This window comes from Mesocricetus auratus, unplaced genomic scaffold, assembly GCF_017639785.1.
Source record: "Mesocricetus auratus isolate SY011 unplaced genomic scaffold, BCM_Maur_2.0 Super-Scaffold_100008, whole genome shotgun sequence".
NCBI lineage: Eukaryota > Metazoa > Chordata > Mammalia > Rodentia > Cricetidae > Mesocricetus > Mesocricetus auratus.
Window position 1 is genome coordinate 64,588,027 of NW_024429192.1, and position 288,358 is coordinate 64,876,384.

The following is a 288,358-nucleotide window of genomic DNA, read 5'->3' on the forward strand; positions in this document are numbered from 1 at the left end:
GTTTTATAAGAGTGCAATGGCCAGACTTTTGTTGCAAAGATATTACTTGGTTAAATTCTTCCTGTCAAAAGGCCCTCTGAATGAAGTTATTATTTTTTTCTGAGACAGGGTTTATCTGAGTAGCCCTGCTGGTCCTGGAACTCACTTTGTAGACCAGACTGGCCTTGAAGTCAGAGACCTGCCTGCCTCTGTCTCCCGAGTGCTAGGATTAAAAATATGTGCTGTCCATGCTCAGTGAAGTAGTCATTTTATCCATATATCAAAATTGTTTATCCACTGAACTTTGTGTTTGAGAAACTAAATTTAAGACATCATAGATGAAGACTCAGTCTGTAGATTAACTTACGTGAACAAATTCATCATCATGTTGCATTTGTCTTCTAGTTTAACAAGCTTGAACTATCTTTTGACTATTTTGATCCTTGTGCCATTGTAGAAAGATAATAAAATTCTGAGGGCAGAGATATTATACCCTGTGTTACTCCAAATCTTCTTGAAGGGTGATATAATATTAATGGGTAACACTGTATAAAACTATTCAAGCTTGTAATAGTATGTTTATGTCATCATCTTTCTGTGTTCTTATTGTATCATTTGGTATGCTAGTTAATACAATAGTGCTACAATAAGTGTCATATTATTTTAAATGTGTGAAGGCATCTAAAAAGGGAAATTTTTAAATTAAAGAAACTTAAGATTATCTTTTCAACATGTAATTCTAAGGTATTACCTTTTAATATATAATCAACACAAAATGATAGAAAATTGTTTTCAACCACTTTTATTTTAAATATCTGAAGTGCATGTTTACTTTGCACTCATGATTTCAATTTTGATGAGCTCCATTTAAATGCTCAGTAGTCACATGTAGCTAGGGGATACCATATTAAATGGCAGAGTCTGGATTGATCTCATTATTTTCAAAAGATAGTGTTGTTGAAACTTACTGAAAATAGAGACCATGTGTTTGGAAGAAAGCAAGGAGGGGTAGATGGAGGACTTGGAGGAGAAAGGGAAGGGAGAAAGAATGTGATTATATTATAGGATTAAAAGGAAGGGAGAAATGATGTAATTATAGTATCAAAATAAAAGAAAGAAAAACATATTATTGGCTTTGGGGAGTATTAAATTGATTGATCAGGGTAAGAAAGTTTCTAAAATGCCAAATCATGAAAGAAAATTTGTCAAGTTGTAAAGAAACAAGATCATTAAACTCCCAGAATCTACTTTGGATTTGTAAAGCATTTAAGAGATCCTCTGAAGAAATTGGAAGACAATTTGGTTTTCTTGTACATACCTATAACTTTTGAACAAGGAAGGAAAGAAAGGAAGAAAGGAAATAAAGAAAGAAAGGAAGGAAGGAAGGAAGGAAGGAAGGAAAGATAGAAAGGAAAGAAGGAAGGAAGGAAAGAGGGAAGAAAGAAAGAAAGAAAGAAAGAAAGAAAGAAAGAAAGAAAGGAAAGAAGAAAGGAAGGAAGAAAGAAAGAAGTTCTATGTTCCGTGGTGTACATCAAGCAGAAGTCATTTGCACAGTTGAATTTTCTCCTCCTTGTCTGGGTGCTACCAAACCAATTACTTTATTTTAGAGAACCTATTGACCGTTTTCAGTAAAGAATTTAAGATTCACCTTCCTTCACTATACATTTATGTTTTCATAATGTAATTGTATTTATCCACATGACATATGTTATTATATTCTAGGCCCTTCACATATACCCTGAATATTCTGCAAAGTTGTTTATATATTTTGAATATTATTTTCATGCCATTCTAGATCACTCTACAAGAGGATAAAGTTTTCCATTTAACAAAAATCATTAGACGATTATGCTAGAAGTTATTTTATTGAATGATCTATGTACCTCATGGGAAGGTATTGTCTGGTCTATCTCACTCAGAGGCCACTATCTTCAATATGTCTCCTCACATAACCAGGGTGATCTACCCAGTATTCCTTCAGTGTTGAGGGGTCTATTTATGAATATCATGGGACAGTCATGTAGGACATAACTCTTGCTCAGTCATCATTAGAGAAGCTTCCTCTACTGGTGGATGGAAAAAATACAGACTCAAAATTGAACAATATTCAGAGAGTAAGAGACCTTGGAATGGAACACCAAGTCCTAAATGGGTTGTCTCCATCCAGCCTCTTCCCTCAGAGCTCAGGGAAGAGGTGGTGGAAAGATTGGAAGAGCAAGTGGGATTGAAAACACCAAAGAAACAATGTTTTCCAGACACAACAGAACTGATGCACATATGAATTTACAGACTGTGGGAGCATGCACAAGGACTGCACAGGTCTAAGCCAGATAGGGTCCTAGTACTAAGAGGTGTCAGTGGACATGATGTCCCATCCCTAACCAAGAAGGTGTCTCCAATTGATAACCGCTTTCCAAGGAAAAATTCATTTACTTTAATAGAGTCTCACTCAGTATGCAAACCACACTTGATGGCAGATCCCATGCCTAGCTGTAGACGGACAATTCAATATACATTCAGTAGTATGGTATTTTGAGATATATTTTTTGTCTCATAATGCCTTATCTGGGCTATTATTTTATTTCTTACACTATAGGTTTTTGCTTATATGCTATGGTTTCAATTTTTGTGTTTCTATGTATTTTCTGTGTGTGAGTTTTCTAAAGAGAGAGAGAGAAAGAGAGAGAGAGAGAGAGAGAGAGAGAGAGAGAGAGAAGGTGTCGAGTTGAATGGGTGGAGAGGATCTGGAAGGGGATAAAGAAGAAGAAATCATGGCCAGAATATATTGTATGAAAGAAAAATTCATTTTCAATTAAAAAATAAAAATAAAACTGTCAAAAATAAAATAAAATTAGAACACACTGTAGTCTCTTCCCTACTTGGACAGCAAACTCTTTTTTACCTCAATTGAAGTATTTCTTCCTCTTTCACAGTAAGAGAAATAGAGTCAGAGGTTGAAAGGATGAACAGATACACACACATATATACATACAACACAATTTTTAATGTATTTTCATTTATTTTTAAATTTTATTGCATGTCCTGGCAAACAAAAGTGGCTTATAGATTTGCCTCTGGCTCACCATAGCCCGTAACACAAAAATACCAAAAGACAAGCAACTGGGAGCTGTAAAAAAGTATGATGTCTATAAGAAAGTACCTCTTGAAAAAAACATTAATAAAGTATATAAAACATTTGACATTTGCTTAATTTTGTACAATTATAAAAATAAAAAACCCCACACATCTTTCATAGTCAACATCCCACATATGTATTTGGGGGAAAATCAAGAAAACAAAAGCTAAATGGATTAATAAAGAACATCTTGCTTTCTTCTATCCTGTTCCCTTCATCTCCAAGCAAAGAAATCCCATTCTCCAGTGAGAGGCACAGAGCAGAGACCGATTGTTCATGCTCTTTCCCGCAGCCCTGGCTGCTCACACACTTTAACACTGGTGTGAGTAGAGGGACTGTGCCTATCTATGGCTAGTGGCTAATGCCAAAATTGTCAGATGCAGTACAGAAATTTCCAAGTCCCTAGTGCCACCTACATAGTGCTGAAATGCCTCAGAGTCCCTAGAGCCACCTTAACAGTGCTAAAACAGCCCAAATACTCACAATACCCAGGAAGCCATTTGTCTTCCTGAACTGGTCAGGACACAGCTTCATTTTCCACCCGCTGAATTTGCAAAGCTGTGAGCTTGGTGCAGAAATTAAAAATTCTTATCATCATCTAAACACAAAATGTTGAAATTAAGGACTCATTCTCTTTAGCATACAAAATTTTTAAAAAAATTAAAAAACAACTTTCCCTTCCCCCCATCTTACAATTAAGGTATCATGTCTTATCTGACATTGTATTCTCACTAAATGGTGTTTCTGCAAAAAAAAAATTATAAAAACAGCAACAACAACAACAAAAGTTTCAGCCTTGGTTCTAGAAAACCCAACTATCCCAAAGAGAGCGCCAAAACAAACAAACAAAACAAAACAAAACAAAAAAACAGCACAGTATGCAATTTCACACACGCACAAACACAATAGAAGATTTTCTGGTGAAATCCATACATTAATTCAGGGGCATGTTTGCCTATTGGCACTTTAAAATAAAAATGGCATCTCATGTACATTGAATGAAAGCCCTTTACAGAAACACATGGAAGGATTGCAAAGCTCATTAGCATATACACAACACATATTTTATATTGGGAAGAAATATATTTGTCTCAACATGTTTCAAAACATCTAGGAAGAACACCGACTGTTGCATGCTTTCACAAAGTGTAAAACAAGTCTTTGTTGATGGGGTTTAAAGGGCTTCAATGAAGAGGGTTTTCCTTGATTTGTGGACATTTCTATGTCTACACAGTCTAGAAGGAGTTGGGTGGAAAACTGGATCTTCGAACCTGCTTTCCAAAACAATGGAGCTTTGATGATCAAGCAGAAAATGACAGTGAAAACTGTTCTCCAACGTTTGTATTTTCCAATCCACTAGTCTTATTTTAGACCTTGAAGAGAGAGAAACTAGCATGCAGTGTCTTATGGATAGGAAAGTCTTTGAAAGGTATATTTCCCAAGCATCACTCCATGCTTCAAAAGGAATTTAAATTCATAGTTTTATGGGACAACTTTCTTTTTAGTGGAGATTCATTATTTCTGAGTCATGCTTGTTTTTCCTGAATATTCCTAATAGATATTACAACTCCCCATAAAAACTAGACAAATTCCACTCATCCTAATTGTCCTAAATTCTTACAAAAGCAGTGAATGTGTATATTTTACTTGGTCAATCCAGTAGTGAAATTTAGTTTTAAGGTTACTTTAATGGAAGCAAATATTTTTCTAATAAATACTGGAGTTTGGGCTTCAAATTTCAAGGGGCCACTGCAATATTTGGCTATACCCCACCAGACATTTGGAATGGCTAACTTGGAACATTTAAGAATTTCCAGAATAAACTGCATTCCTGATTCTCAAACAAAAGCAAGAGAGGTTGTCCTTTCCTATATAGTGTGTGACAAAGTGAACATGAAATTTTGCTTGTAATAGTCACAGAGTGAACCAGCCTAACTGGAATGGACACCAGTAACATAAGGTATACTGACAGAGGAAACTGTGTAAATATATACAGCTTTACCTCATATTAAGCAATGGTAAACACACCGGATACATCCACAGGTTTGATGTGCTAAATGCTAAACATCCAAAGAACCGAGAGGACCTATACATCATTGTTACTCACATAGACCACTCAACTCTAGATATCTGTCACCATACATGATACCCCTGAGAAAGGGGTACAGATCAGTCATCCAAAACAAGCAAATTTCAAAGAAGGTTGATAAGTGCAATTCAATTTCCATTAAATTACATTTAAACAATACTCAATACCCCCACCCAAAATATATATTGCATATTTATATATTTATATATGTATAGTCTTAGACTATAAGGCTGAAAATGCTTTATAAAAGTCAATGAGAGTTCTCCACTGCTTAAAGAGACCCGCTGCTTCTTTGCTAACTTCTATCTAGCAACGACAACGCATCCCGCAAGCAAGACTTTGGAAGGCTTAAAGCCAGAATTAGAATCAGGTGACAGGTCAGACTTTTAGGCAACAGGTAGCCTCTTACTTCTCCGTCCCTTTAGAAACCAGACTGAGAAGGAAAAGGAGAAGAGCTAGCAGAATGCTTTGAAGCTCAAGCAGGCATGCCCTGTAAGGGCTGCGAGGCGGAGGGAGACATGAAGCGCCCAGAAATGAGCATTCATTCCCCTTCCTCTTTGATGCGCTGCTGTTTGTTGCGACGTGAATCCATGTCAAAGTTGAAGTCGTTCCACTCATCGCGGGGTGGGAAAGAGATGGTCTGGCGGAGAGTAAAGCGCACAGCATCAATCACGCGTTCACCACGGGTCTCACTGGATCCCACACTGACTGTAGAGGCACCGCTTGGGGTCCTCAGGAGATGTGGGGGTGACGAGAAGTCGTGCAGCTGCCTGTGGTCCAGGATACCCTTCCAGATGGCATGTCGGAACTGCTCAGGGATCTTTAGACTTGCCAAATCCTGTGCAACAGGAAGGAGGCCAGGCATTAGAGGATAAACACCTAGCCCTTTATTCCATGCTGGTTTTCATTCTTTGGTGGTTTGGCTTACATGATCTGAATTACATGATCAAAATCTTGGCAAATAAAATTAGCTTTCTGACAGTTGTCCATGTTATGTTACTGAGGAACCTGCTGTGTCACATGTGCTTTGGACAACGATTCACTGGTCCTCCAATGGCCTCAGTGTCTCCATGTGCAACATAGTGTAGATAGCAGTAGTTAAATAAGAGGGCAAATATCTCAAGAACAAATGTGAATTCTCCATGATTGAAATCTATAGGGCTTTAGCCACCAGAAGAAAGGCATTAATGGGGTGTCACTAGCAGTGGGGAAGACTGGAGAAGGAAAGATATCTAACAAGGATCAAGAATTTCAAACGTGACATCCACCAAACTGTTTAGTTTATATTCATAATCCTCTTTAATTCTGAAATTAGTGTTGGACATTACTACGCCTATTTTATTGATAGAAAAATGGGAGGTTAGGTTAACAAGGTTTGAGATTATATAACAAGGTAAATAAAATGTGAATTTAGGAATAGTTTTTGAGCCTCAAATTATCCTATGGAGTGAAACATCTTATGGTGTGTGGCTAAAATACACCAAAATGCACAGCAGTTGCGTCTATGCACTACGGGAGGGACAAGAGCTCTTTCCAATGGGCTTAGTCTTAAGCAGGTACAGTGCATGTCTTTCATGTATTGCCACTAGTTTAATATGTTTCAATGAAGCAGCAAGGTGGGCATAAAGTGGCTGGGCAGATAGCAATCTGACTTTAGTTTCCTATTTGGATACATTGGATACAATTGCCTCTATGTATTCTAGTCACTATGGGTTCATACACAAGTGTGGATATGATGTTATAGAAATTCTAAAACACACACTATAAAGTTTATCATTATATTATGAACTCATCCTTGCATCTGAAGATACCCAATGTATTCAAATCCTCTACCAGAAAATAACAGACTTCTGCAAAGACACAGGACGTGTTTGTTTCCAGAAATGAGCAAAAAGTTGCTGGGGGAATATGACAAAACTGAATAGCTTTCCAAACTGTCCCGACTCAGAAATCTGCACGATGCTCTCATATGGTCCCATTATATGGGTTTCAGACCATCACTGCTACCCTGCCTTATTCTGTAGTAGGAGAAAACATTGTAAAGCAGACAATCCACAGATAGATTAAGTTATCATGCTCTATTGTTTCTTGCATTCTTTCTACCTCTGAAACTCCAAATGAGCCCAAGTTTCATTGTGGTCTCAGCACCACTACAAGGCAACACCAACAGAGAGAGATTTGTGGGAAGCAGCTCTGAACATTAATGGCTGCAGGAGAAGCCTGGCACTCCCCAAAGGGGACAAATCTACAAGTCAGTATTATGTAAAGAGACAGGGAAGCAGGGGACTTCCTGTTCCACCACACAGGACTCCACGACAGATATTTCTCAAATACAGAGCCACACTGTTTTCATCATTGGAGAAACATGATTTTAAATCTGAGTCCTAAAGTGTTATCTGCGGTTTCTACCTATGATAGGTTTTATCAAGGAAGCACCAGGCATGAGGTTTGGAATCGGCAGGGATGGGCATAAGGCAGGATGGTATACACTGGTCTCTACAGGGCATTCTCATGCTGCAGGGACATCTCTAGCATCGGTGCTCAAGGAGGGGGCAAGAGTTCCCACCGCAGAAGCAGCAGCAGAGGCAAAGACTCTCCTCCCATCAGCCCAAAGTGCCATCTGAAAGCTAGAACAGAGGAAGCAAATGCCACAGGGAGCAGCAGAAAGAGCAGCCAAAGAGGGAAGAGGAGGGTCAGGTGCAAACAAAGTGGCTCCCATTTGTGCAGAAGTTCAAGAAACAGGGTGGAAAGCATGAGAAAGTTCCATCACATGCAGCTTGTTTCAAAGACTACCCAAGCCAGAGAGGAGCGATTTCTAACTTAGCTGGATTAACCGAGGTCCTGAGAGAGGCAAAGTGACAGCCTCAAATCTCATTGCTACTAAAATTCATGCCCAGGACTCGAACTTATGGCCAGTAATCATTCCTGATGATAGGGGCAAGGGAGTTGGGCTGACAGAACTGCAAATGAATGGAGTATCCTTAAAGTATACTTTAAGGAGAGGTGGAAAATGCCAATGAATGGTATCACAGGCTAGAGATTTACAACCAGGTTTTTCTTAATGATTTTGCCATCAGTGCACTTTGGCCAATGACAATTTTGTCATTTCTCTGTACACTTAAATGAGATTCGCACTATGTCCTTCCTGTTCTCCTTCCTATTGATTTAAATAGACTAATGAGAACATCATAGCCAATCTCCAAGTAAGCTGCACTACGTTGCCCAAGCAGGTTTAAAACTTCTGAAGTCAAGTAAACCTTGTGCTCCAGCCTCCCAATTGCTTGGTTTTTCAGCCACCTGGCTTGAGACTAAAATGTCTTGACTGCACACATTAAATATTTATTTCTCATTTGCACACACTTGGGTGCAATAAGCCACAGTTTAATGATCAGGCTTATTGATCGTTGAACTTCTAACCTGGGGAATTTTCTTAACAGGGCTATGGATTCCATCAGAACTGAGGATTAGAAGCATGACCAAAACAAAGTCTAAAGCTAGAGTGGATGTAACTACAAGGCGCATGTACCGGAGCGGGAAAAATGGAGACATTTGACTTGAGAGAAAAGTCTAGCAGTTACTTACATCCATGGAGTAATGCTCAATCTGATAGATGGTGGTCAGCCCCTGGGTCGTGAAATAGTCCAGACATGATGAGCAGCCCAGCCTGGCTAAGAAACTGCAGAGGGAAGAGGGCAGAGGAAGGAAGAAACAGAAAAAGAGAGTTCACCCCAACTGCATTGGCGAGATAAAGGAAAACCCAACATTTTGCCCTTGGATGCCCTGCATAAGAGACAGGGGCACATGAAATATGTGTGGGCCTTGGATCTGAGGTTTGAAGATTGTTAGATACTCAAACTTTAGGTAAACTGTCAACACCAAGTATAAGCATTCTAGAAGGTGGTCATTTTTCAGTTGGTGATTGGAGATATGCTAAGGTTTTGTGCAAATGCGGCAGGAGCCATTGCAGAGGATACAGATGAAGGATCCAGTAGTCAGCTCCATAGTCCTCTTGCCTCCTGGATCCTCGCATCAGTTTTAGAATCTCTAGACCCACTATTTTGTCTTTTGGGGTTTCTTAGAATGTTTTAGGCAGTTAAAAATATTGCAGGCTTGCACTCCAGAATATCATCAATACTTCTTGATTTATGTCCTTAAATCACAAGTCTTCCTCCTTGTGGAACTAGCTTGAGACTGGTGATATCACTATCATCCCAGGGCCAATTTCTGCCGAGATAAGCCATGTACCCCACCGTTTCTGGGGCTGAAATTGTACATGAACAAAACATACTCTGCCAGCAGTCAACAGAACCAAGCATGCTTCTCTGGAGCAGAGGACATGAACTAAGCATGCAACCCAGAGCTGCATGTGTCTCTGTGAGAAGCACCTTTTATGCTTTGTTTACTTCTGTCACTATGAAACCTTCTTCTGTGGAATGTCCCCATTTCCTCACAGAGTGGCAGAGGTTCTTCAAATTTCAGATGCTTCCTAATATCAAAACTTTTTAATAGAATTCCAACTCCAAAATTATGGTCCCATGGTGGCTAAGAGCTGTGAGGCCTAGAGAGCAGGAAAGGGAGCAGGATAGCCAGTTTATGTCCCTCTGGGGAAACCCAGCCCTGAGCACCAATTCATGGGCCACAACTGACCTGTAAAAACAGGAAGGAGGAGAAGGGAGTAAACGAAGACCTGGAAACAGGTCCGGCACCTGTGTGCACATACACACAGCTTCACTTTCCCCACACTGGTTGTAGGAGTTGTTGATGGAGCTATGCTGATGACCTTCCCGATCAGACTCAAATCACAAGACAGCATCCCTTCTCTCAACCGTTTAATCGGCTTTCCCAGGGTCTGCCCTCCACCCACAGGTGCCGAGGCCCGGCCCCAGGAGCACACCTATGCACTCACCTGACAATGCTGCAGTCTGTGGGGTATGGAGGTGGGGGAGTGCAGTGGGAGGTGGATGGCATGGAGAGTGGGGGAGGGAGGGCTTGGGTGGGGCTGAGCCCATTCATGTCTCCAGTCATTGGCATGTGAGTGCCCATCATAGGAACTGAACAGAAGCAAGAGGAATAGAAAGGGTTACTAGATTATCATTCGCCAGCATCCCAGAGGTCTATCTTGCCTTGTTGATTATTACCAAAATGCTGTGGGTATTTCTGGGGGTTAGGGGAACAGGAGTGGCCTAATTTCTCCATATCCTTTACACACTCCATGTCTCATCAAGCATAATAGAAACAGAACTCCAAACTAATGGCAGTTCTCTTGGGACTACTCTCTTCTCACCCTTCTCTTCTTCTAATTGCTCTTTTCTCCCAAGTTTATGTGTTTCTCCTTCTCCCTGCCAGAATGGGTTATATTTCAGTTTCTCTTACTCATCTCCTATAAGACAGAGATTAGCTGTTATCAATGTTTCTATCCTGGCAGCCATAGCAGACTTCCTGGCAAATTGAGATGCCCAAAAGCTTCTACTGACAGAAATGTGAACCCATGTCAATAATGAGGGGGAAGTCCTGTGTATATGTCAATAAAGCACTGTTGGCCACTAGGGAAGCAAGATAGGTGGGTCTAGGAGTCCAGGAGGACTCTGGGGAGGAGAAACACAGGGAGTCACCATGTAGCCGCATAGGGGTAAGAAGACTGGACCTTTTCTCTGGCAAGAGAAATACTTAGAATAACAATTATGGGGTAAATACTTCTGTCAGAAATAGCCAGTAAGAAATCAGGCAAATGGCCAACAGCTTTATAATTAATACAGCCTCTTGTGTGTTATTTGGGGACTACAACGTGACAGAGCTCAGGTGACTGGTGGGGAAAACCAAAGCGGCTGGCAAGGAAAAGGCTTTACTCTATACAATAAGATCTATTTGGAAACATGAAGACTTACTACAGTACTGGTTTGGGAACTTTATGCCTAGTAAGAAAAACCACAATTCCTGATTCTACCTGTGCTCTATAATACGCTTGAATTCAGCAACATCACTGATATTTTGGGCATTTTTCAAAACCATGAGCTTCAAGTATTCACTGACACCTGCCCCCTGAAAGAAGCTTAGTACTAATAAAACTTCTGTAACAAATTTTGCATTTTTATCAAAACTAGAAAAATAATATATCTAGAAAATAAGAATATAATTTGCATGTACTTTTGTAACTAGAAGTGTGACTCACGGGAAAGACCCTGATGTAGCCAGCTGCAAAGCCCAGTCCCGAGACATCTCATCTACCCCCCCGCTCAGACTTCTCTGAGTACGTCAGAGGAGAAGTGTGTACTATAAATAAAATGTAAGTGACTGAAAGTTGTATGGATGTAAAATGTTGTTATTGTTACCTCTATCTTGTTCCTAGAACAAGCAGGGATATTTTAATTATGTTACAAGAAAGAAAGTAAAATTGCTTGGCTTCTCTTTTCACGTTCAAGTGTGGGACCTCAGAGTACACTATCATGATGAGAGAGCAGCCTATTGCACAGTCCCTGTTGTCAGACTGTCTCACTGAAAAATCAGCATGGGCTGCCACACCACAGACAATCTCAGGCTCCCTCAGCTTCTTTCAGGTAGGCCGGGCTTTCCAAATAAAAGGAAATGCAAAGGTTTGGTCACAATAATTGGGTATTTTGGAGGAGCAGATGGAAGCTTCTTGTTTTTCAATTGAGTGGGAATTTTAGGAACTATGCAGAGTTCCATTTTGTCTAACCCTGAAGACATTATTTATCCTTCTGCATTTTTACTGTTCTTTATTTCATTTAAGTCTCTGTGCCCCCTTACCTAGACTTACTTTTAATAGACAAAATAAATCTGTTTACAGAAAAGTTATGTGCCAATTATCATCTATTTATTTAGACCCAGTTTTTGCACTGCCTTTTACAGCTATGCTTAGTTACTATGAAGAATGTATATGTGTACAGAAGTAAAGGGAAAAGAAACTTCTTAATGCGTACGGAATGAATTAGGACTATAAAGCCAGAGACACACAAATGCTAAATGTATGAAGTGTTCATTTTAGAGACAGAGAGAAGAGCTAAGTTGTTTGCAGTTGCAGAGCTACTTTTGCTAGAATTCAGAGGAGAATCAATATTTTTTGCGCTTTCAGTATAGCACACAATACCCCTTCCCTCATGCCAGAGGTGATTGTTGCCGGGCTTCCATTCAGGTTGGCAGGAATTAAACTTTCTAGTCTCAAAGATCTTTGTCCCTACTGAGGGAAGACCCTCGCCCCACATCTACCTCTAAGGAATTTTGTGATGAAGCCTCAAGAATGACAAGTTATCTGTGAAAACCAACTCAGCCCACTGTGGTCTCCTCTGCCTCTATGGAACTTAGCTTAGGGGATGAGTGTTTTTGCCATCCTTTGACATTTTTCTCTTGTACTAGCCCTGTCCATCCTTTGGCAGTCAAAGAGAGATATGCTTACTGTTGGCTCCCATGCCCTCAGGCATGGTGGTGGGGGTGAGGGCATTGCGCTGCTGTGGGTTGATAAGCTGGCTCACGGAGGGCAGCTTGTTCATGCTGTTCATTTTGTTCAGAGGTGGGGAGCTGTTACCATATGAAGACTGAGACTGCATCGAGGTCCTAGAAACACAAACATGGCATTGATAGTCAACATAGGACACTGAAACACAGGACCAGTCATTTACAATAGGTCTCAGATTACAACCTGGCCTAGAACTATCTATGAGCCAGATACTCCCCATGCCCTATGATCCATAGTCCTTTATTATCCTTGTGAGACTCCTTACCAGGGAGGAACTGCAAAGCCTTCACAAAAATCACTATTTTCTGGAATATACATGGTTGAATGTTTAATATCTCATTTGTGAGAGGGGAAAATATACATGCTGCTTATCTTCTATTATTTCTTCCATCTTCTTTCTCATTCTCTTATTTTTCAACTTAAGTCTTTAAAACCATTAAGGAGAGAAAGACACAGAGGCTGATGAAGAACAGAGAAACATTAAACTCAACTTGCAACTTTCCAAGCCATTTGGGATGCCCAGCAAATATCTGAAAGAGCTCATCATTGGAGGCATTCAACAGCATATCCTAATGTCCTACAGAAACACCTAAGATAGAAATGTACTTCCTCAGCTGATATGTTTATGTACGTTGATAAGACCCAGTGCAAGCCAATAGCAATTCTATGTAGGAAAACCTTAGAATCCAAACCATTGTGGTGTTGACTTTCTACAAGTCTTCTGTGTGTGTGTGTGTGTGTGTGTGTGTGTACAAATTCAGTAGTTATGTAAAAGCTATAGGATATAAACAATAGATACAACCGTGTGCCCTTTCTGTATGAGCCATACTGTTATGAGCAGGAGATCTAAAATGTAATGTTTTTCATCTTTGAGAGTCTCCCAGGGAATCAGGAGTCTTCATTCATTGTGGGGATGAGACAGAAACTCAAGAGGAGTTAATAAGGACGAACTGTAGAGACTGTAGCATTTACAGTGGATAATTGCCAAGACTATATAATAAGGATTTTGCTTTGAGTGTGTTTCTGACCTCTGGTGGGAAAAGTGCTCCTTTACAATTAATCAAACAATTCATTGTTTTGTTTTGTTCTGATTTTGATTTTGTTTTGCCTCTTTTCTGCCACACTCATATTCCTACAGTATATTAAAAGACAAATTTAAATTTTTATGTCGGTTTTATTTTCATATGTGTTTGGGAGGGACACCAATACTGAACGCTTTATAAAATTTACAAGTTTTTAAATGGAGGCCTTAAATACTTGTACTTTAGGTAATATTTGAAGATGCATTAATGCCCCATAGTTACTAAAAACAGGAGCCTGTTTTCTATGTAAGAGCAGAGCACTAGTCAAGGTAAAGCAAGCAATACTCTCCCAAGTTATTTGTGTAAATTAGAGAAATTGTGCAAAGCTACTAGATTTTGCACCATTGCTTTAAATTTTGTTCTCTTTAGTCGTTTTCAAGTGGTACAAACAATCATCATAAAATAAACTCTCCCACTCCCACTTATGAGTCACCTTAGGCTACCTGGCTGTCTTTCACCTATGTTTGAGTGACTGCCACCACTATGGAGCATACCATGCCACAGTATGGAAGCACATGGTGAACAGATAATTATTATTAATGTTTGAAGAATGAGTAAATATGAAACTCTAGGAAAACAACATTCCCAAATGCCCAGTACCACTGCTAGATGAACGGGTTGAGGAAAGAAATGAGTCTCCTGGTACTTAGCCCATGGTTCTTTTTTTCCCTTTTCTGGGAATATGCCTCCAGAAATAAAATGATGGTAGGTAACAAGGTGGCAGGCTCAAGAAACTGTTCAAGTACTAAGATAAATGTGGAAGGCCAAAGTAGGCCAGGAGCAATGACTCCATAAAGGGTATCTAACAGCTACCAAGCAATTGTAAGTCCACACCACCACTGTGTTCCAGGAGCTTGACGGGTAGTCAGCACACTCAGATCAACCCAGAAGCATCTGGAAATCAGTATCTCAGTAAAGGAAGCACAGAGGAAGGTAGCAGGGAGGTATTACCAGCTGCTGCTTCTACACTTGCCTTGGGCTGTCATAATGTAGCTAAGAATTAGTCATCCATATTCTAGACACAGATCATACTCCATATTCTTTTCCATCTTCCCAAGCAGGAGGTGATTATATAGCCAACGCTAACAATAAGAATAACTTTAACTATTAATAACTGCAATAAGGCAGATAAAAGTGCATTCACAAACTTTATGTTTGTCCCTGGACTTTTAGGCACAATTTACTATTTTCTATATGCTGCTAAAACCTATGATTGCTATTATATTATTTTTATTATTTTATTAGCTAATTGATTGTTTTTCATGATAATCAACTCAATTTAAGAAGAGACACTGGAAACAGCAGATGAATAGAGTAGGAATCTGAATTTTGGAGCCAATCAAAATGGTTGCTAGCTTTTTTATATGAAATGCATGTAAGAAGTCACTGGCCGGGCAGTGGTGGTGCATGCCTTTAATCCCAGCACTCGGGAGGCAAGGGAGGCGGATCTCTGTGAGTTCGAGGCCAGGCTGGACCGATAGCCTCCAAAACAACACAGAGAATCCCTGTCTCATAAAAACCAAAAAAAAAAAGTCACTGGATTTGATCTGTGTCTCAGCTGAGCCTCCTCTTGTTAGGTCAAGCCTTAGGCTCTCTCTGAAAGGGAGCCTATGAAATCTGAATGAGCCCATGGGAGAGTCCTTGATACTGTTCAATGTCTTACAGACACTCAGGATATTAGTCCTTTCCTCTTCTCTTATAGCCCCAAAGGTCAGTTTATATCCTAGTATTTGGTCAAGGGAATGTAAGGTGCCAATTTATGGATTTACAGGAAGAAGTAGCCAGAATTAACACAGATTTTTAATTGAGTAAACTCAGAAAATGATCCTGGATAACATCAAGAGGGTCATAAATGTTGAATTACATATTAGAACATAAAAGTGAGTCTTATTGACACAAAGATGATCACAGCACTGTGACCATTACTAACTCCACAGTGTCTGAAATGGGCAGCCATCACACACTTAGGAAAAAGTGTAATCCTGGATAAAAGTCACAGCCCACTGAAAGACAGCCAAATTTTTGGCTATGACAAGTGCAATACCAAAGTCCTTCAGTAAATATCCCCTTAAATCTAAGGAACAGAAAACAGAAACTATGCTGTGTTGATTGAGTTTTCTTATTTGTCCCCCCTGACCTTGTCATCATCCCAACCAAAGGTGAAACAACCAAAATGTGATGATAACAGCTCTTTGCAGGAAAATGCAGTATGGTTTCTACTGGAGGGCATTTCTGAGGAGGCTCATAGGAATTTGCTGGGAACCGAGCACTACAGAGATATACACAGCTTAGTCTCCTGTGTCTCTAGTAGTAAGGGAAAGTATTTATAAACCAACATCACACTTTTGGTTTGCTTTTTATTTTTTTAGTGGTGGCAACTGAACCCACCAATTTCATTTGTTCAAAGCCCACAATCTTAACTCCAAAAACCATAAATTTCTGTGTGACTCATTAAGAATAAAATTTAGAATTTCAGAGCTAGATATGCTTTTAAATCAATGGTTCTCAACTTGTGGGTCATGACCCCCTTGGGGATCACATATCAGACATCATGAATATAACATTTTTACATTATAATTCATAATGGTTTTAGTATTACAGTTATGAGGTAGCAATGAAAATAATTTGATGGTAGTGGATCCCCACAACATGAGGAACTGTGTTAAAGGGTCCAGCATTAGAAGGTTGAGAGCCACTGTTTTAAATTATCTGCAATTAGAATTTGGGCTTCCTGTTTCTGCCTCTCAGGACTATGCGGTGAAAGACAAACTTTCGGGTAAGTTCCAGCCTTCTGAACCCTCACTTGCTCCCTTTTCTTGATTTAAACACTGTCATTATACTAACTAAAACTTTCAATTCACATTTGGAGACACGTTGAAAAAAATGTATTTTGCCAAGCCATCTCTAGAATGTTGCATGTAGAAATGGGAAAGGAAGAATGAAGGAGAAGGGAAGGACACCCTGCATGTGAGGAAGGTTAAAAAGCAGAAAGAAATAGAAAAATGATTATATGTCTTCTAAGTATGTCCCAAGAGTTCCCCTTCCTGTGGCCTGTATGCTGGATAAGCTTGCCTCCAAAGACCAAGGGCACATGGACATAAAGGTTATTATAAGTACATCAAAAATTTACCTAAGAATAGGCTACAAGAGAAAAATGTTTCTGAAAGAAATGTCAAAACTTGAAGTACATTCTCCAGTTCTTTGCATACTTGGGCTCTAAGTTACTAACTGAAATATAACAAGGGTGTCAGAACATAACTAATATACTTTCATCTCTTGTCAAGATGTTTTTGTCTTATGCTTTGATCTGCTATTTGCTTTGGTGCATTTATTAAATCTTCCTTTGAATTACTAACTATAATAACATAAAGCCCAGAATACACAGAAATTTAAACTTCCAAACTTAGGATATTGGCCCAACTCCAGATTACTGAACAAATATTTGCTAAAGCCTATGGCATATAAACCTAATTCTCTAATGCATTTTGGACTTAACTTAAATTTAGTAAATTTTGTGATTTTAAACAAAGCTAGACTTACTCAGATGCCTTTTGGCACTATAGGATGTAATTGTTACAGAGCTAAAATCTGTTCATTTAGACCAATGTTTTTCAACCTGTGGGTCGACACACTTTGGGTGTTAACATACCAGATAGTTTTATGATAACTCACAATAGTAGCAAAATTACAGTTATGAAGTAACAAGGAAAAAATACGGTTGGAAAATCACCACAACATGAGGAACTTACATTAAGTGGTTGCAGCATTAGGAAGACTGAGAACCACCTAATTTTTCAGAGTGATAACCTGGATATAGTATCTTAAATAAAATTACAAGAGAAATAGAGACAAGACCTCAGTGACTATCCTTTCACTCTTAGTTAGAGTCACACATAGCACTTGCAACACTTGAGACGTGAAAATATACTGTACTCGGCGGGGAGGGGTGAGGCGGGGAGGGAGCAAGAGAGACAGAAACAATAACTACAAAATAAACGAAGATGCAAAAGTTTATTGAAAATTAAAGCCACACATCCACAAAGCAACAGCCTCTAGCACAAGAAATTGTTGTCTTGGTGACACAGAATGAAGAGTTGGTGATCTGGTTGGGGTAGGAGGGACCAGAGATATTGGAGAAAGAAACAGATTCTGTCAGTCCTTTCGAGTAGGGACACTACTTTAAAAGGAAAGAGAACTTGGTTGGCTCTCTGTGATTTCAAGGCAAGGGCTATTGATTTTGATACCCGTATGCTTAGGTATCATTCAGTCTGAGAGTAAGTCTCCCAGACAGATGCACAAGAACAGTAGGAAGAAATCTGGTGACTTCTCTGGGTGGCAGGGGTGAGGGCTAGCAGCTCTAATTAAATTAATCATAGATTTAGTGAGGAGGCTTTGAATTCTCCCAGCATTGAACAATGGTTAGCAATATTTCTGGGATAGCTTCATCTCCTATTAACACCACAAAACTAGCCTAACTGCCTTGGCATCTAAACAACCATTTTGGGGAGTAGGTCTATGTGAAAGAAGACTATCATAGCAGATACTAATGTCCCGTGGCAGAGATCAGATCTGGCAAAGCCTTAGTGAACTCTCACCTTACATAGGAAAAGAATGCACGAATAATGAACTTCTCAATAAGAATCCCTATCTCGGTACACTTAACACCTCCCTCTGTTACTATTTGCAGTATTATTCCATGTCCAGCATTCAAAGGGCCCGAGACTCTCAGTCAACACAATTTGCTTAGGCACAGACAATAACAGATTTTTTTCTTGTTTTCTTAAAAATACATCTTAAATTTGAGACCTGCTCAAAAGCTTTATTATGGGTTTTAGAAACACAACAGAAGGTAACAGAAAAGGGTTCCAATAAACATTATAATGCCTCTACCCAACAGATCCCCTTCCCTCCTGGGAAAAAATAGTGAGCTCACAGACCAGCACAGTTCCTGCCCAACCGAGGCAGGGTCTAAAGATACAAAATCTGCAGGAAGCATTTTTCCTCGGTAAAACTTTGAGTCCCTTCAAAGATTCTCTCACTAGTGGTTGTGTGCCTTTGAGCAGCTGTGTCTCTGAGCCAGAGTGTCTTCAAGTCCTGTTTGTGAGGGCTGGATACATGAACACACACGCACGCGCACAAACACACACAGAAACACAACAAACACACATGCTCCAACACAGACGGGGATCTATGGGTACACTGAGCGGTTTGGGGGATTGGAATGTCTAAAGAAGGCGTCAGACTGTGTCGGAGCTTCTCTCCGGGGCTCCACAAGCTCATTCCTGAAGCAGGCTGAAAGGAGACTGCAGAGAGGAACCAGAGAAAGAGAATGAAGGCTTAGGACCCGTGTATCCACATCAAATGAACACAGACACACCCTTCTACCTTCATGATCATAGTGCAGGCGGAGCAGACCACCTCCAAAGCCGTTTCTCTCAGGTTCTTTAAAAGCCCTCCTTAAAGTCACACGGGACATCCTACTTCTCAAGAGTTACACAAAGGAGAAATGAAGCAGGGTGGGGGCAGCTAGTCAGCTGTATACATCAGAAGCTTATTTGTAAAAAAGACCTTTTCCGAGGTCCTGTCTGAGATTCAGCTGGGGGCCTGGTCATGCCCATTTCTTAAAACAAGGTGACTCATTTGAGGGTTATGGTGACAGGCAAGTCCGGTGTCTAGTACAGTGCTTGGCATGAGTCTCCTGGACTCAAGTAATTGACAAAGGGAATACAGAAACAAGAATAAACTTTGATCCTCTGTAAAAATGTCACATACCCAATTATTATACATCATTACTGCTCTGTCTAGCCAAATTCTGAAGTCTGAAGAAACATGATCTTATCAGCATGGGGGCTGCGTCATTCTGCATCTGGAAAGAACTATTAATGTGCCCAGATGGAGGTGGGTAAATACCTTAATCCTCTCAGTCACAAACTTGGCCTATAAATGTGTATATCAAACTCATGAAAGCAACTTTTGCATAATTAAGAAATCAATTATGCCACAGGATGCCAAGAATAAGCCCTTTTATTTGGCTAAAGGTTGTGCAACCTGGTGAACTATTGGGAACTGTTTGCCAGACTGGATTTTCAAATCCTATTTGTTTAGTACTTTCAAAGGAACAAAGCTGTGTTCCCTCCCCTTGATGCACAATCTAGTATACCAGTGAGATTTGGGATCTTCATAAGAAAATATGTCAGAACACACATCATGAGGGAAGCAACATAATATCCAAAGTTTCATCCTTGAGCATTTGGTGTTGGGAAGCTGAAGCCTGGAGAGTCTCTTATAGGAAAGCCTAGTACAGTTAGCATGTACTGATCATATCTGTGTTCTAGTGAAGACAAGATTATATACACCTCAGGGTCTCAAACATTCACACCTAATTAACCTTTGAGACTTTTCTTCACCTATAATCTGGAGCTAATAAAGCTCTGTCTTGAAAATGTCATTTAGCTGTGAAGTTCAAAAGCAGCACTGTGACAACTATAGAAATTCAGATTTGTTGGGTTGAACAACGTGAAATTACTAGGTTGTTTGTTGTTGCTGTTGTTTTCAACTCTATAGAGCTGGTGATTTCCAACAAACATTCTGAAAATTGGGTGACTTTATCGCCTAACTTAGAAGTGTGGTTTTAATGATTTGTATCACTTGGATAGCTGTGTCCTTTACTCTCTCCTTAATTAATTAGTAATCTTGAAGATACTGCCTGCTTCTTAGATACATCAAGCTGGGAGAGAGGCATTCCTGATAAAAAAAAAATATACAGCCTTAAACTAAAAGAACAAGAATAAAGACCAAGAGGCTGGTAACCACTTCAACACAGAAGGGATGCTCCCTGCAATGTTCTGGCTTCTTCAGCCTTCTCCTGCTGCCTACATAATGATGGAGCTGACAAAGATCTTTGGTTCTAAAGGGGATCTAGCCTTAGCTGTTTAGCGGGGTTGCTTGGTGGCTTTCCAGCCTTGGTGTGAGGGGCTGGAACCAATCTTGAAGATTTAGCTCAGAAGCAGCGTCCTCTGACTTCTGGTTACTATGGAACCATGACTAAGACATCACTATAGAAGGGCATTTTAGAGTGTCACAGGGTTTAATATAAGTTAATGGAATCTACTTCCCAGAGGGAACTGACAGCTAGAGAAAAGTATAGGAAAGTCATACTGGCCTGAGAACAGCAGAGGCAAGGAGAAAAAAAGCAAACAAACAAACAAAAAAACCCAAGTCACATGTCCCTTTAAAAGTTAAGGCTTGCTAAAACAGATGTCAAATAACTTCAGCCTAGCACCCAGAGCCAATGCCCATGGAATAACAAGGGAGTAGAATTTAGTTTGAAAATAACTGGATCCAATTTGTCCTTGCAGCAGATTTGAGCTTTAGTAAATATAACTGCCTATATTTTTGCCACTATGGGTATTCCAATGAAAATATAATTTCTTAAACATTATTAAGCCCATATACGTCTGTAACAACTTGAATCATAGCAACTTGATTCAAAATTTATCTTCCTTACAGCCTATGATCATGAAGGTAACTATGAAGGGTTAAAAAATATAATAAACCCATGCACAAGTGAAAAGCAAAAAACACAGAATGGGAGACTAAGGAAGCAATTAAACTGAAAATATTTTACTGCCACTTTGTAGGAAGTATATTGCTTTCTACAATTTTCATTCTACTAAAAAATAAGTTGACCAGCATAAAATTGGTACTATGATTTAGAATGGAAATCACATGCTATTATAGACACTTTCTAAGTTGATTTATTCTTTTCAAATGATTGTCAAGAAATTAGATTTCCAGTTTTTCTTTGTCTACTTATTCCTGTCTCCTGCTCTTGGAGATTTGAATGAAAGTAAAAGAGTTGGGGAAAAAACCTCAGCTGAAGACTGTAGTAACTGGACAACTTACATGGATTCATGTCAGTCATCAGGGAGACATGGATATGTAATGGTATAAACATGTAATTGGACAAAACATCTGTATTTTGCAAAGATCTCATCGTGCAGGCTGTTAGCTCTCCATGCACAAGCTATCACAGCTGTGAGATACCAACTCAAAACCATGCATATGATTACTTCAAACGAACACCCTTGGAGCTATGCAGCTAATTCCTTGCTATTCATTTTAACCTACTCCTGGAAAAGAGTGAAAATAACTCCTGAAAATCTTCTAGACAATTTTTGCTAGCACAACTTTAGCCTGCATTTTCTTCTTAGATGAAATGAATTGCTCCATAAAGAATAGATAATATAATTCCATTGGGAGCAAAGCAAGGCACTGTATCAGCTACCTTGGAAATATCCTAACACAGAGATACAAGGTCAGTATTTTCTTCTTCTTTTTGTTTAACAAGGTCAGTATTTTCATCTACACAATGTAAACATAGACAGCATGAGCCCCTGACCAGAATTAAGTCACTTTATTCACAAATTCTGTAAAACAAAGATAGTAGATTATTTCCTTTCTCATCTAATCTACAGAGGCTTCCTTAATTTATCCCATTAATTTATACAATCCTGAAAATTGCAAAGCTTTCCTAATATTACAAAGGTATTTTGGTTTGGAATTCACCATTTGATACAACCTATGGGAAGACAGAAGCCCTATCTTTTTATCTCCATTTTAAAGTCCAATATTATAATGTGCTTTAATAAAGGAATTATATCTCTATGAACATTTGATATCTAAGTAAAAAGGCTTTGTTTGTCATAGGACAAACGAGATCTGTGGTGAAAGCTGTTGCCTGATACTGACTTCAGGACTTTGCATGCTCTTGTCATAACTCTCTAGAATACAAACATTAGCTTGAACCCTTAAAACAGAAATTTCACTTCAATGCACACAAAAAGATGAGCAACCTATTTATCTGCAAGAGTCATTGGCAAGTTCTAGAGCATTGCTCACAAGCTTCCAATGGATTTACAATTTTAAACATGGAGGAGGTAGCAATCATGAAATGAGAAAATAGAATGAAATACAAATTTCAGACTCCGCAATAAGATATTCATGTGACAGTCACCTTCACTCATTTCTGGTACTGACTGCTGCTCTTCTGATACAATCATAGAACTGATCAGTTATAAGAGATCTTCTGCACCAAGATTCCTAAATACCTAACTCTTATGCTTTAGAAGAAAATGAAAATTCTTACCTGTCCCAGTGCCAGACAGCCCCTTTTCCATTAATTAGAAAAACAATGACCTCTCCGAGCTAGTTCAACACAACACATTCATTTGTAATCCTAATCTTATCGATGTTGTGTTGTCTGAGTTAAAGTTTTTGAGAATGAAGAGGTAGTCATTTATAACCAATGCTTCTGAAAGGAACTCTTCCTTATCCCTCTGCAGTCTACTATGTTTCAGCTGTATATTCCTTTGATTCTTTTTTATTTTTTAAAGTGAACCTAACTGATTTTGTACTTGAATGTCTTAACATACATTGATGTCAGATATACAAAAGAATGTATATGATTGCCTTGCCAGTGAGAATTTTGTGTGTTCTGATTTAGAAAATTCTGTACCTCCAAGAAATCACTTGATTAAATTTTATGATTGACCTTCAGAACAAATGATAGTTATAAATTATAAAACTTTCATTTGAGATGTGAGAATTTTTCTAATCAAAAACGGTCTCAATTTTCAACAGCCTTGAATTGCAAAGGGCACATGCTCATTACTGAATCTTCTGCTGCTCACCATTCAGAAGTTGCCTATGATTATTAGAGATGCAGTTAAGACTCCTTAGCAACATTTATGTTGATTAAGAAAAGGTTCGGAGCCCCTTTCATTACATCTTTTGTAATAGTAGCCAATAATATCAGAAAAGAACTATTATTTATTGTTCACTTGCACTTCTATTTTAAATATCATCTTTGGTCAAACCTTAGGACTATTAGAATAAATTACCACTGTAATGAAAAAAAAACTTTTCTCAGTCAAGGAAGTTTTTGATATCATTTCTTTTTGTCTTGAAAGGCTGAATGTTTGAAATCCCCAAGTAGATTGAAAATGTAGTATAGACGTTTATCTGCTGAGACTGTCTGGCAACACCTGTACTAGTACACAGTGTATTAAACTCACAAGTGATTGTACTTAAGTACCCAAAGATGAGTATAAACAGAGTTCTGATTGGCCAATCTACCATCCTTTCAGAAATGCTGTTCTCTTCTTGTTAGTCACAAAACAATTAACATCATCAAAGTTCTAAGTGGAAAGGTAAGACTTAACATACGAATAGATTGTATACATATGCTAATAAGGTTGCAAAATCTTTCCCATTTACTTGAAGATGTATTGCTGGAAGACAGTCTAGAGCAAAGATGCTAAAAAATAGAAACTTGATATGACTCTGTCCTGCCCTGGGACATATCCTTCAAGGAACAGGGCTAAGTATCAGAAGCCTTGTTACCACACAAGGCAAACAATTCACCTTGTAAGAAAATCTCCTTGGTAATCTTTATCTACATAGATACTCCAAAAGGGATTGCATATATCCTAGGAGACACACAAGCCAATCTTCTATGTTGAGTGAAGGATTTTGAAATAGATGTTGTTGTTAGAATAGAGTGTTAGTAAATGTTAGTATAAGTTTGGGGCTCATAATAGAACACAAGTGAAACTCACTCCCAAAGAAAGGTTATAAGACACGCAGAGGGTGAAAACTGAAAAAGTAGGCCGAACCAGCTCATCTAAACTACTACGGACTATAGTCTCATGAGGTCAGCTTCTGCCATTAGCCTACTACTGATGAAAACAGCCAACAGTCACCCTTGCTCATGCCTTCTGCAAGCACAGTGACACACTCACTGTTTCTGAAGTAAGTGCTGGTGCTGCTGCTGCTGCTGTTGCCTGTAAGTTTCGATCGTGTGCTGAGGAAGGTACTGCATGAGCTCCAGGGACTCCTTGATCTTCAACAACATTTCATAAGTCTCACGACCTCTCACCTACGGAAAAGCCAGAAAACAGGGAAAATGAAGAGCTGCAGGACAGGCAAAAGTCAGCCAATTCCCATTATTTGTAGATTATGTATTAATAAATGTACCTATACTAATACATATTTGTAACATTAATATCAGTATAGCCAGCACTTTTCACTCAGTTGCACACACACACATAGACAGAGGAGTTGAGTCATCTGTGCATGCTTCCAGCTGAAGGCGAATGAGAAGAGGCTAAGCTCCTGTATCAACTTTCATGCTGTGAACTAGCATTCTTTTTCCAGACTACTTACAGCCATATATGTAGCTCATATTTTTGTGTTTTCTATCAAAGGCTTTGTTATTTAAAATTGGCTCTAAACTAAAATGTTGCTTACTCTTCTTGAGAGTTTGTTTGGAGGTTCTATCAGGAAGTGTAGCTACTTGTATACCCTTGGCCAAAGACTAGTCCTCCTCTATTCAGGGAAGGTCATTCTCTTCAACCGAGTGTGCAGCAGGAAGGACGCACATGGAGCCATGAGGGAGGAAGGGGACACCTACCTAGCCAGCCAGATGAACCAAATGAACCCTGGTGATCAATGGGATGACAGATGGCACAGTCAGATAGCCCTCACAGCTACTGCTTACTATTCTTAATTGCAAAAGGGCCATACGGAGAATAAGCATATGTTCGATAAACCTTGTCCAGGTGCAAGTTACTATGCTATTGACTGTGAGTTCAGTGTGGATGAGCTGAAAACTTATATTAAACAAGACACCTTTAAACAGAAAAATTTTATAAGACAAGGCTGTCCACTGATCTACTAAAGTGCTGGAGATTCATTGGAAGCTAGTACTACATTTTAGTTTCAGATACAACTTTATAACATGTAATGACCATGAAACATAAGCCATGTTTGGAATGAGGAAAGTTTTCAGGGGGAATAAAGTATGCTTCTCTTTTTAAGATGGCTTCCTCAAAGCTTTAAAAATGAAGCAAAGGATGGCTAGAATGAAGCCAGTAGCCTACTTGGAGAACTTCCAAGGCTCTAGGAGGGAGTGTACAATGCATTCTAGACCTTATCTGCCTCATCCAGTCTGAGCACAAGAGACAAATGTGCCTGTTTCTCCTCTGGTGTTATTAGTCTGTTCTTACCTCTTTTCTCCAAGATGCCCACCCTGAATTTAGGGCTGTTGTTTTCTACATTGGTTCCATTGCTTGTATTACCCCATCCTTGTCCTACTAAGTAGTTCATTAAGTGCTATGTGCTTATTAGAAGGTCATATGTCCTTCTAATTGCTTGACCTCAAGCCTATTAGTCACTCAACATGAAATGATTCCATTGTTTTTTTCATCCCATGAACTTGAGTTTCTCTAACTTTTCATTGCTTTTAGATACAATTCATCCCAGTAGCTCCTTCATAACTATACGCTGGGATTTCCATGGACTATTAGTATCGTATCGAAGGTGTAATGTTTTCCCCAAAGTTAAAACATTCACTTTCTTTACGTAGCTTTAGAAGCAAGACTGGGACCTGAGCTGATTGCTTGTCAGATTTCCCTGAGAGCCAGGGCTGGGAAGGCTTGGGAAGGAGGCATGAACACATTAACCTATTGAACAGCTTAAGCAACAATTCCAGGGCAGTAGCTCAGTCATTGCTCCTGGCACTGCCACCTGTGTCATCTTGGATGGCATCAAAGTTGAGCTGTTTACCAATATTTTAAAAAGTTGAAGAAGAACAGCAATAGTCACCATAGATCACAAAGACCTGGGGTAGTAAGAACTCATTGAACGCTAACCATAACCTAAAAAATTGAACTCATTACTGACCCTGTAGAAGTGATGGATAGTCTTACATAGAATATGGCTCTTCACATATGACTGTGGCTTCTGCCTTGCTTGGCTTTGTTTATAACATTTCTTAAAAGAAAACAAATGTTCCTGCACATAGCAATGTTTAGAGACATGGACATGTAATTTGCTGTGAGTTGATTGCTACATATCATAGACATGTACCAGATGACCCTAGCACACCCTGAAAGATAGACAATTGCTGCATTACCAACTTTGTGAACTATTTATGGTGAAAATTCAGGAATGCCAATGCTGTGTCAAAAAGTGCTACCACTCACAAATAATGCCATGTGAATTAACTTTAAATACTTGATTGAAAATGTCCTCTTATTAGGGTAGCATTCGTAGAATGGGAAAGTGAGGAAACAGAAGAGATCACAATATGAATATATTGTAAGGGAAAGCATAGCTTCATGACTTAAGTAGAAAAATATGTTTGCTTTACTTTATACCTCCTTGAGCCGCTATGAATGAATATCTCTACATTTCATATTTAACTCCTAAATTCCAAAGTGTTGGTAACAGTAGATAGGGCCCTTGACACACTATTTAGATGGTAAAATTTGAGAGCTATCTATCTAGCTTTCTCTCCTGTGAAAGAGAATACGCAGAAGATGGCAGCACTTTAGAAGATGGCCCTTCCCAGAACCTGACCAAGGGCAAGTTGACCTCAGACTTCCAACTTTCAGCACTGGGAGAAATCCAATGGCTGTTGTTCACAAGCTACACCATCTAACTCACTTTGTTGTTCAAGCTCCAGGTGAGTAAGGGTTCTTTCCCTCGTGCCCCGGGTAACTGGTTGATGACCACCTAATAAATGCATGTCCAAGGGAGGCTAAATGAAGCAACCATGAGAATTCCAGGGTGACTCACTGGTAAGTATAGCAGTTCATCATCTGGGGATCTCCGTTTCTTGATGGAGGTCATCTGGATGCCATGTGTATTCTGACGAAAAGCTGGAGGAAGAAATATACAAGTTTCATCCCGAGAAGTTACTGAAGTGCTGACGCACTGAATCTGATGTTTAAGGGTACATGCAGTAAAATAGGAGGAGCCTAATGATCTGGGAGATGCAGATGTTTGTCCTCAGTAGGCATCTAATTGATGCTAGCTGCCTTTACATGAAAGAAGGTGGGAGAGAGATAGAAAAGGTTATAAGAAAAGGCAAACCCAGGTGGCTGGGGGGAGGGTAGGGGCATTCTGAATATGCGCTGCCTACATGTGTCTCTGGAAGGCTCCTAAGAAAAGGGAAGAGTGGTTTTCTTTTTTTGCTTTTTAAAATTTTTGTGTTTAGGATCATACATCACCTAAAGAGTTAAGTGCATGGTACAGGAACTCTGTTGGTAAGAGCAAAATGGGGGAATTAACAAGTGATAAATCACTAAAGATTTTAAATTACAATCTCTAATCAATCAGGATCCAGGGTGTAAAAATGATCTTTCCACCAAATTGTTGGTAATTAGAGCCCTCAAATAGACTGTGTCACTGCTCCATGCTGGCTGTCAGCACAAGTGTGAAGCTAGAACGGGGATGTGTGTATTTGAGTTTTTTGAGGAATATCAGGGCGACAGAGGGAATCTAGCAGATAAGCATACCACATTCAACAGGTGGAGGTTAGTGGTAATAGCTTTCCCTGTAAGGATTCAATTTTTACTTCATCTGAATACTAACAGTAAGATTAAGCTCTTCTCATAAAGGAAGGTTCTGTGATACACTTCAAAATACCTGTTGAAGAGCAGGCATGGCTGTTTATGCCTGGAACTTCAGAATACAGACTACTGAAGAGAGACAGTTGATTTGCGTTCAAAGCTAGCCTCATACACATAGAGATTTCCATGTCAGGCTGGGCACAGAGTGGACTCTTTTCTTCAAGAAACCCACACTAACTTGCTGAGCTGCCATTGGCCTGACATTTATGCAAAGTGCTTTCTAGAATAACATTTATCTACAAGCCAGCAGCACACGTAAAACAGTGGTTTGCAGATGCTGTCAGCTGGCCTCCAGGACTCCGTGGAGGTGACTGAGGCAGAAGCATTCACCACAGGTCACATGATCCCCTCCCCATGGGAGCACTTCTCCTTTCAAAATTTTGTGCTACAGGTTTCCTGAAATATCCAATTTTTCAAAAAGGATAAAACTACTTAGAGTCCATATTTAATAACAAGTGATAAGGCAGCTGAGGGCTCATTCTGGTCAACATGTGAAGTCAAGGCTCAGGACAACCACACCTGCACATCCCTGGACTGTGCCTAAGGAAATATGACCTCAAATGGCACTGTTCCGTAGAGCCTGAAGGAGAACAGGTACCACTTTAGCCCCATGCTTAATGGCTGAAAGATAAGTGGACACCTGCAGTTTTCAGTGACATTCCAGCCAGGTGGAGGGCTTACAAAACACAGATCACTGGGCCATCAGAGCGAGTCCAGAGCCTAAGAACGTGCCCAGTTTCCAGCTGTTGTTGATGCTGTTGGTGTGGAAATCAGGTTCTGGGTAATCTAATACTGAGATCTTCTACCAACAACTGCAGTTTAAGCAAGCTGTAGAGTGCCCTGGGGTCCAGTGCGGTTCCTCCTCTTGAACTAGCAATACTCCTACTTTCTCTGAGGCCTCAGGTCACAATCACTGCTAAACCTCACCATTTTCCTCATGAAGCCTCCCTAATAGTATCTGCAGAGTCCTACATTTGGAGAAGACTTGGCCCTGCCCCATCTGGTCACTACATCTACTTACGGCGCTTCGTACCATCACCGTTCTTTGCGCTGTCCGAGACTTGCTGCTTTCTGATGCTGTCTTCATCTGCCTTCCTGTCTCTTCCTGGGCAAGCACAGATCCGGGCCTCAAAGCACCGCCGGCCCAGGACTTGCCCACTAGAAATTAGAGAATAACAGGTTAAAGTTACAAGTATCAAAGGCCCCTGGAGCTCTCCCACCATCTTTTTCCCGATGTTGGCATCATCATATGTGTACCCTCACTGTCACCCTTCAGTATGGCTGGCTGCTCTCAGCAAGCTCCCAGAAGCACCTGGCAGAATACAGAACTGCGTGTGTGCCACAAGCAATATGAATAAAGAACATTCCATTTGTTCTACAAAGAACCTCCGAGCCATTAGCTAAACAGCTATATTTAGTTACATATTTTGAAGGAAACTTGAGTTAAGCCAGGGGATGTCCCTGGATGCAACCCCCTCAGGCAGCTCAGACTTCTCAAGGAAACTGGTAAATGCCTTTGGGCCACATGATAGCAAACGCTATCTACCAGAAACAATTCCAGTCAAAAGTCAAGAAGCTAGGTCTGAAGTGAATTGCAAGTCCCCTTGGTTCTTCTTTTCCCCACTTCTCCCACCCACCCTTCTCTGCCTCGACTCTCTCAGATCTGTTAGTGTTTACCGTGGATTTGTAGCACAAAGCACCAAATCTGGGCTTCTACTTCATCATCTGCCTGTGATTGTTTGTGAGGCTATACAGTCCCACACATGTCACTTACTCTCTGGTTTCCAAAGTAACAATGATTAAAATTGGACGGCGGTTCATCCCTCCGACACAGCTGCTGTTGCACATGAAATTGTACAGGACTGTTGTGAATTCAGTGCCAACCTGAAGCAGGAGGAAAAGGAAACATGTGTCCACATGCGGCGCAACTTGTGCCAATGGTGGTGCGAACTGATGCTTTTGCGTCTCGGCTCGGCCCTCTTTTGAAAGAACTGTTTCTAGAGGCCTGTTTCCTTCTAGGAAGGGATACTGTATAATCCACTGGAGAACTGTGTTTGTCTTTCTTTCAAGAGACTTTCACACTAGTGTTCCCAACACTGGAACAACATGGGTAAGATGGATTATACTGGGCCATTGCTCTATGACCCTGCTCTTTTGCAGGCTGATTCAAATTACCCCCTTCAGTCTCCACTACACTGATATCTCTGGGAAATAAGAGCTTTCTTTTTCTTTTTTTTAAAGCAGCCAAAATAGCAGCAATGCTCTAAGGGTATTTTCCTTTTGAAGATGAAAACAATATTACATAGGTTTGAATGTCCATCTTCATGAAGAATATCCTAGTGCAAAAACACCCTCAGAATTAAATCACCACAATCATTCAGAGTCAGATAGCATAAGAGTCACATGACCAAGAGCCCAGAGTTTGTCAGGCAAACCCAGCAGACCGGCTCTGTTACTCCTGTAGTCTTGTTATTACTGTGTACTTCCCACCACCCTATTTCTGTTTCACACAACACGTTTGTAAATGTACCATCTGTTCAGGGAAACTTCAGCTAAACAATGCATTGCTGCTTCACTCATTTATAATCTACTATAAAAAATACATCTAGCATTTGTTTACATCCACTATCAATTTCCTGCCATCTAGTAAAGTGTGTATAAAACCAGCTTCCAAGCTGTGAGGCGGGTAGCATGGGCACAGCCCCATTACCAAGGAAGTTCAGCGCACACTCACGATTTTAAAGAGACTTCTTCATTTTTATTTTATGCATTTTGCCTGCATGTTGTATGTGCACCATGTGTATCTGGTGCCCCCACTGGCCAGAGAGGACATTGGATCCTCTGGAACCTGAGTTACAGGCAGATGTGAGGAAACATGTGTGTCTGACATGGACAGGCTAGAAACTGAACCAGTCAGGGTCCTTTGGAAAAGTACTCTTAACAGTTGAGCCTTCTCTCCAGCCACAAGCTTAGGGCTCTTACAGGGGTGACATGGGAACAACAGACATGAAAAGAATGTTTTGGAAGTATTTGGTGACAAGGGTGAACATGGTGAGGAATGTTAGGTCCCGCATGTTACCGAACATGTGTTATTTCTTCTGCCCTGCTAGCCCAGGTGCAGGTCTGCTCCTGCTCTGTTCGCTTGTTTACCTGGGGTGGCTCATAAGGGACCAGCACACTCTGCCTTCCTGTGATAGGATCTTCTACATACTGGGCATGGCTGTTCCCTTCTACTCGGATCAAATGACTGGGAGGGGCGATCTGTCCTGTAAGTCAGAAAAAGACAAAGTAGTTAGTTTATGTATCCAAATAATGAAGACTGCGAAATGAAATGGCATGGCAAGAATGATGGTGGTGGCCCAAAGAAACCTTTTGCGTCATAAAGGAAACACAGATCCTCAAGGAAAGGACAGACCTTGATGTAGATGTCTAACATGGGTGACACCTAACACCTGACACCAACACAAAGAGCTTCATGGTGATCAATGCCTAGGGGACAGTTCTACAGTCCCAACTTAAGGTTAACAATCAGAGCTTTCTTAGAATTCTGGGCTACATCTTTGACTTCATCCATTGCACAGAATTTACTTGGTTTCCTTGGGAAATGGAAAACAAACGAGCAAGCAAAACAGCCTAAGATTTTAACTGGCAAAAAATACTAAATGAGAGGAAGAAGAAATTAGCTGAGGATATAACTCAGGGAGCAGACACCTGCCTATCACATGCAAGGCTCTGGGTTTGAGCCCCACTACTGACAACAACACGAGCCGAACACTAGAAAGTGGTGAGCACCATTGATCTTAAATTTTTTTCTCCTATCCATATTAGACCTGACTTTAGTTGTAAAGATAAGAAACTTTCTGGCTTTACTGTGTTGAAAGAGGCCCAGGTTGGAGACAAAAAAAGGGAGCGGGTTTTACAAAGAACCCAAGTAAAGTCATAAATTTGTGATGTTTGGCAGTGCTCCAAAAGAAAGTGTTCTGAAACTTAGGGACCATAAAGGCATCTTTACCCTTGGGGTATGAAGTTCCAGTCTACAAAAACTATTCAATAAAAGGGAAAAGCTAAGAAAATCAACATATTCTGTGCAGCATTGGTTATTTTGACTAAAACAATATGTTCAAAATTAAGGAAACCTCCAAAATATTGTCGTTTTGATGGACACAGACCTTTAGGCAAACTGAGGGCAAAACCTGCATGTATAGGATATTTTTTGTGGTATATTGTTAAACACAAAGCAATACACATAGATATGGACAACACAGTCATGCAGATAAAACTAGAAATTATTGTATAAAAATCAGTCTGGGATAGTTAGCTATATTTTCTTCTTCTAAAGCTTGACCCAGCCTCTTCTTCCATGAACTTTTGTATGCAATCTCTTCTGTGCCCTATATTCATACATTTCAACTGCTTTCCATCTACACTTGCAGTATTTTCTGTGAAATGTTCGAAACTCCAACCCTTCCTGCACTTCAGCCCCCTGTGGATTCCTTTCCACTTTTGGTACTCTTGGCTTTCATTTCCCTTCATGGAACCATAATGCCACGTGATTCTATGTGACCCTGTGGGAATACTCACCTCCTCTGTAACACTGTTGTTAGATTTGGGGCCCAGAAGATGGGTATACATTATACATCGGCACAGAACTTAAAGGGAGCCCCCAGGACCCCTTCTGGACACCTATCTTTCTTTCATCTATCTACTTGTTTGGAATCTTGTATTTATTACCCATTATCTTCCTCCTCAAGTTTTATTCTTCCTTCTCCTTTTACTTTTTCATCAGTTTTTGGTGCTCCTTCTTCTAGTCTTCCTTACCTTCAATTTCTTTAAACTTGAAATAACACTCTGGGAAATGCATCCATGTCAAAGGATATGGTAGCCAAAACTACCACTGTGCTATTCTGTTCATAGACTCTCATTTGAAAAAATCAATTAGGTAGTTCAATTACTGTGAAAGCCACAAATTTATTTATCAATATGCTTATTCTGAAGTGATAACCAGCATCTTCACTGTCAAGGAGCTTGATTGGACAGTAGCAGAATCCTAGAACCCCGAAGTTCTTACCCTCATTGAATTCGCGGCTCAGCTCATGGTTGGGACACCGTTTCACCACCTCCGTGACATGCTCGGCTTTCTTGTAGACAGGCATGGCACGGATGACAGCCCCCTGTGGGGGTGGGGTCATCACCTTGATCTGGATGGGGCATGTCTTTGCAATCTGGCAGTACAGCTTCTTCAGTTCCGTGGAATACTGCTTAGAGAGGAGAGGGGCCCACAGATGGAAGGGAGAGAGAACCAGTATGAGATGTCACTCCAAATCAGAATGAGTAAACCACAGTCACTTGTGAAATTCTTTCTATCCACATGGTAAGCTCTGGCTACCACAAGTGTGGCGTGTGGCAACTTTATTATAGGAAGCTATATTTAATCAGTATCGGTAATCAAATTGATATGTTTTGCTACTTTAAATAAGATTTTGTTTTAAAAACATAGTACATTTATACTATTATTTCCTTAGTGCCCCCCCCATGTTTTGTGTCCCTTTCTTTAAACAAGATCTCACTATATAGCCCTGGCTGGCTAAATTAGAACCACAGAGATCTGCCTCTCTCAGCCTCCCAAGGGCTGGGAATAAAGGCCACAATGCTTGGCTTTACCCCCATCTTTAGGTTGAAGAAATTGAAGCTCACAGGGGTTTCAAAAGTAATATGACTTTTTCAAAAGGCCCAAGGAATTGGCAAATGGAAGAGAGAGATAGAGATAGAGATAGAGATAGAGGGAGAGAGAGAGAGAGAGAGAGAGAGAGAGAGAGAGAGAGAGAGATTGAGAGAGTCTATTTCTTTAAGAGTAGGCTCCACACTTATGAGTATGTGGCCTGTGCAAATGGGACTCATGGTTAGAAACGGAGAGAAAGAAAAACTCAGGAAGTTGAGCAGGTAGGGAGGAGAGGACAGATCTAGGAAGCACTGGGGACTGGGCGAGTGAGTATGATTAAAACCGTGTGTAAAATTCTAGGATAAAATATTATTAGACACAATAACACCATGAATAACTACACAGGTTACCAGAGATAAGCAGGAAACAATGTTTCAAGCTTTATGGTTGGGTAGACTATAATTCACCTTGTCCGTGTAAGAGGTTCATAGGAATTCAAGTGTATGGAACTTGTTTTTAAGATGGGGTATCTGATAATAATGAAGAGATTTTTGTCTGAGATACATAGCTAAAATACTGCTCTACCAAGAGGTCCCCCTGAGTTCTTTCCTTGTTGTCTGGTTCTACAGTGAGAGAGACCACACACAGAAGCCAGCAGGAAGCATTTGGGTCTCTCATCCAAATGGCCAGCCCAATAAGAAGCAGCTAGTCAGTGATTCAGAGGGAGCCCATATAGCCAGGTAGATCTGTTCAATAACAAGCGAGTACATTTTTCCTTCCTACTCATTTTTCTTTAGGGAGAGTATGTTCCCCTGGGTGATGAGCTGGCTTCGAAGTGGTAAAACATGGTTAAAAATGCTGAAGACGTAAGGGGACAAAGTCCTACCTGCATTGCTTCCTCTTGCTAATCCTAACTCCATGTTAAACCTTGTCCCCCCAGCTCCCTGGGCCAGAGCCTCATGGTTGCATTCCTGCTCACTCCAATGCTGAGGTAAAACCACCCAGGCACTAGAAATCCCGGCCAAGAGTGGGCACCTAGTAACACACATCCAAACAGAAGGTAAACACTGAAGGTGGCAGGCCTGCACTGGCAGCATCCTCTTCCCTGGGAGAAGGGACAGAATAGGAGCCACTATGACAAAGAGACTCGTTTTTTAATATGACCCACCACAAATATGACTAAAGGACAATACCTACCAAAAAGAGAGAAAAATAAATCAATTTAAACTGGCTTTATCACCTCTTTTTGAAACAGGGCACTTATTAAAATACTACTTCATTTTCTTCCAAGGAACTCAGTGTAGGAAACTTCCAGTTAAAATTTCCTAGTGCTAGAAGGGTATTGCAAAATCAGTCCTCCATGCCCACAGGCCAAGGATTAAACAGTCAAAGGGTATTACATAGCTTGAAGGAAAGGAGGCACACCAAAAATCAACCACAGAAGTAAGTTTCCTCTTCGAAAATACTGAATGAAATGTAGATGGCTATTTTTTTGCTCTGTGTTTTTAAATTTGTTTACCTTTATTTCTTGTACATTGGTGTTTTGCCTGCATGTATGTTTGTGTAAGGGTGTTGGATTCCCTGGCACTGGAGTCAGAGACAGTTGTGAACTGTAATATGGGGTTGGAAATTGAATCAGGGTTCTCTGGAAGAGACCTCAAAGGCTGAGCCATCTTTTCAGCCCCGGCCCCTGCTTTTGTGGGTTGCTATTTTTCCCCCTTTGGTTTTTCAAGACAGGGTTTCTCTGTGTAGCTTTGGAGACTCTCCTGACACTTACTCTGTAGATCAGGCTGGCCTCGAACTCATGGAGATGTGTCTGCCTCTGCCTCCCGAGTGCTGTGATTAAAGACGTGTGGCACCACCACCTGGCTTGCTTCTGTGTTCTTAAATGATGACTTTACAGAAATGTCTTTTTAGGGCTATTAACAACTGAGTTCCATGTTAAGTTCCAAAGATATCACATATCTATTTGTGTTTTAGTTGCAAGAAATGCTTTATATAATTCTTCCTTGCATTTCAGAAAACAAAACAAACCTTAGGACACATGAGGAAAAGATCAGTCTGTGGGCTAACAATAGAAGGCAACCAAGGTCTCACTGTAAGCAGGGAAGGATTATAAGAAAAAAAGAGTAAGGACAGGCCCCTAAGAGTGACAATTCACTGTAGTGATTAATATACTATAAACAGCTACAAAGACTAAAATGACCAAAAAAAGTACTAAGAAAAAGTGTATGGACTGGTGGACATGTCAGTTGACACAGAGCTTGCCTAGTTTAACTATATCACACCACAGAAACTGGACGTCATCCTTGACTCCATAGTGAGTTTGAGGGAAGCCTGGGATATATGAAACTATTGTTTCACAAAAGGAAAAGACTAAGCTGAGGATTCATCAAGCACAGACCCTTATTCATCCTCAGGAGCGGGGGGCAGGCAGGCAATCGAGCTTCTGACTTTAAATAATGAATGCTATTATTAGAAAGTGAATCTTCTCAAAAAAAATATGAGGAAGGGATTACAGGTCCCCTGTCCCTTATCGGAACCCCTGGGGCCAGAAGATTCGGTATCTGGAATTGTTTGGGTATTACAAAGGGGAGAAGGTTCATGAAACCTCTATCATGAACACCAGCCACAAGGAATGAAGCCTGTGCTCCACAACCAGAGCCAACACTTCTGTAGAATCCATAAATGTTCACACTGACCAGGGAATGACTTCCAAGCCCCCTAGTTTGGGTTGGATTTCAGGAACAGATGACTGTACTCCAGACATAGAAAACCAAAAGAAAAGAAAGCAATGCTTAGTTTTTAGTGCTCTTTGAATTTAGAAGTGCAGATAACAGATAATGGACCTCTATTATCATCATCATCATCTATTATATAGATAAGAAGTCACACTGAGGCCTTGCCTGAAGATACACAGGCATTGCATAGCTCCACGTCCTCACCCTTTAACAGCAGCTCCTCATCTTTCTATTCTCTTGTGAAGGGACAAATGTGTACGTTTGCATGTTCCTAATTTACAGCAGCAGGGCTCTTCTGAAGGAACTTCAACCATGTACAATCTTCAGGGGCATTAACAGGAAGCTCCAAAGTATCCTAGTAAACATGCAGAAGCTGCCTTTTGTTTTCATTGATTGTTGTTCAAAGAAAGCAAGTTACACTTTGGAAAAAACAATGGGGTAGGAAGAAGGGGCTACCTAGGCTTCCTGAGAGTCCTGCTGGCCTGTGTGGCTCTGGGGAATGCAAGGACAAGCAAGCAATTGCCTTGTAACACAGCCTGATAAATAAAGACTCCATGGGCCTTTGTACTCTGGTTTACCCGCCCGAGCCTCGCCCTTCCAAAGCCCGGCTCTTCCCCACTGCAGTTTCTCGGTCTCCATTCTACTAATACCAACCTGTCTTCCTCCTATGTATTTGTTTATTTTTGAGTGTATGAGCATGTTCTGACTGGGTGTATGTACATGTACCATGTTTGTGTCTGGTGCCTGAGGAAATCAGAAGAGGCCCTTGATTTGATTCCCCTGCAATGAGTTACAGATGGTTGTAAGCTGCCATACAGGTCTTGGGAACTAAAATCCAGGTCCTCTCCAAGAGCAACATGTCACCTTAGCCACAGAGCCACCAAGTCAGTTCTGCAACCTCCCAGATGAACTTTTCAATGCCAACTCTTTAAACACATCATCTGTCCATCCCCACAATTCAAGTGTGCTGTTCTCCATCTTGTATACTCTGGCTTTGCCTTTGGTCTCTGTATCACATCAGGGTAATTTAGAGATCCCCAGATAGTCCTGCATCTGGGATGGTGTCTTTCCATATTCTCCAGTGCTGGTGATATTACCTATTTGACTAAAGCAAAGTATCTGACCAGGGCCAACCTGTATTACCTTGCTGCTTCTGGTTTAATGACCAGGCCTGCAGCACAGGAGCTAGAGGAATGAAGTAGCCTGGCAGGGCCCTTCTTGGCAAATTCATGTCTCTACCACTGTTTCCTTCATTTTTGACAAGTTAGTTCTGAGATGACACTATAATTTTTCATATAACTTTCCAGTTTTCAATGCAGTCTCTCCAGCCTATCATGTATTAATAATTTCTCAGACTTTGCCATATCCATTACCAAATAACCTTGTCATCTTTTCTAGTTACCCAGGTTTATATAAGATAGAAAAAATGGGAAGCTGGATTAATGGCAATATTTTTATAGGCCCCAGGGATTCACATCAACCAAGACTGTAGTTTGAACATATGTTGTGTTTTCAATATGATCCCTTGTTATTGAGATTTCCAAAATTCATCTCCAATTTGTTCAACTCTGGCTTGAGGCTTTTAAAATATATTTTATTTATTTATTTATTTAATTTTTTCTGAGACAGGGTTTCTCTGTGGCTTTGGAGACTATCCTAGAGCTAGCTCTTGTAGACCAGGCTGGTCTTGAACTCACAGAAATCTGCCTGTCTCTGCCTCCGGAGTGCAGGGATTAAAGGCATGTGCCACCACCACCTTGCTTGACTTGAGGGCTTTTGAACTGTAAAACCAATTTATGCTTTAACCCCCCCCATATAGGTCTCTTTTGTTTCAATCAGCTTTACTGATGTATAATTTTCTGTAAAGGGCAATAGTTTTTAAAGGGTATTAAGTTGGTAAGTTTTGAGAAAAGGTACAGAGTTGCACAATCACAGGCACATTCCAGATGCAGAGCAGTTTCAATCTCTTACCAAAGAATCTTTGCCTGTTATTAGCCCTTTCCAGCCTCTGGCCCCAAGCAACCATCTGCTTGCTGTGCGCTCATTATAATTTCACCTTTGTGGAGGTTCGTGTAAATGGGCAGACACACTACATGATGTCCTGTGAAGATACTTTTGAAACGTGTACATGACTTCACATGTCAGTACCGCTATTTATGTTTTTTTTCACTATTTCCAGTTTTCTCTATTATGGATAATTGATCATGTACATAACTTATTGTGAAAACAAACATTTATGCTTTTCTTAAATAACTGATGTTTCTATGTTAACCAAGTACTGTGGGCCCTTACTACCTTGACTTATTAGCGCTAGTAGCTTACAATTTTTCACACAGACAAGCACATCAACTGCAAATACAGTCTGATTTCTACTAAAGAATAATTCTCTAGCCCAGAAACACCTGCCATTAACCTTTATGATATTATCCCTGTACATACACAGGGATAATAAACTGTAACCAACAAAAATTAATCATTGATTTAATGTATCATGCAAGTTTTAATTTAAAAAAATGAAGATGACTTTTCTGTTTTTATTCATTACATTATTAACATCTACCATTCTGATTTCTTTGTTTTTAATCTGAAGCTCACTTTGTATCTCAAGACACAAGAACATCTTTTCCTTTTGTTTGTATTTTGAGAGAACTTTTCTATTATGTTCTCTACTGTGTGTAAGGTTTCCCACAGTGAGTTCTGTGGTATTATATTTCAGATATTGACATAATTTCTGCATTTCCAATGTCATTCCTTATGCTGTTCCTATCCATTTTAACAACCACCTCTCATCTTAGCCTGTCGGCCTGGCTTATTTTTTTTTCCCTCCGACTTTATAGTGTGTACGTTTTACTGATCTGTAGTGAAGCCACCTTCAAAGACTTGCTTAGAATTCCTAAGATACTTTCCTTGACTCTTTAATTGGTTCTCTTTAGTTAACTTCGGTTTTACCCTACAGACCCAGGATCTGCTTTTACTGTTATCCAAGAATTTACCAATATCTAGTCAGCGCCAATGTGTGTGTCGCTTTTCTATTTGTGAAAGGTTGCACGGCTGCATACAGACACAGGGGATAAACAGAAGAGGCCAGACTTAAATCTGGTCTTTTGACTTCTAATCCAGTAATTGTTGCCCATAATTGTTTGTCAGACAGGAGTCTGTTTCCTGGCTTTGCAATCGGATCCTTTTCTCCTTCACAACAAGACTGCTTTGTTAACTCCACTGTTGCCTTATGCTATTTCTTTTTCATCAACTAGAATTCATTTTTTAATACAATTTTTCCCTGTTTCCCCCTATTTTTCTGGTTTTCCCCATTTGTTGCTGACCCCATTTACTGAGTGAGGTCTTGGTAGACTACTGAACATCTGGCCGGTAAGTTAAAGGCAGCTCATGCATTCAGCTGAATTTCAGAAAAGGGAGAAATAAGAAACTAGCATTGTTTCTGTCGGCATCTTTTGTTCTAGACAATAACATTTCCTGATGCTCTGTGAGTATCTTTTATGATGAAAACAAGAAGATTGTACTTTTTTAAGTCCAAACATTTTCTCCCACCTGTCCATCTATTCATTTGTTCCTTACCCTAAGTTTGCTTCTTGATACTTCCTGCCTGAATAGCTTAAGTTGGATGACAATTTATTCCTTAATATCTCAATATTCTTTAAATATCTTAAATTACTCCCTCTGTAAAGTTTTTCTTTTATACTCTCAATGACTCTCTCTCTCTCTCTCTCTCTCTCTCTCTCTCTCTCTCTCTCTCTGTCTCTCTCTCTCATCGCCTGCCTCACAATCAACCCATCAGTAAACACATTGGCAGAGATTATTAAAATACATCTGGAAACACAGTCAGGTCCCCTCTATCCACCACTTATTCAAACAACTCCATCTATGGTCCTATATGCAAACATAATTCATTCAGGTAACAGTTGAAAGGATGGATGAGATGAGATGAAAGAAGGCGAGATTTTTACTTTACCTATAGTATTTTATTTAATGAAATTGTCAAACAACATAAAATACTAAAATGGTGTAGCTACTGGGACATCTTAATGGAACTCACTTGATTTTTCTGTTTTGTTTTTTATCTTTGGGTAATGCCTGCCTAGCTAGGCCATATACAACTAAAACCCAGTACTCAGGAGTTAAAGGTAGGCAGATCTCTTGTGAGTTCAAGGTCAGCCTGGCCTATAGATCTAGTTCCAGGATATCCAGGGCTACACAGAAGAAACCAAGTCTTGAAAAATCTGAGGTGGGAGGTGGGGAGGGAGGGATGAAGGGAGAGGGAGGGAGAATGAAATAGAAATAATTAGATTGATAAATCACACAACTAGAATATAAATTCTGAAGGAAGAGATGAGGGAGCAAGAAGAAATGAAGGTTCATTAAATCTGGAGGGCATGAAGGCATTGTGAAGGTGATCTGGGCAGAGTGGACTCAGATACTCCACTTTTATAAGAGACTGCTTTCATAACATATCGTATTCCAGTTACAAAGTTTCCATAGAAAAATGATCATGGCACCTTTGAGGCCAGCCTTTGAGTCTGTTTCCATCTTTCAAGGAGTTTTGAGCTATAGGATCATTTGGTTTAGCTACTAGATTTACAGACGAGAAGCCCAAGTCCCAGAGAAGAGACTGGCTGGCAGACTTCTGCATGAAGATCAATGAGACCATGAGTATCACCGACTTTAGAGGAGAGGTCCAGGGTGGCAATGTTCTGTTTGTTAGCAGTGAGTTTGAGTTGACACTCAGTCACAAAAGCACATGACTAGCAGGTTGCTCATAGGTCATTTTTGAAAGCATCAACTTTCAGCAGGCTCCAGGGACACTGCCGTTTGTTTTGGTTGTTGGACAACTGTTTCCATTTTGCACCTTTATTCCCCAAATGTAAGCATACTTTCAGAATGGAATCTAAAGCAGCTGTAGCATAAAATGCCCACTGTTTACTGAGTAACCTACTCCCCAGGTCTTGGGATGCATCAGCTACCTTCTACTGATCTTGTTGTATACTTAGGTAAGGAGGCAAGAACAAGTGTAGCTTTCTATGTGAGTTTTGTTGTTGTTTTGTTTTGGGTTTTCAAGACAGGGTTTCTCTGTGTAATGGCTCTAGATATCCTAGAACTGACTTTGTAAATCATGCTGGCCTCAAACAGAGATTCACCTGTCTCTGCCTCCCGAGTGCTAGGATCAAAGGTGTACCACCACTACCGAGCAAGAGTCTTAACATGAAACTATACAATCAAATTCTGTCATAGAGAAAATGGGGGGAGGGAATGAAGAAATCACATTTGAAATAATTTGGTCCCAAGGATAAAAATAATTAACTTCTCCAATCACAAACATGTGATGTTCTGACAACTCACATGATTCCCTGAAACCTCAAGTTAATCATCGAGATAGAAAACTAAGGATACTCATTGAGATGACCTTGCAGCAAGGTCCTCATCCCCGTCCTCCTCCTCCTTCTTCATTATTATTGTGTGTATGTGTGTGTATGATATGAGCATGGGGAGTTGACTCATATGGTTCATAGTGTGCATACGCAAGTCAGAAGACAATTTTATAAGATCAGTTTTCTCCTTTCACTTTGGCATGGATTTAAGGAATTGAATTTAGGTCACTAGGTTCGAGCAGATAGTGTCTTTATCCACTGAGCTATCCTACTACTCCCCTGCACAGCAACTTTTGACATTGGGACAATATATTCTCATGTACAAAGCTCATGCTTGAGACCCGTGCAAGAGATCACAAAATTTCCTTATAATAATAGCATATTTATGATTCTTGTTAGGGTGTACATAGACTGTGGTTTGGACAGGCCTGCCAATAGCTGTCTGAATATGTTATAATTGGTGATAAATCTCATAGAAACACTGTTCTCAGGTTCGCACTGTTCAAGTGACATTTTAAACTGAGATAAAATGTCTGCACAATCTTTGGAAAAGTATAAAAGAGTAGAAATCTAGATGTACACATGCCTGTATTTAATTCCTGCCCAAATGCTAAAGGAGCACGGGCTCTTGGTCAAGAATGGAAACTCAATTTCATGTTAGGTCTCTACCAAATTCCCTGTAGACAATCATCAGAGTTTAAATACCAACACGAACAATCTTTTTTCAGTGGCCTGGAAGAGCAATGCTGGATAGCGGTGCCTAAGCTCCATTCTCTCATGCTATACAATATCCCTGACCAAATGGAAAAGAAAGCTTTACAGAAGTTTTGTTTTGTTTTGGGAAAGAGGGGAACAGGTTTGGCATATTGAGAGGAGATCTGCTTAAAGCCAAATATCATGTTCAAATAAAATTATTCCAAGGGATTTAGTGAAACAAGGGCAGATTCAGCTCCTTTGCTAATAATATGTTGCAAATAGAAAGGAGGGCCAGGAAAGCATTCCAGTGGTGAGGACCCTACTGCCACCACCTGCCTCAGCGACATACTATATTACATACTCTTGGCTGCTAGACTGGTAATTCGGTATCACACTGCATAGAAATGCCAGCTAATATCAGTACACACCTGCATATGTTTTCAGCAGCTCCCTTTCCTGAAGGCACAACTGAGACCTTGCCTCCCCACTATATCAAAACAACACAAAACAAACACAAATTAACTCTTCTAGAAAAAAATACAATGTGTTCAAGTCAATATGGGTGGAAGGAACTTCTGGGCAAGGATTAATCAATAAGTAAGTAAGCCACATCATCATGCCACCCCTTCCTAAGGTCATCAACTTTGCAGCCAATGTCAAAGCTGTTCTGATACCTTAATTTGAGATCAACCTACATCTGCCATGATATTTTACTACAAGAAAACAGTCTAGCAGTCTCTTTGAATGTAATGCCACATATAACATAGACCATTGGGAGGTAACCTACACACACACACACACACACACACACACACACACACACAAATATGTATTCTTCCTTTATTGGCATTTAGAGCAAATCACTCACCCAGAGGACAAGGCTGGGTCTGAAGAAGAGAAGAAATCTAACACATACTTAAATATGTTAAGTCTTATTTTATTCCATGCATTACCAACAGATTCAGGTTTGTTTAAAATTAGGAAAGAAAGTCATCAGAATTTACGAATATTCAAAAGGATTGTTCCCCTTCACTAAGGAGAAATGTAAGATGGACTTCTGATTTAAGGTTCCCCTTTGAAGAGAGCTCAAAAGAATGTAAGAGCTAAAATGTGCTTTGCAGGACCTCAGAACCCAAAAGAACAAGACAAGAAATGTGGTCAGTGTCTAAAGCAGCCATATGACTTCATCCCAAGTGAGCCATTAATATTAAATCAAGTTCAAAATCTGTCTCCAGGTGTTGTGTTTTAGTGCTACCTTAAGGCATTCAGTGACCATTTTATTTCCCTTCTCTAAACTGTATTCTTGAAAATGACATTTAATTGACCTTTCTAATGGTAAGGATGTGCGTGATGAAGTCATAATTGGACGTGACAGAAGAGGATCGCACTACACATGCAGTGTTGAGAGAGGTGTGGCGTGGTGAAGCAGAGATTAGCAGGTTGCAGAGTGAGACCCAAGAGGGGCAGATGTGCACGGCAAGCTTTGGAAAATCAACCTTACCACTGGCTCCCTAATGTACGAAAGAACTGTACTCAGGGAGCCAAGCATGAGCTGAGAAAAATATACTGACTCACAGAGTTGTATGTGCTGACATTTATTAAAATACACATTGTGTTCTCTAAAAATTCATTGGAGAAACACTAAAACATTCACATCCAGGAGTAGATTTTTTTTTACTTTTTAAGAAACTAATTTCAAAGTTAGTTCTGTCTATTCTAAACAAAATTCAAATCATGGAGGGCTCTGTGGTGGAGTTGATGAAAATACCCCAAGGGAAAAGGGTCAGTGAGCATGTGATTTGGGGAGTGAGGCAGAGGGACTATCCAGAAGTTTGGTTAAAACCAAAATGCCAATCTTCTCTCCCCATTTTGGAATCAGGTGCCGGGAGTCAAAAGCACAACATCGTCTGTGTTCCCACTGACTTCCTGAGAAACGTGGGCAATATCCCTTGGGGCTCCAACTTCTAGATTAATCCATGGGTTGTTTTACCTTAAAACTCTATCTAAAGGGAAGAAGGCCTTTGCAAGGGAGCTCATAGGCAGCTCTCAGGCCACCCTAATCTACTGGATCTTTAGTAAGGGTCAGGCTGGAGCAGATCCCCACAGTGGCCCCACAGCCACCTGGCAGGTACTCACTTCTCCCGCCTCTCTTCCTGCCACAGCCGTCTAGCTGCCAGACATGTACGAATTGTGCTCTTGATAGTTTAAAAAAATTCTTCCTCCCAGCACTTTTCCTGACAGCCCCAGCCAAAGGGCCGCCTGTTGCCACCTGTCAGTTGTAGGGATTAATTACCTGAGCTGAGGCTGGGAGCGGCACATTCTTCCCTGCGCCTCACCCTGCAGATGCTGACATCAAGCAGGTGGGCTGTCTACTTGCACTCTACTGTGAAGACCAACCGGTGGGTCCAGCCGGCCGCATATGGGGGACAGGGGATGCAGGATACTTATCCTGCAGTAGCAGTTCCGGTGAGAGGTGCATGCCCTGGGACTTGCCAAGAGGTCACAGCCAAATCTGTGGCTGGCTGGGGCACCTACCAATGGGGAGACGGCTCTGCCTTTGCTGCTGGAGGGAAGCATATTCCGCACCATCCTTGGGCAGGGGCTGGAGTGAAGCCTGCCAGCCTCCTGCATGCCTAAGGATATGAGTTTGGAAAGCCGGTTAAGAAAGATTTGACACACTTGATTGGCAATTTTGCAACTTTATCTCCTTTGCAGAGTGAAATGGCCTCCATCTAGCCTCAACTGTCAATGTCACCCATATTAACAGGACCTAGCCAGGAATGCAGTCACAGTTGCCTTCTCAAAGCTGATTTGGGAAACATTTGTCTTCAGGTGCTCAATACTCATTCGTTTGTTGTCACATATTTCCCCAAAGTCACACTCATCAGGAGCAGAAGGCTAGAGAGAAGTGAATGCTGTGTGTGTGGTGTGTCAGGAGTTAAAGTGTTATACACTTTGATAACTTTTAGAGCTGAGAGGAAACGTCAGACAGACTGTCTCCTCACTTCTGACCAAATGTTTGCAAATGGTTTTTCTCAATAAAACAGTCCCGGAATGGAAGGAGAAACAGGCATCATCTACAGAGTCCAATTCTTCCACTCTGGGGCGGGGAGGAGTTGCAAACCATCACTTCTCAACTCCATGGGCACCTTCAGCTTAATTCTGCAGGTGAGAGTCCTAGAGAAAACCTCACTCAAGGAATAAGTTAGAATTTAGAGCCCATGGCTTCTCATTTGCAACCCTATAATCATTTCAAGTGAAGCGCACCTGTAACTCTCCCAGAAGCTGTTATCTGGCCCTCTAGGGTTGAAGGACAGATAAGAAAGCTTTATGGAAATGAATGCACATAGACCCTTCATGCTCTCTCTCTCTCTCTCTCTCTCTCTCTCTCTCTCTCTCTCTCTCTCTCTCTCTGTCTCTCTCTCTCTCTCTGCCTTCATCTCCCAACTTCTCCCTCTATCCCACCATCTCTCTCAATTATATTATTTATCTCCCCTCTCCCACAAATAGTGCATCCATCACATCCATCTAGGACAACAGTTCTCAGTTTGTAGGTCGCAACACCTTTGGAGGGTCACACATCAGATAGCATACACATCAGATACTACAACTCATAACATAACATAACAAAATTACAGAGATGAAGTAGCAATGAAAATAATTTTATGGTTGGGGCTCACCATCACTGTATTAAAGGGTTCCAGCATCAGGAAGGTAGAGAACCACTGCCTAGGAGATTGCTCTGCTCTTAGCCATCATTAGCCCTTAGATGGAGAAAGTGTCCTTCCTCTCCCTCAGGGCGACTCAAGGTTCCCAGTAGTCTCTAATGCCCCGAGCTACCTCAAATAGCCCCTAAACCTTTTGCCCCTTTTCCTTCTCAGCCTGACCTTAGTTTATCAAGAAAGTCATTTTTTCCTTATTAAGTTCTTCCTGGGATGCAGGTCAGGCACTGCCATAGGGCTGTGTCTTTTTCCTACTCTAAGACAAAGTCTCACGTTTGAAACTGGGTCATTCCCTCCCTGTCTTCCCATGATGCTATCCTGGAAACTTACTGTTGATAGGCATACTCACTCTTTTCTAAAATGACTCATGGTAAACTACTCCTCAATCTCTAGCTCCTAATGAGATCAATATCCTTCTCAATGAGGACATGCTGAAAAGCCATCTGCTGCTGGAGGCATTGGTAGCTGTTTTTCTGTGAAATAGTCCAGGTGTTCTCACAAAATGCCACCACACTCATCATAACTTTTTTTTTCTTGCAAAAAGGATGCTGCTTTGGAATTTCATCCATGTACCTACTCTAAAAGAACTCAGTTGTGGTCATTTGCTGGTGTCTGTGGGGTGTTCCCCCCCCCCCACAGACAAGATTAAAAAGGTTATTACAAAGAATCTGGAGGTTAATGACATGCAACTGATATCTATAGAAAGTGCCATCACTCACCATGAAATGATGTCCTTAACAGAATAAAGATAATTTCACTGTTTCCTGTTTATTTTTCTCTTGGCTGTAGAGGTTTAAATAGATACTTTGCCTACAGTAACATAAGGGTAGAAATCCATATTTGAAACTGGGCATTTTATATATATATTTCTCACATAAGCACATTGCACAATGCCTCCATGTTCATTTATAGAGACTCTGATGTGTTCAAGTTACTGTACCACCTGCTATTGTGAGAATACATGGAAACCAGGTCTCTCCCCTCCATTGGGGGAAAAAGTAAACCTATATTTGCTTATTTCTGACATACAGCAAAAATAAAACATAAATGTAATTTAGGATTAGACACAACATAATAGAACTCAAATCCAAACTTATTTTCATGATTCAAAATCCAAGAGGAATATTGAGAAAATCTGAGAAGCTGTCAACATTTCTTCTGGTTGTGGCTTTGTGCAAACTACAACAAATGCCTCTGAGCCCTCAGCATGTGGACTCATCCATCCATCACCCATCCTCCCCATCTTTTCCTATCTCTCAGCTGGTTTTAGTAAACAAAAATAATCTTTGCCTAGATTCAGGGGGGAAAATGGATTACCTCCTAAGTGTTTGGTTACTAATTTCAGGTTTTCACCCATATACTGAATTAGGAATAGACATCTATGTGTTTGAGAATTGGAGCAAGAAAAAAATAGTAAGATCCATACCTTTCAATGAATTGGAATGGTTAGCTCCCCCACTCCAACGTGCTGAAAACTGGGAATGGTCAAAAGACAGATTAGACAATTGGAGACATGTCTGGTGTGTGGAAAACACACAGCTAACACTTACTTAATAGATATGCAGTGTAGTGGTTCTGAAAGGCGTTCACAGTTTACAGGAGCTCCAGTTACCTCTGAAATACACATGCTTCCTCTCGTTTGCCAGTGAAGTGAACCGAGACTCCAGACCTCAAGGAAATTGTCCGGACATTCAAAAGCTAGGTTCTAGCCACATTCTCCAGCCTCAAGGAGCTAATCCTGAGCTGCCCAAGACACAGCATAGGATGTCACCCTGTGTGGCTTTAGCCAGGTGGTACCATGAAGATACCCAAGGCCAGCCATGAGTGTGAAGGGAGAATGATCTTGGTCATACTGACCACACAGTGCTCGACTTGAGACAAGCCCTAAGAAGAAGCACTGCCAATTCGAAGCAGTCTCATGACACTGTCACTGTCACCTCAGAAAGTAGCACAATTGAGTGAAAACTAAACACTTTCAAACCAAATTCCTAGAGTCGTTTTGACTTAGGTCTACTCACCATCCCGATTTGAGTGATACATTTTGGGGACGAATTGGAACACAAAGAAGTAGAGAAAGAAAGGAAAAACCCAGCAGGCCAGCTAAAGCACCACATGCGAGAAGAGGCTAGTTCAGCCTCACTTAATCACAGAGGTTTCTACAATGTACTGGGTTTCATTGCCATTTTTCTTCTAAGGCTGAGGGAAGAAGAGCCCCCACTACATGCTTCTGTGTGGGTACCTGCAAAGCATCCTCCCACACTGTCCTTCTAGCAGAAAGTCAGGTTGTCAAGAAGTTTTAAATACCCCCAGGAGAGGCCTTACCCTGTCTGGATGGAGAGAGAGAAGGAGCAGATGTGGGGGTGGTAGAAGGGGGTGGGGGGAGGGAACAGGAGGAGAGGAGGGAGGGGAAACTGTGGTTGGTATGTAAAATGAATTTTAAAAATGATAAACAAAAACAAACAAACAAATAAATAATCAATACCCCCCATGAAATAATACTGGCAACAGTTGCTGAGAATTACCATTAATCTGATATTTTTATCCTTCATTCTTTACCTGAAAGAAACAGACATTTTTGTCGACATTACAGTATCAAACAGGCCAAATGCTGATTTTCTTTATTTCTGTAAGTACAGGAAACTCCGATACTCAAATACCAAGACCCTATGGTTACTGTTAACAAAAAGAGAAGGTATAACCTAATAAATTAGGTCAGATTTGCTGGCCAATTGCTTTAGGCCAACTCTACAACGTCCACTCTACACCTCTTTTTAAACAAAGCTTCAGGAACTAAGACAGTGTTGTGGCATCTACTTCCACAGCTGTTAATTAAGCGCCCTGTGGACCTGCGTTATGTAAGCGTCTGAAGGGTGGGGGCTGGGGGGCAGGGGAAAGACTTACACAAACACCCTCCTTTGCCTGCAACACCTCTTACCAGCTTAGCACAACATTACTTCCTATTCCTTTCCAGTTCATCTAAGATGGAAACATGCTTCATCTTGCCCACTCTGCCTGCATTCTTCGGAAATTTCATATTCCAGTTAGCTCCAGCAGGAAAAAAAGCACAGTATAACTGTCTGGAGTTGAAGTACATTTCTAAAATACTACAGAAATAATCAGAAAAACAATAAAGTAAGCTGGTAAACCGCAGCCACCCCACACCAAGAAACTCGGAAACATTAAGTTGGGCCCTATGAGATGTGACGGTCACATACCGTAGGTATCCGAGCTATCTGAGAGTTTATGGCTGAAAGACTGCCTATGACCAGTTTTGGAAACATAGCAGGGCCCTAATTGGGAAGGGACTAGGGAAAGAAAGGATAAAGTGAAAAGGTTAAAAAGGAAAGGAGGGAGGAGGGAAGAAGAAGAAAATGCGAGGAAGCCTGTGAATAGGGAAGAAGGGAGGGGGAGAGGGAGGGAAGGAGAGAAGGAGGCCTATGCAGCTGTGAGAAATGAGTGCATTGCCCAGCTTGAGTTAAGGTCACATGCTCACTAGCATTGAACTGAAATGGGGAGAGGGAGGATAAGTTAAGTTCTACTAAGAGCTGTTAATTGAGATGGGAATAGGGTTGCCAGAGACGTCCACAGCCCAGCTAAAACTAAACTAAAATTACAATGAATAATTAGTTTAGCATAAGTACTATATGCTGTGTGTCATATGCTAATGCCAGATATTTTTATTATTCATGTGAAATGAGTACTTGACTTTTGAAATTTCATTTGTCTAATCTAGCAATACTAACTTGTACCCAGATAAACTACCTTATATTTTTATTATGTGTATTAAAGACTGAAATTTAAGGAACTTAATAAACCCATCATTTGTGTTAAACATTTACAATATCTTACCAATATTACTACACAGAAAGGAGGAGAGGAAGGGAACTTGTAGAGCAGAGGGGACCTATCAAGGCATCAAAAGACTCCAGTATTAGGCAAGAAAGCCAAACAAAGCTCATCCTGTGACCACAGTGAAAGGCCACCTTTCGCTACAGGGCACGGTGTTTAAGTGAAGGACACAGTGCTCACATGGGTGGAGTTCCTGGCCCTGCTTTGATGCACAGGTTACATAACTCTTAAGAAATGCAGGAAATGCCTGCTAGCACAGCAGAGATGTTACAAGGATTCAGCATGGGCATATTTACGTGTGCTTCGAAAACTCTAAGGCATTCTATAAGCGGACTGGGACTGGCCTTAGTAACCCAAGATTGAACCTGAAAGGAACACTGACCAAACGGTGACAAGGCTTAGAGGTCAGCGTGCAGTCACCAGCAATGGGCCATCCACCAGCTGGGATCAGAGATTAAATTAGACAGATCCTTCTGAGAAGAAGATGGACAGTGAGGAGAAAATGTCTAGGAGCAGTAAGGGCTATTTGTAACAGCTGGATAAGTGACAGCCCTATGGAGAGCTTGCTGTGAAACACGTACACTGAGAACAGATGAGCAACTACATCAACAAGAGTCTAAATAAAGACTAAGTGTCTAGAATGTGGGGCAAGGGATGGAGCACAGGGATAACCGTGTCAAAATTTCTATACACCACAAGGAAAATAAGTTTTCCATTGTTGGAAGAGTGCTACCTTCTAAACAGTAACTTCATTTAGCACTTCCAGGTATCCAACAAACAACCTCACTTCTCTTCCAGAAAAACTGCCTCCAACATTGTGTGTATTTACCGAAGGATATATGGAGCATGCTTTTACTCTTTTCTTTGTTTTTTTGTTTTTCAAGACAGGGTTTCTCTGTATTGTTTTGCAGGCTGTCCTGGAACTCACTCTGTAGACCAGGTTGGCCTCGAACTCACAGAGATCCACCTGCCTCTGCCTTCCGAGTGCTGGGTTTAAAGGCGGGCACCACCAATGCTCGGCCAAGCTTTTACTCTTAAAGTTGGTGTTCCTTGGATTTTTAAGTTATACATATATGGTTGACCCATTGCCTTAAATCCTAAGCAAAAGTAATCTCTTTTCTCAAAATCGATATTTACTAAGTGTGGAAAATGGGCAGGCCAAAAACAAAATTTCTTGAGAGTTGCAAACAGCCTTGGGAACAGCCAGTGCTCTTATTCAATCAAAAGGACAGGAATTCTGAGTGGCTTCTAATACAGAGCCGGTGGCAGGAACAGGGATCTGAACCTTTCTTAACTGCATGTGCAGAGTATCATCAGGCCTGAATCCAGCTTTGCCCTAGTACAGGCAAGAAGCCCTGGTAAGCCAGGGATTTCCCATCCAGAAAGACCAGACTGGCATGCTATTGTTGTACTAATGATGTCCAGAGCACCAGAGCTGGGAATACACATACCACAGGCAGTTTTCCCACTCAGGTTATCTTACTGACCGTCAGATGCCTTTCCAATAAGGATGCCAGGAAAAAGTATTCACGATATTCCTTAAACAGAGGACTAGAAGACGGGTGCTAGCTGTTTTAAATGCCTTCAAAGCTGATAATTCCCTTTCTTCTCATTTAGGTTTTTAGCATTTGTGGGCTTTTTGTTTTAAAAAATCTAATGAGCATCTGTCTCCTTTCAAATGTACAACGTACAAGTTTATGTTCTTAATCAGAACCTGGAAGAAAGTGACCCACAAGGCCAGGAACCTGCTGCCCACTGCCTAAGAAGGGTCTGCTCTGTAGAAAGAGCACTGTAGAGACACAAATGATATATGCATGTGCACACACCAAAGCACACACACACATACAACAGACACATACACAAACACACACACACACCCAAAACACACACATACAGACAAAACACACACACAAGCACATAGGCACACATGCACATATGCACACACTTGTGCACGCACACACAAAAGTACATACACACAAAGCACACACACAAAAGCATACACATACACATAACAGCACACACATACACACAAAAGCACATAGCACACACAAGCATACACTCAAATACATGTAAAAGCACATACCTACACACAAAAGCACATACATCCATGCACATATGCATGCATACACACACACATACACACCTCTCTCTCTCTCTCTCTCTCTCTCTCTCTCTCTCAAGCATGCAGTAGAAGCATTCATTTTGTTTCATTGAAATTCCTCATGGGAAATTCCAGAGTCACTCTGTACTAGAACAAGAAATAAACACATAAATGTATATGATATAAAGGCAACTTTCCCCTGATAGCAGAGGGCAGGCACAAAACTCTGTTTTCCAAGCAGTGCCTTAATGATTGTCCCCCAAAATTTCTCATCCCAAAACTGAAAGGGAAAAAGAAGTGAGAAAAAGAAAAAAAGAATCTGTAAGACTGTAGAGCTCTGCCAGGGCCAGAAAAGCTCATCACAGCAGTGAGTAATTTTCCTGTTTACTTCAAACACTTTTTTTCCCAAACTCCAACCTGGGCAAGTCTGATCAGGCGAGGCTTTGGAACAGGTAAAAGCATCCCCAATTTCTACATAAACGCTGCAGGCCATGGGGCAGAGACAAGTCTCAACTGAACACTCGATGGTAGTCAAGCTTCCCGGCGCCTCTGGTCTTGTCTCGCTCATACCTGACAAGTAGCGTCATGTCTCTGTCTTCAGACTCAGCTTTATCTACAACACACACAGGCACACACGCACACACGCACACACACACTCTCTTTTCTTGACTGTATTTATATATGAATACCTAGGTACACTGGAACAAATCTGCCTTAGAACCATTATCTTTCTTGAGACTCTTTCAGAATAAAACTGTCTCCTCTGAACACATTCTTTGCGTGAAGCCATGGCTAAGTGCAAAGTGTGGCTGTCCCTCATTGGGAGGTACCAACTGGCTGTTAGGCTGCGGCACTTACATAATACTGAGCACATCCACAAATTTGGAAGTCAGTTTTCAAGCCAAGGGAGAAGGGTTTTCTTCCCCCATATAAGACACAAGAGATGAGCTGGTACAGATCTGCCATGTGCCTTTGCTACTACTCAGTCACTCCATCTTCTTCCTGGTATGATCGCTGTCAGAACTCCCGTTCCCCCTGCCATACATAGCTTCTTGTCGGTGGAATGTGTAAACAGAAAGGAAATGAAGTAGCATTGGTGCAGGCTCCGATGATGGGGATGCTCATGTCACTTCCTAACCTCGGGGTCGCTAGGCAAATAAAGGGACCAGGTAAGAGATGCTGCCTGAAAAGATCTGCTATACACACCACTCTCAACATTGCCATCTCAGAGAGACACTTACACTGGAGAGGCACTAACGGGAGGTCCACAGTGGCTAACAGGTCTCAAATAGTGGCAGTCAGAATGCTAGCAGAAGGGCAGAGCTTTCCAGGGCCATTCACCCTTGGACTTCAGCATAGCTCCATATTTAGATAATGAGTTTATGTTAAAGAAGGTAAGTGCTTCTGCTTACTGGGGACATTACTTCCTGATCCTGGAGAATTTGGGCAGGATTCATTGACAGCAATGTGTAGTACTTTATGGACTCTTTGTCTCAATGAATGTAAGTACAGCTTACAGTTGGATCTGCCTCATCCAAATTGCAGAGTCACCCATGAGCTGCATACCCCTTACTATATTAGCATACACAGAGGAGTAACCGTCATTGTCTCCCAGAGGTCAAAATTATGCCATGTGTGCCTTATTGGAAAAAGGAGGGCAAAGAGTCTCACTCATTTAGTTTTTCTTGCTATGCTGTTACTAAAATATTCGATGGGCCAAGCAGCTATGCCCAGCTCCAGCTGTTACACACAAGCTGTTCTGAGCTTAGGTGAAACTGCACACTGAGATGATCCTGGTTTACCTTCTTGGACTTAGGATTTTGACGTCAAGGACTACCCATCTTCTAGTACCTGGGTTTGGCTAACTACAACTGAGCCCTGAGTTATCTGAAAGGTCTCAGATAACCTTCATATTATCTGTTAGCTAGTCATCAGGGATATCCAATGGGGCAAAAGGAATTAAAATATTCTCATTGTGATAGCTCTCAGTACATCAAGTTCCAACCCAAAAGTTATAATGCCAACCCAATATTTTGTATCTTATCAGGCCAAATGCTGTTTCTTTTATTATAGCACTCCTGCAATAGGGAAATAAGATGGGCAGTGTGGAGTGTGGGTCTCAAACAATACCAGTTGGAAATGGAATCACACTTCACTGGAAAACACATGCCTGGCAAGACAACAAGGACTCTGTGGCCTGCAGACTGAGATTGGCACTCTACCTGTGTGCTGTGGAGTCCATATTCTCGATATGACAGTGACAATAACACAAAGTCCAGAGTGTTTGAAGTTCAGATGATGCTGTGGAATTGAAAATAAGCTAACAATGATAGCGACAGTCCGCATGGGATAGATCCCAGCAAGCTCAAGTTTGACGGAACTAAGCATAGAGGAGGCAACAGTGGATCCAAAGTCACACCACTAACTGAGCAGCTATTGGCCTCTGGGAGATGCTTAGAAAGGGAGAGTTAGTTAGACCCCTGCTGGATTGACTATTCTCCATGGCAGGCCTGGCACTCAAGGATATTAGGGCACACTAATTGGACTTAAATAAACAAAACTTTAAGTTGAACGGGTAGGGAAGTAAGGATGGATCAGGGAGTAGTTGGAGGTGTTGTATATGATCAAAATAATTATACAAAATTCTCAAATAATTAACAAAAATACCACTATAAAAATACAAATAAAACCATTACTTAAATGCAGCATAATAAAGAGAATCTGTGGAACTTTCTGCTTGTTTCATATCAATACTTAGATTTGCATCAATCTGTTTCATACAAAATGATTAACTCAATTGGAAATATTTAACAGGTGCAGAAAGCTCTCTTGATCCAAAAACTCTTGAGCAGCAGATATAAGCAAGCATCCTCCACACTTGCATCACAGGGTTCCTGTGGTTGTCATGGTGCCCCAGTGGAGCTTCATGTCAGTAAAGTGGGCATATGGAAACTGCAGAACACTGGAAGCATGAGCTCCGTAAGCTCTGTCAATTTATTCCATAGAAAGGGCCAGGGAATGGACTCGTGAGGGTTTTGTTTGCTTGTTTTTATTTCTGATTTATTATATAGGGCAAATGTTACCCATTTTAAAACTTGCAGAATTCTAGATGGTTAATTTATGTTTTAGTTACTCTAGATTGTATGTCTTTTTCACTTTTCTACATCCATTCTTTTTCTTAAACAGTATTTGTGGAATATGTATATACTCCTTCCGACTTTTAAACCCCTAAAAGAAAGTATAATTGCTTCTATAAAATATATTTTCTTTTATTGTACTTCCATGTTTTCTGTGACAAAACACTGAATTCCTACATAGATATATGACTTCATTCATCTTTTACTCATGTGATGGAAACAATAAAAGAACAAGATTCCAAGTATGTACCTAGGCATGGAGGTACCCACTTAGTGCCTCAGTACTTCAAAGACCAAGGCAAGAGGACCTAACTTCAAGGCAAGACTCAGTTACATAGTAAGATCCTATCTCAAAAAGCAAAACCAGAAACAGCAAAAAACAATGTATATTATTTTTTCTCCCTTTCCCTCCCTCTCTCCCTCCCCTCCCTCCCTCCCTCCATCCCTCCCTCCCTCCTTCTCTACTTTCTCTCTCTCTCTCTCTCTCTCTCTCTCTCTCTCTCTCTCTCTCTCTCTCTCTCTCTCTCTCTCTGTCTTTTACATGCTTTACTAACCTGAAAGCTTTTCACACTAGTAATACACATACTGATAATCAACTTCCAATGTGCAATTTTTCAAGCAATGCCTGCTCTTTACTTTTGTTATAAAAACACATGGCATGAAAAATCAAGTTGAAGAATAAATCAAGTTGTATTGTTTACCAAACCCCTTTGTTACCAATTCTGTGAATTAACAAACTATAACAGACTATCCAAATGTGAGCTCTTGACTACAATTTTGAAAGGTCTACCTTTGTTCAAAACCAGGTCCTCTTGTCAAATCTAATATAGCTTTGCCTCCACTGTTCTTCTGTTGTTACAGTAGTTTAAGAATTCCTAATATGCCTTATTCCTGTGCCGCTCCCATCCAATTGTCCTCCTGGGAAGTGGCCACTGAGCCCTTTCAGAGCTAAGGAAAGGAAGGATGGGCTGTGGGGCTAACCTGTCATAACACCTGACATGCAAAGCACAGGTTATCATGTGGTAGATGGGAGGTAGCTGTCGGTTCAGGCCACACATACTCCAGAAAATAATATATCCTAGTTGCAAGAGACTAAGGTCACAGTTTGAGTTGAAAATTTAAGAAATAAAAAGACAAGTATTTCAAGAAAACTATGAACAATGTAGGATCTTTGCAACTAAGTTTAGTTAGAAGTGAAAGGGTTAGGTTTAACATTAAAGTAACAGGGTTATTCTCGGACTCTCATGTTCTTTCTCCTAACTGGGGAACTGACAGTTGGAGTATAGTGTGCTTCTATGGTCTGGAACTGTGAGCACACACTTACAACTGTGATTACATAATGCAATTGCCATGGTCTCCACCACGAACATTCTAAAACAGCATGTTCTGGGCTCAAAGGCAGGATGAAACATTTGCTTCATTCCCAAATCTTCTTTTCTGGTTCTTTGTTCCTTATTTTAGGAGGCTCTATAGGTCCAGTTCCATAATACAGCTCAGTATGATGGTACCTGACAAAGTGTTCTGAATCCTTTTGGAGTAGAAGTAACAACAATAGTAGTAACTACTCTTTCTAAGACAGCTGTGGCTTCTATATTTCAGCACAAAGGAAAGTGAATTTTATAACTCAAGTAACTAAGCTGCCAATGAAGATAGCAGGCCAAAGGATGCATGTGTTTCTTGTTGTTGATTTTGAAAATGGCATGGCTATATGATAAGAAAAAGTTGCTTCCATCTTTTTTTAAATGGAGTTAAAGACAGTCTTTTCATGGAAAGTGTTCATTCCTACTAGGGTAAAAACAAGAAAGAACGCTAAAAGACTTTGTCCCATGTACTCCTCTCAAAGGTAATAGAGCTAAAAATCTGGCAAAATAGACATGACTGTCTTCACTAACTTCTTCCTCCTATTAACACCACTTCCTCTCACATTTCCAATGGCAGTCAGGCCACACATATACAGTGTGACCTTATTCAGTCAGCTATATATACTCTTGGGCCCTCTCGACATAAACCAATAGCATAAACAGCCTGTTAATCCTAAATAAAAAGTTCCAAACATTTGAGGAATCTATCATTTTTGGCTTCTTTGTCAATATGGGTGTGGCAAGAAATAATCGTAAATTATGTCTAAGAAACACTACAGTGATGAGATTCAAAACAACCCCCACCTCTGAAATACAAACTACAATTCCACCGTCACCTACACGCAGTACTTCTTGCTCTTGTCATGGTCTGAATTCTTGTTAACACCTCCCTAGTTCATTTCCTTGCCCTCAGTCTTCCAACTTCCACGGAGCTACCCTTAGTCATCTCCCTCCAATAGGATATGATGTTTTCACCAGTTACTGTTTCCCCCAGGCTTGTAAGATGGAGCTTAGTTCTTTGCGATGGCATTCCAAGATTGCAATCACTTCTCATTCTAGCACTGAGGACTTCTCTCTGGCTTCATATTTTTTCTCCAAACACTCTCTATTTCAAGGATACTCAGCTTTTCCCTGATCTTGGTTATACAGGATGCATCCATGTATCTATGACTTGAGTCACTCTCTTATTGGAATGCCTGTTCTCTTTTTACCCATTACAGTGTCCTGCTTATCACTTCAAAATCCAACACTAAATACTGGATTATCTGGGAAACTAGGTAAGTCAGTATTTTCTGTTCTGCATCACAGTTTGTTCAGACAAGAAAAATAGGAGACAAATATATATTGAGACTTGAGTGCACCAGCATCAAGATGCGATGACCAGACAGAGCTTCTCCTTCAGACCTCCTGAGAATGTATGTTGGGAGCAGAATGGGAAGCCTTCTTCTACAGTTAATACTTCAAGTGAGTTTAAATGGATAAGCAGGAGTCTGCCTGGAAGACAAAGGTGGTAGTAGGAAGAAGTACATTCCAGAGAGATTAGAGCCCCTGTCACACTGAATTATAGCCAGCTTTATCAGTTCTCAGAGATTGACTGTGAGCCCTTTGAAGAAAGAAGGGCTAACTTATCTATTAATATGATTACCCTTCAGCATCTAGCCCTCATATTAACTAACCGATTTGTCAGGGACATGCTCAGTGGGCAGGCTCTGGACTATGGGCTTTATATAGTGAACTCTCAACAACCTTCACGAGAGATTACTTCTGCCTGACAGAAATGGAAATTGAATTGTAGAATGGTCTGGTCACTTGCATGGCATTCTATATCCTTGTGTTTTTTCTTTTTCAAGTATACGTTCTGGACCCTCAAGAAACGTTCTTTAAGACTAAGAGTGACGTTCTATGAGTAATACCAACTAAGAACTAGAAATATGGAATAGCCAACTTCACTCATGTCACAGAATATTGTTTGATGAATCCTGGGAGGCTCATTCAGTCTGGGGGCTAGCAATTTTAAAGTTTCTAGGAAGATACAACTTTAAGTAAAATAAAATTTTAAAGGTCTTTCCACATCATTATAGAGTTCTGTATATAACATTTTTTGTTTGTTTTGGAACTTGCTGAAAGATAATGCTTTTTGTCTTCTTATTAGGAGACTTTCCTTTGATCTGGACTTCACTAGAGTTCTATGTTCTATCCAACCTGCATTATATTCATATTCATTTTCTTCAATCAAAACTGCATACATTTTGCAATGCTAAGAAAAACAGAAAATCAAAAATATGTGCAGGGTTACTTCCTAGAGTGACCCTTTGTTAACATTTTGGTGTTCGTAGAATAGTCTTTAAGTGGATTTGAGCAAAAGATAAATTCACTTTCTGGTTATGATCTTTTTTTTTTTTGAGACAGGGTTTTTCTGTATTGTTTTGGAGGCTGTCCTGAAACTTGCTCTGTAGACCAGGCTGGCCTCGAACTCATAGAGATCCACCTGCCTCTGCCTCCCTAGTGTTGGGATTAAAGGCATGTGCCACCAATGCCCGGCTGGTTATGGTCTTTTCTAAGAAGCACCCAAATACAAAAAACTGAGATTCATTTAAGTGACAAAATACTCCCTATGATCTCCAAGTCAGAGAACAAAGTTTGCCATTGGTATTGTAACATCTGTAGTTAATTCAGACAGTATCAAAAGATTGGGGTTCACCAGCAAGGAAGGTATATACTATATATACTATACTAACTTGCTGAGAGGAAGTTTAATGAGCCATTTCAAAACTGCTGAGCTTTAAGCTTCCATAGTATTTTCTTCACCCCTTTCTTCTTTTTCCCTTCCTGTCTTCCTTCCTTCTCTCTTCCTGTCAACTGATTTCCACTTTGACAGGAAGGAGCAAGGAGCAAGCTGGAGCTGAGGGGAAAGAGTGGAGCAAAGGGATACAGAAGCAAAGGGGACAGCATGCTTTCTCAGGAACTCTAGGCATCTGCTATAGGGCACAACCCTGACACCCCCTCCTTCCCCCGCTCCTCCCCCACACTGTGTGTTGAGAAACAGCAGCACTGTCATACTCCTAAACAGATACATGAAATGTCTATTTAAAATCTAACAAGACTCCCCATTACATCCCTACAAGATGCTTCCCTTTCTAAGGGAAACAAAGAAAGATATTGATGGTAGAAGTAATTCAAATTCCCTCTACTTATTGATTTGTTTATAACTTAGACATACTCTTTCTAATTTCTGTCTCCTATCCTGATAGGTAGTTTTTAAATCAAGTTTTCAGCAAACCTTCAGTGTATTTGAGAGCAAAGATTCAGGTACTTTTTTTTCTTTCTACAAAAATATCTCCCATTAATATTTTAAAACTAGGAAATGTCTACTTCAAATATGTATGCAACTTATCTTTGTACCCTAATGATCAATATAGTCATGGACTAGGCATTCATTTCACATTGATAATTTGTAATTTCATATTGATACTATCAGTTCAGTGGAATGCTTCCCTAATATTTAATAGTCTGAGTCTAAACACTTAAATTCTATTTCATATAGATAACCACTGTTGTCATGTTTTAAACAAAGCTTCCAGTACATATGCTGGTTATATAAGGAAATAATATGTGAAGGGGAATCTTCTAAAACCTTTTAAATCATTTTAAGATTAGACTTGTTCAAACAGGCACTAAGGCATAAACACGTCTTGGCCCCATCCCATGCAGAATGGGCCGGCTCCAGATGTTCTCCTGCAAGCTATGTCTTGCCTAGTACAAGAACATTCATCTCCCAAACACATCATTTCACCTACTTTGCCCGGAGCCACACTCGCACGTGTGTGTGCATGCACACACACACACACACACACACACATGCACAGATGCACGCACTCACACACATGTATGCACCCCCTCCCCAAATCACAGGGTTCATTATTATTATCAGCTCCTAAAGAAACTCTAATTTTTAAAAATATTTTAACAGAGAACAGGAACTGAACATCCAATCTTTAGAATGTCATCTCTAGTGACAGAGAGGTTTGCTTTAGCCCTTCACAAGCAAACGACAATAGAGGAATCTAACCAATGTCCTTTGTGCTTTTATTTCTTGAAAAAAATTCTACAAAACCAATGCCTGGACAGCACTGACTCACAAAACCAGAGACATTAGCTCATGGCCATGAATGATTCAGTTGTGAGAATTCCGCTGAGCCTCTCTCCTGCTGGTGTTCTAGAGGGTAGTTGGTCCCCAGCAGATATGGCTTTGTGACCTAGGCACTGCTGTTCATGTGTCAATGATTAAATGCTATGAACGAATTGGCTATGAAAAGAGCTGTCTGTGTGGAGAATCCTACAGATTGAGGATATCAATGGGACATCCCAGTCAGGCAAGTCCTACAGGAAGGAAGGCTATAAACTCCCACAATCAGCCATTCCAATGATTCCAGGAGAGAGAGAAAAAACACTACCCTCAAGACTACTTGCATTTTCCCTTAGGAAGAAAAAAAGGCAGAGGGGGTCAACTTTGGGACACCCGGAAAGATTTTTCTTACCTAAAATCAGAAGCAAAAGGGAATGTTATAGGAAGGTTTAAAATAATTTGGATAAGAATCATCTCACTTAGCCAGAGCCTCGAGCTTATACCCGAGGTGGAAGCACGTGAGGTTCCATTCACACGCTGGGAAACGGCAAGGTTGGCTGGCAGTCTCTCTCCCAAGGCAGAGGCAACAGTTCACATGGACACCAACTTCCTAGTAAAGCATTTATACCTCATTATCTCATGTGATCCTCATGAAAATCCTGGGGGTAATTATCATTATCCTCATTTTGAAGATGAGGGAACCGAGGCACCAATAAGGCAAAGCAATTTGCCTGGATCTTAGCTGGAGCATGGCAGCCCACTATTGCTAACAGCTATTCCATGAGGGTTAGCTATCACACTGGTACCTTCTCTGGCTTTCTACTATTCTTCTCTCCATATCTGCCCAACCTTAGACACAGTGATTTTGGCGTCTTCTTCCTGCCATCTCTCACCTCCCCCTACTTTACAGAGTGCGCTATGACATGGGTGAGTACTGTGCCCTACTACTATGTGCTTGCACAACTGTAACCTTTCATCAGCTGCCCCTTCCAACGACATCCACCCAGGACTCAATTAATCTGCCTTCTACATGACCTGAGCATAATTATGCCTGGCTTTCAAAGGAATGCCCCACCTGTGACATGCAGCACACTGCCTGGAGATGTGTGCCAGGGGCTTTGACATACATAGGCTGGCAGCAACTTACTTTCACTTACTCAGTTTTTTGTAGTAGAGCACAGCTTCAGGTGGAATGGAGTGTCTAGGGGGAAGCACACAGGCTTACATGTGGTTTTACTTAGGCTACTGGTAGGTCCACACTCCGTTTATGGTGTTGTCCTTATTCAATCTGTTCACCACTGCCTAGTGGAAGGCTTCATGACAGAAGTAGAAGTAAACTCCTTAGTACAGACCCCAACAGTAGCTATAGTTGGGCAAGTCTAACCTAAATTCTAACCTTAAACTTATAATCCTTCCCAATAAAACCCAGCACTCACCAGAAGCTGCAGTCTGAACTTTACATTCACTCTATTAACATCTACTAACAATATCATCTCCATATTGGGCAAGACAAAGCCCATAGAGAGGCAGGGCTCTGCATAGGCCAAATAGACAGAGTTGGAATTCAAGCCTGGCTTCCCTAACAAACTGAATTCTTCCCCCTTTACCTCTTTGTCTTCTTAGGAACAGAATTCACCTTTGTCTATTTGGCCTAGCCCTGTCTTGCAAGATTGCAAATTTTAAATATTGTATCTGGTATACCTTTTCCTCTTTTTGAAACAAGAACTTTGGGATTTTACTAAATTTGTAGTCTTCAAGACACAGATGCCCTTAGAACCTCTCGTAGTTTTGAACAGTGTTTTGTTTGCTTTATGATGTCTCACTTTAAATTACCAGGGAACTGAAAAAACACAAGAGTTTATGAAATGCACTCAAAGTATTCCGTCGTCTGTTTCTGAAGTCTAAATTCCAATGTCAAACACTTTATGAAAGCAACAAATTAGGACCGAGTCCATGCCCTACAGCCATATGCTCAACTGACAACTTCAAAACAAATTCTTAAGCCATTTTTTAAAAAGAAAATCTGTTAGCTTGGGAATGCTTCTAAGCAAGCTTTAGCAGGATATAAACCCTCTGTCTGCTCATATTACAGTCCAGGAAAAACATACTCATGGTGATTCCCCCTTTCCTAGTTTACTTTGTTCCAAAGCTTCTTTTGTATGATGGGTATCCCTATCCCATCAAACAGCAGTGACAAACAGATAAAAGCATAGCTCTGGCCATCTCTTCCTTGTGTATGTGCTACTGACTCTGGAAGAGAAGGATCACTGTAGCCACTGGACATTCAAAGGCCAGCACTATGAATGCCAACACCAACTCAAAACCCCCATCAAATCAGGCTATGTTAGAGAATTAGAGGGAAAATATCCAGATGTTAGCGTAAGAGAATTTCTGCTTGAGGTGACACCCACCTATAGATTTGGATAAGCAGGAGGTTGGAGCAGAAGGAACACTTGAAGACAGGAGCTTGTGACCACCCTACACAGGAGATGGAGACACTGTCCCATCACAATTTATCTCAATGAATTATAACATTGAACTAATGACCAAAATTAAGCCTTGGGATTTCTTACCAACAAAGAGCCTTAAAAGTTTGGTTGCTTATCTGTTTTCATTAAATTCAAGTAGATGTTGACTGAGACCTTCTTGAAAATTTAAGAGCAAATTAAGAAAGTCTATACATTGGCAAGGTATATAGAATTACATATTTCTTCATTAAGACTACCAGAAATATATTTTAAAAGAAGTTCATTTCTCAAAAGGAAATACATTTGCTAGGGGAAAAAAAGTAGGATGTGCCCCTCTAAATTTCCTGTCTTTTTCTTTCCCAAAATAGCTCAATCAAGTCTTCTGGGAAGAAAAGTGAAAGAAATAAGAAGCATGACCTCACATCTAAATGCAAAAACACATAATAGACTATCAAATGTAGTAATTAAAGATAGAAAGCAATTAGGTTGATTTTGCACATTCCGTTTGAATTCGTTTGGGTCTCTTCCTCAAATTAGAAGTGCATATCATAAACATACACCATTAGAGTTAGTACTGTGTCTTAGAAAACATTGACTAACAAACACAAGGTGCGGTTTTCCGACATCTGTAAAAGGCTCTTCTCCTAAATTTCTAGTGAGACATTCCACTTCCCCTGTTGCAGCCATACTGCTAATCCCAGGATGCCTAAGATAATAGCTACTCTTGGGTGGGCATTGAGAGAAGAGAGAAATTGTAAATCCTGGAAGACTGCTGCTAGAAAAACGTGCTTGTGTTAGCAAGGCCACATTTATTTACTACCCGAAGGGATTATACCAGTTAAACCAATGCTTTGAAACAGCTGAATGTAAAATGGTTTTGATAAACAGCATTGAACACAGTAATGAAATCAAGACATAATAAAGGTTTGTTCAGTGAACTAAGTGTGTTGGTCCTCACAGCTAACTTCTATCCAAAGTGAATGATGGCAGTTTTATTCTACCTTTCCCACAGACCTGTGTGTCTGTAGAAAGTTTCCAAATGTTGTCCACTGCTGATTTACATATTTCAGTTTTCATATTTTTGTGCTTTCTGCTCTCTCCCATTCTTACTGCTCAACACTGCAACCTCCGTAATTTTTCAGTCTTATTTTTTTATGCTGCCATCTATAGTAGCTTTCTTCTAGGCTTCAACTTGAGGCCTTCAAAGTATTACCCGTTTTTGTTTGTTTGTTTGTTTGTTTGTGCTTTGTGTGGTATTTGCCATCTCAAGCAATGACAATCTGGTTTTCCTACACTATTCTTCACAAATTCAGTCCTGCTTAACTTATTCATGCATTGACTATAACCTGTACAGTCCAGCAGGTACCACCTTTCTGCTATCTGCCAAATGATGGTCACAGAGAGTTGTGTCAAAGGGACCTAGTAAGGAAGAATAGGGTACCACATGTATTGCTGCTCCAGTATTTCTATGCTCAAGGTGAACATCTTTGTCTCCCATACTTTTGCAGAAAAAAAGCATTATAGCCTAAAATGATGGTTGTTAGATAAGATACCCATCCTGGATTATCAGTACATTTTGGATGCTTACACTAATGGCTACCCATTTGCTTTTTGAGTAGAAATTACATGAGAAGCCTATAATTTCTTCTGGATGTGGTGCTGAGTGAGTTGATTCCCTGTATCCAGATCTTGAGCTACCCATCTATATATTTTCCTTTAGAACTTTAACCAAAAAAAGTGATGGGCGCATGTTTTTTTTTTAAGTTATATGATGATTCAGACAGATTATAAACATCTCTGAAGTATGCTTTTATTGAATCTATATATGAATGTGTAGACTTAAGGCTTTGAAGATTGGTGAAAGCTAGGTATACTCTGTTACCATGAAAGAGGTAGAGGAATGAGATTAAGGACGGTCAAAGTTATCTTGTGAGAACTCTTAGAAGCTGGCAATTCTATTGAAAAGACTGATTTGGACAATTGTAAAAACATATATTCATTATCTTCCTACATTCAGGGGGAATACAGTCATACTAAAGTACTTCAAAATACCCTGTATTTATTTATACTTGTATGATATCTACCCTGGAGAAATAGGAGAACTAGCAATAGAGGAAGAGCCTCCTTTTTGATATGAACTGGCTTGAAGGAGATCATTTTCTAAGCATTCATTTCAACTGTGAAAGCACAGAAATAGTTCTCCCAGCTTCCTGTTATTGAAAATACCTTCTATTTTGTTGGTTAATCTGGTTTATCTAGTTATAAACTCTTCCAATTTTTCTCAGAGGCATCATCTACTAATAGTTCCACAGTTTTGTGTAAAAAGGCAGAAAGGGTAAGTATACGCCACAAACCTAGTGTGTAAAGGTAAAGGCTTGAGTCTAATCATTCCCTAATCCTTAACTTCATGCCCTGTTACCAAGGCACAGAACTAGAAGTCTCCATGTTATGTATTCCAAGCCTTTCTTACACATACCAATGCTGGGGGGTTATCTTTTTAGACCGCTCTACTTTCGGGTATAGAGTGTCAGGCAGGGACACTAAAGGTACTTACTAATATGCTTTCAAATTTAATAAGAAACAAGGCTTCTCCTTACATGTAAAAATGCCTTAGTAATAGGACCAGAAACAAACTCACTCTGCATACTATGTAAAAATCTAAACTTGTTTTAGACAATTTTGAGAAAATCTGTGTTTTAGATTACTGTAATTGAATGTATTAAAATTCATCACCATGAAAATATGGATTAAAATATTTTCATGTGAAGAAGCTAGCTTTTGGGAAGTTAAAGTAATAAAAAAAACTTCTAATATTTACAAGTAAAACTTAACACATCAGTCAAGGTATATAAGATAGTTAAGCTAACTGCAGGACTGTGAGAATCATTTTGCCATTTTGTATGAGTATAGATGTTTACTAGCAGTAATTACTTTGGTTTTATGATATATGGTTAATCATGTGTACAATTTATTTGATGGTGATTACTTGGTTAGAAATATAATACATACTTATGAAACTATTTAAGTAGAAATGTGATTTTTTCTGAAGAATATAAAATATGAAAATGGAGTAGAGGTAATTCACATGATTTGGGACTTTTTACTCACAAGTGTGAAATTCTCAAATTTATACACAAGATATAAGGTAAAGTACAAGAAGGGGAATCAAATCAAATGACAAGATATATTTGTATCTCAAGTTACCAAAAAGTAGTCAACATAAATTGATCCCACTGTTTCTCAGAGTTGTATTCAATAAAATATGTTCTAAGGAGAAACTCTTTTAATTATAAAATAGTATATATAGAGTTGGAGAGATGGTTCAATGTTTAAGAGCACTGGCTGCTCTTCCAGAGGATCCAAGTTCAGTTCCCAGTGGCCACATGGTAGCTCACAACTTTCAGTAGCTCTCATTCCAGTGGGTCCAGTGTCCCTTTCTGGCCTGCACAAGAACCAGGCATGTGTATGATGTACAGACATACAGTAGGCAAAACACTGGGACATATAAAAATAACCCCCCCCAAATTAGTATTTTCGTTTACTATCTGTACCCAAGTACTTAAACATGTAGAGTGTGTCATGTCATGTCTTTGTAATTGACTTGAAAAACCCCGGGAAAATGCCTGAATTGTAAACATGGGAATGATGTAGTTCAAGAAGGTAAATCTAAGCAACAAGACTCAGGGATGAGGTAATAACACACTGTGTTTTGAGAACAGAATCTCCCAGGCTCCCAAAGCACTTCATAAACCTTAATTACACCTCAAAGCCATCTTGCCAAAGAAATATTAAAATACCCATTTAACAGATGGGCAGAGGCAAAACCACCTGCCCTAGTTCCTCTTGCTTATTAGTACCCCACAGTGGCCTTCTGGGTGCCACACTTAATGAGCCATGCTCTTCCGGAGCCAGTCAGATGACATCACAAATCAAAAGACAGTCTGCAAGCAATCCTTGCTCTTATTTGCTACAGCTTGGAAGCTATTCAAGAAAAAAACATGGGTAGTCTTCTAAAATCGTATCTTCAATGTATTCATTAAAAATTTCCAACGAGCTTTAAAAGGTCCAGTAACAACAACAACCCCCCCTAAACTTTAGAAGGAACCAAACGGAGAAGAGGAGAAGATCCTGTTTGACTCAGGGATGTGAAATTTCAGTGTTAAGGCTGCAGAAAACAGATGGAAACTCAGTTCTTCCTGACACAATGAAGTGGCAAATGTTATGCTTGCTCACAGGAACCTTCAATACAAATTCAGACTAAGTGGGAATGGCTCACTCTGCTTGTAAAGGAAGAATCCCTTCTTAATTCATTGCATAGTCAATTACAGGCAGGTAGACCCGCAAGATGGCTCAGCAGGTAAAGATGCTTGCCACTAAGCCTGAAGACCTGAGTTCAATCCTCAAGACCCATGTGATAGAAAGAGAACCAACACTCAGAAGTTGTCTCCTGATCTCAACAGGTACACTGCATCATGTGTGCCCACACACATACACATATAAAAATAAACAAACGTTGTAGCTTGATCTTCCCCAAAAATTAAGTATAGGTTCTCTAACTACCGTAAATTTTATTTTGAGTTTCAGTTTGATGATAGGGTTAAGAATATTATTAAAAACCACGGGAAGGACACCAACAACAATTATTCTCTTTGGGTATCCTTGTGCCTAATTACAGGACCCCATGCTCTAAAACCACTCTATGTCTAGGAACCATTACAAGGCTAAAAAAAATCTAAGAGTTATCATCCCATTCAACAAAAATTTATCCTGTAATATAGAAAGAATAGACGGTGCTGGGCAGAAAAGTTACATTACATCAAGTCTTCATGTGTCCACCACTCCAGAAAAGTACAAAATCAGGATACCCACTGACTCGTACATTACAAAACTCAGTTGGTCACTTCTAATAACATCATTAAATAAAAGAAAAGAAAACAGCAGAGAACAAAGAAGTGATGAAAAACTTGGAAGCAATCTAAGTAAATATATTGATTGTTCTTGATATACATTCATGAGACTGCATTAAAATACAGTTGCTTTAACTCGCCCAGTGACAGATGATTAATGAATATCTTTCAGGAGAAATGTGAGCACACTGTTCATGAGATGGATGGGAGCTGGGGGACAGACTGTGCACCCGCACCGGGTAAAAATGGTTCACCAGGAGGTGACAGGAACGGAGGTATGCAAAGCTCATATATGGGAAAGTACCAACAGCAAATATCCCACAGTAAAAGGCACATCCTTCAGGGTTGATTTTGAATACACATTCATTTTAAGGGATTTCTAGTGACCTTAATGATATAGTATGTTTTTCTTGAGTCATTAAAAAATTCTTCTGGTATTATTCTCTGTTTATGCATCAATTTTCAGGTGATCTTTATTCCAGAACATTCTGTATGTGCCAATTAAAAATAAACTATCAGTTAGTAAGCCGAGAAAATTGATTTGAAGCCCGTTAAACCTCACTGCCCTCTTTTGATTATAGCTTTCGCTAATTTTAGAGTTAAGGTACAAAATTCCATAAATTCTCTAATGATAAGAGCAGAAACAAATAAAACACTTTATGCAAGTATAGAGCACTGCATACAACCAGGGATTTTATAAGATAAAGTTTTACAGATATGAGACTGTAAGAAGGATAGATTCTTTAAGAAAAAATAGTAAAAACCTACACTGCAAATGTATTGCTTGGTTACATGTAACATGATTTCAATCTCTATTTCGTTTGAAAAGAACAGGGAATTATTGCTTAATGAAATACAGCTGATAGTAGCTGATAGTTCTATCTTAGAGGCTTGCAGTTATTTTATTCAAACTTCAAATAACCTTCCCTTGTCTCTAACAACACATTGCACAGGATAGAAACTCAGCCTGTCTACTGTTTTGTTTGGCTTGTAGTGTTTTACAAGAAGATATTACTGTCAGTTAAAGATCTGGAGGTGTTACATGCAAATCAGAGCCTCCAGTTTCTCTTTAATTGTTTAATGACAGGCCTCACTTCTCCTAAGAGAGAAGACTGAGACTGTAAGGTAGGGGACCCAGCAGGCCACCCATTTCCAAGCAGCCTTTGCACTAGCCTTCCTTTCACTAACATCTATGGTGTAGCCCATCTTAGTCAAGTACTCTGCTGAATGTCAAGTTTCAGGGGTCTGACTTATGACCTTGAAAATGCCTATAGTGGTGGCACCATCAAGATTTTCTGCATATTAACCCAGAATTCCTGGAAAGCAGAGAACAACACACAACGTGGCTGGGTACCATAGAATTCAGTTGGCCATTGCCAATGATGACTAAGAGGAGAAAGACAGAAGGAATAGAGAAGGCAAGAAAAAGGGATGAAGATCTAGGAATAGGAAGAAAAGAATGAATAACGGGGGAAGAGAAAAACAAGGGAAAGACTGGCTACTCTTTTTGTATTGGTAAGAGCAATACTTTAAAAAATTATTTCTGCTAGATCAATGATCCTTATTACACTCATATGCATTGGATCAATATTAATTGTTTTAAAAGACACTCCATGCTTCAGCCCGCAAATCACTCAGAAGACAGTGGGACAGTGATAAACATTGGGTTAGGTGAACTTGGACTTGGCTAGCTGGCAAAGTAATTACACTCTGGACCAAGGAACATCTCTTCTGTAATATGCTTGACCAGGGATGTGTATAAATCCAAACCCCAGAGGCAGTCACATTAACCATCACTGAGAGTCACTGAACATGTCATTTGAGATAATCTTAGTATTTCGTGTTCTAAGGAATAGCTTGGATAACTCATTAGTGTGTTTGATGTACAGAAAGATGCACTTATATGTAACATGGGTAATTTATAGGACAGCTATGCCAAGAACTAAAAATAACCTTGTTATGGACTACCAATTTCTTCCTTGTCCTTCAGCAATGAAATCTAACTGTCATTTAACTGTGAGACTATGCTAAGGCCAAATTAAGGCTTAAAATTGGAGGGTGGGAGTGGCAAGGTGGGGAGAAAGAGACAGAGAGACAGAGACTGACAGACCCAGAGAGTTAAAGAGACATAAACAGTGAGACTGAGACAGAAAGAGGGACAGAGATAAAGAGAGCATGCTAGGAATTGAACCAAAACCTTGTGTGTGCTAACCTTGTACTCTACAACTGCTAACCCTGTACTCCATCACTGAGACAAGGCTCCAGCCCAGAAATATTTCCTCTGTGGGAAGAATCTGCAAACCACAGGCAACATGGAGATGTTGATCACATGCTGTGATGGCTAGCCATGGAGTCTACATTCCAGAGGGCCATGCAGTAGGATGGCTTGCATTTGATTTCTGCAGAGCTGGCAGCCTTTTCCCAAAAGTCTTACATTACAGGTAACCTGATGACAGGGACTGGGCCACAGGCACGCATCACAGCCTGCCTGGCTCCCTCTGAGACTGAGACTCAATTGCTAGGATCAATGTAACTGTCTAGGGAGCTAGCTGTTCTGTTTCAAACTACCCCTCCCTAATCTCTCTGCTGGCTCCAGGCAGATTCTTCAAAGCTCTGAACATAACCAGAACCTGGTATGATCAGGAAAAGCAAAGGCAGAATGCTGTCTACAAACCACATGTCAAGGCAGAAGGTCCACATCCTTGGACAGTTCATGGTAAGACTCAGGACTGGAGGATATGGCACCAAAATAACTACCAACAAGGTTTCCTTATGTTTAAGGCCCTATCATATATCCCACATTGTTCTGTGTCTAGGCTAGGGTTTCTACCTAGTAACTCTTGGAAATCTATAAGGAGAGAAAGACACAAGGTCCCAAATTATTCTTCGTCCCTAGACCAGTATCATTACCTCAGTCTGAATACAGTTAAGAAAACCAGAGAGAACTTAATTTGCTATGTCATGAACTGCTAAATAAATAATGTCTCAGCTTAAAAGGTGTGTGACAGAGATCAATAATCAGTCAGCCTGGGTCTGTGGATGGCAACGTCATTGCTGCAGTCCAGTAGAAAGAAAACTCCCTGCCTTCAGATGCAGGCTTCCTTCCCCTTATTCTCTGCTTTCATGGCAAGCTCTCTTCTCTGTACCACCAGTGTTTAATAGCCGTCTAGGATTCCTATCAGTACATACTGCTTTACTGAGCTAGTGTCCTGCTATGAGTGTGTCAGTGATAGCCACTTATGTTTGACTGGAAGACAATAGCAAACTCTCCAATAAGTAATGAGCATTGTTTCTCTGATCATACAAGGAAAAAAAACAACATTCTAATATATAAAGCAGAATTAAAGGTAATAAATAAGTGTGTTAAATCACTAAGTTTTATAAGTGGAAAAGGTCTACACCTGTGCTGGCAAGGTGAGCCTGAATCAGCTTGGGCAGGCTTACGCAAATAGATGTCTGAATTCAAGAAACCCGGTTACCATGCTATGTCATCTCCTGTGTATTTAGATAGGGGATAATATTCTAGTCCTTAGGGCCTGAAGTATGCCTGTTAATATCTACAAATCATTAAAAACATTAATGGAGACTTTCTTCTTTTTCTTTGTTATTACCTGTTATGTAACTACACCCACAGCAAAACTGCAATAAGCTTACACTACAAAAAGACTCAAATTCAACTTACAAATTCAAACTCAGCCAAATTAGACTTGATGAACACATGTGTGCCTATGCCTATCCAAGCCCTAATAGGTACATTTGCTCATCTTTACAGCAAAGTATTGATATTCCTGTGTGTAAGCAAAGAAAGCAAGGCTTCAAGAGGGTGAGTCTGAGAGCAAGTCCACACGTACCAGTACATTGCATAGACAGGACCTGAACTTGCATTTTCTTCATGTCTTCTAAGTACCAGGTCTCTGTGCCTGATGAGTCTTAGCTAAAATACTGGGCCATTAATGAATTATTAAATAACAGGCCTCTCTATCTAGTATCAATTTAATTGTGGATAGAAGAAGAGCTGAGGTGTGTGATTGTGTGTGTGTGTGTGTGTGTGTGTGTGTGTGTGTGTGTGTGTGTGTGTAAAATAGAGTAGAGGAACCTGTTATCACACTTTTCTTTATTTTGTTGGAAGAATATATATATATCCAGAACTAGAACCATAGTCCCTCTAGCTACTTAACGCAGAAGTAGTGAAGGCATACTCCATGCTCCAAGCATCTTAGTTAAGGGCTGGAAGTATTTCTGAGAGAAACAACAGAAGATTCTGGAGGAAGACTATCATGAAAAGGTGACAAAATACAGGGGCTCAAAAAACCTCATCTTATTATAGAGTCCCTGGAAGGTCTAGGTTGAAAGTGTGGTCTCCCCTAATGACACCTGCTTCTGCTACTTCTGGTTTGTGGGCGATCCTAGCATCTTAATTAGAGTAAATGCTTTAAATGTATAGATGCCAAGGGAGTAAGTATTGTGTAATGGAGTCCAGAATACCCCCTGCCAGTTGGGCATCAGGACATTAGGGGCCTGCTCTACAGGATGCAGCACATCAGGGTACTAGAGTCCAGCTCTATAGGACAAAGGGACATCAGGGTACTAGAGTCCAGCTCTATAGGACAAAGGGACATCAGGGTACTAGAGTCCAGCTCTATAGGACAAAGGGACATCAGGGTACTAGAGTCCAGCTCTATAGGACAGAGGGATTTCAGGGTACATCAGGGTATAAGAGGCCAGCTCTACAGGGCGCAGGCCTACTCTTGCATGTCTCTACTTCTTGTCAGTTAGAAAGAGTGACAGTCTAGACAGCATAAGAAGGATACTATCTGGAGTGAGGCCCCTGAGGCATGATTTATCTTGTGACTTGTTTATTGAGGTTTCCCATTTTAAAACTGGGGACAAAAGACTTAGTCATGAAGTACAAATAAGACGAATACTTAAGTAACTCTTATTGGGGGCTGAAGAGAGGGCTCAGCAGTTAAGAGGACTGACTGCTCATCCAGAGGGTCTGGGTTCAATTCTTAGCACCCACATGGCAGTTCAAAACTGTAATTCTAGATCCAGGGGTTCCAACAACCTCACACAGACATGCATACAGGGAACAAAACACCAATGAACATAAATAAGTAACTCTTCTTTAAAATGCAAAGCCTATATATGATACAGGAATATGTAACTTGACCTATGTACAAAGCATAGGAATTCCTAACTGAGAATTATTTTCTTGATAGGTGGTCACCACAGGTACCAGGATAAGGACTCCAGTGACCTAGAGTTTTGAAGAGATGCCAGTGACCTTGAAGTAGGGTGCTTGAGAGTGAAACTAAATATAACAAATCTATAGATAGTATGCAATACGCTAGTAGACCCTTAATCTATAGAGATCATAGACAACTGCAGAGCCATCCAAGAGATGTCAGACTGTCTGGCAATCTCCACTTCTGCATGCAGGCAGTGTGCATTATGAGAACCTAGTCAGTTCTAAAGCTTCCTGCCCTCATTATTAGTGCCATCATCTCCCCTCTGACAACACTGTCACCATCTTCATCCTCACTAAAGCACTGATGAAACTCCAGATGGCTGAAGTGACTTGACTAAGGAGGCCACACTGACAATCATACTACCATCCAATCTTTCTGGCTTTCACCTGTATCTCTGAAACCGAAGTGTCTGTATTATTTTCCCCTTGGGCTTCTGATGTTGCTATTTCTGAGATTTCATTGGTATGTATGTCCAAACCATCTCCTTTGTCCCTAATCTATGCTTTAAGTGGTAGGACTCCAATGCTTTTTGTGAGACAATCTGTTTCTTTGAGAGAAGGTCTGTGATTGTAGGTGGTTCAGTTTTGTGATGAATATACAAATGGGTCCTGAGCTTTTGTGAAAGGAATGGTAAGTCAGGGTGGGGGTAGGAGGTGGAGGCAGACTGGGTTAATGCACCTGCCCCAAGCTTCACTTCCATGACTTTGGAGGGAAGTGATAATCATTTGATGGCCTCAACATGCCCTTTCTCCCCTCAGACAAGTGGACCCAGGACTCAGTAGCCAATCAAGTAACTGTTGATCCTGAGGCTCACGAATCCTGTCCTCCACATCCCCCTCTAGATTCTCGTCATTGTAGAAAAGTTGCCGTCCTAGTGGAGAGAAGAGCATCCCTGAGAAACTCTAGTGCATTCTGAAGCTTACTCGCCTGCCGAGTTCACTCCAGGGATTGTAAAAACCAATGAGATAGGAGGATTATGACACAAGTGACAAGCAGGCATGGAAGGAAGATCAAGTGTTAAACTGGTCCTTGCAGTCATGGTTGAAATTTGAGCCATCACAGATTTCTCAGATCATGAAAAGAGAGCACTGAAGAGGAATTTTTAGACAATTTGGGGGACTTCCTGCTTAGAGATCCAGAAAAGGCCAGGACATACTCCATCGAGGGAGGCTGAAATTAGAAACAGCCGAGCCCCACAGACTTACAGAATATCACTTGGCTTGCCCTCTAGCTTTCCTCACAGCAGGAGGAGGATACAAAACCATGCTATCTGCTACACAAATAAGAAGGAAAAGGCAAGCACCAGATGCAAGACGATGCTACAATGTTGAGATAAATGCCGATTATCCTTAAATTCCATTCACCTTCGTGAAAGCTGACAGTCAACTGGGTACCATCTACAGAATACAGGTAGAGCTACCCTCTAGAGTACCAGGCTTGCTAAAGCAGCAAAGAACTGGCAAAACTCTAAAACTGCTTTTCAAGAAAAGAATGGCATTTAGAAGGATTTCCACAAATAGCAAATTGTTTGATAAATGCGCACACCGTTATGGTTGGTATACTTTCGTTAAACTAGTTTAGCCCAGTTCTGTTTGGTTCTTCCTTTGTATACGGCCATTATTCATGTTATCCCACAGAACAATATAAACTGAGAAGTGGGATAAACTTTCTTCTATTTATCCCCGCTAGGACCTCATATATATATATATGACCTGTCTTCTAACGGTGGGCTGTACTTTCCGCTTTAATTTCTCTTTGAGACTGTGTCTCATTGTGTTGCTGGGGCTGGCATCATACTCTCTGTGTAGCCCAGAAAAAGGGTTGAACTGCAGCTCTCCTGTTTGAGCTCCAAGAGCATTTGCGATTATAGGCCTGTGTCACCATACCTCTTTTTAGCTTTTAATTTGGGGACACGGATGGATGTACAGGCATTAGAAGTATCTGAACACACAGAAAGTTGGTTTCTACAATGTTTGAAATCAGAATCCCTCTGCACTAACTCAGGGTCCTGGATAGTTGTAAAGGTTTTTTGATCGGGGGGGCGGGGGATGTTGCAAACTAAGTAAACATACACATACCAAAAATGATGACCCTTGCCACAGAATCTACATGAATAAACAAATTGGCCTTAGGAAGTGACATTAATTGCCTTAAATGGTTGCACTTTATTTTGTTAATCACTCCTTAACATATTTTCGTTTTTTGCAGTGAACACACAGTATACTCTGGAAAATTTCCAAATTCTAGGACTGTGATATTTCTTGTCACCACCCACTCCTGATGGCTATCTTCCAGGAGTGGGTAGCCATCAGGAACACACAGACTGACATCACTAGGTACTGGCCACAGCAGATACATTTGGTTGCCAGACTAAGCCAGACTTTTGCTTTGAATATTATCTCCATGCCAGTTAACTGTTAAATATTCAAAGACGATATTTTTCCCAAGTGTATAAGTAATATATGAACTTAGAAAGACCTACGTGTGGGAACGAGGCGCACTTACCGTCCAGGTGGCCGACTTGGCTGTACTTGACTGCTGGAAGGACACATCGAAGCTATGTGGACCTGGGTAATCTGTGTTGGAAGGGATGGCAGGGGATGGAGACAGGGCATCAAAGGTGGAGCTGGGTTGTGCGTAGGGCGAGGGTGCCGTCACGCTGTTCTGCGCATGGTCGGTGTTGTAGGGGCTGGTGGACGAGGAGCCGTTCTGAATCTGCTGGTCCATGCTGTTCAGGAGCCCCAGGTTTGTGTACTGTGGCTGCAAGGACACCCACACACCCCATGTTAGTCATGTAAGCTTGTTGTTCAATAAAATAAAGGAAATAAATAAATAAATGGCATCATTTGGTGTGCCTAGTGCAAAACTGGACATGAGGTCCCAAATACCTCATGTAACAAGTAAAGCCAGCCATCCGTGGCACAAGGAAACAGCCAGCCAGTACAGCTGGGAGAATGTTGGAAAATAAAATATATGCTTACTCAAAACAAGCAGAGTGCCCAGGGCACCTTACTGCATAAAAAATTATTTTAAATTAATGCTGTCTGCATTATTGTTTTATTAGAAAAAAGAAGCCTTGTACAACATTCACAAGGAAAGAGACCAACTGATAGATTTATACAAGTTGAGCCTTAAATTGCTCTACATATAGGGTAAAATTTCTTTTTAGCATTAAATCTAAATTTATTTGACAGTTCACCACCACTCTAGGGACTCGTTGGAAATGACTGGGGTGGAACAGGCACTGTGGTCAGGGACACCGCACCACACACTTTAGTATGATAGGATTTTGCTGTGTTTCTCAGGTTAGACTCAACTCTCCACAGTCATTCTCCTGCCTCACTGCCTTATTCTGCAGCGTGACTAGGACTGCCAGGCCTGAACCACCATCGTCAGCTTTACCACATGTACTGGAAAAGTAGCCTGCTAGCATATAATCTGGTCTAATTTTTAGTAATCTGTCCATTCACCCTTGTAGCAATTCTGTTTTCTCTACAGTAGAACATATATACGTAGCTAAACAACATACCACCTAGTTGGGAATAGAATTCTGTAGTGTACATGATTCAGGACTTGAGCTCATGTAGCTGTTTTCTTTATGAAAGACCAGAGGCAGAGTTGGTTCTCCATGAGATGCTTGTGGAATTAGTCAAAAACCTTCCCATTCACCTGTAAAACAACTTTCCCATTACCAGAGAGGGGATGTAATCTCCCCATGAGACAGAGCAGAAATTCTGAAACAGCCTGAAGTCAGCTGGAAGGAGCAGCCCTCCCGTAACCCAAGTTACACTGAGCCAGTTTCCAGATGGTTCACTGGCTTGTGGGAGGGACATCTTCTCTTAGGGGAAACTTTTGACCCATACAAGTCTTATTTTCTATCCAGCTAATGAAGGGGGAGAGAATCCCTCTGCTGGTGCATAGTTTTAAAAGGAACTAAGGGGTTAGGTTTTCAATAGAAATGTAACCCAAAGAGACCCAGGCTGTGGGAAATCAGGAAGAATCATAAAATATTTTAAAAGATTTTTTTTAAAAAGGAAAGGAAGGAAGAAAACAGAAAGAAGAAATGGGGGCTTGAATTCTGCTTTCCATTTCAAACTTTAATAACATAATAACAAGGCTTTATCCAACTTAATTCTGTCCCAGGAGGACTAAACGGGCTCAGTCATTCCATTCAGTCCAGAGAGCATCTGCTGAGATGCCCTCAGCTGCACACCCATTCCATTACGTTCACGCGTTCACATTCCACTGCTGAATGGCACCTCCCATTCACTCTGTAAATAACTATTAATCTGTTTACACTTATCCCCATGCTGACAGGAACAGCTGTTTGTCTCATCTTCTCTCCCTTCTGACTTCAACAGTTCCTACCCCTGTCCTACCCTCAATCCACGACCTCCCTTCCAGACAGGTGGGGCTGAACTACAGGTAGACACCGAGGGAGAAGAAAAAAAAATCAAGGAGGTACAAATGTGTCTACACCTTTCTGAACTAAAGTTTTTAGGTAGCAAGCCGGAGGCCATGGCTTGGGACGAGGATTGAAGAAATCTTATTTGTGTTTAGTTAAGGGTCAGTATACAAAGCGCTCTTGAAGTCCTGTAGGAATCAGATAATGCTGGCAAGGGCGCGTGCTTCCCTATAGCAGGACAATTAGGGAGGCAGTGGTCCCTGACAAGAAGGGAAAAGAAGCTAGGTGAACACTTTCTCGCAGGCAGTAAAATGACTGCTGGCCCATCCCTCCCTCCCCCTCAGGCTACACAGCAGAAACATCAACTAATTGTGGGCTTGGATGAGAACAAAGAAACACCGGCCCTTTGAATTCCCCCCCCCCAAATACATATAAAGAAAAAAGTTGGGGGCTGAGTTTTAAAAGCCAGTAAGCAAACACATCAATTCTCCAAGGACTTAAGAAAAAGTAAAATTCCATTTACAGAGGCATCTAAAAGGCTGGCCCTGCCCTGGCTTCAAGGCTGAACATATTTGACACCAAAGAAGAAACTTCCAAAGAAGAGTCTTCCAGAACTCACTGAGAGCCCAGTGGCTGCTGACAGATCTGCTTCGAAAGTCATGAGTGAAATCGTAGACTAGAAATGACCCAAAACAGCTTGGTTTCTTCCTATGAATCCCTTAATACATATAATATAAACCTAGAGATCTCAGTATTGTGTAAACATAATTTGTTATCCATCAATAAAAAGGAAAAAAATCATTTCAATTTAAATTCTTCCCAAAGTATGCTTTAAAAAGAAATCAATCCAAGCAGTGTACTCAATGGTCTCATTTTTGTAAACTTCTCATTGTGGGCTTAGATGAGAACAAAGAAACATATCTTTGACTTTTTTCCCAATGTCTATAAAGAGAAATGAATAAACAAGGGCCCACAGTAAAAATAAACATATACGGGGTAGTCCTACTTGGACACATTTTCTAGCTTGTTGGGAATAAGTAAGTCGAAAGTCACAGGAAATAGAAGTTAAATTTGAAATATAGCATGTTAAAAAGAGTTCACACTTACTACCTTCTTTGATTGGAGGAGTGACTGCATGCATTGACTGAAGAAAGGTAAACCAACTTGCTCAGAATTCTAAGGGTTCCCCAGACAGGACAGGAAAATAAATTCTACTACTTAATTCAAGATGAAAATCCAGGGCCTCTACATACATTATTAAGCATTTTTCCAGTCTGATATAAAGATGTTAAGCAATGCCCAATGGCATTCTGAAGATGTTCCCTGTAGGTCTTAAATGGAATGTTTTAAGTGAACTGTGTTTAATCCTAATATAAACCATCATTCTCTGAAGCTGGGCGGGTGGTAGAAGAATCCTTCTCCAGTCAAATGAAGCTAGTGCAGAGGAGGAAACAGCATTGTCCCCTTCTTTACTCTTGGTAATACCATGAACACACAGATGAGAAATGAGTTAGGCTGGAATGCTAATTGGTTATTGATGATGACAAGGAAGAGTGTCAGACACCAGAATGTGACATTTGTGCATCAGACACAAACACTGCCATGGGAAGAATTCCATTGGGCATTTGTGTTTCTTGTATAACAAAGAATGTCAGGGTTGTTTGAAATCAAATAGAGAGTCTCTTTCTAATGACCAAGTGTCTTGATGTCAGGAAATCCCTCAGGTGATCTGCAGGTGCATACATACTCAGAAAAAAGTGGATGCCAATGTCATGTGCCCGTTCTGTCACATCTAAGAGAAGAGGTAGCCTTCTTTTCAGAAAATATGACCACAAAAATGGGTGCACTTTGTCTGTTACCTGCTATGCTCCTTATAAAGTAAGACCATTGGTTTCCCCTGACTTTAGGCAGCTGGTTAATTTTCTGGAGAATTTATATGGAAATTAAGGACTCCCTGACTGGACCTAAAGTATCACCCATGCTTGTCCCTAAAGCATATTCACACCTATCACAGATTAGTTGCTCTTCGCCCTTAGAACTGCCGAGGAACACAGACATGGCTGTGACAAGAACAGGGTGGGAAAATCTGCTTGCAACAGGAGCAAAGAGCACATGCAACTGTCAGTCACCAAATAAAGGAAGAGCCCTGCCTCTGCCCCCTCCTTCCGTGTAAGTTCTGTGCTCTACAGCGGACTACACACCCTGACCGTGTCCTACCAAACTTCAGAATTAAGTCAGAGAAGACGAAATTCTCTTTGTGTGATCTTTCAAAATGTCTTAAGAATACAACCCGACCACTGTAGCTTCATTTTATGTTTTCTTTCCTCAATTATGTTTTTGTGACCACTTTAGACTTTGGACATGCTATGGACCTGGATTTTCTTCATATGAGCTCCATAATGCTTTGATGTGTTGCTGCAAATGGAGCCCTTCTTAAACACCTGAATCTGTAGTTACTTGAAGCTTAAAATATGTCATCCTCCTACACAAAATTCACTCCAAAAACTATCAAATCATTGGAACATTGCCTTGCAAATGGGGCTAAAGTAAATCTTGTGTATGTAAAAAAGAAAAAATCCCTCCCCACAAATTCATCTGTATAAGGCAAGTATCCTAATCTCTTTTTCTTAGCTATTGCTGTCTGTACTAGGTATGTTGAGATCATGTGGAAAAATAACTAACATTTCATTTGGAAAAATATTTTTGGCTCTTGAATGGCTGTTAGGTAAGGCTAGGGGATTAGACATCTTCAGTACTTCTCATGTTTCTATTTGGATTGTAGAAGTGTAACAGAACTCTCAGACTGGTGGTATGGGATTAAGTGTGACACTACCAGCAATGTGCTCTTTCCTGGGGTGAGGAAGGTGAGCAAATTTGACCCCAGCTTCCTAGGGGGCTAAGAATCTACACAAAACCACGAAGACAATGGAATGACAGCACCAGTTCTCACCTTCTAATAGCCCCTCTGTGAAGCTGCTTCAAAATAATTTTAGCATCCTACTTTCCCAAAAGGTTCATGAAATCATCATTTTGTCTTTGTTAAGATTTGCCTGGTCAAACCTAAAAAAATTAACTGTCTCAGTGACTTAGCTAGTTCCCTCAGTGGGTATACTCTTTGGCCTTGGGCTTAATGGAGGCGCTTCTGTAGCTCCCCTGGGAAAAGAAAACAGTTTCTTCATGACCTTGGTTTTGTAAGGCATTCATTCCCTTACACATTAGGTTAGTACACAGTATTTTCATCCAATAATATTAGCAGAAGAGTGCTCTTCAACAAACACTGCCTAAGGGAGAAATGCTTGCCATTTTTATGTCTTCCACCACCTGTCCCAATTCAGAAAATGATGGTTTGTTTTATGCTAGAATTGAATGTAATTAACGTAAAGCATTCTGTTTGAGGTCAAGAAAATATTTATAGAAGATTGTTGAATTAGATCAACATCTTTTTTACCTTAAATGTGTAGGTACCATCATCTTTTCTGAAAACTGTATTTTATTAAATATAAGATATTTTACTTCTTTTGTTTGCCACATAATCATAAAAAGTGAGTGCCTGGAAATAAAATGTATGCATTCATATAATGAGCAAAATGCAAGAATGAAGCCTTTAAGCAAAACCAAATCCAGAATATAAGCAGAATGCTTACTAGAATATTTTAGCAAGAGTCTATCACTTATGAAAGATGTCTTTAAAAACTCCATGAACAGTTGAGAAAAAAGCAATTAAAGTCTGCTGACCAAGGGGACAAAGATGCCAACAAACACTGCATAGAATTTTGAAAGGCAGATATGGATAATACACTGAAGACAAAACCTGACCTAATCATAGCTAAGAAGAAGTGTATAAAGTTCAGTTATGGAAAGTGAAAAGTTAATTACTTTAGTACATAATCTCCCTACCTCCAACCCCCCAACTCCCGCTAATCAGGACAGAGAAGTACAAACCATGAGGAATATCAATTCTGACCCCATTATACAGTAGGAAAATGTAGGCATGACGGAAAGCAGAAATATGTACTTTTAATTAATGCTATAATTCATGACATGTTAGAGAAAGATACTCAGAGCTTCAGATTGCTCAACCTGGCAACTAGTCATTAAAATAAAGGCAAAGTATGGTTATGGCCATTTTTTCCTATTTTGTTCTCTAAGGGCCATCATCAGTCGAAAGTAATCATATATTTCACTAGCTCTATTTACACATGTGGTAATGTTGGGGAAAGAGAGTACACACTAATGAAGAGCTTTAGGAAAAGCCAGGCCATCTACATGGAAAATAGAATCCAACGATAGCAGAAGCTGGTCAACAATACTCAGTTCATGTTTTAATCTGTGTCAGCAGCCACGACCCAAAACAGTGGGATGATTACATTGTAGTGGAAACATAGCTCATGACAGCATGATGCAGAAGATACTTATTTCAATAAAATAATGACAAATGTCCAAAGTAAATTTTAAAAATCTGATACATGCTTAGTGTTCCTATGCAAGGCTCTTTGTGGAAAGGTATTAGCTAGTGTTGATGTCAATTCTCCTACCGAGGCTTCAGCTTGGGCTTTATAGCATCCAATTGCTTTGTACTTTTTGCCCCATGTGTCCTCATAGATACCACATTTTGTACTTTTTATAGATGAGGGAACTTGAGCTCATTAGAATTATATAATTTTACCAACGTAGTACCAAGAGCCATAATGTTACACCAGTGAAGTGAATCATCTATTAGTCCTTCATCCTGAGCACCTATGGGGAGGATGGAACTGTCTGCCTAGAATTTTCATCTAAAGGCTCCTTTTAAGGAAAATGTTCATTTCACATAGCCCAAAGCTCCCCACTGCCCAATCAGCTATGACTTGTTCTTAGGGATCCTCTATTTAATCTATAGTTCCAAAAAGAGTACCAGCTCCTTCTAGCTTGCACAGAAAACATGCTGCAAATCTCTTCATGACACTCTCAGATTCTGTATGGTGAACCCCTTGAGAGGACCCATATTGTCATAAGAACAAAATGGCCCTATCTTTACATTGACCTTGGAGGTAGTGTCATTGAAATTTCCCTTTGACAAATAGCCCTTCCTTCAACGTTTCAAAAGTGTCCTCCTGTTTCATTATTTAACTTCCGGTTTCCATGTCTTCTACTCACTCCTCATCTCGCTGCCCAAACAGATGATTCGCCCTTTGCTTTCCATTATCGCAACCCTTGGTCCTGCATAATTATCACTGCAGCTGTAGCCAGTAAACATTGGTCTGCTCTGCCAGACAATAAACTTATGTGAGATCATAGGTGTTGCAGTCAGTGACAAATTCCTACTGCTTGGAGAAGTGTCTGTGGCACGGTAGATGCCAGGAATCGGTTCTTTCAGAAATGAGTATAAAATCCTTCAACTACAAATGGCATGCAGAAGGCCTTGACTTCATCCTAACACAACAAAGAAATGTCGGCTTATCCTGACGCAGCTCTGCATGCACACGGCACTCATCTTGGCACTCGTCTGTCAGCTGAGCAATAAAGGGCATCTCACATAATCTCTGTGACCTTGGCTTTGTGTTCTTCAGGCTCTTGGTAGGTGGGAATTGTGCTTTGAGCTTTGGCGTTTGGTGGGAACCTATAGCAGAATAGCCAGAATTGTCACTCACAATGCAATGAGTAATAGCTGGTGGCTCACACCTAGCTGAGGAGCTTACTAAAGAGCCTCTACTTCCTTAAAATGAGCACATAGTCACTTTCGTGCCAAGAGATTTTTTTTTTACCTGATGGTCTAGACTTTCTTTTCAATGCATGTAGGTCGGCAATAGGAGTCCCCGTCTTGATGGTCTTGTTATTATTTACCTCTATTAAAGACAATTGTGGGCAAACATTGGTTCCTTTGGAAAGGAACCACTTAGAGACAAGCTTTAGTTTCTAATAGATAGGCCACAAACTTGGCCTCGCCCTGTCTGACATCCACAATTTTCTGCCCAGTTAGTCAGAATTCTGTTTAGAATAATGACATGATTAACAATGACTTACAAGTATACGTTTTGAAGAACCAAGACTTGGGTTTATCAAACTCATAAACCATTTCTTGGGAATGATCTAAACTCATGACCTTGGTCCAGACTTTATAGCACACACTCGGAGGCCTCTACAGCAGCCTTTCCTTGAAAGGTGTACGCCGAAGCACCAAGAAAGGGTTGTGCTCCTGGAGTCTTAGCACTTTCAAATGTGTTCTCATCTTAGTTTGTTCCCCTGTCTTTGCAGCACCAGCCATCACATGTGGGGTCTCTCATCCTCTAGACAATTGTTCTGCTGCTACACTCTGCCCCAGCCCTCTAATTTACTTTGGCTCGTCAGCTGCCTGGCTGATTGCTACATATTTCATTTCATCTGAGGTAAAGTCGAAAGCTTTACGTAGCCAGTGTTGGGGTATTCTCTAAACCGGTGCTTTTAATGTAAAACCAAACTGAGGTTAGCAGCTAGATCCCTTACTCTGAAAAGCATTCTTCTCACTCAAAAAGTGGAACTCAAAGGTATCTTTGAGAGAAAAGGCTTGGATGTCGTGTTTAAGCAAAAGGACTTATGATTGCTCAGAGCATAGGATACAGACAGAGGAGTGTGTTTGCTTGTCATCAGGCTCATTCACCCAGATTAAACTACCCTCCTCTGTGGTGATGACCCATGGACACATAAGGACAGACTGAATCAAGGAAACTCGGCGGACGTAAGCAAACACTTCGGCTGCAATACAAGTTGAAGATCTAATCTCTTTGCTTTGTTTTGTTTTTATCACACACATCCTCTGCTCTCCTGGGTAATCAATTAAGTGAAAGTAGCATTTACTCTGCCCCATTTACCTGCTAGATAGTGTACAAGCCAGTTTTAAATTGGGAAACTCTTCCATTTCCTCAAAAATCTTTGTTACTTGAAATTTAATAGAAGGGAATAAAACTCATTGTACTGCAAGAAACCCAAAACCAAACAACCTGCCAGACATCCAGGAAAACCATGACAGAACATACTAAGGACAAGACTTGCATATTTTTATTATTTTGCATGCCATTTAAAAATGGTGCGTACTGACTAGAGGGCAGAAAGAAGGCAGGGGGCCTCCTCCTCCTCCTCCACTCCGCAGTCACATTTTGAACCTTTTCAGCACTTGACATTGCTGAATTTCCCCTGCAGTCGGCTCAGAAAAGTTTTCTCTATGCCACCTGTTCTGCCTTCTCCTCTCTGTCTCTCCTCTCTGTCTCTCTGTCTCTCTCCCCTCTCTCTCTCCGTCTCTCTCTCTCTCTCTCTCTCTCTCTCTCTCTCTCTCTCTCTCTCTCTCTCTCTCTCTCTCTCTCTCTCTCTCTCTCTGTAAGTTTCTGATGGGCCCTCTACCTTAGTCTGCTAAGAGCCTCCCCATGGTCTATTTAAAAGTAGTCAAGCCATTCCCTTTGCATGTAATGTTGTCTTTTGTGCAGGGTAATGGTTTTCCTTTTAATTCGGATTCCATCAATAGAGTGACACTAATCCAGACTGATTTGAGTAAACAGAGTTTATTCCCCATTGTCTCTGTGATCTGAGAAAGAATCAACTTGAGAAAGATCACTGCCGGGATTGGGAATGGCCCCTGTGGGGGTTTTGCGCAAGCTTGAAAGGAAGAAAGAAAAGGCCTGGGTAGAGTCCTGTCTGAAGCCAGCCCTCTTGGGGAGGGGGTAATTCTCACAGGGGTATTATACTAACTGCACCTATTAGTGGCTTCTGCATCAGTAAGAACTGTTTCCTTTGTAATGTTTCCAGAGTAGCTAACAAGAGTGGCTCATGACTTTCTTCCTCCAACAACACACCACAGTTTTATAAATATTTTTATCTCTTTTTTGTCTCTTAAACAGAAAAGAAAATGAAGTTCAGGTTACAAGTTTTGAACGAGATATCATGTTTTTCAAAAAGATTTCATAGTTATCCCCCCCTGATATAATCAACGTGTAATTGATTCAACATAACACTAGTTGCTTGATTTTAAATCAAAGAATGGGTATTATCCTGGGAAGGCATCTCTGCTCTAATCTACAGTTGTCAAACTTCACTTTGTCTTCAAAGAAGAAACTAGAACTGCTTCATTGAAAACTTAGGGCGCATATGTCAGTCACAGTAAAACATCAAAGACATTTAGAAATGAAAAGTCCCATGTCAGATGGGATTGGTGGTGCACAACTTTGATCCCAACACAAGAAAGGCAGAGGCAGGAAGATCTCTGAGTTCGAGGCCAGCCTGGCCTACAGAGTGAGTTCCAGGACAGCTAGGGCTACACAAGATACTCTGTCTTGAAAAGCAAACAAACAAACAAACAAAAGACCTATGTCTTCCTTCCTTTCTTTCTTTCTTCCTTCCTTTCTTTCTTTCTTTCCTAGAAAATGGGGAGAAATACAATTTCTAATAGAAAACTACCAGATCAAGTAAGAAAATAAAATATAATGTATAAAGTACTCTCTTTGGGAAGAATTTATAGAGCTTTCATTCAATACTTATTCAAGAGACTAGATAGAAAATGGCAAAATTTATGTGAAACTTTTCTGTTTGCCCTGAGGCATACAGAGTCAAAAGTATAAGGCTGGACCCATACAGAATCTGTTTGGTTTGGGGGGTATTAAGCTGGGGAGGAAGAGAAAGAAGAGACAAAGGAGCTTCAGGGCTCCTCCACTGACCACAGAGCTAAGCTCTCCTTCCTACTCACCTACTCCATTTGTCTTTATTTTCATCTTTTATTTCATTGTGATCTTTTTTGAGACAGACTCTAGATTGAACTTGCTATGCAAACTAGGGTAGTTTCAAACTTGCAGCAGTCCTTCTGCCTCTGCCTCAAGTGGGCTGGGATTAGAGGTTTGAATTCCCACACCAGGATTTTCTTTTCTTTTAAATCAAATCACCAACTCCCCCATCACCATCTACCCCCCCATGATCTGGACTCCCACTCTTGCCATTCTACACTTCTGTTTTCTTTGCTTGCTTGCCTTTTAGAAACAGGTGTTTGGAGAATGTGGAAGGAAACATTATGTCTTTCCCAACATAAGGATATGGTTTTTTCCTGCCATGTCTCTTTAGACGCTTTGCCCCCAAATAAAAATTTAAAATGTCATGGGTGAGATACTGTATGTGAGAAACTAAAGCTTAAGTGTCTTACTTTTATTTGTCTTGACTTGTTGGTGGGGTGGCAGTGATCTTAAATGTGCCATTTGTACATCTCTATTACATTCCAACTGGAAATCTCATGTTAAACAAATGTCGCAGGGGTGTCTGGTCTTCCATGTTTAGGTTCAGAATCGCAATTTTTATCAAGAGTAGTGACCAAGATAGGTTTTCTTATCCTGTACCTATGATGACTCATAAATATAATGGATTCACACAAAGAGAAACATCTGAATTTTGTCCCTAATTCTGATTTCCATATAAATGAAAGACAGTATCTGTCGCCACTGAAGTCTATGGAACTGAATAGGTAACCAGGGATAATTCTTCTCTCTCACTATAGTGTGCCACTTATCACCCCCGGTGCATGTCACCAAATATTCATGTTTCCAGAGCATACAAGCCCTTCTGATTGTCTCTTACTGTTTCTGGGAAAGCCCTCCATTTTTATTGCATGTCAGTGTACACATGAACACACTCTCTTTCCAAATAAGTATGCCTCCATCCGGTTCCCTTCTGTCTCGCATTTTTATTAACTTTATAACTATATCCTCCACACACTCCTCTTCCCTCCATTCTTTGCTGAATTATGGCTGCTGCAATCCCATGCAATATTTCCTTCATAATATTTCCTTCATTACAAATAATGTAACCCCCCCATCTCTCACTCTCTGAGAACCTAGAGTGTCTCTAACGAGCTTATTTTATGTTGGACTCATTTATAAGCATATTCTGGCCTTCTTAGGCTGGTAAAATCTCAGAAGTCTGTGGCTACTCCTGACTCATTTCTGCCTTTGTTACAGGGAAGTCAGTGTATCTAAACTTAGCTTCTGGGACAAACTGAGTCAAATGAAACTATTCCTTCTAATGGGAAAAATAATCTATATGGTTTGTGGCTTCTGTCTGGTCTGGAGGCGAACATATATTCCTTCTCATTTGGAGGTAGTTTATTTAGGGAAAGGAATGAAAAGAAGAATAGAGTCCATTTTTAGAGAAACCGAATAATTCGCATACTTACTAGAATAGTTTTTTTTTTGCAATTGAAAGGGGGTACTATTAATAATTTTGCTGGAAGAGCAGAAATAAACACAGGAAAAAGAAGACTAAGTCCTCTCAATTCATCTGTGGCAGAAACCACAGCTATTGGAGAGAGCCATGGGCAGAGAGTACACTAGTTGAATGAGCCCTGAGAAACAGTTCATTTCTATCATTCCAAATGTTACAGTGAAGTAGAACTGGCAGCCAATGTATAGTGCAAGAAATGCAATTTTCTGCTTCCATGCAGTCCATGGCTGAGTCATTTATCCTCCCCAAGAGCTCTCACAGAGGGTTCCGATTACAGACTACTCAGAGCCCATCCCAGATTTGCCATGGCCACTGTGTCGACACACTCTGCTCTCAGGACCATGGTCCTTGCTTAGCCGCTCTAATGTTTCTAACTCTGTATCCTAATGGTGCCATCCTTTCTATTCCACTGAACTGCATACATGACAGCTCTGGGTACACCAGCCAGCACTCAAGTCCTGTGCCTTCTCTGTTTTGTCACTTTCCCTAAAATCTTCACTCCCCCCTGTAAATCTAGGATTCAGACAGTTATGTGTGTCTATCCAAGTTCAACTGCATCCTACCTATACATCTGGATTTTCCTGATCCTCTTATGAGGGATTTTACTTCTCCTCTGATACTTTGCATATTGCTCACATTTCCACAGCACATTAAAAACCTCTATCGCCACTATTTTATTGTGCTTTTGAAATTATATTCTTAAGGGAATAGAGATGAGATGAACTTTGAATCAACTCTTTCTTTAACATTTCAAGTCATTGTGTTTTAAACCCCAAACACCCTGCCCTATTGGAGACTCTTTAGAAGGACTATTAAAGTTAGCACTGGACAATGACAGATAACTCTGTGCCCATCACCCACCTTTTCATCAGATATCAAAGGAGGGAGAGTAGTCCACTAGGTTTAGAAAACATTGCCGTCTTCAAAAAAGTAAAGCCCTTATATCAATTATGAAAAGACTTGAAAAAAAAACCCTGAGTTCTCTTGATAATCTGTGCTGTCTCTTCTTACTGATATAAAATAAAAAGTGAGAAATACATAAAACCAAAGGGAAAGTTGACATTGAGAGCCATAAGAAAAGGTATTTTTAACCTATATTCTTCGTTCCTAAGCCATCAAACGCACATCAAAGAAAGCTAGAGTACATTCATTGCGGCATATTTCTTAGCCCTTTCACTCAAATCCTCCTCCGTAAACAAACTCTCAATGGCCACAGAGGCATACTTCCTTAGCAGGGCTGGGTGCAGAATTTATTCTAAATCCTCTCCGTTCAAATCTGAGTACATTTGTAGCCAATTTGTGTTCAAGAGATGAATGTATTCTGATGAAAGATCAGCCAGTACTGTTTTGGCTGTGGATAACATCCATTCAGACTTCAACCCACCCCACGCCCGCGTTGAGGATCATTGCTCTTCTAAAAAACAACCAAACCAAACATGCTTCCCCTTATCTAGATAAAGGATAAGAGTTTCATTATCAGCCAATCTGTTTTCCAACAGTAGTGAGGAGGTATGATCTACGGTCTGCCATCTGAGATCTCTTTCTCCCAGTCCCTTCTGGGCTTGAGGGCACCCAATTGGAAAACAGGTAATGCAAGGCAGTGCTCCCTTGTAGAGAGTGAATACAGCCTGGCTGACACCCGAATCCAGTGTGCTGCTGATGCCTGCTGCACAGCATGGGAACCCTTAGGACTACCATCTTTTAACGGGGAAGAGCGTTCTCTCCCATTTAAAACAACCAGCAGAAACAGGAAAGAGATAGGAAACGTATGCTGAGACCATGCAGGCCCTGAGGCCAGCTGAGTGAGCAGTAACCTGGCCTGAGGGGGCCCTCATTCCTGCTGCAGTACTTTCGCCAAAGCTTTGAGTGAGTGTTTCATGGAAAACTCTCTGGATAGCTACTCTGTATCCTCTTCAGAGTGCACCCATCTGCCCTATGGAGCTCCCGATAAAAATATTAGTAAATGGCATGCGATCATACATATGGAGCACTCCCAAATACAATCAACTCTGAGTAGGAAAATGGAAGTTGTGAATCTTGGATTCTGGTTAGTATCAATCAAAGTGTCCCTCTCCCTCACCAAAAAACAACACAAAGGATGTTTTTAGAAAAGATCCCTTTCTAAAATAGAGTGTCTCTCTTCTCTGTCTCCCCCTCTCTCATACTACATACACACTCTCCTCCCCCTCCACATATACTCAGATGCACACACACACACACACACACACACACACGCACGCACACACTCAGATGCCAAGGCAGTGCAGTGGAATGTGGTACCAGTCTAGCATTTGTGTTTGTTGTTTTTGTTTTTGTGGTGGTGGTGTTTTAGAAAGTAGAGCTTAATCTCTGAAGAAATTCCGGTCTTGTGACACTTTTTATCTGAGTCTGGCATGGTCTAAGGCTCGGCCCTCGATCCCAGCACTTGCCTGTTACTTCTCCGTTGTCACACAAGGGAGGAACTTTAAGCCCTCTGCCTGTCACATCTTGCCCATATCCTCCTCCCTTCCGGACCCTTTCCTGTTCATTAGTTGCTTCCCCCAAGCCAGCTTTATTGGAGGGAAACAACTGGAAAGTTAACACAGTGTACAGAGAGCATACTGCTATTTTATTATTTGTGAGTTATCAATTTAAACAGTAAGGAAACTATTTTAAGTCAGAGAGTACATTAAAGTTATCAAATAATTCTCACTAGATATTCTACTCTTTTTGTATCCCCAATCCCTCCAATTTTAACACTTCTTGCTATTTCTGTATTGATGGGTATTGGTACACAGGAATACCAACGTGCCATATCTTTTGTATTAAATTCCATATTTGCAGAACCATGTGAACCCAAATATTCCATGTACTTCTATGGAACAGTGTACTTATAGACAGCACAGAGATATTAAAGAGAATCCTACACAAACAAGGGAGCCAGTCCCAACAGATCCCAGTCATGAAGTTCCCACATAATACACACACTGGAAGAATATGGAAGCTAATGAAGCAAGCATGGGAAATGAAGGAAGAGAGAAGTTCAGCCATGTTCTCTTGTAGCTATTTTCTGTGTAGCTCAGTAGCATTCCAGCAGCCGGCACAGCCACCTCAGGAACCCTTACCATTCTTCTGTCTAGCATTCCAAAAACCCTAACTCTGTTTAGAGGAATTTCCTTCATAATGAGCCTGCCATATTTTCGCATAAAGCATCAGTGCTTCTACAAAAGTCTATCTTCCCACAGAGACACATACACTATTGTCATGGGGTTTATAAAATCGTCTTTCTTTTCTGACACTGCCGTTTCCTTAAAACAACCATTTCCTTTAACTTGACACCAGGCTTCTAATTTCCTCACCCATATCTCAGAACTAACTTGACTTTCTTCTTTCGCATTTGCCCACAGATAGCTAGTTCTTGGACACCTCAGAAACACCAGGCAAAACAGCCCACAAACAAAGGTGAAGTCAGACTGACAGAGCGATCGCTTCTTAGTTATTAAAACCGAGCAACATCAGACCCAGTGGAAACAGCAAGCAACTCTTACAAGTTACGGGCTCTTCTTTAAATTGTTTGCCAACACTTTAAGCTACCTTTCAATATTAAAGCAAAACGAGAAACTCAAGTTTCTCTAGCAAGGACAAGCAAGACTGCATGTCTGTTTTAAAGGAAAGCGGGCACTTCCTTTTCCTCCTTGAGATAACTTGATATTTCCCCTGTTATATTTGCACAGCCCATGTGTCTAGACAACAGCGTGGTCAGCAACAGCGCTGGTCCTGCTTTGTCGCCCTTTGCTTCAATTCCTCTCCTGGTCTGTGCTGACTGCGGTGCATTTTGTTTTGACTCTTAAAAAGGCTTGATTCCTGCACCCCAGTCTCCGTTTTCCAGGCAGTTACCTGCAAGCATTCTCATCGGAAATTCTGAACTCTCTTTTCCAACAGCCTGTCTCTGGACCCTCCCCCCCTCAATCTGATTAGTGTCAACAAACCGCTGCCTCTTCCCAGGGAATGTAAACTAATATTGTTGTTAGGCCTCTGGACCTCAGGAAACTTCCTCAGAGCCCTCCAGTCTCATCAGACTCTAACTTCCCCTTCATTCTTGTGTCTTGTGATTTAATTCCCTAAGACAAACTAAGGATATGACTGGACAGGAGCAGAGAATCACCAAGTCCTTAAAATTGAGAATGTCTGAATGTTCACATTCACGTACACACGCATAAATGGTTAACAGCGCACGGATCTGCAGTAACTTATCTACCCATCCACAGCAAACTTCTAAGTGAGACCACACAGTGTGGACAGTACTCCAGGATCTTCACATTTAAATGAGTTTCCAGACTGATACACGTAGAAATGATAGCTTTAAACACACCTACTTTAAACAAATATATTTGCTTTGGAGAACTGAGCCAAACAGTTAATATACAATCAATTAATTTGTCTCACTGGGACATTAGCTCCCATCAATATTCCTAGCAGAATGTGCTCTACTCCAACTGTCAGTTCTTATAAAAAAGTGACTTTACATAATCCTGAATATTGTATTTCTTCAAATACATAATGTCACCCAGGAATTTCTGTCTTCCCCTTTTGCTCCTAATGTTTCATCTGATACTCAAAGAAAATAAAAGACAATCTTACGGCACTATAGAAAACATTAATGAAGAAAGGAAGATTCCTACATAAGACCTGCAGACACATTACATTGGGTCACTAGGACCACGACCAGTGAAGTTTTGATTTTAAAGAATAAGAAGAGAAGAAAACCATGTCTATGCAGAATGCTAAAATCTAAAAACCTTACCTCACTAAATTGAGTCTGGGCATTGTTTTCCAGGTACAACATGTTAGCAGTAAGACTGGTCAAGGCTGCTCTTCTCTCTTCTGCTTCCAGGGTTTTGGCAGCCCCCCCACCCCCTCTGAGCCTTTCACCTCGAATCTTCTGAGAAGATAACAGAACTCAGGTGCCTCTCCCTTTCTCTCTCTGTACATACTTTAAGGTTCCCTAATATATACCCAACTATAGGCGTGAGGGGCGGGACTCTTCACTTTACCTGTCCAATCCATCAGCTTCCACCTGGGCTCCTCCACTCCAATGGAGGGAAGCCTCTCCCATCTCATTAAGTAGTTAGAATTCCTTATCACCAATCTTTTAAAGAAAAGGGGAAAAAAAAAGACACAGGAGACAGACAGGTAAAACTTTCCCTGTCTCTTTCATAAGAAAGTGCACTCTGTCCCCAAAACAAAACAAAACTCTCCCTCCAACAAGCCTACAACCCCCACCACCCCCACCACCCCCATTACCCCCACCACCCCCACCACGACATGCAGAAGGCAAGGCATTGCACAAAGTTGTAACTGCACTTTGCAGTTGAGAACAGAAGTCTGGGAAACTTTTGGAAGGCTTCTTCTTTTTTCTTTTCTTTTCTCTCTCTCTCTTTTTCTAAACTACATTTGGGATTTTTAAGAATGATTACACAAAGTTAGGAAGTAGGGAAAATTGCATGTATAATTTCTCAGCATAAAACTCAAAAGGGTGCTGTCTGATAACCCAAGTGTTCAATATATTTTCATCATACATAAAACAGAGGTCTATATCAAACAATGCCAGCATAAATTACTTGATTTTCCAGAATGTATTTCAGTAAGCAGTTAAAACCATCAGTCACACTAAACTTATAAAAACAATCACCCATGTTAGGTACAGTAAGTAGAATCCCTGGGAAATGTACCCAAGATCCCCAAACCCTCCTCTATTTGTGTATTTCTTTCTACCGTGCTCTGCTCTGTCATTATTACCCAGGGCTTGAAATTCAGCTAGCCTTATATCTGAAGACTCACCTCACCTGGAACAGAATCACAGTTCTCTCTACTGTTCCTAAAATTATAACTGGCTAAGATTACTAAGAATAGATACTATATTTTTTTCTAAAATTTAGGAGATTTGAAAAAAATCAGAAAAAATCTAGAAGTCATAATAGATATCTGTTAAAATGTCAGAATTAAATTTTACACTTTAATATGTTCATGAATTCGGATTTGCCTTGTGTTCATTTCTCTTTTGCATTCCCAGGCTTCATTTAGGGAAAGGATGGGTCATTGGAATAAAGGCTATTTTAGGCACCAATGACTGACTGTTAATAATTTAGGTTTTTTTCTTTAAAAAAAATCTCCTGTTACACAATTTAATCTCAAATATTCAAGAATATAAGATTTTAGAAACTACAAAATTATCTCCCACAAAACATTCACCTCTTTACCTAGTTACTAGGAGGCATTGCTTTGCTTACTAATGTAAGTTAACCCACCAGAAAGTCGGTGGAGGGCTTACGAGGACAGCAGACTCATTCTGCTTCACATCTTCCCATTTACTACCACTGACAGGCTAAGGGGCAGTATAAAACCCTGACAGTCCCAGGTACGTTTTTAAAAGCAGGTGTTGGGCACAGCCCCACTTGGAATGGGATCTCCCAAGAACTGCAAGCCCAACCAGGGAATTTCACTGAGCCTCATCCAATCCTGGTAGAATTTTGCTTGAGAATCACTGAATTAAAGTAAATCTGTTACTACATTAATTTTTATACTAATTTGAGAGGGCAGCCATTTGGGTCCCTTAACTGAGCTGTCAATTACGCAGAATCAAGGGGAAAAACCAACTTCTTTAACGAAGTTTGAAGATTCCCAGCAGCATTTGGAGATGAATTGTCTTATTCTTTCTGCATGCCAATCCACAAAAACATAACAGTCTGCGGCCTCAGTCGGACGTCAACCAAGACTCTAGACAGAAATCGAAGAACTGTATGCCATGACTGTTTGAGAACTTTGGGCAGTTGAGGAAAGGAGCCTGACAGGGAGTTTGGAGACAAGAGCTGTGTTCCCAGTTCTGGCTTTAGCAACCTCCATGCCCCAGGGGCAAGTTACTCAACCAGTCTAGATTCAGATTCCTCCTTTGGGAAAAGACCAAGTGGCAGAGCTCAGGATTCCTAAAGACCTTTACAGGAAGGGAAGTCTGTGTCAGCCCAGGATTAAGGGAACTGCTAAGGAGATTTCTCTCATTTTGTTTTGATAGCTATAGCTATCCCTTAGTGTGTTCATTTCTGTATTGTACAAATGATGTAGTTAAGCCATATAGGTACTTAAACATTTAAAGGGCATAGAAGCAATGTATTGGGAACCAAAATGTATGTTTTGGTTTGTTTATTTATTTACTTTAGGATATTCCCATGAAGAAAAATTAGCTAACTGTCCATATCAATTTGAACTTGACATAAACGTATTCATAAGAGTGTTAATTAAAGTATATCTGATAATGTTTGCTTTCAGAATTAGCTTCCTGGAAGTAAGAACCATGTACTTCATCAAGCTGGAGGTTATGGAGCAGTAAGAGTTCCCTGCATTCTGCTTTCTCTGGGATCTCAACGGTTCCAGGAGATTTCAACCCAGGCTACATAGGGTTGAATAAGGAATAGCAAGGCATGTGAAGACCTCTAGAAAATGCCACATAGAAGCCTCCTTTGTGCATAAACAGCAAATGCATCCTATGGGTGGGGGTTAGTGCAGCAGAAGGGTAAAACAAAGAAAGGCTCTGTGGAGTTTAGTTTAGTCAGGCACACAATAGAGGTCCCTATCAAGAAAGTCTTTTTTTTTTTTTTTACTTAAAAGAGAAACGAGGTTAGAAGCCAAGACTATGAATACTTGGGATTATTTATTTACCAAAGTAAACCAAAAATAGATGACTTGTTTTTATACCAATGATTAAGACTCTAAGAAAGAACGTGTATTTTGTTCTAAGTTTACTAATCTCTGTATGTCTTAACCAAAGGTAGCTGCCTGGGTGAGGCAACAAAAGAAATAGCAGTCTTCTCTCTCCTGGCTCCTGGAGTCCTCATCATTTCTTCACCTTTCCTAGAGGGGATGATGAGTGCCCCTGTAACAACTATTTTAAAAGAAATTCTAGCCCATCAAAATCTGACCCAAGCTTCATCTTCCCCACACTCAGCATGAGACCCTATCCAGTCACTTCTATCTCACTTCTTCATTTAATGTCCTCTCATCTCTTTACCTTATCCCTGTTAACCTGTATTCTGTGTTCATCTGATACAAACACTTGTTTCTTTTACCACTATCTTCAGGGGACTTCTCTAATTTCCTAATTAAAATAAAATCTTTTTTTACTTTTTAAGACAGGGTTTCTCTGTGTGATAGCCCTGGCTGTCCTGGAACTCACTTTGTAGACCAGCCTGGCCTCGAACTCACAGAGATCCTCCTGCCTCTGCCTCACCATTGCTGGGATTAAAGGCATACGCCACCACCATCTGGCAAAGCAGAATCTTACATTATATGAAGTCAATAAAGCAGTTGTAAAATTCTACTGTTCAATAAAAAGAGGCATACTCCTCCACTAGACTATACATTTTTTGAAGTTAGAATGTTTTTCTATTCCTTTCACATTTAGTGTCTAAACAGTGTTTCAAACAATTTCAGTCTATAAGAACAAGAGAGTTGAACAGGGAATCTTTTCCAAAGCTTATTATGAAATAAACACTTATTTCATGGAATACCTTTCCCATAAGAATCAAAGCACTGTACTTCATTAAAATAAAGAGGAAAAATAATGACTCCAATCTAAGCTCAGCATCTCAAATCCTTAATAATCATTTGTGGAAAGGGAAACTTGCCAGCTTGATAAACCTGTAATAGTCCAAAAAGGTTGGGGTTTTTAGAGCATGGGGGAAGCTAAGAGCTGTGGGGACTTTCCGAGCTGCTGCAAACAGAATCAGCTACATCTTTAAATGTCAGCTAGCATCCAAATTAAAGGGTAACTGGCAGAGCACAGAGTAACTTTTCAAACTCTGATCTTCTCTCAGCTAAGTGATTTCCTTCCCCCTGGGTCCCACACAGGTGACAAGAACGAGCATTTGTAGAAGCTACTGAGGTCACCAGATCAACTTTCTCTTTAGTCTAAAACTGCATTCAAAATCACGATACAAGATCACATCCATTGGAGTGTCACCAGTTATGTTCTGACAGATGGGGATGCCTTCTAAGCAGGGAGGGGAAGGGGACTCTGAGCAAATCTGAGATTTGTATTCAAGATAGAAGATGTTATGTAAATGTTATTGGAAAAGGTAAAATAGACAACATTCAGTCTCTGTCTCTGTCTCTCTATCTCTTTTGCTCTCTGACTACCTGTCTTTGAACCTTTTATGGGTACTCTTCAAAGTATTTTACACACATGAAACATTTAGTTCTCATGAAAAATGATGAAGTACATTAGCGCTGCTTCACAAATGAAGACATTGAGCCACACAGAAGGATGAGAGTGGGAATCTATACATTTTAACCCCAAATATGAATTCTGCAGCTTCATATTTCCTCCCACCCTCTCTTAACCAACAGCCAAGGCCATGTCCACAGCAGCCTGCAGCTCATTCAGCCGACAGCCCACCTGTGATTATATTAATAGCAGGAGTTTCACCACATCACATACCTGCTTTCAGATAATGCTCGGCTCTGAAGATCTCAAAGCAACCCAACTCAACAGATGTAGAAATTCAGAGATACAATCATCTTTCATATAATTTTTCATTATGATGGAAAATTACATTAAAGAGCAGTCTCATAATTAGAAGCAAAACTTAAAAGTTCTGGGTCTAGAGAGATGGCCCAGTGGTTAAGCAGTGACTGCTTTTCCAGAGGGCTAGAGTTCAATCCTGACTTCAACCTACATGGTGGCTCACAACCATCTGTAACTAGGCCCACTGGATACGATTTCCTCTTCTGCTGTGCAGACATGCATGCTGCCACTACAGCTAGATATGTTAAGTAAATAAACAAATTTTAGAAAAGAAAAGCTGAAAACTCCAAATTTTAAAAGCTAACTATAACCTGAATGGAGGAAGGCCATTATAGATTTAAAGAGAAATCGGGCACTAGGGAAATGTCCAGAGAGTCACAAGGATGACCCCAATTAAGAATCTCAGCAATAGTGGAGAGGCTACCTTAAATGCCCTTCCTCTATAATGAGATTGATGACTGACTACCTTAAATGCCATCCTAGAACCTTCACCTAGTAGCTGATGGAAGCAAAAGCAGAGATTCACAGTTAAACACTGAGCCAAACTCCTGGAATCCAGTTGTAGAGATGGAGGAGTGATGAGCAAAGGGGTCAAGACCATGCTGGGGAAACCCACAGAAACATCTGACCTGAGCTCATGAACCCCAGTCTGACAGCTAAGGAACAAACATAGCTCTGAAGTAGTTCAGAGGTCAAGGCAGTGTATGGGACCTCTGGCAGTGGAACCAGTATTTATCCCTAGTGCAGGGACTTTGGGAGCCTATTCCCTATGGAGGGATGCTCTCTCAGCCTATATACATGGGGGAGCACCTAGGCCCTGCCCCAAATAATGTGACAGACTTTGCTGACCCACATGGGAGGCCTCAACCTCCCTGGGGAGGGCATAGGAGTTGTGATGCGGGGTTGGTAGGGGGCATGGGAGGATGAGAGGAAGAAGGAACTAGAATTGGTATGTAAAATAAGAATTGGTATGTAAAATTTGTATTTAATTTAAATAAAAAGAAAAATGTCAACTATAAACATATCTCTCATAATTATGCTAAAAGTTGCATTCTCCCCAATTTACATATAGTGACAAAATTAACATAATAATATTACTTGTGTTAACTATCATCATAGTGTTATAACCATTCTTTTTGTAAATAATCACACAGTACTGGGTCAGATGGGTATGGTTTCACCATATTTTCCCAGAACATAGCACCAAATTCACAAGACTTACCATAATGGCATTGGGAGACATCCATTCTAACTTTAACAATGAAAATGGAAATTATAATTTTCTCAAGGATCATTTGCTTGCTTGTGAGACTATGTTTCACCATTCACTAGTCCTTTAGGTCTCACTGTTTCTTTATCTATTTGAAGTGAAGGCTGAGGTCAGGGTTATGTGCACACTTAGCCATGGACTTGTAACAGTCCTTCTCTTAGCTTTTGAGTTGCTGGGATTATAGGCCTGAGACACCAATTCAAGCATAAATTTCTCCTTCAGATGGTCTGTAAATAGCCCATGCTTGCCCAGTAACTCTGTCCTATTGGATCTGTAAGTTTTTATTATTTGTAATGATACTAACACTTACAAACTGATCAAATATTTCCAAGTTAGCCCTCTATTGATGAGATATAGGCATACGAATTTTGGTCATTTTATGAATCAAATGAATTCTTTGGAATTTAGAAAATTTGTGCTGCTTGTATATAGTATGCACATATTATTTTAAAATATATGAAATGGAGTACACAGAATAAAATGTAATCTATATATTCTAGAGGCGTTCCTTGTTAAAATTTTCATATATATTCAGCCAAAGGAACAAATCACACATAAGTATTTATGATTCATGAACTGTACATGTGATATTAAATTCTAAAGATATACTTTAATGCAATGAGCATTAATCAGTGTAATATGCTATAAAGTAAAATACAGCAACTTAAGTTGAATAATTCAATTAAGTGATAATACTCCATAGGTGGAAACACGGCTCAGCAGGTGAAGTGCATGATGTGAGAGCAGGAGGACTCGAAGGCCAAGTGCATTAGCATGTGCCTATAATCAGTTTCCTTACAGTGACATGGCAGGCAAGGTCCAGAGAATCTTTGAAAGATCACTTGGGTCAGCAATCCTCACTCACACAGCAATGAATAGCAAAGAAAAGATTGATAGCCAAGGTTATCCTCTGACTTCTGTGTCCTCGCTGTGGTATATGCACACCTACATACACAGGCATACATACACAAACACACTATTCAAAATGCTGATAGCTGCCACCCATTGTTCCCTAGTTCTTCAGACGGTGTAGCTTCTATTTAGACCATACTGTGGTTTGGATCTCATATGTTTCCCCCAAAGCTCACATATTGGAGGGCTACTTTGCAGCTGATGGTGCTATTCGGTGCCTGAAGCTTTAGCAGCAGACCTTAGTTAGAAAAAGTGGGTGCTGAAGGGTATAGTGAGACTCAGGTATTTCCTCTGACACTTGTTCAAGCTACTATGTCTTGTCTAAACACAGGACAAAAAAGAAACAGGGCCGACTGACCATAGACTGAAACCCTTGATACCATGATCTCAAGTAAACATTTTGTGTTTTAGTTATTCATATTGAGAATTTTGCAGGAATCTAATGCAATCTCACAATTCAAAAACTACAACATTAGCACTGGTACCTAATATTATTTAAAATACGTCTTAATATTTTAGTATACAACTTCACTATATAAGTAAGTAACTTCCTCATTTGGGTACCTGGCATTACTCATTAAAATAAACAGGCTCATCTCCATACCCAATGGTTTGACTTACAAATAACAGGTCTTCAAATCAACAGTTCACATCGAATACTGGTTATGTTTATTTAAGATTTTTGAACACTATCATCTTAAACATGAACATTTTATTCAATATTATATTTAATTTTCCTAACTAGCCCAGAACAGTAGTTTACATGATAAATTCTTCAAAAATAACTACCATTTCTATTTATTCATATACACAGTTTCATTCTTGGCTCCTAAACACCATCCACAAAACCTTTCAATGGCTTAAGCTTCAATAGTCTGATGAATAACTGTTATCTCTGCCCTTGGCCCTTCTGATCTACTGCCACAATGTCCCCAGGGCTACCACCACACTAAGTGCCCTAGGCAGGAAGGGTTAGTACTCTACAGTAAGAATCAGAAACGGTGGCTGGAGAAATGGCTCAGTGGTTAAGAGCACTTACTGCCCTTCCAAAGGACCCGGGTTCAATTCCCAGCACCCACATGGCAGCTCACAACTGTCTGCAACTCCAGTTCCAAAGAAGCCAACACCCTCATACAGGCAAACCAATGTACATGAAATGAAATAAATTTAAAAAAAAAAGAATCAGAAACATGGGTCTGGATCCTACATGACTTTAGGTTAGTCATTTTTAATGAGTAGGTTAGTCCCTTTTAATGAACAGAAGATGAACAAATATGCATTCCAGATTATTACAAGATATACCATGTTGCTTTCGACAATCTACTGAATTATACCTCAATGCAACACTATATCTTAATGTCTCCTTTCTAAAACAATAGAAAGATGACCCTTCTTGCCTGTAATGACTATGCACAAAAGATCTCTTTCCCCAGAACCATAAGCATAGGATAGGGTTCTGACTTTTGTGACTACATCAAGTACAAGACTTCCCTTTCTGTACTTCAGTCTTCCAATCTGTTCTTTAGACTCTGTTGTCACGGTTTGGCCTTTGATGTGACTGTGATCCCAGACTTTTAGGAATTCACATTCGTCTATTTGACATGATATAAACTTAACTATTGATAAAAACAGACAACATCCCTGTGAACCACTTGTCCCTCCTGGAACTACTCTCAGAAGGGCTGTTAGAGCAGTTGATTTTTATCCAGCTCAAAGCCTGGAGACTTCACACTTCACTATTATTTCCTCACATTATCTCTCCTTAGCTACAGGTAGGAGCAGAAGTTACAGCTTTAAGGAAACTTGAAAAATCCTGCCTGACTCTTACATACTACGTCACAGAACCTTTGATTCACAGTCCCTGCCCCTTGTGTCCACCTGTGCTCTGCTTTGGCCGCTTTGGACTGCACCAGCTCACGATACCAAGCATCTAACCCTAGTGCATATGAATGAGCTTGGTAAGTCTGCTTGCTCAGTGCTTTTCAGACTGCCTTTGGTATTGTCTGTCTGCTCCTTGATGAGCTCTAATTGAGTCCAGTGAGTGGGTAAGTCCTGGCACATTTCTCCAGTCACTAATTCTCTGTATAACCCTGATGGTTCACTCCCTTAGGACTTAAGTGTATAGTCATGGATGTTGCAGTCCAAATCAGTCTTTCACTAGAAAATGCACCCAAAACACCACGTCCAAAAGAAGAAAGTAGAAATACTCAGAGAAATGGCAACTGAAGCCCTAGTTGGATGCATAGCTTACACCTCTCCCATCTCTAACAGGCACTGAGGTCATTTGGGCATGGCAAACCATAGTATTTTCCAGAGCTGAGGACAAGCATGTGGTGGATATCCTTCCAGACACAAATGGCACCTGGCTTCCTCATTTCCATTTATGAGGGTTGAGCATGGGAAGGAGAACCTTGATCTAATATTAGATAAATACCATGTCTTCATGGTATAGTGTTGTCTTTCACAGAATCTGAACAAATTGAAGGATTTGCTATGTTCATTAAAGATCAACAAGGTTCATAACATCAGATTTGGAAGCAGCTCCTGGCATTGTTTTCATAAAGAAAGACCAATTTTTCACATTTGAAGAGGTTTTGATAATAATCTTCTGATAATTCTAGGTCTAGGATAGTTTCAACTGAGTACTTGTGGGAAAGCCGCTTTAACTGACAAAGAGGGGCATAGTAGCTTGCAGATATGAAATAATTGCCTTAGGATTTTATTTTATATTGTGCTTCACATATCACACACACACACACACACACACACACACACACACACACACACACACACACAGTGTTCACCATCTTTCAGCTAGCTCCAGAATTTTCTCCAAAAGGAAAACTCAAGTAAACCAGCACTCCTATAACATGTTACGTCCAGTGCACTCAACACTATCTGCCCCTTACAGGCGTGTTCTCTTATTCATCTTTCCTTATTTCCTCTAGCTAGTCAGTTGCTAATTTCTCACCATATTCTTTATAATGCATACTCATCTTAGAACCTTGTACTCATGTCTTGATGAATAAAGAGGCACTTAAGAGTAGTGGCCATGCCTCCTTCATTATTTCCTCTAGCTAGTCAGTTGCTAATTTCTCACAATATTCTTGATAATGCATACTCATCTTAGAACCTTGTACTCGTGTCTTGATGAATAAAGAGGCACTTAAGAGTAGTGGCCATGCCTCCTTCATTTCTGTATTTCCTGTAGCTTGAGGAGTGTGCAATCAGCTCGGCTAAAGAGAGGTCTGCTTGGGGAAGCAAGCCTGTTCTCCCTAGCTTTGGTTCTCAAATAAGAAAATACGCTTACAGAGGAATTAAATGTATAATGAAGTTCACACATAAATTACGCTTAGAGCTGAGCTCAGAACTCAGATTTTCTGGCTCCATCCCCACATACTCACTCTGTGTGGCACCAAGTGCTCATTACAGAAGAGATTAGTGTCTTGCACGTGTGCCAACAATGTGCAGGAATGCAGTCTCAGAAAAAGTAACTTTTTGTTTGCATGGTCTCCAAGGGAAAATGAGAGGTCCTATGGGCACAATGGACTTCCGTAGACTGTCAGTCCCTTTCAGCAATGTGCCCCCTGCTAAATATTGCTCTCCTGGGCTTTCTACTGTTACAAACACAGTAAATTGACTTATTTCCAGCTTCCCAGTCCTGATTCACAACTCGATTAAAAAGTGGTGCAACAATGTAGGTGTGCCTCTGAGTCTGGGTGGCAGAGCCAGATCTTCCAGGCTATGGAGGACGCTGTTTTGATTTTGTAAGAAAATATTATCTGTATCCATCATTAGCTGGAAAGTTCTGTCAGAAAGAATTTTTAAAAGACACAAGAGGAGTGATGCATCTGAAAACATATAGGCAATTTCTAGCAAAGACTGGAATTTTGTTCAGACTGACTCTTTCAGACAGCTACAGGAAAGTAGTTCAGTAGCACAGTGCATGCTTAGCACCTGTGAGGACACAGGTTCAATCCCCAGCATGGCAAATCCAACCAAACAGAAGTCTACCTAAGAATTATGAAATAATTTCCTTAAATGGAGTCTGGTCCAGGCGTGTTCAAATCATAGAAGGAAACAAGTGGAAAAGCCAGGATTCAACATGTGTATCTAAAAGACCACATGAGTGTTGCATGTGTGTGTTCATATATATACATACATACCTGCATGCATACATACATAAACACACATGCATGAACATACACACACAAATACAATCTTGCACACACACACAGTGGAACAGTGAATCTAAAACATGAAAGATAAAACAATATTAGGATCTGTGATATAGCACTTGCCTAGCATGCAAGGCCTTGGTTGTTATTCTTAGAACGAGAGAGAGAGAGAGAGAGAGAGGAGAGAGAGAGAGAGAGAGAGACAGAGAGAGAGAGAGACAGAGAGAGAGAGAGAGACAGAGAGAGAAGAGGAGGCAGAAAGAGAGACAGGGAGATAGAGAATAAGAAAGGTTGCAATTGGCTACGATTTGTAATTTAGTTGCTAAGTGACAACACTACTCACACTCTCATCTACTGCTTATGGTTTTGATCATTACTTTCTACACCTGGGGATTTTCATTTAGAAAGATTCTATATTGAATGGCAAAGCTTAAGTTATAATGTCCCAGAGTGGACTCAACAATATAGATGCTGTAGTCTGAGTTTGGAGGGTTATGCCAGAGTCAAGTCACTAATACTTCAGTCTGAGCATTCTTCCAAAACACATTCAGCATCTTCCCTTAGTTCTCCCAAATGTCCTTTTTATAACTTTTTATTTAGCAGCTGCAAGATGTTGTTAGTTGAGGTCAATAGCTTGGCACTCACATGAGTGAACTGGCATTGATGCACGATCCTCAGGCACCACACAAGCCAAGCTCCCTATTGATCGCCTCTGTGATTCCAGAATGGGGCAAGTCAAAATGCCATGGTTCTTCTAATGTGGGAAACTGCCAACCACAATCTTTTACTTCTGTTCCCTTGGCAATGGGACACAGACAAAAAGAAATGGAAGCCAAAATTTAAAGCCTGTTGATTTAATAGACCTTAACATCAAACCATACATCCATGGAAGAGGGTAGGCCTTAAAGGAGTATTACAGAGCATTAGCTAGAGACTGTTATTTCTTCCCAAACATACATTTGCACACATGCACATTGCCTTTCAGATGACACCTGAATATTTTATTGCACGTGGTCTATGACAAGATCAAAGCAACAACACAATACAGTGTTGGTCCAAAATCTTCCCCATTTAGTAGATGGGGAAGCATAAAGAGAGGGTGAGGATGGTAACCATTCTAGGTAAGCTGAAATAAATGTTAGCATCAAGTTATAAGCCACTGTGCCAGGTAACAGATGGTGGGGGGTCATTGATTCTCTGTGGGGGGCAGATAAAGAGGTGGACCTTTAATACTGAGAAGGACTTTCAAAGAAGAGAAGACATCCTCAAAGCAAAGCATCAGCACAGAGAAGAGAAAACTATAACATGTGTCAGAATAAGAAGGTGGAGTTGTTGAACCTGAGAACTCATGGACAGAGATGATCAGGAAGGCAGTACTGTAGAAAGACTGTGCTGGGCTTGAATTCTTTACATGTTACACATGAGATAACATTGCACTCCTAGAGACTTTATGGCTTAAAATGCCTGCAAGGAAACATGGGCTAGAGATGACATTTTCTTGCCCATGACTGCTTTTCTAACTCCTCATTTAATACAGAAAGTCTTCATGTGACTTGAGAATCTATCAAAAAGACCACATGATCTGAGAGCTTGTTGTCTGCCACTGCTATTGTCAAGATAAATAGCAATTCCTCATCTTCTTCTCACTGTCGACAAGGAAGTGGGCCAAGTCCACCCAACTGTCACAACAGCATTTGCCCTCTGACCCTCAGCAAACAAGTGTACAGGATGCCTTTCTGCACTGCTGGATGCTATGCCTTGTAAAGACTGACCTGTGTGCCCAATTATCGAGTTCAACTTCACCCCCCCACCCCTGCCCATCCCTAGGACTAACAGATACCTTTAGACCAGGCGCTGACAGATCTGTGGCCTTGAAAGAGGCTAACCCAGTGGAGAGTTGGTGACTTTATTCTAAGGGTAAATTTTAAGATCTAAACGATAATCCATTTCTTCATCTATACTCATCTGTGGAGGCAGGAGTAATGAGCAATTAGTAGTCCCTCAAATGCCCACTCACCAATGCTGTTTCCAATATTCTCTGGGACTCTAAAGGGATGTACTCACAATGATACTTCAGTACCTGTGATATCCTTTTTTTCCTCCAAGAAGAGTGTCAAGCCTAGGTACAACTGTGACTTTTTTTTTCTTCTCAAAGGCAAGGTGGAATTCCAAAGACAAAAGATGAGGGAAAAGGTTGAAAAGAAATGGCTGATAATGATGATTACAGTGAACCCAAATTTTGGTAAAGCAGGAACTAGATGTCACAGTAGTGAGGAATGTAGACAGCGCAACCAAGCTGTGGCATTTATAAGTGAACATTACAAAACTGAAGATGGAAAATCTTTGCTTGAAGTGCTGCAACTGTTGTGCTGGTGTCACAGGGCTTGTCTGAGTACTGTATCCCATAGGTGAAGAGTCACATCATCTGTGACATTAACTATGGGACCTAAGCATTTCCATATATGGTATTCCATATATTGTCAATGCTACCTCCCACAGCTCCTTCTCGTATATCCAACTCACTTGCTTTGGATTCTGCTGTAAAATTAGTTAAGATTTAATGGCCAGGAGAGTCTTCTACTGATTTCACTATCCCACAAGATACCTCTGGCTTTGGTGAAACATGTTTCTGTTCTAAGCATGGATCCTATAAAAGATATTTAAAGATAGAGAATTAGTAGTAAAAAAAATGGTGACAAGAGTCTTCAAAGAGTCAAAGATGTACCCAAGCATGTTGAAAGCCATTTATTATGAAGTCAGAAGAGGAATGTGGGGAAGACTTGGGAAGTAAAGTTGAGTCTGGATATGAACTAAATACATTGAATTCATGAATAAAAGTATGAGAGTAACCTTCTTTTCAAAAAATTGAAATGGAAAAGTAAAAATAATCTAGAATCAAAGAGCTCTATGAAATAAATGACAGAAAACAAGTAGAGGAACAGGATGACACATTAACACTAAGGTATCCAACTCTGTATTAGAACACATTTGTCATGGATTAGCATGAAAGAGCTTCGTTGAAATCTCGGTTCTGAAACTGTCTAGGTCTGTGATGGCAGAAAGTCTTTTTTTCTTACTAATTGAGAGGGGACACCACCATCTAAATCACCTCACTTAAAATAGAAATGTGAGTGTTGTCCAGGGAGATTATTTTACCACTTCTAAAGTAGAAAGAAAAATATAGAAGAGTAGAATTAGCAGTTATATATTGAAGTTTCCAAAACAGCAATGCATAAACTTGATGGCATCCTTGTTACATGCTTTTCCTGAGTACAAATTGGTCACAATTTCTTTAATATTTTCTTTGATCTCTCTGATGGACAATCCCCTCATAAAAGAATCTGGGGGCTGAAGATGTACCTCAAATGGCAGAGTGCCTGCCAAGTATGCAGGAGCCCTGAGTTCGATACCCAGCATTGCACAAACCAGATACAGCAGGGCATGCTGGAGTCCTATAGTCAGAAGGTGAAGTAGGAGGGTGAGAAATTCAAGGTCATCTTCAGCTACACAACATGTTTGTGATGAACTTGGGGACCCCGCTTCAAAAAATAATAATTTGGCTACAATGAACAATGACATACAAGCATTAAATATCCTGTCAAGTATGAAACCCTGTGCTCTATTTGTTTTTGTTTTGGGAATTTTCAGTTCTAGGGGTGGGCTTAGGGGTTCACATGTGCAAAGGAAACTCTCCACCTGAACCACAGCCTTGCCTCTGAAGTTTAGACTTTCAGGAAAATACTCATTAAAAGTCAACTGTTTGCGTTAAAACAAAACACGAGCATCTATCTACCTATGGGATGCTGTTTTATTATTATGCCACTTATTTGTTCATGTTAACTATTTATCTATACCTAGCGATATATGTTCTTTTCTCACTGTGTGTGCATGTGTATACATGTTCATGTATGGTGAATGTAATGCATGTGTATATGTTCATATGTATGTGGACCCTAGAGAAAAACCTCAGGAGCCATTCAATTTTAGGCAACATACACTTTTTTGTTTGAGAAAGGGTCTCTCACTGGCCTCAGGCTCACCAATTAGGCTACACTGGCTGTCTGGCAAGCACTGACCACAAGCACAGGCCGCCATCCATGTTGTTTTAGGTTCTGGGCCTCCAACTCAACTTTTTACACTTGCAGGACCAAACTTATTTGCTAAACCATCTCCCCAGCACATCATTTTTCTATGATTGGAGGATAAGCCAGATGACATTTTTTCCTACTTCCTTCCAAGAGAATTAGAAGGTAGAAGCTTCTAAATTGTAATTATGGAGTTAGAGGCCAGACTGTTGGGGAGGGTGAATCTGGTGACCTTTGTGATCTTCCCCAACCCAAAGATTTCTATAATTACACAGACACATGTGCATTGGCGCACGCACACACTCATGCACTCACTAACCAGAGTTAAAGGAGCAGAAAAATGCCATAAATGGACACGATTGCTAAACAGTATTTTTTTTAATGCCAGGGCCACTTGGTATTTATGTTCAGTGTCTTAATAGTCAGAAAACAACATAAGGAGGAAACTTAGCAATTCTCTACCAGCAAACAGGCCTGGCATAGTTCTCTAATTCTCCTGGGGGCTGACTTCTGCTTTGTGAGTCCTAGTCTAATATAAGGAAAGAACTATTGCTTTGGCAATGCATCCAGATTGTCGGAATTTCCAAGATGTATGAAATGAATAGACTCGGCATTGCTAACAGGGTCCACCAGCCATGCTAATACACTCCATTTAGCGTGGCTTCTCGCAGCTACAGTAGCTTGAAGCTGTCTGACAGCTTTACTGTCTGGGCTGACCTAAAATAAGATTTATGAGGAAAATTTTTGAGAAGTGATAAATGATTCTGACATAACCAGAAGGGATTAAATGAAACACAGGATGCCTTACTTGGTAGCACTGAGGTTTTCGTTTTTGGTTTTTTGTTTTGTTGTTTCAGAGTCAAACATTGTGAGAAAAGTGCATATAGAAAGCATTACATCAAGATCTAGATAACTTTCAGAGGTATTGTTTCATATACTAATAACTTAGCTTCCCAGAGGAAAAAAATGCTACCACTGGTAAGTCTTGGAACATTTTGTACTTATTTATCAAGGAGGGAAAACAGCCACAGAGCATAAAGCAGAGATCCAAACCCCCCTTACAGGCGGGGCCTTGGTATTTGATGGTACAGCAACCTTCAGCTGCTCAGATAAAAGACCCTGAGTAAAAACCCAAAGTATTATCTACTTATTACCCACTTATCTGCTTATTCTCCCCTTGAAGTCCACTTCTGTCTGCAGTATCAATCACTTCTCTGGCAGCCTGTCTTACTACAAAGGAAGGATCTGATGCTTTGCTTAGTCTTCTAGAAGAAGCAGACTATTGCAAAACTAATTCATTTTACCACAAAATCCATGAGATGAGATTGTCTGGGGGCTGGGCATAGAAGCAGACTATTATAACACAGTTCTTGAAAATGAAACAGAAATCCAATCTCCATTTCTATGAAACACAACAGTCTAGGCACTAAACTTGGCATTAAGTGAACACTAAATACATGAGAGGAAAAGTATTACAAATGACAAAAGAGAGCAACTATCCAATATTATCTTCAGAATGTTGGTGGTATGTCATTGGTATTATTGCTGAGATACAGGAGCATCAAGAAATAATACATAGACATACAACTTTAAAGGATAGACATATCTTATAGTCAGGAACCTGGGCTTCCGGAAAGCTCTTTCATTAACTGGTTGTGTGGTCTTAGGCTGGACCCTTCCTTTGCTGGGCTTCTGTTTCCTTAGTAAAAAGGTTTTGGCTGCCAGGTGATTGTCACCATCCATCCTGTCACTGACATTCTAGTGAGAGTGTTAGCTTATGTGACATGGCTTTCCAGTAAATTCAAAATAGGCATTCTGCTTGGGAAGATAAAAGTTCAGGCCAGGGACAAGAAGCAAATTAGTTGAATATCTCCATGAACTCTGCAACTCATTATAATAGTTTGTTTACCTAACTGTCTTCATTAGCTGCTCTTGCTTCATCAAAGGAATGTTTCCAGACCCTTACAATTAGACATGTATACAATAGCACTATCCATCACTGCCATACTCAGACAAACAGAGTTTCTGATATGCTATCTATCACTCCTACCAACGATGATAGTCCCACTAAAACTATTAGGCAGGCATGCAAATATTAAGGAGGAAATTATCTATAGGAAGAAAATAATAACTCCACAAACTTCCTGGATGTCCACTGGATCTGACCTGCTTCCCAGCACAATGCCTAGGCTTTCCACCATGGACAAGGGATCTTGCAAAGAAGTGAGATATTGGCCAAGCAAAGCTTTATGAAATTTTTGATTGTGCTGGTACTACTAAATATACCCAGCTCTTCTACCGAGGAGTCTCATACAGATATGTAATGTTATTTAAAAAATAGCAATCACATCAGTAATTACAGAGGTGAAAGTTTCACAACCAACCCACTCATCAATATCAAAAGTCTTTTGACCCTTTTTTCTTTCTCTGTTTCATTATTAATGCTGCCAGTATACATTATAGTATGGCACAATAGAAATACATTGAATTTTTGAAATTTTACTCTTTTAGGTTGGGGGATCCAGAACACCACCTATATTTTTTACTAATAGCACAGGTCTAAAGGATTATGGGTGTTTTTTGTTTAGTCATAAATACTAAAATAGACACTTAGTGGAGTTAAGTAGCTTTGAGAAACATTTTAAGTGAACAAAAAATCTCAAGATCGTCCTGGCTTGGTGGCACATGAGTACAGGACCTGCAAGTGAGCGTATGGGGGGGAGCATGAACCCAATTTAAGGCCAGCCTGGGCAATTTATCCACATTCAACCTCAAAATACAAAGTAAAATCTTTGCTGGGCTATGACTCAGTAGTAGACTATTTATCTAACGCACTTTGGGCCCTGTGTTTGATGCCCAGGGTTGGGGAAGGGTGTGGAAGAAAATAAATGGTGACTGTGCACTTAGACTGTACATAATATCAAAGACAATAATAGACATAAAAATAAGATTTAAAAATACCTACAGTGTTATACAAACAAAGACTCTGTTTTTATTAATAAATATCATTTAAAATCCTTTTTTGTAATTACTTTTGGTTCAAATAATAACATCTGACATCTTACATCATTTGTACAGTGGAAGTGAGTCACCAATTTCAAGAAGAAAACACTTGCAACATTAAATATTTCATCTTGCCTAACAATCTGTGGCCATGATGCCTTGGACTGGACTCTTTAAATTTGCATAAATTTAGAGAAAAAAGTGTTCTTCAAAAAGAAAAAAAAAGAACAGCCTCCTAGGCACAATGCCTTTGGATAAGGCCCCAAATGTGATACCTTCTGCTGCTTAGCTACATTACGAATGGTTTCATATCTGTCCAGGAAGCATTTTAAATGAGTGTCTACACATTCTGACTGCACAGAAAAGCAGCAAGTAGCATATGTGAATGGCACAACACCCACTGAGGTGGGCAAAAGCATCAGAGAAATCACATTTGCTCATTAAAACTCACATCGGGAGACTGGCGTAGTCGGAATACAATTTGGTAGAAGAGCACACGCTATCAGATGTGTGAGTCACTGGAATCAGGCCTCAACATTAAAAGTCAGAAGCAAAACAATAGCATAAACCCCAAACAAGGTGAGACATGGGGAAGATTTGAGTTGCACGGGTTTTCTGAAGGAGCTAACAAATTTTGCTAGAGATGAGCCCTCTAGCCCTAACCATTCATCGGACATTTGCTCAACATTGCTGGGTGCCAGACTTTGTAATTTTTCTGTGTTCCTGGAATTTCGTGCAATCTGCCTCAAACCATGAATCAGTCTGTGATTCATCACTGGAATACCATCAAATGGTGACAAATTTTCATCCTTTAAAAAAAGGTTTTCCGCCAAACTGAGTAATCACACTAGGTACGATTATTAGAAAAGAAAGCAACATTAAAATAAGGACATTTCATGTTCCTAATACGTTTGCACTGAATGCAAGGCCCAAACAGACTTTGAAGCAATGTAATTGCCCAAGTTAGGTCATTGGAGAACCTCCTGAAGTCCTTAATGTGTACAATTATTTAACAGTTTCAATCTTTGCATGATTCCTTTGCAGTGTATAGAAACTATCTATACATACATATTTATTTATACATACATATTTATTACAAAGACATTATTAGTATTATCTATATAATTATGAACAAAGAGTGGTTTTATTTAAGTGTCTTTCAATCAAGAGTAGGAAAAACAATAATAAAGATGCCCTTACAGTTACAGGACCCATGATCTCTCATCCAACCATACGGTAGGGCTCTGAATTATCACATATAAATCACAATAAAATGTCTATAAACGACTGCTAAAATATTTTACTGTTCAATATTCTCAAGTAAACTAATTAGTAATAAGCTTAATTAAAATATTTTACTTTCCTTTTAGTCAAAACTAACTTTCTACACTGTTATCCAACTTGATCATTGCATAGATTCAAAGATTTGGCAGATAATAGAACTCATGAAACTATGAAGATCAATGACTTTTAAAAATTCATTATTTGTCAAGTTGGGGAGATAGCTCAGTGGGAAAGGGCACTTATTGTGCAAGCAGAAGGACCCAAGTTCAAATAGCTGTATATACCTGTCATCCCAGCATTGAGAAGTGGGACAGGTGTATCCTAATAGCTCACTGGTTAGTCTGCCTAAGCAAACCCACGTTTAGCTAGCAAGAGACCCTGTTTCCATGCAATAAGGTACATAATGATAATATACACTCTGTGTCTTCTGCTGGACTCTTCATTCAGGCCCTCAGGCCCATAAGACTTATGTGCACACAATGTAAACACATACATGATACACACACACAAGGACATATTTGCATAAGCAGTCACAGGGTAAAAATAGTGAACACTTTTTACACACTTCTTAAGCCAAGTCACAATTCTCAGACCTTTATATATACATGTTTCAAATATGTCTCAACATATCAGTCCAAGAGAGAGTACTATTATGATCCTCATTTTACACATGAGAAGATGCATAGGTCAGTAACGTAATTTGTCTGATGTCATGTAACTAGTAAGTAGAACATTGGCACTGCCCAGGTCTCCTGCAGCCACATTAACCAGCCCTTGTGCTTGACCTTACAGTGGAATTCATCCATTTATCTCTGTACCTCTGAGTCCAATTCCACATGGTGGAAGGAAAGGGATCGACTCCTGCAATTTGTCACATGACTTCCATATGTGCTATTGGCACATGCATATCCACAAATGCACAAATACTCAAAAACTAAATACATTCGAAGATCTTAGGATGGAAAGCAAAGTCCTAAGTTCATAGTTACTATTATACTGAGGTTATAGAACTCAAACTACTTAATTTTTAAAATAAATATCTAATATTAAAATGTCCTGTAAGTCACTTACTGTATCAACATGCTATATGCAATCTCACATTGCCCTGCAATTCTTTAGAAAACCTCTCCTCTAGATTTGAATATCTTTTTTTTTCTTTTGGTTTTTTGAGACAGTTTTTTCTCTGTTTAGCTTTGGAGCCTATCCTGGAACTCTCCTTTTAGACCAGGCTGGCCTCGGACTCACAAAGACCTGCCTGCCTCTGCCTCCCAAGTTCTGGGATTAAAATAATGAGTCACCACTGTCCAGCTGAACATCAATACTTAAGTGATAAAACACAATTCAGAGTGGGTTAGTGACATGTTAGTTCATGGGGCTCCCAGGTCACACTGTTAAATGCTAGAGATTTGATAATCAGGATGAAGAGATTTGATAATCAGAACAAAGAGATCTGATAATCGGAACTAAGTTTCTGCAGCCTGTGGCCATGCACAACAACCTGTTTCCAAGAATGCTTAAATCTAAGCATGCTGTCCAGGTCAGCCAGGAAAGGAGGTTTGTTTCCATGGGCGCTCAGACAGTGCGGCAACTTTCACTCAATGTGACATAAACTAACATGTCTGCTTTGTCAGTCATGGGCCACCCCATCACCTGACTTCTTGGCGGGTACAGCTGGCATCATGACACTGTGCCAAGAGAGATGCTGGCATCAAAAGTCAGTTTCAGATCAACTCAAGTTATTATGCTAAGAAGATGGTATTTTGAAAAGCAAAATTCAACAGAAAATGCCTTTTGTTCTTCCATGTTTGGATTTTAATAAGAGAAACAAATAAATTCAACTTATGTAAGACGGAACTACCATTTCCACTGCTCAAACCAAGAAAAGGAATATTTTCCTGTCTTGGGGGGGGGGTTGAGATTAATTTATGTGCAGAAGTGTTTTGCTTTTATGTATGCACATATACCGTGTATGCTTGGGACTCATGAAGGCTAGACTGGGACACTGGATTCCTTGGAACTAGTGTTATGGTCGGTTATAAACCACCACATGGGTACTGTTAGGATAAAGCTTGTGGGGGATCTTGGTGGATTCCATGGCAGGAGAGAGTGACCGAGGTGGAGGGACAAACATGTTAGGCAGAGAGTGCCTAGTGAGAAGTTTTATTAGAAAGGGGAGGTCAGGGGAGAGGGAAGAGAAAAGAGGTAAAGAGACAGAGAGAGGACAGAAGAGTAGAGGGGAACAGCAGGAAAGAGAGGAGTGGGAAAGAGAAGAGCGGAAAGAGAGCAGAAGTGGGTAGGAAGTCTTTCTTTTAAAGGGGTCCTTTGCACCTGGGCTGGCCAGGGTGCTGCCTGAGTGTATTCTGCAGGTGACAGGGGCAGCCCGGCATAATGCCTGAATCCTTGAAGGTACTAGGAAGTGAATCTGGATCCCCCGCAAGAGTAATAAGCGATAGTAATTTCTGACCTCTCCTCTCTGTCTCTCTGTCTCTGTCTCTGTCTCTGTCTCTGTCTCTCTCTCTCTCTCTCTCTCTCTCTCTCTCTCTCTCTCTCTCTCTCCTTCCCCTATCATTTACTACAAAACTTAAAGTATCTCTATTTAGTTAAAAACTACATAAAATCAGATAAAGAAAATTATCCGAACCAACACTACTCACGATTTTACATTTTTAATTTTATTTTTAAATTCATTTTGTGGGGCTAAATAAAGAACCAGATCAGAGTATGGACGGGAAAGAAAACCACACCAGTTCCTTCAGCTAATGCTTCGGATGTCATTGTTCACTAAAAGTGAGTATTGAAGTATGGAGTTCATGGGTACCAAGTTTATCAGCATAAAATGTTTTCATCCATAGTTTTCCATGGCTTTGTACTTGATGACTGTAACTTAGGTCTTTTACTTGACATTTACTGATCCAACCATACCAGCAAAGAACACACACTAAATATCTTCATAAAACCATCTGTAGGCTACAGGGAGAAGGACAGAAAGTGGTGTGCAATGGGAGGAAAGATTACATCAAGAAAGCTTAATCCCTGTCACCCAGAGAACAAATGCATCCCAGGGAAGGAAAAAAGAACTTGTCTCTCTAAAAGGAAGAAGGCAGCAGAGAGCTTAATCACTTTTGCTTTTGTTGGTTCCAAGTGGTAGATAGGTCTGTTCACTTAAAAGGGAAACAATAGCAACAGACTTTTGTGTGTACCATTGACCACTTAAAATGGCAACATGATTTATGCTTTTAGAGTGCTTCAGTTTCAGAAGAAATCTGAATGAGGAGATAGTCTGTGGAAAGACATTCCAATGAACTGGTTAGGCAGGTCGCTGTTTGGAAGGAACACTGCCCGGGGCTTGCCAGGGAGATAGAGGCAGCTTTACTAGAGGGAGTGGAGAGTCAGAGAAGGTGCCTACTTTTCCTTTCACCACTCTACGGAGGACACACATTTATGACTAATCGTTATTAGGGCAATCTGTTGCCGCCCACCGTACCTTCACAGACTGTAGACTGGGAACCAGGTGCTTTCTCAGATAGAAAAAGTTACCTTTGTGCTAGGTTTGTGCAGTATTAACAACAGCCCCACAACCACACACATGTCTCTAAAAATAGTAAGGAAAGAGATGTTATCCCCAAAAATCTAGATTTTTTTTAGGCCACACAGGTTTTATTAAAAGAGCTTTTGTTTTAACAAAGGTCACTGCAGGTTCTATGGCCCCTGTACTGCCTCACTTGAGGATTATTAGCAAGGTGGACTCAGAAGCAAGGGGCTGACAAATGCAGCCATTGACCAAGCATGGGACCCATGTTCATACTTATCCCCTAAGGAAACTAAGTCAAGAGAGGAAAAGTGGTAGGTGTTGATCAACAGCACCATTAGTGCCAGCAGTGTGGAGACCAGAACCCAAGACTGTTGACTCCCAGACCAGAGTTTCTTACCCAAATGTGACTGCTACAGAAGTTTGCATGCCTTTAAACATGCTTTTTATTTTATGGAGCCTCGAGCTGAAAATCCTCCTGATGTGGCAAGCAACCACCAAAGACCTCACTCTTGTGGTATGATGTATCCTTTATTCAATTACGAGGAAACAGATGGCATACTGGGATACTTGTTTCCTTTATCAATTATTCACCAAACAGATTGCTGTCCTTCTCCAAACTCTCCTTAGCTTTTCCCTACTGGGTCGATTTCATGCACCCGAGTAGCCCCGTTTTCTAAACAGGCTATTTTTATGGTTCAGGAGCAAATAAAACGGCACCGTCAAATAGGGAGGTGGCTACATGTCTTTAAGGCAGAGACTGGGAGGCTTGGCTCTCATGCCTTTCATCTTGAGCAGCCAACATCACCCCAATAAAGCCCCATCTGACCCCAAATAATCAGACAGCCCGCCCAGAGATCTAAAGGAGAGGCCACTTTACAAGGCCATTCGGCTCTGATTGGAAGAGTAGTGAGTGGCAAGGTTGAGGAAGCCAAATCACCATTTGATTTCTGATTCAGTTTCTGTTTTCTTATCCTGTGCCACAGAGGTCCAAGAGTCACTCATGAAAATCCCTGCTCCCTTTTCGCTGCTTTAAGAAGGTGTGGCACGAAATGACTTAAGTCATAGCCATTAAGAATCCCCAGCTTCTTGGCAGGATGGCAAGTAAATGCAAAGGAGCCAGGCCTGTTCCTTGTTATTGTTGCTGTTTTGCTTTTACAAACAGAAAAGAACCGTATATCTCTTCTAAACACAAACAATGAGTTCAAGTCATGGAGCTGCAGGCAGGATACTTCTGGCAGGTACTAAGTCCTCAAATGAAAGGGAGATCAAGGGAATGAAGAGCTCTAGAATAGTTCCCAAGGAGCATGTGCTCTCTATATAGAAGGTGTAAATGTCACTCATACCTACTGGCCTTCTTTCATCCTGCCTGGAGAGGTCCCTGTGACCCATCCAGTCAGAAATAACACACATAGTTGTGGGTGTGGATTAGCTGTCTTATGCCTCAAACCCAGCACACCATTAACATAGTTCTTGTATTCTAGTTAGTGGGACACTTCATTGTTCCTCTACTAATAGTGAAACTAAAAGAACACTGACTTTCATCTCTGTTGCTTTCTGTGAAGTAGCAGTGAATTCTTCATAAATGTGGGCAAGATGAATAGGGACTGCTTCAAAGGCAGACTGGATCATTAGACCCCTAAACCTGTTAGAAATGAGCCACAGGGAGGGCAGAATGTGAGACCATAGACACATGCACACTCCTTATGTCTCCCCCAGCCTTCTTCCAGCTACTGATGCCCAGATCAGCAAGGGCACGGTTTACAAATACAACTCACTCTCTTCCTTCCATCCTTCCTTCCTTCCTTCCTTCCTTCCTTCCTTCCTTCCTTCCTTCCTTCCTTCCTTCCTTCCTTCCTTCCTTCCATCTTTCCTTCATTCCTTCCTTCCCTCCTTTTTTGTTTTTTTTTTTTTTTTGAGACAGGGTTTCTTGTGTCACAACCCTGGCTGTCCTGGAACTCAGAGATCCATCGCCCTGCCTCTGCCTCCCAAGTGCTGTGATTAAAGGTGAGGGCCACCAAGTTCGGCCACACAATTCTTCTCTTTCTCCCCCCCCCCCTCTCTCTCTCTCTCTCTCTCTATATATATATATATATTATATGAAACTAATAAAGAATTGTGAATTACAAATATAATAAACATATATCATACTTATTTATGAATTCTTGGGGCATTTCACATCTTGCACCCCAATCCTGCTCACCTCCCAGTCACTCCATTTCCACCCCTCACCCCTGTGGTTGCTCCTTAAAAGAAAAACTCTTTTCTTATACTGACCCCATCTTAACTCTTTGCCATTCTCAACATTCCTTTCCTTGGTTATAGATTTTCAGGTGAATTTAATACACTTCTCAAATTTATATAAGATGAGCTTATGGTCCTCAGATATGTTCTGTATTCCCGGGAAACTGCTTTGTGCATTGTTTCTGTGTTGTTGCGTTTTTTAACTTGTTTTTGAGACAAAGTCTCATGTATTCCAGATTTGCCTCAAACTGGCTTTGCAGGTGAGTCTTGACATTACAAGGATACATCACCATACCTGCTTCATGAAGTGTTGGGGCTTGAACCCGGGCTTGTGCATTCTATGCAAGGGTCATACTGACTGAGCTACATCCCTGCCTTTCCAGGAAAGGTTCCAAACTGTCACTTGAGTCACGAGGTGATTCATGTATCTTTCCGTTCTCTATAAGCACTGCCATTCGCTGTCTTACATTCAGTCTTTCATGTATTTAAGCTAAATCCTGCTCTTTCAGTCCCTCCCTGTCTCCAGGAACACCCTTTCTCTTTTCTTTTAAATAACCATATTATTTCCCCAGTGTTCCAATAGAGATGAGCTCATCGGAATTCCTGCTGGTGTCACATGTAGAGTTCCTTGCTGCACGAAGCCCTTTCCTTCTAGAAAGTGTGGTTTGCATAAGGTCCTGTCTGTCAGGACCTATGAGTTTTTTCCCATTTTCCCTTATTTTGCAGACAAAATAAGTTTAGTAAGCTGTGGGTGTCAGCTGAATGCAGGGTCACTAAAATGCTCACTGTAACTTACAGTGCCTGGTGAAGATTATCCCCGAAGCCACAGCATTGTACATGACTGACCTCTGGGCTACTTTTCTAGGACAAGTGCATATTTTTCATCTTTTCTATTCATCTTTCACTATTCAATCAGCAAACATTTTCCTCAGTACCCCTAACAGAGTGTCATGAACTTTGTAGGCTATCACTACATGCTTGTTCAACTTAGAACATGAAGTGACAGTTCTGGGGAGGACATCTGAATGAGCCATCTCTCTGATTAAGAAAGTACAGGCTGGGGGAAGCAAAAGAGAATACCATCAAAATGCATTGTCTGAAATCCTCAAAGATTTCATAACAAAAATTAAAAGTGAAAGGGAAGGTAATGCAATTTATTTACTTCTTTTTGACAAAACATATGTGGTCAAACATTCAGCAAATATATTTCATCTACAGTATTACACTTAATATTTGATTTGGGTTTTTTGTTTGTTTGTTTTGATATGGGATCTCCGTATGGTGCTCAGGCTAGTCTCAAGTTTGTTAAGTTCAAATCTATGCCTCCTGCTTTATCGTCCACTTAGTTATTACTGCATGTGCCTCCCAAACACGATGCCTGGATTTACCTTCTTATTTTCTAAATGCCACTTGCACATATTTTAATATGAGCCCCAGTCAGAAATGCCTATTTTAGAGTAGACACTGATCTAGAAGATTCTTCTCTGTTCTTACAGTTTCATATCTTTGCCCAGTCACTGCCCTCCCCCAATCAGTTTTGTCCCTATTAAATGTTTGACCAAGCAGGTCTGTCCATCAGAAACTGGAGGGTATGTGGAAAGATAGACACGGTCTATTTTCTCATCAGGTTCTGACTCTAGATCTGGAGCGGTCCCCAAGAATTTCCAGATCTTAACAAATTTTTAAGTACTCAGACCACCTTTCAAGAATTAAACCATGTCTTGGTTCTATGTAGATATAACTTCACCATTGTGTTAAAGGCTAAGCCCAGCTGAAGTTCATGTTCCCAATCACTCCCCTGGAAGAGAACGGTGCAAAAACCACTCAACAACAACGGAATAACATATAAATTATTAAGTAAGATAGATACATTTTCTAATGAGTTCTGTGAGACCTGAACATAAGAAAGAGTACACTGGTTTTCAAAACAACTCTTCAAACTTTGAAAATGTTTGGAACGAAGCAAAACCCAGAGAAACCTCAACCCGGTCTAACTTTAAGTAGGAATAGGCATGTCCCATCTCACAGCATGCAGTAATGTGATTTTTAAAAGGATGAATACATAGAAATTTCATATTTTTCTTTCTTCATTGGTAATGGCTGCACTTAGAATTAAAATTTCCTACTTCTGAGAGACATCGCATTTTAACCATACATATGTCACCACTGAGCACCAGGTCCACGAAAAGCATAGCCCTGACCTGTACAAAAGTCACATCTCAGAATTGTTTATCTACTTTAAGCTTCAGTAGCTTTCTACTGCAGCTTGGGAGACAGAGGCTCAGAAACATTCTGTACTTTTTCTAAGTGGACCAAAACAGTGAAGAGCAGAGCTGGATTAACTGCAGACACCTGGCTCTTTGCCTTCAGAAACTGAACCCTTTAGATTGCTTCTCAAAGTAGCCAGGAGAGCAGGTAAAAGGGCTCAGAAGGCCAGGGTTACCCCCAGCTCATGTTTATCAGAAATGTCCCAAGGGTCACTTGGGTCTTAGTTATCTCATCATTAAGGAAAGGTGTGATGGTCACTAGAACATTTCAAAGTTCCCATACTTCTTTAAGAGTTTTCCAAGGTTTTCTGGTAGAAGCTCTGTTTCTGAATGAAGGAAGCTTGTAATCTTTCTTTTCAAGTCAGCTTGCTTGCTAGGACGTCAACCTGCTAAGGTTCTGAGATGATGCAAGGTCACCATCAGCTCCCCTGTGTCTGCTGAAATCCCTGTCTGTTTATCTGTCCTTTTCAACTTCTCCATTGTGAATGTGCACACACTGAGCACAGTGTCTTAAGTAACTTTGCTGAGGTTACACCAGAGACAGGTGTTAAGGAAACTATTCCCCTGGGGCTATCATTTTGAACTCTCCCTCCGCAAAAGGAGAGGGAGGGATAGAAAGGAAAGGGTTTCTTTTCAGATTAAACACAGGGACTGCAAACACCTTCCCCCAGGCAATACATTCCCTGCCAGTGTGGGCTACAGTTTACCCAAACACCAAAGCAAAAAGCAAACAGCCTCTTTTGTAAGGGAAGAGCTGTCAGCTGTCAAGTGATATTTGTGAATTTCTAGAGAAGAAAGAAAGAAAAGAAAACCCTTGCCCTTATTTTATTAAGCAGCCTGTTTGTTCAAGGTTGAAATGCATATGTGTGTTTAAGGTAAAGTCTCTCAGTTGGCACTCTTGAACAAAGTGATGTCTTCCTATTGGCTAGGCCATACAAAGAAGAAAATAGAAAAACAGTCTGCTGTCGGGGACATCTAAACTCAGTCTAAACTAAGTGTAGAGTGAGCTTCCCCATACGCAGCATAGGTAATTACACACGGATTCCATAGGAATTGCAAGAGCATTTATTGTTTAATGGAATGTTTTCTTGTCCCCATGTTTTAATTTGTATTCATAGAATGAGCACACACAACTCACCACTAAAGAGACTGCCAGGGCTTCTACAGGAAAGGTTAAGAAGTGTTGGAAAAAAGGAGAAAAGGATGTGGCCATTGCCTTGCCCAGGACAAATTCTAGACACTGTGTACACTGTTTTTCCTCCATGTCTTTTCCACGCTGGCCCCATCACAGTCTGCCCACTCATTGATTAGCTGCTCCAGTCTCTAAGAGGACTTCCTTCTTTTCAGCCACAATACCTAGCCTTGGAAGTCCTTTAGATGACTTGACTAAAAGGAAAGGTGTCACTAAAGGAGGCAGTTCAGCACGGTGGGCAATCACTGGACACTTCTGTCTCCTAAAGGTGTTTACATTTTTTTCACAAAAAATAGTGTATCAACAAAATTATCTCCAGTTTATAAACACTCCTCACAGCTAATGGATATGTAAACAGACAACAGTAATAATAAAAGAAAGGATTCATAGAAACAAACTCATTATGTACAAAATTTAATACAGTAATATGCATTTAATTATCCATAAGAGAATATCCATCTCAAAACATTTTTCAAGAAATTTTTACCAATGGAAAAGCTAAAGTATGGTAAATCTGAACAATCAATATCATAACACTTAAGGGTGGCTTTTGTAAAAGTTAGCAAATAAGTTCTATAATAGAAATATAAAAAACTACTTTATATAAAACTGATTTATGACATTCCAGCCAAGGAAGCAGGAACACTTTTATCTGGAACCCCCAGTGGCCACAACTATCAGGATCACAGAAGAATTTCCTACCAGGCACCACACAGTCACCACACTCTCCTAAGAACCAGAGAGGGCAACATAAACCAAGGAAGGAAACTTCTACCCAACAAAGACAAGACCAGACATCACCAAGAATTACAACATTGCCAAAACCAGATGCCCAGATGCCAGCATACAATCAATAACAGGACAATATGTCTCCACTAGAGCTGACCAACCCCAACCTAGTAGGGCCTAAGAATTGCTGCGTAGCCGAAGCACAAGAAAAAGACCTTAAACAGCCTTTATGAATAAGATAAAGGTTCTTAAATATTTAATAAATAAATCCTTGAAGAAGTCAGTGAGAACACTAACAGTGTATGGAAACAAAGAAAAATCAGTAAGACCTGAAAGTGGAAATAGAATCAGTAAGGAAAACTCAAATTGAGGGAAACCTGGAAATTGAAAAATGAAGGAGCCTCAACAGGGACTTCAGAGTCAAGCCTCACCACCAAAAAGAATACAAGAGATGGACGAGGGAGTCTCAGGCATTGAAAACACAATAGAAAAAATGGAAACTTTGATCAAAGAAAATACCAAATCTAAAAAAAAATTCTGGCATAAAACATCCAGGAAATCTGGGACATGACGAAAAAAGAATCTAAGAATAATAGGAATAGAAGAATACACACAAGTCAAAGTCATAGAAAATACTTTTGAAAAAAAATAATAAAAGAAAATTTCCTTAACCTAAAGAATAAGATGTCTATCAAGTTACAATAAGCATACAGAAAAACCAAATAGAGTGGACCAGAAAATAAACTCTGCTTGTCATACAATATTCAAAACAATAAATGTACGAAACAAAAAAAAAGAATGTTAAAACCTTCGAGGGAAAAAGACCAAAAAACATACAAAGACAGAAATACTACAATAACCCTGAAATGTCAGTAGAGACTCTGAAAGCCAGAAGGACCTTGATAGATGTTCCACAGACTAAGCGCCCAGAGATGTCAGCCCAGACTACTAGAAGCAGCAAAACTTTCAATCACAATAGGTAGAGAAAGTAAGGCATTCCATGATAAAACCAAAATTAAGCAATATCTGTCTATACACCCAGCTCTCCAGAAGGTACTAGAAGGAAAGTTCAAAATTAAGAAATTAACTACACTCAAGAAAACACAAGAAATAAATCATGTCAGACCAGCAAATTAAAAGAGAGAACACACACATACAAATAAAAACCAACAAAATAACACTAATCAACAAATATTGCAGAAAACTCTCATCATCAATGGTCTCAATTCCCGCAATAAAAAGATACAGACTAGGGCTGGAGAAATGGCTCAGAGGTTAAGAGCACCAACTGCTCTTCCAGAGGTCCTGAGTTCAATTCCCAGCAACCACATGGTGGCTCACAACCATCTATAATGAGATCTGGTGCCTTCTTCTGGCATGCAGGCATACATGGAGGCAGGGTGTTCCATTCATAATAAATAAATAAATCTTTAAAAAAAAAGATACAGACTAACAGAATGGATGTGAAATCAGTATTCATCCTTCTGCTGCATTCAGCATTCAAGAAACATGCCTTAAGAAACATCACTGCAGAAGAAACTGTGGCCAGCCTGCACGATAAGCTTGTACAGCAGACACTTCCTCCCTGAGCCAAGACTCCTTCTATACCCAGAGACTGCTGACCAAAAGACACCTGACTCAGAGACACTAGTGAGAAAAGGACAGTGCAGCATAGTCAGCCTCCTGAGCCAATAAGACCTTGGAAGAGAGTATAAATGCAGGCCTAACTTGCTTAATAAATGAGTCTGTAGCAGCTCTGCTACTCACTGACTCCCAGTGCCTGGGTCAGTTCATCATGACTATTACTAATTTCAGTTATCAGGCACCCAACACACATATAGAAAAACCTAAACATTTGGAAAGGCAAAATATCCATAATTATTGCTTGGAAATTTCAGCTCAATAGGTAATATAACAACAGACAGAAAAACAAAAGGTTGTAGGACTTTACTGTTTGAAATCCAATTAGATCCAATTGCTATTTATAGAACTTCCTCCACAACAGAAGCAGAGTGTGCAGTCCTGTACTTCAGTGGTCTACTTCCCAACACTACTAGGTCAAAGTTGAAGTCCATACAATGTGTAAATGTATTTATAACTAAACAGAAACTGAAAAACGCATTAATCACTTCAGTATTTATTGGATGCAGCTAAGGCAATGTCTAGTGGAAATTTACTGTAGTCAGTGCTTCAATTCCTGGAAATAAAGAAAATAATCAGCTTACCAATAGAAACTTCTAAGTGAGGAAGCATAGCTATTACAGTATTTATAATGGGATGGCTACAATAAAAGAAAGGAGAAGTGGGGTAGGAGGAGGAAGAGAAAAAGGAGGAGAGGAGAAAAGATGAAAAATGAGGAGGGAGATGAGAAAGAAGAAAGGGTGAAGAGGAAAGTGGAAGAGGAAAGGAGGAAAGAAAAGGAGGAAGAGGAAAGGGGAAGGAAGGGGAAGAGGGAGGAGAGAGGAAGGAGGAAGAAGAAAGGGGGAAAAGGGAATGGGGAAGGGGGAGAGGGAAACGAGAGGAGGAAGGGGAAAATAGGAAAGGGGGAGATGGAAGGGGGAAGAGGAAAGGGAAAGGGAAAGGGAAAGAGAAAGGATGAGAGGGAAGGGAGAAGAAGGAAAGGGGAAGAGAAAGGAGGAGAGGGAAGGAGGAAGAAGGAAGGGGAAGAAGGAGGGGGAGAGGAAAGGAGGAAAAGAAAAGGAGGAAGAGGAAAGTGAAAGGAAAGAAGGAAGAGTAGAGGGGAGGAGGGATGAGGAGAGGAGGGGGAAGAGGAAAGGGGGAAGAACAAAGGGGAAGAGGGAATGGGGAAGGATAAAGGAAGGAGGAAGAGGATGGGGGAAGAGAAAGGGAGAGAGGGAAAGGGGAAGAGGAAAATGGGAGAGGGAAGGTGGAAGAGGAAAGGAGGAAATGGTAGAGAAGAAAATATACTTTGGGAAAAACAGGAAAAAGTAAGGGAGGAATGCAATATAAATAACAGACACAAAAGTCCAGAAAGCAAACCAGAAAAACAAATGAGGTTGGACAGAGAAAACTATTAGAAAAAAATTAAAGTAAAATTTGAGGTGTTTCATTGAAAGGTAATCAAAATTAGTGAGTCTCTGGTACTAAAAGTTTCCAACATAATAAATGAAAATATAATTATCTATCCTTCCGATATTAATAGAATACAAAGGAAATATTCCCAACAATTCTATATGCATGGGCAGCCAAATACTGTTGCCTGCTTTCTAAGCCCTTGATATGGGCTCTCAAGCATGCCAATGACAAAAATGTGGCCCCTGATTCTTGAAGAGACAGAGAAATAAACAATTATAGTACTGTGTAATAAAAAACATGCCAAAAGTTATTATCACAGTTGCTTTGGGAGGATGGTATTTAATTCCAGTGTGTGGAAATAGTGACACAGAAGGCATTTCAAAAGAAAGCAGGGCAAAGAGGGCAGTGAGGGACAGATAGGGATTGGATAGAGGGAAGAAAAATGTGAAAATGGTATTTTGGAAGAGAATGTTTTCAACAACAGAATATTTGGGAGCATTAGGAAACCAAACATGCCAATGTGTAAATTATAATCATGATAGGAACCGGGAATCGAAAAGCTTATGATTTTAAACATCATAACTTTTGCTATTCCTGTGTAGCCAAGAGCCTTGCTTAGAATCTGATGAGGTTGGTTTTGTTGTCATTAATTCAGGATCTGTATCAAAATTAACAATAATACACCAGACGTAGCCAGAAATGGAAATCACTGGTATGGTTTTACCATTTTATAAATAGGTAACAGCCATAAGTCCCTAACATTATGAGAGGCACAGTGGTAAAGCCCAGAAAAAATGACTTATTTATCATCTATGTTCCTTTTTACTTTGTTTTTTGAGTGTGTGCACAAAAGTTACTTCTTCCTTCAACATTGCAGTGAAGTCAAATGAGAAAAGTGGTTCCCACAGTGGGATGGATCTGGGCAGAATCAGATCCAGTTTCTGCATCTCTAGGACTGTGAAAACCCTGGTGACATCATCCTCTCTATTTTGGTTTTAACATGAAGAACAACTCAGAAAACAAACAAACGAAAAGAAAAGAAAAAGCAGCTAATTGCTTCACATGACTAGATTTGCTCTCCTCCCACAGTCTTGTCTGTTGAGAGCCATCTACCTTTGATTTGTGGATAGCCTGACCCACACCCTGAAGAGGAAGCTCAGGGTACTCACCCACATGGGGTCAGAAAGGTCTGAGTCTTGCATGCGAATACAATCCATGCTAATCTCAATCTTGTTTGTCGCACCATTTTCTGATGGTTCCTCCACAAAGTTCAAATCAATGGGTTGAACTGAACATATAGGCCTAGCACAAAGAAGGGAAAAGGTGTGTGTCACCAACTAGGAAAAACTACTACAAGGCATTTAGCAGACCAGAAATAATGAATATTTTCTACTTCAGTGTTGGCAAATCCTTGCTTAGAATCAGAAACCCAAGGTTTGAATCTTGACTCAACCATATCCCATATGCATAATTTGAGGAAGGTCAAACTAGATTCTACTTGGTGAGTTGGAGGCATGATCTCTGCAAGTAGACATGCAGGCTAACATGGATAGATCAGGGACAGTGCTATGGGCAGATCCAGGAAGGTCAGCGGTGTGAAGTAAGCACTCTAGTGTCCCCATTTGTCATCATGTTAACTTAATTAAACTTGTTTTTGATAAAAATGTTTTCACAGAAAAATTAAAATAACGAATGAAATGGAGTGTTTCACCTTCTTGGGGGATAAGTCTTCAAGAAAAAAGAACAAGGCTTGAGTGTCGGACATTGACACTGGGGAAGGTGTTTTGGATTGTTCTTGGAAAAACATTTAGTTTGTCTACAGGGATGCTCCTTTAGGATAATGATGTTCTTTTGGTATTGGAAACTAGAGATAGAAAACTACTTTATTTTCAAAGCAGATATATTACTGAAGGTCTTAAATTTATAAAAGTATAACTTTTATTAACTGATTCTAGAGACATTCTGCAGTAAATAATATCTTGGCAATTTGTGTTGACTTATTTCTAAAGAGTTCTGGTACACTTCTTGATTGTTTGATACTTACTGTTCCAGAAAATCCCAGATATGCTGGAAAACTTCTGGGCTGAGGAACTCACTTGTCTGGGAGCTCTGCGACATGGCGGATCGGTAATAACTTTCTTTCCAAGAGAAATGAGCTGGGGTTTCTACGAAACTTAAAAGGACAAAAAAAATATGAAGCTAAGATTATGGTTTCTGTATTCATGACACTGGCTAATTAAATCAAAATATAAACTATCTGGAAAATACCAGTGAATCTATAAATGTCATACAGCATACATACATAGCACTGTTCCTAAGCTGCACAATTGGTGTTTCTTTAGACAGAATCATGGACTACATTCTGCCTAAAATCAAGACAGAACTTCCAATGCTAGACAATCAAGTCTTTTTTATCAAGTTCATCTCTCTTAATTAATAGCATTGTTACTGTATGCTATACTTACACTTCCCAACAGAGTGTAGATTTCAAAAAGAAAATAAACACCCCTTCATTAAATCTGTCGGCAAGTCTGACCTATCATTAGACTTATTTTATAAGTGCTTCAAATTATTATCTGCCAATTCTGCCTCCAGCAGGTAAGAGGTAGAATTGAAAAGCAGAAGTGATTTCAGAGAACTTAAATTTCACCCTCAGATTAATAACTTCTCTTGCCACTACAATTTTAGCATCACACTCTAGGACAATAAATATAAGCTCTTGGACCTCAGGCATTATATTTTTAATCACTAGTTGCTTCCCAGAGTGTGTGTGGAGGTATTGCTTAATTGGAGTTAGAATTCATGGTTAACTAAGAGATAAACAAACACCAGGACACTGTGCCAATTAATGCCACTTCTGTTTGTTCATTTTGCTGCTAAGATCTCAAGTATTTTTTAATTCAACTTTGATCCTTATTTATCTAGAGTAAAACTCTAGCTTTCGCAGTTGATATATTCTCCCTGTCTGATTATTATCTGCCTAGATAATCTGGGTAGTGATTTGCTATAATGATCAGCAGGCTAATTTTACCTCAGAATGAAATTAGTTATGCTCTTAAATCACTGCTCTTCATATAAAAATGAATTAAATTAATAGTTTACAAGGACAGTTAATCTTCTTACTCCCCTTTTAAACATTTATTCTTTGCTCTATTTACATAGTAGGAATTCACAACACTGGGGTTATTAATAAATGATTACTAACCCACTTCAGCAGTACATTTATTGATCAGGTTAAATATATAAAATAATGAATAAAATATGCATTGTTCACCAAGAATCATATGAATAATGGAAATAAAAAAGTGACTATGACTATCTCATTCCTCTGGGAGCTCATGGTGGGGACAAGAGCAAAACAAATCTTTAATAAACATGGTGAGTATAAAGATCTCTATTAAATCATGATATATAATTTCTGCAGGACCAAGGAAAGAGACAAGTGACTGAGAGTGAATCAACTAGCACAGTAGGAGCTAATGTGCAGAGTAGGTAGAATAGCGAGGAGGTCAACCAGTTATCTGTCTTTTCCAATTTGGGCTACAGTCAAATATGAAGTGCTAAGATGGACACTAACTTGCTGCATGTGAAACAATTTGATGTAACTCTTTGTTAAGGCTGTGTAAAATTTTGAACACTGACTATGGAGATGTACAATTGGTAAGGCTATGAAACTTACATGCTGTGTCAGCAGCATGGGTACTTGGACTTACATTGAAAGGTACTTTTGTAAGCTCTTCTTTAAAGATTTGCTTTTAATTTTAATTGTGTATATGCCTGTGTCTGTGTGGGTATATGTGCATGAGTGCAGGTATTGATGGAACCAGAAACGAGAATTCAATCTTTTGGAGGAGGAGTTACAGGTGGGTGGGAGCTGCCAGGCATGGTTGCTGGGAACTAAACCCTGCAAGACCCATGCATACTCTTGACCATTGAGCCATTACCACATTCCTTTTGAAGCCATTTTAAATGGACATTTTGCTTTGAGATAATTATAGACTCATAAATGATTATAATAAATATTACAGAGAGATCATCAGTATCCTTTACCCAGTTTTGCCAAATGGAAGTATCTTTAAGAAACTATCATCTGCTGTCACAGACAGGACATGACTTTCATGAGACTGACAAATCTTTCCCAGAAATTCTCAGTATCATTTACTTTAGTGTGTGCTGTGTGTTGTATGTACTCAAGTCTACATGTTCATCACTGTTTAGGGCAGTGTATCTACCTCCACAAGGCTAACAGGTTTGAAGCATGCAATGGATGAAATCAGAATATATACTGGAGTGAAATGACTGAATATTGTATGGAGGAAGGACTTAAAGTGATTGTTTAGAAGGTTGTGGTTTGCAGTCCAGGTAAGACAACAGGAAGAAGGCAAATTATTTAGACAATTCAAACTCTGAAATGAACATAAACAGTCATATTGAGGCTCATTAAGTCAGGAGACAGATGTGAGGAAACCAAGAAAAACCATACATCTATTCTAGGACCCATTTCTTCCAATGTTCAGAGTGCTTCATAGTTGTTAAACACCCGAAGCTGTAGTTAGGGTCCTCCTATTACATCAGATGTGGAGATATCATGGGAACTTCCCAAACTGCCACACAGATACGCTAATAAAGGATCTAAATTAAAAAAACAAATAAACACTCTGATATCATCACTTGGAATGTAGTTTGACTTCCTACCCCCCCCCATTCTCTTGTGGACTTTTTAAAAGAACCTGGATATGAATACCCTAAATCATGACTGCAGATACGGCTCAGTGCTCTTCCAGAGGACTTGCGTTATTTTGCTAAATAAAATTCTTTTTAAACTAGGTGGATTTCCACCCCCCACCCCAGACTACAAAAATTAGAAATGTACACCTGGTAAAAGTGACCTCCAAAGGGAGAGGAGGAAATGATAGGGGGAGGCAGGTGAAGGGTTGGTGCGGGGAGGAGAGGGAAAGGAAGAAGAGGGGGAAAGAGTTCAAAGCTGTGTGTTAGGACATGTTCACGTGTCTTCTTTGCAAACAGGGTTAATTCTTGTTCAGTAGGACAGCATGCAAACACTGTGGGGCAGCGGTGGAGGGGTCATCCAGGGCCATAGGGCATGTAGGGTGAAGTAATCACTGCCTGTCTTTTGAGTCTTTGCCTATGGGTGAATCTCAGTATCAATTACTCATGCAGCAATGGTTCCCTTCAAAGGCCTTTGTCAAACTGGTCACACCCAAACACTGGCAGTCTGAAGTTTTTGGGTTTTTGTTGTTTTGTTTTGTTTTTTGTTTTTTGTTTGTTTTATTCTTTACAACCTGCCTTACCAAAAAAAATGAATAAATAAAATAAAAAAACTAACCTTCACTCTTTACACTAATTCAGAAAAAATAATTTCTTTTAGAAGTTATTGGAAAACACACATCAGTCAACAGCTGGTATCTTCTTTTGCTTTCCTGTTCCCCTAGAAAGCATCATCTCTCTGGGATGGAAAGTCTGGACAAAAACACCAAACCAAACAGCAAACCAAAGAACAATCAGGCCAGCTCTGTTCTGCTCTAACTTGTCTCTTTCTACACAGTCTTTCAAAATAAAATAGGACATGAGATGCTAATATTTACTACACCTGGGCCAACCTATGACTTTTCAGCAGTGCTCATGCTTAGCATTTATCCAGTAACATAACTATGAGGAATTCATTTTAATAATAAGGTCTCCATGTTTCACTTCTGATCATATAGATATAAACATGTAAGCCTAGAAGTTTACTTGATTCTACACAAGTGTGCCTTAAATCAGTTAACAGAAAAGGTAACAGCAGGGCAAACTGGAAGCTTCTGACTGCTGCTAGACTTCCTGCCTCAAAGGGCCCTTGACCAGGTCCCAGTCACCACGGGGGAAGGGAAAACCGCTCTTCCAGGAGCCTCCTTTCTAGCTGGGGTCACACTGGAGCTCACATGGGTTGAGGGGTTGAGGGGATTCACGCATGAATCCTGACTATGAAGGATGGTTAGCATACCAAGTTTATCCTTTCTCATTAACGTCACGGCACAGCTGAGGTCCCTATAGTATGAACTTCCTCAAGGTCTAACACTGTACTGCAACGTTGGCTGTTAAGAACAAGAGGCTTAATTCCCTGGGACTTTCCAAGCAATGGTTAATCACAGCTATTACTCTAACATATTATTATGAAATCCGTTTAAAAGAAAGTTACACTAAAATACAAAGATGATAAATACTGGAAACTCATTGCCTCCTACTCATTGTGCTATCTAGAATCCATCAACATTCCTGAAAGCCATTTAAGAAAGAAATATGGTAGAATGGCTTAGTTAAAAAATAATCTATGAATTCAGGGCCATCCTTCTGAAATAATGTACACTATACATTTGGTGAAACGTTTTATGACTCAGCCATCTGCAGAGATTCTGGTGTGTGGAAAGCCATGCAGAGGCTTAGTCAATGGCATGCTGTCTTTTTGAAAGTTTCTTTTTTTAGTATATATGTAGATGTTATTAGTAGAGTACTTTTAAGTTTTTCTTAATTTTACCCTTTATTGTAAAATCTTAGGCACCAATTTCTAATTTCCTACTGGACTGTGACCTTCTTGGGGGCAGAAAAGCCAACATAGCTCAGTCCTTTCTCTGTGTGCTCTGCTTGCCTGAGGACGGGCAGCAGAGTATTGCTGTGGATTAAGGTGCGATCTCCAAATGGGGCCTGCTTTTCCAGTTATGCAGTGGCCCTCTAGCCTCAGAGAGGAGAAGCAGGTTATTCAAGTTCACTCAGGCAGTAAACGATAAAGCTGGGACTTAAATACAAGATTGTACTGCTTCAAAGTCATGCCTTATTAAGTTACATATATAATATCTACTTTTCATCCCCCATAAAACTTTGGAGTCATGGAATTCTAATATGTAGGAGATTTCTTTTAATGTTAAAAAAATCTACTGCATCACTATAAACAATGCTTGCCAACAAAATGGCCATGAAATGGCATTAAAAACTAGTGATAGTAAATGAATAATATTTCCAGATTGTGTGACCCTTTTGTCAATGCCACTACAACTGCCATCCAAGACCCTAAGCAGAAGCTCTGGTGGATCAGATACACCTCTCCCATCTCTCAATCAACTATGTATTTTTACTTGCAAAATAAGTGTGTTTAGTAGATACACAGGAGTCTGAGCTGAAGTTGGCCTACAAATACAAAGAAAAAATAAGAACACTCCAAACCTTTCAGAGAAATGGACCTAGAGATAAAGAACTCTGCCAGACCTGGAATGGGTGGGAATTCCACCACCAACCAAAGCAGAATCATTTCTCCTTTGAAACAGTTGGGAGAAAGGTTTTAACTCCATTTTCTCAGCCTGTACTAAAGTGAACCAAAGGCAAGTATCCCTGTAAGAGAGGACAGGGGTAAAGCCAACCTACTCACCATCACTTAGCAACTTTAAGTCAGGCCCATTAGCATATTTGCTTCCTTAGATGACAGTTTTTCCCCCACTATAACATTGAAAAATGATCAGTGTGTTTCTTGTCTCTCCATTTGTGATGGTTACTTTTGACTGACACTTGATTGACTTAATAAACACTTAGGGATTTACTTAGTGAAAAACATCTCCAAGTGTACAGGGATAGTATGTCCAAAGATAGTTTTCAAAAGGGATCTGATCAATTCAATGCATTAATCTCTTGTATATTCATAATATAATTGCTTCATTGAGAGGTAACAAAAAGTACAAGGTGGGACATAGCTGAAGGAAGTGGGTTATTTTGATGTGTTCCTGGAGTTACATCTTGCTCTCTGGTCCTTTTCTAAAGTCTTTTCTTTAATTCTTTGTGTGTGTGTATGTGTGTGTATGTGTGTTCAGATGTATGTGTACATATGTGTGTGAAGTGATTCCTACATGTGTCTACATAGGTATGGAGGACCAAGACTGATGTTGGCAGTCTTCCTGAATATCTCTTCACATTAAGCTTTAAGGCAGGCTCTCTCTATGAATCTGGAGCTCATAGATACAGCTAGTCCAGCCAGATTCCCTCATCCCTGCCATCTAAGTACTGGATTTACAGGCAGGCTGCTACCTCACTTGTCAGGTGAGTTCTGAGGACCAATAGGTCCTCATGCCTACTATTTTTACAAGCAAGCATGTTACCTCATGAGGCATCTCCACAGTCATATTTGTTATTTCTAGTCTCTGTTCACCAAGAAGCAAAGAACAGCCCATCCCACAGGCTCCTGTTACCAGTGTCCAATGCCAGGTAGCCATGGAAAATAAAGAAACTCTATGTCCTTACCTAATTCAAATGACGGATATCCTGAGCCTATCTTGGGTATTTGTTCATAACATCAAGGTGAGCATTTAACACATCTACTCCAATTCAAATCCAGTGATCAATTTTCCCCTTAGTAAACACAATTTAGAATGAACTGGATCTAGAGCTTATTCTATGCCTCAATTTATTTCAATTTATCCTAATTTATAGAGCATCATGATCAAAGGGGTTCTTCCTATATATCACTGAATTGATCAGTAGAGGAAGAGTCTCCTATTGAATATTCTCCTTTTCCTACCACAATCTTCCATAAGACTCCATGTCTATTCATTTAAAAAGATCAACTCAGAAGCTGTGAATTATGAGAGCACATCTCCGACTTTCACCCCTTGGCCTTACTTTCTGTGCTAGCCAATTCTACTGTGAAGATAATGTCGATCCCTGTCTACAGCTCCCTTTGCTTGCCACCCCTGTCCCATTCTAGCTTCTGACTTCATTTCACTCGTTGCTATTCTCTCTCTAACTATGAGCCTATGTGATGATCAACCTTCCCCAGCTCAGTACCTGTACTCATTAACTTAGTCCCCTCTTTACCCTCGTTCCCTTGGGGGAATATCCTATTTCATTGTTACTAAATCATTGTGGTGCTTTTGTTCCTTCATAGTTAGATTCATATCTTGTCACATGGTGGAAGTTTTAGTAGTATCTAGAGATTGCCTCCCAGAGACAAGAAACACCCTTTAGCCTCTGTTCTTTCTGATTGTACTTTTCAGCATAGCAGCTGACAGAGAATAGGAGTAAAGCAAATACTTCTCAAAGGAAGCATTTGAGCAGTGGACCACAAGCAGAGGCCAGTAGCTAGAGCCAAAACAGCAGTTAGCATGTCACTGTTCCCATTAGGGAGATGACCTGCAATGCACCCAGCAGGCCGTGTTTAATTTCACAACATCCTTTGAGGTAGATCCCAAAATTCTCACATCTTACAGACAAGACGGTACTCAAGGTCATGGCTGGATCTGGGAATGGGGATGATGTTAATAAGGGCATGGATGGCTTCAGAGTCCCTAGACTTCCATTCTCAAAGCTAATTACAAACCCTGATTCCAATGATGGGTATGAGCCTGATCTGATGCACAAGGCCTGCCATGCAGGTTGAAAACAGGAGGACCCCAATTTCAAGGGCATGCTGAGCAATTAAACAATACCTTATCTGGAAATAAAAGATAGAAAAGGGACTCGGGCTATGGCAGGGATATAGCTCAATGCTGCAATGTGTTGGGCAGATAGATAGATAGACAGACAGACATATATGGCATAAGACTTTGAAATCTACACTTTAAAGACAGAATTTGTAAAACCTCATAGCTTGAGGATTCAATTAAATTTCAGTCTGTTTAGGGTACAGAATGCTTCTATAAAATTACATTTTCTCTAAATAGCCATCCTCAGGCAATATGTCACAGCCATATCCATTCAGACAGCACTTTCCAAATGTTTCTGGAAGCATTACAGATTGAACACTGGCCCATGAGCATGCTAAGCAAATGCTTTACCACTGTGCTATACCCCAGCCCTCAGATACCCTTTCAGTACTAAACAAAATAGCAGAGTGTAACAATCACAATATTGTATAATACAAGCAGTAGGCTAAGCATTTTCTAAATCTTTTTGGCTATAAACTCGTTGATCCTTTCAACAACCTATGATAACATTTTACTAGTCTAATCTTCAGGTTAAGGTGAAGAAACAATGGCACATACAGCATATCAACTTCCATCTAAGAAAGATATGTGGACCGTGATTGGAACAGATATAAGCTTACTGAGATGGTTGCTTTGCCTGTGTCCCTAGCTCTCACACTATGCTGACTCTCCCAGTCGTGGACCAGGTTCGAGCTCTGCCTACTGTACATTCCTGATGGAGGCCTTAAATGGCTGGGGTCTTAGGCATGCCTCTGTCATCTGGGGTCCAAGTTCATCCTTAGTAAAAGGAGGTGGGTGATGAAAGATGAATTCTAAGATCCCCTGTTGGAAAGACACTATGTTTTCTGATTCACTAGGACCCAATGGTTCCCGACTGAAACACACATACACACACACACACACACACACACACACACACACACACACACACACACTCTCCAGCACAGCCCTATTTGTACCTGACAATTCAAACTACTTCTTTCTGAGTCATTTCACCTTGTCATTGCTTCTTGCTGAGAGAATCAAATGTCCGATGTACCCGCAACCGAGAGTTTGTCTTCATAGAGTTTGTTCATTCTAGGACCTATCACCTACCAGCTGAATTTAATCTGCCTCTCTGCAGGACTTCACCTGAGTCTCTAGGAGTCTCCACTCTCCCTGGAGCTCAGCAGTCTCTGGCCACTCTTTTCCATGCTCAGACACCGGCGCACCCCATCACTAATTCACCCTCAGCACCCTCTCCTGCTCTTCCTTCTTACGTACTGCTCTTGCCATTGCCCTGCTCTAGGCTTACTCTCTCAGGCTTCCCTTAGCCCTGATTTCTCAAACCTGGCAATACCGTAGAATACTTGGGATGTTTAAAATGCAAATGACTGGACTTTAGCCCAGTCCACACAGTTAGAAGAGCACAATCTGGGATAAGGTATTTAGAAGTTTGGAGTTCCTCAAGAAGAGCTAAGGTGTGGGATGGTTGAGAAACACCATTGCCCGGCTCTTGTGATTTCCATACTGGGAATCAGAAGAAAATCACCCTGAAAGGTGGATTAACCTTACTCCAGGGAGGACAGTCTGTCTGGGCATGTGAAGGAAACAAGTAGGGGCTTCTCCCGGGCAGCTTTAACAAATAAAGTCTTAATTGAAAACTAAGGTCAGTGCAGCCCTGTACGGCCCTGTCACCTGCCTTGATCCTCCAATCTCAGGCTGCCCTGAGTTCATATCTAACTCTGGAGGGTTGGCAGTGAAGACCACATGTTCTGTCTCTGTGTGCTTCAGCTGACGAGGTTACCATGGGAATCCCTAACTCTCTGCAGGCTTCATTTCTTCCTGTAAAGGTTATTGGATTGCTAAATAATTGCTACTTCTCCCCCGCCCCCTTCCATTATTCTGATATTTTAAGGCCTACGTCCCATTGTTCCTTGCTAGTTCAAAAGCAGCCTCAGCTGTTTCTGATTCAGTTGACCACAGGCGATTCATCCAGTAAAGCAATTCATGACACCTGCTGAAGAAAGCCTTGTAGCCCGCGCCACGGCCTGCACATTGCCCGATTCCTTGCTACACTCAGAGCTATCCCTGCTGATTTTGGAACAAAAACCTCCCATGGTGTAATGATGGCAGTTCCTCCTGATGGGTTTTCTTCTTGCAGCTAGGGGCTCCTCACCTCCTCAGATGACTTTACGAGTGTGGCTCAAGGAGCCTAGGTTGCAGACACCACGCTCTCTGTTCAGCCGCCCACTGATGCACCCTGGGTAATTACTGCGCACTTCGGCTTGCCTCATTAAGAGGCTCAAGTGGGGAGGTCTACAGGCAGAGACCCCGCCTCTCCTCTCGCTGACAGGCTCCTTGGCTTTGAGAGGCATTGACATAGGCTCTGGAAAGAGAACGACCTCTCTGCCTTGTAAACTTCGTATGAATGGGTTTTTGTCTACCCGCAAATAAATTAACAAAAGGCAACAGTGATAATGAAGACAATCTTTGACGGTATAAAAAGTTAAAGCCCAGAGTGTTTGTGTTTTTTTAAAAAATATATAATATTTTTATTAATTCTTTAAGAATTTAAAACAACATGATTAGGAGTCCCACAAACACATCGAGCCACACAATTGTCACATACTATGCAGAGGGTCTAGGTCAGTCCCATGCAGGCTCCCTGAATGTTGGTTCAGTCCCTGCGAGCCCCTGTGGAACCAGGATAGCTGATTCTGTGGGTTTTCTTGTGATGTCCTTGACCCCCTCTGGCTCCTACAATCCTTCCTCCCTCTCTTGAGCAGGATTGTGTTTATGGGTTTTGACAGTCTTGCAGTGACAAGGATTCTTTGACTTTTGTATTGGAGAACAGAGGCGAGACAAGGTGAAGGACACATTTAATAAGGGAAGTTTAGCTTAACGCCCTTCAATTGAAATAATGGCTGAGAGAACTGCTGGGGAGAAAATGGGACATTGGTGAGTTTGTATGTTGGGGGTGATGAAGGGATCATGGTGTCTGAAAAAGAGAAACAACAGCAAAGAGGAAAGCATAGCATTTTAGAAGTCTTTAGTAGTCTCCAGACACAGAACATGTGACCATGTGAAAAGAAGTGTGTTTTTCCTGTACTGCTTAAATGCAATACAAGTAATGGAACAAACTCATTGCAGTCGACAGTTCCAAACTGTACAAATTGTTTTAGTGTTGAAGACATTTAGTTACAAGAAAGGTTTTCGTTTGCTTATACTTTATAGTGAAAAACAGAGTCATAATAAAGGTTGTCAAAACAAGTTTGTCAGAAGGTTGGAAGGCTGTCGTAAACAGGGATCCACAAACTTTTAGTCCTCAAACTGTTCATTGCTTAGGCTGTCTGGGGCTTTTGCTCTACATGGCCAGAGGTTAGAAGCTATGAGAGTGACCAGTTTGCAAAACTAAGCATATTTGTTGTCAGACTTTTTAAGAAATGTGTCAACCCTGATTAAAAAGTAAAAATTACATTTCCTAATCAGACTAGTTTAAAATATATGGCGAGGGGGTTTGTGGATATGTGCATTGATTGGTGTGCTAAAATGTTTATAAAGGTGACTTTATAGTATAAGAAGATCTCTGACAAATGGATGTAAAAGCGACCATGAGAGCTAGGAAGGCCAGGTCTATGACATCATGTGATTGTAGGGGACAACCTGGAAGCCTGTCTCTGAGGACAGAGTTCAGCTACTCAGATGGCTGCAGGTCACTCTTTAAACAGATGGTCACCGTCTAGGGATGAAAAGAAGCTGCGCTGCTCAGACACAGCCTGGGTTCCTGAAGAACAAGTCCACTCACTTCCACCAAAACAGCTCAACTCTGCTTTCTGCAGGTGGGCCACACCCTCGGGTGCTCATGGGACTTCTTTGCCAACCTTTTGTTGTTCTTGTTGTTGTTACCATTTGGGAATAGAGAGAGCTTTATGCTTCCACTCAGGCATCCTGGCTGAGAAAGGAGGGTCTTCAACAGACCTCTTCTACATGGCAAGTGTCATGTAAACACAGTGCTGTTCATACACTTGGTTTTGCTAAGTATGCTTTCCTCCTCCTGGGTCTTGCACCCATAGAGCGACTGCTTACCACCTGTGCAAGGCCAGGCCCTCCACCTGCAGCTCCAAAACTAAACACAAAACCTCTCTTTCCAGAGATGATACCGTCTTTTCCTTTCCCTTTCCCTTTTGCTTTTATGAGTAAATAATGTTGCAGTAAATTTAAAATTATTTCTAACCAACTCTCATGAAGTCTCTGGCCCCATGGAAACATGAGTTGCTATGCTGTTGGCTAAGCTAAAGTCACTACATATTTATATGCACTCCTTTTACTGAGCTGTCTCATCTATAGTAGTGATCTAAATGGCATCACATATGGAGATTAATTTTTAGGCTGTTTAGTGTTTAATGCTAGTTATATATATATATCATCGGGGTAATACTTTCCCTTTAATGAATTATATATGAAGAGGTGGGCAGTCACAACAGATGCCCCTATCCCAGTACCTCATGCACTCTTAGTTCCTCATCACTAGAAGGCTGTCCCTGAGGATTCCCTCTGGACGCACAAGTAGCCAGAGCCCATCCTGTATGGATGCTTATGAAGGACCCTTGTAGCTAACTACCTGAAGTATCCACCTTCTTGATTGTTTCCAGTACCATATCCACTCCAGGTACCAAAACTTCCTGCTATCCTCATTCATGTTCATTGTTGTGTCCTGAAATAGCATGTTCAACAGCAAACATTCTCCTCTTCCCACCGACACCAAGGAGAGTGTGAGGTCCATGAAAAGACACAGGAAGCTTTTACCGACCCATCCTGGGTGGAGCCTGGTGATAGGATAGATGGATGGACTGAGGACGGTTATAAGAACAAGTGAGGGTCAGAGTGGAAAAGGAAGGGAGACGGCACACTTTTGCTTCATTTAGGAGCCTTCAGAAGGATTCAGCTGTAACACTCGGGCCATCATAGAACCCCTTAGCAGTGAATGTGAAATTCATACATCTCATTTAGCTTTGTGATATGAAGATTCAAAAGTCCTTCTTTTTATTAATTTAAAATTTTAAAATTTATAACTTTATACACTAATACTGTGATTACATCATTCTCTGTAACTTCTCCTAGGTGTCTTTACTTCCTCTCAAATTATTAAATTCTTCACTAACCATCAGTTACATGCACTCGCATATGTGCATGTGTACACACACACAAACATAAATAAAGGCAGTCTGTTGAGTCCATTTGGCGTTGCTCACATACATATGTACTTAGGGTTGACTACTTAGGATTGGATAACCTATCAGGGGACTTCCATGTTGGTAGCAATTCTCCCCCCCCATATCCTATAAATATGGGAGTGGTGTCATCAACAATAGTGTCATACAGTCTGGGAGGAAACTAAGAATAGCCTATATTGTTTTGGAGCCTATTGATCAAATGAAAACCAAAGAATGAAATTTGTGGTAAAAGGCTGGAACTAGAGAATGTTATACTGATTAAAGTAACCAAGAAACACTACATGTTTTCTCCTATTTGTAGACCCTAGCTCCTAGTTGTTAGATATGAGTATACAATTTGGAGTGAGTATATAACCTGGCAGGTACTCAAACAGTAAGTGATGGTATTCTGTTCTAAACTGTGGCCTGAAGTTAAATACCCAGGCATCTGAGAACCACAGTCATGGGAGTGACAGTGAAGAGCATGATTGAATCCTTAATGGTTGAGCCTCAGAACGTACATAGACATAGGCATACTCCCTAATTTATGTCTTCTTGATTTTGTTTTGGTTTTCAAAGTAGCATTTCTATGTGTAGCCCTGGCTGTCCTGGAACTCACTCCATAGATAAGGCTAACCTCCAAGAGAGATCTGCCTGCCTCTGCCTCCCAAGTGTGCAGCACTTTGTCTGGCTAGTTCTTGATGTCTTTTTTTTCTTTTTACTTAATGGGACTAGCTGCTCTAACTATTAGTAGCAGATTTATATCCCATCACAGCTGTGCCACAAACCACTGCAGATATGGTGTCAGACTTACTCTCTGTGGCCTGGTATTAACTATTTAGAGGCATGTAACCTCAAGGTCAGTACGTAATTGTAATCACAATGTTCTGATATGAACATCTAAGAGTTCTTGTGTTTATCAAAACATACTCGCTCAAAGGAAAAAAATAGTTCAGTCACAAACAGGTAAACCAGTCCCAAGAGCTGCATCTTCTAGATCAGAAAGTTCCACAGCCGTCCTTCTTTCATATCCAGACTGAACTACACTCCATCATTTCTCAGTCTGTTGCCTAAGGTCAAGTGTAAAACTGAACTATAATAAAACGTAGAGGTGGTAACTCTAACCCTGTCACAGCATCAAACTGCCGCACTAACACCAACTCTCATTAGGAAACTTCCCTGCGGGTGGCTTTCTTGGGCAGCATCATCCCAAGTGTCTCCTAGATTTTAACATCCTTTAATCTCAGCTGCTCTTAAAACCTTAACGATTTCCTCTGGTTCTATTCTATCTAGTCTATAGGCAAAGAAAAAAGAATTGGGTGCGGCAGGGCTTGGGGATAAGGAAGATCAGGGCAAGAAGAGAAGTCTAGAGAACAAGGAAGGGATCTTAGGTAGATTTAGGGCCTATTCTTCAAGGGAAGCCCGAAGATGAAGCTGTACTCAAAAGAAAATCAAAACAAGACAAAACATAGCATTTTCTTTCTCATGATGATCCTCCCACTGAGTTGGACAATTGTTGTGTTTTGTTTTGTTTTGTTATGGTTTTGGGGGCGTGTGTGCATGCATGTGCACATGTATGAGAAAGAGGGGGAGAGAGAGAGAGAGAGAGAGAGAGAGAGAGAGAGAGAGAGAGAGAGAGAGAGAGAGAGAGAGAGAGAGAGAGAGAACACAGAGAGTTTATGTGTGGATGGTACACTTGTCTGTGGGTATTTGACTTCAGGCACTTTCTCCTGTATCTCTCTATGTTATCTCTTTGAGACACAGTTTCTTACTGATCATGGAATTTGCAGTTTGCTGCTTTTAATTACACTGCTCTCTCCACCCTCCCAGTGCTAGGGTTACAGACGCTGCACTGGATTTTTGTTTGTTTTGGGTTTTTTATGTGAGTGATAGAAATTCCTACTCAGTTCCTCATGCTTACAAGGGTATCACTTGACCCACTGGGTTATTTTCTCAATGTCTAGACAGCCCTTTTCAGATGATTTTGCCTGAGTTGTGTGTGTGTGTGTGTGTGTGTGTGTGTGTGTGTGTGTGTGTGTGTGTGTGTGTATGTGTGTGCATGTGTATGGGTAAAATGACTAAGTCTGAGAAGGATGCTGAACTAAACCTTTGATACTGGATTACCCCATTTCAGCCTCTCCCAAGAAACCAGGGAGTTCTAAGTTTTCAGAGAATCTTGGAGAGATGTCAAAATATGTAGGAATGTTGTCCCACCAAGAGGACTCTATGAAAAGACAGGTGCCAGCCAGCAAAGGTAGAAACTACATAAAATAATCTGGGTGTGGTGGCACCTACTACTAATCTCAGAACTATGAGAAATAGAGATATATGAATTCTGGGACTCCATGACCAGCCAGCCTGGTCTACATGGCAAGCTTTGAGCCAATGAGAGAGATTCTATCTCAAGAAAGAAGACAGAGAGCAACTGAGGAATGGCACCCAAGGTTGAATCTGGTCTCCAAATATACTTGCATGTATACTTGCAACCTCCCAAACATACATATATGTGCACTTGGGTGTGTGCACACACTCATACAAACATAATAATTTGTTTCATAATTATTTTATTGGTTTGGTTGTTAATGTATGCAGTTCTAAATTACTAATATGTAATGCATCAATTATATCATTTCTTAATATCAATTATAATTATGAAGAGAAGCATAAAAAGTTCCAGGAAATAAATACTCAGTAAACTGTTAGAAATAATTGGTTCAGACTACTAGTTATATATGTGAATTTGTGATTTAATTATTCAATTGTGGTATTTTATAAGAAAATGGTTCTTTTGGGAACGCGTTTAAAAACGATTATCCCAAAACCTTCACTCACTGATTTTTCCCCTCCAGCATCTCAACGAGCAAACAAGTCAGGAAGGTGTGAAGATTAAGCTTCTGAAGTTAAAACCAAGATCAGAACAAGAACATTTAACACTGTTCCCCAAAGGTTGGGGAATTCATTATTTATCAAAAATTGTCTGATCAAAGGGAAGCCATCAAAGGTTGGCTTTCTCTCGTACTCCAAACCAGAGGGAGGGAGATATGTGGATTATTTACTGAAGCACTAGACCAGGTTTTTGTCTCTGTTGAAGAAAACTATTTAACTCTTTGTTTAAAAAAATCTTATCTTTTTGCCTGGTCATTCAGCCAAACATTTACTGAGTACCTAATACTTGACAGGTAGTGTGTTAAGTCTCAAAACCCACAGAGAATAATAGAATTGCCTAAGTGGCCAAAGCAGCGATGGAGATGAGGTTGCTGGAGAAACCTATTAGGTTAGCTTTGCTCATCCCAGTTCATAGCTGATCCCTGAGTTCAACGATCAGAATGTCCTGACATACCTGTATTCTGTGGAAGCCTGAAGGAAGTCCCAGGCAAAGCCATCTCTTTATTGCAACTTAAGACACAGCAATGGATGAGTCCCCTGTCCCCAGCATTTACAGGTAGGCTATTCGGAGTCATGCTGCCATTGAGATGCCTCTTTATCAAGTTGCACATTCAAATGCTTCAGCATAACTCTGCAGACACTTGAATATCTGATCCTAGTCCTGACTCATCAGGAACCCTAACGCCTAACCTCATTTTCACTTCTGAAATAGTAGTTGACTGTTGGGACTTTATTCTTTGCCTACTCTCTCCTTCAATCAAACACAGTGTTCCATATTTAATTATTAGTGTGATCTGAATGTTTACATCCCTCTAAATTTCTGTTTTGAAACCTAGCATCAAAGATGATGGTACAATGAGGATGGACTTTGGGGGGGGGTAATGAAATCATGAGGTGTAAGGGTGGGGAATATGCTCTTATAGAAAGAGGTCAGCTCCAGTGTGAGGACACAGCCCAAAGCTATCATCTAGAAAATGTCTAGAACTACCAGGCTTTCTGTGATTTTGATCTCAGTCTTCCCAGGTTCCAAATTTGTGAGAAATAACATTTTGCTCTTTTACCAACTCAGCTTATTGTGTTTTGTGATGGTGCCCAGAATGGCCAAAGATAAGTATTGACAACCTAAACAGTAATCCAACATCAGCATGAGTGTTTCAAAAATAATCTCTTGTTCCTCCCCAGTCAAAAATAGATCTGTCTTTTTCCACACTACTGAGATGAATTATCAGCTCTCACTGGATTTTATCTTGTGTAGTAGTTGTGTGGTTATGTGCTGATCTCCCCTCCTTATAGCTCAGAACAAGGGAAGCATGTTGTACCCCAGTAGCTGCTACTGCCTATTATGGTGATTGTGTAGGGAGTGTGCTGAATAAAACCTGCCAGTATGACCTGTTCTGTCTTCCTTTTCTAGACTGGTTACTAAAACTTTCCAGAGTCTTTCTTCTTTGATTTTTCCAATGTCTACTCAGGTAGTTTGAATGTGGTTGGCCCCCATTATCTGAAAGGGAGTGGCACTATTAGAAGGCGTGGCCATGTTGAAGGAAGTGTGTCACTATGGGTGTGGGTTTTGAGATCTCCTATGTTCTAAGTACTCCCAGTGTCCTGTTGCTTGCAAGATGAGGGACATTCAGCTACTCCTCCAGCACCATGTCTGTCTGCATACCACCATACCACCCCCTCCATGATAATGATGGATGGAACCTAAAACTGTAAGTGAGCTACCTCAATTATTTTCTTTTGTAAGAGTTTCCATGGTCATGGTGTCTTTTCTCAGCAACAGAAACCCTAAGACACCTGCAGATCCTCTTTCCTTTGGTATTTCCAACACCTATAACCTGTGTTCATGCACCAACACCATCAGGACAGCGTTCCATTTTGGGTGTCCTATCCATTCACCTGACTTTCCCTTCTATTATTTACTTAAACCAGACAAGGCCCACAACATCAGTGTAAGAATCTAACCAATGTCATTGAAGACATATACCAAATGGAAAGTAAATAAGCTATCTTACTTTATTAATTACCAGAAATAAAAGAATAGTGGATTTATGAATAGCACAGCATAATTTCCATACAAGGAACACACATTTCTGATAATCTGTAGAATGACTTTATTCTTTGTACTTTTGTTTCATGTTTCCTTTCTCCTACAGTGCACCCATCTGCCTCTTTTCAACTATCCATCTTTCAAAGACTATACCTGAGATTATTTCCTTCTTGAACTTTCTCCTATCACCCCTGATGGATTTTATGAGTCTCTCTCTCTATTCCTACTGCATCCTTGCAACAACTCAAGTATATCCTTTCCAAAGATGAACATCCGCTGCCTTTGTTCTTGCCTCTGAACTTTGTCTGACTTTGTCACTACTTTCTCAGCACCAGGCCTTGCACATACAAACCCTCCATATGATGAATAAAATACACATTCATGTTGAGTGTATTTCCCCTGTACAAAGAGGAAACTGGATTCTTAGTCCTAAATTACACAAGACAGTTTTTGAAAATCAAACTGGGATGAGAAATAAAAATCTGTGCTTCTGGGATTAAGTGCTGCTCTTCACCCAACTGAAAGATCTTTAGCTCTACCAAGTCTAACATCTGACAACACATGTCCCACACCATGTTGCTGCAGACATGGGCACCGTCATTGCTGTTCATACATATGTCGAACACTCCAAGTGAATGGGTAGGCATGACAATTGATGAAAAAAAAACTCTTAATATTGAACTTATTTATAGCATCAGAGGAGAGTGATGCAGTCTGATGCGTGTGCTGTTAAAACTCTAGGAACTTGGCAGCAGTCTGTGTTCAGGAATTCCCCCTGCTCTGCATTTTAACGCTGATGTGATTTGTAGACATCACTATTTAATGAGGCACACAGCTGTGCAAAAAGAGAGGAGGTGGGGTTTGGCAATTAAGAGCCAGCAAGCAATCCTGCAACCCCCATCCCCTGGAATTTCCCTAACTCTGTCAAGCAGCCCTCCTTCCTTGTTCCACCCTCGTCTAGCCCAAGGAGAACTAGCAGCACTCTCTGTGATGAACAATTCAATAGCATAAATAAATGTTTGAAGTTTGAAGTTCATCTTGTCCTTGAAGTTCCCCTTAGCAAGTATATTTTTGTAAGTCCGGGAACTACAGTTGGATAAACCCAGAAGGTAAAATAAGAAATGATACAAACAGGCAGCTAAAAGTGAAATGGAAATATTGAGAGGATCTAAAAGGAAAGCTCTTTGGTTAACGTTATAAATCATTTATTTTAATTAAATTAGCTCCACCCTTTCCTATTTTAGCGGCAAACAGCAGTTTCCACAGCAGCAGTTTGAAAGCTTGCTGGGGTGCTGTGCAACTGAAGTTGGTAGCTCAGTTCAAGTCCTAGTTTGGTCCTGTATTGATCCTAGGATTCAAATAAGTTACTTCATTCGTTCCATGACATGAACCCCAAAGGAGGGAGAATTACCTCACAAATTCCATTCACAAAGGGCACTCAGGGTGTATTTTCTCTTCTCAGTAGCCCTTCCCCTAACATGTGCACAGATATCCATGACATGAGTGTATATTCTAAATCCAGTGATAAAAGGAAGACAGGAAAGAAAAAGAAAGGCGGGAAGGAAGAAAAGACAGAAAGAAAAATGGAAAGGAAAGAAGAAAGAAAACCTTACTTTTGAAAATAAAATCAATATTTAATAACTATGTTAAACAATATAGTTTTTTTGGTATTACTAAGTAAGGGTATGATTATTTTGTCATTGTTTCAAATGATTCAACACATTTATAGACATAAATATTTCTTCATTGATATAATAGTCCCATGAAATATGAAGAACAAACACTTTCTGTCTTGTGAACAAAGACATCAGGGAACAAGGCTGTTGCAAGACCCACATATTAATTAAGGGAGAACGACAATACTTGGTTGTTGTCGTTCTTTAAGCTAACTGTCCTTCTGGTAAATGGCTCACACATGCACCTCCTCTTTAAAGTTTGTCCTTTTTAGAATTACAACCCAGAGCAAAGAACAATAGTGTATAGTGATATTCATTAGGGGGAACAGAATTTTAAAAGCATCCATATGTCTCAAAAAAAAGTACACAGATGTTTTCTTCACAACTCTTTCTAAGATGGAATGATAAACCAATGGGGTTAGGGAGATTAACCAGCTGTTTAAGAACCTTGCCGCTCTTCCAGAGGACCCAAGTTTGTTTCCCACACCCATGTCCAGAAGCTCACAACTGTCTGTAACTCCAGCTCTAGGGGCTCTGACACTTCTGGCCTCTTCAGGCATACATGCCTATATATAATTTAAAAATAGAATAAATAACAAAAGGAGCATGGGCCTTCACACCAATAATTTCTGCTCTCAGAGGGCTCAGGGAAAAGGTGATAAGTGTAGGCCAACCTGAGCTACATAGCAAGACTGTCGCAAAAATAAGGCAAGTTTCTCTTGTTTTCAATTATGACAAGATTAACTGCTGCCTTAAATGTATAGGAAATGTGTTTCTGTTGACATAAATACAAATGCAATATGACAGCATGCATAAAAACCCATCATGCAGTAAGAAAATAGATTTTAAGTGGAAAAAATGAAATCTACATAACTAAATGGATGCATTATAGTAACTTATTTGGAGGGTGTGGGCAGATTGCTTTCTGTAGGAACTATTTAATAATGCATCGATACTCTAAGATTGCTTACACACAATGTTTAAGTCTGTGCTTACTCTATGCAAACGGACAGAGCTGGGAAAATGGCACTAAGCCTGTTACCCTGGGTTCAACCCCCATATCCCACATGGTAGAGGAGGAGAAGCAACTCCCCCAAATTCTTCCCTGACCTCCACACATATGCCATGACATCCTCACCACACATATACCATAAATCTGTCCAATCAAAAATTATAAAAGCTGCACGTACACATGCCTCCATCTATGACTTGTTTACTCTGATAACCTAACATAATATCTGTGTTTCTTATAAGCTTTACTAGAAACGCTGGCATACCCTACTGTTAGGGTTTTGCCTCCAAAGTCAGAGTTAATTGGGTCAGCGATGAAATTTACTGACCAAACTGAGTGCTGCTGTGTGCCGTCAGAATTTACATTTTTGAATAAAGCATATGGATGACAGAACAACAACAACAAAAAGCAAGCTTTAGCTGACAAAGGGAAGAATTAAAAAGATAGATTGTGCTTTTTCTGTTCAAAACAACAGGTTGTTTTTGTAAGTGGATGTATTCCTTGTGACAACTACAACTGGCAGGAAAAAATGTTTGCTCCAAATGTGAAGTTAAAAGATAGTGTATAGTCATTTGGAGTCAGTGTTGGTAAACACTTTCCAAGCACTAGATATTGTCACGGCTGCTTCAAGTCTACTTTCCAATCTGTTGATCCAGATCAGGAAAGCAACTTGGCAGCTTACTAAACAAAGAAAGAAAATGAAAACAGCAATGGAGGCCTCTGGTAGAGGATAAGACGCAATGCAGTCAGATCACAAAACCAGAGCCCACTGCATGGAGTGTAGGTATATAGTACCTTAGGAAACGCTGGGATTTATTTGTGGATGCAGCCACTTGTGTGTTTTGTTTCTGTGTGCCTGGACAGTGCAATAAATTAAGCAGATAGTGCTAAATATATTAGAAAACTGGATTAAAGAATAGCTAGGATTCATTTTGAATTGAGCATAATCTTATGTGAGTTCATTTTAAAAGTTTTAAATACGGGTTCTGAATTTTCCTTCGTGATTTTAAATTTATTATGGTAGTGATTTTAGTACTTAAGGTATTAATATTAATATTTAGGATATGTTTTAGAGATAATCATTTCCTAGCATAATGATCTATTTTTTGCTTAATGAAAAGTAATGAAATATGTAAAAGAGCAAAGATTTTATTATTCTTTAGCTACAAATACATCCTTATCCTTTCACATAGCAAACCTATCTGGGATTGTCTTGTCTACAAAGATAAATTTTTAAAACAACAAAGTAAACATACGTATTTCGATGATTGTACATGTATTAACAGTAACAAAATGGATTTAACTTTCCTAAACTGCACTTCAAATATTGATTTTAGAATGTTAAGTTTAATATATTTAGATAAATCTATACAAGACAATATTAAATGTAGGATTAAAATGATCACAGTGGTAAATTCAGAAAATATGCATGTGATGCATTGAAGCAATGTACTTTACCTATGCTCTCATTATAGATACTCAAGCATGCCAGCATCTAACTAGACTTTGGAAGGGCATAAGAAAATAGCAATGTTTAATATGCCTGAATGATAAAACAGATTATTTTCTAAAAGCTATCTTTTTTAGCTAATGTGATATAGCTATTAAGTATGATTGCATGATTCTAAAATGCAATCAATGTTGATAATAATTATCAGGAAAGCTAAAATGTTTAATCATCATATGTACTGCTAAAGTCCTGTGAAAGAGCTAGCAAGAGAGCCATTTCAAAGAACAATAACAAAAAAAAAAAACCAAAACAAAAAAACCCCAAAACCAAGAGTTAATTATATATTGTGAAGGGCTTTGTGCAGAGACAGGAAATGAAGAAATGCAATGAAGATCTTTCCTTCTGGATTTGGGGTAACTTTTTGTTTCTATTTGTGGATTAGGGAGTTTAGAATCGGAACTACTCCCAAATTAAAAAATATTCCAAGTCATCTGTCTAGCCCTTACTTAGCAAAATTGCTCATGGCATGTGGCCTTCTGGCTTTACAGCATGGCTTTTGATCTAGCTAGCTATGTAGGATCTAGGTGATATCAGGGCTGATTTTGTATTTACCATGGAGAGACAAAGAATCCACAGACCAAAAATAGAAATCATTGTCAGAACAAAACAAACAAACAAACAGTAACAAAACAAAAAATTCAATTAAGGACTAAGGTCACAATACCATGCTTTGTCCCCTAATATTGCTATCTTTTGTGTTTTGCAAAATTAATATTTTTATTACGGTCCTTCAATGAGCATATCATGTGTAGGCGAAAACCTGAGGGGCTGAGAGGAAAGATCTCACGTGGCATATTCCAATTTGGCATGGAGACTTTCTTAACAGCTAGGATGTGGTGGGGCAGGTGGGAGAGGACCCTGTCTCTACAGGAAATGTCTGCATCAACTGTTGCTCACTCTTGATCTTTCTTTGGGCTGTCTCATTGCCCTGAAGTGGACCAGGTTCTGTTAAAGGACTGTATCACTGTTCCACAGTGGACATGTATGTTCTTCCTCACATGAGCAGTTTCCAAGGACAGGAGATTCCCCTTGCAGGTCTGAACTAGTGATGTCTCCTGTTGCTTGGTAAAAAGGCTATACACCTTAGATCTCTAGTTTACCCACAAGAGGTTTCTTCCAAGAACTGTGAGCTCAGAACAGCACACTTCTTAAATTTCAAAACATGAAACTGTACCTTGCGATAAATATGGTTTTAAGAACTCCACGTCTTTCCCCACCTACTTCAGTTTCTACTTTATCATGGCAATGAGCGCCATAACTATGATTGGTGAGGGGGCAGCTGTTTTTCAAATGTTTTGTCAAGAGTCAAATTTCTGGGTTCTCAGGTAGCCAGAGGACAAAGGGGCTTCAGAGGGCATCTTGTCTAATTCATCTGTGTTTGTCCAATACCATCATGAACAGCTTCTGGATTTTGCTCCTTTAACTTGTCTGCTTCCTAGTCAAATTTCACTATTGGAAGTGCTCAACTACAGAAGAGGTCACAGCCTAGATAATTGTCTCTATCCTCCACAAGAAGATCAAGGCCCACAGACATGTCCAAGAATCTAGGGTCAGTGATATAAGGAAGTCCTTAGTTACTTTATCCCCTTCCCACTCTCAGCTGTGCATGCATGGCTGTTTCCAGACATATGAACCCAACTGCAGGTGATTATACCATTCCTGTTGTCTTCACTCTGAAAGTTAGGATTTCATGGTATACGATTAATTAATGGGAAAATGTGGTAATCAGCATAATTTTAATTAATGCGCATAAGAGGCAATGCCTGCATACCTGTACAGGTTTAAAAATCTTTTTGATGTCTTAGTTTCTGCTTTTCTTTCCAAAAACAATGAAAAGTCTGCAGTATGATTTTATCTTATTTGTTCATTAGGTTATTTATGGGTATGGGAAACTGAACCATAGCCTTAACTTTCTGTGGACATGGTCTTCCCCCTGAGCAATACCTCAGTCCTAAATCCCTTCAGTAATAAGAATTTTGCCATTGTGAGAAACTGCTATTTTATTGAGAAATTAAGATGATTTCTGCTCCAACTTAACAATACTATAAACTAAACACTGTGTGTTACCTTATTTAACATTTCTAGTAATCCTATGAGATAGGTTTTATTGCTATTCCCATTTTATATGGATATATAAGGGGAAGCAGTCACTCAAATTTCCTGAAGGACCCTTCTAGAAAAAGGTGCAGAGTGTGTAACTTGTCCTCATGAAATTCCCCTTGTGTCTACACATCACAGCTTCCAAGAATGCTATAGTACTAGAATATTTGCCACCAGACACTGAATAGATGGTGGTATTGTGTAGAGAAATAGTATGCGTGTCTGGAAAATACTTGAGGGAAGTCGTATAACTGAGTAGACAAAATTTTAAAGTCACAACATTTTATAAATATGGAGCACTGAATTTCTGGGAATTTTTATTCTGCTTCTCGAGGAGAAAGAAGCGATAAGAAAATACGAATCTTCCTAGCTGGCTGACTGGATTTATTAGAATTTACAAAACTTCCACGGGTGAGAGATTTTACACTTTTTACTTATCTGAAGTTTCTTTTAGCACTTCCAAGTTACCCTAACAGTTTGCTATACTCTACAAGAAATAATTCCAGCAGACATTTTGGCAGGGTGAGAGTTGTGCACTCCACACAGTGACAGCTGCTCATGCAGGGCAGAACTCTACCCACAGTCAGCTTCTGTGGAGGTCTCCTTTAGGCCCTGGCTGAGGAAAGCGTGGATAAAGAGCCTTGTCTTTTCTTCAACTTGAGGGAGACAGATTTCACTTCCGTCAAGCACAGCAATTACCGTCATGGCACTGTGACAAGTGCATGGAGGAGAGAATAGAAGGGACAATGACAGCATGTATTAGGGGTCTAAACCTCGAATCAAAGTATGTTTCCTTGAGATGGTGACATTTAAACTGAGCTCTGAACAATAAGTAGATGTTATCTGAGACTTAGTCTGTCTAGAAACCTGGGGGGAAACTGCTTTGTAAGCTATGGGTGGCTTCACAAGGGAGGCAGTGGAAATTGGAGGTTGAAAAGGTAATTTGATGTTACGTGGAGAACAAGAAAAAAGAACATTCTTGGATGAAGAATAGCATGAATCAATATGCCCTTAACACACCTCGTTAATTCTGAGTTGAACACACACATGCAAACTCTCATAAGCACACACACACACACACACACACACACACACACACACACACACACACAAGTTTTTCCACCTTAGATTATATTTACCCAGAAATGTCTCCTGTCAAGTATTGGCCACATATGTATGATGTTTCTAATATACTCTGGCTGGCTGGCATTTTTGGGTTTTATCACCTATACTTTACAGAGGACTAGACCAACATGAATGATTAGTGAGTGGAATGAGCTAGTTTCTTACAGGTTGGTGGTCCTTATGTGAATGCACCCTTCTCTGGGACAGGCACCAGGAAAGTCCTTTAATTCATATGTAAGTTGCTTTCAGGTACTGTCTAGTGAGTGAGGTATTATTAGGGATCTTGAAGATCTCCAATTAACCACAGGGAGCCCCTTTCAGAAGTCAGAGTGAGGTTGCATAAGCAGTTGGCCACTGTGAAAAGGACTTGTGTTTTGGCCTCAGCTTTACTAAGAACTTGTCATGTGACCCTGGAAAAGTCAGTTATGGTCACCTTCTGAGCTTCTAGCTCCTTCTTCTTGCAGGAAGACTACAATGGCAATGTTCCAAAGTCCTCCATGGAACCCTGGCAATGAATGACACACATTCTGAGTGTTAATGTATTGCTGGGCCATTCTCTGAATTAGTTAAAAGGACCTGAAGTTTGAAAGTTTCTTTTGTTGAAAAGTCTAAAGGTTGCACCCTCATCCTTTCTTTCATACCCATCATGTTCATGCCCCAGTCTCACTGGCAGTTTCTTGCTTCATCTTTTATTTTTCCAGTGGACAGACATCAGTCTGAGACCCCCCCAAACCAGTACCAGTAACCCAGGTTTCTGGATGCAAGGTATGTATGCTAGAGTCAGCTGGTTTCCTAGTTCTGCTGTGGTACTCACCAGCTGCCTGACCAAACTTAAGTGTTCCCCTCCACAAACTGAAGCTGTGATGCCACCTGCTTTATAGATAGAAAGGCATGACTGTGAGAAGGTGTGTGAAGCACAGTGTCCAGTGCTTGCTGACTCTTGACTGTGTATATGCTGTAGATGCTCATTGTTCTTTAATAGTCATCATTTCTAATACTGTTAAAAATACTCCAAGGTAGAATTTGTCTCAGTCACTTTGTTGAAGAGAACCCTGGAAAACATTCTCAATTCCCAAGATTAGCTTTCAAATGATGGAGATGAGATCAAACACCTTGTTTAAAAAAAACAGTACAGCAGTCATGACAACATGCTTCAGGGTGGATCACCCTTCTTCTCTGTGGCACCTACCCTGCTCATCACACCCTTGGTTGGTAGCTTTGAGATCCAGACAGAGAACACTTTGTGGAATGCCGTGATTTTCTGACTTAGTTTCTGAATGAGAGAAAAATTTCAGGCCTTGAGAGAAAGGTGATTATCAATCAACCCCACCTTCCAACAAGTCAAGAAATAATAGGGAGAGAATCTCTGATGGCCAGTAAAAAGATCCTTAAAGCCCCAAACTTCCAGATAGGCCCTGAGTATTTCAAATGGAATTATTTGGGCTTGTAAGGAAGTTGGTTTCAAATTACCTTTAGAAAGTTAAGAATCATTCAATAAATGTCCCCTGCAGCTCCTGTCTGATGTGTCACAATTGACCAAAACTTGTAAGCCCCTCTTCCAGGAATCTCCCAAAACAACAAAAACCACTTAGAAGCTTAGTGAATTAACTCCTATGCAGCTCACTCTAGAATCAAGAACTCTAAGAGGTCCATTCAGCAGGTTCAATAGTCAAAACAGCTTCTAGAGTTAATCCAGAGTTCTGAAGGATGTCTTAAGCCTTTGGAGACAATGCACTTGCCCTTGGAAACTCCAATTTACTAAGGTCAAACTGTGTGTGTGGGATGCTTCACCTACCCAGGAAAAGAAGTAAAGGAAAAGCTATAAAAAATATCAAAGAAGTACCACCTCAGATTCAGGAGTACATTCAATCAGCCATCCCAGAGCCAACACATGGGATATGTTATCACCCCTGCTTGTTTTGTACACGAAACAAGGAGTTACTCATCCAGAACCACTTCAGCCTGGAAAACGAGGATCGAGCTCAACATGGGCAACTGCAGGTTCATTCCTCCTTCACTGCCTTGTGTGTTAGTTCTACCTCTGTCTCCAGTGTCTACTCAATGTTAAAAGAATGTCTAACCCTCACATTTCTGAAACTCTCTTACCCATCCTTACCTCTAGGCTCATAAAAGAATGTTTTGAATACACAGTTAGACTTTCCTTTAATCTCTTACGCTGCATATGCCTCATTAACATCTCTGTTTTAATTTTCTACCTTTCATTGTGACCCTTCAGAGTCCTGACAGAGAAATTTCCAGAGTCTTCATAGCCTGACACAACCAAATTTCTTTCTTCCTTCCTTTTCTTTTTTCCTTCCTTCCTTTCTTCCTTCCTCCCTCCCTTCCTTCCTTTCCCTCTTCTTCCCTTTTTCTTTTTTCTTTTGAGGCAGGCTTTCTTCATGTAGCTCTGGCTATCCTAGAACTTGCTTTGCAGAGCAGACTGGCCTTGAACTGATAGATATTTGTAAAGAGAAGCTTTTTCTTTGCTAGCCTCTTTGGTTTATCACCCGCCAGTCACCTGGGCTCTGCCACGTTGTAGTCCCCAAATAACACACGAGACGCTGTATTAATTATGAAGCTGTTGGCCTTGCTTGTTTCTTACTGGCTAGCTCTGACTTAAGTAATTACCCCATAATTGTTAATCTAAGTATGTTTCTTACCGGAGAATAGTTCCGGGCTTCCTACCCCATCGCGGTTACATGTTGACTCTTGTGTTTCTCCTTCCCAGAGTCCTCCTGGACTCCTAGTCCCACCTATCTAGATTCCTATTGGCTCAACAGTGCTTTATTGACAAATAACAGGCAAATAACAGGACTTCCCAAACAGATATTCACCTGTCTCTGCCTACCAAATGCTGGCATTAAAGGCATGAGCCACTATCACTAAGCTAAGCAGATATTTCTTAAACCCCTTTGGGTTTATAGAACTGCTATATAGCACAAACTGGACAGACAACTCTGAAGCCAAAGTTTTTTCTTGAAGTGTGACACAATAAGAATGATAAAAATAATAATGGTCAGTAAAAATAGTTATTTATAGCATTGAATAAAACTTGCTCTAGGTTCCTTCAGAATGCTTCATAAATAATTGGTCATTTAATATTGACATTAATTATAAGGTGGGTATAATTATTTTCTTTTACTATTTGGGAAACTGAATCCTTGCGAATATGAAAAACTTGCTGGAGCAATAATAGCATGATCGAAAGAGTGGTAGATTTAAAGTAATTAATAGTAAGAGCTCTGTTCTCTGACCTCCATTACCTTAATCTTCTTTATTGGCATCATTTATGTGATATATTCATTTTCAGTATTTGGTGGACATTAACATGACCCAAGGCTTCCTACATTCTCAGCAATGGATATTATGATTTACCCTCATCTGAATCATCCTTAAGCTGACCCTTGAAAAATTTGGAGGATGTGAAGTAGATCACAATCTCAACTGTAAGAAGTGAGGGCCTATACATCTAGCTATATGTGTCTAGTTCTGTGTGTCACCCCTTTCTTGTAGAGAACATCAGTATCAGGATGAAAATAGAAGATTACATCAGAACACACAGAGAGACATTGTCATCTTGTTGTACCATAGCTGCCTATGGACAGGAGTCTGTAGTCCTGAATGTCAATGCCCAAGTAGGAAGGCCTAGTGATCTGTGGTATGGAATACCAGCGGCCCATTCTAGTATAGCTCCTGTCTACCTAGATATCTGATGTTGGCATTACTGCATTTCTGTTAGAGATCTGTCTGTGCTTTGTTGGCTTTTGCAATGCACATTTCTATTTCTTATATGCAGTTCTGGGACATCAGTTAGTACTAGGGATTCAGTGCCAATATGAAAATCCCATGTTATTGGCCTGCGTCAGAGAGAGTTATTCAATGAAGACCAGTTGAGCTGTATCTCCAAAGAATGGCACCATGCTCTCATAATACTTGAATTACTTCACATGTGGCCATATCAGGAAGCCATCCTGCTGCTCTTCTTGCTTAGCACAGGCTGCCTTCCTGGCATGATTTATCAACCTCAATTAGAAAAATCAAAAGAATCATATATAGGAGCCTCTGGGAAGGCATTTCACCTTCAGTTATTTCACAACTTGCTAATCCACCAATTACCAGGCTCACTGCAGACACTTCAAATGTCCAACACAGATTAAACAGTGAGGGCCTCTGGAAATACAAGACAATTTATCTACACAGCCCTGTAATCAGACAAGCAATTCCCCATCACCACACATAACCCTTGTTCCTCAAACAAAACAGGGCTGGGGCTGAGTTAATGAAACTAATATTAGCAGGTACATGTTTGCATAAATCATTACAACTGATATTTAATTAGCTATGTCATGTTGCCATTTAAATAAAAAGCCTGCTTTATACTTTTTTGAGCCAAAGGAAGAATTCAAATTCTCTCTAATACAGAAATGACTCATTGAAAATCAGAGCTTGTAAGAATTTGTTTTTACATATATACTGGTGCCCTTATTTTGCTCCAAAGTTATCAAGTTTGTGTTTGTAGAGTACAGGTAAGTCTGACTTTCCTAATATTTAACTCATTCTGGACATTTTATATATTTATTTTCAAGAGAAATTTGACCTCTGGCAACGAACTGATGACACTTGCATTAAAACCCAGTGCTTTATAGCCATTTGAATTCTGCCTCTTGGTGCCTTTCCAAGTCCAATGCAAAATAGTAAGACTGTGTTTACCTTCTTTCTGCTTGTTATAGAACCCATAGCTTCATACATACCAAGGATATGCCCTGTCGCTCAGCTACATACCCAGATCTACATATGAAGGATTTATTTGGATTATTAATTCAAATTGGATACAAAAAGCTAAAATATTTTACCAGATGTCATACTAGCATATTGAAGGTGACTGATTGATTTTAGGATATGAAGCAATCTCAAAGCCAAGAGCATCTTTGCAGGGTTGCTATAGTCTGAAAATAAGCAAGTAACTGTGTACACTTTGGCCAGGGGAGGTCCTTATTATGTTGCATGAAGAATTGACAGGAAAAATGGTGTTTCATTCACAAAAGAGTGAATTTGATGTAATCAGGGGGTGGGCTGCCCATTGTATCATTGTGTGTCTACTGCCAACCACACAGCACATGGTGAGCTTAGTGTGCCTGAATTCTGTGTTTGTCTCCACCTGACTTTTCCTTGCTATCGCAAAATGTCTGACAGAACTAACTTAGATTGATTTTGGCTCAGAAGTGCCAGCTCCTGATGGTGGATCTGGCATCATGAAATAGCAAAGCTCACATCCCTATGTCTAGGAAGCAGAGTAAGAATGACTGTGCTAGTGAGCTCTTTCCTTTCCTGTATCTGGGCACCTCGCCTATGGGATGCTGCTGCCCACCAACCATGTCTTCTCTTAATTAGTCCTTGCTAGAAATGCCCTCACGGACATACCCGGGGTTGAGCTTTTCTAATCTAGCTATTTCTCATTCCAGTCCATTTGGCAGTCAAAATTAACCCATCACAGTGTGTATCAGTCATTACCTTTTATTCTGATATAACTTATGTGAGACATGCATAATAATAGATACTACTTTACATTCTACAGTATGATGGTCCTCTAAGTAAACAAGGGAATATCAATTATTCAACTATTTCTAAAAAATACTTTAAGTGATAACTTCAATAAAACCAGTACACGTTTATCACATTGTAAAAAATAATTACAAAGAAATACAGGGCTATAAATAGTGGTATTTCTATAGTTTATGACTGTTCTGATACTCTCTTAAGAGCACCACATACATTAGCATACTTAGTTCTCAAAGAACATGATCTATCATTAGCCTCTTTATAGATACAGAAAATGAAAGAGTAATCAGTATATGGTCTCAAAGCTCATTAAAGAGTTCAGCTGACTTGGAAAATCAGACATATCAAGCTTTAAAAATGTAACAACATTATAGCTGGTGAGATGGCTCAGAGTATAAAAGTGCTTTCTGGGCAAGTAGGGTGACCTAAGTTTAGATTGCCAGGACTCCCATAAAAGCTGGGTACAGTGGCACAAGCATCTCTAGTCCCAGAAGCCCCTCTATCAGAAGTAGGGATGTGGAGACAGGAGAATTTCTAGAAGCACATTGACCAGCTGGCCTGGGTTATATAGCAGCAAGGAGACCCTGAAGGTTGTCCTCTGACATCCCAACATGTATTTTGGCATTCCCAAGTCCACATGCACAAACATGAACAAGCAAATCCATCACACACACACACACACACACACAAGTAAATAAAAAGACATCAGTAATTACTCTGTCATATCCCCTTTGGAGGGTTAACCTATAACCTCATTCTTAAAGGAAGGAATGACTACTCGTCCTCTGATTAAGATGAAACACAGTGAGGGGAATGAGAGCATGAAAAGAAGGAATTGAAGGTTATTGAAGACCAAGAGATATTTCAACTGAAATTCATTTAAAATGAAAGTGCTGCTGCCCCAAAGCTGAGTCATAGCCCAGTCCCTCTTAAAAATGGATTCATTCTGAGATGGGGTCTCATTACACACTCTCCAAATTGTCTTCCTGCCTCTGCCTCCACTGGGCTGAGGTTCCAGGTGTGTTCTGCTATGCCCGGCTCTCTACTTTAGATTCCAGCTTTACTGTCTAGTTAGAGTCTACTGAGTAATAAGTTACATCATATTCCCTTTCAAAGCCAAATCTTTACTGAAAATGAAAGGAAGGGGAGGATAAAGGAGGGAATGAAAGATGACAAGGAGGAAATAAGAAAAGGACAAAGGAGGGAGGAGAGGAAAGGAGGAGAAGGGGATGCCAGCATTAAAAGGAAAACACAGGAGCACTTAATCTAAAACCAAAACCCATGGTTCCAAAGCACTTTGTATTTCTTGAGGTCCCTAAGGAAAATCTTCTACAAGGTGGTGCTCCTGCAGGAAGGACCTCAGGGAGCTTGCTAAGAACTCACAATAGTACCTGCTCACAGCTGCTGTGTGCCCGTGAGGTGAAGAACACTAGAATTAATGTTTTCAAGGTGAGACCACAGCTGCTTCCAAAACCAATCAGAACAGTACAAAATGCATGGGTTGTGGTAGAAAAGTTAGAGTTGGGGAATCCCATGGTTTAAGTCCACACTCTGTGACATTTTGAATACAAACATGTCTGACCAGGTGATCTGGTGATCCATTCAAATGGTTCAATAATAATTACAATCGCCCATAGTTCTCATAGATACCTAATTGAGAAAGTGGCTTGTTTATACAGCAAATGGCGATAGAGTTCCTTAGTACAACAACAGCCGGGCAGGAAGTGGCTGATGCTCTACACGCCAGGGACCACAGCACAGATGCTCACCCTCCTCAACAGGAAACATGCTTTCCTTTTGCAGATGGTGACCAAGTAGCGTGGATGAGGACATCATCATTGAAAGCACATTTGGAAATGTGTGGCCGCATTTCTGCTTGACATAATTAATGATAATGTCATTAGAGGCGTATTTTGTTTTTAGAAAATTCAAATTGTAGAATACCATGAAGGTGTCTTGTCTAATTCCCTCTCCTGTGTTAGAGATGAGCAATCTGAGACATAGTATGAGGATATAATTTAAACGCAGGTCCCAGGATGTACACGTCGGCTTACAATTTGAGGATATTGCCGCATATATATGTTTTACAAGTACTGTAGGAACTACTGACACATTTTTTAGATGAAGAAATTTTTGTTGCAATGTAGGTTGTCAATACCTCCATGCTTGGCCTTGATCAGGTTAGATGCCTGGTGCTACGATTTCAAGAGTCCATTTCCACTCTTTGACACTTTAGTTTCTGCAATTTAACGTGAGGGAGCACAAGTTAGCTCGGGTGTTGAAAGAGTCTTAATTGAAGGGAGAGTAAGATGTGTAGGGCAATAGCATCCACTCTAATAAGCAGTCAGAGCTAAACTCGCCTTTTCTGGAACGGAAGTCTCCTAGGATCCCTCTCTACACACCTAAGTAGAACACAGTGCTCCTGGCTAAGTCCTGGGGCATGACAGGTGAGGATGGATATGCTAAAGTGCTCTGGATATCAGCTTTTCCATCAGTTTCCTTTCCAAGACCAGTGGCCATAAACCTTTGGAGGCTTGACCCTATCAGCAGCCACATCTCTTCTTGCAGTAGAGCACGGTGATAAGGTCTCTAAAATTTTGAAAGAGAATGAGGCAGGAAGTAGTTTTGAAAGAGAATGAGCCAGAGGATACAGAACAGCTGTTTTCAGGCACAGGGGGCGGTGTCACCAATACTGTCAGGGTCAGGAGTGCCTGTGAACTGCCCCCTTTAAGCAAGGAGCATCTGTTTGTGCTGAAGGAGTATTCCCCAGGCACACAAGCACTGGAATAAATCTGCCAGTTCTCAGGGAAGAGCACACCCTCTCCTCACATTCACCCATAGCAATCCTGAAGTTTTTTCCTGACAGTGGAAGGCTGGCTTGAATTATATCCCCTCTTCTTGGTCTCAAGTTACCGGTCACCAACATGTATGTATGAGAGAGGGGAGTTGGACGGACTCAGCCTGGAGGGGCTTTACACTTGAAAGTTTACCTTTAGTGAATCTTTCTTAAATCTAAATTACCTCTTGAAATACGATTTTTTGATCTCTTTTTTTTTTTTGTCTTCTGGTAATTTTTTGCGGGGGGGGGGCGGGTCAGTGAACTTTATTGATGGTATTCAAGAGAGTAGGGCTCCTTACGTCCTTCCCCTATCCGTGGGTCTGGGCTGGAAACTGAGAGGAGATGCTCATTGCCAGAGACTGAACTGGGAGAGCCTCTCTTGCTTTTGTGCTCTTACTGGGGTGGGTGGCCCAGGGTTTCTTACTTTCTGGAGATCATGTAGGCCATGAGGTACACCATTATGTTGCTCTAACCATATTCATTGTCACACCAGAAAATGAGCTTTACAAAGTCGTTACTCAGAGCAATGCCAGCCCCAGCATCAAAGGTGGAAAGGTAGACTTCACTGTTAAAGTTGCAGGAGACAATTTTGTCTTCAGGGTAGCTCAAGATGCCCTTTAGTGGGTCTTCAGATGCCTGTGTCACCATCTTCTTGATGTCATAATACTTGGCAGGTTTCTCCAGGTTGTGACATGTCAGATCCCTGACAAACACATTAGGAGGTAGGAACACGGAAGGCCATGCTTGCAACCTTCCGTTTCAGCTCTGGGATGACCTTGATCACAGCCTTGGCAGTACCAGTGGGTACAAGTATGATGTTCTGGACAGCCCCATGGCCATCACACCACAACTTCCCAGAGGGACCATCCAGAGTCTTTTAAGGGACATTGATAGCATGGACTGTGGTCACGAATCCTTTCACAATAACAAAGCTGTCATGGATGACCTTGACCAGGGTGGCTAAGCCATCAGTGGTGCAGGAAGCATGGCTGACAATCTGGAGTGACTTGTCATATTTCTCATGGTTCACACCCACCACAAACATCAGCAGAAGGGGCAGAGATAATGGCAGTTTCTGTCTCACCCTTCAAGTGCCCTGGTCTTCTTCGTGGTGGTGAAAATACCAGCAGACTCCATAAACTACTCTGCACTATCAACACCTCATGTGATGTTGGTGGGAAAGTGATAGGCTTTCCATTGATGACAAGCTTCCCATTCTCAATCTCTGCTGTGCTGTTGATCTTGCCATAGGTAGAGTCTTACTGAAACATGTAGACCACATTGTTGAGGTAAATGGCAGTTCACTGATGGCAATAATATCCATTCTGCCAGACATGAAGGCAGCCTTGGTGACGAGGCAACCAATGCAGCCAAATGCATTCACTGTAACCTTCACCATTGTGTCTCAGGAATGAGTCTGGGTTCTAGAGAAGACGCAGCTGCCTATGGAATGGGAAGGAGCAGAAAGCCTCTCCTGACCTATTCCAAGAGGCTGACATTGAGCTTTCTTGCTATAGTTTTGGATATAAGCACTACCTCCCCTTCTCTCCATTGGAATTGTATAATTATAGTATAGGAGGCAAATTGCCAGTGTTCTTTTTCTTTCCTAGACAAGATAGCATAAAGGGTTTCTTTGAAATAAAAAAGACATAAAGAACCTCAACGCAGTCTTGTCTTGACAATGACCGTTGTAGCAGGTATCCAACAGTGTACTCCATGGCTTTTAATTCTCATTTAGTTTTATGGGTCACACATTGGTTTTGGTCTTAAGATGTTCATGGTTGAGGATAAGGTAGTGGAGTAGTCATGGTACAAAGCTCTAAGTTTATCTCTATTGTAAGTTTAGAATTAGATACTCTAAAAGGACATCTCATTCAAGCATTCAAGCACCTGCCAGATGGTCAGGGATTCCTAACAGTGATTCCACAAATACATTGTCTCTGCTGCTCTATGATAGCACAGATAACTGTGATTCAGTATTTCTTTTCCTTCTTTCTTTTCTTTTTCAGTTGTTTTTTTTTTCAAGAAAGGGTTTCTCTGTGTATCCCTAACTGTCCTGGAATTCACTCTGCAGATTAGGCTGGCCTCCAACTCAGAGATCTGCCTGAGTCTGCCTCCCTACTACTGGGATTAATGGCATAGGCCACCACCTCATGAAAAGAGTGAGGTGGTATTTCTTAAAACAGTCATTGTAACCTTCATTTATAAGTATACATTTCTTTAAAATCATACAAATGTAGGTAGAAAGGATATAAGGGCTTGATTCTGAGGACAGTTGGGAAGGGGTCATTGAATCAGACAACAGACTGCCATCAGAAATAAACTAGTAGTTGATTTCAATATAGGATTTAGATTGTTCATACCAGGCAGGTGCTTTTATGTCTTCCTTGCTTGACTCCCCCATTTCTGGAAGAAAGGGATTGCATTAGACCACACAAGAGGAAAACTTGGAAATATAAAACCCATGTCCATTTTCATCATGGCTGAGTCAAAGTAAGAAATACTGATAAAGGACCAGTACTCCTCTTTGCAAGATCCTAACACTCCAGACTCTTGCCAGTCTTAACTGCTTTCTGACTAAAAACAAGAGACACAGCTCAACTGTGCTCACATCCATAATCTGGTTTCATTCTTTCATTGGTCCATGAACCTCTTCTTTTCAGCACTTAAAAACCCTGACTCAAGTCTTCACACTCAGTAAACTGCTCAGCAACACTTTTCGTTTGTCTTCTCTTTTTTTAATCTGGAAAGTCAGGAAGCTCTGATGTTATATTTACCACTTGTGTTTTTTGCCTTTTGTTGTTGTTGATGATGTTTTAACTTAGTCTTTGCAAGCTTTCTTAGTTCAGGAATAAATAAAGTCACAGAAAATGTCCTTCTGTCTATTAGGGATAGGATGCTAAGGTGCTGGGCCTAAAATGAGGACTATTTGCTATGTTACAAGGAATTCTTTGAACAGTGCCCCATGCAACCCGGGACAGTTCTTTTCCTAGTCATTTTCATTGGATGAGAAGAGAGGAGCCTGATGATCAAGAAGTACAATGTTGGACCTTTTCCAAACAGAGTGAGTCAGAAACAAGAAGCCGAGCTCTCACAAGGAGGCTAAAAATAGTCTCCTAACCCACTGACTATACAACATTAGCAACTCTAAGCATGAAGAGCTCTCAGCAACCCTTTCCTCCACCCGTTTCCTTTCAATCTACTCCCTTTAAGACAGTCTCCAAGCTGAGGATGGTCAACCTACTGATTCTGTCTTCTTTATTGGCCACACCTAAAAATTAATCTTACATGTTTGGGGGGTAAAATGTCAGAACATTCACCAGAGCCTATCTGACTCTTCCCATTTCTAGTTTCCCTGGAGTCTATCACATCTTGTCATTTTAGTATCTCCTTTATTAGTCTATCACAATTAATTGTCTATTCCTATTATATAACACTACATATATGTACATACTATATTCTCTTACTATAAATATGCAAAAGGCACAAATTACAGAGAGGCATGAGTTACCCATTTATCTATATTCTGTCCTCAGAATTAGCATCCGTAATAATTTTTCTTTTTCTTTTCTTTTCTTTCTTTCTTTTTCTTTTTTTTCTTTTTTCTTTTGGTTTTTACGAGACAGGGTTTCTCTGTATTGTTTTGGAGGCTGTCGGAACAGCCCGGTCTCAAATTCACAGAGATCTGCCTGCCTCTGCCTCCCGAGTGCTGGGATTAAAGGCATGTGCCACCACCGCCCGGCAATAATATTTCTTTATATACACCTATATACATCTCCTGCCTAAATATCTATGCTTTTTCATGTCATCCATACATTGTCAGTTTACCCTCACCTCTTCTCACTCGTTACTCTTCCTTTCAGAAACATTCATGAACCTACAGTGCTCAAAATTCTGCATAGTGCACATCACTCTATCTGCATGAATTTCTCCATTTCTAGTATCCCCATTTTAAGCTGTTAGCCCTTACAGCATAGATGTAATCCCTCTATAAGCCACACCCTCAGCGTACTCTATTCATCTGGGCACTACAACATTTATAGCCTGCATTGGAATCAATCATGTCTCCTCCAGATCGGATTGTAAGCTTTTCACTACAATGAATGTATCAGGCTGAGTTCACTCTTCCTGTACATAGCACAGTGCCTCGCTTACCAGAAATCTCAAGTGAATATTGACTCGCTACAGGAAAGAATAAAGGAAACAATGAAAGTTTCTTCTGGGAAACCCGGTGCCGTGAACTTTATGCAGAGTCTATATCAAGCTGTGGGTTCTGTTTGCTAGTTACAGCTATATTGCCGTGACAGTGATATTTTCCCCAACTGTCTCCATGCAGTTGCTGAAGCTGCAAATGACTTGGATGTAATCAAATCTTCAAACTTTGGATATAAACCTTTACGCAGTCCATTTTTCATCCTAGGTGACGCGTCTACATTCTGCGGATATCCTTCTGGTGAGAACACTGCACACTTAAACACATTGAGAACAGGTGCTGAGTTGTTCTTATTCCAGGTCATGCAAGACAGAGATTCTACAGACTGAGAAGCACAGAGCAGGGGCTCACGATTGGCAGGCTACCACGATGACTTCATGTTCAAGTGTAAAGAGAAGACCGAGTTCCCGACAAAGGAACAGAAGATGAAGTCATCGTCTTGGCTTAGTTTGGAAACTCCAATTGTTCGGCTCTATAGTGGGACATTCAATATGCCAAATATGATAGGGGCTGGACTTGACTCACCGGAAACTAAGAAAGAATTACAGCTTTCGTTTTATAGAAATGGCATTTGTTCCTGCTGCGTGCTGTGTGTCTGCCACTCTGGCATCTTGAACTTCAGCAAGTGGGTTGTTAAATATATGTTTCCCAAAGGGAATGAATAGATGAAGAATGTGCTCTTACATGCTGCAAAACAATCACATACATGGTAGGGGTATCACATGGCAGGGTACAGCACTGGATATGGCTTCATTTGGACTCTAACCCTTTCAGGACTTAGGCCGTGCCAGTCTTATATAAGAGCTCTAGGCTGGTTTCCTGGTCTGTACATGGAGATGGTAACAGTGTCTCTCATGGTCCTGTGGATAAGCTTAAATGAGGAGATACATAGAAAACACTGACTGCAGGGTCTATCACATAGTTGTCTAATACGAGTTAGGAATTCTTGTTCTTTTAGGTACTATCCCTTTGATCCTTAGTTTTATGCACAGACTAACACCAATCTGGGCTTATACCTCACATTTACCATTTACTAGTTATATAGGCAATTTAAATGCCAATTCTGTTTTCTTATCTGGATAGTAGAGGCTATAGAAACATCAAATGGAATCAGATAGCACATGGAAGGGACATAACATGGTGCCTAATGAGTTGAAGTGCTCCATAGTGTCATTTACAATCAGCCAGAATTCATCCAGTCAGCAGGCTTCCAGGGGTTCCCACTCACTGCCTTTAAGAGTCTCAGTGAAGGACAGGAGGTAGGTTCTGAGCTTTGGGCACAGGGGGAGCAGTGGTGTCTGTGTGTCTTTGAATAGGAGATTGCCCAGTAGAAGGGGGTAATACATTAGCTAAAAGCCACAGAGGCTAGTTTATCATTGATTTTCTTGGATAGTCTTTAGCTTTATAAATAATGTTCCTGTGAACTACACTGTAAATTGTCTGTGCCCTTTTCCATTCTTAAAGCGGATTCCAGGAAATAAAACTTCTAAACAATCAATTTGTTGGGGGAGGTGCAATTCAATACCTTGTATGTGCCAAGAAACCTCACCTTCCCAGATAGATGAAGGATTTTTTTTCACCTTTTGCAAAACATTACCCTATTTTTCCTTTAGGATGGTGCAACAATTTAAAACTCTATAACTCTAAACAGCAGTTGGTATTAAGAGTATAAAAAGAAAATAAAGGTACCAATTTATCTATCAGAATATGACAGGTTGCTTTTAATTTTGCTCTCTTCAATTGCTGGCAAAATTGAGTGTTTTGTGTACGTTTTTGGCACCTGCATTCTTTCTTTAAGGAATTGCTTATTAATGGTCTCTGTGAATTTTCTTGGAACCCAAGATCTTATAGTTTGCATTGTTATGCATTAATATATGCACAAAATATTGACCCTCTGTCATGGACTGAAATATTCTCCCACTATTATTTTTAATCTCTATATGATATTACATCAATTTCTAGGCAGATAGAATTTTGCAAACCAAATCAACTGACCTCATCTCTATGGCTTTCCGTTTTGTCTTTATACTTAGTGAAGATTTCAAATTTGATAAATGTACATGTATAGCTACTAGGCTCTCTTTCTTCCTTTGCCTCTTTTGTTCTCATTGAACACTAGTTATCTCTCCTGAGAACTCTGATTTGCAGCACCAAATATTAGGATCCATTTCTGGGATTCCTATGATATTTCATGGATTTTTTGGGGGGGTGATGGGTGGGGTCTACTCTTGTACTCATTCCACTATATAATTTTATTATCATAAAAAGGTTATACGTTTTAATATATGATGATGAAAATCTAGCTTTTGATTTCCATTTTTTTCTGGGACATTTGTTTTTCTTGATCTCTTTTATCCCCCAAGTTCTAGAAACAAAATAATATTCACTGGAGCTATGGCTGAACTTCCATGCCACTAACACCATGGTGGAGAACTAACAACTTCATGCTACTGGAAAATGATTTTCCCCTGAATTTATTAAATTCTCCACCTATCTTGTGTGAAGTTTTGGATTTTTCCATAAATAGCTGACGGTTTTAATTGTTGCTAATTAATTTTATTGTTATTGCTCTAAATAAGTCATCTCTCAAGATTATTTCATGTGATTTTGCTAATATCTGGGAGTTCTATTAATTTCTAAATATTTAGCATGTTTACTGACCTAATTACAAACTTAAAAATTCATGCTAATGAGTGTAATGTCAAAAAAATACCAAAAATGGGAGAGTGAAGGTCTCATTGAATAGCTATTCACACTGGAAAACACTTCTAAGTTAAAACATCCCAGGTTAGAGATTATAGCAACTGAATTCAGTATACAAGTTAGGAAAATGTGTTTGAGAGGTTCAGAATGGCAGTTTCACAACACCAGTGTTACCCAATCCTCAGGCAAGGGCAGGGCACTGTGGAAAGTTACACCATCCATTTAGGAAATGGAAGTAAGGTAAGTACTCAGCTTTGTTGTGAACCAAGCTTGCCTTAGTACACCCTAGCCCTATATAGCTCCTAGATCTTAGAACACAGGCTCTTGAAATGGAGTCTCCAATACTAATGTAGCACCATGTTAGCTATATAAGTTATGCTCAAGGGCCAAGCAGAGGCTGAACTCATGCCTTGCTTTAGCCCTAACACAGAGGCTCCAGGTCCACCTTCACAGACATGATCACTAGTCTAATCCATTGGACCAAAGCTCCTGAGCAGTCATTATAAAACTAAGATAGCATCCTGGCCCTGGGAACTTAGCCTCTACATATGCCATTGAAAAGTCAGGCACCGGGAATATCTTTGCACTCAACAACAAGCCTGGCCATTTCCTCATGCAAACATCAAGAATGTCTACTAAAGATTCCAGTAACAAGCCCAACACAGATCTATGTTCACCTACTTACACTCTGGCTGGACTGAATGGTAATGAGATTTCTTTGTTAAAGATATTCCATAAAGGGGCGAAGAGAGCTTACTTTCTCAACAGTGTAGCCAACAATAAAGATTCCAAGGATCATGGTCACAAAACTTGACAAAAAATAAGGAATAAAACAAAATACAAGTGTCTGATCAAGGAAGGAAGCAAGGGAGGGAAGAAGGGAGGGGGGATGGGTGGAGGAAATGGAAGGGCTGAAGGTAGAGGGAACTAGGATTGGTAGGCAAAATAAGATTGTTTTTAATTTAAATAAAAATTAATTTAAAAAGAAAAGAATAGTCCATGTGACCAAAAGAAGAGACAAAATTTGACAATATACGATAGCCTCTGATGATAATAATGGCAAAAAAATTTGTTATGGAAGGAAAATTCTTCAACATAATGAAGACCCAGACACTGCAAGAGCACACATCTTAGAATACCAAGACTGAAGCAACACAAACCTTATGTTCTTTATTCAAAGATAAGATAATTCAGAGCTAGAGAGATAGCTCGGCAGTTCAGAGTGCTGGCTTCTCTTCCAGAGGACCTGGGTTCATTTCCCAGCAGGACAGCTCACAAATGCCTGCAACTCCAGTTCCAGGGGATCTAATGATGTCAAACAGGCATACATTGTAAGCAAATACCAATGCACTTAAAAGAAAAATAAAATAAATAAAGGTAGGATAGTTCTTCCATGTGCAGAAGAAAACAAATATCCAGATGAACTCAAAAAAACCCAAACACATTAAATATGAGACGCTCACTGACGTCCACAATGATCAAAGCATGCACAGGGATACAGTGACTTGAAGGATGCAGAAGAAAATTTGAATAGAACTGGAAGAGTTGGCATCCTTTTCCTGTTTCAATTGTAAAGAAAAAGTTTTCAGTGTGTCACTAACAGGTTAGGATCTGTGCACTTGCAGTGTGCAAGCCTTTAGCAGGTAGAAGAACTTTCCCCTCTAACATTTTTATCACCAGAAGTTATTGTCTACTGTCAAATGCTTTATCTTCCATTGGTCATATGTATTGTTCTTTGTACTGTACTCTTGTATTTGCTTTGCTAGGATTTTGTTCAGTATTTCTGTAACTCTACTTACGAAATATATCAAGTTCTCAATTTATTTATTCTAAAAGTAACTTTGGAGTTATTAGCATAATGCTGGTCTCCAACAGTGAACTGTCTAAAAAATATGTCATTTTATTTATTCCTTTCTGATTCAGGCTTCTTTTAATTCTTTAGGACTTTTAGGAGGGAGGCTAGTAAATTCCTCTCTTTTTAACTGACAGGGGTACATTACCCCTATGAGTGGGTGGTAGATGGCTCAGTGGGTAACATTCTTCTTATGCAAGAGTGAGGACCTGAGATTGAAGCCTTAGGATGTAAGAGACAAGCATAGTAGCATGCACTGAAGCTCCGATTCCAATTTTTTGTAGGGAGGTTGGAGGAGGTAAGAGAATATGCAATACACAAATCCTCAGGAGCCAATTAGCCTGTCATATGCAGTGACAAACAATAGAGAAACTGCTTATAGAACAAGATGAAAACCATCAACTGTAAGTTCACACTCGTACAAATGAACAAATGCACCAAAACAAAACAAAAAAACACAGCCTGGATAAAATATGGACAAATCTCCTCACCCAGCTGATAGACTAACAATAAAAATGCGTAATAGCAAATGCTAGAAAAGACATGTAGAAAAGAGAAGGCCTGCACGTGGCAGGTTGTAAATTGTAACAGCCATTATGGAAGCCAAGATGAAGGTGCCTCGAGAAGTTAAACATCAAACTAACATGGAACTGAGCAATGCAGTATGTAAAGAAAATGAAGCCAGCATCTGAGAAGACATCTGAACTTCCCCGTTAACTGCATCCCTACTCCCTAGCTGTGGAATCAAGCTGTGCATCTGTCCATCAGTGGAGAATCAAGGAAGACATTGTGCACACATCAAATTATAAGCATTTATTGTCACCATCAAAAGGGACTTGTGACTTGCAACAACATAGAGAAAGTTAGAGAAAAATAAGGTAAGTCAGTAGTTCTCAACATGTGGGTTGAAACATCTTTGGGGATCACATATCAGATATCCTACATTGTGCTAGGTGAAATAAGATACAAAAAATTAAAAGGTAGGAAATGAAGAGATGCGCAGAAGGGGGCCAATGTTTCAGTTAAGAAGGATGAAGTTCTGAGGAACAAATATATAACATGATAAGAGTAGCTAAGAATTCCCTGAGAGGATAGATCTGAAATATTCTTACTACACACACAAAAGACTGCTGTACGGAGTGGTGGGGATTTTGTTTGTTTGTTTTTGCTAGTGGCACTCACATAACAATACTAATATATACTTCCATAAAGTGTGCTACATGCTAGAAATATGTACACTTTATCAATTGTGCTTGAATAAAATGATTTTTTCCTTATCGTCTTCAGAGTTTTAATTTATTTTTCAATTTTCTGTGACAAGTATCTGACAGAAACAACTTATCAATGATTTTATTTGGCTCACTGAGTCGTGGGGAATGCAGCTGAATGATTTCATTGTTACCAGCTGTTATGTCTCACTTTTTGATAGAACAGAAGACACAGATTAGACTGGAAGCTTCCAGTGGCCTATGTGTGTTAGACTCCATGTCCCCAAAGCTCCACAATGTCCCAAAAGAGTGCCACCAACAAGAGTATTCAAATGCATGAGCCTGTGGGGACATTTCAGATTCAAATCACAAGTGTTAACTCTTGGATGAGAATATTCTTGGCGCCAGAACTGTTGACCTATTTTGAAGAAAAGTGACTGTGGAAAGAGGATCCAGTTCCAGTCCTCAGAACAAGTAGACGACAAGTAGTGGACACATCCTGCCTAAGAACAAAGCCTCTGTCTTTGGCCCTGGAAATAGCATTTGGGATCAGGCAATGGTGGCTGTAGGGACATTTTGCAGTGAAACCTGACGAGCTCAGCCACGAGTACCATGAGACACAGGCACAAGCCTGCGGTCTTCCATGTGAGCTTTTCATATGCAAGCCAAATGACTGAGATAATGGTTTTATAAAAAGAAAGAGGTAAATTCCATCATTAAAACAGGTGATAGTATCCAGACGTGGTGTGGTAAAGGACTAGAAACTCCACACACTGGCAGCAAAGAGGCAGAAATAGCCCAAGTTCCCCGAGACCCTATAATCTCCAAGTAAAATGGGGGTGTCAGTGGGGCACTGAGGCCATTGAGACTTTGGACAGTTAAAGGCCTTTGCTATCAGTCAGAAAACCCGAGTTTGATCTCCACAAGTCTCAGGGTAGAAGGAGCGAGCCAATTCCTACAAGCTGTCCTCTGACCTTCACAGTTTCCCAAGCCTCCCATTCTACAAGTTCCAGTTTGTTTTTTGGTTTTTGTTTTGTTTCGTTTTGTTTTTGTTTTTGTCTGCCTGACATAAACCTTCTCATATTTTGGAAGAGGGATTGGCCTACTGTGAAGTTATTTTCTTAATGACTGATGTGGGGGGACCCAGCCCACTGTGTCTGGTGCTACCTCTGAGAAAGCTAGAGGGACAAGCCAGTACTTGTCATGATATTTGCTTCAGTTCCTGCCTCAAGTTCCTATCCCGACTTTGCTCCATGATGGATTGGGACTGGAACAGGAAAGCTAAAATAAACTTTCCCTCCACAACTTGATTTGGGTATTTTATGAAGCAATAGAAACCCTAAGACTTTTCCTCCTCCTATGAAAAAGGAACAAAAGCTGATGGAGCTATAGACTATAGAAAAACCTGGTTGAGAATCAGGGGAATGTTTTTTGCCTTTAAGTTAGCAGATAGAAAAAAATCAAAACAAAAAACAAAAACATTGCATATCTGCACTGGATAAAAATGCTATCAGGTTATATTTCTGAATGTAATATAAAAACTGTGTTTGGGTGGCACTAGGAAAGGGAGCCTGTGTGGAATGACATAGCTTTGACATCCTAAAGAAACACCTTTTGTGAGGTAGCCAATCTTTTACATGTGTCAACATAGAACACAACCCCACCCCAACAATGAACCAGGAAGATTCTCAGTAGGCATTGACTTTCCCAGACTCCAGAACTACGTGAAACAAACTTCTGCTTGTAAGTTGCCTGGTTTATTGTTTTGTTATAATACTCTGATGTTTCTCAAACTATGCTATTCTCTTCTCAGGATTAGTAGACTGAATAAAACCGAACCTAGTTTTAGACTTGCTATACAAGGTTCTTTTTACTGCTTTTGATTTCATTTTACTTCTTAAGACATGATAGTCCCTATGTAGCCCAGGATGGACTTGAACTTGTGACTTACCTGTTTCTGGCTCTTCAGTACAAGGATTCCAAGTGTGTGCTGACATGTCAGTCATATCTCAGGTGTCATTTTGTTTCTTAAAAAAAACTATGTAATTGTAAGATGGTAAATTTTATTTTATTGTGCATATGAGTGTTTTAATTGCACGAAGGCAAGCACATCATTGCCTGCCTGGTGACTTGCAGAGGTAAAAGAGGTACCAGGTCCTCTGGAAGGCAAGTCACAGATGGTAATGGGATACCATGGATGTGAGTGGTGGGAGTTAAACCTGCATTCTCTGCAGGAGCAACAAATGCTCTTAACTCTGAGACATCTTTCCAGTCCCATTTGTCTGTTATTGTTATTTGGTTGGTTGGTTTTCTGATTTGTGTTTGTTTCTTTGTTTTCTGAAACAAGGTCTTACTCTGAACTTGCTGCGATCTCCAGCCTCAGCCTCCTAAGTGCTAAGATTATAGGCATGAGCCACCATACTCAGCGAGGTTCAGACTCCTCTATGAGGGAAGGTTTGTATCCATTCAAAGGACGGGTGTAGTGGAGGATTTTCATGGGTGACATTTCTCCAACTGAGGAGGAGTCCTTCTTTCCTCCTGGCTCTTAGAACCTTCTAGTAAAAGGATGCTCTTTCCTGTGAAACATCTTTTCCCCCTTTATTCCAATGACTATGCAGCTATCTCTTTTATTGTGTTGATGTAATGGATTTACATGACTTGTTTATCAAATTTTAATCAAAATTTACATATTTTGAATTTAAAAGTTTTGCTCATAATATGTTAGTGTCTTAAGCTCTGTTAAACTGGTTTGCCTTATTATTTTTGCTGAAGTGTTACCATCTATTTTCATGAGAGCTACTGGGGTGACTTCTTTCCTCTCTTTCTTCTGTTTTTCTTTAACGACTGTGCAGTGTGTGCTGGTTTGTTTTTTGTCAATTTGACATAACCTAGAGTTACCTGGGGAGAGGAAGCCCCAGTCAGGGAATTGCCATCCATCAGACTGACCTATGGCCATGTCTGTGGCATTTTCTTGATTAACGATGGGTGTAGGAGAGTCCAGCCTACTGTAGGCAGCTACTCCTGGGCATATGGTCTTGTTGGTATTAGAAAGCAAGCCAATCAAACAGTGAAGAGCAAGCCAGTGAGTTGTGCTCCTCTATGGTCTTTGCCCCCAGCTTGCTGCCTTGAGCTCTTACCCGGCTTCTCTAGATAATGGACTGTAACTTGTAAACTGAAATAGACCCTCTTCTCCCCAAGTTGCTTTTGATTATCATATTTATCACAGCAATAGAAAGCCAGAAGGACGATCATGTCACTTTTGGGGTGGGGGCCAGACTGGTTTATTAAAATGAGTTGGTGAGTATTCTTTCTTGTATATGTTAAAATAATGCACATAAACTTGATATTCTAGTTCTTGACTAACATTTTGACTGAGGTACTAATCTTTCTGGGCCTGATGTTGTCTGTGTTGAAAGCTTTTGTTAACAAATCATTTGATTTAATAAATTTAGATCTTTCTTTTTTTCAATTCTCTGTGTAGCTGTTTGTAAGTTATATTTTTTCAAGAGTATGTCCATTACATGTAGATTGTTGACATTCCTGACAGAAAGGTTTTCGCACTATCACAGAATTGTCATTTTGTCCATGTGTTTCATGTCAGTATCACTTGTAGCTCATGTTAGTATCACTCATACTCTGACACTCATTTTATGAGTTTTCCCTATTAATTATTCTTGCTAGAGATGTAACTAATTTTTCTAAGTTCTATTGAAAAAATTGAAACACTGGTTTTGTTTAATTCCTCTAACTTTGATTTCTTCTTGTAACTTAATTTTACTCTTTTTGCTAACTGAATCTTTGATTTACTCTCACTAGTATTTTAATATCAGAATTTACATAATTTGTTTAAGCTTTCCTTTCTATTCTTGTACAGATGTTTAAAACAATATTCTCCTCATTACTGTATGGCCTACATCCTATAAATTTCCATCCCTTTTCATCCAAGAACACATATACAGTGGCTCACAATAACCTGTAACTCTAACTTTAGGAGATCTAATGTTTTCTTCTGGCTTGTAAGCACCTGGAAATTTGGGGAATACATGCACACATGCGCACACACACAAAATTAAAAAAATAAAATTTCAAAAATTTATGAGTTTCATTGATATATGTATATATAAATAATAAAAATGGGTAGACATCAAGAAAATAAATAGACATTTCCCATTAAATAAGATATTTAAGAAACAGCACCTCACACATATATAAGACAGTATCATGGGATCTTAGGACTGTTCAACTGAAATTCAAGGGGAAGAAAAGAGAGTGGGAGAGGAAATCAGTACATTAGTAGTGGCTTTGATATCATGGAAAACAATTTCCAATAAAACCCTGGTAACTCCAGAAAATAGAAATCACATAAAACCAACCAAACAAAATTGGATTGAAGGCTCAGCAGTTAAAAGCTCTTACTGATATGGCAGAGGGCACAGGTTCCATTCCCAGCACCAACATGGTAGCTTACAACTATCAGTAACTCCAGTTCTAAGGGATCCAATCACCCCTTCTGTCCTCTGTGAGTATAATGAATATATATGGTTCATATAGCTATGTGTAGACAAGCATTCACATAAATAAATAGATAAATCCTTTAATACTTTTATTTTTTGAGATTGTAATATACTTCTATAATTTTCCCTTCCCTTTCCTCTTCAAAATCTTTTTACAAATCCCTTCTTGCTGTCTTTCAAAATTATGGCATCTTTTTAAATTAAGTCTTATTACAAGCATATATATATCTGTATATACTCCTACATACAACTCACTCAGTCAGTATAATGTTTCTTCTATGTATGTATGTATGTATGTATGTATGTATGCATGTATGATTTTGGGATTGACTATTGAATTATTGATTAAGGTTGTCTAAGAACTCAACGAATGCAAACTCCCTCAGGATTAGCTTTCACGGAATCAAAAGGTACCATGCAAACTTCCAAGGCAGGGCAGTACTCAATCAACAGTCCTACTAGCTGTGATAGCTATGAAGCATGTAATCAGTATGGTATAATAATCCTAAGGGTGCATTAGTGGTACACATACTTTGACAGTAACCAAAAACTCTCTAACTGAACTTGAGACCCACTGAAAAGGTGAGAATCATGTCTAGTACTAGTAACCAATCATCTACCCAGGGATAGTGAACTCATGAATCTTGGAGGATAATTTACAACCCCATGACTTTAGTAAACTACCATAATCCCTAACTAGATTTATCTACATTCGAAATGAATCTTTTAAAAAAATCTTATTGAACTGTTTTTTAAAATATCTAGTAACAACCTTTGAAACATAATATTCAGCTATTACATTTTTGTTATACATGTAGTTTTGTGCTTTTCATTTTTTCTCTTAGATGTCTTCATCTGTCACATCAAATACCACTGTTCTTTTGTACACGGAGACTGTTAATAAATAATTCTTCTAACATTTTGTTTTTCAAGAACAGCTTTAGTCTTTGGTCAACCTCTATTTTGCTTAACCTCATTTTTTCTCTTGTTCAGTAATTTTTAAAGAGTTTATTGGTGTGATTTAAATATACTGGATTTTGATATTATTTTTGAAAAATGTAGATTTTGCCAAAGACAACAGTGGCATTACCTTTTATTAGCGTAGTTTTTCTTTGGTGGGGGCACATTAGCATTAGTGTAGGGGGTAGTGTTCTCAGGTATCTCTGACTTGGTGATTATCAAAGCTGAGCTTTAGGCTTTAATGAGTAGGTGTAACATGGGCCTCACTCTAGAACCAGAGTCAGCAAACTATGGCCTGTAGGTCAAAGCTAGACAGACACCTGGTGATTTTGTAATTAAAGCTTTATTAGAGCATACTCATGCCCATTCATTTATGGATTGTCTACAGATGCTCTGGCACGACAAAAGCAGAGCAGGAAGATGCAAACGGGATGTATGGAAAGAAGAATCTAAATTATTTACCTTCTGGCTCTTTGCAGAAAAAATGCTGACTTCTGCTTAATCGGGAGGCCCAGGTCTTCCTTAGGTCTCAGCTGAATGTTTGGATATATGTTTTCCACTCTGGCTGCATTCGAGCACCACAGCCTACCATAACTGTGGAATCTTGTCTCTGTTTTCTCACGTCTGTAATGGATGCTTACTATTTGCTTCCACTAGTTTTTTCTTGAGTTTAGGAAGTCCAGCTCTTGACTTGAAATGAAGACATTTGACTTGAATTGGTTTAGTCCTAAGTACAAACCCCAGGGGCCTTATCAGCTCAAGGAATTCTTTCCATTGCTTTTTCCTGCATTTCGCCTCCTTCAGATTTGAGTTCTCATCTCTGAGGTAAGATTAGTGGGGCTGTTGACCTCTGCTTGGTTTCCAGCTTCCTTCCTCACAATTTAGGAAACCTAGGCAGATTCTTGGGGTGCAATCTTGAGATTTACCTTTGGTTGCCTTATTTTTAAGAATCAGAAGTTTTTCAAAGGTATAAAAATAATTTCTAAAATAATTTTGTCTGATATCACATGACTTGTATATGGTCGCTCCATTGTCCTTTAAAAGTATTAAATTCCCTGTTTTGCAAATGTACATGACGTTGTAAAAATATTCACAGGTGAAAGCACTTTACATAGACAATGAACCAAAGATGCCATTAAGCTCAAGTCCTTGTATTATTAACTTGGGACATTTACCACTCAGTTCTCCCCAAAAGGTTCAGAGTTTCGTTAGCTGTTTTTCACCTGTGAACTAGTATCTCATAAAACAAAATGAGCCAGTACATCAGCAAATATCTTGCTATTTGTTATATTAGTGTATTTGGATTACTCAAACATAGAACAACACACACACACACTCACACACACACACTCACACACACACACTCACACACACACTCACATGCACACACACTCACACACACACCTGTGTCACCTTTATTTTTATGTCTCCTTTCACTAGAATAATATTTGAATTCAGGATAGAGGTTGACTTTGAACACTTCAAATGTGGGTTTGGCTGGAATATGCAACTTCATATTTGCTACGAGAATCTCTCCCACTGTTTTCTTCCAGAGAATAGCACCTGCAGTCACTGTTTTTGTAGTAGTTGCTCTGAGTTTCCTATAACAAACTTTAGGGTTATGGACTTGTAGTCAATGAGTCCTTCTTTCCTATTAAGCAGCATGGTATTTCTCTGTTAAAGGATTTACATTTGGTTTAATAACATACTAAGATATTTTGTGTTGTTTCTATAACTTCTAGAATTTCCAAAGAATTATAGTGATAATGTTTAATTAAGCATGATTCATCTGTTTCTAATTGAGTCCAAGCTTTCCGATGCTATATTTGATGAATATGGTATTAACAACTTCCAACATGAATGGACTCCACACACATTTGCAAGGCTGGATTGTGGTGTAACTTCCTCTGCTGAGGAGAACTCTATTGACTATGTTCTATATTAAATATTCATCACAGTCACTGGTGCTCATAATTATATAAACATACATTCAGAATGTTCATACTCTTTTAACAATTCCTTTCTGGTTGCATTTCACATAAAGAACCTAGGTTCAAATAACACTTTCATATACTGGAAGCTATAATTAATTCAAAGTTGTACTTAAGATTAAAAATAAAAAGACAAGCTTTGAAAATAGAAGTGCTAATAAGACCTTATGTGAACTTTGCTAACTGTCCTGGCTGTAGAAATTATCTGACTTTTATCTATAAAAAGAGTAATTGGTATATTAGTCAGGTTACCTTCAGCTACAAGGAATATACACCCCAATTAAATGTGGCTTTAAAATATGTTTCACATGACAAAATGCCTGAAGAGTGATTCTAGAATTAATTAATTCAATAGCATGACCAAGAGCATGGGTTCTTCTCAGCTTCCTTCTCCAGCATTCTCAGCATACTAACTTTGGTCCTCTGAAAAGCCCTTCAGTTGCCAAAAAATTTACAATGTCTACAAATATAATATTCAACTTAGCCTTCAGTTACTGAGACTCCAGGTCACATGGGAGTTTATACAAGGTATAAAAGCTTGGACCTCATTAGTATAAAAGCAATCTTGTAAGGATAAGTATAGGATGATAACACCCAACTATGACAGGCTTTGTGGGTAGCTCTACCCAATCAACACTAGTAATGGTCCCTTTTCTAGTGGTTTGTTGACACACACTGGATCTCTAGAGGGAAATATTTCTTAGTTGTATCACCTGCAAACTTCTAGCATACAAATATTCCAGCCATGATCAATTTCAAACTATGAAAATGTTACCATTGAATGTAAAGTATAGAAGAGGCAAGCTTTTGCTTATAGATGTTTTTGTTTTATTATTTTAAGAAAAATACAATTTATTTTTAAAAGAATGACCATGTTTCACAACTGACTTGCCAAGTTCCTGAAACCTTAAGGCTAAATCTGCCAAGAGCAGGTGCATCCAAGTCCCCCCTCTGTCTTCACCAGCTATCACATTTGTAAAATTTATATTCTGAAGCTATGTGCATATGTGAAAAGTTAAAGAGTATACAGACATTATATAAAATAAATATAACTATTGCATTAAAAGACATGAAACATTATTGTATTTAAGATATTTATTTATTTTTATTTAAATTAGAAACAAGCTTGCTTCACATGACAATCCCAGCTTCCTCTCTCTCCCCTCCACCTCTCCTGCCCTGCACCCCACCAATCCCTCCAGCTCCCCCATCCCCACTCTGCTCCCCAGGGAGGTTGAGACCCTCCATGGGGCATCTCTAGAGTCTGTCATTTCATCCAGGACAGGGTCTAGGTACCCAAAGTCCATTTGTAGGTCAAGGATAAATACTGATCACTACCCAAGGTCTCATAGATTACCTAGGCCTCCTCACTGACACCCACATTCAGGGGGTCTGGATCAGTCCCATTCTAGTCTCTCAGCCATCAGTCTGGTATCCAAGAACTCCCCTTAGTTCAGGTCAGCTGTCTCTGTGGGTTTCACCAGCCCGGTCTTGACCCCTTTGCTCATCACTCCTCCCTCACTGCTACTGGGTTCCAGGAGTTCAGTTCAGTGTTTAGCTGTGGGTGTCTGCCTCTGCTTCCATCAGTCACTGGATGAAGGTTCTAGGATGGCATATAAGGTAGTCGCCAAGCTCACTATCAGGGAAGGGCATTTAAGGTAGCCTCTCCATTATTGCTTAGATTGCCAGTTGGTGTCTTCCTTGTAGATCCCTGGAAATCTTACTAGAGCCAGATCTATTCTCAAACCTATAATGACTACCTTTATTATGGTATCTCTCATCTTGCTCTCCTCTATTCTTCCCCCTACTCTACCTTCCTGCTCCCTCATGTCCTCCTCTCCCCTTCTCTTTTTCCCAGCTCCCTTTCTGCTACCCCATTCTCCCAATCTGCTCAGGAGATCTTGTCCCATTCCTCTTCTCTGGGGGTACCATACAAATCTCTTTTAGGGTCCTCCCTGTTTCACAGACTCTCTGGCAGTGGGATTGTAAGCTGGCGCTTCCCTGATCCATGTCTAAAATCCATGTATGAGTGTCTTTTTGTGACTGGGTTACCTCATTCAGGATGGTTTCTTCTAGTGCCATCCATTTGCCTGCAAATTTCAAGATTCCAAAAACTAAATAATAACCTGCAATCACAACAATGTTTGACCAAAACCAAAATGTTCTTACTATCATATTTTATTAAAAGTTGAACATGAAAGAAGAAAATTTACATTGAAAAGTGATATTTTCCATGAGATGTAGGACCAGAAGTTTGTATTATAAGTCAATGATTTTTAGTTTCAAACATGGTTTTGGAGAGGAGAAGAAAGAGAGAGAAAAGAGAGAGAGAGAGAGAGAGAGAGAGAGAGAGAGGAAGAAGAAAAAGAAGAGGAGAAGGAGAAGGAGGAGGAAGAGGAGGAGGAGGAGGAGGAGGAAGAGGAGGAGGAGGAGGAGGAGGAGGAGAGGATCCAACTTTAAAACTCTTAAGTAATGACATTGTCCTTCAATAAATGGTGTCAGGCTGAATAATACTTCTGGACGCTGGGTCACAGTTATTGTTCATACGCTCATTTTCCCCCAACCCCTATGTCTTTTGAGGGCAGATATTATGGGGTATAGAGAAGGGAAAAGAATATTGTCTTAGAAATCAGTTAGGTCTATGTAAGTTTGAAGTTTAAATCTATATGGAGTGTTAGACTTGTAATTTAACAACTCATTTTATTTAATCTTTATGTTTTAAGTCATTAAAATGTTCTGGAGATGAATTGAGCTACAAATGAACTAAGCGAATATTTAAGAGATGATATCTAATGCTTGCTTCTTTATCCAAAGAAACTAATATTATGCTTGAAAATACAGGAATCTTACCTTTGAAATAAGTTATGAATGAATGAAGGAATGAAATAAAGCATCCAGGCCTGGCACAATGTATTGATTCTATAGCACCAGACTCTGTGGATTTCAGGGGATAATATTAACACTACAAGCTCTAACTGCACCCTCTAAGATGCACTGTCTCCTACTGCTTGGAAAGGATTAAAATCACTACAAAACCAGTTTCTGTGCTATAGTTTCAAGAACCACGAGAATAGGCACATGATCCTCCAACTCAGGTTCTCCAAATAAAATGCAAAAGTTAAAGTCTGTTTCCTCCCACTAACTCTTTTTTTTTTTTGACTTTCTTTTTTTTTTATTTTCCAGTTTAAATTTAGATAAGAAACAAGGTTGCTTCACAAGTCAGTTCCAGGTCCCTCTCCCTTTCCCTCCCCTCCTCCCGTGCCCTCCCCCCAAACCCCCCCCCCGTTATCCCCTCATTCCCCCAGGGAGGGTGAGGCCCTCCATGGGGGTGTCCATAGTCTGTCATTTCATATAAGGCAGGGCCTAGACCCTTCCCCAAGAGTTCAGGGTGAGAATGCACCTCACATTGTTCTATGGGAGTCCAAAGTCCGTGTGTATACTTGGGATGGGTACTGATCTGCTGCCCAGGGGTCAGTAGATTACCTAGGACTGATGATCAAAGGGATTAAGACTGGGCTGGTTTAACCCCCAGAAACAGCTGACCAGACAAAGGTTAACTCTTGAATCCCAGGCATCAGCCTGGGAATCCAGCATGGGACTGATCAAGACCCCTGAATCTGGGTGTCAGTGAGGAGGCCTCCCACTAACTCTTACATTAAAATTCCTTCCAGATCACAAAGATGAAGACAGAATTCACTGAGAGTATGTGACACTGGAAAATAGGATGTTGAAACCCTGGAGAAGAGTATATTCGTTTATAGGAACAGCTATATTGCTAAGTCAATAATACGTACGAGGAAGAGTGCAGATCTTTCATTTGTTTGGTTTGTTTTATTGATACTTAGAGATTTTTGAAAATTACCTTTTGTGACATTGGAATACCCAAGACCCTCCAGGTAATCAATGACATGTCTCTCCTACAAATATTCAACTAAAAAGCAGTTCCTAGAATGAATTAGTGCAGATAAATTTTTAAAAAGTACACTAAAATACTGTCTTATAACTCTTATCCTCTATTGAATTTGTGACACAGTAAGATAAACATATTAGCACTCTAATAGCAGAGCTGGTGAACTAAGTAGTTAAGCCAAAATTAGAGTGATTTTACTGAGCTGCACATAGAGGATCATGTGCTATTTTCTTTCATATCAATTTCAGTTTAATAACATGTTCTTTGGAATGATGACCTTAGAGAAGTATATTATTCATATTTTTTTCTTAGCCAAGTATTAGTTTCATGTATTTTTGGAGATAATTCTAAGTGGTTTTATACTTTAAATATATTACTGGCAAGTAGGACACAGTTTCCCAGTTTTAGCTACTAAGAACAAAATTACCTGACAAATCAATAGGAGATTGGGTGTATAGCATTTACTATGAATAGCACGAATAAACAGGAGAGGACCTATTCCTATTTCCCCATGAGGAGAATCACTGAAACTCAGGATTTTCCCTCCCAGCTCAAATAACAACTGGAAAAAACTTGAGCTGCTTCTCCCTAACATATTGTTTGTGTGCTGAAATGACAGAGAATAAGAAGCTAAATATACTTAGTTCTTGAAAAATATAAAGGTTTTAGAACAACGAACAACAGTCTAAACGTGTTTGGACAAAAACTTTAAGAGAATGAAACATGCAAAGAATTTCTGCTTCATTGTTGTACCTCACAAAAGTTTGACTGCTATATATCCCAAAAGGTGTAGTTTCAAGTAGGGCCAACAGAGATACTCAGAAAACTAGCACACTAGGTTGGAAAAAGTAGAATGACAGACAAGTGACATGAATTTTTTTAAAAACTACAATGTTTTGATTCCTTCAGGTTAAATTTATAGGTTTTGTGGATTGGAGCTTAATGAGGATTTTGAAGATAGCTTATAATGGTGATATATAATCATGGTAACTTAGAACCAGAGGTGAGACTGATAGTCCATTATGAATGGGGCTCTGTGGATCTGACTCAGAGACTGATGGCCGCCCAGACCTAGAGGCAAGTGTGTCAAATATTCCTCAAAAGGAAGAAAGAGCTAGTTGGGTTATTGAAAGTGGTGCTGATAATCAATCAAGGTAGAGCAAGAGTAAGAAGAGTGTAGATTCAGATCAAAGGGTCTCTACTGCAGCCTTGGCATGTCTGAAATACATGGCATTGGCCTTCTGCAGAATATCAGCTATAGGGAGATTAATACACAAGATTAAATTACACAGCTGATGCTCATCTTTCCACCATGCCATATTCGACCAGTAATATATGGAATCAAATTTTGTCCAGCCACAAAAGTATTCCAATTAGCTACAAGAAGCCTTCATGGGATGGCTTTAGTAATACATAATGGCCAGGTAGTTTGAGAGATGAAAAATCTGAAAAGAAAGATGTTAAAATTCCAGAGATACATCTTCCGTGTCATTAAGAATAAGTCATATAGAGTTTTCAAAGGTTTTCTAAGAAAACATAATTAATGGTTTGTCTGTCCAGCCTCTGGATCATAGCATGCAGTGTACACACCAGAAGAAGCTGGGTCATCTCTGGGCAAAGTTGTGAAGCTATGGCTCTTATTAATTTGAACTGCTCATCAAAATCAGAAATGTAAAATAGTGTTTTCACATATATTTACAAATTTCTGGTATTCCAGTGAATTCTACCTTTTTAAGTCTTGATCCATCAAGGAAAAGGATAGAATGACAGAATGGCTATTGTCAGCCTAAGATGTTAACCTGCAGGACTCTAACATTGGTGTCAGTATCTGGGTTACAGTTATCCCCATTGTGTGTGATAATCTACCCACCTTCAGGCTGGCAAAGAATTTGGAATCTATTTGTCAGAACTATTTGAGCTCTTGAATGTGAGAAAGTGTTAGACAAAGGCTATTATTTATAAGCTGCCTCTATTCAACAAAGGGATCTATGAGATGATGTTGCCAAACTTCACATTCATTATGAATGATGAAGCCTGACAGTATAATTTCTAGATTGTCATTGGTTGAGACTTAATGGTGTCATTTGACCAATGGCAACTATGGCACTGTCTTGTGACTAAGAGAAGCCTATTTCAAACTTAAGCTGCCCGCGCCCCTCCCACGCCCCTGTTACTTATTTGATATGGCAACCTAACCATACCAAAAAATAAATGTCAGGAACCTTTTCTAATCTCAATAAATAAATGAATAAACAAAATTCATCCACTTTTACCAGTTCCATGTTAAACTTCATTTCATAAGATGTGTTTCTGTTGTTATGAAGAAACAAATCCCAATAGTTCTTCTTTTTCTTTTTTTTCCCACCCTTGTTCTTATTTTTCACATTTGTTATTTTAACTTTACATTAAACAATATTTCACGGGAAGAAAGGGTGTTTGAGGGAATAACAGAAGAAAAATAAAAAGTCATTCCAACTTAACTAAACGGTTATTGATTACCTACTAACTATACGTAAGATTGAATGTAAGACGTATATGTTAAAAATAATTGATTTGTCATGTACATATACACAGTCACCCATACCATGATACATAAAAGTATATAAAGATTATAAAAATAAAATTTTAGTTGTTATTAGAATAAGAGACAGTGGTAATATTTGGGAAGATGAACAAAAGCTTTATCTACTCATTCATTCATTCATCCTATTCCTATGCATTCATTAAATATCTACTTCTGCAGACAGGGAATGACAAACTAGGTAAGATCATCCCTGGCCTGGACCAGTGCATAGAAGTTTCTCAAGCTTCAGTGTACATCAGAACGTCTTGATGAGTGTGTTTAAATTCAGATCATGATCACAGTGTCAGGAGTTTTTACCCAGATGTACTTGAAGGTTTGATTTCTAGCACATTTCCAGGAGCTTCTACTATGGTGGTCTTAAAAACCAGTGTCTGGGATGCTAGAGTAAAGCTCCTCAGGTTGAATTGCTTGCAAATCACATGCAGCATGTGAAAAACCCAAGTATTAGGGACTACAGAAGATGGCCGGTAACACACGTGAAGGTCTGTTAGAATTCTCAGGGAACAACAAGGGAAGTTGACCAATGCCATCAAAAAATGTGGAGACAGTCACAATGCCTCTCTTTTCCACAGCAAAGTGAGATATATTACAAGGCAGAACATGAAAAATCCAGAGCCTGCCATATAGAAATTATCAGAATCAGAGGAGTTTTTTACTTCCAGTGCTGACCCAAGCCTCAGAAAATCACAAGTGCACTCCTAGAAACAGACATTTTAACGGGAGACAGGAAGGAAGGAAGGAAGGAAGGAAGGAAGGAAGGAAGGAAGGAAGGAAGGAGGGGAGCAAGGAAGGAAAGAAGAAAGATAGAAATACAAAGGAACACAGGAGAGAGAAGAGTTGTGCATTGTGGGAGAGCAACATCAGGAGAGAGAGGAATACCAAGGAAGAATCTCAGAACTGCAGGGGCAGCACCAGTGTGTAGCATTTAAAGGACCCCTGCAGAGTGTGTAGGTAGAGGACTAAAGTTCCAGGGTCTCTGTGGACCACACTCTTGGGAAATGCACAGTAAATATGGCAGGATGCTATGCTGAAACCCAGTCAAAAATGCACCTCTAAACCTGGACAGACATGGGTTAAAACTGAATATTATTTAGCTATTTGTTTGGATTTTCTTGACTGACATTTTAGTGTTTTTCAAGTGTTTGTATCATCTTTGATTGCTCTGGATATTTTAAAAGCCATTACTGTCAATGCAGTAGTTTTTTTGAAGGAATCATGTTGCATTGGTTTTCATATTTCTTGTGTTTTTGCTTTAAGACTTATGAACCTTTTTATACATGATCATTGGTTGAGTTTCTAAAATCACATTTATTTCAGTGGAAGTGTTTATCATGCTTAAGATGGGCACTGTCCTAATAGGACTGAGATGGTGTTTTTTGCTACTAGACTGAGCATCTATCTTAATAATGAGATCCACCAAGATTGGTCTCCATTATTCCCCTGGGATTAGGCTACTATCTACAAAACAATTGTTATTGAAAGGTGAGGCCACTATAAAAATATAGTAATAATTTTTAAGAATCATCTCTTCAAGTGCTATTATTTTAGGTGGTAAAGGAATATTGATAACATTGCATTCACTGTGACATAAGTTAATGTTTATATGATTGAAAAGGGAAAAGTCAGAGTAAGACTAAAGAATTGTCATGGATTTATAGAGCAAAAATAGAGAATGGAATAGTAAATAGTAAATAAGGAGCAGGCAATGTAGCAGCTCTGGATGAAGAAAGAGGTCAATTAAGGATTTAAAAGTGAAATTCAATAAAGAGAAAGAAACAATGACTAAAAAAGGCATATTAAAACACTAGAACAGGAAAGTTCAATATGTCAAACAATGGACTCCTGGGAAGCTTAATTCATAGACTGCATCAAAGAGAGAAGACAGGTAGATAAGTTGGGACAGTTAAATAATACAAAGTTAATAAGTAAGGATGAAGAAAACATATATGATCTGTAGTATAATATGAAAAGACAAAATCTATGACCCATGGGAATAAAAAAGGAACATTTCAAGCTACAGGCAGAAAATTTCCAAAAATCAGAAAGAGGTGCCCATCTAAGTAAAGGAGGCATTTAGCACATAAAACAGATAAGACCAGAAAATAATTTCCTTATATCATATTATAATTAAACATACTAAAGATACAGAACAAAGTATGTATATTGAGCACCACAAGAGAGAAATATCAAGTCACATACCAAGGCAAGCCCAACAGAATATCAGCTGATATCTCAACAGAAACTTTAAAAGCCATCAGGCTTTGGGATAATACATTTCATATTCTGAGAGCTAGTAACTATCAACCCACAGATCTATTTTCATTGTGTTCATAGCTATAAGTGCCTTTATTTTTAAAAGATCTGAGAGACTTCAAATGATAACTATGTACCCTAGGGTCTTGAGCAAACAAGAACAAACCAAATGTCAAATCAGTAGACAGAAAGAAATAATTAAAACAAGGGCAAAAAGTAACGAAATGGGAAAAAACAAAGACAAATGCACCAATAACAAATACCAGAAACAAACTACAACATCACAAAGCATCAACAAAACCAATAACTGTTTTTGCTTTGTTTTATTTTTGATAAGACTGAGAAATTCTTAGACAAACTAAGAGAAAGAGACATTTCAACCAAATTAGTGGTGGATGGGAAATATTATAACAGTGGACTTCAGAAAATTGTTAGGACACACCTTAAAATCTTTGATTCCACTAAACCGGAAAAGTCTAAAAGAAATGTTTGAGTTTCTAAGTGCATATCACAATTAAACCAATAAACATCTTAAACAGATTTAAAGCAAGCAACATGATTGAAGCAGTGATAAAAATAATCTGTTAACTGAAAATGCCCAGGCCCAGATGTAATTACTGCTGAATTCTCCCAAACATGTAAAGAGGAACCAACACAATTCTTCTCAAACTGTTCCATAAAATACAGACAATAGAACATCACTGAAGCCTTGGTGCCAAAAGCAGATAAAGTCACACAGAAGATAAAAATAATAGATCATTTTCTTTTATTAATATAAATGCAAAATTCTTAATAAAATACTTTTAAACTGAACTCAAGAACACATCAAAAGTATGACTCACCCAAGGAAATAGTCAACTTATGCAAATCAGTAAATGTGATCTGTCATATAAGTGGACTAAAAGACAGTAATAGTGTAACACCTCAATAGGCATAGGGAAAGCTTATCACGTAACTAATATACCCTCACAGAAAGAGCACCAGAGAAACTAGCAATAGGGACAATGTGTCCTCGCATGAAGGCTTTATACAACACCACTCTAACCTAAATTATAACAGTCAGAGGAAAGCTTGGAATATTTCCACTAAAACCTAGAGTAAGTCAACACGTCCATTTTCTGTACTTCTAATCTGTATATACTTGAAATCTAAAGCAATATTTACTGGGAGGGTAATAAATGGGATACAAATGGGAAAGAAAGGAAGCAGGATATCTTTACTTGAAACAAAACACCAGTAGCACAGACCCTGAAGTTGACAATTAATAAGTAGGACCTCATGAAACTGAGAAGCTTTTGTAAGGTAAAAGACATAGTCAACAAGACAAAAGGCAATCTACAGAATGAGAAAAGATATTCACCAACCCCACATCTGGCAGAGGGCTGATCTCCAAAATTTACTAAGAACTCAAGAAGCAAGTCTCCAAAACACCAAAAGAACCAATTAAAATGGGGTACAGAACTAAGTAAAGAATTCTCAATAGGGGAGTCTAGAGTGACTGATAGACACTTAAGAAAGTGCTCAACATCCTTAACCATTAGGGAAATGCAAATCAAAACAACTCTGATGTGTTTTTATACATCAGAGATGCCCCTCAAAACTAGAAAACTTGCATATCTGATAAACACTTTCAGCAAAGTGACATGACACTAATATAATATACAAATTTGTATGCCAATAAAAACTTGTGGAGAAATAAATCAGAAACACAATTTCATTCCTAATTTCTCACCTGAAGAAAACTCCCTTGGGATGAATCTAACCTAGAAAGTATAAGAGCCCTACAAAGAAGACTTCCTTTCCTCTTCCCAGGGAGATCAAAGTGTTCCTCCTTGAACCCGCTTTGCTACCTAATCTCTCTGAGTCTGTGAATTATAGCATAGTTAACCTTTATTTTACAGTTAATATCTACTTATGAATGAGGATATACTATAAACGTATTCCTGGGTCTGGGTTGTGCCACTCAGGATGATTGTTTTTTAGTCCCATTCAATTTTGTGAGTGATCTTAGGGTGGGTGGGGGATGGGATCAGGAGAGATCAGGTCAGGGAATGGGAAGTACAGAAAGAGAAGACTGGAAATCGGGAGCATTTTGGGTTTAGGTAGAAACCCAAAACAATGGAATCTCACAGGAATCTACAATGATGACCATAGCTAAGACTCCTAGCAATAGTGGATATGTTACTTGAACTGGATATCTACTGTGAATAGGGAAGACTTCCCATGGGGGGAATGGGACACTAACCCAGCCACATAACCTTTGACCTACATTCTGTCCTGCCTATGGGATGTTCTGGGGTAAGGGTGGCTTAGAGATTGAGGAGGTGGCCAACTAATGACTGGTCTAGCCTAAGACCCATGCCCTGAAATTGCCTGGAGCACCAAGACTTACAGGCTGTGTGACACAGAGACCTAGAGTAGAAACAGACAGGATTTGAGGGAACAATGTCAATATAATGATGCCTAATGATATTCTGCTATTCTCACTGATTGGTGCCTAGACCAAAGACAGAGAGCCTTTATTTAGAAACTGATGGAAACAGATTCAGAAACCCACAGTCATACATTGGTATGAGCTCAGGGAATCCTGCTGAAGAGAGGGAGGAAGGATTGTAAGAAAAAGAGGGGCCAAGAACATTATGAGAAAACCCAAGGAATCAACTAACGTGAGTTCATAGGAGCTCACAGAGACTGAATCAGCAACTAGGGAGTCTGCACTGGACTGACCTAGACCTCTGAATAAATGGGACAGTTGTGTGGCCTGGTCTTTTTGTAGGACTCCTTACAGTGGGAGCAGAGGCTGTCTCTGACACTTTTGTTAGCTTTTAGAACCCTACTTCTCATACTGGGTCACCTTGTCCAGCCTTAATACATGAGGAAGTGCTTAGCCTTACAGCAACTTCACATGTTATATTTTGTTGATATCCATGGGAGGCCTTCTGAACAAAAATGGAGGAAGAGTAGTGGGAGGCACGACTGGGAGGAGAGAGGGAGGTAAAACTATGGTTAGGATGAAAATGAATAAAAATAAAAGAAAATTTCTATAAGCTCAAAAAACCTTTAAAACACTGAAGATATTGAATAAAACTGTAAAAGACAGAAGAACATCTCAAGATCATTGATTGGAATAATTAATATAATGGCTGTATTGCAAAATTTATACTCTGTAGATGCAATGCATTCCCACCTCCAAATTTCCATTCTCTACCCAAATGGAAAAAAATCCTTAACATTCATGTGAAAGCTCAGAAGACCCAAGATTCCCAAAAGCAAACTGAGCAAAAAGAATACTTCAGGTAGATACCTTACCTGATTACAAATTTTACTACCAATATAAATAAAACAGCATGAAATCTCACAAAACAGACACCAAATCAATGGGAACATACAAGTAATCTGGGAAACAGTCTACACAACTGCAGGTGTTGTATTTTGACATAGATATTATAAACTTTCTTGTGGCTGTGACAAAATATCCAACCAACGCAAACTAAACAAGGAAAGGTCTATTTGAAGGTACAGTCCAGGGTGTCAGGGAAGGAATGGCAGCATAAGTGTGACATGACTCATCACATGTGTCCAAGTCAAGAGAAGATGGATGAAAAGAGAATTTTGTCTCCTAAGGGGCTCTAGATCCTGTCAAGTTGATAATCTATATTAATTGCCACAGGCACTGAAAAAATACAACTTAGAGAAAAGAAAAGATAGCCTCTTTAATAAATGTACTGTAAAAAGTAGGTATCTGTAAGTACAAGCATCAAAATAGATTTCTATCTTCCACCTCGTAGAGGAATTAACTCCAAATGGATCAAAAACCTCAACATGGAATCTAAACTCAAAAGTTGCTATAAGAAAAAGAAGGGGAAACACTTCATTATATAATAGGCATCACTCTCTGAATAGAGATCTAGGTACTTAGAAAGTAATGGCAGCAACTGACAAGTGGGATGTATGAAATTAAGTAGGTTCTTCATAGCAAATAGTTAATTTAGTGAAGACAGCCTATACGATCTGAGGAAGCTGTCAGTCTCTATATATCTACCAAAAGATTAATATCTAGCATGCGCAAAGTCCTGAAATAACTAAGCAAGAAGTCAAGCCACCCACTCATAAGTAGAATAATGAAATAGACACATCATGAAAGGTGAAATGCAAGTGGCCAAAAACTCCACATAAAATGTTCAACCTCACTGTCCATAAAAGAATTGCAAATTAAAAGAAAATTGAGAGTCTGTGTCATCTCAGATTATTAATAATTATGAAACCAGGAAAGGCTGGCATGGATTCTACCAAAAGGGAACCTTTACACACTGCTGGTGGAGATGTAAGTTGGTCTAACCACTAAGAAAATCAGCTCTAACAACTATTATATTATCTACAACAAGTGGTGCTAGACCTATATGGGTGAAAGGGTCTTCTTATACAGGTTTTCCCATATAGCCTCATCATCACAAGCCACAGGGTTCAGGTGTGTGACCCCCATAATAACACACATGTTCAGAGTGCATGTAAAAGTGTTAGAAAGGAATCCAGTTTTGCCTCCAAAGGCTCATGTCTGTCTGATTGTATCTTAATCTTCAGTAAAAGCTATAAGGATCTCAAGTATGAGCACAATGGATTCTCTTCCTACAAGGCTCACTTTCCTTATTATTTTGCTTGTTTGAAAACTTCCTAACTTTCCCTCTAGATTCTACTGATCCATTGTCTCAGGAGGAGTTCCAGCTTTGTCTGTTTACTTAAAGATGGAGGTGTTTTGTTGGTAACAGCTGGACCTGTTGGTAATAGGAATGGAGTAGGAATGTATCTCTTGGAGCTAAAGAAACAATAGAACTCTTTCAAAGTATTGCAGGAAAGTCATAAAAAGAAAAACGTAGTTCCAATGAGTTGGAAGAAGTCCTTGTGGAAAGGGAAAGAGGCTGCATGACAGAACAATGCTTGATAAAGGCCCTTAAGTCAATGTGATCCCTTTGGATCCAGAAAACGTGGAGTTTTTCTGGAATAAACCTGTTCACGTGGTTAGGATCAGTTAAATTATTACACTGTGGAAAGCAGCACACTGGTAATGAGAAAGGGGGGGTGCAATTGATCTAATAGTGTTTACAGTGTGTAGAACTCAGCAAATTTCAAAAGCTGAAGTTAGCTAAAGGGATTTGTGAATTGACAGGGAATGAAATTATTGCATTAAAAATAAATTAAAAGGGAGGGCTTCTGGAATACTCAGCCTCAAGTTTCCAAACTGAATAATTCCTAGCTTTCTAAGTTGAAGGCCTATGTGGGAGGTCTCTGTTATTCAGATGAAAACTTTTATTCACTAGACAGAAATAACTTACTTCAGTTTTGGCTCTGGGGTGTTAAATTAATAGTGAAAATGACCCTTTAAAATTCTTGTCCTCTAGGGCTGGGACTACAGCCTAGTGCTTCAGTGCTTACTGAGCATGTATAAGGCCCTGGGTTCAATCCCTAACACTGTACAGATCAATTTATAAAGTTCATGTCTTTTCAAGAGTTAGAACAGCTATTATATTTTATATTTTAATGTATCTGTCTTAAATTTAGTATACAAGTCATTCCTACCAAGAACTGTGAGCAGGGGTTCTGACCATGTAAACATAAGGTGGTAGAGATCAGTAAACTACATATATATGTCCAACTGGTATACCCTTGGCAGGTTAAATAGTTGTATAAAATCCAGATACACAATAAGATTTAAACAAGTTAAAATGTCATGAGATAATAACAATGGAAGTATTAAGCTGTATTGATTAGAAGGATCCCAATGCAGGGGCTTACATTAAAGATTCAGGGTTACCTGACAATGAGGTTCAGAATTATTAGTTTTCATCATATTTCAGAACCTAGCACTTAATAGATACTTACAAAACATTATTGATTATCTTTGTACTTTATAATGGAATTGAGGTTTTGTGGCATCTTTGTTTCCCTTTAACTCTTGTCCCCTTCCCTCCAACCATACAATGTTTATCACTTTACTTAAATATTCATTATTTACAAATCTCCTTTGAAATGTAGTTAACAACCCAGGTACTAGAAACAAAACCTTTATAAAATACAAAGAGGATATAATTTTCTTAGTTTTATTTATACTTTTAGTTTTGATGTTCTTATAATTTATTTCTTTAACTTAAGAAATGAGTGAAGTTTTATTTTTGTAAAGTAGAGCTTGAACTAATTAAAATTAATCTGATATTTTATACTATTTAAAGTAATTTTTGTATCACCATGCTGTTTAAAATATCATTAGCTTATGTGAAAGACATAAAGGAGAAATGTGGGAAATGAGAAGAATTAATAGAAAGGTAGTCCACTCTGGTGAAGAATCGAAGGTAAAATGTATGTGAATATGTGTTATGACCTAAGTGAGACCTCATCTTCCACACAGAAGAACCAGTAGTGCACGCACAGACAGAGAAGCATGGGGAGTTTTCACTGACCATGTGAGACCAGGGTCAGTGTCACTGTACATATCTCAGTACCAGCTGGAGGCATTCATTCATTTATTCATTCATTCACTCATTCATTCATATTCCCATGTATTGGAGACATCACAATAGAACTCACAACAGACTCTGTAAGACACTCTCAAACTCAGAGAGTCATCCATTTAAACTCAGCAGTCAAGATATTGAATGAAAATTCTTCATCTTTATTAGCAGTGATTGCTAAGAATTTAATTTGAAAAAAAATCTATCAAACAGCATTTTCCTTCATTGTCTGACAAAAAAAGCAGTAAAAAGAAACATAGCTCTTACTTTTTTATATTGAGAGATGAGCACAATATCATAGACAAATTGAGAGGTGACAGGGCCTCTCTCTGTAAACTTATTTATGTACTCTAACTTGTAACTAGGAAATAAGTGACACTATCAAATTTAGTAGTGAAAGTAGAGGTATCAGTAAACTTGGATAAGATGGAAAGAAAGAAAAGTCAATTTTCTGATTATTTTAAAGTAAAATATTTACATTTACTATTTTAAGAAAGCACTCAGGAGGCAGAAGCAGGCAGATCTCTGTGAGTTCAAGGCTAGCCTGGTCTACAAAGTGAGTTCCAGGACAGACAAAGCTGTTATGCAGAGAAACGTTGTCTTAAATAACAAAAAACAAACAAACAACAATAACAGAACAAAAACAACCAATCAATCAATCAGATAAAAACAAAAAGCAAAAACAAACCACAGCAATAAAAAGACTATCTGAAGCTTAACCATGACCACACTGGTGAAGCTCCAGGTAATGATGGGTAATCAAATTAAAAGCAATCAACAAATTGGAGGTGTAACACACTATGCAGCATTAAAAGCTACTGCCTCCATCACACTATTATTCTATGATACACTTGGAGTGTTCTATTATTTATTTCATCTGATGCTATTAAACAACTTATAAAAAGCCTACATTTAAAAAAATCTAGGTAAGTATGTGGCTGATTTAATTATCACACTTGCTTCCATTTTGTGTTTCTTGCTCACAAGATTTTCTCAGACTTACTATTTTTATGCCACTAATTTTGCCTTCAATTATGAGAGAGGATGTAAGTTAATGGAATTTGAGAATGGCAGTTTGCTGCTAAACCTAGCAAATTAAGCTTGCTCATTTGAAACAAGGATGATAAAACATAATAGAAATTTGAAAGTGTCAGGAAAATGGGAGTCCTTAGATTCTTGTTTCTCAGCCTCTGTGGTTTTAATCTAATTTTTAGAAAGTTGAATTTATAATTAAAGGAAGAGATAAGTGAGAATGGAGAAGGTAAATAATACCAATAAACATGAGAATGGAATCATAATTAATTTTTGCCATCTAAATTATTCTCCCAATTCTTTTATGGCTTAAGGCAAAAAAATTAATAAGTGTCATTTCTAAAACCTTGACTAACCAATAAGCACACATCACTCGTGTCTGTTTCTCATCTTCTTTTCAATGGAACAAAGTGATTTTCAGAAGCCGGGAAATACGTAATTACACAGGCAGGAGTTGGTGGCTTTTGATCATAATTACAGTGTTTTATCCATCCATCACTTGTTGCTGGAGGACTAGTCCTTGTGAGCCCTTTAAAGGAGCTGAGAACCCTGTCAAGACAAATTTGAGTTTCAAAACAGCTAATCAGAAACTTAGCTTTCTTGTCCTGAAACACAGTGAAATTGTCACTTTAATCTTACAATCCATTTGCCTTTTAAGTAAAGTGACACTATGAGGTCTTTCTCTAGGAAGACACATTCCGGGCTATATTTTGGGGGGGGGCTTCTTTTGAGGGGATTGGGTCTAAGTTTCCTGTACTTAGGTTGTAGTATACAGTAAGTGAAGCATTGGAAGTACTTGATAAAAATGCTGATTTTGCATTCCTTTTATTTACGCTCAATTTCTCTATCTCAAATCTCAGATGAGTGAGGAGCCTCCAAGCACAGGGAGATCTAGAGCTGTTTCTTCATGTGTGACCTGGTAACTATGCAAATCAAATAATTCTTGTGTATTACACAATTTCAAGACTCCAGCCAAACCTGATGATCACAGCCTCTGAACAAGGGATGGGACATTTCTCTCCATACCTAGAAAAATCAGAAGTAACCACGTACATCCTGTTTACCAAATCTACATTTGGGCTTCAGAGAATTAGGGATACTGTGAAGAAGTCAAGTTGAACTTCACATAAAACTATTTGACACATGTTAACAAGCACTGTTAACAAAAATCACTAATCCAATTTGACCCTCTCTCAAATGGCTGTTTTCAATTCTGCCATTTGACAGTCTTTACAGCAACCATAAATGCATGCAATTTGGTTGTTATTTTTCCATTGTTTCCACACAGGGCATGCTACTTTCGGCACCCTGAAATATAGGAATGCATCTCATTCATCTTCTTGACTCCTGCCTCTACACCATAAACACTGTTGTCAAGAGAACTACTTCAGTCAAAAAAACTAAACCAAGACATAGTTTATTCCTCTATGGTTTGAAATGGAAACAACCTGTATTGGTAGGTTCATTTCTTATTGTGGCTGTAATAAGTTACCACAAATTTAGTGATGTAAATCAACACAAATTCATGATGTTAGAGTTTGGTGGGTCAGAAGTCTTACACAATGCCTGAAATCAATCAAGGTGTTGTCAGGCTCATTCCCTCTGGGGAAAAATTCATTTCCCTACTTTTCTAGACTTTAGGAGCTGCCCATCTATCTTGCCTCATGACTCTTCCATCTTCAAAGCCACAAATCAACTATGTTGTGTTGTATTTTTAATATTATATTAACTTTTCTGCATTTAAAGACTGTTGAAATTACACTGCATGCACATTGGCATTCCAAATGAATCTGTTTCAAAGTTGGAAAATTGTAATCCTTAATTAGGATTCCCATAGGCCATATAATATAATCTACTCATATATTCCAGAGATGAGGATGTGGCTTCCTCTGGTAGGCACTGTGCTGCCACTTCCTCATCTGCCACTTTCCAAATGGATCAGAAACATTGAGAGATCCTTAAAGTAATATTTTGTATATGAAAACCATAAAATGATCTTGTCATTAATGTGTATGATGTTGAAATAGAGCTTGGAATTGGAACACGAGCTTTAGATTTTCATCTTGTTTTTGTTAGTATTTTGATGTGCACCAGCAACTCATCCCTTCTAGGGTCCATATTACTTAGTTTTAAAGTGCAAAAATTGAGACAAGATGATGTTTGATGTTAAGACCTGTAAAAATTCTTCTTAATTTATGTTTGCTAACCTGGAAAATGATATTTAAGGTATAGTGACCTTGATAAGTACACATTGAATTGAGTCCTTGGTGAGGACATAGGTATGTGATGGGAGATGTCATTCTGTAAATATGTTTCTCTTATTGGTTAATGAGTAAAACATTGATTGGCCAGGCAGGATGATAGGTAGGACTAGGAGACATGGAGGATTCTGGGAAACATAGGCACCATGTAGGACTCAAGAGGAGTAACAGGTGCAGATCCTTTCTCCAGGAAGAGAAGAACACATGGAAATACTAAGATTATTAGAAATGGGTTAATAATTGAGACAGAGCTGGCCAATAATAAGCTATAGCTATTGGCCAAAAGCTTTATAATTAATACAGTGTCCGAGTGTTTCTTCGGGACAGAAAAGGGCGGAGGGACCTTCCAGGCCAAGGAAACCTCATGTTACAGGTGTGTTGGGGAAGGAAGCACACTCGTCTTCTAGCTCACTACACAAATGATGGAAGTGAGCACTGAGGGAGAAGGTATATTTCAGAGTAGAACTGGCTTGTATTTAGTTTTCAAAGTGTGAACTGCACATTGAAGGTCTCAATCTCAGCTCCCACAATTCCTAATTTTGAAAATCTGAGGACTTCATGATAGTCATAAGGAGACTGTTTTGAAGGTGGTACTGTATTTCGGGTTTCTGACACATACACACACTCTGTTAACAAATTTCCTTGTTCCTAGAACATTCAAATGAGCTAGAATTTCTAAAGCAACATAGGCAATTATAACAGTATTGTGGTGAGAAGCTGAAGTGGTTCAGTAGTTCTTCATGATTGCATTTGATATATATATTAGAACCTGTGGATAAATTACAAGTCAATGTTTTCTCTAACTGAGTGTATTAGTTGTTCCTATCCTAGGTCTTGCTTCATTTAAGAACAAAATTTAGACAAGATGAGCAAACTGTAATGTGTGAGCCTTCTTGTGATCTATCAGCTAGACAAACCTAATCATTAGAGAAACCCAACTCTGACATCCTCATTGGAAGACACAAATCCATTCTTTATACAACACTAGAAATGACATTAAGCATGTATTATTTATTTAGGAAGTCCTCCTAAAATCACATAATTTTGTATCTTTGCTTTTTTAAAAAAATTCTAACTGTAATTAGAAGTAATGACTATTTTGTGACTCCCTGGAATTAGCAATGGCTACAAGCATTTATTACATTAAACATTAGAGAAAAAGAGAGAAGACACCAATTGTTCTAAAATGTGGGCCTGTGGGAAACTCTTCTCACAAGGTCTACACGCTTTAGTAGGAAGCTAAACAAGAAGTCTGCCAGAGAAAGTATATCCTAAGGTCAGGCTACCCATGCTGGCTCTCTCTCTTCCTTCTGTTCCCATTGTTTGCTGTCAGTCAGAAAGGAGAAGGGAGAGGAGCTGTGAATGCCATCCTTAGAAACCAGCTTGCCTGGTTCCAGAGTAAGAAGGATGCCAGAAGGGGCAAAAAGCAAATGTCTACGCCCACACCAAATATGCTTCTGCCTTTATGTGAGTTTTATCACACATGGGAAATGGTCTTACACTATAAGTGGACAAGCACCACCCTTCCACTTAAGATATATTTAGAAAGTACAGTTAATAAAGTTGACCTTTAAGCAAATAAAACAAAATTCACATACACACATACACACACACACACACACACACACACAACTAATCAATATGGGAAACACTCTTAGTATGTTTCAGCCACATAAACTGCTTTTCAATAGAGGTTTGCTGTGAAAAAGTATGTAATATTTTATAAATGGATCAAATTGTAATGATGTTTACTTCTATTTTATTTTCAAACTCCAATTACCATATCATTTCAAAATGTAATCTTGATTTATCTTATTTTTTCATAAGCTTATATTTTGAAAAGATATTTTGAAAGAATTGAATGCCTCCCAACATGTATTCAAAATGTATTTAACAAACTAGATGGCAATTCTAAAAGAAAATCATTTAAAGTACACAATTTATATCATGGACAGTAAACAGCCACTTCAATTCTAAGGTTCCAACTTTTACATTGATTTCTACTATACATGTGACTGAAAACAAAAGTAGACTTACTGTGCATATGTTTTGCTTATTAGGAAATTAGCCTGCTGACATATTTGCTGATGTTGCACCATTTATTCATGCTCTTCGGAAATCAAACGACAGACTTTATAACTTTTATCCATCTTTCTTCTTCTGTGTAATTGCCAATATCACCAAATACAAATATAATAAGCTCCATAGATGTAAATGCCTTTCTCATTATCATAAAAGTTTCTGCAAAGACTGAAGTAAATTAGTATTGATTCAGAACACAACCAAATCCATTATATGTCAGTATGTTCAGGTGGAAAGGAAAAAAGAAAAGACAGAGGGTGAAATGTCTAGTAGCTCATATTACTTTAAACGTGTATTTAAACTGTTCTTTTGGGTCTTGTACCGGTATCTATCAATTAGCAATAATAACTTGCTACTCATTCTATTTTATACAAAAAGAAATTAATAAATTACAGTTAGCTTGAAGTTAAAAATACCAACCTATCCTGCCCCCCATTAATACAACAATAACAAAATACATCTTTAGGCTTCTCTCAAAGACAAGGTCAGGAAAGACAAGTTTAAGTATGTAGATGACTATGATTATGGAATGATTAAATTTGGTCTTTCTTAAAATAGATTTTGTAAACTGAGAACTACCAGGGTTGTCTGCTTGGAAAAATCAACTCATGCTATTCACCCATTGGACAGCAGAGAGGACAGTGTTGGATTTTTGTGTTGCCATAGTACGTTTTTCTTTTTTTATTAAAAATATTCATGCAATATATTTTAATTATGTTTTCCCCTACCATAATTCTTCTCTCCCCTGTAATATTTCACTTCCTAATTTATTCACTAAGGAGGGATAATAGTAAGCCATGGGAAGTTGATCTATGTAAAAAGGTTAAAATAGGTAAGGAGACATCAAATATCAAATATGTAAGTATTGTAGAGTTAATCAAATGTCAATATTGAAAATTGTACCTCTATTTTTTTCCAGATAGATCTCTCTCTACAGCTGGCCTAGAACTTGCAATCCTTCTGCTTCAGCCTCTTGAGTGCTGGGATTACAAGCTTGAGTATACCACACCCACATTCTCATGAACTTTTATACGCTTGTGCCGTGCAAAAGGAGGCTTAGTAGCCACATTTTCTTCTATCTGTGTTACTTGACGGTTATGCTTTTATTATAAATGAACAGGCATTTTAACCTAAAAAAGATTCATAAATCTTCCCAGACCAGTTGAATCACAGTGTCGAAGCTCTGCATGTATTCTTGTGCTTTCTTCCAGGTTGGAAATCAACTGAAATCAGGGCGCTCTAAAATTGAAAACTATTTAAGAAGACTTTTATTGATTTGCTTTTTCCATACGTTGAGAACTTGAGTTCCATTGCTCCATGAGCTAATAGGTTATCAGAGCTTCAAGAAAAGCTATTTCTTTTCTAGTATTTCTTTATTTGCATTTCTTTAACCCAGCACTAGAAATGCCTGCAGAACGATGTGTGTAATATTGAAGGGGGTGGCTAATTGAAAAGCTAGGGATTTGTGAAGCTACTGAGAACCCTACACAATCTTCAGGAAAGGCTGAGGAGGGAACATTATAATAGTTGCTGCTGAGTCACAACTGTGTTCTTAGAAATATGGGTCTAAAAGCTGGTGAATGGAATGTGTGCTCTTTGAGATTGGAGAAAGGTCTTTGAAAGCTCTATAATCTTGGATATACCGCTTTGTCCTATGCCCAGGTCCAGCAATACTTATTGCTTAGGTCATCTAAAAAGACAGATTCTCTGTTTTTGCTAATACTATTGTTTGTACAGACAGTAAGAGAAGAGTCAGAGGACCATTCACATCACCCGAGAGATCAATAACTATCGTTCCCTGCTTCTGTCTCTGTCATGTCTCACTCTCCTTTGAACCTGTATTCTCCTTTTTTGCGGCATCCGCCATTCCCTTTATCTTTCCTCGTCTTTTCCCACCAGAAACCTCACAGGAAGAGAAAGAATCAGACCTACATGAGAGCGAATTACAGAGATGAAAACAGAATAGTCTTTCATAATCCGAGGCAACGCTATGGTAACCGAGCCCTGCCCAGCAGTACTGACTCAGATTCTAGTGTGAGCCTCCAGCAGGCACAGGTGGCAAGTGTCAGTTTAACCCCTTTCTAACCCCGCTGTTTTCAACACTCAGGACCTCTCTCATTAGTTGTACAAAGTACCAAATTCCAACCTCAAATCTCATGCCGTTAAATTAACAACATCACACTGCTTTGTATGGTGTGAATGTCTCCCATAACTTAACACGGGAAACACTCTTCAGATTTCATTTACCCGTTTAAAAATAGCAAACTCTAATTTGAAACAGTCTCTTCCACTGACACAGGCATACAATTGTGAACTCTCACTAATATCCCTCCTCTGTGCTAGGTAAATATTTTTCCACAGACACAAACAAAACTCAATTTAATCACAGGTTTTAGAAGTCAAATCTGCCAAAAGATGATGTTTGTTTTGAAACAAATCAAAAAGAAAATACTCTTTAGAGCTAAAATGACAAGCCACAATCTGTTTCATATAACAATGGCCATCTATTTTTAAGATATAAATCACAATTTCCAGTGTTTATTTTGACTTGAAGGTTGCACAATAGTTTATTACTGCCCAATGAAATTCCTTTTTCTTGAGTAGGTGGGAACTGAGCATACCAACTAATAAATTTTAATGTTTTAGACATCTTAAAAGGATGAGACAATTTTTCAATGTTTTGATTACTCCTCTGAGAATGATCACACTTATCCCCCTCCTCCAACCTCCTACATCTCCCAGGTCCTCCCTCATCCTCTACCAACCCTTCATTCCCCCCTCTCTTTTTCTCTCTGTCTGTCTCTCTCTCTCTTTATTGAATCCAGTAGTGTAACAATTTCCTTTAAAAATATGAATGTCTTCAATCTTTGTTACTTAGTAACTCAAGAAATGAAGTAAAAGATATCTCTCTAGAAAAGATGCCCACAGACCACTTTTAGTCCACACAAAGACCATAGTCCCCTTATGTTCATTAAACAGGGAGTAGTTCTTTTGTACCCAAATGAAGCACTCGACATACACAGGCACACCAGTTCAGTTTTCACACCAGTTCATTTTTGACAGAAGTCACGTCATATTTAAACTCACCGCTGGATGTAAGGGTCGGGGCGGTACTGTAGGGTGGCACACCGTGAAGTTTCAAAATTCATTTCCTTCAACTCTCTTTGATACCAACAGATGGGGAGCAATTCTATCAAATATACATATACACCTGAGAATATCTAGGTATGTAGCCAGGAGGCTGCAAGCAGTAGGGTCAAATGCCATCAGACATAGAAGTTTAGACACTTCCCCCCTTCACTCAGATTTGCAAAGAGGCGGAGCGTTTCTTCTTTTCAGCCAATGAGAGTCTTCAAGTGACTAGAGCATCATAAACAGTCGATTCTTACCAGCTGGGCATCCTCTTTAAAGCTGTTCTTCCTCTTTGCCACCGTTTTAGAGCCCTTGACGTCGAGTGGCCACACTTGGTGCCAATTTGTAGGCATCTCCGAACTTTTGATCTCGCTCGTGATTGGGTGTTGGCATGAATGGCATCAGAGGTTAATCTCAGGAGCCAGGACTTGTGTCACTGAGCTAATAAATGTCCCCTTAGTCCAGCTGAATAACACTGCCTTGTATCTGGATCCTGATTTGATTCGAGACCTTCTGTCACGGTAACTGGGGCTAGAATGTTTTGCAGAGCTCAGGCGAGTTTCTTTTTTTTTTCCTCTCCGTCTTCTCACCCCCCCCTACTCCCCCCTTCAGCCTCCCTTTCAGCCAACCGCCTGTTGTGGTCACAATCTCAAATAGCAAAGACAGGGAAATTCCTTGATTATATTTAACCTAGAACTCACTCTTCGTTTCAACTAGAGAGAGAACTATCACGTCTATGTCCTTAGAATTTTTTTCTGCCACAAATAAGATAGCTTGTACTGATTTATTTTACCCATACAAATATAAGTAATAACATTTTAAATGTGGTGTTAAAATAGTAACTGATGATTTATTTTATGATGTTTTTTGATTTATCTTGTTATTTAGATATTTATTTAGAATTATTTCAAATAATTGCCTGTCAATGGAAACTAATGAAGTTTATTTCAAACTTTATCAGTCGGTCTCATTTTTGCTGCTTTTAATCTCCTTTGACCCACTTTTAGATAAAATCTAACATTGTCCATATATTCAAGAATTAATATATTATCCGACAAAGTCACCATGAAGATTAATTTGTTTCCTTTCTGAATGTAGGCTGTAAACCTACCCTGGCTCTGTGGATTTAGAAATTGAATGAAATATGATTCAGAAGCTAAATAGGAGTCGAGTCCAACAGGGAAATAAAAGCTGTGTGCCCAAGTGTCACTGACACAGTAAGCACATGTCTCCATTCATGCTGCAGTTATGGACACCTGCAAACTAGTGACATCAGAAAATGTCAAAGTTGTGAGACAACCCAAAGTGAAAGCTGACATTTTCCTGTAAGAAGTTCTGGTTCAAAACGTGTTCACAAAGATGGTTTATTTGTTGCTCCAGCCAGGGAGAAGCTATTTAAAACTTGACATTCTCTTCCTCTGCGCAGACTGAGAGTGTCTAACATCTGTGAATTGTGCAGCTCACACACATGCTGGCCCCGAGCCCCAGCCAAATCAGACAGCTTGCTCTGAAAAATGTGTAACTTGAAGCAAAGATCATTTCACTAATTAATTATAGATTTGCTCATTGGAATTGAAGGGTTTGGCTTTCTTCCTCACGGCAAATATACAGATGACCTAATTGCAGAGTTCTTAAACTGAGAACAGGCAATGGCCATGGCCATGGGGGAGTTTCATCACACAGGACCTGTCTGCAAGATGAGTCGTGGGAGGCAGAAGCAGGATGATATCCTGTTCAAAGACAGCCTAAACTGTTTCCAAAATACAAGCATGGGTAATAAAGTGCAGTGGCAAACGTGCCTAGTGTGAAAAGAACTGGGTTCAGTCCCCAATTCTGAAAAGTAAGGGAGAGTGAGACCATGGTTGCAACTGAAGAATTTCCTAAATGTTAATAAACCCATGAATAAGTTGGAATTCTTGTCCAAGGAAAACCTGGTTCTTTAATCCCAGGGTAGGGTATGCAATTATGTTTTTAACCCTGGTATGATTCTGTCAGGATGGCTGGCCTTAGGACCAGAATCTGAAATGGTTAGGTCTGTACTCACTGCTGGTCTGGTATTTATAGTTGAATGCTCGATGAAAAGAAGAAAGAACTTGTTAAAATATTTTACATTAACTCTCAAAGTCATAGACTTCCACTGATTTTTTTTTTATTTACAAGACTTATAGCCTAATTTGAAAGGCTTATGTTTAAAATAATTTCAAGTGCATGCCATTCCATCAACAGTTGTTATAAAAAAATTACTAAATTTATTTGGGTAAAGAAGACAGATTATTGGGTGGGAACACATTTTATAGATATAATTATAAAGGATACTGATTCCTCCTGCTTAATGGAAATTAAGAGTTAACCTGATTTAGAGAAAAGCAAACTCCCCAGGATTAAGCAACACATCTGTAGCATATGAGCATCCATGACCCGAGAAAATAAGTGACAATTGCCCCACAATGACTACACCTGCTTCATACCTGGATTGCCTCACTTCCCCAGACACTCGAGTAACTCCCCAAATGTGTAAATTATTACTTTGACATACAAGTTAGAAAATGTTGTGAGAGACTGAAATCTTTTAGTCAGGAAGTGTAATAGAAGAACTTACATGGACATCTAGCAGAAGCTAGTTACATTTCCTACCTATATTTGTACAAAGAGGGGATAAACAGCATAGGGAAACAGCAATGTCAGGATGTGGTACTCTGAACATCATGGCACAGGAAGAAATATGTCTTCCTTCTCAGTTTCTAGCAGCTAAGGGTGTATCTGGTCTATCAGGTACTCAGTACACACACACTTTCTTTCTTAAGTCTCTGACGGTGGCATTTGTCTCAAAACTGCTGTGCCTTGTCTGGGCTGCAAGCTTCCATCATGATTCTGCTTTGGATCGTATTTTGTTTTCCACCAGAGATGTTCTCAAACCTCATATGTATAACCTTCAAAAACTAAACGAGTCCTTCGTCTCTTCAGATCAAAGGAACTGACGGTATCTCAACCTTATGCTCAGCTGCTACGGTTTGAATATCAAATGTCCCTCACAGACTCTCATGTCTCACGTGCTCTCACACTCATTTAGAGAGGTTTGAGGACTGTTCGGAACTGGTGCCTACTAGAAGGAAAGGATTCTTTGGACCATTGACTTTAAGACTGATAACCTAATTCCACTGCCTGTCACATCTCTGGTTCCCGATTCGCCTAGGTGTGAGCAAGCAGCCTCATGCTGCTGCCTCCACAGCTCAGGCTCTTCTTCCTACCATGCCTTTGTGCCTTGATTGTGAGTCTCATCAGGACAGGGAAGAGAGTTCTGCCTTACCCGGAGAGAACAGGAAATGCAGGGAGGTGGAAAAGAGATGCTGCCATCAACAGTTTAGAGCAGATGACCTTGTGCGTCACTCTGGCCATAGAAGTTTGTGACTGTGGCCACTGTTAATTAGAGAACCCGAATCCAGAGCAACCCGACCTTAGGAGCCAGTTGGTCAAGCTCATCATGGCCTATGACTATGGGAAACAAAAAGGAAACTTCTAAAATACAAGGTGGAAAATTACCAAATATCACCACATGAAGGGACAATTAGTTCAACATTGTTCAGCACCTAACCTCAGTTCAGCTACAGTCTCTATTCACTGAGGGGGGAAAGCAAGGTTAGACTTGGGAAGAGGGTCTTAAAACCCTCCCATCTTTTTTTTATTTTTTTTTATTTTAAATAGCTTGTTTTACATGTCAATCCCAGTTCCCTCTCCCTCCCCTCCTCCCGCACTCCCCTTCCACCCTCCCTCCCACCCTATTGCCAAATCCTTCCACATAGGGGATGTCTAGAGTCTATCATTTTACTCTTGGTAGGGTCAAGGCACTCCCCTAAGAGTCCAGGCTGAGAGAGCATCTCTCTTTGTGCTATAGGCACATGAAGACAGATTGTATACCAGGGATAGACAATGATCCACAGCTCAGAGCCCCATAGGTTGTCCAGGCCTTCTCACTGACACTCACATTTGGGGGGTCCAGATCAGTCCCATTCTGGCCTCCCCCCCTGTCGGTCTGGGGTCCAAGAGCACTCCCCTGTTCAGATCAGCTGTCTCTGCTGGTTTTGCCAGCCCATTCTTTGCCAATTTGCTCATCATTCCTCTCTCTCTGTCACTGGGTTCCTTGGGTTCAGTTCAGTGCTTAGTTGTGTGTTTGCCTCTGCTTCCATCAGTCCCAGGATGAAGGCTCCCGGATAGTTATAGACATCAAGTTCATTATCAGGAATGGGCATTCGAGGTGGTCCTTCCACTATTGCTTAGCTTGCCAATTGATGTTATACCTTTAGATCACTCGAGGTCACTCTGGTGCCTGATCTGTCTTCGATCCTATGATTCCCTCTTCCCCTATTCTACCCCCACCCCCTCAACTTCCTGTTCCCCCATGACCAACTCCCTTCCTCTTTACCCCCTCTATTCTTCCCAGGTCCCACTACCCCCCTCGCCCTGTTCCCCATCCATTCAGAGGATCTTGTCTCCATCCTCTTCTCTTGGGTACTATGCATATATGCATATCTTTTAGGTTCTTTCCTGTTTCCCAGACTCTCTATCTGTGGAAGTGCAGACTGGCACTATCCTGATCCATATCTAAAATCCATATATGAGTGAGTACATACCATGTTTGTCTTTTTGCGACTGGGTTACCTCACTCATGATGGTTTCTTCCAGTGCTATCCATTTCCCTGCGAATTTCAAGATTCCATTGTTTTTTTCTGCTGAGTAATACTCCATTGTGTAAATGTACCACATTTTCTCTATCCACTCTTCAGTTGAGGGGCATCTAGGTTGCTTCCAGGTTCTGGCTATTACAAACAATGCTGCTATGAACATAGTGGAGCAGATGCCCTTGTTGTATGAACCTGCCTCATTTGGATAAATGCCTAAGAGTGGAATTGCTGGGTCTAGTGGTAGATTAATTTCCATTTTCCTGAGGAATCTCCATACTGATTTCCAAAGAGGCTGTATGAGTTGGCATTCCCACCAGCAGTGGAGGAGTGTTCCTCTCTCTCCACATCCCCTCCAGCATAAATTGTCTTCGGTGTTTTTGATTCTAGCCATTCTGACAGGAGTAAGATGGTATCTCAGAGTAAAACCCTCCCATCTTGTGCGCCCTATTTCTTACAATTGTTGCAGCCTGACATCTAGGTAAAGGTTAACCAGAATTCCTGAGCACTGATAGTGAAGATGTGTTAATTCAGTGGGAAAGCACATGCAATGCAGACCTAACTCTGGTCCTTGGATTTGACCTTGGGCTTCTTGCGGGTTCTGTAACCCATCAAATGGAAATATTTATAGTTAAACTAATGACTACAGTCTATTTAGAAGAAAGAAAAGGCTTCAGGGGGTTGTCCCAATGAAAGGGAAGTTTTGATTCAGAAGGCATCTAAGGAAACACAGATGCCAATTAAGCAGGGAAGAGGTTGGCAGGTTCCCTGACAGACAAACCTGATACCCTCAAAGTCACACCCAGTGTCCAAAAGCAATGTGGGTGGGCTTCTCTTTCAGACATCCCTGAACAGCTGTGTGGGGGATGCGCTTAACTCCCACCCCTCCTTCACTCAAAGTTCATGTGAGTGGGAGATAAATAAGGAAACACAGGAAGTCCTTATTTGGTACTGCCCAGATTTGTTTTTCCGGAAGCTTCTGTTAGATGCAAGACAAGATGTGCCTTTCCTCTACAATGCTTTAGTGTGTGTGTTTCCTGAATGAAGAAATCTCTTACATAATCACAGTTCAACCATGGAAACCAAGAAATGCACATCTACTCTCTGCATCCATTTAAAGTTGCCAGCTGTGCCAGTCATGCCCATAGAGTGAAAGAAAGATCCAGATTCACGCACTGTCCTGTTTAGTCTTTTCTCACTGAGAACAGTCCCTTCAGCTGCTCCCTGACATGTCTATTTGGGAAGTTGACAGGCCAGTTGGTTAGTTTAGTTTTCAGGGGGCATTTTCTCCTGAGCAGATTCAGTTACTGACTTTTGGCAGAAACGTCATGGAAGCGAGGCTCAATACACTAAATCAGGAATTGTGTGGCTTTTAATATACCACCAGTGGATTTTCCCCAATTTAAAACTCTGAGAAGCATATCATTTTGAAATTTCACAGTAACTTCCAAGACCTCAGGAAATTCCTCTTTAGTTTGTTTACAATATATACTTCAGTGAGATTTATACTTGTGAAATATTTGAATTTTGATATTTTTACTTCATTGTCCCGTTCTACATTTCAATGTCATCACCTTTTGCCCCACATAGCCTTGGAAAGGGGCAGGAATGGGATTTTTAACAGTCACCCAAAGGCTATTTGAAGAGGGTACATTTTCAATTGGGGTTGAGAAGACCTGTTCAATTGATTTTCAGTTTTGCTTGTGAAGAAACTACTGCAGTTCATCCTGGTGCATAAATGTCCTGAGCATGTTCCTTCTGCTCATAGATTGGCTTCTTGCGTGTGGAGTCACTAAAGGCTCAGGCTGGAGGCCACCACAAGATCACTTTAGGAACTGGAAGGGAAATATCTGTAGGCTCCTTTATCAGGAATGCAAAGTGGTATACGAGAATCAGTGATTTCAATATTTTTTAAAACTTAAGTTTTCTATTATCCAGTATATGATATTATTCAGTATACATATATATCTGTATATATTATATGATATACAATTATACATATACTACACATGATATGGTTGTTTTGAGAAGAATATATGAAATAGAAATTATATTAATTTTGGTGGACATAAGCACACAAGTCTGTTAAGAGTAACAAACAGTAAGGCTGTCTGTAAAGTTTCATGTTGGAACACTGGAAAAAAAGCCTAGAGAAGATTCTTTCCAACTCTAGGAATCTCAGACTATTAAATTCTTAAAAACTATTCAAACATTTGATACATCCATGTACCTGACTACAGAAAGACATTTTGTTACAAAAATCATGCTTATAAAATGTTTATGAATTACAGAATACATTTGAGGTGCTCTCACAGTCTGGGGGAAGGGGGGAGTTGGAAGTGGTTGTTTAACGGGTATTGGGTTTCAGTTTTGCAAGATGAAAAACTCTAGAGATCAGTTACATGACATTGTGGCTATATTTAGCTCTACTCAACTGTACATGTAAAAATGATTAAAGCAGTAAACAGTATGTATGATTTTGCATACTGAATTTTAATAATTAAAATATGTGCAGGTAAATGATGAAATCAATAGTCAGCATAAACATCAAAGGTAAGAAAAACAAAAGAAAATCAGAGAGCATTTCTTGAGAAATATGCAACATGAATGTCTACATATGTCTTTAGGGGTCATGAATTTGTGCCCTTCTAAGTAGGATTTTACAAGATATTCTAACAAAGTAATAGATTAGACTTTCATTATGCATACCATATTCTAGGCATATAACATCTGACTGAGGACTAGGAATATGTTTCAGTTAGGCAGTAAAGTGTTCACTTTGCAGTTATGTAGATCTGAATTTGATTTTCAGAAGCCAGGTAAAAAGCTGAATATGAAGGTGGCCATCAGTAACCCCAACTCTAGGAAGTTAGCAACAACATTACTATCTGTGAGGTTCATGATCATCTAGCCTAGTCTCCTTTGTGAGCTTCAGGCCAGAGTTCCAATCTAAAAAACAGAGGGGAGTGGACATCCCCTTAGGAGTGACACCAAGACTGCCTTCTGGTCTCTACACACATACATGCACACACACAAGTCCACACACACAAAATCTCTTGAGATGACATTTGAAGTGGTCATTCATACTGTGTAAGGAGCTTAAACTTCCAGTTTTTTAGTCTAGCACGTTTGTTTGTTCTTTTGCTCACTGTAGGTCAGTGATCATAGTTGACGTTATGGCATGACCTGAATTTTAGCAGGGTTCTGGTGTAATTCCCCAGAGACAGCCTTCATTTATTAAATAACTGATGCATACAAATCAGCATAAATATTTCTTGAAAGTCTCCTTTTAAGTAAGGGTCAGTGTGCTGGAAGCTGCTGGTATCAGCTTGATAAACAAGAACCAATCTTTGTGTCAAGGTGGCTCTCAGAACACTTGAGTGACTTTCTTTTACTTTTTGTATCTTAAGCTTTGTACACAAAGGAATGCAATGTAATATCACAATAGCTCTATGTCTGTCATGTTCCATTTAAATACAGGTTAACTATCCAAATTTAATATTGTTCCCTTTTCTTGCCATTGTTTTTGTATTATCTTCCTCACAACATTTATTGTTCCCCATAAATGTTTATGAAAGTAAATAAAAAATAATTAAATGAAAAGGACTGGAGAGATGGCTCAGAGATTCAGAGCATTTCCTGTTCTTCCAGAGGATTTGGGTTCAGTTCCAAGCACCCATATCACAATTCACAACAGTCTGTAACTCCAGTTCTAGGGAATCTAAAACCCTCAAAAGACATACATGCCAGCAAAACACAAATATACATAACATAAAATAAGTAAATAATTATAAATATAACTGAATACAAAGGAATGGATATGGTGCACACACCCTTGAGTTACTGGTGGCCAATTTGACAGCTAGGAATTTGCTCTGGGCAAATGGTATCTGACTGGTACAGACAAGGCAAGATGCATACTAGCATCCATGTAGCTCAGGTGTTGGCAGGAAGAGAACATGGCATTCTTAATTGTCTTTCAGAGACCAAGAAACCACTGTGGCAGTTCCTCTCTCCAGACACAATTTCTACCTTGTTGCTTCGGTATTGTTCATGGGGAAACCCAAAAGGCCATTACTTACTGCCCAGAAGAAAGGTAGGGATAAGCTAGGATCTGCAGATTCCAAAGCTTTTGGCAACATTATGTCTCTTTGGTATGTGTAATCCTGAAAAACTACCTATATAGCACGACTGTCAGAAGAAGGAAAAAAAGCATTTATGAGTAACTAGTTTTGAGAAGTAACTAACTATGTGTAAAACTGAAGAGAATTCAGAGGTCCTTAAGTAAAAGAGAAAAAAATCCCAACAAGCAGGATAATTTTAAAATAGCGAAGTTTTCTATGGTAGTTTAGATTTTATAGGACACCCTTGGAGTAATACCTCCTCTCAGCCTTCTAACTTTTCAGTGAAGTTGAGGCTGAGACCAGTGGGGTCATCAACTCCCTTTGCCACAAAAAGAAACAGGAATCAACATCAAAACTATAGTCTCTAATAATCATCAGTAATCCTCGCATAATCGACCCAGACCTGAGGCCACCATTCACTCAGGCATACAACATTATATATTCTTAATTTGCAAAATGAATGATAAAACACAATGCCCTTTAACAAATGGTTTATGGTCATTGCCCATCTATATAAATGCTGAAAACCCCTGGTGATATTTTCTCCACTGGAAGTGGCAAACAAAGGCTGAGGGATGTACTATCCAGGTAGTAATGGAGCCAGAACCTGAACTCGGGTACAGCTGTTTCCCTAAAATAACCACCACACGTTCACACCCCTGGTAAGATTCAGAGTGCTTACACATGTATTTTACATCATGTAGTTTTTGTTTGTTTTTTGGGGGGGGTTAGAGACAGGGGTTCTCCGAATTGTTTTGGAGGCTGGTCTCGAACTTACAGAGATCCACCTGCCTCTGCCTCTCGAGTGCTGGGATTAAAGGCATGCTTCCCCAACGCCTGGCTACATCATGTAGTTTTAATAAATGGGGCTAGGACGGGTTCCTTGGCTTCTTTTTCTGATCCAGGGAGCCTACAACACCCTAAGCCCCACAAATACCAGCCACCAAATGAAGGCATGAGCTCACAGTGAGCACCCACATTTGGGCTGAGAGTCAAGAATGTTAACTCTGCTTGTTTTGAAATTGGGTTGTACACACTGTTTAAATGTGCGGAGGTGGACAGACTGATAAAACGCTTCTGTGGGCTGGAAATAGTTCTCAGGGCATCCTTACAGGGGTATCCCATGCGATGACCCCGGATTGAGTCTTGTTTACAGAAATACCTCTCTGCCAAGTTTCTTTCTTTCTTCTTTTTCTTTCCCTCTGCTTTCCCAAACTTTACTTAAGATAAACAAAGCAGAGGTGGCAAATTTTTAGAGCATGGTCAATTTCCTGGGATTTCTCACTTAAAAACATGACAATTGACTTGCAAACACATGCCAGTGCACTCTTTCTGACATCCTAAACAGGTGAGAAGCCGAGTACTTGGGGCACAACTTTCCCCAGTCTGTGGTCTGTCTTTGGATCAACAACTATTGCCTGATGATGCCAACTACTCTCACTTCATTAATTTTTGAGTGTAGCCCTCCAAGCACTTCTATAGGCAGGAACTACAGAATTCTCTGTATCAAAAGCAAGAATGTTTGTCTAAAAAACCACAGGTAAGCCCTTCTCTGAAAGATTTGCTTTATCAATTGTATCCTGTGTTAGACCCTCCTGAACTAAAATGCCAATTGCCTTAAGCAATGACCCTGAATCTGAAGGAAGTTAGTCAGAGCCATTGTACCAGGTTTAAAATCCAGATTATTTACATCCACATTGATCAATGGCTCTGCATTTTTATCTGCATTTCTGATATTTTTTCTTATTAGGTAGTAATTCTCTTTATTTTTAGCACTATATCTATATTCAGCTCTAAGAGATAAAATGAGAAGACATTCGATTGCTTCTTGGCGACCCTAAATCTTGAAAGGACAATTGATATCTATCTCTGAGATACTTTTAGAGGAAATTAGGTCAGTCACTGATCTGGGCACTTCTCACGTTACCTCTGTCTTCTGTCCCCAAGCATCTGATTTTCAGGTCTTTAAGTATAAATGCTGTTTTATCTTTGCAGATGAAGCCCACATGGCTGTAGAAGGCCATGAGTTTGTGTCCAAACATGGTCCCCACTAATCAAGCCAGCTGCTTGGGGATCTACACAGTGAGTACTAGGCCAGCCAGGGCTACATATTAAGACCCTGTCTCAAAAGAAAAAAAAGGTATGCTTCTTGAGTTATGTAGAATATTTACAGTTTGAAGAGGCAGAGCTGAACTGATATATATTTCACTGATATTGACCTGGAGAGACCTCCAATGGTGAGGTTTACTCTCATAAGTGCTAAGTTCAGGGTTTTACTTGATACACATAAAACAGTATGGTTGTGTGGTTTACTAAGCTCTATTGACACCCGAGAGAGAGAGAGAGAGAGAGAGAGAGAGAGAGAGAGAGAGAGAGAGAGAGAGAGAGAGAGAGAGAGAGAGAGAGACTGAGAAACTGAGGGTTCCTAACATGCAATTAAATGTTGAGTATAAGAAACAAATGGTTTCTTCATCACTTACAAAGAGTCAAGAGCCTCTTCACAAAAACAAAGACAACAAAGCTGCAGGATGAGAACCTAGTGGTTAAAGTCACAGAGCTTAGGAAACATTCAAGCTCAGGGCAGAATGGCTGGAAACACCTGTTACCCTGAAATCAAGAATGGGACTTTGAATAAACTCCACTCACAGTTATTCAGAATCTCCTAAGCTCTCAGATACTGTTTCAGGTGGACCACACTTCCCTTATAGGAGCTAAGACTTCCTCTGGCTGAAATGTTGGAAAAGTATCTCTACAGCAAGCACCCACAACATGAGTGCCTTTCTTTTCTCTTTAGGGTCCCAGCCTCCTGCCTAAGGTTCCAATGGAGCAAGAAAAGATATTCTATTCATATTAAAGGGGACCCCAGGAACTAAAGGAGTGGCCAGAATTTAGTAGTGTACACCAGCTGAAGATAAGGAAAATTTCCAGGTTGCATATTTAGGGTACTTCACTGAAGGGGCTGAAAAAAATGCTTACAAGAGTTTGGTGACTTGGGTACATTTTCTTATGGGCTTTAACTAAGCACTAAGCACTGCCTGGGCAAGGTAAATGTACTACTGTTCAGATAGCTTGCTCTAGGAAGTCTAAAGGAGATGATAACCAATTCTGAGTAAAGATGTGTTGCATGAGTTTTCCTAGAAGAAAGAAGAGGCAAACTAAAGAAACTAAGGGAACTGAACACACTAAATTAGAACTGTGAAGGTATGAGATCCCAGGGGAGTAGCAGGGATGCAGCTGGGTGGACCAGCAAAATTATCAGGAATGTGGAAGGTGGAGTTGCAATATCACTTAGATTTTCAGTATTGCCTCTTCTCTGTAGCTCAGCCCTACAGTGATAGACCTGATTAGAGTTGAGCTTCTCCTAACTATTCATGGGGATGGCATCCTTCTATTCCCAAGCAGTAAGAATAAAATGGCTGTCTTTACCTGCCAGATAGCAGAAAGCTGTAATTATAATAGTGACAAACAAAAAAACTTAGAAGTGTAGCCAATGGACTTGACCTGCAAGTAGATATAGACATGTATAGCCAAGACATGACATTTTTAAGGATATAACAAGTGGCTATCAACAAGAGCACATCTTAATGTATAAAGCCAGACAAAAAAGAGTGGATTGTGTGAGGCTGAGAGATGATGCATTAACACACAATTCCTTGATTCAATCGTTGACCTGGGCCAATTTTTAGATTCATAATCCATTGGTATTCAGAAAAAATAAAGAAATACATATCAGGACATTGCAGTGTTCTCATCCACAAAGTTCATACTTGAGAACAGCAAACTCAAGGTACAAAATATTTGCCCAAATGCATGGAACTAGAAAAAAATATTCTGAGTGAGGTAACCCAGACTCGGAAAGATAAATATGATATGTATTCACTCATAAGTGAATATTAGATGTAAAGCAAAGGAAACTAGACTACAACCCACAGCTCCAAAGAAGCTAGGTAACAAGGACATCTCTAAGAGGGACATATTTACTGCCCTGGGAAGGGGAATTAGATGAGAGATCCTGGGTAAACTGGGGGTGAAGGGGTCTGTAAAGGGGAGGGAATGGGGGATGAGAACATGAGGCAACGGGATGGTCGATGGGGAAGGGACAGAAAGAGAGAGAAAAGAAAGAGATGTCTTGATAGAGAGATCCACTATGGGGTTTGGGTGAAACTTGGAGCTAGGGAAACTCCCAGGAACCCACAAAGATGACCCCAGCTAAGACTCTTAGCAATAGTGGAGAGGGTGCCTAAATTGGCCTTCCCCTATATTCAGACTGGTGAATACTACAACTATCATCATAGAGCCTTCATCTAGTAATTGACGGAACCTGAGGCTTAGATCCATAACCAGCATCAGGTCGAGCTCCGGGAATCCAGTTGAAGAGAGGGAGGAGGGAATATATGAGCAAGGAAGGTCAAGATCATGATGGAGAAATCTACAGAGACAGCTGACCAAGCTCGTGGAAACTCACGAACTCTGGACAGACAGCTGTGGAGCCTCTATTGGACCAAACTAGGCACTCTGCATGTAGCAGACAGTTGGGATGCTTGGGATACCTGAGGAACTCTTGGCAGTGGGACCTGGTGCATGAGCTGGCTTGTTGGAGCCCATTTGCATGAGGGTATGCAATGCTCAGTCTTAATGCAGTGGGGAGACTTGATCCTGCCCCAACTTAATTTGCCAGACTTTGTTGCATTCCCATGGGAGCACTTAACCTTTGGGAGGAATAGATAGGGTGTGGGATAAGGCAAAGAGGGCAGTGGGAGGAGTGGTGGGAGGGAAAATTTTGGTTGGAATGTAAAATGAAATTAAAGTAAATTTGAGAAAAAATTAATTTCCCAAAACCTCCTCACAATGCATTTTGTAAGCATATAGCTTGAAGGCTGTAGGCCTCTGGTTGGGCATGCCTTTACCCTCTGCAAATAGATGACATAATAATGCACGAAGCTTTATCCTTAAAGGTGTGTGTGTGTGTGTATGTATGTGTATATATATATATATATATATCCATAGTCAACGAATAGAAATACTTAAAACAAAATCCCAAAAAAGTGATTAGTGATTTCCATTTGTGCTGGACCATGCAAACTGTCTAGCACGAATTGCTGATAGCATTTACTTGAGTGAGATTGAATACAGAGGGTCTGAGATAAGAATGGACTTCCTTTGGAGTTGAAATTCATATGGTTATACAAAAACAGAATGTTGATTAGAGTCTAACTGTTCCCTGAATCTGGAGACCCATCCTGTGGTCATTTTTCCAGTTTCCAAGTAAAATTAACAGTGTGATGCCTACACTCGGATATTGACTTCCAAAGTAAAAGCTTTGAGCCTGGAAAAGACTACACAAAAAACTCTTTATTTGCCCTATCCTCATACATCTAGAGTTGAAATTGTGACTTAAAATGGTAGATTAGATATACATGGAACATCCTTATTGTGTTTCTGTTAAATGTCTCAATATGGCCCTCAAAGAATTCAGATGGATCTCAGAGACTAACTATGTGGTTTTATAATCTCAATTGATAATTCAGCAATAACCTGAGTACAACTTCTATTAGGTTTTTTTTGTTTGTTTGTTTTTGCTTGTTTGTTTGTTTTTCCTTTCCCAGAGAAGACTGACAGGTTCATGCAGCCACTGACTTGAGGAATGCATTCTTGTTTAATCTGTGATAGAGGATGATCAGAAATAATTCACATTCGTGAGGGAAGTGTAACAAAATTGACTTATAGTTTTACCTCAAGGTAATCTGAACTCTTCCAGTTTTGTTATAATGTATACTGAAAGTATCTGGGATGCTTTCACAATCCACAGCTCATCACACTGCATGTACTGAATTTACCTTCCTTCAATACCAGCTAATCAGACAGGACAAACAGTACATGACTTTTAAGTAGGGATTCTTGATAAGACAGCTATAAGTTCACATTCATCAAAGGGTAGAGCAGTGGTTTTCATCCTTCTTAATGCTGTGACCCTTCCATACAGTTCAGCATATTGTGGTGACCTCTACTCATAAAATTTTTCATTTCTACCTCATAATTTTGCTACTGTTATGAATTGTAATGTAAATATTTGCATTTTTACAGGGTCTTAGGCGACCCTTATCAAAGGGTCGTTCAACTTTCATAGGGGTCATTACCTACAGGTTAAGAAACGATGGATCACAGGCTAAGTCCCAGGAAAACTCAGAACCTAGAACTTAAATGGAAACTGTAGGACTCCATTAGCTAGGACTTTGGCAGATTGTGCCTTCTGAAGAAGGAAGGAAAACAAAGAATATTGTATCCTCAATTACTTATTCCCATTAGGGAAGCAGGGAACTTAGCATCAGTTCTGCACTTTGGAGGTCATGTATTCCATAGCTAATTATAGACTTCTGGATCAAATTCTGGCTGACAATAGAATTTGGGTGCACTGTTGCAAAAGACACAGCTTGGAGCTAAGAGGAAACTTATTGGTATAATCATGGTGTGAACATGCAAGAGTAAGCTCAAGCCATATTTACCAGAAAAAAAATCGTCTTCTGGTTAAACAGTTTGCGGTAGCACTGAAAAGCTTAACATGAAGCAGTCAGGGAATCTATTGTAGAACTGCAGTTACTTCAGTTCCTCCAAAGAATAACAGCATGAGTGTCAGTCAACCAAAAAGCAAAATTAATACACCTGATGGAGTCTACCAGGACAAGAACTTGGTCAACACGAGTGGTCACCCATACATCCATTATTCACAGTTAATCAGGGATGCTCTCCCACTATTCACTTGAGTTCCAATGAAGTAGATGGAGAAAGCTTGTCTACACCCTTCCACCTAAGATGACCAATGACATATGCAGCAGAGTTTGGCTCTTCATGGACTTTATCTTCTCTTTGAATATTTATCTTTTTATCCAGACTGGGGATTGAACTCATGACCTAGTTTGTGCTAGGTAAATGCACTATCACTGATTTTTAACCCCTAAGTGTTTGGACTGATTATCTGTTATAGTGAGTAAGTATGTAACTTTAAGGAGTAGCTCAATAGGAAGAAGTGAGAAGGGAGTTATCTTTATATTTATGTATACATTAACTCGTTTTGGAAAGGGTTCAAAGGAATGAATGCTTCCTATACTCTGTCCTGTACAAAGTGAGACTGCTTTGTGACTGGACATTGTAATCTAAATTCTAAGTCAGGATTGGAAGCAAAGATCAAATTATGGACTTAGGATGTAGCTGTTTTGAAAGTGCTTACTTGACGTAGATGAAGACCCGAGTTTGATCTCCTATACCCCATAAACAAGGTGTGGAGGTGCATGTCTGTCATCCCAGTGCGTGGGAGATGGAACCAGGAGGACGGGAAGCTCAAGGTAATCTTCAGATACACAGTGAGTTAGAGACTAGACAGGGATGCACGAGACCCTGATTCACAAAGCAAACAAGCCAAAATACTGTATTATTCTGTGCTAAAAAGTTTGGAAATCACCTTAGATGAGACTGGGGATTAAAGAAACATGCAGTTTTTGATTACTCTAAATAGCTATAAACTGACCTTATTTCATCTTGAGCCATCTCAGGACCACAGGGGTGTTGGCTGATGTTGACTATCACATTGTATTTAAGTTTACCAGGATAACAGGAAGGAAGGCCTGCCTCTTGGTCCCCGGTTGGTTCCTACAACACTGAGATCGGGGCAGGTACAGACCATTGCAGGCATCATGAGTTGTTGTTGACTCTTTGACTCTTTGAAGGTAACCTGCATTCTTTCCACCAGCCCAGTGCTGTATCAGCCCCAAATAACACAGAGACTCTATTAGTTATAATGCTGTCGGCTAATGTCCAGGGCTTCTAATTGGCTAGTTCTGTCTTAAGTATTAACCCATGAGACCATATATATATGCTCTCATGTGTCCTCTTTTCCCAGGATCACATGGAGACTCCCCCTACTCTGTACTACATTTCCCAGAATTTTCCTTGACTCCTAGTCCCACTTTTCTTGCTTCCCTATTGATCAACAGTGCTTTATTTATCAACCAATAAGACAAACCTATACACAGGACTTTCTCCATCAGCTGTGGCTGTGCATGGACTGCACTTAGTATGTGCATGAAGGTGTAAATGTCTGGCAGCAGCTTTTCAGACCATTTCTGTATGAATTTGGAAGATAAAACAGTCAAAAGAAAAGTCTTCTAAAAGCAGTGAATATCGAATGCAGTCACCCAGTCTGAGAAAGAAAAATCCCTCAAAGTAAGAAAATAAATAGTTTTGACAGTTGTCAATGGCCTGCATACATTGTCAGTGGACAAGACAGAGAGGGATGGAAGGATTGGAGGAAATGCATTCCAGAAACTAGATATATGAAGACAGAACTCCAATGAGAAGATCTTAGTGTCATGTGTTCATTCTTGGCAGAATCCAGGAGGAAACGCTGACAAAGTTAATATACACAATTATGTCAGCATGACACTGTCAGTACTAGAGAAAGACAGAAATGATATGAAATTAAAGATAGAGAGGGAAATGGTGTGAGAAATTCAGATTAAATAGCTAGGATTAAATAGCCTTTTTATAAGCTAATTTCATTTTTATTTTATAGATATTAGTGTTTTATCTGTGTACCATGTGTATGTCCGGTACCTAGTTAGGCCAGAAAAGGGTATCAGCTGCCCCGGAACTATAGCTACAAGTGATTGTGAGCTGCCTGGTAGGTGTTAGGAACTGACCCCAGTCCTCTAGTTGAACAGCCAGTGCTCTTAACTACTGAGCCACCTCTCCAGCCCAGAAGGAAAACCTTTATGGAGAGGCCATCTTGAGAACGAGAACAAGGAGTTCATCTGAAGGGTAGGAGAAAGAGCATGAGAGGAGAAGGGAGCCAGGCATGGCGGGGCTGGGTCAATGAGTTGAAAGCAGAGTGTTCACATGGGCCAAGGTGACTGAAGGGAGGTGGCACAAGAGGAGACATTTCTTCACACATTGGGATACCCCAGAATCTTAATCAAAGATTAACTGAAAAATTTTGAAATGTTTTAACCACATATGTAACATAAACCAATTAATGCATTTTTTTTTCATAAAGATTCTGGCTTACCTATAAGTCAGGAACCGGGTAGGAGGATCAGTTAGGAAGCTCCCCTGATAGCAGTTAGGTAACAATCCAAATCACAGAGGACCTCACCTGCTGTGTGAATGGGTATCATTGTCTGTCTCTGTGTAGGTAGCAGTTGAGGAGGTGGATGACACATCCTTTTTCTCACAGCTGGCATTCCACTGTCTGACTCTGTGTGACCTTCTCATACTCCAAATCTGTGACCTTCTCGTACTCCAAAACATAGGGCCTAGAATGTTTCTCGTTCAGTAAGAGCAGTACTGGGGTAACGTTACTAGACTGCCTATGCCAATACTCCAAATATTTGCCCCCACATCACATCTTTTAAAAGCCAAGTTCTAAATGAAGTAAAGTGAGAGATCAAAACAACCAATGGAAATTCAATCTGTACATTCACATGCAACCTATACATAGGGTTTCCTACACTGAATGAAAGCAAGGAAAAAGGAGGAGTAAGTCCTCAAATTTGGCTGGTAGAATTGCCCATGCACTATTAACATGGGGCAATAAATGCCAAAGGAACACAAAGTTCTCAAGAACATTTGTGACCATCACTGTCCATCACATTACTGCTTTAAAAGCTACCAATGGGTAGTAATGACACATGATTTAATGAGTTTTCTTGGGAAGCCATGAACAAATATACTCATCCCAGACAGGGTACGTATGATAGTCCAAAGAAATGATGGCATCCAAGTCCGGATGAATGAACTAATGAGTTTACTGAGGCCACTTCAAGGAATCTGAGCATCTCAATGGCTGTTGAAATGCATAAAAAGTCACTCAGCTTGGGTGACAGCTCATGGAAGCTGTGTGTGTATGTAGAGGGTCCTTCTCGGTGTGTAGGCAGATTGCAGTTTGGCACATCACAGTCTATTCCCATTGGCAATTGTTACTGTTTATGTGGCCATGGGGAGAGGCCCTCTGAATCTGCTAAGTTTCAGGAGTTTCATGACTCCTGTAATTTTCACTTACTTTCTGGAGCATGTCTTTTCTCCTTGCAGTAGGAAGGTAGGGATTTTTCAGTTTGGAAGAAATAGCTACATAAAGTGCATTCACTCCATTGGTGACTTTATAACATGTTTTTTTCTTGTATTTTATTAAGCTGCCAAGATTATTAAATATTACTGTTTCTCAAGAGAGAAAAACAAAGGCATTTAATTATGTATACTTGAGTCACATTTTTCTCCATGGTACATCAAAGTTACTTGCTATATAGATATAAAGTAATTTTAAATCAATGCTGGAAATGTAGAACAATGTAACTTCTCATTTATAGATAGTGCTTTTTTTGCCAGAGATTTTTCTCTCAGCAGTTATGAAATCAGAAAATATAATAATGCAGTGATATAAACTGCTCACTAGTATCTCAACAAGATAATGAAAAGAGCAAAAGAAAAAGAAGTAGTTATATGAAATCACTATGCTTATTCCCTGAACTATAGTCTTTTAAACATCAACTGTATACCTACCTCCTGGGCTAAGTGTTGTTCAGTCACAGAGTGTTTGCCCACCAGCAAATACGAAGAAGCAAATGAATAAGTTTATACTGACGCATCAAGACTCAAAAGGAAAGACTAGTCTACAGACCAAGGGCAAGAAAATTTGTGATGTCTTTACCATGCACATTTTGATTCAAGTTGGGGTTTTTGTTAAAGGTATTTTAATGTAGGCTTAAGGATAAGCATTAGGAGGAAGAGGAGCTCAGGAGAAGGTCACAGATAAGGGCTCCTCCAGTGGGAGCCCCCTTTTGATTTTACTACAGAGTTGCTGCAACTGTATTTCTATGAAAGATATTCTAATATGCTTAGGGATGATTCTGAAATCAGAACATATTTTGATAGGCTACACCTTAAAGTCTGAAAAAATAGCATAGAACTTCAGGGTCAATAATTTATACCAGTAACTGATAATATATATAAATTACTAGTTTGTTAATTTTGCTTGGAAGTGAGGAACAAAACAAACTAAATCAAATTTACCAAACAGTCCAAGTCATGAATATATACAAATTTGGTTTACTTATTTGGTGAATTTTGGATTCATTGTAATCTAATCTGGTCATGGCCTGGCTCTACTCTTGTTTCCGACCAAAACAGATAGTCTGGGCTCAAAAACCCCAGTTTATCACATGCACAGGATCCCACACAGAAAACTGCTTTCTGTAATTCCAGTGGCTGTAGCCTTGGAGGATGAAAGCAGCGAATTGAAAACTCTACCTAGTGTTCTAGGCCTTCAAGACTTAGTCACTCTGTCTCATGTCCTTCTATTGAGTCTCTCAAGGGGCTCTCAAGATACCCAATATGATCCACCTCTAAAGCATATGCTGACACGCCCTCAAACATAAACAGAACATTTAAAACTCTGCTGTAATCAGTAACTAAGATGTGATCGCCTCCATAAGTGGTCTCATTTAACAAGCCAAGTGATTGCACTTAACATCGTAACCTAAGAATTTTATGTATTGAATGAGTTGACATCTTGTTTTTATGTAGGCACCAACTGTTCCAAATATATTGCCTCTTCTTTGAAGTTAGGTGAACTCCCGAGTTATATTTGCTAGCTTCCCTTTAAGTGTACCACCAAATATTTCATGAGTTTTGTGAGACTGTCTGTGGAAAGTATTATGCTGTTCAAGTAGTGATTTGGCTATCCAATGCATTTGCTTCTGAATTTTGTGGAAAGGCATGTGAATTATTGTAAGTGAATATATGTGGGTTGTATTCATAAATATGTCACTCTACTTTTGAACTTTGTGTTAGAAAATATCTTATATTCTAGCAACAGATTATCACTTTTAATTGTTTCAAGCCTATTTCTTAAAAGGCCTTCTTAGCCATTTTACTATAGTAAACTACATTTTTAATTTTCATAATTGGAACACTTATTATTTGTAGTAACAGATATGATTGCAATAGATACTGTCTCATAAATATATTTTTTGTATTCAGCTAACCTCTCAAGAACAAGCTTCCAAAAAATCTTTGAAATAGTTTTGACTTACAAAAATGCTTCCAAGCCGGGCGTTGGTGGCACACGCCTTTAATCCCAGCACTCGGAAGGCAGAGACAGGCGGATCTCTGTGAGTTCGAGGCCAGCCTGGTCTACAGAGCGAGTTCCAGGACAGCCTCCAAAGCCACAGAGAAACCTTGTCTTGAAAAACCAAAAAATAAAAAATAAAAAAAATAAAAAATAAAAATGCTTCCAAGGTAGCCTGGACATTGCTAAATGTTCTTTATCCATCTACCAAAGTAGATTTGCGAAATTGTTTTGTATGATTTTTGTCATTTGCTTTGGATTTTTGTTAGTTAGTGGTTTATTTGCTTTTACTGTCAAATTTGTGATCAAGGGTCTCATTGGACATGAGCTTGTAATCCTCCCTCCTCAGTCTTCTGAGATAAGAGAACACCAGCCTGCACTACAGGACTTGCAAATTTGACACACCTTATATGAACATAAACTGTACTGCAGACTCTACACAGATGTCACTAGGGCTTGCAGTAATGTAATTCTTCCTGCTTCTGGTAAGACAAGATGTCACACTTCAATCCCCATTAGTTTTTATCAGAATTAGCATATCAGACTCTATTAGACATAAAGATCTCAAATTTTTTAAATATTCAGGAAGAATATTCAAAATTGAAGAAACCTGTTTGCAACATATCAAAGGTGTATGAGAATACTGTCACTAGGGATGCCAACCTGGTGACTTTTTATGGGATATGAGTTACTTTTCCCATTTTTGTGTTACTTTGACAAAAACAACAGAAAGGATTTAGTTCACAGTTAAAAGCCTACTCTATCTCAGGAGCTTAAGATCACTAGTGAGAGTCTCTGGGAAAAGAACTCCCCCCTCAGTTTGGTCATCTCATGACAGAACAGAAGGGAAGCAGTATAAACAGGAGATGTTTGGTGGAGAAGGAACTTTCCATTTCCGTTTTGAGTTGCTAGGGTGTACTGCTCTTCAGGTCCAGGTAACTGTGTTGTATAAAGCAAAGACTTATTTCCAGGGAAGTTTTGAGAATCCTATGAGATGCTTGACCTGGACACTTTGTAGTTTTAAACACTGTAAAGATGGTAGGCCATTTTCTCATTTTTTCCCTAATCAGGTAACATAATTACATATTGTTGACTTAAATGGCTTATTTCCCAAACCTAATCTCACCGCCCATCTCTCCTTCCTCTCAAACAGTTCCAACCTACTGTTAGATTTGTTTGTTTGTTTGTTTGTTTTTCAAGACAGAGTTTCTCTGTGTAATAGCACTGGCTATCCTGGATCTTACTTTGTGGACCAGGCTGGCGTCCAACTGACTGAGATCCTCCTGCCTTTGCCTCCCAAGTGCTGGGCTTAAAAGCATGCACCACCACCACCTGGCCTTCTGTTAGAATTTTAGATCCAGCACTTGCCACCTGAGATGTGAATGGTAAAACCTTGTTAGCATCATCCCTAGGGTTAGGTCATCTTCAACAAAGTATCTAAATGAAATTGGAAGAGGCACAGGTTTCTCCTTTATCCATTAGAACATGTGTGGGGAATAGCCAGACCTTGCTTTATTTTATAATTTGAGTTGAAAAGACTTTCAGATGAACTGGACATGTAGGGATCTAGGTGGAGATGGTAGAGAGAAAACACTAAAGAGAACACTCAACTTAGGAAAGGTATCCATTCTAAGCATATGCCTATTAGTTCTAATGCTACCCACCTTGCCATCCAGGCATCATGATTTCACAGATGAAGTAGAAACTTAGAGGGAAACTGACTCATCCGGGGTCAGCCTAGCAAGGCAGATCTCAGTTTCAACACTCAACTGTCTGACCCTACCCAGCACTTCTCCAAAATGGTAAAGCTGTCTGTTTTCACTCATAGTTCTTCCTTGGAGGAAAAAGGAGCTGGTTTCTTTCCAGTGTTCCCTTAATCCCATTTATCCTGATGTCAGCCTTTTAAGATGAGTTATCAGTGGATGCTAGGTTGGAATACTAACATTGGGGGATGATCTTTGGGAGCAAAAGAACTTTTATTTGTGTTATCATTTTTTTCTGACAGACAATATGAAAGAAATAACTTCTTCTCCAGAAGAATACTGGGACTGCTGGTGTGGAATATTTTCTTTTAGGGACCAAGTGAGTCTAATGTATAATGGGGGTGGTAATGTGTAATGTGATATCTAATAAATAAGATCTATGTCTCTAGAACTGTGATTCTTTGTATCCCTGACAGCATCAACAATAATAAAATTCCAGGAAATTTTCATGAGTGTGGAGTCTGGTGGCTTCCATGGAAGGAAAGCAGAACTAACAACTCACATGAACTTCTCGTTTCTCACCTCCCTTGACAAGCAAAGAGGAGTAGATATTCAAAGGAAGAAACCACGTGCTCCCCATCTGTATTCCCCATGATCATCTTAACAATCATAATTATGGAAGCCAGTTGAATACAAACTTCAAAAGATAGGGGAGATCAGAGGTAGGAGTTGTTGGAGGACAGAAAGGAGGAGGAGAATGAAAAGGAGGAAGCCAAGAACAAGAGTAACAGGACACAGAAAAGCCCAGATCTATCAAGTAGCCCCATTTTCTCCCATTAAACATTGAGAAAGGCAGGCCCTTCGGTGCTTGGCATAAGACACAGTCATCCTCCCAGAGCATGAGGCTGGTATCATTCCTTTATTAATTCTTAATTAGCAAGAATTAAAATTGGAGAAGCCAGCATGTGTGTCTGTATCACTGCATACTGGTTTTCCACCAAAGAAACAAACCCTGGATTCTTTGCATTTGATGTTTGTCCTTTGAGTTTGTTTGCTAGCATGGCTGACAAGTTGTAAATGAATTGGTAACCCAGGTGGGTATCTTTTGCAGCACACAAGCTCTGTGCTGTTAAAGTAAAGCATGTGCCTCTATTTTTAACAGCAGTGTCCCTTACTAAGGGGAATCAGTGGGCTATTCAATTTAGTAGAGGGCAATCCTGATTTTGCAGAGAGAACTTAGGCAAAAAAAAATGAGTATGTGAAATTGGTATTGTGATGCAATATCTCTTCTCGCAGCCCAAAGAAACAGCTTAAAAGCACTTTCAAAGAGAGTTAATATTTCTGGCCTGTATGCATCACTGGCTGCACAAGGTGATTTTACTGTGCATTATACTTTAATTATAACTGCTCCATAGCCATCTGCTCTACTCCATTCCCTAATTATAGATGCAAAAAGCATTTCACAACTCCCACCCATAAAAAAGATCTGAGGGATTTCATGGCAGCCTTGCTCTGAGCACCTCCCGCCTCTTTTGGCCTGTGGATGCTCTCTTCAATGATACATCTAAACAGATCCAGGATATACTTGGGATATAGTGATCACTGCCTAAGTCCTGGGTGTCTGAACTATTTGCCTTCATTAGACATTTCTTCTGCCTTTTCATGGACGTGTCAACCAGCCTTTCCCTTGTAGAGGTCAAACACAACTTCTTGTGCACAGATGCCTTTCTGCAAGCATTGTTCCCACTGTTTGAAAGCTAGTCCTGTTATTTACTGGGCCATGACTTTAAGCATTTCTCTAACCCTGGAGAGTTTAGTTTCTTGCATTTTCATTGAAGAGCAGAAATCCTGAGAGTTTCCTAGTTTACTCTTAAGTGAAACAGTTGGTAGACTTGAAGGTGTCGCTGTAGGCTTAGGTCCATAATCCCACCACCTTAGTTTCCCTGTATCAAAATAGAAATTAGGTAACGAAAATTGGCAAAGGGAAATGTGTTTGTTTGTGGTTGGGACAAACCAGGGTAATCATTTAATATCCATACTTTTCTTATGGCTGTCTTATAATTTATAGAAAGCAAGGACACAAAGGCAGTCCTTCTCTGACAAAGTGGATCTGGGGCTGCTCTTCTTATAGAGACATTTTTTTTTGTTCAAGTCCAAGGCTAGAAAAATGGAGTTGTTGAATATCCCCCTGTTGTTGAAAGAGAAAAGAAATGGTGGGGTGTAAGATTCCCACCTATTCCTGGTCTGGCAGAGTTCTTTGTCCCTAAACCCATTCCTCTGATAGGAGTTGAATGGAAAGGCAATTGTAGTTTTCTTTGGAACCCAGTTTTAGTTCAAATTCCTAGTATGCTTGTTAAATACATTAGTTTTATTTGTAAAAAACCATGATTGAAATGGGGGCATAAGTGTGCCTCTCCAGTTCTTCAGCATGGGTGCATGGAGAGAAAAGTACATCTGCAGATACTAAGTCTCACTTCCCCATAGTCACTGTTTTCACATGTCACTTGAAATCCCCTCTTGGGTACCAGTGCTAGCTATAACTGGAGCAGTTCTCACTGTTTCACATGAGTACCTCTTTACTACCTCACATTCAGTGACCTGTATGGTAGATTCAATCTGATCATGATGGGACTATGAAAGAGACACAGGATGAATGCAAATTCTCCTAGATGCCCTGCAGTGTACCTGCTCATCATTTACAGGATGTCACTGAAGGAGGGACCAAATCAGTATTTTGGGCAGGATGACTCCTTTACTTATGAACATGAGCAATAAGAATTTGAACACAATTCACAATAGGAAAAACAGAATTATTCAAATAAATAAGTTGTTCTAGTAACACTCTGATGATAGGAATTAACCTCAATTCCATATCTTCTGAAGAGTCTTTTCTCTTTGATATTACTTCATGGTTTCTAAATGAGTTTGTAAATTTCAAATGTGTGTTTTTAGGGGAACTGGGGGTGATTTACTGTAGTCCCAAAGCAGGACACAGGAGGAGGACAAGCAGTTTGATACATATAATCCTAGTATGTGAGTTGCATGCCTTTCTGGATCTACATCAGGATATTATGAAGAATAGGTGAGTATATGTGGATTTTTCCCATAGGCTGAAAGGGAAAGTCTTTATAAATTCCAAAGTTCCTTTTTCCTCCAAGTTTTTGAACTTTCTATTAAATACAAAGTCTAGCTATTCATAAGATTACTGTTTAAGAAAACCAAGTCTTTAAAGGAAGATGCTCAATTTGAACCACAGGAAGTCATATGACATCAACTGTAATAAAATAAGATAAACAGTGACTTTCTAGGCAGAAAATGAAGCATAAGATTTGTATTAAAAATATATAGTGAAAATATCCATTCACAAGGTAACAGAAACAAGATACCCTAAGTTTCAGCACATGTTATACTGATTAGAGATTCAATTAGATTCTCCGTATAGCAAAGACAGCTGCATCAGATAGTATATTTGATTCTTACTGTGCATTCAAATTTGTATGTGTGATGATCTCAAATTTTTATTTGTGGTGGCCTCAAAAGTATCAAAGTCAATAAATATTACAATGAAATTACCAGATTCTACAGATATCGTTTTGCCTCTTGTTACGTCTACCTTTAGGAAGTCCCTAAAAACTAATTCATTCAAGCGTCCATTAACACATATTTGGGAGCTTTAGTATTCCCATATTTAAGATGGGAATCTCTATATTGATCTTAAGCAATATAGAGAGAAATGCTTTGCAGTGACCAAGTGGGTTTGGCAGGGCATTGCCTGCTTTGATTCCATTCTGTGTACTTGCTGTCAGACCTCGGGCAACCTCTTTTATTTTTCCCCCATAAAGTGATAGGTTTGACTTTCAAATAAGATCTTTCAACTAAACAGAAACAGACTGTAGTTTACAACCTGCTCGGTAATATTATTTTATAAGATGAGTATTCATTTTTTAGAAGGAAAAATGATGTAACGACAACAGAAAAGATCAAGTCTTTAAAAGAAGATACTCAATTTGAACCACAGGAAATTGTATGACATCAACTGTAACAAAAAATAAATAAATAAACACCGAGTTTCTAGGCAGAAAATGAAGCATAAGCTTTTTATTTAAAAATATCTAGTGAAAATATCCATTCACAAGGTGACAGAGACAAGATCCCCTAAATTCCTAGCACAGCCTTCCCCCATCTCCTCTCCTAGTCCCTAACCCTCTAACCTCACCTGTCCCCTCTCCTAACCTCCCAATCCCCTCCTCTTCCTTCTCCATGTAGAAGGAAGGTCTCTGATGAGTATCAATAAAACATGGCATATCAAGTTGCACTAAAACGAAGTACCTTTCCATATATTAATGCTAGACAAGGCGACTAAGCTGCACAACCAGAACACATATGTAGAGCGCTTAAGGCAGTCCCGTGCAGGCTTCCTGGTTGTTCATTCAGTCTCTGTGAGCCCCTATGAGCCCAGGTTAGTTGACTGTGTAAACCTTCCCTTGGTGTCTTTGACCCCTCTGTCTCCTACACTCCTGGTTGCCCCTCCATCCATGAACCCTCCTTATTTTCTAGTCTTTCTGAGTCTGTGGATTGTAGCATAGTTATCCTTTGTTTTACATGCCATGTTTGTCTTTCTCAGTTTGGGTTACATCACTCAGGACAGTTTTTTCCTAGTTCCATACATTTGTCTTCAAATTTCCTGATGTCATTGTTTTTAACAGCTGAGTAACACTCCATTGCATAAATGTACCATATCTTCTTTATCCATTCTTCAATTGAGGGGCACTTAGGTTCTTACCAGGTTCTGGCTATTACTAATAAAACTGCTATGAACATAGTTGAGCAAATGTCCTTGTGGGATGATGGAGCACCTTTTAGGTATATGCCAAAGAGCATATAGCTTGGTCTTGTGGAAGATTGATTACCAGTTTTCTGAGGAACCACCACACTGACTTCCAAAGTGGCTGTACAAGTTTGGACTCTCACCAGCAATGGAGGAGTGTTCCCCCTTGCTCCACATCCTCTCCAGCATGAGCTGTACTTGTGTTTTGGTCATAGCCATCCTGACAGGTATAAGAAGGAATCTCAGAGTTGCTTTGGTTTGCATTTCCCTGGTGGCTAAGGATGCTGAACATCTCCTTAAGTGTTTCTCTGCCATTTGAGATTTTTCTGTTGAGAATTATATGTTTAGATCTGTACCCTATTTTTTAATTGGCTTATTTGGTCTTTTAATCTCTAGTTCCTTGAATTCTTTATGTATTTTGGAAGTCAGCCCTTTTTTGGATGTTTGGTTGGCAAAGATCTTTTCCCATTCTGTACACTGATGTTTTGTCCTATTAATGGTGTCCTCTGCCTTACAGAAAGTTTTCAGTTTCATGTGGTCCCATTTATTAATCACCAGTCTTAATGCCTGTTGTATTGGAATTCTGTTCAAGAAGTTGTCTCCTGTGCCAATGCATTCAATTATTTCCCACTTTCTCTGCTATCAGGTTCAGTGTATCTTGATTTATGTTGAGGTTTTTGATCCACTTAGACTTGAGTTTTGTGCAGGGTAACAAATATGGAACAATTTGTATGCTTCTACATGCTGGCAGCCAGTTATGCCAGCACCATTTGTTGAAGATGCTTTCTTTTGAAATGAAAGACTTCCTAGAATTAAATGAAAATGAAGACACAACATACCCAAACTTATGGAACATTTTGAAAGTGGCACTTAGAGGAAGGTCCATAGCACTAAGTGCTCACATGAAGAATAGTTACACTAGAGAATTAGCAGCACAACAGAAAGCTCTAGAACAAAAGAAACAAACTCACCCCGGAGTAGTAGATGCCAGGAAATAATCAGAGGACTGAAACCAATAAAGTTGGAACAAAGAAAACAATACAAAGAGGCAATGTAACAAAGAGTTGGTTCTTCCAGGAAATCTACAAGATAGACATTATGTTATCAAAAATACCCAAAGGGCAGAGAGAGAACATGCAAATTAACAACATCAGAAATGAAAAAGGGGTACATAGCAACAGACACTGGAGAAATCCAGAGAGTCTTCAGGTCATACTTTGAAAACCTGTACTCCACAAAATTTGAAAATTTAAAGGAAATGGACAATTTTCTAGATAGATAACACTTACCAAAATGAAATCAAGAACAGATAAGCGATTTAAATAGACCTATAACCCCTAATGAGATAGAAGCAGTAATCAAAAGTCTCCCAACCAAAAAAAGCCCAGGGATAGATGGCTTCAGAGCAGAAGTCTACCAGAAATTCAAAGAAGAGCTAATTCCAACACTCCTCAAATTGTTCCACACAATAGAAGGTTCACTGCCAAACTGTTCTATGAGGATACTTGATACCCAAACCACACAAAGACACAACTAAGAAAGAAAACTACAGAATAATATCCCTCATGAATATTGATGTAAAAATACTCTATAAAATACTGGCAAATCAAATCCAAGAACACATCAGAAAAATCATCCACCATGATAAAGTAAGATTAATTTCAGGGATTCAGGGATGGTTCAACATATGAAAATCTATCAGTGTAATCCACTATATAAATAAACTGCAAAATAAACACCACATGATCATATCAGTACATGCAGAAAAAGCCTTTGACAAAATCCAACACCCCTTCATGTTAAAGGTCCTATAGAGATGAGTGATAACAGGAACATACCTGAACATAATAAAAGCAACACACAGTAAACCAACAGCCAACATCAAACTAAATGCAGAGAAACTAAGTGTGATTCCTCTAAAATCAGGAATAAGACAAGTCTGTCTACTCTTTGCATATCTCTTCAATATTGTACTTGAAGTTCTAGCTAGAGCAATAAGACAATAAAAGGAGATCAAGGGGTTACAAATTGGAAAGGAAGAAGTCAAACTTTCACTATTTGCAGATGATATGATAGTTTACATAAGTGACCTGAAAAACTCTGCAGGGGGACTCCTACAGCTAATAAACACCTTCAGCAAAGTGTCAGGATTCAAGATCAACTCAAAAAGTAGCCCTACTCTACTATATACAGAAGATAAATGGGCTGAGAAAGAATTCAGAGAAACATCACCTTTTACAATAGCCACAAACAACAGAAAATATCTTGGGGTAACACTAACCAAACAAGTGAAAGACCCATATAGCAAGAACCTTGAGTCGTTAAAGAAAGAAATTAAGGAAGATACCAGAAAATGGAAAGATCTCCCATGCTCTTGGATAGTTAGGATCAACATAGTAAAAATGGCAATCTTGCCAAAAGCAATCTACATATTCAACACAATTCCAATCAAATTACTGGCACAATTCTTCACAGACCTTGAAAGAACAATAATCAACTTTATATGGAAAAACAACAGACTCAGAATAACTAAAACACCCCTGTAAAATAAAGGAACTTTTGGAGGCATCAGCATCCCTGACTTCAAGCTCTATTATAGAGCTATAGTCCTAAAAGAGCTTGGTATTGGCACAAAAGCAGACAGGTAGACCAACGGAATCAAACTGAAATCCCTGCTATTAACCCACACACCTATGAACACTTGATTTTTTACAAAGAACCTAAAATTATACAATGGAAAAAAGAAAGCATCTTCAACAGATGGTGCTGGAATAAATGGAGGCTGGCATGTAGAAGAATGCGGATATATCCATGTCTAATCTCCATGAACAAAACTTAAGTACAAATGGAAATGGATCAAAGACCTCAACATAAGTCCAGCCACACTGACCCTTTTAGAAGAGAAACTTGGAAGTACCCTTGAATGAACTGGTACAGGAGACTGCTTCCTGAACATAACACCAGTGGCACAGACACTGAGATAGACAATTAATAAATGGGACCTCCTGAAACTGAGAAGTTTCCTTAAGGCAAAGGACACAGTCAGCAAGACAAAAAGGGAGCCCACAGAATGGGAAAAGATATTCACCAATCCCACATCCGACAGAGGGCTGATCTCTAAAATTTGCAAAGAACTCAAGAAGTTAGTCTCAAAAATATCAAATAATCCAATTAAAAAGTGTTTTATGGAACTCAATAGAGAATTCCCAATAGAGGAGTCTAAAATGGCTGATAGACACTAAAGAAACATCCTTAGCCATCAGGGCAATGTAAATCAACACAACTCTGAGATACCATGTTACTCCTGTAAGAATGGCTAAAATAAAAAACACCAACAACAGTTTATGCTGGAGAGGATGTGGAGAAGGCAAACACTCCTTCACTGCTGGTAGGAGTACCAGCTCATACAGCCACTTTGGAAATCAGTATGGAGAAAACTCAAGAAATGGGAACCAGTCTACCAAAAGATCCAGCAATTTCACTCTTAGGTATATACCCAAAAGATTCACATTCATACAATAAGGACATCTGTTCAATTATGTTTATATAAGCATTATTTATAATACCCAGAACTTGGAATCAACCTAGATGTTCTTCAACTGAAGACTGGATAGAGAAAAATGTGTTACATTTGCAAAATGGAGTACTACTGAGTAGAAAAAAAAAACCCAATGGATTCTTGAAATTCACAGGCAAATGGATGGAACTAGAAGAAATCATTCTCAGTGAGGTAACCCAGTCACAAAAAGACAAACATAATATGTGTTCACTCTTACATGAATTTTAGACACAGAGCAAGGGATTACCAGGCTACATTCCACAATTTCAGAGAACTTGGAAACAAAGAGGACCCTAAAAGAGACATAATGGTCCCTCAGAGGAGGGTAAAGGGACAACATCTCCTGAGCAAATGCAGAGTATGAGGGGAGGGGAGAGGGAGCTAGAAGAAAGAGAAGTGGAGAAGAGAAGGGGAGAGTAGGACATGAGGGAGCAAGATAGTTAAGTTGGCGGAAGAACCGAGGAGAGCAAGATAAGAGATACCATAACAGAGGGAGCCATTATAGGTTTAAAGAGAAATCTGGCACTAGCAAAATGTCCAGAGATCTACAAGGATGACACCAACCAACAATCTAAGCAATAGTGGGGAGTCTACCTTAAATTCCCTTCCTCAATAATGAGATTGATGAGAGCCTTCATCCAGCAGCTGATGGAAGTAGAACCAGACACCCACAGTTAAACACTGAACTGAACTCCTGGAATCCAGTTGCAGAGAGGGAGAAGGGATGAACAAAGGGGTCAAGACCAGGCTGGTGAAACCCTTAGAAACAGCTGACCTGAACAAGGGGGAAGTTCGTGGACCCCAGACTGATAGCTGGGAAATCAGCATAGGACTGATTCAGACTTCCTGAACGTGGGTGTCAATGAGAAGGCCTTGGCAATCTATGGAGCCTCTGGTAGTAGATCAGTATTTATCCCTAGCATATGAATGGACTTTGGGAGCCCATTCCACATAGAGTGATACTCCCTCAGCCTAGATGTACGGGAGGGCCTAGGCCCTGTTCCAAAGGATATGACAGACTTTGAAGGTCCCCCATGGAAGGCCTCACCCTCCCTGAGGAGCAGAAAGGGGATGGAATAGGGAGTTAGTGGGGGGCAAGGGAGGAGGTGAGAGAAAGGGACCTGGGATTGACATGTAAAACCATCTGGTTTCTAATTTAAATAAAAAATAGAGAAAAAAGATGCTTTTTCTTTTTACATTGTATATTTTTGCTTCCTTGTAGAAAATTATGTCTGGATCTTCAATTTAATTTCATTGATCTATCTGTATGGTTTTATGCCTGCAGTGCCTTATTACTCTAGCTCTGTAGAGCTTGAAGTCAGGTATGGTGATATCTCTTGAAGTTCTTTTATTGTACAGGAGTGTTTTAATTATCCTGCATATTTTGTTTTTCATATAAAGTTGAGTATTGTTCTTTAAAGATCTGTAAAGAATTGTATTGGGATTTCAATTGTGAATTTCATTGATTCTGTATATTGAATTTGGTAAGATGACCATTTTTAGTCTGTTAATCCTACCAATCCATGAACATGAGAGGTCTTATGATATCTTCTTCAATTTCTTTCTTCAAAGACTTAAAGTTCTTGTCAGATAGTTCTTTCAATTGCTTGATTAGAGTTACACTAAGACATTTTATATTATTTGAGGCTATTGTAAAGTTATTGATTGTCTTATTTCTTTCTCAGCCTGTTTTTCATTTGTATATAAGTGGGTTACTGATTTTTTAGTTAATCTTGTTTCCAGACATTTGACTAAATGTGTTGATCAGCTACAGGAGTTCCCTCGCAGAATTTTGGAAGAATGCTAATTATTCAAATATTGAAACAATTTAGACAAAGGGATACTTGGGTAATTTGTTCATTAAATAGAAGTTATAAATTTTATTAAACAGAAATAAAATAATTGAACAGTTCATATGATTCCATGAATGAATTTCATATTTGGATCTGAGTTTCTAAGCACCAAAGGTAAGGAGTAACATAGTGTTCAATGAATAAATTTTATTATCAGAAGAGAAACAAAAACATATTCCAGTTAGAGGATAGATACGCTTCCATGCTAGGAAATTCAAATAAAAAGATTTTATTCTTAGTTAAAATTATGTGACAACTTTATGCATGTATATAGTTCCTAGTAATTATCCTCTTATATCTCTCTTACTCTTTTACTTTCCTTCTACCTCTGTCTACTCTTCCAATATTTCTTACAAATATATCCAACATTCATGTCTACTCATCGTGTTTTGTGACTTACTGAGTTTAACCAGGGTTGTCTATGAAACCTTGGCTTTGGACCTACCAATTGAAGTCTGGTGGACTCAGCAGTGGTACAAAACTGAAGACACCAGCACACCCCTCCCTGACTCCCTATATAGCCAATAGTTCAGCAGGAAAGAGGAGCATCCCATGAGACCCTCCCCAGGCATGATAAGCTGTTGACAGAGTTAGTCAAGTGCAGGTTCGGTGTAAATAATCTCAACTACTATGAGCTCATAATGGCAATGGCTATGTTACATTCAGAGAATGTCATTTTGCAACCCTTATCCATATTGCTCATCTCTTACACTCTTCCCACACTTTCTTTTGGAATGTTCCTTGAGACTTACAGTAGGTGGAATAATTATAATGTCAGGCTGAACCCTTATACATCACTTACTCTCACCTTCATGCAAAGCCTCTAGTCTCTGTATTTACCACCTTTTTACTGCAGAGAGAGGAGTTGATTATTGAGGCTAAGAGTAGGTTTGTCAATTATTATAAACACACATACTTTGAGGGAAGTTTTCTGTTTGGTCAAATTAGTTAAACTGCAATATAAAGTTCGAACTTTGACCTATATTCTCCTCAGTCATCACATGTTGACCATAGTTACAGTATCAAGCATAGATTCCCCCTGTGAATCAGGACTAAAATCTAATCATAGAGTGGTTGTTTATTCCTCTAATAGTCATTTCCACTAGTGCACAAGTGGGCCATTCTACCAAAATGCAATGCAATGCAATCTTCATCAAAATTCCAATGCAATTCTTCACAGACCTTGAAAGGGCAATTTCAGGCTCATATTGAAACAAGCAAACAATGAACCCAAAATAGCAAAGCCAGTCCTGAAAGATAAAATAACTGAAGGAGGTATCACTGTCTGCTAGAGATATTGTAATAAAAACAGCACAGTGTTGGCACAAAAACAGACACACAGACACATCCACCAATGGAATTAAATAGAAGATCCAGACATAAATTCATACATTTATGGGGACCTGGTTCTTAATAAAGAATCCAGAAATACACATTGGGAAAAAAGATAGCATCTTTAACAAATGATGGTAGTCAAAATGGATGGCTACACCCATGTAGAAGAATGAAAATAGATTCATACTTAGCACACTGTGCACAACTCAACTCCAACAATGAATCTGATATAGGAGAAAGTTGGGAATAGTCTTGAACTCATTGGCACAGGAAAAGACATTATGAACAGAATTCAGGTAGAACAGGCATTATGAACAACAATTAATAAATGGAACCTCACAAAACTGAAAATACTCTGTATGGCAAAGGAAATCATCAACTGGGAAAAGTGACAGCCGGCAGAATGGAAAAAATATCAACTATACATCCAATAGAGGGTTAATATCTAAAATATATAAATAACTCAAAAAACTTACCTCAGTAAAACAAGACAATTAAAAATGGGGTACAAATCTAAACAGAATGTTCTCAAATGCAGAAACCCAAATGTCTAAGAAGCATTTAAAGAGATGTTCTACCTACTTAGCCATCAAGGAAATGTAAATCACAACTATTTTAAGATTTCATCTTATACAGTCGGAATGGCTAAGATCCATAACACAAGTGACAACTCATCCTTGTGAGGATGTGAAGCAAGGAGAACACTCCTCTATTGTTGGTGGGAGTGCAAACTTGTACAGCCACTATGGAAATAAGTGTTGCAGTTTCTCAGAAGTTGAGAAAAGATTATCCTCAAGATGCATCTTTACCACTCATGGGCATTTCCATTTACCCAAAGAATGCTTCATCTTATTATAGAGTGACTTGCTCAACCTTGTTCATTGCTGCTGTATTTATAACAGCCAGATATTGGAAGCAACCTATCTATCAATGTATGGATGGATAAAGAAAATATATTTTATACAGTGGAATATTACTCAGTAATTAATAAAAAGTAAATTCTTGAAGGTTGGGAATAAATTTTTTGAGCTAGAAAAGAGAATTTTCCTTAGTGAGGTAACTCAGACCCAGAAAGAAAAATATGTTGTGCATTTGTTTATGTGGATATTAGCTGCTAAATCTTTGATAAGCAAACTACAATCTGTATAAGAACAGAGGTTAGGTATAAAGTAAGGGACTAAAGAGAGGAGATGGATCTCCTCATGAAAGGGAAATAGAATAAACAGTTAGGAATGAACAGGGTAGAAACTGGAATAGGAGGATCAAAAAGGGAGGGAAGAGAAGGGCAAAGGAAGGAATGCAGGTGGGACACCTAAATTTAAGAGGTCATATGGAAGGAAGCCTAGTAATACCTAATCCTAAAACAAATGCATGTCTTAAGACCATCTAATGTCAGTCTAAATCACCAAATAATGGAGTAGACTGAGCCCAAACTGGACATATTATCTTATTTATCATTATCTTAATACTGTTATACTTATTAATTTTATATGTGTTGATTCCAATCCTTGCATCTCTGTGATAAATCCTACTCTTTTGTGGTGCATCAACCCTTTAACAGGCTGTGTGTGTTGCATCTACTAATAATTCCTGCATATATTTCTGTATTCACAAGAATTAGATGTGCTGGTTTGAACATTTACTTGAAATCAGGAAATGATTGACTTGTGCTAGTTTGGAAATTAGCCTGACCATCCTTTTCTTGTTCCTTGGGTTTTAACGTTGTATTTGTTCTTCAACATTTTTCTTCCAGGGAGACATTTTTACTATAAACTCACTATTTAGACAAGATTTTGTTGTCACTCAGACATTCCCATACTTTGTTTTATTTTTCATTTGTATCTTCTTTTCATTTTGACATTTTAATTTCATTTTATTTTTCCTCTTTTGTCAACTGAGAGTTCAAGAACAGGCTTTTAGATTTTTTACCTACTTTTAAACTTTATAATGTCCTTTTTTCTTATCATTTTTGTTTCATAATAATGTTATAGAAAATAAGTGATATTATTTTATAGAGTACATATGGCATTTCTGGTAGATACCATATAGTAGAAAAAATGCTGCTGCTACACACTGTTAGCTGGAATGTCCAAATCTCTCTCTCTCTCTCTCTCTCTCTCTCTCTCTCTCTCTCTCTCTCTCTCTCTCTCTCTCTCTCTCTCTCTCTCTCTCTCTCACACACACACACACACACACACACCTGGTGTATTGTACATAGTATTGTATAAATTCACAGTATATACTGTTCCAATCTCTTGGCATTGATTCCCACCCGCCTCTGGGTAATGTACTAATTGCTAAAAGTAAGCCATTGAGGCCTGTAGAGATGGGTCGGTGGTTAATAGAACTTGTAGCTTTGAAAAGGACCTGCTTTTAATTTCCAGCACTAATATGACAGTTCACAATCATCTGTAGCTCTAGTAACTCCAGTTACAGATGAGCCGATACTCTCCTCTGGCTTCACATTATTAGACATGCACATGGCATACGTATGTACAGCCTTAAGTATGTAAAATAAATATCTAAAAAATGAAAGCTATTGAACTCCTTTACGGTTACTGAATGTATTTTTGGTGCTTTTTTCCTATCTGAATTTATAATAATATTCTTTTATATATTTAGATTTCATAATGTTGTTACATACATATTTTTCATATTTAAAGATATTTGATTAATTTATACATATATATATATATTTACCTTGTTTTTTCTTTATGACAGTTTTAACTTGAATTCCATGATGTATGATAGAAGTATAGCCATACTTATTCATCTTTGGTTACCACTTTTATGGTACATTTGTTTCCAATCCACATTTAAAGTTAGTCTATTGAAAGCGATGAGTTTTGAACTTATTTTCTTTTTCTGTCAATCTAGCCAATCTGTATCCATGATGATAAAATTTAATCCATTTCCATATAAAATAGTTATTGATAGAAAGGAATTACTATTCCTGCTTTGTTGGTTATTTCTGACAACAGTTTCTTTTCCTCTTTCTACCAAGCATTAATGTGTCTTTCTTCTTTGGTAACTTATTCTTAATATTTATATGCTTTTATTCCTTTCTTTTCCTATTTTGCCTTTTATTTATATCTCTGTATTTGAAAAGGTAAGTACCTTGTTGTCTTTCCAGGGTGATGTAAATAAGAGCACCTCTTGCCAGAATAATTGATTCAAGGATTCTGGGGGTATGGCCATGAAGACTGTGCATAAGCTTGCTGGTTGTGTCCTCAGGTGGCCAGATATGGTAGGTACCTCGTGGCAGGCAGGCCTACTTCTTGGGTTCATAGAGCTGCTATGGTACCTTGCTTTGTGGGAACTATCTTAGCTTTTAAGTAGGCCTAGAAACTGGGTGAACAACATCTGGCCCAGCTTTTAAGTTTCCAGAAACCAGTCTGCAAACAAAATTATAAAACAAATCACATGTTCATGGCACAGTTAGATGCTGAACAATAGTATTTCTATTTACCCTAGGTCTCTGGCCTACCTATTTACAAGCAATGTTAGGGATAAGTTCTGTCTCACACAGTGGGCCTTAACTCAAGTTAGATATTGATTAGTAACTCCCATACGTCTCACGTCAGTGTTTAACTTATGAATTTTGAAGGAAGGCCACCATTATATATTGAAGGGTTTGTAGCTAGGTTGGTGTTTACCTTTCTCCTTTGGTAGTATGCAGAGTACCTTCCAGTATCATGAACCCTAGTTAGCTTTGAAGGCTCTAGGCAGGCATCAGCTTGACTTCTCCATGGTAGAATCAGCTGCTTGTTGTGTTTTCTTGGCCTAGCATGTCATGCTGCCCTTTTCAGGCTTAAATAAACACACGGATGCTATATTAATTATGAAACTATTGGCTGATGATGAGGGCTTCTTATTGACTAGCTCTGTATTAATTATTAACCCATTTCTATAAATCTGTGTATTTCCACATGGTCTTAGCTTATCACAGAAAGCCTGGACCTGTTACTCCTTTGTGGTCTACATGGTGTCACCTTCTGCCTACCTTTCCCAGAATTCTCCTTGTTTCCTAGCCCCACCTATCTTCCTGCCTCCACTGGACAAACAGTGTTTTATTCACCAACCAATAAGAAAAGCACATATACAGAAGGACATCCCCCATCAGCTGCTCACATCATGTGGGTCAAAAAATGATAGGGATAGGGAACAATACTAATAGCCAACTATCTCCTTCAAAGGCATACTCTCAGTGATCTAGGACCACCACTTAGGTCTTGCTTCTTGTTAAGTCTTACTTGCAATAACACCACACTGGAGATATTATGAATGTTTGAGGAGACACCAGGTGGAAATTATTACATGAAAGTATCTTTATGTTGAACTATACTAAAAAATACTTGAAGGATAGGGGATACAGGTTACAGAACACAGTCACTCAGATCCTAGACAACTCTCATTTCTATATTCTCTCACCTGGATTCTCGCACTCTTTGAAGTTATTTTCATGGATAAAAATCTTTCAAAGTAATGTTCCTGTAACAAGTATATATTGAAACTTACTCTACTATCCTGTTGATGTCACCCCTGCCTCTGCTACAACTATGTTATTTGTATTTCCCTTCTATGTCTTTAGAACTATCAACAAGTTAAAAATAATAACTTGTAGTGTGTGTTTGCTTCACTATACATTTAATTGGTTTCTTTTGTTTTATTAACCTTCTGATTATAGGTGTTTTACCTGCAAATATATGTGTGAACCATATGCATGTCTACTGGATGCAGAGGCCAGAGGAACTGGAGTTACAAATGATTGTGAGCTGACATACGGGTGCTGAGAATTGAACCCAGGACCTCTGCAAGAGAAGCTCATGTTCTTAGCAGCTGAGTCATCTCTCCAGCCCATGCATTTACTTTTAAAAACAATATTTAATGACATTTCTGGAATTGTATAAATCTTATTAGTGCACATATTTACATATTTGAGTACATATCTAAATAAATTATATATATTCTCATATGCATACGTGTGGGGGGGTGTATACCAATTAGTAATCTGATAAATCTAGAAACAAAGATGTGAGTTGAGTGGCATCTGTATGTAGAAGTGGTCTAGTCAAAATCATCATGATACTGTAAGACTGTGTTCTCAGAAGATGCAGCAACCTTTCTAACACAAGGAATCTTGCATTTATTTCACTGACAAATACATGAATACATGAAAATGCCAACAGATTTTGGCCACAGATGTTAGTATTGTACATCTTCAGAGGCAGATTAAAAAATAAATGAAGGGTTTGGTGGATGATGAACCAATATCTCAACACTCTACCTTCCAATTTCAACAGTATTTTTATAAGCCATCTGCAACTTTGCAGTAATACCTCAATTAACACAGTCTTTGAAACAAAGAGCCTTTATAATCCAGTTGGCCACACTGACTATAGCTCATAAACATAAAATGCATGCTACAAATGTGTCATTCTGATCAGTGACAAGGTCCCAATTAAGCAAACACCAGGGCATGTTGTTTGCATAACTACCGTTGGCATGTACAAGTCAATGGGAACAGTTTCAGAATAGCCATGGAGGAGGTGAGTTTCTTCTCTCCTCGTGACTATTTTCTGATCTCTGTTTTATATCTAATGGCACTACTCTCCCCCTGGAGTTTCTGATGGTACTTTAACTACATTTCTGAAACTATGAAAAATGTTTAAAGGTGTTGCTATTCATAGTTGTGGCCTGTCTGGCTGACCAAGTTCATTCTGAAGTATACTCTTATATACTTAGTGGTACACATTGTAAAACTGCAGCTGCTAGTCATACTGGGACTAGAAAACAAGCATTCAAGCAGGGCACTGAAAAGGGTTTTGCACAATTTGCATCCTATCACATGCATTGCTGAATCACCACAAACTCTTGAGCATTCTTTATCCTAAACTGGATGTCCTCTAAGGACCTTTCCAGACCTAATTTGTCTGAATTGAATTCAAAATTGGAAATTGAAGACAGAAAAAAAAAAGAATTCTGTCTGTGTGCTCCTCTCTCTCTCTCTCTCTCTCTCTCTCTCTCTCTCTCTCTCTCTCTCTCTCTCTCTCTCTCTCCCTCCCTCCCTCCCTCCCTCCCTCCTTCTGATTTAGAAGATTACCAGATATAAGTGCTGGCTGATCTACTTCATGGTTTGATTCAGAAAAGAAGACAAATTAACTTGATAACAAATTATTATTAGTGGGGTTGTTAGTGACTGCTTTGGGGGAGAAAATATGAACAATTGCAAAACAGATTAATGAACAAGACTTCTGTAATTCCCCACATCTTGACACAAGTTTCAGGTCTCAAAGCATGATTCACTGTGCACTTGTGCTCTGCATTCACAGACATACATGTCAAAAAGTAACTCCATCAACCTTTGTGCTAGAGTTTCTTTGATGACTGTAGCTGTCTATTGCTTCACTTTGGGTACGTGCTGAGAAGGGGAAATGCAACATTAAGCAACTGAAAAGAACAAAATGAATCTTCAGCATCATATATTGTCGGCCCAGCTTCCTGCTATTTGGAATCACCTGCCCCAGGCATTTGGGGGTGGATGAAAAAAATTCAGCACACAGAATTTGGTAGTACTGGATTCTGCCATACTGGTGGAGCAACCCTGGGCATTTTGCCTGTGACTCTTTGGAAAGAATTTACTAGGAACTCTTTCCAAACTTGGGATTTTGATGCTGTGAACTTGAGGGGCTTAATTTCACATTTACTGGTGCTAAGAATATGTAAAGATGTTTTCTTTACTGTTATTCTGTAATCTCCAATTGATGAAACCTTAAAGGACGTATTATCCAAGAACATGGCTTGAATACCTGGCCTTTAAATGATAGTCAACTTCTGTCTGACCTTTGCCACTGTGTAGGAACACACTTCCTCAGAAGACAGCCAGTGACCGAGTTCTCACTGTTTCATGAGTGATTGCACTCCACTGAGATTTCTCTTCACTCATTTGTCCCCTCTAAATCTGAAGGCTACAGATTAATTCTTCCAGTCCTTGACAGCCCTTGAAATGTTTGGAGAGAGCTGGCACTGGTCTTTCTTCAAACTTTCTCAGATTCTTTTCTCAGAGGAGGAACGTGAGACAGAAAATTAGTTTAGAGAAGTGATAATTGTTGGCAAGTAACATGATTTCCAGCGGTCGCATGATTCTTATTAGTGTTGCTAGTGCTGATGGAGTGAAAATTGGGTGGCAGAAAATCAGTAATACCTTCAAGTCCTCCTAGCTCCAGTGGGCCACTGAGTCAGCCTGATTTCTCAATAATAGCACAAACAGAATGGGGTTGGTAACAGCTGTTTTGAAGCAGGGAAGCTCAATTTCATGGAGCCCGTTCTTATTTCTCTTCTCATTCCTTTTGTTGCTAATTAAAAGTTTTGCTACATACTCACTGATGAAAGAGACTTGGGGTTGAACTAGCTGCTAAGGACAATCGCAAGAGATACACAGAGGATGATCTACTCTGAGCTCACAGGACCATTTTTCACTTGGGGAAAAACCCCACACTGAACAATCCCATTGTGGGAAGGGGCAACAAAACTCATCTGCATTTCATCCTTGAGAAATACAAAATGGCAAGCTGAGAAGATGCAAAACAAAAACAGATCAGGGACATCAGTGTTTGGTTTTCAAAACAGACTGGTGTGGCTAAATTAAAAATAATCGTAATAATGATTAATGTCAGATGGCGTTGGTGCACAACTTTAATCCCAGTACACAGCAGACAAAGGCAAGCAGATCTCTGTGATTTCTAGGCCAGCCTGGTCTACAAAGAAAGTTCCAGGACATCCAGAACTGTTACACAAAGAAACCTCTGCTCAACAAAACAAAACAAGAAACTACAATAAGAAAAGTGTACAAATAAAAGCTCCAGTCCCACAGACCTGGAAGGATTATTACAAACAGACGACCACAATATTCACACCAAGCTACATTCATCGGAACTGGCTACTACAGCTTTCAGGAGGATGACCAGAGTGGGAGATTTTTAGAAAAATTGTAGGTAGCTAAGGGTGATTTTCAAATGAGGACGAAGATGCTGAGAATGCTGAACTTGGATTAGAAAGAACTCTAGGGGAAAGAGGAATGAATGGCTCACATAGCAATGGGAAATTGAGTTGGTGCAGGGTGGAGGATGGTTCTGCAGGGACCAGGTTCACTGTATGGAGTGGGAATGACCTAAGTGAACCGAGTGTCTCAGGAGACATAAGGCTGAGTACATTGCCTGGCTCTGAAGGGCATCTCAGGAAGGTGATGGACATAGCAACTCCATGTGCCCTTAAGATAGAGGAGGCAGGCAGAGGGCAGAGGTGAGCACCAGGTTCCCATCTTAGACCCGAATTCCTCCTGCTTGCACTCTCTCAGATGGCCTGGCCAGAGGACTGCAGCCAGGTCGACTTGCCCCATGACAGACAACCAAGCAACCAGGATCATGCAGAGAGAGATGGTCCACTTCTGCCCACACTCAGGGACAGAGAGAAGAAGCTAGAGAGTATTGGATTTTCTTGCACATACCGAATGGTCGCCTACACACCAGGAGAGGAAGAGACTCTTTCTACACGCACTAGAAGAAGTTATGAGGAAGAGGCAATATAAGAACACACTCAGCAACAGAAAAATAAAGATGACACTACCAGAGTCTAGAGATTCTACACCAGTAAGATCTGACTACCCCAATTTAGCTGAAGTAGAAGGGAATGACCTTAAAAACACCTTCATGAAAATGATAGAGGCCCTCAAAGAGTATGTAAGAAAATCCCTTAAAGAAATAGAAGAAAAAACAAACCAAAAAATGTAACAAATAGAAGAAAAACAAACCAAAAAATCTGACAAATGCAAGAAAGGGAGGAAAACAGGAACCAAAAATTACAAGAATCAATTCAAACAGTACTATAAGGGTTGAAAGCTGACATGGAGACAATAAAAAAACAGTCTGAAGGAATGCTGGAAATAGAAAAACTGGGGAAACAGTCAGGTACTACAGACACAAGCATAAGCAACAGAATACAAAAGATGGAAGAGAGAAGCTCAGTTGTTGAACACACACTAGGAGAAATTGATTCATCAATCAAAGAAAATCTTAAGTCCAGCAAATCCCTAACACAAAATATCCAGGAAATATGGGACACTGTTAAAAGACCAAACTTACAAATAATAGGTATAGAAGAAGATGAAGAAATCCAACTCAAAGGGACAGAAAACATATTCAGCAAAATCATAGAGGAAAACTTTCCCAACCTGAAGAAAGACATGTCAATGAAGCTTACAGAACACCAAATAGAGTGGACCACAAAAAAAGTCCCCTCGTCACATAATAATCAAAACCCTAAGCATACAGAACAAAGAAAGAATGTTTAGAGCAGCTAAGGAAAATGTCAAATAACATATAAAGGCAAACCTATAAGAATTACACCTGACTTCTCCATGGAAACTCTGAAAGCCAGAAGGTCCTGGATAGATATTCTATCAACACTAAGAGACCATGGATGCCAGCCCAGACAACTACACCCAGTAAAGCTATCAATCAATATAGATGGAGAAAACAAGATATTCATGGCATAACCAGATTTAAACAATACATATCCACTAACCCAACCATACAGAAAGTTCTGGAAGGAAAACTCCAACCCAAGGAAGTTAACTACAACCAGAAAAACATAGGCAATAGATAACCCCACTTTACCAACAGCAAAAAGAAAGAAGGGGTGGAAATCCACATACAAATCCACCAAGAACAACCATTCCAAAACAAACAAGAACGAGCGATCAAAGGTCACCGAGGAAATCCAGAGAATCATCAGGTCATACTTTGAAAACCTATACTTCACAAAATTCAAAAATTTAAAGGAAATGGACAACTTTCTGGATAGATATCACCTGTAAAAAATTAAATCAAGAACAGATACGCAATTTAAATAGACCTATAATCTCTAATGAAATAGAAGCTATCATCAGAAGTCTCCCAACCAAAAAACTCCTAGGGCCAGATGGCTTCAGTGAAGAATTTTACCAGAAATTCTAACAACAGCTTATACCAATTCTCCTCAAATATTTCATGAAATAGAAGCAGAAGGGTCTTTGCCAAACTCTTTTTATGAGGCTTCAATAACATTGATACCCAAGCTACATATAGAAACAATTAAGAAAGAGAACTTCATACCAATTTCCCTCATGAACATTGATGCAAAAATACTCAATAAAATATTGGCAAATCAGATCCATGAACACATCAGAAAACTTATCCACCATGATGAAGTAGGCTTCATTCTATGGATGCAGGAATGGTTCAACATACAAAAATCTATCAATGTAATCCACCATATAAACAAGCTGAGAAACAAAAATCACATGATCATCTCACTAGATGCTGAAAAAGCCTTTGACAAAATCCAACACCCATTCATGATAAAGGTCTTAGAGAGATCTGGGATACGTTAGAGAGATCTGGGAACATACCTAAACATAATAAAAGCTATAACAGCAAACCAACAGCAAACATCAAACTGAATGGAGAGAAACTCAAAGCAATTCCTCTAAGATCAAGAACAAGGCAAGGCTGTGCCCTCTCCCCATACCTCTTCAATATTGTACTCAAAGTTCTAGCTAGAATAATACGACAAGAAAAAGAGATTCAAGGGGATACAAATTGGAAAGGAAGAGGTAAAACTTTCACTATTTGCAAATGATATGATAGTTTACATAAGTGACCCAAAGAACTCTACCAGGGAAATCTTACAGCTGATTAACACTTTCAGCAAAGTGGCAGGATACAAGATCAACTCAAGAAAATCAGTAGCCCTACTATATACAGACAATAAGAGAGCTGAGAAAGAAATCAGAGAAACATCACCCTTTACAATTGCCACACACAACTAAAATATCTTGGGGTAATGCTAACCTAACAAGTGAAAGACCTGTATAGCAAGAACTTTGAGTCTTTAAAGAAAGAAATTAAAGAAGACACCAGAAAATGGAAAGATATCCCATGCTCTTGGATAGGTAGGATCAATGTAGTAAAAATGGCAATCCTGCCAAAAGCATCCTACAGACTAAATGCAATCCCCATAAAAATTCCAGCACAATTTTTCACAGACCTTGAACTTTATATGGAAAAACAAAAAACCCAGGATAGCCAAGACAACCTCCTCAACAAATCAACATCTGGAGGCATCAGCTCTATTATAGAGCTATACTCCTGAAAACAGCTTGGTATTAGCACAAAAATAGACAGGTAGACCAATGGAATTGAATTGAATACTCTGAGATTAATCCACAAACCTATGAACTGCTGATTTTCAACAAAGAAGATAAAATTATACAATGGAAAAAGATAGCATCTTCAAAAAATGGTGCTGGCATAACTGGATATTTTGCATGTAGAAGACTGCAGATAGATCCATGTCTATTGCCATGCACAAAACTTAAGTCCAAATGGATCAAAGACTTCAATTTAAATCTGCCACCACACTGAACCTGTTAGAAGTGAAAGTGAGAAGTACCCTTGAACAAATTGGTTCAGGAGACTGCTTCCTGAATATAACACCATTAGCACAAACACTGAAATAGACAATTAATAAATGGGACCTCCTGAAGCTGAGTAGCTTCTGTAAGGCAAAGAACAGTCAGCAAGACAAAAAGACAACCCACAGAATGGGAAAAGATATTCACCAATCCCACATCTGACAGAGGGCTGATACTCAAAATTTACAAAGAACTCAAGAAGCTACTCTCCAAAACACCAAAGGACCCAATTAAAAAGTATGGGACTGAACTAAATAGAGAATTCTCAATAGAAGAGTCTAAAATGGCTGAGAGACACTTGAGATAGTGCTCAACATCCTTAGCCATCAGGGAATGCAAATAAAAACAACCCTGAAATATCATCTTACTCCTGTCAGCATGGCTAAAATAAAAAACTCCAATGACAGTTTATGCTGGAGAGGATGTGGAAAAAGGGGAACACTCCTTCATTGCTGGTTGGAGTGCAAACTTGTACAGTCACTTTGCAAATCAGTATGGAAAATGGGAATCAGTCTACTACAAGACCCAGCAATTCCATTCTTAGGCATATACCCAAAAGATGCCCATTCATATAACAAGGATGTTTGTTCCACTATGTTCATAGCAGCATTATTTGTAATAGCTAGATCCTGGAAGCCATCTAGATGCCCCACGACTGAAGAGTGGATAGAGAAAATATCGTACATTTACACAATGGAGTACTACTCAGAGGAAAAAGACAATGGAATCTTGAAATTTGCAGGCAAATGGACAGCACTAGAAGAAACCATCCTGAGTGAGGTAACCCAGACACAAAAAGACAAGCATGGCATGTACTCACTCATATATGGATTTTAGACATGGATCAGGGTAGTGTCAGCCTACAATCCCGGGGCTAGTGAGTCTGGGAAACAAGGAGGTTCCCAAGAGATATGCATTATACCCCAGAGAAATGGAATGAGGCAAGATCTCTTGAGTAGATTGGGAATATGCGGGGAGGAGAGAGGGAACCAGAAAAAAGAGAGGGGGATGAGAGGAGGGTAGAAGAAGACATGGGAAAGCAGGAAGGTTGAGTCGGAGTAAGAAGAGAGGAGACTAGGATGAGAGACACCATAATAGTTGGAGTCATTATAGCTTTGGGGAGATAGCTGACACTAGTGAGATTTCCAGAGATCTACAAGGATAACACCAACTGGAAAACTAAGTAATAGCAGAGAGACTACATTAATAGGCCCTACCTTATGATAAAGTTGATGACTATCTTATATGACATCCTAGAAGCTTCATCCAGTGACTGGTGGAAGCAGAGACAGATATTCACAGCTAAACACTGAACCAACCCTCTGGAACCCAGTGATAGAGATGAGGAGTGATGAGCAAAGTGGTCAAACTGTGCTGGTGAAACCCACACAGACAGCTGACTGGACAAGGGGGAGCTCTTGAACCCTAGACTGATGGCTAAGAGGCCAACAGTGGACTGATCCAGACTCCATGAATGTAGTGTCAGTGAGGAGGTCTCAGAAATCTCTGGGGCCTTGGGTAGTAGATTAGTGTTCACCATGGCATACGAATGAACTTGGGAGCCCATTCCACATGGAGGGATGCTCTGTCAGCCTGGACACATGGGGAAGGGCCTAGGTCCTGCCCTGGATGAAATGGCAGACTCTTGAGAACCCCCAAGGAGGGCCTTACCTTTCCTGGGGAATGATGTAGGGATTGGACTGGGGGAGGGCTGGTGGAGGGACAATGGAGGAGGGGTGGGAAAGGGAGCTGGGATTGACATTTGACGCATGCATGTTTCTAATTTAAATAAAAACATAAAAAAGAAAAGTTTTTAAAAAAAGGATGGAAGGACTGGGAAATGAGTGGAATCAGGGTACATGATGTGAAATTCTCAAAGAATCAATAAAGAATAGCTTAAAAAAGGAGATAGGGAAGGAAAGAAAGGGGAGAAAGAGAGGAAAAGAAGGGATGAATAAAAAAGAGGAAAAGAAACAAAAGACAGCAACATGGAAATCTGAGATTTGCTCTGAATTTCAAGCCAAATATTGAGGCGGGAGAAGCCCCAGCACTATGTGAGGTTTTCCACAAAACAGTTTTATAACTTTAAGCAAATTATTTTCCTCTTTTCCTGTTTTTCCTTTTAATAAAGTCAAGGATCTATCCTTAGATCAGAGATTTTCAAACATGAAGCCTTACTTAGATACAAAATTAATTCACTATGTTAATTAAGGAGTGTTCATCTTTCTTTGGGACAGGTCTACCTTCTCCTCCAAGGCGCTAGGACCATTGCAGAGGAGAGAGTAGAAAAAAACCACTAGGGCCAAGGTGAAGCAGGTATATAGCAAAAGTTTGTCTTTGGGGCTTAGCGGAACTGTTACTGTCATGAACTCACTGCAGTTGTGGTTGTACACACAAGACTCTCACAAGATTGGGCCCATCAACATTTGTCATAGATGAAGGTTGGCAATTAAAGCTTGTTGGATAAGGTGGTACAGTTTTATTTTACTCATTGGTGTATCCGCCATGAAATTTCTCTCAATCCACAGCATAATCCTCATGTAGTCTCAGGCACAATTCACCAGACACAGAAAAAAAGACACAAAAGTTAGAAAAAAAAAGTATTTCAGTGGGAAGAGAAGGATGAGGAAGGGGGATGGTGTATGTATATATACAAACCCACACACATGCACATGTGTGTGCACACAAGCACGTATGAGCACACGTGCATGCACACACACACACACACACACGCACACACACACACACACTTCAAAAACCAGAAATATGGTTCGGCAGGTAAAAGCACTTACCACCAAGTCTAACAGCCTAACTTAACCCTGCATGGCAGAAAAGAGGACCAACTCCTGTCACATGCATGCTATCACATACACAATAAAAACAAATAAATGTAACAATATATTATGTTTCTGTTGTATGTGGAATAGATTTTAAATATATAAGTGTAATGTTACCAGAAAAGGGACTCTGAGAAAGGAGGACGATATTTAAAGGAAGGGAAGAAATGGGCACAAGAGAAGGTAACGGAATATGCATGGCATGAAGGGAAAAGGGCTACAGGGTGGGGTGGGGGTGAGGAGGATCAGCAAGAGGAGAGCTGGGGGAGAAAAATGAAGTGCAGAAGAGATCATCCCTCAAGACACTCCACAGCGTCACTAACAGACCCCTTCCCATCCCTTACATGATTCTGAGCAGCATGAGGTGTGTGAAACACAGCCAGTTCTGTGTGGGAGCTTGGGGTTTAATATACACGCCATCCAGCAATTTCTGTCACATACAATCAGGGAAAACCACCAGGCTTTGAAGATAAACAGGAAAGTCGCTTTATTAGTAAGATATTAAGCCTAAGGTCTAGGAAACGGCTCAGTTGATGAAGTACCTGCTGAGCAAACATGAAGACCTGAGATCAGATGCCCAGAACCTGCATGTCACAACAGATGCTGTGCCACCTTGCTGTTAACAGTGTCCTCCAAATTGTAGCACTCCCTTTAAGAAGAGGGCAGTTCGGGGAACTGAGAAAGTAAACAAATTGCACATGTCCTGGAGAGCTGAAATTTCTGGGACTTAAGAGGACTGCTTCCCCAGGTTAAAGAAGCAGAAAAAAGCTACCAGGGGAGGACACTGGTGAGTCTAGCTGCCAGAAGGAACTTGTTAGACCTGTAGAGCTGCCTGTAAGTTATGAAGAGTGTTCAAGGACTGCAGCTTCCTTAAGTCATGCCTTGTGCTGTTGGGGTGGGCTTTTCAGTGATGCAGTTGATTTGAGTTGTCTCTCCCCCTGCAAATAATCTCGCATCCACACTCTTGCCAGTAAACCCAATAAAACTCGTCCATTCATTAAGCTAGACTTCAGCAGAACTGTTCCATTGGTCTGTTGCAGGCTCCTTTTCTGGGGTAAATAAAATTGTATGTGTTTTATTTCCCCTTGAAAAGTCTCTTACATAACAAACCCCACTAGGAGGGAACTTGGTTGAAGCGGGCAGGTCCCCAAAGCTCAATGACCAACTAGCTTAGATGACCTACAGATTCAGCAACAGATTCTCTCTGTGACTGCTCCATGGAGAGCAATCTAGGAATGATGCTACCATTGATCTTTGACTTCCTCATACATTTGAATAGATGCCCTCACACAGCTCCATGTACACATTCACACACATGTGCAAAAACACTAACAAAACTATACAGTAGATACATACACCACATTACACCACACCTGCCCCTATGCAGAGACATTGTCACATAAGACAGAGTTCCACGAATGTGTTGTACATGTTGGCGAATCTTTCCAATTCTGTTTCTTAAATCTTGACATCTTCTTGCATTCTCACCTAAGCCCTACATGTATTCCAAAATAAAGCTCAAATTTCCCCCAGAGAAACATCTTATATCAGTCCTCACTTTCCACTCTTTGCAGCCTCCTGGGCATTATGTGCCGAGAATCTCTGAACTGCTTCCCTAAAAACATTGAGAAGTGTTTGATGTTGAGAAGGATAGCTTTTCTCACCTATTAATGCTGTCTGCCTGGAAAGTAGGATCAGGAGCTGAGTTTCTTTGCCCATAGGATTTGGGCGATTGTGTCATTCAATAGGGGTCTATGGGAGACCAAATAAGATAATTCATGCAAAACACATGGTGGTAAGGAGGGGCGCCATTGCTCATTAAGTCCATCAATGTTTGCTTCAGTCCAGAGGAAAGGAAATTTAAGCATTTGTATGGGGGGTGCTATTTTTACCTCCTTTCCTTTGACACCAGTCACCCTTCAATATCAGTAAATATTGAAATGATAAAATAGAAATCAGATAATGAAGGAACTGCAAGAGTTCTTTCATAAGTAGCCCTTACATTGGTGGCTCTCAGCATTCCTAATGCTGTGGCCCTTTAATACAGTTCGTCCCATTGTGGTGAGACCCAACTATAAAATTATTTCATTGATGTAAATATCTGATATGCAGGATATTGGATAGGCAACCCCCAAAATGGTCAAAACCCACAGACTGAGAACCATACTGCCTTATAGTGTGTTTACATATCTGAGTAGCCTCCTGGAGATGGAACCACTGTCCTTTATTTACAAGTGAGAGAAGCAAGGCTTCAGGTTGAATGACTTAAACTGCCATGCTTCTTTAATTGAAAGGACTTGAGATCCCAAGTAGGATCTTCTCATTGGAAAATCTGGGACCTCCATACTTTGTTTCCCAGGTTCAGTGGACTCAGCTGATCTCTCCCTATGAGAAAATCTCAATGCTTCATTTGTGCATGGTGACTGAGAAAGAGGAGGGAACACAACTTACTCAACTTCAGAGAAGTCAAAGAGAATGTAGGCTGTCCGTGTTGCTACAGGAAGCATTGAGTGTGACATGGCCTGGCCTGATCATAGATGAATCTTTCCTGGTACAGTTGCTCGGAAACACCAGCTTCACTCCATGAGGGAGTTTGTTCCTCACTTGTTCTCAAAACCTGTGTCTATATGAGGCTAAGCTCCTCCCTATCACTGTTCTTTCCCTCCAAGCCTTGTCCATGCTTGTCTAAAGACAGACCCAGGGCTCACTCTCTGCCTCCCATCCCTGAATTTTGCAATCAATCACCCTTGAGTCTTTTGAGGAGTCATACTTCCTCCTGGGGCTGTCCCTGAAGTTCATCAAAGTCTGTTTCTCCTGGCAGAACAGTTACTGAGTCCCTTGAGCTATTGACTAAGATTTACATATTCAAGGAGAGCAGTGAAGTAAGTCCCAGCAAATCATCAAGATGGGAGGCCTGGTACAGGAAAACCCAGAAAAGTCTTAATGCAACCATTATCAACACGCTTTGCCCACCTTGTTTTTCCACACGCCCAATTGCCCCAAACTCATTCCTGATGTATTTCATTTTGGAGTCACACAAGTACTGAAGGGGAAATTTGGCACTGACCTTTCATTCCCCAGGGCATGGTAGGGTTTATGCATAACCTATAATTCACTGTTCATGATGCATTACACTGAGACAGCCATTTAAGGAGAGGGCTGGTTTTTTCACCTTGGCTGAGTTCATGACAAGAGAACAAGATACTGACTCCGTGCTAGCCTCAACAGGATCACACTGGCCTTCCTTCCTCTGTGGATTAATAGAGATATATCTAGAGGCTTTCAACAGCAGCTCATCATTGGTTTCTCCATTGCATTAGTTTAGAAAGGACAAAGAAAGTGACAATCTAGATTAGAATTCAGAAAATTTGTAGATTTAATTACAACCACCCTATCCTAATATAACAAGCCAAAAGCAAAACAAAACAAACTCTGAGAACACATGGTAATTGAAACATTTCTGAAAAGGAGTATGTAAAACAGAATCATCAAATTTGTTCTTACTACTGGTCAACAGCTTCAGTAACAGAGAAGAACCTAAGAGTCATCAGAAGTGACTAGACCATTGTGCTTTAGTAAAGCAGGAGGTTGTGTTGAATTTTCATCTTTGTATTTCAAAGAAATATGAATACTAGGATGTGTTGCCACATTCTCTATAACTTCAGAGAATCTATGACTCTTCATTGCTTGAGAAGCATCACTTAAAATCTAGATCCCCAATCTTTGTGAATCTGTCAAATTCCAGGACTTTTGAGAGTTATGGTGTTCATTCATATTGGAACACTGAATACATGAGTCAACTTCATGGAAAATAGTCAAGCTGATTTTCTTGGAATGTTTAAACTGACTACAAAGAGGTACATGATGGAAATATGTTGAGTGGAGGTACATGTGAAGAGGTAGAGACTAGACACAAAAGAGAAGGTGATACCCAGTGAATGGAGGATGATCTCATCCTACAAAGGCCATTGAAGAAATGACCTTTGAAAGGGTTAAGTTCACTGAGAGCAGAAGGGTTGAAGGGTCAGTCTTATTCAATAGTAAACCTTCCCTTGACAGAAGAAAAAAATTCTCTCCAATGTTTAACATCAATGAAATAATGTTTCAGAAACATCATGATTTTTCAGCAGAAAAAACATGCACACTCTCTGGGACTTAATGTGTGTGCTGTGTTGTGGCAGAGAGATCACTGGGGTGAAAATTGGGGTTACTGTCCTGGCTCAGATCTTCGATGCTGACAATATTTGGTTGTTTGGTTCTCTGCTGCTTCTGTTAGTTTTGCTGTAGGACCCACAGAGAGCTCATGTTTCTAAGAATAGAAAAATGAGCACAGGAATAGGATGTGTGATCCTGGGAAACTGCTTTTGGTTGTCTAGGTTTCAATTTCCCACACACAAAATGAACAAGCTTGAATGAGTTCTCCAAAGTCTCTTTCCAGGGTGACATTTAATAACTCTAAACATTCTATGTTAGGTGATTTCTAGTAAAGCTATCCCTTTAGATAAGAAAATAAACAAGACCTCCTACAGACACCAAAATGAATATTGGATATCATTCAGTTAAATTGGTTTTGACTGGAATTTAGCATCTTTTGCACAAACAATGACTCAGAGAATTAATTAGCCTTTGCTTTAATTAAGTAGTAATTCTATTTAATACCAATTAAAATACCACATCTGAGTCAATCTGCTGTAGCAAAGTGCAGTTGGTACAAGAAAGAGCCCCATTTGCTGTGTGGAGCTGGGTGGGTGACTGAGTTTCTGGGGCTCCAGATTTCCAGATAAGTACTCAGGGCTTGGAAACACAGAAAGAAAATTCCCAGAAGCCCTGTGCGCAGCTCTCTCTGATGAAATCCTGCATATCTTTATCAGATGATTCTGCCCATTTTGTTATTAACTTTAAAAGCAAAGAGAGAAATTTAATAACAGTTCTGAGTGCTCCAGATGCATTTCCAGCAACCTCTGTATTCCTTGCTCCCAAAATTCCAGTTAATTCTAAGCTGAAGACAGTTCTTGACTTCTCAACTTCAATGTGATATCACCCGTTATATTCTTGACTGCCTGAGACAGAGCATTAAAATGTTAAATAAAACTGTCCCTGCTGCTGCACTAGATCCAGTCTTTGCTTTGACTTTGAACTTTATTTTTGTTTAAAGTTTCTGTGTCAGTGATCATGGCCATCTTACATTTTAGTTTCATGTATAACTGCTTAATGTCTTACTCTATAATGTCTTATTGTCTTGCCTTAATAAGTCCATTTAATATAGGTTGCTTGCTTGGTATGAGTATAGAGGGGGTTATGCATCCATCATGTGCAAATGCATGTGTAGTATAGCTTTAGGTGTCATTCTTCAGGAGCTGTCCACTTGCTTTCATGATATAGGGTCTCCCATAGGCATAATGATGACGAATTAAGTTAGGCTGGCTAAACAGCAAGCTTGGTGATCCATCTGTATCTACACAGGGATCACAAGTATACACTACCATTCAGGCTTTGTGTGTGGGTTCTGGGAATTGAGCTCAATTCTTCATGCTTTCAATGCAAGCACATTACCAACCATCTATCCAACTAAACAATGGCAGCAGGACTCAGCTACTTCCTTAGACTTCCCCATGTGTTCCATGTGTTGGTGCTTTAGAGCCTGGCCATGTGCTAAAACTTTATGTCTTCTACATTGCAAATGTTAAAATCCTGACTCTGCAAACTACAGGATTAGAAGATGAGGCCTTTCTAGAAGTCATAAGGCATGGGAGCAGATATCACACGAGTTGGACTAGTGGTCTTATGAAGTGGTACAAACAGAGCTTTCTGAGTGTTTTTGCACCATGTGGGTACCCTAAAAGATGCCAGAAATCAGTCCTCACCAGACACTAAATATGCCAGTAATCTCACAATAGTCTTCCTATTCTCCAAACTCATTAAATATAAACTTTTGTGGTGCATAAGCTACTCAGTCTGCAGCATCTAGTTATACCAGACTGAACAAAGGGAATTTTCACCTGAAACAAAGTGACAGTTGCTTGAGGACAACTGCCTGAATTCAACACACGAATTGATCCATCTTGTGGTATGCCATTTGTAAATGCAATGTATACGTTGTTGTGCACCAGTGGAAAAACATTTTACTTTTGAAAATAAAGCTTCTAAATGATTGTTCACCCCATTTGAAAGTCAAAAAGCCTGTTTTGGCCAGTATCACAGATCTGACCCTTCATTCACTTGACTCTGCTGTTGAGTCCATGCAAAGCCTTCAGCTTGGCCTAAAGGACCACATGAATCATGGGCCTTTTGACCTCAACTAAAACCAACTATGCTGCCTTATACAGCTGCTTGGCCAGGGCTTTGTCTAGTTACAGGCGATTTCTGGCAGATGTCAACATGCAACACGATGACATTTATATTTGTATTCATTCCCATATATGTATCCACATATTGCTTATCTCTGGTTTTCCTGAGCATGCATCAAGGCTGTTAACTAGGACTCTATCTAGTTATACATATTTTGTCTCCTTGTTTCACATTTCCTTCCTCATAAGACATACCATAATATGCTTTACTCAGGTCCATACACCAATAATATCCCTCCTCTGATCTGTCTTCTATGTCATCACTGATGAAAACACCATATTTTGTGACTTGTGCTTAAAAATCAAGTCAATCCATTTGCAATACACACTTGAGGTTTTCTGCATCTTTCAAGGTACCCCTATTGTGAGAGATGCAGCCTGGGGGAGGTCAATAGTAGAGGTGAGATGGATGGCCTGAGGATTCCTACACAGTAGGAATGAAGTTCTGCTGAAGTCACTTGCTCTTTAGATTAAAGTTGAGATTCACACATGTCATGAGCCTCCAAATATAACCAGTCCTCATGCATGGCACCTATTACTCTCTGAATTAGAAACTCTGGCTTAGGCTGGACATTGTACAGATTCCCAGATTATGCTGATGCTACCCCAGGGAACAAATTTTTGAAAACCAATATTCTAAAGCACTGGTCATCAGACAATTTATAAGCATATATCTTAGTACAATTTTTTCAAGTTTTGTTTTTAAAGATAGAGTTTCTCTGTGTAGCCCTGGCTGCTCCTGAAACTCACTTTGTAGACCAGGTTAGTCTCAAACTCAGAGATCTGCTTTCCTCTGCTTCCCAAATCCCTGTGCCAGCAGCACTGTGAGGATCTGTAACCAGTACTTCTCACTGGCAAGTGCCAGGGTGTCCCATGTGTAGATATGACCAAGTTAGTTGGAGTTTGAATTCAACTCCACTTTGCTTTTGTTGTTGCTGAATGAGGAGATGTGTGTCTTGAGAGAGGACTGAGGAACCCATATTATTTTATTTCTGTCTTGCATCTTATTCAGGCATCTTTGTGTCTTCTATCTGTCCTTGGATTCAGGAAAGATACAGCCCATACTTTGTATGGACCACTCTCCAGGGTACAAACAAATATCTACAGAATATCAGAATGGCCTCTCACACACTAGAAAACATGACTGTGTGGGAATGCCAACATTTACCAAATATCACTACAACACACTGGCATGGTTAGGGTGAAAGCAGATGAAAAGAAATGAAAGGATCTGCAATGTTCTTTGTGTTGCATACCCAATAGTAATCCTCACTGATTATTTAACATTTGCTTTAGCAAGCGATAGAGATACTTTGACAGAAAAGAAATTAACAAACAGCATAACACTGGGTTTGATTAGAAGCAATGAAAGCACATTTTTGGTGTTGAGTCTGTCTCAATGGGTTGCCTGGAGCTCAACAGATACTTTCTACTCCAACGATTGAAAACACAAGTTTTCTGATTCAGGCTTCTGCAAGGGAAGTTTACTCAGGATCTCAACACAACAAACTAACAGCCTTGCTTTGAAGGAATCCGACAGTGTCGCTGCTGCCTCCAAATGAGTGCTGCCACGGACAAGCATTCTCTGTCATTGCCTTTTCACAGAGTGCTTTTCTTTGACTACCAAGAGTCAAAACAATAGTAACTGAGAAGCAGCCATCAGCATGAATGACAGTAAGTGTTCCAAGACAGCCGGCTGATTGATTGATGGACGACGATGGATGTTGTCTAGAAGAACAGAAAGCTGTGTTTCCTTTTTGAAACCATGCAAATGTGGACAACATAGGCCAACAATCAGGCATTTCTAAATTTAATGCAAATGCCTTTTCCAAATAAATGAGCAGTGATCAAAACCACCGCCCACCAGGAATCACAAAGTAAATCCAAACATCAGAGGCTTTCTCACCTGCACAGATGCCAGTGTCCCAGCTGATGAAATGACAGTGACAAGCACAGGTATGCAAATTGTAGTGAACGATCATTATGGCGAAAACTGGAGTTTCTACAGCAATTCTTGATAACTTTTTTTTATTGTATCCTTCAGAGATGATGCCTGTAGAAGGCACCTCAGTCAAAAATTTTCCACTTTATTTCAGCTACAGTGTTATGGTATACTGTGGGCAGAAGCATGACTGTTTTAATCCCACAAATCCAGGTTTTGTTGTTGTTTATCTAATGCCACTATTAAAGTGATGTTCCAATGGGATACAGATGTTCTGTTAAAATCAAGATAATTCTTTTTAGTTTATCCATAGTTTATATACATATATAGAGAGAGTATAAATACAGACTAATGTACTTACATTATATATATATGTATATATGTGTGTGTGTGTGTGTGTGTAATCATATACAGAGGCATATAGATTAGGTGAAAAAAACAGCACCCCTGCCTATGTTCCATCCCAAGGCACAAGAGATGGGATGAACCAGGAAAAGCTAAGACTTTCAGACGAGTGACCTTAAGTAAGTGCAGGTGACCTTTGGGGAAGGGTACTGGCAAGAGCTAAGCATCAGAGACATAAAAGCCTCACACCTTTTTGGCTGTACTCTGACTTCCTGTTGGAGCCACTCATGGATCTGGAGAGCAGAGAACATGTTAATATAGTCTGTCAAGCCAGACTTAGAGCAGAGAGATGACTGGCAGATGGTATGGAAGAGGAAATGGGTGATATCTGTCATAAAGTCACAGGTTGTGAGTTATCTCTCCATGTGTATGTGTATAAAAGAAAAAATGAACTGCAAGAAGCAACAGAAGTGTTTAAAACATGCTTCAAAAATCAGAGAATTTACTGAAATTTCCCATCAACATGTGGCTATTAGACGTGTGCGAGTATAAGGGGCTTTGAGGTGTGGGAGCTAAGGTCAAGAATTACCTTTAACACTAAAGCCATAGCTTATTTATTTTCACTTGAGTATTTGGTGGACAGTATCATCCAAGGGGATACTTACTGTCTAATGTTGCATGGGTTAGACAAGCTTCTGAAACACAGTACCCAGCTTTTGCTTGGCTCTTGGTTTAGAGAATTCCCATAATAATTGTCAAGAATGACATCTATTCTGTAAAAATGGGATTTTATAACATAAGATGTTTCAATATCTTCAGCTCGCATCAAACAACCAAGTCAAGTATTTTTTAAATTACGTTTTAAAGATAAGGAAGTGGGGTCAGGCATAAGAAATGGTAACCCACTGTAGTTGATCCACACTTTTATCTCTAAGTGTATGCTGGCACTCAACAACTGCCAAGACATCTATGTGAACATTGGCTGTGCTCTGATGTGCTTCGTGAATATCAGATGGTGCTGGGCCATGGTCTCTCTTGTTAAATTATGCCAACCTCCAAACCCCAATAAACCATACTCTTCACCTTGACTTCTTTTAAACTTCTTGTGACTTCTAGCTTCAAACAAAATTAGAGTCTGTTCCCTTTGCCAGTGTTGATTTCGTTTTGTGAAATATCCACTCACAAGCCTTCCAATACATGAAATCTGCCTCTTCCCTTGACTTGTCCACTGGACGTCATTATTTGCTCACTGGTACATGAGGTCTGGCTCTGTAGAATAGCTTTAGTGCTTACTGTTTTATACTAAAAGGCATACGTACAATCTGGAGACTTGAATGATATCTCAGTCTAGCTGCTCTAAACTGAAGTCATCTATGACATTATATGTGTATTATTATGCATATATACCCACAATCCCAGACTTTAAAATCAATCCTTTTTATCCATGCTACATCATTTGTGACCGTTACCGGCAGTTTAACTCCTTTTCTGTATTCTCAGCACAGTCCCTGGCTCGTTTTTTGAGTTGGGTATAGGTTAGCAAACTGAGATTTAGGTGAATTCATCTGCATGGCGCCTTTGCCAGTAGGGCCACCTGAGGAAAGAATGATGGTCTTTTTCATAGTAGAGAGCACAGTTCGGCCAGCTTTACCCCAAACCTTAATGTCAAAGAAGCTGCTCCTTTGTGTCAAGCAGCATATTCCAGTCCCTGGATCCCAGAATCAGCCCCTGTGGTGACAATGGCTTTAATGGCAGAAGACTGGACCCTTCCTTAGGAAAGCCCTCAGAGGCAGAAGTACAAAATGAGAGACATGGTCAGAGACAAAATTCTACCTTTGAAGTCACAGGCTTCCTACCCTTTCACTCAGAGATGCCAAAACAATATGCTCCAACGCCTTCTAAATTACGAGGCAAATTGAAAGACGTGTGGTCTCTCCTGTGACTATCACAACCTTTTAGGCTGAAAAAGCCAATGTTTATATGCTAAAATAAAACTTGCAGAGAGGTGCCCACTTACAGCAGGGACCAGTGGGTAACCAGTCACAGCGCAAGTCACAGCACCAGTCAAATGAGTCAGTCTCTCCTCCTTTTCCCCAGCAAGACAGAAGACACCAGCCACCTGCAGCATGCTAGAGTCAGCACTAGCATCCTCTGAATTGGCAGGAAAAATGCAAACAGAAGAAATTTACCTCCCTCCAGGAGAGTCTACTCCTTAGCTCTTATCCTGCTGAACTGCTTCCAAATTATCTCTAAGCAAAGCAACTGCCATTCCAAAAAGCCTGGGTACTTGAGTCCTTGATTGACCTGGCCCCGAATCTTACAAAGCACTGAAATACTTCTTTGCTGTGTTTTCAAATTCTATCCCACAAGTTAATGAGCACCCAGCGTGGAACAATGAGATACAAATGAGTTATAACTTTTAAAAATACGGGAAACAATAGCTCTGTTAGCATTATATCCTTCAAGATCTTATCCATTATACATATACATGTATGTAAACACATATATATGCATGTATGTATGTATACACACACACACACACACACACACACACACACACACACACACACCTACCTGCCAGGTGAGATAATGTAGTTTCTATTCTACCACTTTTATCATATGATTAAAGTAATTTCATGATGGTTTAGGATATTTAATGATTTTTTGTGCTTGTTTAGTATTCTGCATATATGTAAGTATTCTACCCATTTCAATCTTGTTAGGTCTCATTATTATAAAGAAAGTTATGGCAAGCATCTACTTAGCTATGTCTTTCTACACACACCCTTAAGTACTATATTAAGTTGAATTGTTTGAAGTGGGGTCAAGAGACATATTGGGTACCTCCAGAGAACACTCTAGAGAATGTGTGCCACTTTGCTCCCACCAGGAAAACTTGAGAGTCCCTTTGCTTCCGAATACCTTGCCCAGGATTGCCACTTTAAAATCTTATATTTGAAAGTGATTTTGATGTCTTATTTTAACTGGAATTGCTTTGGTTTCTGTTAGGATTATTACTCTGTTTTACTGGTCATTTGGATTTCCTTGAGAAAGTGCTCTTCATGACTTTTCCCTGTTTTGTTATATCTATTTCCTATACATGTGCAACAACTCTTTACAAACTAAAGCTACAAGCTCTTTGAGCTATTGTTTCCATTCCATTGTTTTCCTAGTTTGTCTTTAATCTTTAGCTTTATCCATGATGGTTTGGTAGGCAAACCCTGTAGAAGGGAAGGGCATTTGCAAGCACATTATAGAAGTAGACCAAGATAGATGCTCAGAATGAAGACTCTTAAATAGATGAGGTTTATGAGTTGGGAAAGCTGCACCAGGCAGGGGATGGCTGCTGTTGCAGCAGCAGCAGCAAACATGGATGCACATTCACATGTACCAAAGACAATAGCCAAATCTAACCATAGTAATTAGGCAGTCCACAGTACCAACCCATGGTGATGACCAACAGATAAATGTAACCTCACTGTGAATCTCACTTGGTATTTTTTGTATTAATATGAAGAAACCATAAAAATATTCTACAAAACTTTGGTTTATAGAGAATTAAGTGGCTTGCTGTGGTATTAACGAAGTTTTAAATATTGACTTCTCACAGTTTTATGTTATCTACAATATATAGACACTGATTCTGATTTTATTTTGTATCATCCATCACCTTTTATCTACAGAAAGTATTTTTAGACTGGCTGTTCTCTATTAGTATTCTCCTGTTTGACACTAATTTTAAACAACTTGATTGTATTGTTGTCTAATTCTCTTCACGTGCAAGTGTGTGTGTGATTAATTGCTCTTTGAATTCTTCAAGATTTGGGTTCAGGGAAGCTTATCCTCTTGAGTTTTATTCTGCTGTTGTCCCCTTTTGAACTTGTTTTTAAAACCAAGAGTTATTCTAATTATTGGTTTTATTTAAAATCAAATGTGTATTTTCTACTCATCTCACTATAGTGTCCATTTCAAGTATTGTAGCTTCCATTTCTCAAAGTTTCTATCTCTCTATAGTCCATGTCTCTGTTGAAGAGTTCTGCATTGTCTATAATTTCCACAACACATTGAAAGCAATCATAATAAATGTAGAAATATTTTTGCATGATAATTCTATAGTCTGAGACATCCCTGCTCAGTTTTGACTGATTTTTCTTCTTGTGATGGGTTTTATGTTTTTGATTCTTTGATTTCCTCTTATTTTTAATTGAAAATATTAACAAATAAAGGACTATACAGTTTTATATGTCTCAAACATGTATTTTGGCCTTATTCTGTTAAGTTGTAGGAAGTGGATTTTGTCTTTTTTGATTGTATTATTAACCTTTACTAGGATAGGTCAATATGTCATTTAATAGGTATCTCCCTGACTCAAGAAGTGAATTCATATAGAAAGTAGGAACTTGGGGGAAAATAGCATGCTGGCATGACCCTTCCAGTATCCATGTAGTTGTGGAAGAGTGTGTCTCAATAACTGAAAATAACATGGTTTCCTCATTTTTCTAGGACTTTCTAGAAGGTGAGAGTAATGTGTCCTAGGCTGTAAGTTTCTGTTGATTTCTTTACACAAATAGGAGATAACAGCATCTTCCATCTAAATTTTGTTTTTTCTTAGGCATTTCAGAACAGCCTTGTCTGTGGGTCACAAATCTGAAAAGGCAGAGAAGCTGCACATTAAAGTTCAAACAATCCATCGGATTTCATAAGTAACCATCTAGTAGTATGACTGATCCTAACAACCATCTCAACTTCATTTCCCTTTTAGCCTGTTACATTTCAGCACAGTCATATCTATAGGAGAAAATGAATAAGACATTCAAATGGATACAAAACCAAGTGTCTAGTCGAAAAAAATGTTGATATTTCTCAAGTTCTGGGTGAATGTGGGCTGTGTGAAAACTCCGACATGTACAAAGTGCTCAGATCAACAGCAAGTTTTTGAACACATATAGCATATCGTTTTTATCTTTTTTACTATGTCTCCCTTGTTCTTTTTAAGACATGAAAACACTTTAGGAATTACTTTTGCTGTTGAATATGACTAGCAGTCCTTTTCTGTATGTTAATTTTACTTAGAGATTTATAAAATAGGTTAAAATGCTTTGGAAAGTATCTTTACCCTAAAAAATAAACAAAGTACAATTGTGTAATTTCAAAGTGGAATGCTAAAGTAAATGAATACTGTTGTTATTTTGTTGATAGCAAAATCAGCTTATGACACAATGGGCTATGAAAACCTCTGCTAATCCAGTGAGTTGTATTTCAGTAGGTGTGATTGATCAGGGATTATGTCCTCTATAAAATGCAAGTTGGATTTTGGAAGTTCGATCCTTCACCCATCATATTAAGCATATTCTGGGGGTAGCAAGTAAGAATGTTAATCCTTGTCAATAGCTTTACAACTTTATCCCAGGTGCAGAGACAGGTTATGGGGTACTGTCTGGAAAGTCATACTGCATTTGGAGAGTTAGAAGTTGCTATTAGTTTGGTACATGATGTAAAATTCCCAAAGAATCAGTAAAGAATTGTTAATTTTTAAAAAGGAAAAAGAAAATGGAAACAAACAACCCAATTAAAAATGGGGCATGAAACTAAACAGAATTCTCAAAAGACAAAATACAAAGGAATGAGAAAAGGGAAATACAAATTAGATATATGGTGATATTTGATCTTACCAGTCATTTCATCTTGTTCAGTCAGAATAGCCAAGATCATAAAACTAAATGACAAATGTTGATATGGATATGGGGACAGTGGATCATTTATTTTCTACTGTTGGAAATGCAAATTTGTGTGGGTGTTCCTAAAAAGCTAGACATGATTCAGCTATGCTACCCTTGATGAGCATGTACTCAAAGCACTCTATATAGAGATACCTACTTTTGATATCACCTAGAAGACAAGGTTGAGTGACCATTGGTGTTGATTGTTTTGTTTTGTCAATTTGACATCAACTAGGTCATGTTGGGGGGGCCTTTACTGGGACTTACCTCCATCTGGCTGGCTGGTGGACAAGTCTGTGGAGGCAATTTCTTGACCAACGATTGATGTGGGTGGGCCAACCCACTGTAGGTGATGCTACCACTAGACTGGCATTGCTGTGTTGTGTATGAAGGAAGCTGAGTAAGCCTTGGAAAGCAAGCTAGTACAAAACGTTTCTTCAGGCAGTCTACTTCAGTTCTTGCCTCTAGTTTTCTGATTGAGTTCCTGTTCTGTGTTTCATCCATGATGCACGGTAACATTATTTCTTCCCAAGTTGCTATTGGTCATGGTCTTTATTACAACAATAGAGAAACCATGGCAGAATACCACATAAGAGGGATAGTGAGTGACATCAGTGAGGACTGAACAGGACACTTTGAAGACCTTCTAAAGTGTCTCCATTTATATGAATTTTAGAGCTACATTTTTGTCCTAAATACATGGAATTATTTTTCCTGTAATTTGCTAAAGACAATGAATGGACTAGCATGGTGAACACAGAGTTACTGATCCACTTCTTGTTGTTTATTTGTTTTTGAGGGAGGCAGGTGAGGGATCATAACACTGTAATGAACATCCTCTATTTCTCTGAAAGGAGAACACCATTGTTTTTCCATTCTAACATTAGAGTCTTTTTTCCTTAGGACTCATAGCATGTCTCACTGTCTACTGAGCAACTTCAGCCTGCTTAAATCACAGACCTTATAAGCTTCCTTGTCAAACTCAGAGATGGACAGAGAGTCAACTGTGACTTAGTTTGTTCTCTCTTTTCAGAGAGTGTCTGCCTTATGGAGGCGCTAAATCACACTTCATAAAGTAGTCAATTAAGACTTGAAGCAAGAGAGCACACGACAGAGCTCTTTCAAGTCCTCTATTGAAAGAGGTCTCTTGGCATCTACCCCACATCAATTCAAGAAGGATCTCATTAATGGACACCCTCTCTCCTGCCAAGGCACTCTGTAATACGATGAGGGGACTTTTGCTACTGAGACACCTGTTTGAATTCATCCCAAGCAGATAAAGGGTGGAAGTTGCTGCTGCCAATATGAAGGGAGCTCACAATGGATTAAGGCTTAGATCCCAAGGAACAGATGCTCTTGTCATAAAATTCCCCGGAACTATGAACCAGATGGGGTTAGGCTGAGAAAGAGCTGCTACACAGGTTTTCATGTTATCCAAACATCCTATGAGGGAAGTGTGTGGTCTCAGTGAAATACATGGTACATGGAAGGTGGCAAGTAATTGATGTAATGCTGAAATTGTATCTGAAATTCTAGATAAATTTCTGTCATGCTGCTCTGTTTTCATTATGACAAATTGTTTAGGGCTATCTTAAATATTTTGTGCTATTACTCTGCAGTCATCTATTTGTATAAATGTCTTGGCCTTTCCATGGCAAGCACGCTTTTAGCACCACAACCCAGGTATCAGCAATGCTCAATACTGTTTCATGTACACTGTTTCTTTTGCTTCCAGGGAAAGCATACAAACTTCCATCTACTTAAACTTACTTACCTTGCAGTAAATATCATACCGACGTGTTTAATATTATTGCACATGATGCAGATTTTCACTCACCTTCTCCTGTGTTCTATCTATCTACTCATTCTTTCTTTATTCCACAGAAAAATGCCCACAGTCCTTCATGGCATTCACAGTCAGAAGTGCTGTACCCCTCAGTTGCTCATTTCCTTTATGATGCATTAGACACTTAGCAGTATTGAGCTTGCTAGCCTCAGCAGTAAGGACAGAGAAACAAGGTTCATTTTGTTCTTTCTATTCTTTCCTCATTTTCAATGGTCATGCTGTCCCCATCTCCTGAGCATATGCCCATTACTTAGGATGCTCTCATTTTTTACTTTATTCTGAGTTCTCCTGTTAGTCACTTCCCATCACTAGGACAAAATACCTGAGGTAAATAATTTGAAATCAGGAAAGATTTAGTTTTGCTGGTGCTTGCAGAGATTTCAGTCCATGGCTGCTGACTCTGGATATCATGGTTTTAATTCTTCTCTCTATAAGGCTCTTTTGGTAAAGAAATACTGGATTCTGGAATGAGTCATTTATAAGCACAGCACTGCATGAGCCCATTTTGATCTTACTTACCAGAGCTGCATTATGCCCATATGACATCAGTCTGAGCAGATTCTCTAGTTGCAGCTGTTGGCAAAGTTAATCTGATACATTTTACAAGGAATGCCCATTGTTGATCTTGGTATTTCCCTCTTTTTTTTGGAAGGTAGACTCCCTCTGTATTCTTCTGCAGGTTGATACCATGCTAAGAGTAGTGTTTTGGCCCTAGTGGAGTTTCTTTGTCATCTAACTCAATTATATAGGTTGTTTCTGGGCTTCTCCACCTTCAGTTATGCTGTTATCCTGCTCTGAATTTTTCTAGAGGGTTCACATCACTGGAAAGTGATGCTACCATTAATCTTCAGTGCTTTGAGGAATTTAAGGAATTCTGAGTAATCAATCCTGTCCTTTTTACAAAACTAGATTGTAGGAGACAAACTGCCTTGTGTTTGTATCTAGGCAGAGTTAAAAAATGTCTCACACTAGTTCACAAAGCTGGGGTTACTGAATAAGATTTGCACCCTAGCAGAGGTATCAGATCACTCCTGCCTACACAGACAACATGACAGGTGGAGGAACATGTTAAGTGATGCCACGTGGAACCCACAAACAAGCTAAACATGGAAGACATTCTAAAGGAGCCCTGACCCAGACTGTCTGAAGGAAGTGACAAATAGAGCAAATGGAGATGAGAGAGAGAGACATTACTACCCACAAGTGGAAATGTGCACTTCAATGTGCTGTTTTTCCATCATAGTTGAATGAATCCAAGGGGACAAAGAGGGAAAGGTTTCAATCCAAGGTGACTATAGTTGGGAAGTATTCTCATTTTCTACCTGCTGGGATGGGAAAGTTGCTTGTAGAATCCCAATAATTCCAAGGAAGATTTTTGCCACAGTTTTAATGTTGAAGGAATCATTTAACATGTTTCAATAATAGTACAAGAAATATTTTTCCTGAGCAGTTACAGGAGATGTTTCTGTAAGTTCATACCATCTCTGAATAAATTATCAGGAAATCCTGATAAAATACTTATAACATTCAATCATACATATCTATCTATCTATCTATCTAAACTGATATATTTGTCCTTATATGGAACATATCTTCATATATCAGTATGTATGTACACACACACAGACACACACACACACATATGCCCACACACATGCATATATATACAAACCCCAGCAAAGACTCATTTAATACAGATCATAACACAGTTATCAAAATGAAGACAGAAGTGTCCATTCATTACCACAATCTGATATTTTTAGTTCAGTTCCCAAAGTGTCCTTAATTTGAAAATAATAGGTAAAAGTTAATGTTGCCTTCATCGACTTTCTCATGTCTCATTCAAACACAATTTCTCAGTCTCCTTCCCTCATCTAACTGTGGCTCTTTTCAAACATATGTCACTACCTTGTCATCAAGAAGGTATGCAGCTATGAGAGGAATAGGTTTCCCTGTCTTCAATGATTTTTGTATTAACTTGCAAAGGGGCTGAACATGATGACCTACAAAACAATATCTTTGAAATGTATAGAATTTGTTCTAAGTTTAATCTGTCTCAGTGATTGCTTCATGTGTGTGTGTGTGTGTGTGTGTGTGTGTGTGTGTGTGTGTGTGTGTCTAGGGATTCTTGCTTCAGTGTAAGGACATGTAGATTGATACACATGTGTCATTTAACAGAACTCATCAATCACAGGTCAAAAGCCTACCATTTAAAGGACAGTAACACACACTTTTGACCATTTATCAGCTTAAAGAAGACAATGCCAAAGGCAGTGAGAGAGTTCAGTTTTATAACAATACTGATTATACTCATTAAACTCAAGGTTCTATTAAAAAATCAGAATACACAGACTGCAACTGGGTCCAGAGAGATGTCCAGTTTGGCATTAGACTCAGATTCACAGTTGTCTCCAGCATGACTTCACATTACAATCAATCAAGAAGTTTCTGCCTCCTCAAGTGTGCCGCTGGGATCACAGCAGTTTTACATTAAACCTCCCTCGGTGGAAAACAAACAAAACCAACCCTCATAGCTGGTGGCTTTATTTTACCAAAGTGAATAAGCAGCATGTGATCCTGTTGCAACTGAAAAAGAAAAATCAGTGTTAAGTTCAATCAATTGCCAACCCACACACACTCCCTCAAACCCCAAAGAGTTAACACAATCCCGAGGTGGCCAAGTGGTTTAACCACAAATATTCTGGCAGCCATTGGATTCAATTTTAGTTTACACAACTGAAATGGGATGTGGATCCCCTGGTTAGCACAAGGAAGGAAAGAAACCATGATGGATGGGTACCTGGCAGAGTCAAATTCGGTCACATCAGCCTTCACACTGAGAGAGGGGGGTTATTCAGTTGATATCTGGTATATTCTGGGAATTTCCAGATTAAGAAAGGGTAAGAAATGTGATAGAAGATGGTAAATAAGCAATGAGTGTTTCCCTCCAGACTGACTAGAACACAGAATGGAAATTTCTATATACAACATGAAATAAAGTCTATACTTAATGAAATAGGAAAAGATAAATGGATGGTGTGTTAGTGGGTTGTGAGGGCATTTACTTCAAAGGGGAGGAAGGCGACTGTCCAGAGGGCTTAGTGGGTAAAAATGATTGCCACACCAGCCCAAAGACTGAACTTCAGTCTCCAGAACCCAAGGAAGGAAGGAGATAATTGACTCCACAAGTCCTATGACCTCTACTGGCACCTACAGCATGTGTGAATGCCCTCATACACATAAACACATACACACACACACACACACACACACACACACACAAAACACATCAGAAGAAATTATTTTTAAAGGAAAAAAGGAGGGAGGTAGAAAGGGAACAGTAAGTAAGGCAAATGAAAGTGTTTAGTCTCTAGACGAGATCAGATGTCCTCACTCACTCAGGTGAAGCTAAAAGCTTGATTTCATGGAGCAGAGCTATATCAGCTGAGTGGAGAGAATAGGGCCGGAAAAGGCTAGAGGGAAAGGAGGCAACACTGCAATCATATGGGAGGAGTAAGTTCTGAGAGTCCCATAGGACTACAGGGTAGCTAATTTCCTGCAGTGTATTGATCAGGAACTAGAGACAGTTCAGCTTGTCAATGTAAAGACAGGATGAGTAGAAGGAACCAAAATATTACTTACCTGGGTTTCTTCATTGCAATTTGTGCATCTGTATCAAGTAATCACAGTGTACCCCATATATACACATTAGCTAAGTTCCATGTGCAACGTGTATTTCTTTGTTATTTTCTCATTTTAAAGTTATTGTTATATAAAGTATCTTTTACCTAATACTGGCATTTTTTTTAAAAAAAGCTAATTTTGCTGATTCTCCTTCCACCTTGTACCCTCCCAATCTCTAAAACCTCTTTCCTCGCTTCATATTGTTTGAATCTCTTGTCTATTCCTTCTTTAACATTTCTGCCTCTCTATGTCTTCTTTCTTGCTTTATAACTTACACATACCCATCCCACTTATATGCATGCATACAACATATGGTGGTTCTGTGTCCTGCCACTTCCTGGGAGTGTTTATTGGCTCTTGAGAGTTTTCTGGCATGGCCGAGGGCCTTTTATATGTGAATCAGGCCATCTGCAAAGCCTGACTTCTTCCTTGCCAATTTTTATCTTTTTCATATATTTCTATTGTCTTATTTACTCAGACAAAGAGTTCAAGTACAAGACTGATGAAGAGATGAGAGTGTGGTCACACTTGTCTCGATCTAGATTTCAAAAGAAATGGTCTTAGTTCTTTAATATATGTTGGTTATAAATTTGCCATGTATCTCCTGTTTAATTCTGAGATCTGTTCCCTGCATTCCTTTGCTGATTTTATTTGGATAATCTTTCCAAATGTGAAAGCAGGGTAGTGGATACTTCCACTGTTATCATATGAGAACCTACATGATCTTGTCTGTCTCTTAGAGTGCTTTATGAAACTGGGAGCTTCAAGATTAGGTACACAAGTGCTTCCAATTGTTGCTCTTCTTGTGAGATTGTTCCTAGTGTTAATATTAATGGTCCTCTTGATCTCTTCTACTTTAGCCAATGTAAAAATAGATACAACTTCCTAAATGCTGCTTCTGTTTTCTACATAGTTTGATTTTCCTCTTTTGACACTTATATTTCAGGCATTGTTGCTGGTTAGGTATGTTTCTTGAAGACAAGAGATAGTATCTTTTTTAAATTTAGTCACTCGGGGTATTTTAACTGGTCATTTAAGGCTGTTTATATTTAAGATCATTGCTTAAAGGGATTTGTAATTTAAAAGGGGCTTATAGCATTATTAGGCAATTCCCTGGTTACTTGGGTTTCTGATACTTCTTTCTTCCTGCCCTGTTAGTTGGAGAGTTTGCTTCTTTGCTGCATTGGACATGAATGAATCTTTCCCATCCTTCCTTTGATGGAGCACATTCTTTTACATAGTCTTGTGAATGAAGTGGTCTTTCTTATTCCTTTCTGTAGAGTAGTATTCCTTGAAGGAGTTGTGAGTGAGAGGACAGCAGTTTTTAAAAGGCTTTTGCCTAGAAATTGGATTTTATGCTAATCACAGGTCAGCATCTCTGTGGTCTAACATTTGAGGCTAGTCACAAAGGCTTGTCTAATCGCAAGGTGCTCAAGGAAATACAATTACACCATATGTCTACAATATTCAGTGAACAGCTATGAGTAGTAGAAACATCAAAGACATTAAATTTTAGTTCCCATGCTGAAGCTCCTTTTTCAAAGTGTGGAAAGATACCTTGCTGCCAAAACAACAGCTCTAAAGACTTAGAACAAAAGTGAAAAAAACCTGAGATTTGTCTCAACTGTGAGCTTTTTATCCAAGAGACATGGGTTTAATAGACATACTCTTTTATTTACCCTGTGCTAGACATTGAACTTATGGAATGTCTCTACCATAGAATATTCCCAGCAAATTTTATATTGTTATAAAGTGTATTAAATGATACACTTAGAATATATGTGAAATGGTTGAGTATGGTGAATTGTGCTTGCACTGGGGAAGCACGTGTTTTGCCTTGCTGTCCAGTCAGCCTTGCCTACTCAACAAGCTCCAAACCAATGAGAGAACCTGCATCATAAAACAAGATGGAAAACATCTGGATAACTATACCAGAGACCAACCTCTGACCTCCAGAGGTACCTATGCCACCACAGCAAGCCCCCCTCAAGAAATTAAAGGATCTATGAGTTTATCATGTATAGACCACTATGCTATTGCTAGAAATACGGATGTTTTTTCTTAAGGGATCAAGCCACAAGACTCGAAGGAAGCATCATATTTAATTAAACTTAGTTAATTGACCATTAATAACTGTGTATGCTACATGCCAGTACCAATAGTTATGAAATTAAGAAAATGGAAGGTATTCTAGTTAATCCTACTGTGATAAAGCCCTCTGATACTTGTGGAGAAAGGTGTCTATTTAAGTTTAAGCTTCCAGGTCATAATCCAGGTCTCAGCAGGAACATACATAAGGCAGAAACTGAAGCAAAAACCATTGAGAATCACTGTTTAAAGAATAAGTCCCTGACACTTGCTCTTAATGCCTTCTTGTATCACTCAAGCCCACCTGCCCAGGTATGACACAGGTCACAGTGGGCTGGGCCTAACCACATCATTAAAAATCAAAACAATCCCCCCCCCAGGTAGGGCCACACGCCAATTTGATCTGGGAAATTCCTCATCTGATACTCCCTATTCCCAGCTGATTTTAAATTGTGTCAAGCTCACAAAAACTCACAAAAACAGGAAAAAAATTGTTCATGTATTTGTGAACCTTCAATAACACATGCGTGCATGAGTGAGTGCATGTGTGTGTGTGTGTGTGTGTGTGTAAAACACTACAGCAAAAACATATATGATTTTGCTATTTGTTTTAGTGATAAGTTGTTGAGCTGTTTCTTAAACAAGCAGCAAAATTGACATTCCTGGGAGTTGTTTCCATCTTAACACTTTTATTCCAAAGAAACACAACTTAGATAAATATGCATTTATGCATTCGTGCATAAGGAAACCAAAGCAGAGGATGGGTAGACAGGAAAAAGAAGAAAAGCATGGTTAGTAGCAAGGTCCTGGGCTACCAAACTTTGCTTGCTAACAAAACATTCCACTACACCAACCAGCCTTTGCATTTGTCTGGCTAGAGAAGACAGTCTGAAGAATTTGGTCTCCTACTGTAGAACTCATCAGCCCCCCAATGTGCTTTTCCTATTCATACATTCATCAACTCATAAAAGTCACAGTCCACATGCATTAGAATGTTTCTCTTTGTATGGGGTTTTGTTTGTTTTGTTGTTGTTGGTTTCTGTTTTTCTGAGGCTGGGTAACTTTATCAAGGTCACAGTTCTTGAGATTCAGAGTCATGGCACTGGCATCAGCTTGACTGTAACGTAGACCTCAGGGCAGATGGCTTCTCATTATCAGGAATGCATGTAGTTGGAAGGGACCGCACAAAACAGGAAACAAACAAACAAAAAGAAGTCAAGAAGCCCCTCAGCTTGTTCTTTCCTGCCCAGCATCTTGAGAATGGATCGAGGATGCCATAAGAAGCGCTTCATTTCAAAATTGAATGTATGATGCACTTGATCAGCTAATGTTTACATTTTAGAAATTTATAAGGCCCTCACAGCAATCCAGTTTCCGAATGTGTTTATCCCTTGACATAAAGATTTTATATAAAAATAAAAAAGGAGCACTTCATCCGTGTCAAGGACAGGTGTCTTAAGGATCTCTACCAAGTCCACCTCTTAAAAGCCCTTCATCTCTTAGCATGGTCCCACCAGAGACAACCTACATAGGCCTTGGCGTCTCAACATCCAAACCCTAGCAAGTGTGTATAACAGATACATCAGGCTCTTTAGGCCAGGGGATTTGTTCCACTTTCCTGGCTGTCAGAATGAGTTCTAAAGACAGGCTGTTTGAGATCAGTGATAGCACCAAGGAGGGCTACTGGCATTTCCAGCAGGCTGAGGACAGTGCTGTCTCGAACAAGTGCTTTTAAGATTATCATAACTGAGCTATAACAAGTAATACTTAAACATTAGGGACTTGATACATAGATGTCACCTGCAGTTATAACCAGGGAGACACTTTCTCTGTGTGTGTGTCTCTCTCTCTGTCTCTGTCTCTCTCTCTCTTACACACACACACACACACACACACACACACACACATACACACAGTATTGTATAGTTTACAGTTTCTGTCTTCATAAACAATTTGATTTATAAAAGTCTCAGAGCCCTCCTAGAAATGGTGCACACCATGAATTTAGAAATCTAGAAGTTATACAATGTATTTGTTTATTGCTCAGCCAGGGTACCTGGAGATTCTTCTACCACAGTCTTGCTCCCCTGAGAAAATCTAAAAACTCAGAAGCAGGAGGTTGACTTCTTGAAAACCAGGGTCACTAGCAAAGACTATATTTTTCCTTTCTTGACAATAATCTTCCAAAGAAGAAAACTAAGAGAATAAAAGAAAATGGCCAATGTTGTTCTCTTGCAGATACATACGTCATTCCTTTGCAGCTCACCAGTTAGGCAGGTCTGTCTATCTCCACATGAGGAAGTAACCATTTCTACCTGACCTCCCCTGTGTCTCACACACTTGAGTGAGAAGGATTTCCCAGGTAGATATGGATGTTTCTGACTGAACTACCTGAAAAAAAAGGTTATTCACAAGAAAACTTCCCATGAGGCATTGCATTTCAGTAGCTCACACCCCATGTTCTCAGTAATAAATCAGTTCTAAAGAAATATAAACACAAAGTCACTGGCAGTTTCTCAACCACATAGTATTTCAACTCTCTTTTCATTCTTTAAATGCACTATGTAGAGATGTACATTTTTGTGAATGTGTGTATTTTTGGATGACAAAGGTTTTGGGCTACAGGATATGAATTTTCATCAAAATCAAAACCAAATCAAATTGGGGGTTACTCAAATAACCAAGGCATTTGCTTAGAGCCTACATTGTCTCATCAATAACACACTCCAAGCCATTCACAGAGATGTCTTGCTCCTTACAATATATCTGTATAAGCTTCTAATTATACAGATAACTACAGGAATTACAGGAAGCATGCAAAGGGTCTGAAGGACAAAGTAATTCAGGTCTGTGCTGCAAGGAGAGGGCAAGTGTTTGAGTGAACTGACCAGGTTAATTGCACCCCCCAGGCATAGCATTTTTTTTCCTTTCCTTGTTTTCCAAATAGAATTTACAGACATTACTGGGGATGGCTTATCCTTCTCTATTTCTTAAAAGAATTTATGTATATATTTGTTTTGTCTGCTTGTATGTATGTTTACCATGTGTGCCATGCCTGCAGAGGTCAAGAAGAATGTGTTGGATCCCATGGAACTGGACTTATATACAGTTGTGGACAGTCATGTGGGTCCTGAGAATTGAACCTGAGTGTTCTTCAAGACAGCAGCCAGTGCTCTTAACCCCTGAGCCATCTCTCCAGCCCCTGGAGACTTTTAAAGTATAACCATATGCAAACATTATAAATCCATATTACATATACATTTAGTTCGTGTATTACTGACAGTCATCTCCATTAGTTTAAGAGTAGTTAAAGCCTATTGAAATTGAATATTTAAAATACAAAAATTAATCAAGTCTTCTATGCAAAAACTGGAGGTTAGTTAAAGAATGTAGACTAAGTGATAGCTGAAATAGCTTGTGTATAGCTAGTACATTAAGCATTTGTCCTTTTTCATTATCTTATCCCATTATTAAAGAGCTTATTGATAAGCAATAGAAATGTATTATATGTGAGTGACTGCCATGTAAACACAGCATGTTCTTTGAAAATCATAGTCCTTTCCAGAAAGAAACTGTAATCACATACAGGCAGGCGCGTGCGCGCACACACACACACACACACACACACACACACACACACACACACACTCATATACGCATACACACACACACACTCATATACGCATACACACACGGCTTTCAACTATTCCGTTATCTATATATATCTCTAGCTACTTAGTTCTATATTCTCCTTGGTTTATGATCATTTTGAAAATGCCTATGATGCATCTATTTGATCATTTTGGTAGAGAAATGCTTCACTGTTTTGTTGAATTTGTGGCCCCTGAACCAAGAGCTCAACCCAAGCCCTCCTGGGCTAGAAACTGCCTTTACTTCATGCAGCCACTTTGAGGCATTCAGCTCACCAGTGTTATGCAGAAAATTTAAATACAAGTCTTTAATTTAGCAGATCCACCCACAAGGTTCCAGAAGCTGAAGTCAGCATGAGTCTTTGGGAAAATATCACCCTGGAAAAAAATAGTACATGCGAGAAAAATACTGTGAATTTAGAAGCATTTGTTTTACAAACTACAGATGCAGCCTGAAAGAAAATGACATCTCGCTTTGATATTAAGCATCCCTCCATAACACATCCATCTGTAACATGTTTTGCAGTCAGTTACCCGCTAAACCTCACCGCACACAGATTCACACATGAGGCACAATACAGCTGACCCCGTTTTACAGATGGAGAGAATAGAAACACAGAGAGTAAATGAACTTCTCAAAGTTTCCAGTCAGTTTTCAGACATCTGCCATGGGTAGGAGGGAACTCACTATTCTCTTAGGAAGTTGCAAGGGGGAAATTGTATTGGTTTTCAATTTTGCTTTCTGAGGGATTGCTGCTGGCTGGATCTGGTTAGAAAGTGTTAAAGCCATTGTTTAGCAAACCCACAGGTTTGGGCATATATGTTAATGTCGCGGGTAGGCTGGAAAGGACTATAGTAGACAAAACTGGTATCAATGAGTTGATCAGAAAATCAAAGTGGTTGTGAAATGTGGGGACTCTGCCCCTCCTGGGGGGGAGAGGAGGATGGGGGAGGCGGGGGACCTATGAGTAAGGCCCTGCTTTGTTAGGTAACTTTTCTTCTTACTCAGTTTCAATCATTTAGTAACACATCTCCAGGTCTGCTTCCTGGACCAGAATCAGCAAAACCATCAACTTGTTAGATATGCAAATTGGCAGTCTGAGGAATCAAATGCCACTAGGGGGTAAGGTGGGAAGGGGGTTTATGGAAGGTATAACCTGAGAGCCTTTGGCCAGAAAGTGCTAGTAGGTAGCTCCCACTAAGCTTCTGAGACTATCAAGTTACTATAATGATAAATTCTGTCTTTTCAGATAAGTTTAAAGCTATGCTGGGCTTTGCAGATTGATATTAGTTTATTTTAAAGCTTTGTGAATAAATTTGTTAGCAATATTCCCTATTTTACTACCAAAGAAGTTGAGGGAAAGGCTGACAGAAACTATAGGAATTGAGAAACAAGGTACTATATTAGGATGTCTCCTTTCTACAGATACAAAACACAAAATATACTTCTTTCTTTTTGCAGGTCACATTTTGGAAACACACATATACCCAACACACACACACACACACACACACACACACACACACACACGTGCAGCAGTGGGCACAGATGACTTTGTGAGCTCTTCAGGGTAGGCTCTTCCAGAAACAATTTCCTAGCACAAGGTATAGGCAAATTGACAAGATACGGGAAATAGAAATGATAGAGAGGACAAAATGTTAAAAGGAAAGTCTGGTGGTTGGTGGAAGAGAGGAGGATGCAGGAAACTGTATCTACTTTTTATTCTTTGTTGTTTACCTTTCTCTCCAGCAAGTTCTTAAACTTCCCTACTCTATTCTGTGCCCTGGAAGTTGATCTATCTGATTTTGCCACTTAGGCTTTTTGTGCTTTTGCTTGTGGTTGGATTTAAGTGGAAAATGGGTAAAAGCTGGGAGAGTTGGGGAAGAGAACACACTGCGTATTTGTTCATCTCCTAGTCTAGTATGGTCATACCACCCCAAACAAACCCGAACTAATCTGTTCAACACCTATCCCTGTCTCCTGCATTTGTAAGGAAAAAGTCGTGGCAATTCCTGTTATGTGACTTTCTTTCACACCCCAATTCTTCTGAAAGGACCTTCAGTCATTCCTTCCTGATGCCCTGGTAGATCTGTGGTGGTAACCACTTCAAGTGTTGCTAAGGTTGGGTCCCTACTCCAGACTGATTCTCCTGACACGGTCCACACCTATACTGGCAGGCCATTCCAAAATCTCTTTTCAGATATGACATGGACCTGCCTACTAACGGATTGGTTGTCTCATAAAAGTAGTATCCAATCTCTAACATGCAATCTAATCATCAAGGATTGCTGAAGTACAAGTTACCTCAGATTCAGTAAATCTAAAACGAGGATGCAAAACATGTCTTTCAGATGCAGTTCCCAGTGATGACCTCATTCAGAGACTAAGTATGTGATAGTAATTCCTAACAATGATCATATGTCAGAATCACTTCATTAACTGAAAACAATGACAGATCATACTAATCTCTCTAGAATTTAGTGAGAGTGTGAAAGTTGGAAATGTGCAATTCCTTAGATTTCTTGTGTGGCTGTGACAAAGCTAGTTTACTTTTCCAGGGCCGTTCTATCTTTGAGATGGTGAGAACACAGCTGGTCATTCCGTCCTTCTGGTTTGAAGGTGATGGGAAGGCTATTAACTGTTTGAGAAAGGAACTGAAGTTTCTCCTTGCTTTTCTGCCAAGGTGCAGCAGCTTTAACTTTTGGGTGTTGTGTCTTCTTTGAACCCTGTGAGAGTTAGGTGGGGATGTCTTTCAGTTGCTTCAGGTCAGGGCCTGGCACCCCACTTTCCAGTGACTATATTCATGACATTTGGTACTTGCAGCAGCTTTGTATCCTAAAGACAGAGAGAGTCAGGCATAGAGTGATTGTGGGGTAACATGGAAGACTGCTGATGCATGAGTGAAATGGTGGGGTGAACAGATGAATACCGTTCTGCTACATCTTTTATCCCAGCACAAAATAATAATACTCAGTGTTTACTGTGCTCTTACGTGTTGAATTTTTTGACAAAGAAATTTCCCATGTAGGAAAACCTGGAGTTATATGACCTCATAGAGCATCCTCATCTCTTTAACGTCTTGGTTCAACAAGTAATTGAAAGGAGTCAATCTTATCCTGACTGACAGTTTTGACAGCTGCTGTTCTCACGATGTCAAGGCGTGTTCTGCCATTCTGCTCAACAATTTCAAACTGAACAGAGACATATGCACTGCTCGTCTCATTCCTCTGATCTTGTGCCTGTCCCCAGCCCTTCTCTTCTGTGCTGCTTTATCCCCCATTCAAATTGGTGATATGTCTTTAAAGCCGGGACGTTGCTCTGGTGCCTTGCCTGGAACTGGAGGCAGGATTAGAGCCCATGTTCAGTGAGAGTCATCACAGCTCTTTCACAGTAGAGTCTATAGCCTCCTTGCAAACTAATAGGGCATTGTAAATTTGAGGCTCTCCAAATAATAAATGAATCTTTTTTCTCTGTTTAGCCAAGGGAAGGGGGTATTAAAGTGAATAAGAGTAATAATCAAAAGCAAGTGAACAGCTTGGGTATAATTAAAGCAGTGAATAGCTCACACACAAAAAATAAATCTCTGAACACTGACTTCCTCTGAGACACACCCCATTACACCCAGACCTCGCCTCAGAAAGGTATGCACAGCCTGTCATCCTGATGCAAGGCAAACACCTACACACACGCTCTAGGGTACAATAGGAAGATGATTTTGCCTTCTCCAGTTGGAAAACTTTCTGTCTCACAAGGGCTCAAAACACTTAGGTTTCAAAACTTAGGTGTTCAGTATGCCAAAATATATATAAAATCCTTGAATCAATGGGCTGGTTGGCTTTAATGACAAGGACTGACACCCGGAGTCTTCTTTGTGTTGTCAGAGCACATTTTCATCTGTGAGCAAAAGAATAACAATGAGCTTGCTAGGAATATTTAGACCCCTGATCTGTTCTCTAGGTTACCCAAGGGACTTCCTTCAGAAACATTCCTCACAAAGTGTGAGCTCTGACGGAGCTCAACACTCCACTCAGGGTGGGGCAGCTCACATCTGCCCTCGATTCCCTGGAGCCATGTTAAATACAAGGATAGTTACACAGCCTATGAAACATCTACTTTCCTTTCTAAAGAACAGTGTACAAGTCACCCTGGGGATGAAGACAGGAAATTCTTTCATTATTGCTCTAGATTAACAGAGTTTGAGGAAACATAGTCTGCGGGTCATTTGTAACCAGGAATAGGGCATGTGATTCCTTCTTCCAAAGGGGTTGTTTACACAGAAGCATCTCTTGGGATTAAAGTCGCTCTTTTGGAAAACAAGGTTCATCATAAGTTGATTATGTATATTACATGAACAGTTTTTAAATCTCAGTGACTTCACATTTTCACTACTTCCCTTTCCTGTATTCTTTTGTTTGTTTGGTTTGGTTTTGTGTATTTAGAAATGGACAGCTGAACTCAATTTTGACAACTCAAGATTTGTTGTTAACATCCAAGGGTTCATAATTGGGAGTCAGCTAAAATGCAGCCTGCCTCTCCACGAGGCTTGAGCACAATGCCTTTGATCGCACCATTGTTACATACCCTGGTGTTTGCTGACCTTGACATCTATACTAAAAACAAATGTGTTGTCTTCTATCTTCTTCTTGGCTGACTTAGCAGACAGTAGGAACTTGATGACGGCATAACGGCCAATCTTGTTTCTCTAGGTGACATGGAGGAATTTGGAGTGCTTATGGAGGGACAAGGTCTTGGAGGTGGGTAGGTAATATGTGGATCTTCTTTTGGGGACTGGGTTTCAAGGGCCTTATCATGGTTTTGGATTGGGGGTTCTTCCCTCTTTGCTTTGGGAGAGATTTCTTCTTCACAATCAGTGTCACCATCCTTCTCTAGAGAAACAGGGGTAAGGCGAATTTTATAGTTGCATAGTGTTAAAAGAATATGGTGTTGTCCTTAAGTCTAGAGCTGTTCTCAGCTTGAGGAGCTCAAATCCCACAAATCTCTAGACTACCAAAGCCACCCAGAGCTGGTGGCTTTCAAAGTCTTTTCTTGCACATTCAAAGAATAAATTCACAGACAATAGAGTATGAGTTTTAGGGAGAAATGTATTACAAACTCACAGGTGAGACCTTAAGAGAGAGATGGAAAGACAAGACACTGGAGATGGAAGAGAAACAAAAAGGAAACATTATGCTCCTCTGAGTCAGCACTTGAAAAGCAGGCAGGCCTAATGGAACCTCGTTTAAGTTTACGGGGTCTGTGCTATCAGTTGGGAATTCTAGGAAAGATAAGTATATTAGATCATTAAAGGGTTAATTATTCTTTCTATCCCTTTATCATGGTTTAAGGTGAACCTGCCTTCCCAAGAGATGGTCCCTGAACAGGTGATTGACATGGCCACCTGGATTAACAGTTAAGAATTCAGACAATGCCATCTGTCCACCCGGAGTTGGACTTCATCATCTCAGCTAGGAGGCAATGACTTTCTCTTAATGGTCATTCAATGCTACTCTAACATTAGTTCTGGAACATTTCTTAGCCTGGGAAAAATAATACCTAAGGTTGGAGTACAGCTTAAATATGGAGTTTTTCCTCCCACCATTTAACTAATAGTCTACTGACCCACCCACCCCCTATCTGCAGCCTTCATGTGAATACATGTCTTTCAGAAAAAGGCGGAGATGTGATGGTCTTCTACTTTTTGTAAACCAGTTGAGAACTGAAAAAGGAAGGCAAGTATCTGAAGTCACTAGGAATTCAAGTCATTCTTTTTCAACTACTTTTAAAGATTTATTTCTGTTTCTTGTGTCATATTTAATATTTATGATGTTAGCCATGATTATCATGGAAGTTTGAAAATATGTTGAAATAACACTAACTGCTCACAGTACTGAGCCTTGCTTACCATCTGAGTGATTCACTTGAGTCTTGGAGACCTGTGCTCTCCTGTTGAGAGAATGATGAAGTACTGCTATTGAACTGCACTCAAGCTCAAACGTTCTTTGTGCTACTGTCAATGGCCGATGACTCACAACATGATTACTTTTATTAATTAGATAGTCAAGAGTTTCAAAAGCATTCTTATGAATATAGGATTTATATTCCTGTATAAGAAATAAAAACCAATCCCTCAAAGCTTACTGGAACTTTCAGGTCTCAAATTCAATTAATTTTATATTACAATATTAATTGGTAGAGAAAATGAATAAAAATCCTGGACTTAGAATTTCCATCCTTTATCAGTTAGCCTTCTTAGTTCACTTAACTGTATGAACATAGCAAGTCATTTCGTTTCCCTGGGCCTTGATGATTTCATCTGTGCAATGGGAGGAGATAGTAGGGTAGGGAAAGAACAGACATTTTTATATTACATTTTTTCAAAGAGTCCCCTAGTTTTACCATTAAATAAAACAGGAATCTGGAATAAATGCTTAAATACTAATGTTTGTATAAAGATCAATAAAGAGGGAAAGACTGGGACTAAAATCTTAGAGACAATATCTACAAGACATGCGATTTCCACTGGTTCAGTGCTTTGCAAAGGATGTGTCTCAGAGCAGAAGAAACAGCGCAGACAGAGGCAATAAGAATCCAGGCCTTAAATGTGTGCATCTGTAATCCATGGTCTAAATTCCTCATTTCGACCAAATTAATTTCAGCTAAATTCATTCTACTACATCAAATGTGATTTTTTTTAAAAATTAAGACAATGAAAGAACTTTCATTTGTATATTGAGTTATGATGTAGAGTTTTGAAAGAAATCGCTTGATAGAAAAATCATTAAGATATATCAGCAATAACAAGCACAATTAAATGCTTGAATAAACTTCAAGATGTGTGTCTGAAGGAAACTGTGCTTACTACATTTAGGGGCAGTTCCCCTCTTGGGGGTGTCAAAGGACTGAAGTAGATCAAAAACATTTGATACTGCTGCATATTAAAATACCTTGGGGGTCTAAACATCTACTGGTGCTCAAACATGGCCTCACACCATAGTCTAACATGGTCTTGTACCATAGTCTAACATGGCTTCATACCATAGTCTAACATGTCACCACACCATAGTCTAACATGGCCACACATAATAGTATAGCATGGCCACACACTGTAGACTTTGCTGGTCGGATGTAAGGACTGGTAGTTTTTAAAGTTACCAAACGATTGTGATGTGCTTCTGTGACTGAGACACTTGGGGTCTGTCCAGAAACAAGTGTGGAGGGTGTCAATGGCAATAGGGAGCTATTTAAAGTTTGATCACTGGAATATTGGTAAGGAAGAATGTTAATAAGGGGATCCGCACATGTTGTTCCTATTCACTGGTCCTGCCCCCAAATTTAACCCTTATGTAGATGGCAAGCTGAAAGGATCCTGAACTAGTCTTATGACATCATGTTCAGTTGATTTGAGAAAACCTGAGAATTCTGCTTTTTGTGGTAATATGCAGGCACAAAAGATCTTACCATCTTCTATGAGTAGAGTTGCTTTAGAAAAAAACATACCACCCAACAGAATAGCACCCCAAAAGTGCTATTGTGTCATTCTGGCAACAAAATCTGTGTTTTCCCTCAGGCTTTGCTTCGTAGGCTGGAGTTGCCATGGGAAGCAAAGCTTTATTGGGATGCCAGAACAAACAGGCTCTGAAAACCACCCATCACAACTTATAGAGTTGCCTATAAATCAAAGACAGCCCTAGGGTCAAAGCCACTTAGACAACACACACACACACACACACACACACACACACACACACACACACACACACACAATTACAAAGGAGAAGGTGTGCCAGGGAAATCCAACTGAAATAACTGCACAGAAGCAATAATGACAGAAATTTACGTGAGCCTTTCATCCACTGTTCCCCAAAGACACCAAATGTGCTAAGATGACTTGTCTTTTGAAAGCTTTCCAGTATCCAGCAGGATCAAAGAGGGGGGATCTTACATGTAAAATAGGTGAGTGGAAGTAGTCACCACGGGTCATCTACCCATGTTTCTGACTCCAGGCTTGATTGTGATGAAGCCACAATTTCCCTTCCTCTTGGCAAAGTCAATTCTATACTATATCAAGTACCATATTCCACCCATTGCATTTCATGCTCTCACTGTGGTTATTATTGACAAGACAGGATTTAAATCCTCACTTTTATACTTTTGAATCCTCAGTGTGTTCACTATATTAACAAGGCTACTTTTCTCCCCATTGTCTTTACCCAGCTAGATCCATGTTTTTAATCGGAAATATTCCTTCCTCCACTAAAGGGTGAGCTCACTGTATATGTGTAGAGAATAAAATCTTATTGAATATATGTAATAAAATCCTATTGCATATAAAATTCTAATCCATATACAGAGATTTAGAAATCTGCCAAAATCTCAAGAGCATCAATATTTAGAAATACTTCTACACTTGTGCTACATTTCTGAAAGTTGTTTTTAATCCTGTATAACCTTACTCTGTCTTCTTTGGAAATGTGGGAGAGCTGGTCATTGCTCACATCTAGAAAGATGTGGTAACTACCAGTTCTTCCCACGTCGTTCCCCCAAGCAGTCCCTTTCATTTAAAGTTAAAGTGGAAGATCAAATTTGGAACACTTACAAGTTTTAGAAACATCATAGGCTTCCACCTAATAATCAACTGTTCTTTGTGTAAATGATAAGGATGTTTGGAGAAGGGTGAGTTTCCTGCAACATGAAGATTGTCCAAAAGTGTTATACTCACCTGCTTGCCCCTCCTCTCACCAGTTACTGCACGAAACACCTCTAGATGTAGTATACGGAGGCAAACTTGCTCAGAGCTCTGGGGCATGAAGGTAATCTGGACCCTGCTCCATGCTTGAGGGTAGCACCTCAGATTTTACTTGGAGCTAGCTCAATCCATCACCAGTCCAACCTAGCAATTGTGACTCCATGTTCACAGCTCCACTTTTCATCCGGCCACCTCTTTGGCCAGTGTGACAGAATTCTAGTCTGGTTTATCTTACTTGCAACTTGTTTAGCATTCCAGTATTCCTTAGATAGTCCCCATTTTCTGTCTTTCAAGGTCATGCATTCTGAATTACATGGAGTACAGGAAGTACCTGGGATGGAAAAATCAATTGAGAAATAGAGAGAGAGAGAGAGAGAGAGAGAGAGAGAGAGAGAGAGAGAGCTAGAAATGACTCATATTGAGTTCTAAATTCTTACCTGTGCTTTTACTTAGGTTCTATAATATATGGCTTTTGATTGACTAATAATCAGTTCAAGCTCAACAGGAGTACCAACCCTTGAGATTAATGTACTTTTCCCCCTTTGAACTCTCTACCATTTCCTTGTATGATCATGACTGGTCCTATAGGCCTTAATGCTACATGTCTTTTCCTCCAACCTCTGACTCAGCAATAGAACAAGTGTAAAAAACAACTATGCTGAAATGAAGTCTGAAGTCCCCTGACTGAGTTCCAATTCATCTGTTCATTCGTGGATTAAAAGTACATAATTTGTTATTTTGTTATCATTTCAAGGTGAATGTAGGACCTCATGCATGCTAAACAAACACTGTGCTAGTCTCAGACCTTTAGCAAATTGCTTTGCTTGTCTTAGTTTCACACGTTTTTGGTATTTGGTGAGGATCAAATAAAATCTGAAAGCCTGCACCTTAGACATGCAGAGTGCTGTCTCATTTGTTGCTAATGCTAGGGGAGTAGAGTGGTAACATTTTTAAAGTATTCCTACACACTCTCCCAGAACAGTTTTAGCAGAATTCAGACAACTTTCATGGTCAAGTATGGTCCAACTTCAGTTTGGTCCCTATCACTAAACGACAGTTTCACAGTTCCTCATAGAGTGCAGACTTAGAACCTGCATTTATTTCTCAAATGCACATTTTCCCCAGATCATTGCTGGAGTACTCTAGCTAAAATAGAACTTCAAAGGAGTCCCAAGCTATTAAGAAAGCCTCAAAGGTTTCCTGCAGGGTCAATTAGCACCTATAAAAATTATCTCTGTTGTCACTAATGGCTATTAAAGTAAAGGGAGGACTAATGAAGACAGATAACTACCACCTCCTGAGACTGTTACTATTTAAGTGGAAAATAACCCTTAACTCCCTGTACTGAATTTTCAATACACTAGTGGTTTAAGATTTACTTATTCATTTATGTTTTGTTTTTTCAGGCAGGGTTTCATTGTATATAGCCATGGCTGTCCTGGAACTCACTCTGTAGATCGATGGCTGACCTCAAACCACGTATAACTGCCTGTCTCTACTCCTGAGTGCTGGGATTAAGGACATGTGCTACCACCACCAAGCAAGATTTATTAACTATTGAAGATTTGAAAGTTTTTTATGATTCATGTGAGGAAAAGTTGCTGTAGACATGGCAGCAAGCATAGCTTAGGTCCTGCTTTTCCATGACCTCAAGTTGGCATGATTGTGGCTAAAATGGACTCGACCTCTGGGCATGCTATTATGGCTTCAAAACTCAAGTGCACATATGAACACCAGGTAGCATTAGGCAGAGGGGTGGGGCAGCTCAGATCTGACTTTTATCATCTTGTAGCTTCTTGATCTTGGGCACATTATCCGCACACCTATGCCTGTTGTATTATTTGCAAAACAAAGCTGATGAAAGCATTTGCCCCTGTGTTGGTGAACTTAAGAATGAAAACAAAATTTAAAGGCAGTAGTGAAGGGCACTTGCTGCTGTCACAGAGAATGAACCCAGGTTGAATTCCCAGCATCCAAATAGCAGTTCACACACCATCTGTAATTTCATTTCCAGAGGATCCAACGCCTTCTTCGGATCTCCAAGGATACCAGGTGCACGCATACTGCACATCACACATGCAGGCAAAGCATTCATACACTTAAAATATAATATATGTATATATATAATAAAAGGTAAACTTTTAAATTTGATGTTTTATTATATTAAAAATAATTCTTATCTGAATAGTTTTCTGATTATCATCTAATTATAATTATATATTTCTATAAAATAGAGATAAAGTAATTCAATATGCAGATTCTATTTTTTATGTCTTCTGAGTATAAAATTAACACATTCTAAATTTGTTTTTCAACAAAGCAAAAAAAATAAACAGGAGCAGGAAAACACTCACATATACACATTACCTATGTGCAGTTACCCAGAGGCTTCTGTTCTTTTGTCACAGTCTCTTAAAGCAGAACTCTGAAAGAGGAATACTACTGGCAAACAGATAAAACCAAGTCTTTCTGGTTCATATGAGCATATTTGTAATGTATGAAATTGCCTATAAGGACATCATTGGTCATTTTCTGACTGGTTTGACTTTTAGTATTCTGTTCTGTTTTTTCTTAATTCCAGTCCTTCAAAGCAGCATTGTGAATCATGTTAGAATCCCCTGGATTCTTGAAAGAGTCAGGACAATGATCTGGAGGAGGTGGGCGTGTGTGGCCTCCAGCTTTTCCCGATGATTCCAGCCTGAACATAGGGTGGACACCACTGCTTCAGAGAGACTGGATCCTTCCTCCACTCACAGGGAATACTTAGCTTTTCTCCAACACAGCAGCTACAGCTGTTCTTCCACAGCTCTGCTCTCTTAGCAGATAGGCTCGGAGAGGCCCTCAGCGGGATGGACAGAAAGTCACAAATTAGTGTACATACACCACACACACACACACACACTACACCCCTTACAAACAACACACACTGCATACATATACCAAACACATCACACACATACCATACCAAACACAGACATCTATCATACACAACAACACACACACTACACCCCATACACACAATACACAGTACATACATATACCAAACAATTGCACACACACCACACACATATCACACACACATACATATGCACATACCAGCCACATCACACACATACCACACACATACCATAACAACCACAGACATACATCACACAACACACACATACAACACCACAGACACACACACTATACACATGCACACATACACCAGACACAACACACACTACACACCATACATATACAACATACACATATACCGCATACACACACACATAGAGCATACATACATAAATACACACACATGCACAC

The 288,358-nt window shown here is 39.6% G+C and overlaps 1 protein-coding gene across 7 annotated transcripts; it reads right to left on the reverse strand.

Annotated features, from left to right (window-relative positions):
* Positions 1 to 2,989: 2,989 nt before the first annotated feature.
* Tp63 (tumor protein p63) lies at positions 2,990 to 202,662 on the reverse strand. 7 transcript variants are annotated; one of them, XM_040751015.1, is made up of 14 exons: positions 202,094 to 202,660; positions 127,575 to 127,703; positions 126,700 to 126,832; positions 76,140 to 76,394; positions 33,303 to 33,489; positions 31,385 to 31,500; positions 30,009 to 30,118; positions 29,268 to 29,392; positions 27,399 to 27,481; positions 24,560 to 24,696; positions 12,616 to 12,773; positions 10,111 to 10,255; positions 8,787 to 8,880; positions 2,990 to 6,042 (listed from the first exon to the last, which is right to left on the reverse strand). In XM_040751015.1, exons 1-14 carry the CDS (start codon positions 202,153 to 202,155, stop codon positions 5,746 to 5,748), a joined length of 2,031 nt encoding a protein of 676 aa, XP_040606949.1. In that variant the 5' UTR covers positions 202,156 to 202,660; the 3' UTR covers positions 2,990 to 5,745. The 7 variants fall into 7 exon arrangements, with proteins under 7 accessions (XP_040606949.1, XP_040606948.1, XP_040606951.1 ...); XM_040751014.1 differs by having other exon boundaries at positions 29,256 to 29,392; XM_040751017.1 differs by lacking the exon at positions 202,094 to 202,660 and adding an exon at positions 137,150 to 137,241 and having other exon boundaries at positions 29,256 to 29,392.
* Positions 202,663 to 288,358: the final 85,696 nt, after the last annotated feature.

What these genes read in the sequence shown, in the direction of transcription:
- Tp63 (XM_040751014.1), bottom strand. Translation starts at nt 202,155, where the DNA reads ATGAATTTTGAAACTTCACGGTGTGCCACCCTACAGTACCGCCCCGAC. An exon ending in GTTACTTTGGAAACCAGAGA is followed by an intron (nt 29,393 to 30,008) that starts GTAAGTGACATG and finishes TCTAATTTCTAG; the next exon opens with TGGGCAAGTCCTGGGCCGGC. An exon ending in TTGAGCATTACTCCATGGAT is followed by an intron (nt 6,043 to 8,786) that starts GTAAGTAACTGC and finishes CCTGTTGCACAG; the next exon opens with GATTTGGCAAGTCTAAAGAT.